We start from the raw sequence: 288,358 nt of genomic DNA, 5'->3' as shown, positions 1-288,358 counted from the left end.
TCTGGTCAGACCACATTTCCAGTATTTTATGCCTCATACCTCAGGAAGGATATGTTAGCCTTGGTGTGTTTCAAGAGAAGTATCAGCAGAAATGAAAAGCTTAACACATGAGGAACGTTGGAGAACTCTGGGTTTATAATCGATGGAGATGAGAAGGGTGAGGGGGGATCCAATTGAAACTTACAGAATACTGAATGACCTGGATACAGACAAAATTGGGAGGACGTTTGCACTAGCAGGAGGACACAGGCTTAGAGAAAAGGGAAAACCCATTAGAACGGAGATAAGATGAAACGTCTTTAGCCAGAGAGTGATGAAATTGTGGAATTCCTTACCACAGAAGGCCGTGGAAACCAAATCATTTGACACCAACGATATAGCCAGGAAAGGGACGGAGGATCTGAAAAGTGACTACAGAGAGTTAGTTTGGAAGCTGAAGAGCAGGACGAGTAGAGAAGTGATCTCAGGTTTGCTACCAGTGCCACGAGCTCGTGAGATGAGGAACAGTCAGCGAATGAAGCTTTATACGTGGCTGCAAGGCTGGTGCAGGAGTGAGGGCTTCAGATTCCTAGAGCATCGGGATAACTTCTGTGTAAGTTGGGACCTGTACATGAAGGATGGGTTGCACCTGAACTGGACGGGCACAAATGAATGTTTGGGAGTTTGCTCGTGTTATTCTGGCGGGTTTAAACTAGTTTGGCGGGCGGGGGGTAGGAAAAGTCCACATGTTTGAGAAGGGGTTAGTTGCAGACGGGACAGTGACAGGATATATTGAATCTATCAGGAAGGTTTCTCACGCGATGAAACAAAGGATCAGTTAAAGTGCGTCTGCTTTAATGCAAGGAATCTCCGAAATAAGAGTGATGAACTTAGAGCATGGATCAGTACTTAGGGCTACGATGCCGTGGCCATAACGGAGACGTAGGTTTCACAGGGGCAGGGATGGTTGCTTGATGTTCCAGGGTTTAGAACGTTTTAACGTGTTTAGGGTGGCACAGTGGTTAGCACTGTTGCCTTACAACGTCACAGACCCAGGTTCAATTCCCACGTCAGGGAACTGTCTGTGTGCAGTTTGCAAAATTTTCCCCGTGGGTTTCCTCCGGGTGCTCTGGTTTCCTCCCTTAATCCAAAGATGTGCAGATGAGGTGAATTGGCCATGCTAAATTGCCTGTAGTGTTAGATGCAAGTGTAAATGTAGGGGCATAAATTTTGTCTTATTCCGACTCCCCGCCCGCCAAACTCGTTTAAACCCGCCAGAATAACACGAGCAAACCTCCAAAACATTCATTTGTGCCCCTCCTCTATGAAGGGTTGGTGTGGACTTGTTGGCCCGAAGGGCCTGTTTCCACACTGTAAGTAATCTAATCTAATCTAAAAAAGAACAGGGTGGGTGGAAAATGAGGAGGGGGTGTAGCATTGCTAATCACAGAGTGCATCACAGCTACAGAAATGAAGGTTGTTGAGGAAGGTTTGTCTACTGAGTCAGTATGAGTGAAAGTTAGGAACAGCAAGGGAACAGTCACCGCATTTGGGGGTTTTCTACAGACCACCTAATAGCATTAGAGAGATTGAAGATCTCATAGGCGGGCAGATTCTGGAAAAATGCAAAAGTAGCAGGGTTATTGTTATGGGTGATTTCCACTTTATATCCTACTCCTCTCGAGATGAATGACAACATTGTATCTGCCTTCTGAACTACTGACTCAACCTGCAAGTTTATCTAAGCCGAATCCTGCGCTTGGAATCCCAAGTCACTTTGTTACTCAGATTTATGTTTTTTTTCCCATTTAGTAAATCGTCCATGCCCGTATTCTTCATAGCAAAGTTCATGACCTCTCATTCTCCCACATTGTATTCCATCTGCTATTCCTTTTCCCACTCTCCTAAACTGTCGAAATCTTTCTGCAAGCTCCCTGCCCTCCACCATCTTTGCATCATCTGCAAACCTCGCCAGAATGCCTTCTGTCCCGCCATTCAGATCATTAACCTATAAAGTGAAATGTTGTGTTCCCAACACTGACTCTTGTGGAACACTGCTAGTCACCGGCTGCCGTCCTGAGAGGGACAATTTTATCCTCACTCTGCATCCTGCCAGAGAGCCAACCTTTTATCCATGCTAGTACCTGGCCTCTGACACCAGGGGTCCTTATCTTACTCTGCAGCCTCCTGTGCGGTACCATATTGGAGGCCTTATGGAAGTTCAGATAGGTAGCTCTCTCTGGTCCAACCCATCATTACCTCCTCAAAGAATTCTTATTATCTTGAGAACAATGTAGGTTATTGAAATTGGGAGCCAGTGTCATTCCTGAGCTGCAATAACAGGAGACTGTATTGAAAGAGTATAAGTGAAATGCCGCTTCACCTGGAAAGTGTGTTGAGAGCCTCGGGCAGTGAGGAGGGAAGAGGTAAATGGGCAAATGTTGCATCTTCTGCATTTACATGGGAAGGTGCTATGGGGGTGTAGGGAAGTGTTCGGGGTGATGGAGGGTGCCAAAGAAGGAATGGTCCCTATGAAATACTGACAGTGGACGGGAGGGGAAGATGTGTTTGATGGTACTGTCCTGTTGGAGGTGGTGGAAGTGGCGGAGGGTGATTCTGTGATTGTGGATTTTAGTGCAGTAGGAAGTGAGGACAAGAGGAGATCTATCATTGTTCTGGGAAGGAGGGGACGGAGTGAGGGCAGAAGTGAAGGAGACGGGACAGTCGCAGCTGAAGGCTCAGTCCATCAGAGTGAGGGGATTTCTCGTTTGAGAGAAAAGGATGACATGTAGGAAGCTTCCTTCTGGAATGTGACATATTCGAACAGAAATCACAGAGCCAGAAAAACTGGGAGAATGGAGTCACTCTCAGTTGATCACGTGTTCAACCACAAACTTAGGTTCCACCTGAATGACTGAATAGAGCCTAGAATTTCAAATGCAGATTTATGTCATATATCTGCTCAAATATGGAGTGTGAAAATAGACATAGGTGAAGGTCAGCAGATGTGTGGGGGAGACGTTGAAGCAGGTACTGCTTAGTAACGCTCAGCAATGATTGACTCTGATCAAAAAGAAGATGATATGAAGATGTGAAGATGAAACCCCCATGATGCACAAAGGCTGTGAAGGAAACTAATCAAACACAAATTAAAGAATTCATATTGGCGAGCACTAGCGTCGGCCACATTTGGGAAGTTTACTTTTGAACCCAGAAGCAGATTGTATAAAACAAAATACAAAGAAAAATTTTGTGAGAAGATTTGTAGCTCGGGTGCTCGTTGTTGTGGTTCTGTTCGCCGAGCTGGGAATTTGTGTTGCAGACGTTTTGTCCCCTGTCTGGGTGACATTCTCAGTGCTTGGGAGCCTCCTGTGAAGCGCTTCTGTGTTCTTTCGGCATTTGAAGTGGTTTGGATCTGCCGCTTCCGTTTGTCAGTTCCAGCTATCCGTTGCAGTGGTCGGTATATTGGGTCCAGGTCGATGTGCTTATTGATTGAATCTGTGGATGAGTGCCATGCCTTTTGGAATTCGCTGGCTGTTCTCCGTTTGGCTTATCCTATAATAGTACTGTTGTCTCAGTCGAACTCATGTTGCTTGTCATCTGCGTGTGTTCCAAAACTGATATTCCAAAACTGGCAAGAAATATGGAAAAATAAAATCTGACCGCAAGAGTTTTCCCATATCAAATAAAAAACTTTCATGATGTGTGTGTGACCCTTGGAAGAAAGGCAGGAAAGTATATGTGGGACAGTGGAGATTTGGTTTCTTGCAATAGCAGATAATTTAAAACAATATTTTACATCGTTACTCACAGGGGAAGGCATGAAGAGTTTCAATATTATAATCAGATGAAAGTTGCCCACCAAAATTGTAGTCAGATGAAAGTTTTGCACTGTCTCTAACAAAACGAGAAACGCTTTTCTCAAATAGAAAAGACCAAGGATAAACAGCTCATCAGCAATTATTAGTTTGTTTCCATAGAAGTCGTTGCAGAGTGACTGGTGGCACTGTGTGAAATATACATAATTCACGGGATTGCAGGAGTGTTCCAGTGAAACTGGCGAAACTCCAATGTGGCGCCTGACTTCAAGAAGAGAGTGAGTCTTCAAGTGTTTAGTGCTCCCTTTCTCTGAATATGGAGCATATTTGAGAGATTTCATGGCCTCATGATGCACTTTCATCCTGAGTGATTTGAAAAAGTAAAACTCTACTCCTTCATCTGATGCGTTACATACTGTGGGAATGATCATTTTGCAAAAGTAGAATTATTTTGAAAATGATCTGGAACATTGTACAAACGACATCATCCAGAGAATTCTCGAAACAGCACTCATATGAACATTTTATAACCATGTGGGGATATTGCGTCGGTGAGAGAGAGAGAGAGAAGGTGCTGCATTCCAATGGTGAGAGTGATGGAGCCTTATTATAGGTAAGGCGCTAACAGATATACAGTGAGTGTGAGAAAGTAGAGTGAGCAATGGGCGGCATGGTGGCACAGTGGTTACGACTACTGCCTCGCAGCCCGAGAGTCCCGGGTACAATTCCCGACTCAGGCGACCGAGTCTGTGTCTGTTCCCGCCGGGTTCTCTGAAGATGTGCTTGTCAGGTGAATTGGCCATGCTAAATTGCCCAAAGTGTTAGGTGTAGTGGAATGGTTCTGGGTGGGTTGCTCTTTGGAGGGTGGTGTGGACTTGTTGGCCGAAGGGCCTGTTTCCACACTGTAAGTAATCTGATATGGTGACCCTTATTCTGACAGAGCGGGGAAGGTTATTGATGCGTTTCCTGTATTGCTGGGCATTTCTTCAGACCGCAGATACTGCACTGAGCTGGGTTGCGAGCTCAGACCATGTTTGGTGGTGTGACCCCTCCAGGGAAGAGAATGGTCCCCCTCTATACGAGCCCATTCACCAGGACCTCTGTGCCCCTGTCGATAAACCGTGGTGTAATTGTCCCTTATCTGCCATGCTCGGGTAAACTGTGCAGGGCAACTCCAAACTGAAAAAGCTCAACTATGTGCCCATTGGCCTGTTAAAGATCCAACCAGTGCCAGTGGTCACCGAATATCCAGGAGTACCGGGACGATGGTGACTTCCGCTAGCCATGATGGGTGGGAGATCGGGGTGGGACAATCGTGGTGGCATTGAATGAGAGGGACACCATGGGGTGGGATGGATAGTTAATTAGGTGAGTTCGTTAAGATAACACCAGAAAACTAGCTCTGCCTTGTGCAGACATTCCTTCTGTCAAACTCAATGAAAATGACACTGAGACAAATTATTGTCAGATTCAACCCAATGAGTCGAAGACTCTTCTGACCCTACCCCCAGTTACAACGCTGCAGGACAAATGCTTATCCGAAACTCTCCATCATCTTAACATACACCAATATCCTTCTCACACACCATTCCTGGAAACAGTGGCCTGTACTGCAAGATGCTATTGAAATGTTTTCATTTCACAATTTTTACACATACCATCAGATCCTTCTCTGACATTCTCCCTCAATCTCCCCCTCCCTTTTCGCAAAGATCCTCCCATTTGTTGGTATTTAAACTGATTTGAAAATGTGTTGCTGGAAAAGCGCAGCAGGTCAGGCAGCATCCAGGGAACAGGAGAATCGACGTTTCGGACATAAGCCCTTCTTCAGGAATATTCCTGAAGAAGGGCTTATGCCCGAAACGTCGATTCTCCTGTTCCCTGGATGCTGCCTGACCCGCTGCGCTTTTCCAGCAACACATTTTCAGCTCTGATCTCCAGCATCTGCAGACCTCACTTTCTCCCCATTTAAACTGATTTCCCTACCATGTCTCTCTGGCAGTGAGTTTCACATCCACAGCACCCCTGTGTCATGCCGCAATGGAGATATGGAGCTGTAAATAGAGGGGAGCTGCACATCCTGATACTTCCAGCATGGGTGCAAGTTTCCCCACGCTGGGCAGAGATCGAACACAGTGTTACTCAGCAATGCAGTGATTGGTGTGCACAGCTGAGTATGCTGGGAAGGTAACTGCTCCAGATTAATGGATAAATTCACTGCTATTCACTGCACAGCTCCCCATGCTGCACAGATTTTCAGTCCGCTGGACAGAACAATGCCTTTATCTGTTCTGTACAGCGCCCTGTGCTGAATAGATTATCTCGTCCATGTTTATAGATCAGTGCACTGTTGGACAGATAAGTAGTGAACTGTTGAGCTCTAAACAGTGTTCTATCCTGGACAGATTGCTGAGCAGTACACTAGCCAGGTCTACGCAGTGCTTCATGCTGAGCAGGTATTTCATCTGGGCTTATATGTGTCCGGGCTGGATTTGAGAGGTGGATTGAGTATCCGATATAATTCCTGACATGATTATCACTCCTCCAGCTCGGCCCATTCAGCTAGTAAATGTGAGATGCTGTGTTTAAGATAAAATGTACTTGCTCAAAATATTCGACATTAAGCAAAACACAATTTATTCGAACACTGCCTATAAAATACAACAAAAGGAAGAGGAACTTGCACTCACTTAATTCTGTTGGAAGACTTAGCAGAATAATATTTTATTTAACTAGCATACAGTAACTGCTCCAATATGGTATCATCCGATAAGCACACAAACGTCAAAAATCAAATACAGGAAACAAATTGTCTCACATTCAGTTCGCCAATCCAGGAGGAAAGAACATCAAAAGACAGTTCTCAGGGAAATTTCAGAGAGAGTGTGTAGCACCTGGGAGAGATTTACTGCCTTCCAACCCTGCTGCGACCCCAGGACGATGCTGCACAGTATGATGTGGAACACGGCCTGCTCAGCTTTGCGCATTTTCCCTGTAGTCCGGTGTGTTTCATATTCCGTGTAAACGTGAAAGTTGTCCTGTTTCGATCAAAGGGTGAAATCATTTAGCAAAGCAAGAATCGAAATTGCAGTAATGTCAAGCAGCTCATGGTAATTTGACCAAATCATAACCGATCGTATGTTCTCACGCGCTCACAGATACATTTGTAGCTGAAAAGATTCTGAGAAGATAGACTCAGCTTACCATTGATATTTGTCTGGATTGATGGGCTATCATTATCTGCTGCGAAATTGTTATTGTAGACGGGCACATCCCAGCAGCTGTGCGAGTCGGAGAGGGATCATGGAACCCTTTTCACGTGACTTTGCATCTGTTGTTATGCAGGAGCACAATTGGAAGTGCAAGAAAATGGGAAAGCGGGGCTGGCTGGTAGAAGGCCGAGCGGTCGGAGGCGCTGGATTTAGACTCCAGTATCGACAGAGGCGTGGATTCAAATCCCACCGCTGCCATTTCAGCTGATGGATTCCAACGACGCAACTTGTTAAAATGCTGTTTCGATTCCTGCTGCATTTCTGTTTAAAACAGAAGAAAAATGGGTTTGCTTCCCGGGCAATTAACTGTGGTGTGGGAAAGTGTCGAATTTTCCGGTGTCTGGGCTGTCATGATCGTGTTCGCCTCCCGCGCGGAAAATCTCAAACAGCTCTGCTGTCCCAGGCAAGTTGAGCGTTTACTGGAACCGAATGGAGACTGTAATTTCATCGCTGTTGTGAAACAAGGTCCTACGGTGACTCGACTCGTCGTTATTTGATTTTCTGGCCAAAGAAAAAATCGTTCCAATGAATTTCGATGTCATATGTTATTGAATTTCTCCCATTTCCTTCATTTCCGTCCTGGAGACATCGGAAGGGAAAGGTAATCTAATCGAGACTGTGATTGGTGAAATTCACTTTTTACGGCCAATTCTTATTATGTTCTTTCTTTCTCTCTTTTCAGCATTTTCTGGGAAGCGGTGGTGCACTCAGGCTCCAGTATGTTGGAAAGAGTAGTTTGGAATTTCCCTGTTGTTAGTTGTGAGATTACTTTATGGCTCATGACCCCGGACTGTCTCACATTTAGCATTCATGCTTCACTGTGCCTGAAAATGCATTTGGTTTGCCAGTTTTGTTTGTGTTCCGTGTTAAATGCTTTCTGTTTTGCGATTCGCTCAATACATTACGAATTAACAGGGTTTCTGAGGTAACTTCCAGCAGCAAAAATCCTCAACTGAGAATCTGGGAAAATTTCCCTGAGTATGGTCAGTCGGAGCAAAAGTAAGGAAGTCGTTTGTTTCTGCAGTGTTTCACAATATTACTTTCCCGTGAGCAGTCGAACAGACTAAGTGATTGTGCCACAGACTGCAATGGCCAGCTCCGCTAAAAAGTAATCCTTTAAAGCCGGTGTAAGCAACACAATGTTATTGGGGCACAGCGCGTGGAAACAGATACTTCGGTGTATCTCGTCCATGCTCACCACATAGCCAAAATTAAACAAGTCCCATTAAACAACGAGCTATTGGAAACACAAAGGTGAAAGGTAGAATGGCTTCAACTCGCGGCAGAGACGGCTGAGGCTTGTTTCTGTAGTGTAGTGGCCATTACGTTCGCCTTACGCGTGAAAAGTCCCCTGTTCGAAGGAGGGTAGGAACTGCTTTTTTCCTTCAACTGCCCCCTTTTACATGCACAAGAACGGAGCTTTCTTGCTTGCTTTCCCATCTGCAAAGCTGCCTTCGAATTTGTTTGAACAAATCTGCTCTCGTAGTGAAAGGTAATGCAATTCTATTTAATTACTGTGCAAAGCATTGTAAAGTTTTTCTCCAACCTGGTTCTGATCATATGCCATTCTGTTTGAGAGTGTAATTACCGCCTTCTGATCCTTCCACGAAAAGCAGTACCGCATTTGCATTCCTTGCGCAGGCGGCCCGGTTCAAAGACAGGGAAGAAGCTGATGCGCTGGTGTCACAGCGCACCACGGATTCCTGAACTTTTCTATCTGTCAAATGTACCCCAAAGTCGTCTCTGAAAGGCCTCATCTGGAAGCTGTCTGTCATCATTCAACGTGCGAGAGTTGTCACCAGAGGTCCTGAATCATGTTTTGGAGCAGTTCGCACGTTAGTGGCTCATTCAATCAGTAACAGCAATGAAATAAAATTACACTCTCAGAGCGGCGCTAGTATTAAATTGCGCCCCGAGATCAAGGTCACTTTGGAACTGAAACGGAGGAATCGATAGAAAGGCTACAGAATGACATCGCATCCATTTGGTTTTCGTTAAATCACTGACGAGCAGGAAAATGTAAACGGGGAGGGCGAGTGGGGAAGTTAGGCAGTTGCAGCTCTGGTGAAACTCTTTCTTTGTGATTCACTCAGCAACCAGAGACGTGAAGGTGACTCAAGCGTGAAAGCTCATCACATCGAGAACAAAAAGCACTCAAGGGCAGGTAGCACCTCTTCCGGAGAGGGGGTGGGGTGAGCTAATTACCTTTTGACTTCTGTTACTATGTTCAGAAATTGCCTTTTAGATTGAGGTGAACAGAATCTGCATTTCTAATAAGTACCATGGAAATTAGCAACATTTATTGAGTCGCTTCTCGTCGATTCCCACACAGGTTTCCAACTCAGTTGGTATCCATGTGGCTCATGTCCAGGAGTGAACATCTCAGCAGCAAATTGCATGGTTAAGGTAAAAGGCACAGAAAGTGTCATCTGGAACTGGCTCCGAGGTCAGAGCATCCTCACAATGTGATCTGTCGTTCTCGGAATGTATTGCTACCTCCGGTTTTAGGGTGGAGAACATTCTTTGGGACTCTTATTCTGCAAAACAGACACAGTGACTGTAACTATGCTGCGCGGTATGATGTGGAACACGTCCGGCTCAGCTTTGTGCATTTCTCCTGTCGTCCGGTGTGTTTCGTGTTCCATGTAAACGTGAAAGTTGTCCTGTTTCGAGCAATGGGTGAAATCATTTAGCAAAGCAAGAACCGAAATTGCAGTAATGTCAAGCAGCTCATGGTAATTTGACCAAATCATAACCGATCATATGTTCTCACCCACTCACAGATACATTTGTAGCTGAAAAGAGTCTGAGAAGATCGACTCAGCTTACCATTGATTTTTGTCTGGTTGATGGGCTATCATTATCTGCTGCGGAATTGACATTGTAGCCGGGCACATCCCAGCAGCTGTGCGAGTCGGAGAGGGATCGTGGAACCCTTTTCAGGTGACTTTGCATCTGTTGTGATGCAGGAGCACAATTGGAAATGCAAGAAAATGGATAGCGCGGTCGGCTGGTCGTGTGGCCTAGCGGTCTAAGGCGCTGGATTAAGGATCCAGTCTCGATAGGGGCGTGGGTTCGAATCCCACTGCTGCCATTTCTGTTGATCAACTCCAACGACGCAGCTTGTTCAAATGCTGTTTCGATCCCCGCTGTATTGATGTTTAAAACAGAAGAAAAATGCGTTTGCTTCGCGGGGAATTAACTGTGGTGTGGGGAAGTGGAGAATTTTCCAAAGTGTCTGTGCTGTCATGATCGTGTTCGCCTCCCGCGCGGAAAATCGCAAGCAGCTCTACTGTTGCTTTATGTTCCAGGCAAGTTGAGTTTTTACAGGAACCGAATGGAGACTGGTTCTTTCATCGCTGTTGTGAAACAAAGTCCTGTGGTGACTCGACTCGTCGTTATTTGGTTTTCTGGCTAATGGGAAAATCGTTCCAATGAATTTCCATGTCATATGTTATTGAATTTCTCCCATTTCCTTCATTTCCGTCCTGGAAACATCGGAAGGGAAAGGTAATCTAATCGAGACTGTGATTGGTGAAATTCACTTTTTATGGCCAATTCTTATTTTGTTCATTCTTTCTCTCTTTACAGCATTGTCTGGGAAATGGTGGTGCACTATTCACATCGAGAACAAAAAGCACTCAAGTGCAGTTAGCACCTCTTCCGGAGTGAGGGGTGGGGGTGGGGGGTGTGGTGTGGTGAGATAATTACCTTTTGACTTCTGTTTCTCTGTTCGGAAACTGCCTTTTAGATTGAGGTGAACAGAAACTGCATTTCTGTGATCTGTCCTTCTCGGATTGTAATGCTACCTCCACTTTTCAGGTCGAGAATATTATTTGGGACGTTAAATCTGCAAACCAGATGTCGTAACCGTAAGTATGCTGCACGGTATGATGTGGAACACGGCCTGCTCAGCTTTGTGTATTTTCCCTGTTGTCCGGTATGTTTCATGTTCCGTGTAAACCAACCTTTATCTTGCAGCAATGGGCGAAATCATTTACCAGGCAAGAATCGCAATTCCAGTAATGTCATGCAGCTCATGGTTTCTTTGTTGAATCAGAATCGAATTTCCATTCTCTCATACAGACATCACATTTGTGGCTCAAACGAGTCTCAGAAGGTTGGATCAGCTCGCCATTGGTTTTTGTGTGGATTGAAGGGTTATCATTATCTGCTGCAAAACGGATATTGTAGCTGGGCAGATCCCAGCAGCAGTGCCAGCAGGACAGGGATGGGGGAACTCTTTCCCTGGGACTTTGCTTCTGTTTTTTTGCAGGAGCACCATTCAAAGTGTAAGAAAATGGGCGACTGCGGCGGCTGGTCTTGTGGCCGAGTGGTCGAAGGCACTGCATTGTGGCTCGAATGTCTAATGAGGCGTGTGTTTGAATCCCACCATTTGTGTACTTTGCCGGTTTTACTGCAGCGTGTTGATGTTCAGTGTTTAAATTCCAACACGACTAGCTTACTTTGCTTATTGGAAATGTATCTCTGATGTGGAAGAGTGCACCCTTTCCAACCTGCCAGTGGCCACGCTGTCGTGAACACATTCGCGTCCCCCACGAAAAGCCCGGGCCTCATGCGGTTCCACTCCTGCTTCATATTCCGGCCAAGTTGTGTTGTTCACTGTTTTTACTGAAACCGAACGGAGATTGATATTTCATCGCTGGTGTGAAACAAAATCCTGCAGTGACTTTACTTCTCGTTATTTGGTGTTTTGGCGAATGGGAAAATAATTCCGGTTAGTTGTGATGTCATATGGTCTTATATTTCTCTCATTTCCTTCACCTCTGTCATGGAGACGTGGGCAGCAGGCACTGCTGCATTGTTGATCGGATGAGCTAACTAATCTAAACGAGACTGTGTTTGGGAATATTCACTTTTCATGGCTCATTCATATTCGGTTCTTTGTTTTCCCTCATTTCAGAGTTTTTCGGGAGGTGACGGTGCACAAAGATTCCAATATATGTTGGGAGCATAATATGGAATTGCTCTGCTGATGGATCTGGGATCCGTTTATGGCTGATTGCCCTCGGACTGTCCCCAGAACAGCATTAATGCTTCGAAATCTCTGAAAGTGCATTTTAAAAAAATTCTCAGCATTTAGCCCCTATCCCACTGAACCCTTCCTATCCAGAAATTCATCCAATTGCCTTTGAAATCTTCTGAGTGTACTCGCCTCCTCCACTTCATCTGGTAGCTGATTCCATACACACACAGCCTTCTGTGTGGGAAAGGTGCCTCAAATCCTTTTTATATTTTACCTATTTCACCTTAAACCTATGCTCTCCAGTTTTCAACTCACCGTATATTGTCGAAAGCAAAAACTTCAGTATTCCGTTGACAAACCTTCCTTAAGGTCATGCCTGACGATGAAAGGAAAGTTGTCCCAGCATTTTCAGACTCGCCCTACATTCCAAACTGTGCGCCCCTGACAATTATACTTTGTGAGCAATTTCACGTAATTTTCTTAATGTTTCAATGATGTCAGTTACGCTGGAGAACAACTAGCTCCTGGAAACATAAAGACGAAGCGTTTAACGGCTGTTAATTTTAGCACTGGACGACTCTGAAGAGCAGCTACTTGCGGGGATGCTTTCTGTCGTGTAGTGGGTGTTGGAGTCACCTCATACACATAAACGCCCCGCATCAAAATCCGGCACGAATAGCCTTATTCCCGATGGCAGCCTTTCAGACTGACATGAGCAGAGCTTTCTAACTTGCTGTTCATATCAGCAAACGTGACTTTGAATTTTCTCGCTCATACATGCTCGAGTGGTGAAAAATAATGCAATCCTGTTTCATTACTGGGTGAAACATTGTTACAGTTTTCTCCAACCTGGTTCTGAATATGCACAGATGTGTACAACACTGATGACCATTCTATTTCAGAGTTGAGTTACCGTGCTCTGATCCTTCCACTAAAAGCAGTACCACATTTACTTTCCTTGGGCAGACGGCCCGGTTCAAAGCCAAGGAGCTAAGGTTCCCCGCAAAATTCCTCAGCTGAGGACCTGGGCATGTTTCATGGGGAATGGTCAGTGGAGGCAACATTACGGAAGTCCTCGGTTCTGCAGTGTTGCTAAACACTAAATTGAAGCGTGATTGGATTTTAGTATTCTGAGACATAATTTAAACTTATTGGTAAAATAGGAATTGTTTCCTAATTAGAAACCAAATCAGATTTGTTTCACAGCCAAATGTTACATCTTTCCAATTTTCCAGTGCACGCTGAGACTGCTAGCTGGTCATCACAGGTATTTGTCAGCTGTCAGTTCTGAACAGCATTCACTCTCATTTAAAGCTGGAGGGCACACCTTCAACGTCATAACACTGTTCTCATCACAAAATCCTGCAGCTTAGAAGCTGTCTTGGGGACAGGGGTTGGATTGCAGCCGTAACCGTATTAAATGTAAAATTTTCACACGGGAAGCGCCGTTCATGAGGGGGGAGTTTCTGTAAGCTGTGTCAGAGGGCTGTGCAGGGAGCTGCAGTGACCACCTTTTGTTGACAGCGGGGGGACTGGAGAGAGCGGTGTTTGTCCTTATCGTACTCCATGTGGGGTCAGGGAATACAGAATCATCAATAGTTTGGGTTGCAATTCAATCTTGCCATGGATTTTCCGGTTTGAATGGAGGTAGGGTGGTATTCCCATAGTCTGATCTGGAACAACCAAAGCTCCATCCCTGGATGGTCTCAAACTACCAACCTTTATCTTGCAGCCCGCTGCTGCCTATTTGAGCCACACAGCCTGCCACCAACCAGGCATGCCGATTTCCCTAAAGCAGGAAGGTTAGCGGGGATCTGAACGGCGGTGAACAGCTGGAGCTCTCACTGTTTTCAGAGTCTGTCACCAATTTTCTGCTTTCATCACAGAGAGTGTCAGAGAGCTTGAGGGGGTCTGCAAACACCCAGAGGGAAAGGAACTATCACAAACTGGAAGATACCCAGGCCCATCGATGTGAATACTTGAGGTACGTCACTTGTGGTTCTGGTACTGGGATAACTCAAGCCCATGGTTTGACAGAAACTGGAGATTAAATTCAGCGCTTCATGACGCTCAGCTCAACTATCTATCATTAAGAAACAATGTGTGGGTGATCAGTCCCTTGCAGGAGGGACCTAGCCATCCTTCCCATTGTGTACGGGATCTGTCCCCCCTCAGGGACACTGCCATCCTTCCCAATGTGTGGTTGATCTGTCCCTCTCTCAGGGACCATGCCATCCTTCGCAATGTGTGGGTGATCAGGCCCCTGTTAGGGACCATGCCATCCTTCGCAATGTGTGGGTGATCAGGCCCCTATTAGGGACCATACCATCCTTCGCAATGTGTGGGTGATCAGGCCCCTGTTAGGGACCATGCCATCCTTCTCATGGTGTGGGTGATCTGCCCACTCTCAGGGACACTGCCATCCTTCGCATTCTATGGGTGATCTGCCCCATCTCAGGGGCACTGCCATTCTTCCCAATGTGTGGGTGATCTGCCCTCTCTCAGAGACCCTGCTAATCTTCCCATTGTGTGGGGGATCTGCCCCCTCTCAGGAACACTACCATCCTCCACAATGTTTGGGTGACCTGTCCCCTCTCAGGGACCCTGATTTCCTTCACTGTTGTGTGAGTGATCTGCCTCCTCTCAGGGACCCTGTCATCTTTCCCAATGTGTGGGCGACCTGCGCCCTCTCAGAGACACTGCCATCCTTCCCAATGTGTGGATGATTTGTCCCCTCTCACGGACACTGCCATCCTTTCCAATGTGTGGGTGACCTGCCCTCTCTCAGGAACAATGCCATCCTTCCCAATGTGTGGGTGATATGCCCACTCTCAGGGTCCCTGCCATCCTTCCCAATGCGTGGGTGTTCTGCCCTCTCTCCGGGACCCTGCCATCCTTCCCAATGTGTGAGTGATCTGTCCCTCTCCGAGACCCTGCCATCCTTCCCAATGTATGGGAGATCTGTGCCCTCTCATGGACACTGCAATCGTTCTCAATGTGTGGGTGATCTGTCCCCTCTAAGGGACACTGCCATCCTTCCCAATGTGTGGGTGATATGCCCCCTCTCGGGAACCCTGCGATTCTTCCTAATGTGTGGGTGATCTGCCCCCTCTCAGGGAACCGCCATCCTTCCCAATGTGTGGGTTATTTGCCCCCTCTCAGGGAACCCTGCAATACTTCCCAATGTATGGGTGATCTGTCCCTCTCATGGACCCTGCCATCCTTCCCAATGTGTATCAGATCTGTCCCCTTTCAAGGATCCTGCCATCCTTCACAATGTGTGGGTAATCTGCCCCCTCTCAGCGACCCTGCTATCCTCCCCAATGTGTGGGTGATCTGCACCCTCTCAGGAACACTGCCATCCTTCCCAATGTGTGGGTGATCTGTCCTCTCTCAGGGACCCTGCCATCCTTATATTGTATCGTTGATCTGCCCCCTCTCAGGGACCCAGACCTCCTTCCCAATGTGTGGGTGATCTGCCCCCCTCAGAGATTCTGTCATCTTTCCCATAGTGTGGGTGATCTGCCCACTGTCAGGGACACTGCAATCCTACCCAATGTTTGGGTGACCTGCCACCGCAGAGGGACCCTGCCATCCTTACCAATATGTGGGTGATATGCCCCCTCTCAGGGACCCTGCCATCCTTCCCAATGTGTGGGTTATATGCCCTCTCCCAGGGACCCTGCCATCCTCCCCAGTGTGTGAGTGATCTGTCCCTCTCAGGGTCACTGCTATCCTTCACAATGTATGGGTGATCTGGCCCCTCTCAGTGATCCTGCCATCCTTCCCAATGTTTGGGTGATCTATCCCTCTCTAGGATCCCGATATCGTTCCCATTTTGTGAAGGATCTGTACCCTCTCAGGCCCATGCCATCGTTCCCAATATGTGGGTGATCTGTCCTTCTCAGGAACACGGCCATCCTTCCCAATGTGTGAGTGATCTGCCCCTCTCAGGAACACTGCCATTCTTCCCAATGTGTTGGTGATCTGCCCCCACTTAGGGACCATGCCATCCTTCACATTTTATGGGTGATCTGCCCCCTCTCAGAGATCCTGCTATCCTTCCCATTGTGTGGGTGATCTGCCCACTTTCAGGAACACTGACATCCTCCACAATGTTTGGGTGATCTGTCCCCTCTCAGGGACCCTGCCATTCTTCCCAATGTGTGGGTTATATGCGCCCTCTCAAGGAGTCTGCCATCCTTCCCGATGTGGGTAATCTAGCCCATCTCGGTGACCCTGAAATCCAACATCAATGTGTGGGCGATCTGTCCCTCTCATGGTCACTGCCATCCTTCCCAATGTGTGGGTTATATGCCCTCTCCCAGGGACCCTGCCATCCTCCCCAGTGTGTGAGTGATCTGCCCCTCTCAGGGTCACTGCTATCCTTCACAATGTATGGGTGATCTGGCCCCTCTCAGTGTCCCTGCCATCATTCCCGATGTGTGGGTGATCTGTCCCTCTCAGGGACCCTGCCATCCTTCCCAATGTGTGGGCTATATGCCCTCTCCCAGGGACCCTGCCATCCTTTAATGTGTGGGTGATTTGCCTCTTCTCAGGGACACTACCATCCTTCCCAGAGTATGGGTGATCTGTCCCTCTGATGGATCCTGCCATCCTTCCCAATGTGTGGGTGATCTGTCCCCTCTCAGGGAACCCGTCATCCTTCCGAATGCGTCGGTGATCGGTCCCTTCTCAGGGACCCTGCCATCCTTCCCGATGTGTGGGTGATCTGCCCCTCTCAGAGATACTGCCATCCTTTCCAGTATGTGGTGATCTCCCCCTCTCAGGGACCCTGCCAGTCTTCGCAATGTGTGGGTGACCTGCTCCGTCTCAGGGACCCTGCCATCCTTCCCAATGTGTGGGTGACATGATCCCTCTCAGGGACCCTGCCATCCTTCCAAATGTGTGGGTGATCTGCTCCGTCTCAGGGACACTGCCATCCAGCACAATGTGTGGGTGATCTGCCCCCTCACAGGGATACTGCCATCCTTTCCATTGTGTGGGTGATCTGCCCCTTGTCAGGGACCCTGCCATCCTTCCCAATGTGTGGGTAATCTGCCCCTCTCAGGGACCCTGCCATCGTTACCAATGTGTGGGTGATCGGGCCCCCTGGAGAAAGTGAGGACTGCAGATGCTGGAGATCAGAGCTGAAAATGTGTTGCTGGAAAAGCGCAGCATTCCAGAAGAAAGGCTTATGCCCGAAAGGCTTATGCTTTTCCAGAAACACATTTTCAGCTCTGATCTGGCCCCCTCTCAGGGATCCTGCCATCATTCCCTACTTGTGGATGACCTGTCAATCTCAGGGAACATGCTCTCCTTCCCAATGTGTTGGTGATCTGTTCCCTCTCAGGGACAATGCCATCCTTCCCAATGTGTGGGTGATCTGCCTCCTCTGAGGGACCCTGCCATCCTTCGCTATGTGTGCGTGATCTGCTCCCTCTCAGGGACACTACTGTTCTTTCCAATGTGTTGGTGATCTGACCCCTCTTAGGGACAATGCCATCCTTCCCATTGTATGGGTGATCTGTCTTCCTCTCATCGACCCTGCTATTCTTCCCATTGTGTGGGTGATATGCCCACTTTCAGGAACACTGACATCCTCCACAATGTTTGGGTGATCTGTCCCCTCTCAAGGAGCCTGCCATCCTTCCCTATGAGGGTAATCTACCCCATCTCGGTGACCCTGCCATCCTTCCCAAAGTGTGTTTGATCTGTCCCTCTCAGGGACCCTGCTATTCTTCCCAATGTCTTGGTGATCTGCCCCCTCTTAGGGACCATGCCATCCTTCCCATTTTATGGGTGATCTGCCCACTCTCAGAGACCCTGCTATCCTTCCCATTGTGTGGGTGATCTGCCACTTTCAGGAATACTGACATCCTCCACAAAGTTTGGGTGATCTGTCCCTCTCTAGGATCCCGCTATCCTACCCATTTTGTGAGGGATCTGTACCCTCTCAGGGACCTGCCATCCTTCCCAATGTGTGGGTGATCTGGCCCCATCTCAGGAACACTGTCATCCTTCCCAATGTGTGGGTGACCTGGCCCCTCTCAGTGACACTGCCATCCTTCCCAAAGTCTGGGTGATCTGCCCCCTTTCAGGGACCCTGCCATCCTTCCCAATGTGTGGGTGATCTGTCCCCTCTCAAATACCCTGCAATCCTTCCCAATGTGTGGGTAATCTGCCCCTCTCAGGAACACTGCCATTCTTCCCAATGTGTTGGTGATCTGCCCGCTCTCAGGGACCATGCCATCCTTCCCATTTTATGGGTGATCTGCCCCCTCTCAGAGACCCTGCTATCCTTCCCATTGTGTGGGTGATCTGTCACTTTCAGGAACACTGACATCCTCCACAAAGTTTGGGTGATCTGTCCCCTCTCAGGGACCCTGCCATCCTTCCCAATGTTTGGGTGATCTGTCCCTCTCTAGGATCCCGCTATCCTACCCATTTTGTGAGGGGTCTGTACCCTCTCAGGGACCTGCCATCCTTCCCAATGTGTGGGTGATCTGGCCCCATCTCAGGGACACTGCCATCCTTCCCAGTGTGTGAGTGATCTGCCCCCTATCAGTGACCCTGCCATCCTTCCCAATGTGTGAGTGATCTGTCGCTCTCAGGGACCCAGACATCCTTCCCAATATTTGGGTGATCTGCCCCCTCTCAGCGACCCTGCCATCCTCCCCACAGTGTGGGTGAAATGGCCCCTCTCAATTTCCCTGCCATCCTTCCCAATGTGTAAGTGATCTAACCCCCTCTCACGGGCCCTGCCATCCTCCTCAATGTGTGGGTGATATGTCCCTCTCAGTGACACGGCCCTCCTTCTCAATGTGTGGGTGATCTGTCCACTCTCAGGTACCCTGCAAATCGTCCCAGTGTGAGGTTGATCTGTCCCTCTCAGGTTCACTGCCATCCTTCCCAGTGTGTGGGTGATCTGATACGTCTCAGAGCCCCTGTTTTCCTTCCCCAATGTGTGGGTGACCTCCCCCTCTCAGGGACGCTGCCATCCTTCCCAATATGTGGGTGATCTGTCCCCTCTCAGGGACCCTGCAAATCTCCCCAATGTGAGTTTGATCTGTCCCTCTCAGGGAGCCTGCCATCCTTCGCAATCTGTGGGTGACCTGCCCCCTCTGAGGTATACTGCCAGCCTCTCCAATGTGTTGGTGATCTGCCGCTCTCAGTGATGCTGCTATCTTTCCCATTGTGTGTGTGATCTGCTCACTCTCAGGGACACTGCCATCCTCCACAATATGTGTGTGATCTGGCCCGTCTCAGGGACCCTGCCATCCTTCCCATTGTGTGAGTGATCTGACCCCCCTCAGAGATCCTGTTATCGTTCCCAATGTGTGGGTGACCTTGCCCTCTCAGAGATCCTGCTTTCCTTCCCAATGCGTGGGTGACCTTGCCCTCTCAGGTACCCTGCCATCCTTCCCAATGTGTGGGTGATCTGCCCCCTATCAGGAATCCTCCCATCCTCCACAATGTTTGGGTGATCTGCTCCCTCTCAGGAACACTGCCATTCTTCCCAATGTGTGGGTGATCTGCCCACTCTCAGGGTCCCTGCCATCCTTCCCAATGCGTGGGTGTTCTGCCCTCTCTCCGGGACCCTGCCATCCTTCCCAATGTGTGAGTGATCTGTCCCTCTCCGAGACCCTGCCATCCTTCCCAATGTATGGGAGATCTGTGCCCTCTCATGGACACTGCAATCGTTCTCAATGTGTGGGTGATCTGTCCCCTCTAAGGGACACTGCCATCCTTCCCAATGTGTGGGTGATATGCCCCCTCTCGGGAACCCTGCGATTCTTCCTAATGTGTGGGTGATCTGCCCCCTCTCAGGGAACCGCCATCCTTCCCAATGTGTGGGTTATTTGCCCCCTCTCAGGGAACCCTGCAATACTTCCCAATGTATGGGTGATCTGTCCCTCTCATGGACCCTGCCATCCTTCCCAATGTGTATCAGATCTGTCCCCTTTCAAGGATCCTGCCATCCTTCACAATGTGTGGGTAATCTGCCCCCTCTCAGCGACCCTGCTATCCTCCCCAATGTGTGGGTGATCTGCACCCTCTCAGGAACACTGCCATCCTTCCCAATGTGTGGGTGATCTGTCCTCTCTCAGGGACCCTGCCATCCTTATATTGTATCGTTGATCTGCCCCCTCTCAGGGACCCAGACCTCCTTCCCAATGTGTGGGTGATCTGCCCCCCTCAGAGATTCTGTCATCTTTCCCATAGTGTGTGTGATCTGCCCACTGTCAGGGACACTGCAATCCTACCCAATGTTTGGGTGACCTGCCACCGCAGAGGGACCCTGCCATCCTTACCAATATGTGGGTGATATGCCCCCTCTCAGGGACCCTGCCATCCTTCCCAATGTGTGGGTTATATGCCCTCTCCCAGGGACCCTGCCATCCTCCCCAGTGTGTGAGTGATCTGTCCCTCTCAGGGTCACTGCTATCCTTCACAATGTATGGGTGATCTGGCCCCTCTCAGTGATCCTGCCATCCTTCCCAATGTTTGGGTGATCTATCCCTCTCTAGGATCCCGATATCGTTCCCATTTTGTGAAGGATCTGTACCCTCTCAGGCCCATGCCATCGTTCCCAATATGTGGGTGATCTGTCCTTCTCAGGAACACGGCCATCCTTCCCAATGTGTGAGTGATCTGCCCCTCTCAGGAACACTGCCATTCTTCCCAATGTGTTGGTGATCTGCCCCCACTTAGGGACCATGCCATCCTTCACATTTTATGGGTGATCTGCCCCCTCTCAGAGATCCTGCTATCCTTCCCATTGTGTGGGTGATCTGCCCACTTTCAGGAACACTGACATCCTCCACAATGTTTGGGTGATCTGTCCCCTCTCAGGGACCCTGCCATTCTTCCCAATGTGTGGGTTATATGCGCCCTCTCAAGGAGTCTGCCATCCTTCCCGATGTGGGTAATCTAGCCCATCTCGGTGACCCTGAAATCCAACATCAATGTGTGGGCGATCTGTCCCTCTCATGGTCACTGCCATCCTTCCCAATGTGTGGGTTATATGCCCTCTCCCAGGGACCCTGCCATCCTCCCCAGTGTGTGAGTGATCTGCCCCTCTCAGGGTCACTGCTATCCTTCACAATGTATGGGTGATCTGGCCCCTCTCAGTGTCCCTGCCATCATTCCCGATGTGTGGGTGATCTGTCCCTCTCAGGGACCCTGCCATCCTTCCCAATGTGTGGGCTATATGCCCTCTCCCAGGGACCCTGCCATCCTTTAATGTGTGGGTGATTTGCCTCTTCTCAGGGACACTACCATCCTTCCCAGAGTATGGGTGATCTGTCCCTCTGATGGATCCTGCCATCCTTCCCAATGTGTGGGTGATCTGTCCCCTCTCAGGGAACCCGTCATCCTTCCGAATGCGTCGGTGATCGGTCCCTTCTCAGGGACCCTGCCATCCTTCCCGATGTGTGGGTGATCTGCCCCTCTCAGAGATACTGCCATCCTTTCCAGTATGTGGTGATCTCCCCCTCTCAGGGACCCTGCCAGTCTTCGCAATGTGTGGGTGACCTGCTCCGTCTCAGGGACCCTGCCATCCTTCCCAATGTGTGGGTGACATGATCCCTCTCAGGGACCCTGCCATCCTTCCAAATGTGTGGGTGATCTGCTCCGTCTCAGGGACACTGCCATCCAGCACAATGTGTGGGTGATCTGCCCCCTCACAGGGATACTGCCATCCTTTCCATTGTGTGGGTGATCTGCCCCTTGTCAGGGACCCTGCCATCCTTCCCAATGTGTGGGTAATCTGCCCCTCTCAGGGACCCTGCCATCGTTACCAATGTGTGGGTGATCGGGCCCCCTGGAGAAAGTGAGGACTGCAGATGCTGGAGATCAGAGCTGAAAATGTGTTGCTGGAAAAGCGCAGCATTCCAGAAGAAAGGCTTATGCCCGAAAGGCTTATGCTTTTCCAGAAACACATTTTCAGCTCTGATCTGGCCCCCTCTCAGGGATCCTGCCATCATTCCCTACTTGTGGATGACCTGTCAATCTCAGGGAACATGCTCTCCTTCCCAATGTGTTGGTGATCTGTTCCCTCTCAGGGACAATGCCATCCTTCCCAATGTGTGGGTGATCTGCCTCCTCTGAGGGACCCTGCCATCCTTCGCTATGTGTGCGTGATCTGCTCCCTCTCAGGGACACTACTGTTCTTTCCAATGTGTTGGTGATCTGACCCCTCTTAGGGACAATGCCATCCTTCCCATTGTATGGGTGATCTGTCTTCCTCTCATCGACCCTGCTATTCTTCCCATTGTGTGGGTGATATGCCCACTTTCAGGAACACTGACATCCTCCACAATGTTTGGGTGATCTGTCCCCTCTCAAGGAGCCTGCCATCCTTCCCTATGAGGGTAATCTACCCCATCTCGGTGACCCTGCCATCCTTCCCAAAGTGTGTTTGATCTGTCCCTCTCAGGGACCCTGCTATTCTTCCCAATGTCTTGGTGATCTGCCCCCTCTTAGGGACCATGCCATCCTTCCCATTTTATGGGTGATCTGCCCACTCTCAGAGACCCTGCTATCCTTCCCATTGTGTGGGTGATCTGCCACTTTCAGGAATACTGACATCCTCCACAAAGTTTGGGTGATCTGTCCCTCTCTAGGATCCCGCTATCCTACCCATTTTGTGAGGGATCTGTACCCTCTCAGGGACCTGCCATCCTTCCCAATGTGTGGGTGATCTGGCCCCATCTCAGGAACACTGTCATCCTTCCCAATGTGTGGGTGACCTGGCCCCTCTCAGTGACACTGCCATCCTTCCCAAAGTCTGGGTGATCTGCCCCCTTTCAGGGACCCTGCCATCCTTCCCAATGTGTGGGTGATCTGTCCCCTCTCAAATACCCTGCAATCCTTCCCAATGTTTGGGTGATCTGTCCCTCTCTAGGATCCCGCTATCCTACCCATTTTGTGAGGGGTCTGTACCCTCTCAGGGACCTGCCATCCTTCCCAATGTGTGGGTGATCTGGCCCCATCTCAGGGACACTGCCATCCTTCCCAGTGTGTGAGTGATCTGCCCCCTATCAGTGACCCTGCCATCCTTCCCAATGTGTGAGTGATCTGTCGCTCTCAGGGACCCAGACATCCTTCCCAATATTTGGGTGATCTGCCCCCTCTCAGCGACCCTGCCATCCTCCCCACAGTGTGGGTGAAATGGCCCCTCTCAATTTCCCTGCCATCCTTCCCAATGTGTAAGTGATCTAACCCCCTCTCACGGGCCCTGCCATCCTCCTCAATGTGTGGGTGATATGTCCCTCTCAGTGACACGGCCCTCCTTCTCAATGTGTGGGTGATCTGTCCACTCTCAGGTACCCTGCAAATCGTCCCAGTGTGAGGTTGATCTGTCCCTCTCAGGTTCACTGCCATCCTTCCCAGTGTGTGGGTGATCTGATACGTCTCAGAGCCCCTGTTTTCCTTCCCCAATGTGTGGGTGACCTCCCCCTCTCAGGGACGCTGCCATCCTTCCCAATATGTGGGTGATCTGTCCCCTCTCAGGGACCCTGCAAATCTCCCCAATGTGAGTTTGATCTGTCCCTCTCAGGGAGCCTGCCATCCTTCGCAATCTGTGGGTGACCTGCCCCCTCTGAGGTATACTGCCAGCCTCTCCAATGTGTTGGTGATCTGCCGCTCTCAGTGATGCTGCTATCTTTCCCATTGTGTGTGTGATCTGCTCACTCTCAGGGACACTGCCATCCTCCACAATATGTGTGTGATCTGGCCCGTCTCAGGGACCCTGCCATCCTTCCCATTGTGTGAGTGATCTGACCCCCCTCAGAGATCCTGTTATCGTTCCCAATGTGTGGGTGACCTTGCCCTCTCAGAGATCCTGCTTTCCTTCCCAATGCGTGGGTGACCTTGCCCTCTCAGGTACCCTGCCATCCTTCCCAATGTGTGGGTGATCTGCCCCCTATCAGGAATCCTCCCATCCTCCACAATGTTTGGGTGATCTGCTCCCTCTCAGGAACACTGCCATTCTTCCCAATGTGTGGGTGATCTGCCCACTCTCAGGGTCCCTGCCATCCTTCCAATTGTGTGGGTGATCTGTCCCCTCTCAGGGACCCTGCCATCCTTCCCAATGGGTGGTTTGTCTGTCCCTCTCCGAGACCCTGCCATCCTTCCCAGTGTGTGGGTGTACTGTCCTTCTCAGGGACCCTGCCATCCTTCCCAATGTGTGGGGTTCTGTCCCTTCTCAGGGACCCTGCCATCCTTCCCAATGTGAGGTTGATCTGTCCCCCCTCAGGGACACTGCCATCCTTCCCAATGTGTGGGTGATCTTCCCACTCTCAGGGACCCTGCCATCCTTCACAATGTATGGGTTACCTGGCCCCTCTCAGTGTCCCTGACATCATTTCCAATGTGTGGGTGATCTGTCTCTCTCAGGGACCCTGCCATCCTTCCCAATGTGTGGGTGATCTGCTCCCTCTCATGGACCCTGCCATCCTTCCCAATGTTTGGGTGATCTGTACAATCTCAGAGACTCTGCCATCCTTACCAATATGTGGGTGATTTGGCCCCTCTCAGGGTCCCTGCCATTCTTATCAATGTATGGGTGATCTGTCCCTCTGATGGACCATGCCATCCGTCCCAATGTGTGGGTGATCTGTCCCTTCTCAGGGATCCTGGCATCCTTCCCATTATATCGGTGATCTGCCCCCTCTCAGAGACACTGCCAACCTTCCCAATGTGTGGGTGATCTGCCCCTCAAAGCAGATGCTGCCATCCTTTAAAATGTGTGGGTGATCTGCCCCTCTCAGCGATACTGCCATCCTTCCAAATGAGTGGGCGATCTGCCCCCGCTCAGGGACCCTGCCATCCTTCACAATGTTTGGGTTAACTTACCCTCTCAGGGACACTGCCATCCTTCTCAATGTGGGTGATCTGGCCTCTCTCAGTGTCCCTGCTATCCTTCCCAATGTAAGCTTGATCTGTCCCCCCTCAGGGACCCTGCGATCCTTCCCATTTTATCGTTGATCTGCCCCCTGTCAGGGATCCTGCTATCCTTCCCAATATGTGGATGATCTGCCCCCCTCTCAGAGACACTGCCATCCTTCCCAAAGTGTGGGTTATCTGGCCCCCCTCAGTGACCCTGCCATCCTTCACAATGTGTGGGTGATCTGGCTCCCATTCAGGGACCCTGCAATCCTCCCCAGTGTGTGGGAGATCTGTCGCTCTTAGGAACGCAGCGATCCTTCTCTATGTGTGGTTGATCTGCCCTCTCTCAGTGTCTCTGCCATCCTTCACAATGTGTGGCTGATCTGTCCCTCTCAGGGACCCTGCCATTCTTCCCAATGTGAGGGTGATCTGCTCCCTCTCATGGACCCTGCTATCCTTCCCAATATTTGGGTGATCTGGACAATCTCAGAGACTCTGCCATCCTTCCAATGTGTGGGTGATCTGGCCCCTCTTAGTGACCCTGCCATCCTTCCCAATGTGTGGGTGATCTGTCCACTCTCAGCGACCCTGCCTTCCTTCCCAATGTGTGGGGATCTGTCCCTTCTCAGGGACCTTGGCATCCTTCCCATTTTGTCAGTGATCTGACCCTTTTAGGGACACTGCCATCCTGCCCAAAGTGTGGGTTATCTGCCCCTCTCAGGGACCCTGCAAACATTATCAATGTGTGGGTGATCTGCCTCCTCTCAGGGATCCTGCCATTATTCCAAATGTTTAGGTGACCTGCCCCTCTCAGGGACCCTGCCATCCTTCCCAAAGTGTGGGTTTAGATTAGATTAGATTAGATTAGATTACATACAGTGTGGAAACAGGCCCTTCGGCCCAACAAGCCAACACCGCCCTGCCGAAGCGCAACCCACCCATACCCCTACATTTAACCCTTACCTAACACTACGGGCAATTTAGCATGGCCAATTCACCTGACCTGCACATCTTTTGGACTGTGGGAGGAAACCGGAGCACCGGGAGGAAACCCACGCAGACACGAGGAGAATGTGCAAACTCCACACAGTCAGTCGCCTGAGGCGGAAATTGAACCCGGGTCTCTGGTGCTGTGAGGCAGCAGTGCTAACCACTGTGCCACCGTGCCGCCCTAGTGTGTCAATGCCATCCTTCCCAAAGTGTGGGTGATCTGTCCCTCTCAGTGACACTGCCATTCTTCCAAATGTGTGGGCGACCTGTCCCCTCTCAGTGATCCTGCCAACCTTCCCAATGTGAAGATGATCTTTCTCCTTTCAGTGACCCTGCCAATCATCCCAATGTGTGGGTGATCGGCACCTCTCAGTGACCCTGCCATCTTTTCCAATGTGATGATGATCTTCCCCCTCTCAGAGACCCTGCCTATCATCCCAATGAGTGGGTGATCGGCACGTCTTAGGGACCATTCCATCCTTCCCAATGTGTAGGTGATCTGACCCCTCTCGGGAACCCTGCCATCCTCCCCAATGTGTGGGTGATATGTCCCTCTCAGGATCGCTGCCATCATTCACAATGTGTGGGTGATCTGCCCCCTCTCAGTGACCCTGGCATCCTTCACAATTTATGGGTGATTTGGCCCCTCTCAGTGTCCCTGCCATCCTTCCCAATGTGTGTGTTATCTGGCCCCTCTCAGTGTCCCTGCCATCCTTCCCAATGTGTGGGTGACTTTTCCCTTTTAAGGACCCTGCCATCCTTCTCAATGTGTGGGTGATATGCTCCCTTTCATGGACCCTGCCATCATTCCCAATATTTGGGTGATCTGTAAAATCACAGAGACTCTGCCATCCTTCCCAATGTGTGGGTGATCTGCCCTCTTTTGGGGACCCTGCCATCCTCCCCAATGTGTGGGTGATCTGCCCACTCTTGGGGACCCTGCCATCCTCCCCAATGTGTGGGTGATCTGTCCCTCTCATGGTCATTGCCATCCTTCCCAATGTGTGGGGCATCTGGCCCCTCTCAGTGACCCTACCATCCTTCTCAATGTGTGGGTAATATGCCCCCTGTCAGGGACCCTGCCATTCTTCGCAAGGTATGGGTGATCTGTCCCTCTGATGGACCATGCCATTCTTCCCAATGTGTGGATGATGTGTCCCCTCTCAGGGACAATGTTATCCTCCCCAATGTGTGGGTGATCTGTCCCTTCTCAGGGACCCTGGCATCCTTCCAATTATATCGGTGATCTGCCCCTCTCAGTGACTATGCCAATTTTCCCAATGTGTGGGTGGTCTGTCCCTCAAAGCAGATGCTGCCATCCTTTACAATGTGTGGGTGATCTGCCCCTCTCAGAGATACTGCTATCCTTCCCAATGTGTGGGCAATCTGCCACCGCTCAGGGACCCTGCCATCCTTCCCAATGTTTGGGTTATGTGACCCTCTCAGGGACACTGCCATTCTTCCCAATGTGTGGGTGACCTGCCCCCTCTCAGAGATCCTGCTATCCTCCCCAATGTGTGGGTGATATGCCCCCTCTCAGGAACACTGCCATCCTTCTCAATGTGGGTGATCTGGCCCCTCTCAGTGTCCCTGCCATCCTTCCCAATTGGAGGTTGATCTGTTCCCCTCAAGGACCCTGCCATCCTTCCCATTGTATCGTTGATCTACCTCCTCTCAGAGATACTGCCATCCTTCCCAATGTGTGGCTGATCTGCCCCCTCTCAGAGACACTGTCATCCTTCCCAAACTGTGGGTTATCTGCCCCGCTTAGGGAGCCTGCAAACCTAACCAATGTGTGGGTGATCGACACCTCTTAAGGACCCTGCCATCCTTCCCAATGTGTAGGTGATTTGCCGCCTCTCGTTGACCCTACCATCCTTCCCAAAGTGTGGGTGATCTGGCCCCTCTCAGTGACCATGCCATCCTTCACAATGTGTGGGAGATCTGTCCCTCTCAGGGACCCTGCCATTCTTCCCAATGTGAGGGTGATCTGCTCCCTCTCATGGACCCTGCCATCATTCCCAATATGTGGGTGATCTGTACAATCTCAAAGACTCCGCCATCCTTCCAATGTGTGGGTGATCTGGCCCATCTTAGTTACCCTGCCAGTCTTCCCAATGTGTGGGTGATCTGTCCCCTCTCAGGGACCTTGCCTTCCTTCCCAATGTGTGGGTGATCTGTCCCCTCTCAGGGACCTTGCCTTCCTTCCCAATGTGTTGGTGATCTGTCCCCTCTCAGGGACCTTGCCTTCCTTCCCAATGTGTGGTGATCTGTCCCTTCTCAGGGACCTTGGCATCCTTCCCATTTTGTCAGTGATCTGCCCCTCTCAGGGACACTGCCAATCTTCCCAATGTGTGGGTGATATGCCCCTCTCAGAGATACTGTCATCCTTCCCAATGTGTGAGTGATCTGCCCCCTCTCAGCGATCCTGCTATCCACCCCAAAGTGTGGGTGATCTGACCCCTCTCAGGGACACTGCCATCATTCTCTATGTGGGTGATCTGGACCATCTCAGTGTCCCTGCCATCCTTCCCAATGTGAGGTTGTTCTGTCCCCCCTCAGGGACGCTGCCATCCTTCCCAATATGTGGGTGAGCTGCCCCCTCTCAGGGACATGGCCATCCTTCCCAAACTGTGGGTTATCTGCCAATCTCAGGGACCCTGCAAACATTACCAATGTGTGGGTGATCTGCCCAACTCAGGGATCCTGCCATCGTTCCAAATTTGTAGGTGACCTGCCCCTCTCAGGGACCCTGCCATCCTTCACAAAGTGTGGGTGATCTGTCCCTCTCAGGGACACTGCCATTCTTCCAAATGTGTTGGCGACCTGCCCCCTCTCAGTGATCCTGCCATATTTCCGAATGTGAAGATGATCTTTCTCCTCTCAGTATCCCTGCCAATTATCCCAATGTGTGGGTGATCGCACCTCTCAGTGACCCTGCCATCCTTTCCAATGTGTAGGTGATCTGCCCCCTCTCGGGGACCCTGCCATCCTGCCCAATGTGTGGGTGAGATGTCCCTCTCAGGGTCGCTGCCATCCTTCCCAATGTGTGGGTGATCTGGCCCCTCTCAGTGACCCTGGCATCCTTCACAATTTATGGGTGATTTGGCCCCTCTCAGTGTCCCTGTCATCCTTCCCAATATGTGGGTTATCTGGCTCCTGTCAGTGTTCCTGCCACCCTTCCCAATGTGTGGGTGATCTGTCCCTCTCAGGGACCCTGCCATTCTTCCCAATATTTGGGTGATCTGTAAAATCACAGAGACTCGGCCATCCTTCCCAATGTGTGGGTGATCTGCTCCCTCTCATGGACCCTGCCATCCTTCCCAATGTTTGGGTGATCTGTACAATCTCAGAGACTCCGCCTCCTTCCAATGTGTGGGTGATCTGGCCCCTCTTAGTGACCCTGCCATTCTTCCCAATGTGTGGGTGATCTGTCCCCTCTCAGGGAACCTGCCTTCCTTCCCAATGTGTAGGTGATCTGTCCCTTCTCAGGGACCTTGGCATCCATCCCATTTTGTCAGTGATCTGCCCCTCTCAGGGACACTGCCAATCTTCCCAATGTGTGGGTGATCTGCCCCTCAAAGCAGATGCTGCCATCCTTTACAATGTGTGGCTGATATGCCCCTCTCAGAGATACTGTCATCCTTCCCAATGTGCGGGTGACCTGCTCCCTCTCAGCGATCTTGCTATCCTCCCCAAAGTGTGGGTGATCTGACCCCTCTCAGGTACACTGCCATCGTTCTCTATGTGGGTGATCTGGCCCATCTCAGTTTCCCTGCCATCCTTCCGAATGTGAGGTTGATCTGTCCCCCGTCAGGGACACTGCCATCCTTCCCAAACTGTGGGTTATCTGCCAATCTCAGGGACCCTGCAAACATTACCAATGTGTGGGTGATCTGCCCCATCTCAGGGATCCTGCCATCGTTCCCAAAGTGTGGGTGATCTGTCCCTCTCAGGGACACTGCCATTCTTCCAAATGTGTCGGCGACCTGTCCCCTCTCAGTGATCCTGCCATCCTTCCCAATGTGAAGATAATCTTTCTCCTCTCAGTATCCCTGCCAATTATCCAATGTGTGGGTGATCGCACCTCTCAGGGACTCTGCCATCCTTTCCAATGTGATGATGATCCTCCCCCTCTCAGAGACCCTGCCTATCATTCCAATGAGTGGGTGATCGGCACCTCTTAGGGACCCTGCCATCCTTCCCAATGTGTAGGTGGTCTGCCCCCTCTCTGGGACCCTGTCATCCTTCACAATTTATGTGTGATTTGGCCCCTCTCAGTGTCCCTATCATCCTTCCAAATATGTGGGTTATCTAGCCCCTCTCAGTGTCCCTGCCACCCTTCCCAATGTGTGGGTGATCTGTCCCTCTCAGTGACCCTGGCAATCATCCCAATGTGTGGGTGATCTGCTCCCTCTCATGGAACCTGCCATCCTTCCCAATATTTGGGTGATCTGTAAAATCACAGAGACTCTGCCATCCTTCCCAATGTGTGGGTGATCTGCCCTCTTTTGGGGACCCTGCCATCCTCCCCAATGTGTGGGTGATCTGTCCCTCTCAGGGTCATTGCCATGCTTCCCAATGTGTGGGTCATCTGGCCCCTCTCAGTGACCCTACTATACTTCCCAATGTGTGTGTGATTTGCACCCTCTCAGGGATCCTTCCATTCTTCCCAATGTATGGGTGACCTGTCCCTCTGATGGACCATGCCATTCTTCCCAATGCGTGGGTGATGTGTCCCCTCTCAGGGACAATGCCATCCTCCCCAACATGTGGGTGATCTGCCCCCTCTCAGGGACCCTGGCATTCTTCCCATTATATCGGTGATCTGCCCCTCTCAGGGACACTGCCAATCTTCCCTATGTGTGGATGATCTGCCCCTCAAAGAAGATGCTGCCATTCTTTACAATGTGTGGGTGATCTACCCCTCTCAGAAATGCTGCCATCCTTCCCAATGTGTGGGTGATCTGACCCTCTCAGGGGCACTGCCATTCTTCCCAATGTGTGGGTTATCTGACCCTCTCAGGGGCACTGCCATTCTTCCCAATGTGTGGGTGATCTGCCCGCTCTCAGCGATCCTGCTATTCACCCCAATGTGTAGGTGATCTGCCCCCCTCTCAGGGACACTGCCATCCTTCTCAATGTGGGTTATCTGGCCCCTCTCAGTGTCCCTGCCATCCTTCCCAACGTGAGGTTGATCTGTCCCCCCTCAGGGACGCTGCCATCCTTCCCATTGTCTCGTTGATCTGCCCCCTCTCAGGGATCCTGCTATCCTTCCCAATATGTGGGTGATCTGCCCCATCACAGTGACACTGCCATCCTTCCCAAAGTGTGGGTGATCTGCCCCCTCTCAGTGATCCTGCCATCCGTCCCAATGTGAAGATGATCTTCCCCCTCTCAGTGACCCTGGCAATCATCCCAATATGTAGGTGATCTGCACCTCTTAGGGACCCTGCCATCCTTCCCAATGTGTGGGTGATCTGCCCCTCAAAGCAGATGCTGCCATCCTTTACAATGTGTGGGTGATATTCCCCTCTCAGAGATACTGTAATCCTTCCCAATGTGTGGGTGACCTGACCCCATTTCAGCGATCCTGCCATCCTTCCCAATGTGAGGTTGATCTGCCCCCTCTCACGGACCCTGCCATCGTTCCAAATGTGTGGGCGATCTGTCCCTCTCAGGGATAGTGCCATCCTTCCAAATGTGTGGGCGACCTGCCCCCTCTCAGGGACCCTGCCATCCTTTCCAATGTGATGATGATCATCTCCCTCTCAGAGACCCTGCCTATCATCCCAATGTGTGGGTGATCGGCACCTCTTAGGGACCCTGCCATCCTTCCCAATGTATGGGTGATTTGCCCCCTCTCAGGGACACAGCCAGTCTTCCCAATGTGGGTTATCTGGCCCCTCTCAGTGTCCCTGCCATCCTTCTCAACGTGAGGTTGATCTGTCCCCCCTCAGGGACCCTGCCATCCTTCCCATTATATCGTTGATCTGCCCCCTCTCAGGGATCGTGCTATCCTTCCCAATATGTGGGTGATCTGCCCCATCACAGTGACACTGCCATCCTTCCCAATGTGTGGGTGATCTTCCCCCTCTCAGTGACCCTGGCAATCATCCCAATGTGTGGGTGATCGGCACTTCTCAAGGACCCTGCCATCCTTTCCAATGTGATGATGATCGTCTTCCTCTCAGAGACCCTGCCTATCATCCCAATGTGTGGGTGATCGGCACCTCTTAGGGACCCTGCCATCCTTCCCAATGTATGGGTGATTTGCCCCCTCTCAGGGACACAGCCATACTTCCCAATGTATGGGTGATCTGTCCCTCTGATGGACCCTGCCATTCTTCCCAATGTGTTTGTGATCTGCCTCCTCTCGGGGACCCTGCCATCCTCCCCAATGTGTGGGTGATATGTCCCTCTCAGGGTCGCTGCCATCCTTCACAATGTGTGGGTGGTCTGCCCCCTCTCAGTGACCCTGCCATCCTTCACAATGTATGAGTGATTTGGCCCCTCTCAGTGTCCCTGCCATCCTTCCCAATATGTGGGTTATCTGGCCCCTCTCAGTGTCCCTGCCACCCTTCCCAATGTGTGGGTGATCTGTCCCTCTCAGGGACCCTGCCATCCTTCCCAATGTGTGGGTGATCTGCTCCCTCTCATGGACCCTGCCATCCTTCCCAATATTTGGGTGATCTGTAAAATCAGCGACTCTGCCATCCTTCCCAATGTGTGGGTGATTTGCCCCCTCTTGGGGACCCTGCCATCCTCCCAAATGTGTGGGTGATCTGCCCCCTCTCAGGGACACTGCCATCCTTCTCAATTTGGGTGATCTGGCCCCTCTCCGTGTCCCTGCCATCCTTCCCTATGTGAGGTTGATCTGTCCCCCCTCAGGGACGCTGCCATCCTTCCCATTGTATCGTTGATCTGCTCCCTCTCAGGGATCCTGCCATTCTTCTCAATATGTGGGTGATCTGCCCCCTCTCAGGGACACTGGCATTCTTCCCATTATATCGGTGATCTGCCCCTCTCAGGGACACTGCCAATCTTCCCAATGTGTGGATGATCTGCCCCTCAAAGCAGATGCTGCCAAACTTTACAATGTGTGGGTGATCTACCCCTCTCAGAGATGCTGCCATCCTTCCCAATGTGTGGGTTATCTGCCCTTCTCAGGGATCCTGCCAATCTTTCCAATGTGTGGTTGATCAGCTTCCTCGCAGGGTCACTGCCATCCTTCCAATGTGTGGGTGATCTGTCCCCTCTCAGGGCACTGCCAATCTTCGCAATGTGTGAGTGATCTGTCCCACTCAGGGACACAGCCATCCTTCCGAATGTTCTGGTGATTCTGTCCCCTTTCAATGACCCTGCCATCCTTCCCAATGTGTGGGTGATCGGCCCCCTTTCTGGGACCCTGCCATCCTTCCCAATGTGTGGATGATCGGCCCCCTCTCAGGGACCATGCCATCCTTCCCAATGTGCGGGTGATTGGCCCACTCTCAGGGACCCTGCCATCCTTCCCAATGTGTGGGTGATCGGCAACCTCAGACTGTTGTACTGGATATGGATTCTGTTGAATTTATATGGTTTCGTGATTAAAGTTACTGACTATATGTAGTTGGCAATTTATAGCAATTTCCAAAGAATTTATTGAGTTTAAGAATGAATCATTTAACTAATTAAGAATTAAATGATATATGAAGAAATTATCCCATTGTGACAATTGGAAATGGTTCACTGATACAGAAGACAAACTGGCTGTTGGCGAACAATGGGGCAGTCTTGTATGGGTTGTAGGTCAGCCTCCTGCTCTCCAATCTATTATCTATCTGCTATTCTCATATATAATATATCCAGGACTGAAGCATGTAATACTCTGCTCTCAGGCCGGTTTGTTTCTGTGTCAATCAATTATCTGAACCCTTTTGACTCATGGCTATGTGACATAGAATTTGAAAGTTAACTACTCGTGTCAGAGCTGATCAACAAAACTGCATGTTCACCAGACATAGCAACAAAACTTTTATTAACCTGCACCCATCGAGACCAGGAGTGTTCCTGTTGATCAACTATTCCAGGTAATCATGTGCTCCACATAATTAGTATAAATCACGCACACAGTATTTAAACATAATGAAACTGGTATACTGTTATACCTTATTTACAGTACAAGTTGCTTAAATAATAACGCAACTTTGCCTGAAATAAAACTTTGCTAGTCAATAAACATTTGCTGTCCCGGTAAAATTATGTGGTTAAGGAACCCCAACTGACAGTATTTGCAAATCGTTAAATTAATATAATTCTGGAGTTTAAAAAGGTTCGCCTGATGGTATCCTGTCAATTGTTTTGAATTCCCATTTGCTTCACTCATATCCTTTCATGAAGGGAATCTGCCATCTTCACCTGGTCGGGCCGACATGTGAATACTGAGACATAACATAACAATGTGGTTGATTATTCACTATGCTCTGGATAGTTTGAATGGTTGGTAAATGCTGCCCCAGAAAGGGATGCGATGATCCTGTGAACAAACAAAATCAAAAATCCAATCATTGTCATTCCGTGGGAACTCGCTGGTAATTAATTCACCTGAATGACAGTGCATTTCTTCCCACATTCAGAGCAGGGGGACAGTCTCTCCCCAGTGTGGTCTCACTAGTGTGTCAGCAGATGGGAGGTCTGAATGAATTCCTTATCACACACAGCAGGGGAACAGTCTATACCCAGTGTGGCCGCACTGGTGTGTGAGCAGGTGGGGTTTCGGAATGAAGTCCTTGTTACATTCAGAGCAGGGGAACAGTCTCTCCTCAGTGTGCACTCACTGGTGTACCAGCACGTTGGATGTCTGAATGAATTCCTTGTCACACATAGAGCAGGGGAACAGTCTCTCCCCAGTGTGGACTCACTGGTGTGTCTGCAGGTGGGATGTCTGACTGAATTCCTTGTCACACACAGAGTGGGGGAACAGAGTGAAGACACTGCTGAGCCAGGAGGTGAGTGGACTTTATGAATGCCTTCCCTCACTTTGAGCTGGTGAACGGTATCTCCCTGATGTGACTGTGTTTACCAATGTGTTTACAGATTGAAAAAGTAACTGAAACCCTTCCCACAGTCCCCACATATCCCCAGTTTCTTGTCAATGTGGCATTGGTTTAGTTTCAAAAAGTCACATGTTAACCTGAGGCCCAGACTATACAGAATGTGTACAGTTTCTCCTCACTGTCAATGGTGCATCCACCTTCCATGTTCTAAAAACTAGCGCTCTTCATTTTATATTAAATGAAGTATCTCTCTCTCTGATCCTGGGGTGATGTTTAGTCTGTCTCTTAACTGCATGTCTCCATTTTATAAAACACGTTAGAATTGACTTAAAATGTTTAAAAAGTGTGAGACAAAAAATAAACTGAAAGGCAGCTTGTGAAATCAAGGGGAATTAATGTAGTAATTAGTGGGTTTGGCAGTCAGCAATAGTGACCATAAAAGCTATCAGGTTGTTGTTAAATCACCAAAGGATTCACTCATGTTCATCAGGGATGGGAACCTATCACCCAGTTAGCACCGTCACCAATGTGAAGGGAGAGAGCACTGGGCAGGGGCTGAGAACAGTCCATAGGCTTTTGATACAGTCAGTGGGAGAGCTTACAGCCTCTGTGTAGCGACCTGAAGGGGCTTCTTCTTCGCTGTTTTCTTCACTCAATATATAGTCCAATCAATTTAAAATAAACCAAAATCAGCAACAAAGTCCAAAACAGTGGAATGGGACATGGGAAGCTGTCTAACTAAATCAGAATGTGTTTCTCCGTGTCTGTTAGACACCCTGTGTCCTGAGGGTCCAATAGTTCTGGAAGGTATCAAGTCCACTGCTTGTCTCCGCACACTTCATCTCGCTGGATAATCAGGCACAGACAAATGGACAGAGCAGAAGCAAATCCACAAGGAAAATGAAGTGAAGGCCACAATTGGGTGAGCTATGACTTTGTTGAATGGCAGAGCAGTCTTGATGGGCCAAGTGGACTCTCATATTCTCCTCTAACTCTTGTTCAGTCAGTCACCCGCCTCTCACACGCTGTGCATTCTGGTCCAACAGATTAGTTTTAACCAAGTGAAGATCCTTCAACATCCCTATGGCTTCCATCATGCACAGCTCAGGGTCAGGAACATGGAACTTATACGTCACTGAATGTTGGGAAGCTGCTCATTCAGGGAACTGCACAGAGGCTAGAACCTGTCACAGTGAATATGAACATTGCCCATGGACTCCTCCTGACTGCAAACATAACCTGCAGCCTGGATGGAAGGGATGCTGCTAAAAAGGAATCATAATCCAAATGTTCACATTTGTGAAAGAATCAAGAATGTTGAGGCACCGAGGCGCATGTGACATTTAGACAAACCACTTTCATGCGGCAAAAGGTTGAGATTAGGAATTCACTGCCAATGGAGCCAGGTACAATGAAGAGAACATTAGATTAGATTACTTACAGTAATCCGGCCATCCGGCCGGCCCAACAAGTCCACACCGACCCTCTGAAATGCAACACACCCAGACCCATTCCCTTACATTTACGCCTTCACCTAACACTACGGGCAATTTAGCATGGCCAATTCACCTAACCTGCACATTTTTGGACTGTGGAAGGAAACAGGAGCACCGGAGGAAACCCACGCAGACACAGGGAGAATGTACAAACTCCACACAGACAGTCGCCCAAGAGGGGAATTGAACCCAGGTCTCTGGTGCTGTGAGGTAGCAATGCTAACCACTGTGCTTCCCATCAACATTGGAAGAGGAAGAATAGGGAAAAGATGCAAGAATAGTATGCGGGAAGAGGATCCTTTGGGGAGCTGATGAGCCAAATGGCCTCCTTTTACGCTATAAAAGTTCAGTGCTCACTTAATTCTGAGCCAAATAAAGGAAAATCAGAGCAGGTGAAGGAAAGCTTGGTAAAGAGGTCAAAGTGAAGGAGTGCCTCAGTTAGTAAAAGTGAGGGACAGACGGTTGAGGGCTGGGAATGGAATTCCAAATCTCATGAATTTGCATGGCCCCCAATATTACAGCAGTTAACAAAGAGAATGCTCAAGAGAGTGAAACTGGATGAGCAGAGAAATACACAACATTGGTGCAGCTGAAGACGACGCTGGTTAAAGATACCACAGTTAGTGTTTATTTCATTACAGACACACCAGCCAGGGAGCACATCCTTCCTGTATCGATCCTATTGAGCTCTTTAAAAATTTTGTTCATTTCAAGTGTTTCATGTTTAGATACGCTCAAGAAGACAGCTCCATTCTCCTCAATCTCTCCTGAGAGGGCAATGCTGCTGTTAGAAATCAATTCACTGGTGGATGTTACTGGCTGCTTCATGGATTGGAAGTGGCTACTGAGACTGTCAATTTACTGTATGCTGTATGGCCAGGTTGCCAGACATGTCAAGTGTTTTTAAAAAAAAACACATTTGGGAAATGAATGCCAGTTGAGGGGCACTCTCTTTCGATACGATCTATTAATAGTTATTGGAACAGACTTACCTGGCTTTAACCAAGTGGTCAAAGAATTATAACTGTCATAGAAGCTGGTATCATGGGTCAAGAAGTGTAAGTAATGGAGGAGGTGTCAGTTCTGCTGGTTAAGTGCACAAAGTTGTTTAAAATGTTGCTAACTTACTTTCAGCATCATGATGACAGTAGGACACATAACTGAGATCATTGCATTGTTCAAGTTTTCTACGTTCAAATAACTAAAGGGAAAGCTGGAGCTGGGCGTTGTGGGATGAGCTAGGAGTCAGAGGGGCAAAAAAAGACAAAAGTTGCGATTGATAAAAAAAAACTTAGTCCCACTCAGACTCTGTCCTACAGTTTTGTCTTTGCTTCTCCAAAGCCTGGGAAATTCACTTCCTCTCAGTGATCCAGCCTCTTTTCCAGCTTCTCCTCATTCCCTTGGAGACACGAAAGCATAGCTACAGCTTTAAGTTGCTCATTTGAGCCATTGGAGCATGTGCAGAGGCTGGCTGGTTAAAGGAACACTGTCCTTCACTGCTGTTCTAATTTAAAGGGATAGAAACAATGTGTGAGACAGACTGACGTCAACCTTGAGAGCAGAGAAATCAGATCCTGATCAGAAATGAATAATAGAGTAAATTATGAACTGTTCTCAATTCCTCCTGCAATACTATTGCAATAAGGACAGAGATTGTTTTACAACCAAAGGATTCACGGATGGGAAATTCACACTTGAAAGCGATATGAGAGCCACCCAATTCCACAGGTCCTGATCATTATGGGTAATATGGAAGGGAAAGCAGCATTCCCAGACCAAAGAAACCATTCCCATGTTGTGCGCATGGTTGAGGATTTAACTGGTCATGTGATCTGGGAAGACACCATCATTACAGGACCAGCGTGAGGCTGTGTAAATGTGGGGAAGGAGGGAAGGAATTCACCTACCCCTCCCAGTGGGACACTCATCAACACAGTCACACTGCGGAGAGGCCGCTCACCTGCCTCACGTATGGGAAAGGGTTTACTCGATCTTGCAATCTGCTGAGGCACCAGAGAGGGCACAGAGGATTCAGACCCTTCACCTGCTCCATGTGTGAGAAAGGATTCATTGAAATCTCTTCTCATCTGCAAAGACATCAGTGCATTCCCACTGGGGAGAGGCCATTCACCTGTGCAGTGTGTGGGAAAGGGTTCACTCAGTCCTCTGACCAGCTGAAACACCAGAGAACTCACCCTGGGCAAAAGTGCTTGCTCCCTGTGTGGGATGAGACACACTCAAATGCCGCAGCTGCTGAGACCCCAGTGAGCCCACACAGCGGGAGAGGACCACCAGGAAGGATGGGTTAGTAAATTTGCAGAAGACACTAAGGTCGGTAGAGTTGTGGATAGTGACGAAGGGTGTTGTAGGTTACAGAAAGGTTTAGATAAGCTGCACAGCTGGCCTGAAAGTTCGCAAATGGAGTTTAATGTGGAAAGGTGTGAGGCGATTCACTCTGGAGGGAGTAACAGGAAAAAAGGGTACTGGGATAATGGTAAGATTGTTGGTAGGGTAGATGAACAGAGAGATCTCTATGTCCATGTACAGAGATCATTAAAAGTTTCCACCTAGGTTTATGGGTTTTTTAAGAAGGCATTCAGTGTGTGAGCTTGTCTTGGTAGAGGGATTGAGTTTCTGAACCATTAGATCATGCTGCAGCTATACAAACTTCTGAGTCTGGCCACATTTGTTCAGGTCACTGCATTACCGGATGGATGTGTAAGTTTAGAAATGATCAACAATGTTTTAATGGTGCCCCCACCAATGTCTTTTACAGCCACAACATGACATCCCAACTCTTACTCTCAATGCTCTACCCAATGAAGGTAACCATCCCAAACGCCTGCTTCACCAGCCTGTCTACTGTGACACCACATTCAAAGAACTGTGTACCTGCATCCCTGGGTCACTGACTGACAACACTACCCAGGGCCCGATCATTAACTGTACAAGTCCCACCCTGGTTTGTTTCACCAAAATGGAACACTTCATATTTATTTAATTAAACTCCATCTGCTATTCTTCAGCCCACTATCCCAGCAGTCCTGTTCATCAAGTTGTATCACAGATAACCTTCTTCACTGTCCACTTTACCACCAAAAACCTTACTTACCAGGAAACCAATATTCCCATCCAAACCATTTATCCAAATAACAAACAACAGGGGACCCACTACACCGCTGGTCACATGCCTCCAGTCAGAAAAACAACATGTATCCCATCACTCTCTGTCTCCTTCCAACAGGCCAATTTTGTATCCAGTTCCCTCGTTCCTCCTGAATGCCATATCCTTTTTGCAATGATCTGAGCTTATTACCCAGTTTATCAGACAGAACATAGAACACAGAACAGTTCAGCCCAAGACCCTTCGGCCATGATTTCAAGCCAATCTTTTATCCAACTGTAAGATCAAACTAACCGACATACCCTTCATTTTACTATTATCCATGTGTCTATCCAAGAGTCTAAAAAATGTTTCGAAAGTATCTAATTTTACTACCACCTTTGACAGTGCATTCCAACCACCTACCATTCTCTATGCTCTTATTCATCCTCCAATCACCTTAAAATTATGCCGCCTTGTAATAACCATTTATTCCATAGGAGGAAAAGTCTCTGACTATTCACTCACTCTGTGCCTCGCATCACCTTGTTCACGGAACAGGAGAATCGACATTTCGGGCATAAGACCTTCTTCAGGATTCCTGAAGAAGGGCTTATGCCCGAAACGTCGATTCTCCTGTTCCCTGGATGCTGCCTGACTTGCTGCGCTGTTCCAGCAACACATTTTCAGCTCTGATCTCCAGCATCTGCAGACCTCACTTTCTCCATCACCTTGTTCACCTCTACCAGTTCACCTTACCCTCTTCTTCACTCCCATGAGAAAAGCCTTAGCTCCCTCAAACTTTTTTGTAAGAACTGCCCTCCATTCCAGGCAGCATTCTGGTACATCTCCTGTGTACACTCTCTAAAACTTGCACATCCTTCCTGTAAACAGGGGACCAGGACTTAACACAATATTCCAAGTGTGGTCTCACCAGGACGCTATAAAGATGCAGTAAAACCTTACGGCTATTAAAATCAATCCCCTTCTAAGGAAAGCCAACACAACATATGCCTTTTTAACAAGCCTACCAACGTGCGTAGCGATTTTGAGGGATCTGTGGACACGGACCCCATGATCTCTCTGTTCCTCCGCACTGCCAAGTATTCTGCATTTCACCCTGTGTTCTGTATTCAAATTCGACCTTCCAGAATGAATCACTTCACTCTTTTCCAGATTGGACTCCATCTGTCACTTCCAGCCCAGCTCTGCGTCCTGTCAATGTCCCATTGCAACCTACAACAGCCCTCCACATTACCCACCACTCCACCAACCTTCATGTGATTGGCAAACTTACTAACCCACTCTCCAACATCCACATCCAAGTCATTTACAAAAATCACAAAGAGCAAAGTCCCAGAGCCGATTGTTACAGAACATCACTGGTCACTGAGCTCCAGACTCAATACTGTCCATCTGCTGCCACCCTCTGTCTTCTCTGGGCCATCCAATCGTGTATCCAGACAGACAGATTTCCCTGTAACCCAATCATCCTTTTTTGAATGATCCATCAACGTATTCTGTCATATCCTCAAAGAATTCAATAAGATTTGTGAGGCATGACCTGACCCCTCACAAACCCATGCTGACTGTCACTAATTTAACTATGGTTTTCCAAGTAGTCATAAATCCTGTCTTTAGGGTCCTCGTCAATAATCTGCACACCACAGACATTAGACCAAATCTGTAATCCCCAGAATTCTACCTCCGTAACATGGCCTGGACTCTACAAATCTTCTCTCCTCTGCCATGTTCCCCAGAAGGGCACTGCAGGGTGGTGGGGGTTACAGAGATAGTGAGTGCCATCAGGACAGGAGGATTTTGCAGACATTAGGAGGGTTGCAGTACCAAAAGGAGGCTTCAGTAGTTGTGAGGTTTCATGGTGATGAAGGCATTTGAGGAGGGAGGGAGGGAGGATTGTAGGGAAATGAGAGGTTTCACAGTTTAGTTGCTTTGTTAGGACTGTAAGAAGTTCCTGAGTTGGGGAGGATGTAAGCACTGGTGGATATTACATAAACATGTAGTTTTAGTTGCAATGCATGAAGAGGATGCAGGAAACTGGAGAGTATGGGGTCTGAACGAGGTTACACAAATGGGAAGAGTTGTCAGGAGTGCAGGTGTTTACAGAGACAGCAATGGTCTGATCTGGAGCAGAGGACCCAGATTGGGAGGGATGTGGGGACTGGAGGTGATTTGACAGGGAGGGAGGACCATAGGCCCACAGGAGGTTACAGAAATGTGGAGAGCTGTAGGGCTGACTGGTTCATGGAGTTGGGAATGTTGGGAGGGATAGAGAAGTTTACAGGGATACGGATGTTTGTAGGACAGGGCTGGATTACACAGACAGTGACTGTTTTAGAGAACTGACCAGATTACAGAGATAATGAGGTTTGTATCGTCTGGCAGAACAAACAGAAATATGGAGGGTCATCGTGACTGAAGATGTTTACAGATATAGGAAGGCTTAGGTTCTGGGGGTTATTTAGATATGGAGGCTGTGGAATCTGGATTGGTTTTTGAGAGATTGGGTTAGCAAGTTTGGTTGGAGACAGTTTCACAGATAAGAGAGCATTGCACAAACAGGAGGAAGTTCCTGCGGTAGGGAGGGTTCGAATGGAGAGTGATGTTTAAACAGATAGGGGTAAGAGCTGGAGAAGGTTATGGAGATGGGTAAATGGATGGAGATACAGGAGGAGCTTACATTGACAGGGTGGGTGATAGTGTTTCAAGGTGGAAATGCTACAGGAAGGATCGAAGGGGAGGCAAGAGAGGACGTGTGGTGGTGGTGTTTTCATTGCATGAATCATTTCATCAGTACCGAGAGAGGATATTCCTGTAGGATCACCCAGTGACGCTAAATTAGTGGAACTGAGAAATAAGAATGGGTCATCACTCTGACACGATTGTCCTACTGACCCCGAATAATCCGTGGCAGACTGAGGAACAAACATATCAGGATATCTCAATTATCAATCATAATAATAGGCCCGTTATGGTTGGGGTTTTTAAACTTTCCAAACCTAGACTGGGACTGCCAGTGTTCAGTGTTTGCAAGGGAGGAATTTGGTAACTGTGTTCCAGAAACTCCCAATCAGTATGTAAATGGCCTGAAAAGAGAAAGGGGCAAAACCTGACCACGCCTTGGGAAACAAGGTAGGGAAAGGGACTGAGGTGTGAGTGGGAAAGCATTTTGCCAAAGTGACTCAAGTCTATTAGTTTGAAAATAGCGATGGAAAAGGACAGGGCTGGTCCACAGGTTCAAGTTATAAAATGGGGCCAGACTAATTTTGATAATATTAGCCAGGAACTCTCAAAAGGTGATTGGGGAGTATATTTGCAGGGAAAGGGAAGTCTGGCAAGTGACAATATTTTAAAACTGAGATAAATTGAGCGATCAGCGCCAGCATTTTCCTGTTTGTGTGCAGCTCAATGCTGACAGCATTAGGAAACATTGGCTGTCTATTGAGGATCTGGTCAAGGAAAAGGGGGCACGTGTCAGGTGTCAGGTATAGCCAGCCTGATCATGGGAATCTCTGAGGATCACAGGGGCTGTAGGTATACACTTTGGGTAGAAATCGGGAATGCAGAAAGGGTACATGAAATAGCCTCAGCAGAGAATGATAAGGAGAATCCAAAAGTGATTGTATAAATATATTAAGAGGAAAAGAGTAACTCGAGACAAAATAGTGTCCCTTAAAGATCAATGAGACCATTGTTGTGTGGAACCACAGGATATGGCTAGGACCTTAAACACATTTTTTACTCCAGAACTTATTGTGGACAAAGACTGGGGAACTCAGGGAACAAGAGTAATACGTTAGACCACATTTGGAGTTCTCTGCAATTCCAGTATCCCCGCTATAGGAAGGATGTTGTGAAAGTTGAAAGTGTTCAGAAAAGATTAACAAGATGTTGCCAGGATTGTTGCTGAATAAGCTGGGGTTATTTTCCCTGGAGCATCGGAGACTGAGTGGTGACCTGACAGAGGTTTATATAAACATGAGGGGTATGGATTGGGTAAACAGTCAAGGTCTTTTCCCAAGGGTTGGAGAGTCTAAATCTAGAGGGCATAGGTTTACGGTTGAAGGGGAAAAGTTTAAACGGCACTGAAGGGACAGCTTTTTTATGCACACGGTGATGTATGTATGGAATGAGCTGAGAGAGAAAGTAGCAGATACTGATATTATGATAACATTCAAAAGGTATCTGGATGGGTATATGAATAATAAGGGTTTAGAGGTACATGGGCCAAATGCTGGTAAATGGGATGGATTTATTTAGATCTTCTGGTCAGCATAGATGTGTTGGACCGAAGGGTCTGTTTCCATGCTGCCCATCTCTAAAAAGACTGCATGTTATAGAAGAGGTGGTGCTGGAGATTTTACAACACAAAGGAATGGAAAGCCCCAGGACCTGATTAAGTGTATCACAGGACATTGTGCGACGCGAGGGAAGAAATTGTGGAGCCGCGAGCAAAGATATTTGTACCATTGACAGCCATGTGTGATGTGCTGGACAGACTGGAGGGTGGCATAATGGCAGTGAAGGAGGTTTTTTGAGATTACAAAGGGATGTTGATGAAATGGGTGAATGGGTTGAAAAACTGTAGATGGTATTCAACCTGAATAAATGCGAGGTAGTGCACTTGGTAAAACAAACAAGGGTAGAGCTTATACAATTAATGTTCGGGCCTCGGTTAGTGTTTTAGAGCAGAGGGACCTCTGGGTTCAGGTACATAAATCTTGAAGCTTGCATCACAGGATGGATAAGACAGTGCTTGGCATGCCTGACTATTGCTCAGTCCATTGAGTGGAGGATTTGGGACGTCATGTTGAGATTGTGCAGACATTTATGAGGCCTTTTCTGCAATACTCTGTCGAGTTCTGATCGCCCAGTTATAGGGAGGATATTATTAAGCTGCAGGGTGTTCAGCATTGATTTACCAGGACATTGTTGGATATGGAAGGCTTGAGTTCTGAAAAATGGCTGGATAGGCTGAGTCTTTTTTTACTGGAGCCTGGATTTTGAGATGTGATGTTATAAGAGTTTATTTTAAAAAATGAGATATAGATCGATTTAATGGTAGTTGCCTTTTCCGTAGGATGGGGGAGTCTCAAGAGGAGGGACCACATTTTTAAGGTTAGAAGAGAGAGATGTTCACAAAAAAAGACATGGGGGCATTTTGTTACCCAGAGGGTGTTTTGATTGTGGAATGAACTTCCTGAGGAAGGGTGGACGTGGTTACAATTACAACGTTTAAAACACAGAGATACTAAACGAATATTTTGCATCAGATTTTACTGTGGAAAAGGGCATGGAAGATATAGAATGTAGGGAAATAGATGGTGAAACCTTGCAAAATGTCCATATTACAGAGGAGCAAGTGCTGGATGTCTTGAAATGCATAAAGGTGGATAAATTCCCAGGAACTGATCAGGTGTACATTCGAACTCTGTGGGAAGCTAGAGAAGTGATTACTGGGCCTTTTGTTGAGATATGTGTATCGTCGATAGTCACAGGTGAGGTGCCGGAAGACTGGAAGTCGGCTAACGTGGTGCCACTGTTTAAGAAGAGTGGTAAGGACAAGCCAGGGAATTATAGAGCAGTGAGCCTGACGTTAGTGGTGGGCAAGTTATTGGAGGGAGTCCTGAGGGACAGGATGTACATGTATTTGGAATAACAAGAACTGATTAGAGATAGAGATTTGTGCGTGGTAAATCATGTCTCACAAACTTGATTGAGTTTTTTGAAGAAGTATCAAAGAGGATTGAAGAGGGCTGAGCGGTAGATGTGATCTATATGGACTTCAGTAAGGCATTCGACAACGTTCCCCATGGGAGACTGATTAGCAAGATTCTATCTCATGGAATACAGGGAGAACTAGCTATTTGGATACAGAACTGGCTCAAAGGTAGAAGACAGAGGGTGGTGATGGAGATTTGCTTATCAGACTGGAGGTCTGTGACCAGTGGAGTGCCACAAGGATTGGGCCTAAGAATGGTGAATAGCCAAGGGTAAGGGAGTCCAAACTCGAGAGGACAAACGGGACGTGAGAGAGAGCAAAGATTTAAAGAGGGAGCTGAGGGGCAACATTATCCACAGAGGATGGCGCACAGACAGAACAGACTGCCAGGGGCACATGGGAGAAACAAGAACAATGACAACATGGAAAAGACATTTGGGCAGATACATGGAGAGGAGAAGGTTTGAAGATCTAAGGGCCGAACGCAGGCAAATGAGACTCATTCATTATAGGAAACATGGAGAGCATTGAGGAATTGTACCACAGGTTCTGTTTCCGTGCTGTATCACTCTGTATCCAGTTAAAGAGGATTACAGTACCGAATTAAAGCATGTTGTAGACACTGAAGCAATTTACAGCGATAGGGATGGTCGTCTGGAATGCAGTACATTTTAAATATGTGGAGGACAGTCGGGAAGGGAAGTAGTTACAGGGACAGGAACTATTATAGGAGTTAAAAATTACTGAAGACGCTAGTGCACAAGCCATGCCATAGGCACAGAGATGCAGAGTAGTGAGTCTTAGCACAGTGATGGAGGGAGAACACAGAACAGAAAGATCCCAGGCAGCATTCCCAAACTCTCGTCGGAGGCCTACTTTCCCCTCTGTTGTCCTAATGCTCACTAAGACAGCACAGGCCTGGATTGATAACTATGAACTCCCCATGCTGTTTCAGTGCAACGTAAATTAAAGTAGAGGTGGTGATTGAGTCTGGGGTGTGTCTGTATTGTACTGTGCTTCCCCTTCCAGCACTGTATCTATGTCATGTCCTGTTAGCGATGTTTGGAGCCCTCTCATTGCTCTCTGCTCTGTGCACTCTGAGCGATCTTACCTCACTGCAGGATTTATTGAAGACTCCACATCTCCCTGCCCTTTGTCTCTCTGGCTGACCAAGCATCTTCAATGAGGTGTTGGACGAGACCCCCAGAAATTGGCAGGTCTATTGAGTCAGGAACTTTCTAAATACCTACAGGAGACAGAGAAATAGACAGAATAGAAAATTAGACTGATGCAGTGAGGGTTACACATGGAGAATGGAAATGAGCCCCACAGATATCTGGAAAATCCCAAACTCCTTCCCTGGCCTGTGTTGTTGCGTCTCTCTGGAGTGGAGAATTCTGTAGGCTCAGGATCTGGAGTAACTTGAAGAGCGGGAGGCGCTGACAGAGGCAGCAATTAGACCCACACAGTGAGGGATATCACATGGAGAGAGACTGAGTGATATCACCAGAGTGCTGCAAGACTTCAGGATCACACAGTCATGTTGGAAGAATGGGTTTAGCCTCATATTTCTCTGGTATCAGTCCTCAGGGATGAGCCACCAGTGAGCAAAATGAAGTGATGGGGAGGTCTTGCTAAAACGATGCAAGGTAAAAGTCAGACCACACCTAGATGATAATGAACAGTATGTGTGCCCTAAGGAAAGACATTCTTGTATTGGAGGCAGGCCAGGGAAGGTTCACTCGGCTGATCCTGGAGATGGCGGGATATTCCAATGAGAAGAGGTGGAGTAGATTGCCCTTGAACCTATTGCGTTTTGAAGAATGGGAGAGAAATTGAATGAAACATCCAGGATTCGGAGGGTCTATGACAGGTTAGATGTCGTTAAGTTAGAAAATCGAACAGTACAGCAGAATAATAGGCCCTTCGGCCCACCATGGCTGTGCTGACCATGATGCTATTCTAAACTAATCCCATCTGCCTGCACATGGGCGATATCCCTCTATTCTCTGCCTGTTGATGTTTCTGTCTAAATGCCCTTCAAATGTTTGCTCTCGTTGCTACCTCTCCCACCTCCTGAGCAGCTTCTACCCTCTCGGTAAAGACAATTGGCCTCATTCATCTCACTTAAAACTTCTCACTCTCACCTTAAACAGATGCGCCCTAGTATTTGACATTTATACATTGGAAGGAGGATTCCAACTATCCACACTATTCACGCCTCTCCTAATGCTGTATACCAGTATCTGGTCACCCCTCAGTCTCCGATACTCACGCAAAACAATCCAACTGCATCCAACCTCCTTACAGTAAACACATTCACATCCAGGCCATATTCTGCCAACCCTCTGTTGCAACCTCCCCAAAACCTCCACATCTTTCCTGTGGTGTGTCGATGAGAACGACACGCAACCTTCCAAACATGGCCGAATGAAGTTTCATTCAGTCACAACATGACATGCAAACGTCTGTACTCAATACTGTGCCCAATAAAGGTAAGCATACCATCCACCCCCTCTCCCACCACATCCTGTTGGGTTGTTATTTTTAGGGAGCTATGGATTTGCTTCCAATGTCTGTCTGTTTATCAATGTTTCCAACTAGTCAATTAGTGTACTTCTCTCTTCCATTTGACTTCATAAATGCATCACTTCACATCTGTCCCTATGAAATTCGATTTGCCACATTTCTGCCCAACGTTCCAGCTGATCGACATACGGCTGCAACCTTGAACACTCTTCCTCACTGTCCACAATTCCCCTAACTGTCCCTAATCATTACATGCCTTTCCAAATGTCGTCTGCAAAATTACCACTCAAACTGCTGACCTTTCCATCTGAATCACAGATATAAATTACACACAGACATCACAGCACTGATCCTTGTGAAACAGCATTGGCCACAGACGTCCAATCAGAAAGTGACCACTCCACATGCCTCTGTCTACTATCACCAAGAAAATATTGTATCCAACTTACCAACGGGCATGGATTGTGATTTGATCTTCCAGATCCCCCTTGCTATTTGGAAGCTGTCCATTCAAAATGACTCTATATTTTGATTCCCAGATTAAATTGGCTGTCTCACTAATGCACTGACTGTGTCCTTTCTTCACAACAAAACGGGACCTTGTTTGGGTGTTTGCTGATCCTGTCTAAATCCCTACAATCCCTCAATAATCACATTGCTCTCATGATCATTCTGCAGCCACCCCTCCACAATAACAGTTCGATCATATCTGTTCTCTTCAGTTAATGCTGTCATTCCATCTGCCTTGTTGCAAATGTATGGTGCGTGTCACTGAGAGAGGGCCTTTGAGGGATGGATAGAGGTCACAGAGTGGGAGAGATGTTTGGGGACGCGACAATGTTGCAGGGTTAAACATAGTTACAGTTGCTCCAGAATGTTCACAGGAGAAAACCCTTAGAGAGATAAAACGTCTTTGATTAGACTTCAGAGAGAGGGACGTGTGTAGGGTTGTGGATCGTTACATGGACTATGTTGATCAGGGTGTAGAAACATTCGCATGATTCCAGAACGTCGTACATTTAACAACAGTTGTGGGATCTGGAGAATATCACAGTGAAAGGGAAGATGGTATGGACTGTAGAATATTACAGGGAAAGGGAGGCTGGTATGGACTGGAGAATGTTGCAACCACATTGACGATGATTTGCACTGGGGAATGTTGCAGAGAGAGGGAGGAAGTTGTAGAATGGATAAAAGTAGAAGGAGAGATGATTTTATGTTCTAGAAGAAGTGTCAGAGAGAGTGACCGGTGTGCATGCTGCAAGATACGACAGGGATAGGGAAGCTTGTAGAGACTGGAGGAGAGAGTCATGGAGAGGCTTGTGAGAGACCAGGTTCACTTATGAACATAGGATGTGTTACAGTGAGCAAAGCCTTTTGCAGATATAAACAAGGATACAATGGCCACAAAGCAGTCACACCTATGCATAGGTATATAGGAACTGAAGGAATTGAAGAGATTACACAGACTGGGAGTGTTGTATACAGTGGAGGAGATTAACCTGATAGGGATGGCTTTAGAGACTCAACAACGTTAGGAAATAATGGGGGGTGCAATGGTGAAAGCAGGTTTCAACAATTCGGAGGATATAGACCATAAGTAGCTTTGACAGATAGTGATGGCTGTCAGGTCTGGTGGGGGCTGCACAGTAAAGTGAATTGTAATGGCTGGAAACATTTACACAGATGGGGAGAGTATTAGTGATCGGCAGAATTCTCAAAAAACGGGTCTGCAGGACACGACAGAAATCTGAAGAGTTGTATCAACTTGTTCGTGTACACAGGCAGCAAAGCTTGTAGGGGTTGGAGCAGCTCAACATGATAGGGAGGGGCATGGAGACTGGAGATGTTGCAGAAAGATTACTATGTCGACATAACTCTACATAAGTCTGTCCTTGTTCCTTCTTTATGTTTTTGAACCGCTGTCGATACGCTTAGACCATAAGACCATAAGACCCAGGAGTGGAAGTAAGGCCATTCGGCCCATCGAGTCCACTCCGAATTCAATCATGGCTGATGGGCATTTCAACTCCACTTGCTCGCATTCTCCCCGTAGCCCTTAATTCCTTGTGACATCAAGAATTTATCAATCTCTGCCTTGAAGACATTTAGCGTCCCGGCCTCCACTGCACTCTGTGGCAATGAATTCCACAGGCCCACCACTCTCTGGCTGAAGAAATATCTCCGCGTTTCTGTTCTGAATTTACCCCCTCTAATTCTAAGGCTGTGCCCACGGGTCCTAGTCTCCTCGACTAACGGAAACAATTTCCTAGCGTCCACCCTTTCCAAGCCATGTATTATCTTGTAAGTTTCTATTAGATCTCCTTTTAATCTTCTAATCTCCAATGAATACAATCCCAGGATCCTCAGCCGTTCCTCATATGTTAGACCTACCGTTCCAGGGATCATCCGTGTGAATCTCTTCTGGACACGCTCCAGTGCAAGTATGTCCTTCCTGAGGTGTGGGGACCAAAACTGGACACACTACTCCAAATGGGGCCTAACCAGAGCTTTATAAAGTAGAACATCGGTGCTTTTATATTCCAGCCCTCTTGAGATAAATGACAACATTGCATTCGCTTTCTTAATCACGGACTCAACCTGCATGTTTACCTTCAGAGAATCCTCGACTAGCACTCCCAGATCCCTTTGTTCTTTGGCTTTATGAATTTTCTCACCGTTTAGAAAGTAGTCCGTGCTTGTATTCTTTTTTCCAAAGTGCAAGACCTCGTATTTGCTCACATTGAATTCCATTAGCCATTTCCTGGACCACTCTTCCAAACAGTCTAGATCCTTCTGCAGCCTCCCCACTTCCTCAGTACTACCTACCTGTCCATCTAACTTTGTATCATGTGCAAACTTTGCTAGAATGTCCCCAGTCTCTTCATCCAGATCATTAATATATAATGTGAACAGCTGTGGCCCCAACACTGGCTGTCATTCCGAAAAAGAACTTTTTATCCCAACTCTCTGCCTTCTGTCAGACAGCCAATCCTCAATCCATACCAGTAGCTCACCTTGAATACCATAGGCCCTCACCTTACTCAGCAGCCTCCCGTGTGGCACCTTATCAAAAGCCTTTTGGAAGTCTAGATAGACCACATCCACTGGGTTTCCCTGGTCTAACCTACTTGTCACCTCTTCAAAGAACTCCAACAGGTTTGTCACGCACGACCCCCCCTTACTAAATCCATGTTGACTTGTTCTAATCAGACCTTGCTCTTCCAACAATTTAAAAACCTCATTCTTAATGATGGATTCTAGAATTTTACCAACAACCTAGGTTAGGCAAATTGGCCTATAATTTTCCATCTTTTGTCTTGATCCTTTCTTGAACAAGGGAGTTACAACAGCGATCTTCCAATCACCTGGGACTTTCCCTGACTACAGTGACTTTTGAAAGATCTCAACCAACGCCTCCGCTATTTCCTCAGCCACTTCCCTCAGAACTCTAGGATGTAGCCCATCGGGGCCAGGAGATTTATCAATTTTAAGACCTTTTAGCTTTTCTAGCACTTTCTCTTTTGTAATGGCACTAATAGTACTTCTGGTACTAATCCACAAGCACTTAAAATAGCCTGTTTGACATGCGCATAATCTCCTGACCACTCATGAAACAGCACTGCAAATACCTCACTGGCTCTGCCTAACAGTTTAGACTGAACTAGCTTTACCCACAAGACCTCAGGCCACTCCATCTGTCTCTCCAATTTTTCAAATGAAGTACAGAGCTCCTTGAAAGTAGAGTCACAGGTAGATAGGATAGCAAAGGCGGCACTTGGTATGCATTCCTTTATTATTCAGAGTATTGAGCCCAGAAGTTGGGAGGTCGTGTTGCGGCTGTCCAGGACATTGGTAAGGCCAACTTTGGAATACCGTGTGTAATTCTGGTCTCCTTCCTATCGGAAGGATGTTATGAAACTTGAAAGGGTTCAGAAAAGATTTACAATGATGTTGCCAGGGTTGGAGGATTTGAGCTACAGGGAGAGGCTGAACAGGCTGGGGCTGTTTTCCCTGGATTTTCAGAGGCTGAGGGGTGACCTTATAGAGGTTTACAAAATTATGAGGGGCATGGATAGGATAAATAAGCAAAGTCTTTTAACTGAATTTGGGGAGTCCAGAACTAGAAGTCATAGGTTTAGGGTGAGAGGGGAAAGATATAAAAGAGACCTAAGGGGCAACGTTTTCACACAGAGGGTGGTACATGTTTGGGATGAGCTGCCAGAGGAAGTGGTGGAGACTAGCACAATTCAACATTTAAAAGGCATCTGAAAAGGTACATGAATATGAAGTGTTTTGAGGGAAATTGGTCGGGTGCTAGTTGGTGCGACTGGACTGGCATGGACGTGTTGAACCGAAGGGTTTGTTTCCATGCTGTACACCTCTATGATTCTCTGACGCTAATTGCCGAAGTTTCAAATCACTGCAGGCAGTCACACACCGAGATAGAATTGTAAGGTCTTTTGGAGGTCCCACAGTTCGGGAGAATTGCATGGACTTGATGATGTTGTACATGGAAGTAGGGTTGTCAGGACTGAAGCTGGGAACAGAGATAGAGAGAAGTGCAGGGGATTAGAGAGATATGGAGGCTAGTGGTCTCTGGTGGAAGTTCCAGGTAGAGGGATGCTTTTTGGAACTGTTGGCCCTTGAAGAGATAGGTAGATTTGGAGGGGCTGGAGGGGTTTACAGAGTCATGGAGAAATGTAGTGACTGGAGCATACAGAGATGGTGAGGCTGGAGGAGATGGAATAAGTTGGATGGACTGTAGATACTTGGAGGGGTTCATGCAGACAAGGAGGATTGTCGCAGAGTGAGGAGTTTAAAGAGGTAGGGAGGGTGGAGCATTCTCAGTAATGATTGGTTTGGAGCACTGTCCAGACTGGGGGAGGTTTCAGAATGATGAAGGGGTCATGCAAAAGGAAGTGGTCGTAAAAATTATAGGAACATATCCCTGTCACTTCGGTGCTGTGCCACTGCGGGTCATCAGGAGGACAGTTGTCCTCATTAAAATGTACAGATCCTCAGGGGAATGGACAGGGTGGATGCTGAAAGGATTCCCACTTCCCCTTATGGGAGAGAGACAAACAAGCAGACTCTGTTTGACAAAGGTGGAGAAGGGGGAGTTGTCTATTTCTTCCAATGGCCCAAACCTCCTTCAGGTTTGTTCCCACACAGCTCAAAGGAATGCAGTGCGATAACAAAAAGCAAGGTCATTTGGGACTACAGGAGATACAAGACCAAGGCCAGCTTGGAGGGACTGGAGGCAGTGAGACAGAAGGGAGATGTTCAACAGCTGGAAGGGTTTCCAGGGAGTGGACACTGTCAGGACTGGGAAACATGACACGCTCACTCATGAGAGGGAGATGACGATATGGCACAAGGTCAAACACAGCAGGAGGATCCCAAGCTCCATACCTGTCATTTATTTATGGAGTTGCTCTCACCCAGTCTGTGCCAAGCCCCACAAACAGAGTCAAGATTAGAATGGTGCTGGAAAAGCACAGCAGGTCAGGCAGCATCTAAGGAGCGGGAAAATTGACACTGTGTCGATTTTCCCGCTCCTCAGATGCTGCCTGACCTGCTGTGCTTTTCCAGCACCACTTAATCGAGACTATGATCTCCAGCATCTGCAATTCTCACTTTTGCAACATACAAACAGCATGAGGTTTCCCAGCTGCTGGTGCTCAGGGCCCAGTGCACTCACCCCTGAACCTGTCAGTGAGGTATTTACACAGTTATACATTCTCCAGAAACACTGTGTCCTAGCCGACATAAATGGTAAATTGACACTCAACTAAGCAAAGATTATCTGCACTCAGATTCCCTGGTTATACAACCCTCTAAGTGATTGTCTGCAGAGAACTACAGAATCCACGAATCCCCATTGCATGGGTCAGGGTCAATGACAAAAGTTGCATTCTTTTAAAAATCACAACTCCTCAATTCCTGCATTTCACATAACTGCCATTTAAAAATATTAAAATAAAGAACATTCTAAATGAAGGCTTTGATTAAGTGAGCTGTGGTCAGTCATGTAGATCTGGAGGTTACCACAATGTACAGACAGTGCTTTCTATCAGGTCAGTGTCAGGCACACAGAAAGAATGAGCAAATAGATTCACATCTGAATTCACATCTCCCATCCTGGTAATCTGAAGCTGTGCTCACCCATTCCGGTAAAGATCTCTAGAAAAAGGACATCAGAGCCAGAAAACTGGAGGTTGGCTATCGTTTCGCTACTATTTAAGGAAGGCAGTAAAGAAAAGCTGGGAAACTATAGGCTGTTGAGCCTGACATCAGTGGGCAAGTTGCTGGAGGGAATCGTAAGGGACAGGATGTACATGTATTTGGAAAGGCAAGGACTGATTAGGGACAGTCAACATTGCTTTGTGAGTGGGAAATCATGTCTCACAAACTTGATTTAGATTTTTGAAGAAGTAACATAGAGGATTGATGATGGCAGAGCGGTGGATGTGATCTATATGGACTTCAGTCAGGCGTTCAACAAGGTTCCCCATGGGAGACTAGTTAGCAAGGTTAGATCTCATGGAATATAGGGAGAACTAGCCAATTAGTACAAAACTGGCTCAAAGGTAGAAGACAGAGGGTGGTGGGGGAGGGTTGGTTTTCAAACTGGAGGCCTGTGAACAGTGGATGCCACAAGGATCGGTGCTGGGTCCAATACTTGGTATTGTTTACATAAATGATTTGGATGTGAGCATGAGAGGTATAGTTTGTAAGTGTCCAGTTGGCAACAAAATTGGAGGTGTAGTCATCAGCAAAAGAGGTTACTTCCGATTACAACAGGATCTGGACCAGATGAGCCAATGGCCTGAGAAGTAGCAGATGGAGATTAATTCAGATAAATGCGAGGTGCTGTATTTTGGAAAAGCAAATCTTTGCTGGACTTATACACTTAATGGTAAGGTCTGACAAAGTGTTGCTGAATATAGTAAATATTGGAGTGCAGGTTCACAGCTCCTTGAAAGCAGAGTCAAATGTAGGTAGGATAGTGAAGAATGCTTTGGTATGCTTTCTTTTATTGGTCAGAGTATTGAGTACAGGAGTTGGGAGGTCATGTTGTGGCTGTACAGGACATTGGTTAGGTCACTTTTGGAATATTGTGTGCAATTTTCGGTGACCTTCCTATCGGAAGGATGTTGTGAAACTTGAAAGGGTTCAGAATATATTTACAAGGATGTTGCCAGGATTGGAGGGGTTGAGCTAGAGGGAGAGGCTGAACAGGCTGGGGCTGTTTTCCCTGGATTTTCAGAGGCTGAGGGGTGACCTTATTGTGGTTTATAAAATCATGAGGGGCATGGAGAGGGTAAAGAGACAAAGTCTTTATCCTTTGGTGTGGTAGTCCAGAACTGGAGGGCATAGGTTTATGTTTAGAGGGGAAAGATATAAAAAAGAGCATTTTTCCCCCGCAGAGGGTGCTACCTGTATGGAATGAGCTGTCAGAGGAAGTGGTGGAGGCTGAAACAAAGGCATCTGATGGGTATATGAATAGGAAGGGTTTGCAAGAATATGGGCCAGGTGCTGGTAGGTGGGACTAGATTGTGTTGGAATATCTGGTCGGCATGGACGGGTTGGACCGAAGGGTCTGTTTCCATGCTGAACATCTCTATGACTCGAAGAGGGGCTGAATGGTCCAGTCAAAAATGATCTGTGGTTCAAATCATAACATCCTTCAGTGTCTGTAATCCATTCTTGGTTCCATCTTGCAGGCTCTATGAATCCCACTCCCTCTACACTCCTACAGGACCCACGTCCCTTCCCATGTTTGTACCATCCTCCAGGTTCTGTAGCCCTTCCTACCTCTGTAACATGGCCCGGACTCGACAACTCTTCCTTCCTCTGCAGTGTTCCCCAGAAGGGCATTTACAGAGTTAGGGAGGGATATTGGGACTGGAAGATTTTGCAGGCATTAGGAATATAGGGACTTGAGGAGCTTTCACAGTTTATGAGTGTTGCAGGGACTGGAGGAAGTTACAAAGATAGGGATGGTTTCACATTGGAGGATTCTGAAGGAAAAAAAAAGTTTATATGGTTAAAGGCAGGATAGATTAGATTAGATTAGATTACTTACAGTGTGGAAACAGGCCCTTCGGCCCAACAAGTCCACACCGCCCCGCCGAAGCGCAACCCACCCATACCCCTACATTTACCCCTTACCTAACACTACGGGCAATTTAGCATGGCTAATTCACCTGACCTGCATATCTTTGGACTGTGGGAGGAAACCGGAGCACCCGGAGGAAACCCATGCAGACTCGGGGAGAACGTGCAAACTCCACACAGTCAGTCGCCTGAGGCGGGAATTGAACCCGGGTGTCTGGCGCTGTGAGGCAGCAGTGCTAACCACTGTGCCACCGTGCCGCCCAGACGTACCAAGAGTTGTCGAGTCCGGGCCATGTTACAGAGGTATGAAGGGCTACAGAACCTGGAGGATGGTACTTAGCAGTGTGTACGAACAGAGGGTTCTTGTGTCCCTGAAGTTACCACCCAAGTTGAGAGGGTATTAAGAAGGCATATGGTGCGTTCGCTTTCATTAGCGGGGGATTGAGTTTAAGAGATCCAGGATTTTGCTGCAGATCTATAGAGCCCCAGTTACACTACACTTGGAATACTGTGAACAGTTCTGTTCACCTCATTATAGGAAGGATGTAGAAGCTTTAAAGACAGTGCAGAGGATACTTAGCAAGATGCTGTCTGCACTGGAGGGCATGCCCAAAGAAGTTAGGTTGTGGAAGCTAGGGCTTTTCTGATCGGAGTGAAGAAGGAAGAATGGTGACATGATCGAGGTGTACATGTCAATGAGATGCATCGATCACGTGGATAACCAGAGACAACTTCCCATGGCAAAATGGCTAGCGCAAGGGGATTATTTTTAAGGTAATTGGCGGAAGATTTAGCTTAGATATCAGAGGTACGTTATTTACACAGGATGTGGTGGGTGCGTGGAATGGACTGCCAGCCGTGGTAGGAGATTCAGACACATTACGGACATCTAAGCAACTCTTCCATAGGCACAGCGATTATAGCAAAATGTAGGGTATGTAGGTTAGTTTAGTCTTAAGAGTAGGATAAAAGGAAAGCACAATATCGAGGGCTGAAGGGCTTGTACTGGGCTGTCCTATTCTATGTTCTAAATAGCGAGGGTTATGAAGGCAGGAAGAGGTTTCGGAAAGCTGAAGAGGATGGGGTCTGAATGAAGAGACACAAAGAGGAGGCGTTGCTAAGGTTGTAAGAGCTAACAGAGACAGAGGGTTGTGGGGACTGGAGGTGGTTTCACAGGGATGGAAGAGCACAGAGCCACAGCAGGTTACAGAAATGTGGAAAGCTGTAGGGCCTACAGGGGTTTCATGGAGCGAGGGAGGTTGGGAGGGATGGATCAGTTTGGTAAGGATGTTGGTAGATTGGGGTGTTTTACACAGACAGGAATGTTTCAGGTGAATGGAGCTAAGTACAGAGATAAAGTGGGTTGTACTGATTGGAAAAACAAACAGACATATGGAGGGTAATCGTGACTGAAGATGTTTATAGATACAGGAAGGCTTAGGTTCTGCAGATTATTTAGATATGGAGGGTGTGGATTCATACAGATTTTCCAAGTGATAAAGACAGCAATTTTGGTTGGAGACAGTTTCACAGATTAGGGAGCATTAGTAACCTCCTCCAGTTTGGTCAAAGTGGGAAGCGTTGTAGGGGAGGGTGATGTTTACACATGTAAGAGCTGGAGAAGATTATGGGAATGAGTAGATGGATGGAGACACTGGAGGAGCTTACATTGCCAGGGTGGGTGCTGGCAATGAAAATATATCACACAGATAGAGGGTCTTGTAGGAACTGGATTGGAAGAGTTACAGGCATTGGAATGACTTCTGCAGATTGGGAGTATTACAGGGACTGAGAGGATTGTAGGGTCTCCACAGATTGAGCATGTCTTTAAGAATAGAAGAGTTTATGTAGATACGGAAATCTTAAACCCAATGCATGCAGTCTTCATTTCAAGACCAGAGCGTTATTATCCCACATCAGCCAACGATCCCTAACCCTGCCACCTTTTCCCTTTATCCCAATGGGGCATTCGGGTCCTGGATTCTTGATATCACACTTTGAAAACCCTCCCATTTGCCAGTTGTTCCTTTTCCTTCACCCAATCGATTAGAATCATAATATGGAGGTGCCGGTGTCAGACTGCGGATGTACAAAGTTAAAAATCACCCAACACTCAATTCCTGTCAAACCGGTTTATTTGAAAGCACTAGCTGTCACAGCACTGTTCTTCATCAGGTGGTTGTGGAGCACAATCCTAAGGTACAGAATTTATAGCAACAGGATGGCAGTGTCATGGAATATAATATCAAACAAATTTAGTTTAAGCCTTTCATCTTTACAGTGATCACGAGCGCTTCCAAAGCGAGTTGGATTATAACTGGGCATTGTGCAATTTTAAATTCACGGCATTGACGCTGGCCAGATCCTGCAGAATGGCCCCAAACCTGGCCCTGTTCCAGTTTTCCTCTTCAATCTGTGGACCTGCTGATCTTTCTCCATAACTATGTTAAAACGAAGACAGTTGTGGGCACTGGACCCGAAGTGCTCTCAGAATGACACTTCAGTTACTTGCCCGACTTCGTTTTCTGAGGGGAGGTCCAGTGTTGCACCTGCCTGAGGAGAGTAGGGCCCTCTGCATATTGATTTAGGAACCTTCCTTGGACACATTTGAAAAATTGCCCTCCGTCCAGTTCTTTTTATACTCTAGGTGGCCCAGTCAATACAGGGAATATTAAAATCTCCAGCCTGCACTCCTCTATTATTCCTATAGTTATCTGCAATCTCTCTACACATCTGCTCCTCTGGTATCTGTTGGGTCTACAACAGTTTACAATACAGTCCCAACAAAGTGACCACCCCCCTTCTTCTTTCTAACTTCTAACCATGTGGAATTTTAAATGAATACATGTTTTAAAAATTGGAATTAACAATCCATAAATAAGTATTGATAAAAATCCAAACACTTGACCTTCAGAGAAAGACAACAGTTCACTCTCATGTGGTCTGCACGACATACCCACAGCAAAGTGTTTGCCTCTCAATTACCCTGTGAAATGGGCGAGCCAGCTGCTTAGCTCAAGGGCAGCAAGGGATGGGCAAGAAAGGCTGGTCAGCCAGAGACACCCACATCCCATACCTGATTTATAAAAAAATCCATTCAGATTGGTCCCAGCACAGTTCCAGTGGAACAATGTCCTGGCCAAGCACGTTGGTAGGTTTATGGACATGGTTTTAAACTGACAGAGAGGACGCAGGGACAGGCTTCAGGTGAAAGGAACTTTCCAAATCCAAAGAGAAAACATAAAGCATCAGAGCAGCATGGGGAATGAGAGCGAAGACAACAGAAAGGAACAGGATGGGACAAAGTTTAACTAAAACTGTAGATCAGCAAATCCATTTGTGACAGGAAATTGTGTGAACGAGTAAATTATGTTTTTTTATTAATGGACAAAGTTTCTGCAACAAGGTAGATGGATTTGTGACACAGAGATAAAAGGGATTTAGACACCAGGGAGATGTGGTTACAGGGCGAACAAAAGGTGGAACATAAATATTCAATGGTTCACAACCTTGTGCAAACTCAGGCAAAATGGGCAACGCTAACAATGATGGGTAAGAAAGGCATTACAGAGAAAGCATTTGGCATCAAATCATGGAGTAGAGTCAGTCTGTATGTAAATTCTGGCTACTACTTGCCAAGGACACAAGCAGCAAAACAGTTTTAGACCACCGAACAGCATTTCATGGTTCGTCACTGCAATAAATAGGAATTTATTGGAATTTTTAATACAGGCATGGTGAACATTTAGTGAAACGTCAATATTCGCAAAGTCTGGGACAATCACACTGACAACAGTGATATTGAAAGAGGAGTTCAGAGAATTAGTTTTCAGTGTTTCTTAGAATAACAAATTGTGCAACTGGCGAGGGACGTAACTGTCTCTGAGCGACCGTTGTGTGATAAAACATAGTGAATGAGTAATGTCACCTGGAGAGATCCTCTGGGAAATTGCGATAAAGTGCAGTTTAAAGAAATATAAAGTTTTAAAGTGAAACACGGAAAGGACAAGCTACAACTAGAAACAAAAATAGCCAATTACATGAGTTGGAGAGGAGAAGTGATAAAAGTAAAGAGGTGAAACAGACTGAAATATGTGCCTGTAAATGAACAGTGGAAAACATTTGAAGGAACAGTGTAAAACACTCAACAAAAGGACATTCCACTGTAACAGACAAAACCTCAGCAAGAAATCCCCACCGGTCCCTCACTCAGGACAAAATGGATCATATTAGATTATGAGGCTGAGAAGATCACCACAAAGTACTTAAAATCCTGAAGTGAGAGAGAGTTTTAGAGTAAGTTTTAAAGGGATTGCAATGGGTCTGCTTGCAGGAGGAGGGCAATGGGAAGGGGAATCATTGTCAAAGTTTATTGACACGATACGAATATGGAGAGGTGAAGGTGCTGGAGGTGGTGAGAGTGTTACAGACAGTGGTCAGGGCCTGAACAGTGTTACAAAGCCAGTACGGATTGCTGCAGCTGGAGAGGTTTATAGAGGTAGGGAGGGACATATGTATTTTTATTTATTCATTCATGGGATGTGGGTGTCACTGCCTGAACCAGCGTTCCTTGACCCCATGCTGATTACCCAGAGATTGTTGGGGCCCTGGTGGATAAATATAATACTTTGCTGGACACAGGTGAAGTGCTGAATGACTGGAGAATCGCTAATGTGGTTCCTTTGTTCAAGAAGGGCAGCAGCTGTTCAAGAAGGGCAGCAGCGCTAGGCCAGGTAATCACAGAGCAGATAGTCTGACAGCAGGGGGAGGGAACTTATTGGAAACAATTGTGAGGATGAATCAACACTTGCAAAGGTAAGGATCAACTCAGTTTAGTCATCACGGATTTGGCAGAGGAAGATACTGTCTGAGGAATTCAGTTCAGTTTTTATGAAATGGTGCTTAAGTATATTGATGAGGGCTGTGCAGATGATGTGGTTTACACGGACTTGAATAAGTCCTTAAACAAGATCCTACATGGAAGGCTGGTCCAAAGGACTGGGTTCCAAGGCAAGTTGGCAAATTGGATGCAAAATTGGTGGATAGAATACTTTCACCAGCGGGTGTACCACAGAGATCTGTGCAGGAACCATTAAACATTAATAACTCGGATGTGAAAGCAGAAGGTATCATTTGTCGGTTTGCGGATGACATGAAAGGTGAGGGTGTTGTTCACAGTGAGGGGGATGGTCTCCGTCTGCAGTCCGATGTCGATCGGATTATAATCTAAGCAGAGTTTAGTTCTGATTGAAGTGAGGTAATATTCTGGGGGAGGTACGATAAACGAAAGACAGACATAATGAATGGTAGGACGTTGCGGAGTACTGAGGAATACAGGGACCTTGGTGGACAAGTCCATAGATCCCTGAAGGTGTCAGCACAGGAAGGCAGGGTGGGAAAGGCACCTCAACTGGGAGAGGGAGAGGGACCCATATCCTGGTGAGGTGAATTGCTAGAGCTGCTTGAGAGGATATAACCAAGTCTGGCAGGGTGTTGGATCTTAAATAAACGTAGTTTAAACTTTATTGCTGGAACAGCTAGGCAGGTCAGGCAGCATCCAGGGAACAGGCCCTTCTTCAGGAATGAGCAGAGAGTGTTCAGCAGGAGAAGATAAAAGGTAGGGAGGAGGGACTTGGAGGAGGGGCTTTGGAAATTTGATAGGTGGAAAGAGGTCAAGGTGAGGGTGATAGGTCGGAGTAGGATGGAGGCGGAGAGGTCAAGAAGAAGACTGCAGGTCAGGAAGGCGGTGCCGGGCTGGAGGGATTCGGCTGAGACAAGGTGGGGGGAGGGGGGATGAAGAAACTGGTGAAGTCCAAGTTCATCCCCTGTGGTTGGAGGGTTCCCAGTCGGAAGATAAGACGCTCCTCCTCCGACCGTCGCGTTGTTGTGGTTTGGCGGTGGATGAGTCCAATGACCTGCATATTCTCGGTGGAGTGGGAGGGGGAGTTGAAATGCTGTGCTACAGTGTGGTTGGGTTGGTTCGTCCGGGTGGCCCAGAGGTGCTCTCTGAATCGCTCCGCAAGTAGGCGGCCTGTCTCCCCAATATAGAGGAGGCCACACCGGCTGCAGCGGATGCAGTAGATGATGTGGGTGGAGGTGCAGGCGAATCTGTGGCGGATATGGAAGTTTCCTTTGGGGCCTTGGAGAGAAGTGAGGATGGAGGTGTGGGCGCAAGTGTTGCACCTCCTGCGGTTGCAAGGGAAGGTGCCGGGAGTAGAGGTTGGGTCGGTGGGGGGTGTGGATCTGACAAGGGAGTCGCGGAGGGAGTGGTCTCTACGGAAAGCTGATAGGGGAGGGGACGGAAATATATCCTTGGTGCTGGGGTCTGTTTGGAGGTGGCGGAAGTGACGGCGGATGATGCGCTGTACATGGAGGTGGTGGGGTGGTAGGTGAGGACCAGTGGGGTTCTGTCCTGGTGGCGGTTGGAGGGGCGGGGCTCAAGGGCGGAGGAGCGAGAAGTGGAGGAGATGCGGTGGAGGGCACCGTCGACCACGTCGGGGGGGAATTGCGGTCCTTGAAGAAGGAGGCCATCTGTGTTGTACGTATTTTGAACTGGTCCTCCTGGGAGCAGATGCGGCGGAGACGAAGGAATTGGGAGAATGGGATGGCGTTTTTACAGGGGGCAGGATGGGAGGAGGTGTAGTCCAGGTAGCTGTGGGAGTCGGTTGGTTTGTAGTAGATGTCCGTGTTGATTCGGTCGCCTGAGATAGAAACAGAAAGGTCTAGGAAGGGGAGGGAGGAGTCCGAGACTGTCCAGGTGAATTTGAGGTCGGGGTGGAAGGTGTTAGTGTAGTGGATGAACTGTTCAAGCTCCTCGTGGGAGCACGAGGTAGCGCCGATACAGTCATCAATGTAGCGAAGGAAAAGATGGGGGGTGGGGCCAGTGTAGTTGCGGAAGATGGATTGTTCCACATACCCTACGAAGAGGCAGGCATAGCTGGGGCCCATGCGGGTGCCCATGGCTACTCCTTTTGTTTGGAGAAAGTGGGAGGATTGGAAAGAAAAGTTGTTCAGGGTGAGGACCAGTTCGATCAGTCGAAGGAGGGTGTCGGTGGAAGGGTACTGGGTGGTACGGCGGGAAAGGAAGAAGCGGAGTGCTTTGAGTCCTTCGTGATGGGGGATGGAGGTGTACAGGGACTGGATGTCCATGGTGAAGATGAGGCGTTGGGGACCGGGGAAGCGGAAATCCTGGAGGAGGTGGAGGGCGTGGGTGGTGTCACGAACGTAGGTGGGGAGTTCTTGGACTAATGGGGACAGGACCGTGTCGAGGTATGCCGAGATGAGTTCGGTTGGGCAGGAGCAGGCTGAGACAATGGGTCGTCCGGGGCAGTCAGGTTTGTGGATTTTGGGCAGGAGGTAGAAACGGGCGGTGCGGGGTTGTGGGACTATGAGGTTGGAGGCTGTGGATGGGATGTCCCCTGAGGTGATGAGGTTATGGATGGTCTGGGAGATGATGGTTTGGTGGTGGGGGGTGGTGTCATGGTCAAGGGGACGGTAGGAGGAGGTATCAGCGAGCTGGCGTTTGGCCTCAGCGGTGGAAAGGTCAGTGCGCCAAACTACTACTGCGCCTCCCTTGTCAGCTGGTTTGATGGTGAGGTTGGGGTTGGAACGGAGGGAGTGGAGGGCGTCGCGTTCCGAGGGTGAGAGGTTGGAGTGGGTGGGAGGGGTGTGGGAGTTCAGGTAGCGGTTAATATCGCGGCGGCAGTTTGCTATGAAGAGGTCGAGAGCAGGTAGGAGGCCAGCACGGCGTGTCCAGGTGGACGGGGTGTGTTGGAGGTGGGAGAAGGGGTCGTCAGAGGGTGGGCGAGAGTCTTGATTGAAGAAGAAGGCACGGAGGCGAAGGCGGCGGAAGAATTGTTCGATGTCACTCCGTGTATTGAATTCATTGACCCGAGAACGTGTGGGAACGAAGGTGAGACCTCTGCTGAGGACTGATCTTTCATCCTCAGAGAGGGGCAAGTCTGGAGGGATGGTGAACACACGGCAGGGTGGGGAGCTAGGACCTGGTGTGGGACTGGAGCTGGATGTGGGGGCGGGGTTAGGCCTGGGGGCGGGGACAGAGGTCGGCGTGGGGGCGGAGTTGGACATGGTGATGGAGACCGGCGGGGGGGCGGGGTTAGGCGCGGTGACGGAACTCGGCCGGGGGGAGGAGTTAGGCGTGGTGGCGGAACGCGGCGTGGGGGCGGAGTTAGGCGCGTGACGGAACGCGGCGGGGGGGCGGAGACACATGCGGCGATGTGGTCCAAATGTAGGTTGCTGACGTCACAGGGGGAGAAGTAGCTGCGGCGACCACGGAGACAGAGTTCTTCCCCATAGCCGCGGAGGTCGCCAATCTGTTGGCGATTGTCTTCATGACGATCGCAGAGCAGGTTGTCTGTGCGGCGATCCCGGAGGCGGTTGTTTGGGCCGCGAGCATGAAGGTTGCGAGGTCGGTGGGGGCGGAAGTGACGTCATCGGCGGCGTCTGCGGCTATTGCCGCGGGCGCTGTAGCGGCCGCGTGTGTAATGGCGCCGGACTGGTTTCGGAGGCCGATGGAAGTTTCTGGAACGGTTGAGGAATCCGGAGTTTGGGGGTAAGTGCATGAAAGTTTTTGGTACTTACTGCCTTTAATTTCCGATATGGCTAGAAAGAACTGTTTGTTCAGTCTATGGATTCTTCTGTAAATGAAGAACAGTAGAGGTCCTTTACAGGTCTGTGAGAGAGTTGTCCTGAGCTGGGGTAGGTCGAGTTGCAGGGAATGTAGGTACCGGCGCATGGCTGCAAGCGTGGAGAGGAGGATCCTTCCACCCCGACCTCAAATTCATCTGGACAGTCTCGGACTCCTCCCTCCCCTTCCTAGACCTTTCTGTTTCTATCTCAGGCGACCGAATCAACACGGACATCTACTACAAAACAACCGACTCCCACAGCTACCTGGACTACACCTCCTCCCATCCTGCCCCCTGTAAAAACGCCATCCCATTCTCCCAATTCCTTCGTCTCCGCCGCATCTGCTCCCAGGAGGACCAGTTCAAAATACACAGTACAACACAGATGGCCTCCTTCTTCAAGGACCGCAATTTCCCCCCCGACGTGGTCGACGGTGCCCTCCACCGCATCTCCTCCACTTCCCGCTCCACCGCCCTTGAGCCCCGCCCCTCCAACCGCCACCAGGACAGAACCCCACTGGTCCTCACCTACCACCCCACCAATCTCCATGTACAGCGCATCATCCGCCGTCACTTCCGCCACCTCCAAACAGACCCCAGCACCAAGGATATATTTCCGTCCCCTCCCCTATCAGCTTTCCGTAGAGACCACTCCCTCCGCGACTCCCTTGTCAGATCCACACCCCCCACCGACCCAACCACCACTCCCGGCACCTTCCCTTGCAACCGCAGGAGGTGCAACACTTGCGCCCACACCTCCATCCTCACTTCTCTCCAAGGCCCCAAAGGACTCTTCCATATCCGCCACAGATTCACCTGCACCTCCACCCACATCATCTACTGCATCCACTGCAACCGGTGTGGCCTCCTCTATATTGGGGAGACAGGCCGCCTACTTGCGGAGCGATTCAGAGAGCACCTCTGGGCCACCCGGACGAACCAACCCAACCACACTGTAGCACAGCATTTCAACTCCCCCTCCCACTCCACCGAGAATATGCAGGTCATTGGACTCATCCACCGCCAAACCACAACAACGCGACGGTCGGAGGAGGAGCGTCTTATCTTCCGACTGGGAACCCTCCAACCACAGGGGATGAACTTGGACTTCACCAGTTTCTTCATCCCCCCTCCCCCCACCTTGTCTCAGCCGAATCCCTCCAGCCCGGCACCGCCTTCCTGACCTGCAGTCTTCTTCTTGACCTCTCCGCCTCCATCCTACTCCGACCTATCACCCTCACCTTGACCTCTTTCCACCTATCACATTTCCAACGCCCCTCCTCCAAGTCCCTCCTCCCTACTTTTTATCTTCTCCTGCTGAACACTCTCTGCTCATTCCTGAGGAAGGGCCTGTGCCCGAAACGTCGAATCTCCTGTTCCCTGGATGCTGCCTGACCTGCTGTGCTGTTCCAGCAATAAAGTTTCAACACCTCCCGTTTATACCCTCTAGCTTTGGACTCACCTACCCTTGGCTATTCACCTTACTGAGGCCCCGCATGGTTTTGTAAAACTTTATAAGGTCACCCCGTGGCCTCCTCTGCCCAAGGGGAAATATTTAGGTCAATGTTACAAATATCCCCAACGTATGTAACAAAGTGCTGGCCAATGTCGGCAAATGTGCCGAATTCCGTTTTCCCCACCCTTGTCCACCTGTGATGCCACTTCCAAGGGAACAATGTAACTTGCACCTCCTGGTCTCTCTCTCTCTTTCTCTCTGTTCGACAACCCTGGCCAGAGCCCTTCCATTAACTGTGTTCGTCCTCCATGGTTTGTCTTAACAAAATCCAACACCTGAATTAAACTCCATCGTTCATTCCTTGGTCCACTGGCCCAGTTGGTCACGATCCCCTTTGATAACCGTATTTACTGCCCACGACACCATTCATTTGATCATCAACAAACTTTCGCACAATCACTCCTCTATTTTCAACCAAATCGTTTATGTAGATGATGCACATCAGTGGACCCAGCCCTGATCCTTTCTTCAGTAATGGAATAAAACCATATTCTTGTCATAGAGCCATACAGCATGGAAACTGACCCTTCACTTGATACCCACCGTAATCTAAAACTAAACTCTTCCCAGCCGACTGTTGCTGGCCCATATCACTCCAACTCTTCTCTATTCACCTGTTTATCCAAATATCTTTTAAATGTTGTAATTGTACACACATCAACCCCTTTCTCAGGAAGTTCATTCCACACTCAAACCACCCTCTGTGTAGCAAATTGCCCTGTATCTTTTTTTTGAACATTTCTCTCCTCTAACCTTAAAAATGTGTCCCGTCCTCTTGAGATTCCCGCATCCTGAGGAAAAGGCAACTACCATTAAATCGATCTATATAACTCATTTTTCCCATCATGTCTCAACCTCCAGGCTCCAGTGAAAACAGACTCAGCCTATCCAGCCATTTTTCAGAACTCAAGTAAAAAGGATCATATTAGATTATCAGGCTGAGAGGATCACCAAAAAGTACTTAAAATCCTGAAGTGAGAGAATGTTTTAGGAGTAAGTTTTAAAGGGATTGCAAAGGGTCTGCTCGTAGGAGAAGGTCAGATGGAAGAGGGAATAATTGTCAAGGTTTTATGTCACAAAAGGAACAGGGAGAGGTGAAGGTGCTGGAGGTGGTGAGAGTGTTACAGAGAGTGGTCAGGGCCTGAACGGTGTTACAAAGCTAGTACGGATTGCTGCAGCTGGAGGGGATTGCAGAGGTAGGGAGGGACATATGTATTTTTATTTATTCATTCATGGGATGTGGGTGTTACTGATTGGACCAATATTCTTTGCCCCACTACCAATTACCCAGAGTATAGCACAGAGTCAGCCATATTGCTGTGGGTCTGGTGTCACGTGCAGGCCAGACCAGGTTAGAATGTCTGATGTTCTTCTCTAAAGGACATAAGTGAACCAGATGAGTAATTCTTACTGATCAACAATGCTTTTATGGTGGCCTCACCAATGTCCTGTACAGCCACAACATGACATCCCAAATTCTCCTCTCAATGCTCTGCCCAAAGAAGGTAACCATCCCAAATGTCTGCTTCACCAGCCTGTCTACCTGTGACACTACTTACAAGAACTGTGTACCTGCATCCCTGGGTCACTGACTGACAACACTACCCAGGACCCGAACATTAACTGTACAGGTCCCACCCTGGATTGTTTCACCAAAATGGTACACCTCACATTTATCTAATTAAACTCCATCTGCTATTCTTCAGCCCACTATCCCAGTGTACTGTTCATCCTGTTGTATCACAGATAACTTTCTTCACTGTCCACTTTACCAACAATTACAGTGTCACTCAAAAACCTTACTTACCACAAAACCAATATTCCAATCCAAACCATTTATCCAAATGACAACCAACAGGGGACCCACTTCATTGCTGGGCACATGTCTCCAGTCAGAAAGGCAAATGACTCCCATCACCCTCTGTCTCCGACCATCAAGCCCAATTTTGTATCCAGTTGACTAGCTCCTCCTGAATGCCATATCCTTTTACATTGATCTGAGCTTATTGCCCAGTTTACCATACAGAACGTAGAACACATAACGGTATAGCACAAGACCCTTCGGTCATGATGCCATGCCCATCTTTTACCCGACTGTAAGATCAAACTAACTTACATACCCTTCATTTTGCTATCATCCATGTGCCTATCCACGAGTCTGTTAAAATGTCCCGTTAAACCCACCCACCACTCTCTGTGTAAAGAACCTACATCTGAAATCTCCCCTTACCCATCCTCCAATCACCTTACAATTATGCCCCCTTGTACCATGTATGCCATGGGATAAAGAGGTGTCTCACTGTTCACTCTATCTTTGCCTCACACCATCTTGTTCACCTCTACCTAGTCACAGCACACTCTTCTTCACTCCAATGAGAAAAGCCTTAGCTCCCTCAACCTTTCTTCATAAGACATGCTCTCCAGTCCAGGTAGCATCCGAGTAAACCTCCTCTTTACCCTCTCTAAAGCTTCCACATACTTCCTGTAATGAAGGGATCAAAACTGAACACAGTATTCTAATCAGGATCGAAACAGGGCTGTATAGAGCTGCAGCATAACCTCATGGCTTTAAAACTCAATCCCCCAGCTAATGAAAGCCAATACAACATATTCTTTCTTAACAACACTATCAGCTTGGTGGCAAATTTGATGGATCTCTGGTCATGAAATCCAAGATCCATCTGTTCCTCCACACTATTCAGTATTCTGCCTTTACTCCTGTATTCTGCATTCAAGTCTCACCTTCCAAAATGCAACACTTCACACTTTTCCAGATTTGACTTCATCTGCCACTTCTCAGCCCAGCTCTACATCCTGTCAATGTCCCATTGCAATCGTCAGCAGACATCCACACTATTCACCACTCCACCAAACTTCGTGTCATTGGCAAACTAACTTACCCACTCTTCCACTCACACATCCAAGTCATTCATAAAGTCACAAAGAGCAGAGATTTTTTGACCTCTCCCTGCAGAAAACCACTGGTCACTGAGCTCCAGGCTGAATGATTTCCATCTGTCATCACCGTCTGTCTTCTATGGTCCAGGAATTCTGTATCCAGACAGGCAGGTTTCCCTGTATCCCATGCTCTGTACTTTCTCAATGAGCCATAAATGTGTTTTGTCACATTCTCAAAGGATTCAATAAGATTTGTGAGGCATGACCTGTCCCTTACAAAGCCATGATGACTTCCGCTAATTAAACTATGGTTTTCCAAGGAATCATAAATCCTTGATCTCAGAGTCCTCTCCAATAATCTGCACATCACAGACAGAAGACTGACAGGTCTGTGATTCCCAGGATTATCTCTATTCCCTTCCTTGAACAACGCATGGCTGATTCACCTAACCTGCACATCTTTGGGCTGTGGGTGGAAACCGGCGCACCTGTCGGAAACCCACGCAGACTTGGAGAGAATATGCAAACTCCACGCAGACAGTCGCCTAGGGCTGGAATTGAAATTGCGTCCCTCGTGCTGAGAGGCAGCAGTGCTAACCACTGAGCCACCGTGCTGCTCCATGTAACTGGCTCACTGGGCTGTGATTTCCTGGCTGCTCCCTGCAGACCTCAAGTGATGGAACAGCATTAGCCACCCTCCAGTCTTCCAGTAACTCATTGTGTCTGTTAATAACATAAATATCTCTGTAAGGGATACTGCAATCTCTTCCCCAGATTCCCACAAAATTCTCGGATTGACCTAATAAGCGACTGGGGATTGATCTACCTTTATTTGTTTTAAGATTCCAGCACTTTTTCTTCTCTGTTGAGGATTCTTTTCAAGACATCGCTATTTATTTCCCCAACTTCTTGAGCTTCCATGTCTTTCTCCACAGTAAATTCTGTCAACACTATTTTGTCTAATATCTCATCCACCTCCTGACAGTTAAGGTGCCCTATTCTCTACCAAGTTACTCTTTAGCCCTTATTGAAACTTGAGTAAAGGTTTCTGAAAATTCAAATAAACCGCATCCTCGGTACAACCACTCCTACACCCGAATCTATACTGACATTTATATTCTCACCAATAAAAATAAAATCCAACAGGCTCAAAAACACATTCTCTTTTTATTAAAAGCGTTTCTAAGGGTCCAGTTATTGTTCATTGACATATCCTTTCAAACATATTTCAGATCCTGACCTACTATCAGGTTAACACTGTTTGGTTTCAGACTGGCAGCAGAAAGGGTTATGGGAGTTCGTGTTTATCTATCTGAAAAAGGTAGCTTACAGGTTCAACAGGCAATAGATGTTTTGGAAATAAGTAGGGTCGTGGGGACTGAAGGACATTATGGAGATAGGGAGTGATGTGGGGCCTGAAAGGGGCCAAAGAGATCTGCAGGGCTGTTGGGCCTAAAGGAGGTTGCACAGATCAGGAGGATCGTGGGGATTGAAGGAGGTTACATTGAATGGGAGGGTCGTCGGGTCTGGATGAGATTATGGAGATAGGGAGGGTCATGGGGCCTTTTAGAGGATATGGAGTTCGGGAGGTTTGTGGGGAATGATTCAGGTTACATGGATAGGAAGAGTCGTGGGGACTGAAGGAGTTTATGGAGATAGGGAGTGCAGTGGGGACATGAAGGAGGTTATATAAATAGTAAGCTTATAGAGAAGCACAGGAAAGAAGAGCAGGTATCGGCCATTTGACCACAGAGTCGGTCGCACCATTCAATATGATCACGACTGATCATTTAACCCAGTACAGTATTCCTGCTTTCACACCTTACTCTGATATCATAGTGACTACTGGCATTTAGTGATACAGCGGGCTGTAGTAACTGGGACGGGGTGGGGTGGGGGTGGTGTCTTACAGAGGTAGGGAGGGTTGTGGAAGCTGGAACAGGTGACAGGTGCAGGGAAGGTTTTAGGAATGGAAGGACTTTACACAGATTTGGAGGAATGCAGGGATGGGACGTGACAAAAATCACAGGGAGGATTTTGGGAGCGCGATCTGAGACGGGTACAGCTGAGAACAGAAGTGAGTCAAACAGTCAGGGCAAGCAGGGAAAAGGTGGGGCTAATAAATTATACTGCATTTATTTCAATGCAAGGGGCCTAACAGGGAAGGCAGATGAACTCAGGGCATGGTTAGGAACATGGGACTGGGATCTCATAGCAATTACAGAAACATGACTCAGGGATGGGCAGGACTGGCAGCTTAAATGGTCCAGGAGACAAATGCTACAGGAAGGATAGCAAGGGAGGCAAGAGAGGAGGGGAAGTGACATTTTTGATAAGGGATAGCATTACAGCGGTGCTGAGGGAGGATATTCCCAGAAATACATCCAGGGAGGTTATTTGGGTGGAACTGAGAAATAAGAAAGGGATGATCACCTTATTAGGATTATATTACAGACCCCCCAATAGTCAAAGGGAAATTGCCAAACAAACTTGTAAGGAGATCTCAGCTATCTGTAAGAATAAGAGGGTAGGTATGGTAGGGGATTTTAACTTTCCAAACATTCACTGAGACTGCCATAGTGTTAAAGGTTTAGATGGAGAGGAATTTCTTCAACGTGTACGAGACAATTTTCTGATTCAGTATGTGGATGTACCTACTAGAGAAGGTGCTGGAAATGTGTTGCTGGAAAAGCGCAGCAGGTCAGACAGCATCCAGGGAACAGGAGAATCGACGTTTCGGGCATAAGCCCTTCTTCAGGAATGAGGAAAGTTTGTCCAGCAGGCTAAGATAAAAGGTAGGGAGGAGGGACTTGGGGGAGGGGCGTCGGAAATGTGATAGGTGGAAAGAGGTCAAGGTGAGGGTGATAGGTCAGACTGGGGTGGGGGCGGAGAGGTCGGGAAGAAGATCTCAGGTTAGGAAGGCGGTGCTGAATTTGATGGATTTGACTGAGACAGGGTGGGGGGAGGGGAAATGAGGAAACTGCTGAAATCCGAGTTCATCCCTTGTGGTTGGAGGGTTCCTAGCCGGAAGATGAGGCGTTCTTCGTCCAACCGTCGTTTTGTTGTGGTCTGACGATGGAGGAGTCCAAAGACCTGCATATCCTTGGTGGAGTGGGAGGGGGAATTGAAATGTTGAGCTACAGGGTGGTTGGGTTGGTTGGTCCGGGTGTCCCAGAGGTTTCTCTGAAACGCTCCGCAAGTAGCTTGACCTCTTTCTACCTGTCACATTTCCGACGCCCCTCCCCCAAGTCCCTCCTCCCTACCTTTTATCTTAGCCTGCTGGACAAACTTTCTTCATTCCTGAAGGAGGGCTTATGCCCGAAACGTCGATTCTCCTGTTCCCTGGATGCTGCCTGACCTGCTGCGCTTTTCCAGCAACACATTTCCAGCTCTGTTCTCCAGCATCTGCAGACCTCACTTTCTCCTACTAGAGAAGGTGCAAAACTTGACCTACTCTTGGGAAATAAGGCAGGGCAGGTGAGTGAGATATCAGTGGGGGAGCACTTTGGGGCCAGCGACCATAATTCGATTTGTTTTAAAATAGTGATGGAAAAGGATAGACCAGATCTAAAAGTTGATGTTGTAAATTGGAGAAAGGCCAATTTTGATGGTATTAGGCAAGAACTTTTGAAAGCTGATTGGAGACCAGATGTTCGCAGCTAAAGGGATGGCTGGAAAATGGGAAGTCTTCAGAAATGAGATAACAAGAGTCCAGAGAAAGTATGTTCCTGTCAGGGTGAAAGGGAAGGCTGGTAAGTATTGGGAATTCTGGATGACTAAAGAAATTGAGTGTTTGGTTCAGAAAAAGAAGGAAGTATATGTCAGGTATAGACAGGATAGATCGAGTGAATCCTTAGAAGAGTATAAAGGAAGTAGAAGTATACTTAAGAGGGAAATCAGGAGGGCAAAACAAGGACATGAGATAGGTCTGACAAATAGAATTAAGGAGAATGCAAAGGGTTTTTACAAATATATTAAGGAAAAAAGGGTAACTGAGGAGTGTATAGGGCCCCACAAAGATCAGCAAGGCGGCCTTTGTGTGGAGCTGCAGAAAATGGGGGAGATACTAAATAAATATTTTGCATCAATATTTACTGTGGAAAAGCATATGGAAGATATAGACTGTAGGGAAATAGATGGTGACATCTTGCAAAATGTCCAGATTACAGAGGAGGAAGTGCTGGATGTCTTGAAACGGTTAAAGGTGGATAAATCCCCAGGAACTGATCAGGTGTACCAGAGAAGTCTGTGGGAAGCTAGAGAAGTGATTGCTGGGCCTCTTGCTGAGATATTTGTATCATCAATAGTCGCAGGTGAGGTGCCACAAGACTGTAGGTTGACAAAAGTGGTGCCACTGTTTAAGAAGGGTGGTAAAGACAAGCTAGGGAACTATAGACCGGTGAGCCTGAACTCAGTGGTGGGCAAGTTGTTGGAGGGAATCCTGAGGGACAAGATGCACATGTATTTGGAAAGGCAAGGATTGATTAGAAATACTGGACTTGGCTTTGTGCATAGGAAATCATGTCTCATAAACTTGATTGAGGTTTTTGAAGAAGTAACAAAGAAGATTGAGGAGGGCAGAGTGATAGATGTGATCCATATGGACTTCAGTAAGGCGTTCGACAAGGTTCCCCATGGGAGACTGATTAGCAAGGTTAGATCTCATGGAATACAGGGAAGTAGCCATTTGGATATAGAACTGGCTCAAATGTAGAAGACGGAGGTTGGTGGTGGAGGGTTGTTTTTCAGACTGGAGGCCTGTGACGAGTGCAGTGCCACAAGGATCAGTGCTGGGCCTCTACTTTTTGTCATTTACATAAATGATTTGGATGCGAGCATAAGAGGTATAGTTAATAAGTTTACAGATGACAACAAAATTGGAGGTGTAGTGGAGAGCGCAGAAGGTTACAACAGGATCTGGACCAGATGGGCCAATGGGCTAACTGGCAGATGGAGTTTAATTCAGATAAATGCGATGTGCTGCATTTTGGGAAAGCAAATCTTAGCAGGACTTATACACGTAATGGTAAAGTCCTAGGGAGTGTTGCTGACCAAAGAGACCTCGAAGTGCAAGTTCCTAGCTCCTTGAAAGTAGAGTCAAAGGTAGATAGGATAGAGAAGGCGGCATTTGGTATGCTTTCCTTTATTGGTCAGAGTATTCAGTACAGGAGTTGGGAGGTCGTGTCGCGGCTGTACAGGACATTGGTTTGGCCACTGTTGGAATGTTTTGTGCAATTCCAGTCTCCTTCCTATTGGAAGAATTGTTGTGAAACTTGAAAGGATTCAGAAAAGATTTACAAGGAGGTTGCCAGGATTGGAGGATTTGAACTACAAGGAGAGGCTGAACAGGCTGGGGCGGTTTTCCCTGGAGCTTCGGAGGCTGAGGGGTGACCTTACAGAGGTTTACAAAATTATGAGGGGCATGGATAGGATAGGATAAATAGACAAAGTATTTTCCCTGGGGTCAGGGAGTCCAGAACTCGAAGGCATAGGTTTAGGGTGAGAGGGGAAAGATATAAAAGAGACCTAAGGGGCAACTTTTTCACGCAGAGGATGGTACGAGTATGGAACAAGCTGCCAGAGGATGTGCTGGAGGATGGTACAATTGCAACATTTAAGAGGCATTTGGATGGGTATATGAATGGGAAGGGTTTGGAGGAATATGGGCTGGGTGCTGGCAGGTGGGATTAGATTGGGTTGGGATATCTGGTTGGCATGGACGGGTTGGACCGAAGGGTCTGTTTCTGTGCTGTACATCTCTATGACTCTATCACTCATAGAGGTTATAGAAATATACTGTGTGGTCGCGTCTGGAGGAGATTAAAGGTATAAAGGTTTGTAGTTACCGAAGGAAATTACATCAATCGGGACCAGCAGAGTTTACAGAGACTGAGTGCGTTTTAGAGACAGGGAGAGTTCATAGTCATCATTAGAAATACAGAAACTAATTTATGAGAGAAGCAGGGTCACTCTGCTTTGTGCCCAGAGACAAGGAGGAGTCTAACAGCTGGAGGAAGGTTACTAAGGTACAGAACTTTGTGTTGTCGTGACGGGAAGGTTACAGAGATCATGAAGGTAGTAGGAGTTCAACAAAGTCACAAAGACAGGGAGGTTTTTCAGGTCTGGAAAGGACTACACCGACAGGGATAGCTTCAGGACCTGAAGAGTTGTTTTTCTTCAGTTGAGGAGAGATGTGACAGAACCCGGGATTAAAGGCAAAGGCAGAAACTTGGAGAGTTTTACTGATATGAGGAGCTTACAGGGATAAGCAGGATCGTAGGGGCTGATAGAGATAGGGGAAGTGGTATTTATGAAACAGACAATGGAGAAACTGACAGACGTAGGGAGGGTTCTGTGGAACAGATGAATTTACAGACAAGATGGTGATAATGAAGCCTGAGAATTTTCTCATGTTCCTTGCCCAGCATTGTTCCTACATCATGCCCTCAGGGTCTGAATTAAAGTCCACTAACTCCTCCCTGTGCTGTTTACTGTGAGGGATCTTATCGGCTGCAGGATTTACTGAAGGCTCCAGATCTCACTCTCCATCTCTCTCTGGCTGACCAACTGTCTTCAATGTGGTGATGGACGAGACAGGAATTGGGAATTCTGCTGAGTCAGGGACATCAGGAATACCTACAGGAGACAGAGAAGAAGACAGAATGGGAAATTAGACTAATGCAATGAAGGTTACACATGGAGAATGGCACTGAGTCCCACAGAGATCTGGAAATTCCCAGTCTCCATCCATGGCCTGTGCAGTTGCTTCCCTCTGGAGTGGAGAATGCTGTTGGCTCAGAATCTGGAGTAGCTGCAATAGCGAGAGACACTGACAGAGACAGCAATTAGACCCACACAGTGAGGGATATTACATGGAGAGAGACAGTGATATCAGCGGTGTGCTGGAAGGTGTCAGGATCACACAATGGTATCATCAGAAGTGGTTCTGACGAGTGAGCAGTGCTACCAGTACTCAGGGAGGACTGAGCTATTTTATTGGGACAGGCCCCTTTGGTACCAGGATTATGCACTGTGCTATAAATGGACACAGATGAGGAGGGGGACAGGTCTCAGATGAATGGGAATTCCCAAGTCCAAAGAGAAAGTTTGAAATATTGGAACACCATGGAGATGTGAATGAAAACCAAAAGAAAGAAACAGTAAGGGACTGAGTTTAATTAAAATACGACATTGTCAAACAGATTTGTGACAGGAAATTATTGGTTAAAGAAAAGTAAATGCTATTTCTGCCCCTCACAATTCCTCATGCGCGACAAGTGACATCACTTCCGCCCCTCACATCATCGCTGATGTCACACACTCAGTGACTGCCAGCCCCCCCCCCCACTGCCGTGTTTGCCACCACTTCCGCCCCCACCAATGCCACTCACCTGCATTCTGCTGACACCCCCCCCCCCCAGGTCCCACCGTCACCATCCCTGCCCCCAGAACCCTGAGGGGAACACCACCCCTGCTCATGACTCCATCCCCATTCCCCCTAACACCACACCCACTCCAGTTACAGGCTCCGTCGCCTCCCCCTGCTCCACACCTACGCTTGGTCCCAGCTCCCAGTCCTGCTGAGTTTTCACCATTCCCCTGACCTCCCCCTCACTGAGGACGAATGATCAGTCGTCAGCAAAGGCCTCACCTTTATCCCCCTCCGTCCACACATCAATTAATTTAATACACGCCGTGACATCGAACACTTCTTCCACCATCTCCGCCTCAGAGGTTACTTTTACAATGAAGACTCCCGCCTCTTTTCTGACGACCCCTTTGCCGGCCTCCAATACACTCCACCCACCTGGACACCCCGCGCTGGCCTATTACCTGCCTTCGATTTCTTCATTTCCAACTTCCACCGAGACATTAACCGCCTCAACCTATCTACCCCCTCCCCCACTCCAACCTCTCACCCTCACAACGTGCAGCTCTCCACTTCCTCTGCTCCAATACCGACCGCACCATCAAACCAGCAGATAAAGGGGGTGCAGTGGTAGTTTGGCGCACTGATCTCTACACCGCTGAAGCCATGATGCCAACTCGAAGACACCTCCTCCTACCACCCCCTCTACCATGACCCACCTCCCATCACCAAACCGTCATCTCCCAGAGCATACAGAACCTCATCACCTCAGGAATCCCATCAACCTCAGTCCAGGAACCCCGCACTGCCCGGTTCTACCTCCTTCCCAAGATCCACAAGCCTGACCACCCTGGCTGACCCATTGTCACAGCATGCTCTTACCCCACCGAACTCATGTCTGCCTACCTCGACATTGTCCTATCCCCCAGTCCAGAAACTACCCACATTTGTTCGAGACACCACTCACACCTTCCAAAACTTCCGTTTCCCTGGCCCCCAATGCCTCATCTTCACAATGGATATCCAATCCCTCTACACATCCATCCACGATGACCAGGACCTCCAAGTCCTCCGTTTCTTCATCTCCCGACGTCCACAACAGTACCCTTCCACCGATACTCTCATTTGTTTAGCTGAACTTGTCCTCACCCTTAACAATTTTTCCTTCAAATCCTCCCACTCCCTGCAGATCAAAGGGGTAGCCATGGGCACCCGTACGGACCCAAGCTATGCCTGTCTCTTTGTTGGCTACGGTGAACAGTCCATCTTCAGTAGTTACAATGGCACCACTCCCCACGTCTTCCTCCGCAACACTGATGCCTGCATTGTCACCACCTCGTGTTCCCTCGAGGAGTTTGAACAATTCATCAACTTCACCAACACATTCCACCCTGACCTTAAATTTACCTGGACCATCTCTGATACCTCCCTTCCCTTCCTGGCCTTCTCCATCCTCATTAATGAGAACAGACTTGACACCGATATTTTTTTACAAACTTACCGACTCCCACAGCCAGCTAGATTATATATCTTCCCACCCAACCGCCTGCAAAATTCCCAACCCCTATTCCCAATTCCTCCGCCTCCACAGTACCTGCTCCCAGGTGGGCCAGTTCCACCACAGAACACACCAGTAAGCCTCCTTCTTTAGAGATCGGAATTTACCTTCCCACATGGTCAAAGATGCCCTCCAACGCATCTTGTCCACATCCCGCACCTCCGCCTTCAAACCCCACCCCTCCAACCGTAACAAGGACAGAACGCCCCTTGTGCTCACCTTCCACCCTACCAACCTTCGCATAAACCAAATCATTTGCCGACATTTCCGCAACCTCCAAACGGACCCCACCACCAGGGATATATTTCCCTCCCCACCCCTCTCCACTTTCCGCAAAGACCATTTCTTCCGTGACTACCTGGTCAGTTGCACGCCCTCCAAAAACCCACCCTCCCTTTCTGGCACCTTCTCCTGCCAGCGCAGGAATTGCAAAACCCGCACCCACACCTCCCACCTCACCACCATCCAAGGCCCTCAAGGAGCCTTCCACATCCAAAGTTTTACCTGCACATCCACCAATATCATTTATTGTATCCGTTCCGCCCGATGCGGTCTCCTCTACATTGGGGAGACTGGACACCTCCTAGCAGAGCGCTTTCGGGAACATCCCTGGTATACCCGCACCAATCAACCCCACCGCCCTGTGACCCAACATTTCAACTCCCTCTCCCACTCTGCCGAGAACATGCAGGTCCTGGGCCACCTCCACCGCCACTTCCTCACCACCCAATGCCTGGAGGAAGAACGCCTCACCTTCTGCCTCGGAACACTTCAACCCCAGGGCATCAATGCGGACTTCACCAGTTTCCTCATTTCCCCTTCCCCCATCTCACCCCACCTACAGCCTTCCAGCTCAGCACCGCCCTCATGACCTGTCCTAATGGCCTATCTCCCTTCCCACCTATCCATTCCACCCTCGTCTCTGACCTATCACCACCATCCACACCCCCATTCACCCATTGTACTCTTTGCTACTGTCCCCCATCCTCCACTCTGACCTATCACCTTCTTCCCCACCCCATTCACCGATTGTATTCTATGCTACTTTCTCCCCATCCCCACCCCTCTCTCATTTATCTCGCCACTCTGCAGGCTCCCCGCCTCTGTTCTTGATTAAGGGCTCTTGCCCGAAACGTCAATTTTCCTGCTCCTCGGATGCTGCCTGACCTGCCGTGCTTTTCCAGCACCACTCATATCGAGACTCTGGTTTCCAGCATCTGCAGACCTTGTTTTTACCTTATTGGAGGAGGAGACTACCGAGATAAGGCATGTTGTAGACACTGAACCAAGTTACAGCGATAGGGATGGTAATCTGGAATGCAGTACATTTCAAATATGTGAAGATACTATTGGGAAGGGGGGAGGTTAGAGCGATAGGATCTGTTATAGGAATTAAAACATATTGAAGACACTGGACCACAAGACATGCCACAGATACACTGTTGTAGAGTAGTGAGTTTTAATATAACAGAACTTACATTGTGGTGGTGATTGAGCCTGCGGTGTATGTGTGTCCGTGCTCCCCTCCAGCACAGTATCGATGTCATGTTGTGTTAACAGATGTTTGGAGCCCTCTCATTGTTCTTTGCTCTGTGTACTGTGGGAGACCTTACTTCACTACAGGATTTATTGAAGGCTCCAGATCTCCTTTCCATTTGTCTGTCTCTGGCAGACCAACTGCGTTCAATGAGGTGATGGACGATCCACCCAGCAGCTGGGAAGGCTATTGAGTCAGGACTTTCCTGAGTAACTACAGGAGACAGAGAAATAGACAGAATGGGAAATTAAACAGATGCTGTGAGGGTTACACATGGAGAATGGCACTGAGTTCCACAGAGGTCTGGAAAATGGAGTGATATTAAGTAATAGTCCCAGATTGCTGAAAGATGTCAGGATCACACAATTGTGTCGAAAGAATGGGTTTAGCTTCATGATGCTCTAGTATCAGTGCTCAAGGATGAGCACCCAGTGAGCAGGTGAAGTAATGGCCTAGTGGTATTATTGCGAGAGAATATATCCAAAACGTCAGCTAATGTTCAGGGGAGGCAGGTTTGAATCCCACCATCTGAAAAGGAGACATTTGAAATCAATAATTTTAAAAATAATAATTAATAATTCACAAATAAGTATGAAACAATTACTGATGTACAACAAATCCAAACACTTGTCCTTTAGAGAAGGACATCTGCCCATCCTCACGTGGTCTGCACGACATCCCCACAGCAAAGTGTTTGCCTCTCAATTACCCTCTGAAATAGCCGAGCAAGTTACTCAGTTCAAGGGCTTCTAGGACTGGGCAAGAAAGGCTGGTCAGCCAGAGACTCACACATCCCAGACCTGATTTTTTTTTAAAAAATCTATTAGGAACAATGCTGGGACCAGTGTCCTGGCCAGTCATGTCGGTAGGTTTATGGACAGGGCATTAAACTGACAGAGAGGATGCAGGTAAAAGGAGCTTTCCAAATCCAAAGGGAAAAGTTGAAGCAATGAAACAGCATGGAAATGTGGCTGAAGACAAGCAGAAAGGAACAGGATGGGACAGAGTTTAACTAAAATTGTACATCAGCAAATAGATTTGTGACAGAAAATTGTGGAAGAGAGTATATTATGTTTTTTTGAATGGACAACGTTGCTGCAATACGGTAGATGGATTTGTGACACAGAGATAAAAGAGATTTAGACACCAGGGAGACATGGATGCAGCGTGGACAAAAATAATCAGTGGTTCATAATCTAGTGCAAACTCAGGCAAAACAGACAACGCTAACAATAATGGGTAACAAAGGCATTACAGAGAAAGCATTTGGCATCAGATCATGAAGTAGAGTCAGTCTGAATGTAAATTCTGGCTACTACTTGCCGAGGACACAAGGGGCAGAACAGTTTTAGCCACGGAACAGCATTTCATTGCTCGTCACTGCAATAAACAGGAACTCATTGGAATTTTTTTAACAAAAGCATTGTGATAATTTTGGAAAACGTCAATATTTGTATAATCTGGGACAATCACACGGTCAACATTGATGTTGGAAGAGGAGTTCGGTTAAATTTTTTTCAGTGTTTCTTTGAAATACACATTGTGCACCTGTTAAGGGACATGCCTATCGCAGAGCGACCGTGTAATGAAACTTGGTGAATGAGTAATGTCACCTGCAGAGATCCTTCGGGAAATTGTGATAAAGTGCAGTTTAAATAAATATAAAGTTTTAAAGTGAATCACAGAAAGGACAAGCTATAACTAGAAACAAAAATAGCCAATGACATGGGTTTGAGAGGAGAACAGACCAAAGTAAACAGGCTGAACAGACTGAATTATGTGCCTGGAAATGAACAGTGGAAAACATTTGAAGACACAATGCAAAATACTCAACAAAAGGACATTCCATTAAAACAGTAAAAACCTCAGCAAGAAATTCCCACTGATCCCTCACTCAGGACAAAAGGAATCATACGAGATTATAAGGTGAGAAGATCACCAAAAAGTACTTAAATCCTGAAGTGAGAAAGTGTTCTAGGAGTAAAAGATAATGGATTGGAATGGGTCTGCTCGCAGGAGGAGGGCTGTGGGAATGGGAGCCACGGTCAGGGTTTATTGACACGATAGGAACAGGGAAAGGTGAAGGTGCTGGATGGTGGTGAGAGTGTTACAGAGAGTGGTCAGAGTCTGAACGGTGTTACAAAGCCAGTACAGATTGCTGCAGCTGGAGGGGTTTGCAGAGGTAGGGAGGGACATAGGTATTTTTATTTATTCATTCATGAGAAGTGGGTGTCACTTCCTGGAACAACGCTCTTTGGCCCTTCTGCTAATTACTGAGAGGGTAGCTCAGAGTCAGCCATATTGCTGTGGGTCTGGAGTCACATGTCGCCCAGACCAGGTTAGAATATTTGATGTCCTTCCCTAAAGGAGGTTAGTGAACGAGATGAGTTATTCCCACTGATCAACAATGTTTTAATGGTGGCCCCACCAATGTCTTTTACAGATACAACATGACATCCCAACTCTTACTCTTAATGCTCTCCCCAATGAAGGTAACCATCCCAAATGCCTGCTTCACCAGCCTGTCTACCTGTGACACCACATTCAAAGAACTGTATACCTGGGTCACTGGATCTCTGACTGACACTACCCAGAACCCGAACATTAACTGTACAAGTCCCACCCTGGTTTGTTTCACCAAAATGGAACACCTCACATTTATCTAATTAAACTCCATCTGCTATTCTTCAGCCCACTATCCCAGTGTACTGTTCATCCTGTTGTATCACAGATAACGTTTTTCATTGTCCACGTTACCACCAATTTCAGTGTCACCCAAAACAATTACTTACCAGGAAACCAATATTTCCATCCAAACCATTTATCCAAATGACAAGCAGCAGGGGACCCACTCCACCGCTGGTCACATGCCTCCAGTCAGAAAAACAGCATGTCCCCCATCACCATCTGTCGACATCCATCAACCAAAGTTTGTATCCAGTTGGCTAGCTCCTCGTGAATGCCATATCCTTTTAAACTGATCTGAGCTTATTACCCAGTTTACCAGACAGAACGTAGAACACAGAACAGTTCAGCCCAAGACCCTTCGGCCATGATTTCATGCCAACCTTTTATCCAACTCTAAGACCAAAGTACACTACATACCCTTCATTTTACTATTATCCATGTGTCTGTCCAAGAGTCTATTAAATGTCCCAGATGTGTCTAATTTTACCTCCACCATTGGCAGTCCAGCTAATTCTCTATCCTCTTATCCATCCTCCATTCAGCTTAAAATGATGCCTTCGTGTAATAGCCATTTATGCCAATAGGACGAAAAGTCTCTGACAATTCACTCACTCTGTGCCTCTTATCATCTTGTTCACCTCCACAAAGCCACCCCGCCCCCTTCTCCAATGAAAAAAGCCTTAGCTCCCTCAACCTTTCTTCGTAAGAAGTGCCCTCCATTACAGGCAGCATCCTGGTAAATCTCCTGTGTACGCTCTCTAAAACTTGCACAGCCTTCCTGTAAACAGGGGACCAGAACTTAACACAATATTCCAAGTGTGGTCTCATCAGGACGCTATAAAGATGCTTTAAAACCTCACGGCTCTTACAGTCAATCCCCTTTTAAGGGGAGCCAACGCAACATATGCCTTTTTAACAACCCTACCAACGTGAGTAGCGATTTTGAGGGATCTATGGACACGGACCCCATGGTCTCTCTGTTCCTCTGCACTGCCAAGTATTCTGCCTTTCACCCTGTACTCTGTATTCAAATTCGACCTTCCAGAATGAATCACTTCATACTTTTCCAGATTGAACTCCATCTGCCACTTCCAGCCCAGCTCTGCGTCCTGTCAATGTCCCATTGCAACCTGCAACAGCCCTCCACATTCCCACCACTCCACCAACCTTCATGTTATTGGCAAACCTACTAACCCACTCTCCAACATCCACATCCAAGTCATTTACAAAAATGACAAAGAGCAGAGTCCCAGAGCCGATTGTTACAGAACACCACTGGTCACTGAGCTCCAGGCTCAATATTATCCATCTGCTGCCACCCTCTGTCTTCTCTGGACCATCCAATCCTGTATCCAGACAGACAGATTTCCCTGTATCCCAATTTTCCTTCTTTTCTGAATGAACATCAACATATTCTGCCATATCCTCAAAGAATTCAATAAGGTTTGTGAGGCATGACCTGATCCCTCACAAACCCATATTGACTGTGGCTAATTTAACTATGGTTTTCCAAGTAGTCATAAATCCTGTCTTTAGAGTCCTCGTCAATAATCTGCACACCACAGACATTCGACCAAATCTGTAATTCCCAGAATTCTACCTCCGTAACATAGCTCGGACTTCACAAATCTTCCCTCCTCTGCCATGTTCCCCAGAAGGACACTGGAGGGTGGTGGGGGTTACAGAGACAGAGATGATATCAGGACAGGAGGGTTTTGCAGACATTAGGAGGGTTGCAGTGCCAAAAGGAGGCTTCGGTAATTGTGAGGTTTCATGGTGATGAAGGCATTTGAGGAGGGAGGGAGGATTCTAGGGAAATGAGAGGTTTCACAGTTTAGGTGTTTTGTTAGGGATGCAAGTGGTTACTGAGTTGGGGAGAGTGTAAGCACTGGTGGATATTACATTGGTTGCAATGCAGGAAGAGGATTCAGGAAGCCGGAGAGTATGGGGTCTGAACGAGGTAACACATATGGGAAGAGTTATCAGGAGTGGAGGTGTACAGAGACAGCAATGGTCTGATCTGGAGCAGAGGACCCAGATTGGGAGGGATATGAGGACTGGAGGTGGTTTCACAGGGAGGGAGGACCATAGAGCCACAGGAGGTTACAGAAATGTGGAAAGCTATCGGGCCTGCAGGAGTTCATGGAGATGGGGAGGAGGGAGGGATGGAGAAGTGTACAGGGATAAGGCTGTTTGTAGGCCAGGGCTGGATCGCAGACAGGGACTGTTTTAGGGAGCTGAGCAGATTACAAAGATAAAAATGTTTGTATCGACTAGAAGAACAAACAGAGATATGCAGGGTAGTTGTGACTGAGGAAGGCTTATGTTCTGGGGGTTATGGAGGCTGTGGAATCTGGATTTCTGTTCAGAGACTGGGATAACAATTTTGGTCAGAAACAGTTTCACAGATAAGGGAGCATAGCACAAACAGGAGGAAGTTGTAGAGGAAGGTGACGTCTAAACAGATAGTGGTGTAAGAGCTGGACAAGGTTATGAAGATGGGTAGATAGGGGAGACACAGAAGGAGCTTACATTGACAAGGGGTTGATAGTGACAGGAGGGTGTTAACTAGATAGTAGGTTTTGTAGGGACTGGATTGGGAGAGGCACAGACATGGAGTGAGTTCGACAGATCAGGATTACTGCAGAACCTGAGAGGATTACACTGATAGGGATGGTGGTCGGGTCTCCACAGACTTGGTGTTTTGGGACTGGAAGAGATTTGGGAGATAGGGAGGGATGTAAGAGCTGCAGGAGCTTATGGAGAGTTGAAGAGTTGGAGCAAATTGCAGAGGTAGGTTTCTCAGACAGGAGTAGGTTATAGATAGTGAGGGTTGTGTGGTCTGAGTAAGTCAAAAAGAGGAGAGTTTTCGCGTCTGGAAGAGGTTACACTGACAGGGACAGTTGAAGAGACTGAAGCAAAAATGCATGGAGAAGGTTACACAGATCGGGAGGTGAGTAGGGACTGAAGGTGAATGCACAGACATGGAGGGTTGTATAGTTAGACGGAGCCGAGAGGGACAGGGACTGGTGTAGGGATTTACACAGATAGGGAAGGTTGTGTTTTCGGAGAAGGTTACAATGATACAGACAGTGTTAGGGAGTGTTTAGTGGACTACAGAGGAGCTCAGAGAGAATGTATTATGGGGAGTGGAGGAGATTACAGACACAGACATGGCTGTCGGGTTGAAAAGAGCTTCTACAGATCCTCTGTGCTGTAAGACTGGAGGGAGGTTATAACAGTGAGTGTTGCCAAGACTTAATTACTTCACTGATATAGAGCAGGTCTCAGAACGTAACTGTCAAAGGGAAATTGAGACAGTCCAGATGAGTTTTCAGAGATACAAATGTTTATGGGAGTTTCAAGAGGGAACAATGATTGGGAGTGCTTTACCAAATGGTAATAGTTATAGGGAGGGTTCTAAAAGCTCGATCTTTGCAAGGACTGGAGAAGCTTACATCGCCAAGGAGTGTTTTAGAGTCTGGAGGAGATGACAGTGTTAAGGAGAATATTGGGGATCAGGCCAGGTGTAAGAGACGGGGATGGTTGACAGGGCTGGACAATAACCTGAACAGAATCGCCATAGTGTGGAACCAGGCCATTCGGCCCAACCAGTCCATTCCAAACCTCTGAAGAGCATCCTACCCAGACCCACCTGTGGGATATAAATGAATTAATGTTATTTCTACAAGTATAAATTCTGATACAGAACAGGAATGAGAAAATACATATTCAGCAAAAAGAAAGCATGAGACATGAATACAGAACAATGGTGGCTATATGGGCAAAAAGGAAAGCATCTGTTTCCCCTCCTCAAGACACAGGAACTAACCCTAATCAAAGAGGTCAAAGTGGCCTCTGGATGGAAATAGATGCTGATAGAAGAAAAGATATCCCTAATCAATAATCTATAATAGACTGACGTCAAACACCCTTATGGGAGTCAGAGATAAGAGTTTGTCACGGACAAGACAGGATAAACAGAAGTTGTGGGATAAGTCTTAAGGCAATGAGTGACGTAAGCGAAGCAGGGAACAGACAATGGAATAAGGAAAACATATGGTATAAATTGCGAGGGTTTTTTGGATATAGTGTGCATTCTGTAATTACCTTACTAGGTAATTAGACAAAGCACCCATCTATAGGTGTACAAATAAATGGCTGATCAGAAATAAGTCTCAGACTGAAATTATTAAAGTGAGTGAGCTTTTGTTTCTCACAATTGGGGGCTCGTCCGGGATTTTCTTCCATCACCGGGGGGAGTGGCTGGCCTTGGACACTGGGAAGACGCGTCCCGTTCCCCATTGAGGAACGGTCTCGTGTCCCAGTTTGGTCTGCTCCCTTGGGTGACTGATGTGAATCCTATAAGAGAGACATCTGAATCAGACAGTGATAGGAGTCGATAGAAAATACGGTGATAAAAGGGGCCAGGCAATTCTGTGCACAGACCAAGGTAAGAAAATTGACTTTTAAGTATTGCCTTGGTGGCCGGGAATGAGTTTTAGTAGTTAATAAGGGACTAACGAAGGAACTCATTATGGCTTGCGCTTTGGGTAAGGAAAAAGCCTCCGGGGAAACAAAGTAAGGAAACGGCAATGGAAATGGAGGCGGGGTCCCTTACAACATTCCTCCGGAAAGTCCTTTGGCAGGATGTTGTGGAAATTGGCAAAATAATACTTGTACAAGGGAGAAAGATGATTAAATATTGTTGCTTTGTATGGACTAAGGACTCCATTCTTCGTCCCGCTGTCTTCTGGCCAAAGTACAGATCGGACGAAGACTGGGTTTGTGAATATCTCAATTTATATGTCAATGTGAGAGTGAGAGAGAGAGAGAATGAAAAGAGCTGTACAGCTGGTAGGAAGTTTAACCCTTTGTGATTTGGTTTGAGTGAACATTTGTTTGTTGGTGATTGAATGTTTGTGTTTTATTCCCTGGAGCTTGTGTTCCAGGACTGTTTTGAATCTGATTTTGTTATGGAAACTTAACATGATTTCTTTTAAGGTTAAGGATTCTATTGTGATTATGAAGAAAAAAAAAAGGAATGATAACTCCTGTTCTTTTTACAGATCATGACTGCCTTATTATCAGTTTCTAACTAATCTCTTTTATCTTTACATAACAGCGATTTATGGAGGACAGTTGAAGTTTCAGTTCAACATTAGATTGTAGTAAAATCAAAATTCTATGGTTAATATCTGTGACCTTGGATTCAGCCATTGTTCATGCATTAGAAGTTTTTTTTTGAAAAAACTTGAGTAGACAAATTCTTTTAAGGCAAGTTCTGATTATTTTACGACTTATAGTATTGTAATTGAGCAATGATTGGTCAGGACTATTTAAGAAAACTAATTTTGGATCTAAATTAAAGGACTAAAACTGGGTAATTACAGTGAATTGCAAAATTGGGAACTGTATGCATTTTGCATTTTTACTATTAAATACTGAAGAAATGAACGTAAATATATATAAATATATTTATAAGTTAGGAACAGGCTTTGAAGGTTAGTCAAGCATGAATTGATGAATTGGTGTTTGAAGTTATGGGGAGCTAGAAATATTGCAATATTTCTTTAAAAAAAAAGATAAAGGGGAAAAACGTAACAATTTACCCCTTTGGGAGGTACCCATAGGGGACAAAGAGATTGGGTTTGTAAGTGCCACCCTCACCAGTGGGGAGGTCAGAACATTTAAAAAGGAAATGGAGGTCCTGGTTGAGGATCCGATGGGGTTGTCTGAACAAATTGATCAATTTTTGGGGCCCAGTCTGTATACCTGGGCTGAATTAATGTCTATTTTGAATATACTATTTACTGGGGAGGAGAGGGGACTTATACGAGGAGCTGCCATTAAAATATGGGACAGGGAACACCCGATTGGAGATGGGGATGCTGGACAGGGAGAGGTGAAGTTTCCCCTCAGAGACCCCCAGTGGGAAAACCAAAACCCGGAGCATAGAGAAGAAATGAGGGAATTGAAAGACCTGATTCTAAAAGGAATAAGGGAGGCAGTTCCGAAGTCACAGAATTTGATTAAAGCCTTTGAAATTAGACAGGGGAAAGATGAGACTCCCTCAGCTTCCTTGCAAAGATTAAGGGACTCAATGCGGAAATACTCTGGAATGAATCCTGAGGACCCAGTGGCACAGGGTCTTTTGAAAGTACATTTTGTGACAAGAGCATGGCCAGACATACAGAGAAAGATACAGAAGATAGAAGGATGGAGTGAAAAACCATTAGATGAATTGTTGAGAGAGGCACAGAAAGTGTTTGTAAAGAGGGAGAGGACAAGGGGGAACATTTGATAGAGGGTTTGAGCGACAGGGGCAGAGATGGAAGTCGCTACAGGCAGGATGCTATTATTGTGGAAAGATAGGGCATTTTAAGCGGGAGTGTCCTGATCTACAAAGGGAAGAAAAGGCAATTCCGCTTATGAATTATGATGAAGAATAGGGGTGTCAGGGGTTCCTGACCTCAGGGGCCAACCAGGAACACTTGATAAACTTGAAGGTGGGACCCTGTAGGGAAGAGGTAGTCTTCCTAGTAGATACGGGGGCAGCACGGTCATCGCTGAATTTTAAACCAAAGAAAGTAGAAATGTTAACACGGTCAATTACTGTTTCGGGGGTGAAAGGGGAAGGATTTATTTTTCCACTATTTGAACCTATGATGATAGAAGGTCCTAAAGGTAGGGTTACAGGGGAACTGCTGTATATCCCTGAGATAGGAAGTAACTTACTGGGGAGAGACCTAATTATCCTTTTAGGACTGGAGATTGGAGTTCAGGAAAAAGAATTAGTTGTACAACTGGCAATATTGACAGAGGATGCAGAGAGAGAGATAGACCCTATAGTATGGACTAGAGAAGGGAATCGTGGAAAACTACAGATCCCTCCCCTTTTAATAAATTTAAAACGGAAAGGGGACGTTGTCTGTGAACGACAATATCCTATTTCCATAGAAGGTAAACGAGGACTGCAGCCAGTAATTGAGGGACTGATTAGAGATGGACTGTTGGAGCCATGTATGTCTCCTTATAATACCCCAATTCTACCAGTACGGAAATCTGATGGAACTTATCGATTGGTGCAGGATTTGAGAACATTAAATCGGATAGTGCAGGTCAGGCACCCAGTGGTGCCAAACCCCTACACGTTATTAAGTAAGATCCCTCATGATTACAGATGGTTTAGTGTGATAGATTTAAAGGATGCCTTTTGGGCTTGTCCCTTGGCGGAGGAAAGATTTGGGACTATCCCCCTATGAAATCTTATTTGAATTACCTTATTTGGGAACGCAGGGAGAATTGCCAATTCCTGAAACTAAAGATTTGTTTTTAAAGAAGTATATACTGGGCTTGTCCTCCTCTTTATCTTTCCTCAGAAAACAGGGTCTATTGGCACAGACTCCACCCCTTGAATTTGCTGTTCATCCCATCCGGCCAGGAGATTGGGTCTTAATAAAATCATGGACAGAGACTAAGCTGCAGCCAGACTGGGAAGGGCCGTATCAGGCTCTTTTGACTACCGAAATGGCAAAAAGGACGGCGGAAAAAGTCTGGACTCATTACACTCGGATCAAAGGGCCACTGGACCCTCCAGTTGAGGAAGAAGTCTGGACAGCCGAATCAACGCAAGACCCGCTGAAACTCAGACGATAGAGACTTTGAGTAACTGACTATACAGTGGCGACGCGAGCGCGGGATTATTTCTGTAAGATTGTATATTAAGCCTTTTTGTGTTTTAGCATAATGATTAGAATACTGGGAATTAGGATTAGGATTTTGTCAAATATCATTTTCATATGTATTATTAATGGTTCCTGAGTCTGATAATCCACAAGTAATAGATACTGATGTATGTAGCTTAGTAAATTGTGAGGATGTAGCTAATCAGAGACAATACCGGAACTCAGAAATACATCTTAAGTCCTATGGGGATGGCCTCGGGGATGGTACCTGGTATAATGGTCTTGTCACAATACACCGGGCCCCCTTTCAACCAGCACGCGATTGTCCCGATAAAAAGTGTAACCCCATATATTTAACGATAAGGAAAACCACATGGCACGAAGCAGTTTTGGGAGGTGGCACTTATGAGGTACAATTAAATGAAACATTTGGGATTGAAATGAAAGCAAATGGAAAGGAGTTTGTGGGCTGTTGTTTTCGAATTAGCGTAGGACAGGGAAAACGGGTAGAATTACTGGGTAATGAGATACAACCTTTCACCCCTCCCGATGATCCTAAAGTAGTAAAAATTATAGAGGTAAAGGATTTGAAACAGACCATCGAGATAGAGACTGGGTACGGGGATGCAAATGCCTGGGTTGAATGAGTAAAGTATACTGTAAAAGGTCTGAACAAAAGCAATTGCTGTGCATGTGCCTCCGGTAGGCCAGTGGCCCAGGTGGTTCCCTTTCCGCTTGGGTGGAAGCGAGACAGGAAGGGAATGAAATGTATGATAGCCCTGTATCAGGATGAGACTGCATGGAATGATAGGAATTGTACCTCCCTATCTCTGATGTTCCCTCCCTTGGAGGAGATAGATGCAAAAGTTCCCCCCACATTTTCCACTGCAGTTGGAAATCACATGTCGTGTATTGACAGGCGAGGTACGGGTCGGTCGAGACATTTGGGGGAGCTGAAATTATGTACAGAGATTAAGAATGTTACCCAAACGGAGAAGGGAGGGAACTACTCAGCATTAAAGGTTCCCCGAGCGGATCTGTGGTGGTACTGTGGAGGAAAAATATTGAGACCCACCCTACCTCCGGATTGGAAAGGGATATGCGCAATTGTACAATTGGCAATTCCATTTCCCTTGGCATTTGAGAAGGAAAAGATAGTAGGGAAAAAGGGAAGGAGTAAGAGATTACTGTTAGACACTTCTTTCGATGACAGGATTTATCTCGATTCGGTAGGAGTCCCTCGGGGAGTACCTGATGAATTCAAGGCTCGTAACCAGATTGCAGCAGGCTTTGAGTCAGCTCTCTTTTGGTGGGTAACAATTAATAAAAATGTAGACTGGATAAATTACATTTTCTATAATCAACAGCGATTTATAAATTATACAAGAGAGGCGATTAAAGGAATATCAGAACAGCTTGATGCGACAAGTAGGATGGCATGGGAAAACAGAATAGCCCTTGATATGATTTTAGCAGACAAAGGGGGTGGTGGTTTCTATCCTTACTTCCCTGATAGTAGTAGTCGGGGTATTGGTGGCCATTGGCTGTTGTGTCATACCCTGTATACGAGGGATCACCCAGAGGCTAATTGAAACAGCCTTGGTGAAACGAATGCCCCTGAGGGGAATCAGACAGAGGAACTTTATCAACTAAATAATAAGGAAATGAGTGAGACTAAGATGGATGAAATCTCTGAAATGATGCTTGCGAATTTTGGGAACAATGTTTAAAAAACAAAGAGACAAAAATGCAGAAGATAACAGATAGTAATGAAAAGAAAAAGGGGAAATTGTGGGATATAAATGAATTAATGTTATTTCTGCAAGTATAAATTCTGATACAGAACAGGAATGAGAAAATACATATTCAGCAAAAAGAAAGGATATGTTAGCATGAGACGTGATTACAGAACAATGGTGGATATGTGGGCAAACAGGAAAGCATCTGTTTCCCCCTTCCATGGGGACACAGGAACAAACCCTAATCAAAGAGGTCAAAGTGGCCTCTGGATGGAAATAGATGCTGATAGAAGAAAAGATATGCCTAATCAATAATCTACAATAGACTGACGTCAAACACCCTTATGGGAGTCAGAGATAAGAGTTTGTCACGGACAAGACAGGATAAACAGAAGTTGTGGGATAGGTCTTAAGGAAATGAGTGACGTAAGCGAAGCAGGGAACAGACAATGGAATAAGGAAAACATATGGGAAAAAACAGTATAAATTGCAAGGGTTTTTTGGGATATACTGTGCATTTTGTCATTGCCTTACCTGGTAATTAGACAAAGCACCCACCTATAGGTGTACAAATAAACGGCTGATTCAGATATTTGTCTCGGACTGAAATTATTAAAGTGAGTGAGCTTTTGTTTCTCACAGTCCCCCCCTCTCTGTTTCCCCCTCTGTCCCCCCCTCTGTGTCCCTCCCTCTGTCCCCCCTCTCTCTGTCTCCCCTCTCTCTGTCCCCCTCTCTCAGTCCCCCTCTCTCTGTTCCCCCCTCAGTTCCCGCCTCTGTGTCCCCCCCTCTGTCCCCTCTCTCTGTCCCCCCTCTCTCTGTCCCCCTCTCTCAGTCCCCCTCTCTCTGTTCCCCCCTCTGTTCCCCCCTCTGTCCCCCCTCTCGCCCCCCTCTCTCTGTCCCCCTCTCTCTGTCCCCCTCTCTCTCCCCCCCCTCTCTGCTCCCTCGCACTGTTCCCCGCTCCCCCCTCTGTCCTCTCTCTCTCTGACCCCCTCCCTCTCTGTCCCCCCTCTCTCTGTCCCCCTCTCTCAGTCCCACTCTCTCTGTTTCACCCTCTGTTCCCCCCTCTGTCCCCCCCTCTCGCCCCCCTCTCTCTGTCCCCCCTCTCTCTGTCCCCCTCTCTCTCTCCCCCTCTCTCTGACCCCTCGCACTGTTCCCCGCTCTCTGTCCCCCCCATCTCTATCACCCTCTCTCTGCCCCCTCTCTCCCCCACTCTGTCCCCCTCCCTCTGTCCCACTCCCTCTGTCCCACTCCCTCTGTTCTCCCTCTCTCTGTTGCCCCTCTCTGTCCCCCCCTCTCTGTCACCCTCTCTGTGCCCCCCACTCTGGTCCCCCCCGTCCCCCCGTCTGTCCTCTCTCTCTCTCTGTCCCCTCTCTCTCTGTCCCCCTCTCTCTCTATCCCTCTCTCTCTCTGACCCCTCGGTCTGTCCCCCTCTCTCTGCCCCCCCACTCTGGTACGCCCCGCTCCCCCCTCTTTGTCCCCCCTCCCTCTGCCCGCCCTCTCTCTGCCCCCCTCTCTCTCTGTCGCCCCTCGCTCTGTCCCCGCTCCTTCTCTCTCCCCACTCTCTATCCCCCCTCTCTCTGTCCCCGTTTCTCTGCACCCCCTGCTCTCTGTCCCCCTCTCTCTGCCCCCTCTCTGTCACCGTCTCTCTGTCCCACCTCTCTCTGACCCCCTCCCTCTGTACCCCTCTCCTTGTCCCCTCTCTGTGTCCCCCTATCTCTGTCCCCCCCTCTCTGCCCCCTCTCCCTCTGTCCCCCTCTCTCTTTCACCCTCTCTCTGCCCCCCTTTGCTCCCCTTCTCTCTGTCCCCCTCTCTCTGCCCCCCTCTCCCTGCCCCCTCTCCCTCAGTCCCCCTCTCTCTTTCACCCTCTCTCTGCCCCCCTCTGCCTCCCTCTCTCTGTCCCCCTCTCTCTGTCACCTTCTTTCTGCCCTCACTCTGTCACCGTCTCTCTGCCCCCCTCGTCCCCCCTCCCTCTGTACCCCCTTCTCTGTACCCCCTCTCTGTCCACCTCTCTCTGACCTCCCTCTCTCTGCTCCCCCCGCTCTGTCCTCCTCTCTCTCTGTCCCCCCACTCTGTCCCCCTCTCTCTGTCCCCTCTGTCTGCCCCCCTCCCGGCCCCCCCTCTGCCCCCCCTCTCTCTGTAGCCTATCTCTCTGTTCCCCCTTCTTTCTGTCCCGCACTCTCTCTGTTTCCCCCTCTCTCTGACCCCCTCTCTCTCTGTCCCCTTCTCTCTGTCGCCATATCTGTCACTGTCTCTCTGTCGCTCTCTCTCTGTCCACCCCTCTCTCTGTTCCCATCTGTCTCTGTCCCTCCCTCTCTGTCCCCACCTCTCTGTCCGCTCTCTCTGTCCCCCCTCTCTGTCCCCCTCTCTCTGTCCCACCTCTCTGTCCCCGCTCACTCTGTCCCCCCTCTCTGTCCCCCCTCCCTCTGTCCCCCTCTCTCTGTTCCCCCCTCGCTCTGACCCCCTCGCTCCCTGTCCCCCTCTCTCTGTCGCCATATCTGTCACCGTCTCTCTGTCCCTCTCTCTTTGTCCACCCCTCTCTCTGTCGCCCTCTCTGACCCCCTCTCTCTCTCTGTCCCCCTCTCTGTCCTCCCTCTCTCTGTCCCCCCTCTCTCTGTCCCCCCTCTCTCTGTCCCCCTCTCTGTCCCCCTCTCTTTCTGTCCCCATCTCTATCTCTTTCCCCTCTCTCTCTGCCCCCCTCTCTGTTCCCCCCTCTCTGCCCCCCTCTCTCTGTCCCACTATCTCTGTAGCCCTCTCTCTCCCTCTCCCTTTCCCCCACTCTCTGTACCCCCTCCCTATGAGCCCCTCTATCTCCCCCTCTCTCTGTCCCCCTCTCTCTGACTCCCTCTCTCTGACCCCCTCTATCCCCCCTCTCTCTGTCCCCCTCTCTCTGTCGCCCCTCTCTCTCTGTCCCCGTCTCTCTGTCCCCATGCTCTCTCTGTCCCCATCTCTTACTGTCCCCCCTCTGTCCCTCCAGTCTGTCCTTTCCCCCCTGTACCGCACGACCCCATCTGTCCCACTCTCTCTGACCCTCTCTCTGTTCCCCTCTCTCTTCCCCCTCTCTCTGTCCCCGCTCTCTGTCCCACGCTCTCTGTCCCCTCTCTCTGTCCCCTCTCTCTGTCCCCCTCTCTATGTTGCCCTGTCTCTGTCCCACTCTGTCTCTGACCCCCCTCACTGATGCCCTCTACCTCACCCCCTCTCTGTCCCCCCTCTCTCTGTCCCCCAGCTCTCTGTGCACCCCCCCCCCTCTGTGCCCCCTCTCTCTGTCCCCCTCGCTCTCTGCCCACTCTCTCTGTCCCCCACTCTCACTGTCCCCCTCTCTCTCTGTCTTCCCTCTCTGTCCCCCTCTCTTTCTGTCCCCATCTCTAACTCTTTCCCCTCTCTCTCTGCCCCCCTCTCCGTTCCCCCTCTCTGCCCCCCCTCTATCCCACTATCTCTGTAGCCCTCTCTCTCCCTCTCACTTTCCCCCACTCTCTGTTCCCCCTTCCTATGACCCCATCTATCTCCCCCTCTCTCTGTCCCCCTCTCTCTGACTCCCTCTCTCTGACACCCTCTATATCCCCCTCTCTCAGTTCCCCTCTCTCTGTCCCCCCTCTCTCTGTCCCCGTCTCTGTGTCCCCATGCTCTCTCTGTCCCCATCTCTTACTGTCCCCCCTCTGTCCCTCCACTCTGTCCTCTCCCCCCGTGTACCGCACGACCCCATCTGCCCCACTCTCTCTGACTCTCTCTCTGTCCCCCTCTCTCTTCCCCCTCTCTCTGTCCCCGCTCTCTGTCCCCCGCTCTCTGTCCCCCTCTCTCTGTCCCCCTCTCTCTGTCCCCCCTCTCGTGTCCCCCTCTCTCTTTCACCCTCTCTTTGTCCCCCTCTCTCTTTCATCCTCTCTCTGTCCCCCTCTCTCTGTACCCATCTCTCTGCCCCCCTCTCTCTGTCCCCCTCTCTCTGTCCCCGCTCTCTCTGTCCCCCGCTCTCTGTCCCCCTCTCTCTGTCCCCATCTCTCTGTCCCCCGTCTCTCTGTCACCCCTCTCTCTGTCCCCCTCTCTCTGTCCTCACTCCCTCTGACCCCCTCTATCTTCCCCACTCCCTGTGCCCCTCTCTCTGTCCCCCCCTCTCTGTCCCCCTCTCTCTGTCCCTTCTCTGTCCCCCTCTCTCTGTCCCTCCTCTCTCTGTCCCCCCTCTCTCTGCACCCTCTCTCCACCACTCTCTCCCCCATTCTCTCCCCCACTCTGTTCCCCCTCTCTGTCCCACTCTCTCTGTCCCCTCTCTGTCCCCCTCTCTCTCTGTCCCCCCTCTCTCTGCCCCCTCTCCCCCACTCTGTCCCCCTCTCTCTGTAGCCCTCTCTCTGTCCCACTCTCTCCACCACTCTCTGTGCCCCACTCTGTCCCCCTCTCTCTGTCCCCCAGTCTATGTTGCCCTCTCTCTGTCCCACTCTCTCTCTGACCCCCTCTCACTGATGCCCTCTACCTCTCCCGCTCTCTGTCCCCCGCTTTCTGTCCCCCTCTCTCTGTCCCCCCTCTCTCTGTCCCCCAGCTCTCTGTCCCCCCGTTCTCTGTTCCCCCCACTCTCTGCCCCCCTCTTTCTATCTCTCCCCCTCTCTGCCCACTCTCTCTGTCGCCCTCTCTCTCTCTCTGCCCACTCTCTCTGTCCCCCTCTCTCTCTGTCCACCCTCTCTTTCCCCCTCTCTCTGTCCCCCTCTCTCTATCCCCATCTCCCTGTCCCCCCTCTCTTTGTCCCCCCTCTCTCGGTCCTCGTCTCTCTGTCCCCACTCCCTCTGACCCCCTCTATCTTCCCCACTCTCTGTCCCCCTCTCTCTGTCCCCTCTCTGTACCCCTCTCTCTCTGTCCCCCTCTCTCTGTCCCTCCTCTCTCTGTGCACCCTCTCTCTGGCCCCTCTCTCCCCCACGCTCTCCCCCATTCTCTCCCCCACTCTGTCCCCCCTCTCTGTCCCCCTCTCTCTGTCACCTCTCTGTCCCCCTCTCTCTCTGTCCCCCTCTCTCTGTCACCTCTCTGTCCCCCTCTCTCTGTCGCCTCTCTCTATCCCTCCTCTCTCTGACCCCCTCTCTCTGCCCCCTCTCTCCCCACTCTCTCCCCATTCTCTCCCCCACTCTGTCCCCCTCTCTCTCTAGCCCTCTCTCTCCCCCACTCTCTCCACCACTCTCTGTGCCCCACTCTATGTCCCCCTCTCTCTGTCCCCCTCTCTATGTTGCCCGCTCTCTGTCCCACTCTCTCTCTCTGACCCCCTCTCACTGATGCCCTCTACCTCCCCTCTCTCTGTCCCCCCTCTCTCTGTCCCCCAGCTCTCTGTCCCCACTCTGTCCCCCCTCTCTCTGTCCTCCTCGCTCTCTGCCCACTCTCTCTGTCCCCCTCTCTCTCTGTCCCCCTCTCTCTCTGTCCCCCCCTCTGTACCCCTCTCTCTCTGCCCCATCTCCTTCCCCCTCTCTCTCTGTCCCCCTCTCTCTCTGTCCCCCTCTCTCTCTGTCCCCCTCTCTCTGTCCCCCTCTCTCTGTCCCCCTCTCTCTCTCTGTCCCCCCCTCTCTGTCCCCTCTCTCTCCCCCGGTCTCTGTCCCCCTCTGTCTGTTGCCCTCTCTCTGCCCACTCTCTGTCCCTCTCTCTCTGCCCCCTCTCTCTCCCACTCTGTCACCCTCTCTCTGTCCCCCTCTCTCTCTGTCCCCCTCTCTCTGTCGCCCCTCTCTCCCCCGGTCTCTGTCCCCCTCTGTCTGTTTCCCTCTCTCTGCCCACTCTGTCCCTCTCTCTCTGCCCCCCTCTCTCTCCCACTCTGTCCCCCTCTCTCTGTCCCCCTCTCTCTCTGTCCCCCTCTCTCTCTGCCCCCTCTTTTCCCCCTCTCTCTGTCCCCCCTCTCTCTGTCCACCTCTCTCTGTCCCTCCTCTCTCTGTCCCCCTCTCTCTGTCCCTCTCTCTCTCTGTCCCCCTCTCTCTCTGTCCCCCTCTCTCTGTCCCCCCTCTCTCCCCCGGTCTCTGTCCCCCTCTGTCTGTTGCCCTCTCTCTGCCCACTCTCTGTCCCCCTCTCTCTGCCCCCCTCTCTATCCCACTCTGTCCACCTCTCTCTGTCCCCCTCTCTCTCTGTCCCCCTCTCTCTCTGCCCCCTCTTTCCCCCCCTCTCTCTGTCCCCCTCTTTCTGTCCCCCCTCTCTCTGCCCACCTCTCTCTGTCCCTCCTCTCTCTGTCCCCCTCTCTCTGTCCCTCTCTCTCTGTCCCCCTCTCTCTGTCCCCCTCTCTCTGTCCCCCTCTCTCTCTGTCCCCCTCTCTCTGTCCCTCCTCTCAATACCCTCCCTCTGTCGCCCTCTCTCTGCCCCTACTCTGTCACCATCTCTCTGTCCCCTCTCCCTCTGTTCCCTCTCGCTCTGACCCCCTCTCTCTGCCCCCCCCCCACTCTGGTCCCCCCCATCCCCCTTCTGTCCTCTCTCTCACTGTCCCCTCTCTCTCTGTCCCCCTCTCTCTCTATCCCTCTCTCTGTCTGACCCCCTCTCTCTGCCCCCTCGCTCTGTTCCCCGCTCTCTGTTCCCCCATCTCTATCGCCCTCTCTCTGCCCCGTCTCTCTGCCCCCTCTCAGTCACCATCTCTCTGTTCGCCCACCCCCGTCCACCCCTCTCTGTCGCCCGCTCTCTGCCCCCTCTCTGTCACAGTTTCTCTGTCCCCCCTCTCTCTGTTCCCCTCGTCCCCCCCTCTCTCTTTCCCCCCCTCACTGTCCCCTCTCTTTGTTGGCCTCTCTCTGCCCCCGCTCTATCACCGTCTCTCTGCCCCTTCTCTCTCTGCCCCCTCTCTCTCTGTCTCCCCTCTTTCTGCCCCCTCTCTTTCTCCCCCTTTCTCTGTTCCCTCTCTGGTACCCCCCTCTGCCCCCACCTCTGTCCCCCTCTCTCTCTGTACCCCCTCTCTCTCTGACCCCCTCTCTCTGACCCCCCCTCTCTGTCTGTCCCCCTCTCTCTCTCTGTACCCCTCTATATCTGTCCCCCTCTCCCTCTGTCCCCTTATCTCTCTGTCCCCCCTCTCTCTGAGCCCCTCTCTCTCTGCCCCCTCGCTCTTTTCACCGCTCTCTGTCCCCCTCTCTCTTTCCCCATCTCTCTGCCCCCCTCTCGCTGTCCCCCCTCTCTCTGTCCCCATCTCTCTGTCCCCCCTCTCTCTGTCCCCGCTCTCTGTCCCCGCTCTCTGTCCCCCTCTCTCTGTCCCCATCTCTCTGTGCCCCCTCTCTCTGTCCCCCCTCTCTCTGTCCCTCTCTCTCTGTTCCCACTCCCTCTGACCCCCTCGATCTTCCCCACTCCCTGTGCCCCTCTCGCTGTCCCCCCCTCTCTGTCCCCCTCTCTCTGTCCCCTCTCTGTCCCTCTCTCTCTGTCCCTCCTCTCTCTGTCCCCCTCTCTCTGTACCCTCTCTCCCCCACTCTCTCCCCCATTCTCTCCCCAACTCTGTCCCCCCCACGCTGTCCCACTGTCTCTGTCCCCTCTCTGTCCCCCTCTCTCTCTCTGTCCCCCTCTCTCTGTCCCTCCTCTCTCTATCCCCCCTCTCTCTGCCCCCTCTCTCCCCACTCTCTCCCCCACTCTCTCCCCCACTCTGTCCCCCTCTCTCTGTAGCCCTCTCTCTCCCCGACTCTCTCCACCACTCTCTGTGCCCCACTCTGTCCCACTCTCTCTCTGACTCCCTCTCACTGATGCCCTCTACCTCCCCCGCTCTCTGTCCCCCGCTTTCTGTCCCCCTCTATCTGTCCCCACTCTCTCTGTCCCCCAGCCCTCTGTCCCCCCGTTCTCTGTTCCCCCCGCTCTCTGTCCCCTCTTTCTATGTCCCCCAATCTCTGCCCACTCTCTCTGTCGCCCTCTCTCCCTCTGCCCACTCTCTCTGTCCCCCTCTCTCTCTGTCCCCCCTCTCTTTCCCCCTCTCTCTGTCCCCCTCTCTCTGTCCCCATTTCTCTGCCCCCCTCTCTTTGTCCCCCCTCTCTCTGTCCCCACTCCCTCTGACCCCCTCTATCTTCCCCACTCTCTGTCCCACTCTCTCTGTCCCCTCTCTGTCCCCTCTCTCTCTGTCCCCCTCTCTCTGTCCCTCCTCTCTCTGTGCCCCTCTCTCTGCCCCCTCTCTCCCCCACTCTCTCCCCCATTCTCTCCCCCACTCTGTCCGCCCCTCTCTGTCCCCCTCTCTCTGGCCCCTCTCTGTCCCCCTCCCTCTCTGTCCCCCTCTCTCTGTCCCCACTCCCTCTGACCCCCTCTATCTTCCCCACTCTGTCCCCCTCTCTCTGTCCCCTCTCTGTCCCCCTCTCTCTCTGTCCTCTCTCTCTATCCCACCTCTCTCTGTCCCCCCTCTCTCTGCCCCCTCTCTCCCCAACTCTCTCCCTCATTCTCTCCCCCACTCTGTCCCCCTCTCTCTGTAGCCCTCTCTCTCCCCCACTCTCTCCACCACTCTCTGTGCCCCACTCTCTGTCCCCCTCTCTCTGTCCCCCTCTCTATGTTGCCCTCTCTCTGTCCCACTCTCTCTGATCCCCTCTCACTGATGCCCTCTACCTCCCCCTCTCTCTGTCCCCCCTGTCTCTGTCCCCCACCTCTCTGCCCCCCCTGCCCCCCTCTCTCTGTCCCCCTCGCTCTCTGCCCACTCTCTCTGTCCCCCTCTCTCTCTGTCCCCCTCTCTCTCTGCCCCCCTCTCTGTCCCCCTCTCTCTCTGTCCCCATCTCTATCTCTTTCCCCTCTCTCTCTGCCCCCTCTCTGTTCCCCCCTCTCTGTCCCCCCTCTCTCTGTCCCACTATCTCTGTAGCCCTCTCTCTCCCTTTCCCTCACTCTCTGTTACCCCTCCCTATGACCCCCTCTATCTCCCCCTCTCTCTGTCCCCCTCTCTCTGACTCCCTCTCTCTGACACCCTCTATCCCCCCCTCTCTCTGTTCCCCTCTCTCTGTCCCCCCTCTCTCTGTCCCCGTCTCTGTGTCCCCATGCTCTCTCTGTCCCCATCTCTTACTGTCCCCCCTCTGTCCCTCCACTCTGTCCTCTCCCCCCCTGTACCGCACGACCCCATCTGTCCCACTCTCTCTGACCCTCTATCTATCCCCCTCTCTCTTCCCCCTCTCTCTGTCCCCGCTCTCTGTCCCCCGCTCTCTGTCCCCCTCTCTTTGTCCCCCTCTCTCTGTCCCCCCTCTCGTGTCCCCCTCTCTCTTTCATCCTCTCTCTGTCCCCCTCTCTCTGTCCCCATCTCTCTGCCCCCTCTCTCTGTCCCCCCTCTCTATGTCCCCATCTCTCTGTCCCCCCTCTCTCTGTCCCCGCTCTCTCTGTCCCCCGCTCTCTGTCCCCCGCTCTCTGTCCCCATCTCTCTGTCCCCCCTCTCTCTGACACCCCTCTTTCTGTCCCCCTCTCTCTGTCCCCACTCCCTCTGACCCCCTCTATCTTCCCCACTCCCTGTGCCCCTCTCTCTGTCCCCCCCCTCTCTGTCCCCCTCTCTCTGTCCCCTCTCTGTCCCCTTCTCTCTTCCCCTCTCTCTCTGCCCCCTCTTTCCCCCCCTCTCTCTGTCCCCCTCTTTCTGTCCCCCCTCTCTCTGTCCACCTCTCTCTGTCCCCCGCTCTCTGTCCCCCGCTCTCTGTCCCCCTCTCTCTGTCCCCTTCTCTCTGCCCCCCCTCTCTCTGACACCCCTCTCTCTGTCCCCCTCTCTCTGTCCCCACTCCCTCTGACCCCCTCTATCTTCCCCACTCCCTGTGCCCCTCTCTCTGTCCCCACCTCTCAGTCCCCCTCTCTCTGTCCCCTCTCTGTCCCCCTCTCTCTGACCCTCCTCTCTCTGTCCCCCTCTCTCTGCACCCTCTCTCCACCACTCTCTCCCCCATTCTCTCCCCCACTCTGCCCCCTCTCTCTGTCCCCCTCTCTCTCTGTCCCCCTCTCTCTGTCCCCAAACCCTCTGACCCCCTCTATCTTCTCCACTCTCGGTCCCCCTCTTTCTGTCCCCTCTCTGTCCCCCTCTCTCTCTGTCGCCTCTCGCTCTATCCCTCCTCTCTCTGTCCCCCTCTCTCTGCCCCCTCTCTCCCCCACTCTCCCCCATTCTCTCCCCCACTCTGTCCCCCTCTCTCTGTAGCCCTCTCTCTCCCCCACTCTCTCCACCACTCTCTGTGCCCCACTCTCTGTCCCCCTCTCTCTGTCCCCCTCTCTATGTTGCCCTCTCTCTGTCCCACTCTCTCTCTGACCCCCTCTCACTGATGCCCTCTACCTCCCCCTCTCTCTGTCCCCCCTTTCTCTGTCCCCCAGCTCTCTGTCCCCCCTGCCCCCCCTGTCTCTGTCTCCCTCTCTCTCTGTCCCCCTCTCTCTCTGCCCCCCCGTCCCCCTCTCTCTCTCTGCCCCCCTCTCTTTCCCCCTCTCTCTCTGTCCCCCTCTCTCTCTGTCCCCCTCTCTCTCTGTCCTCCCTCTCTGTCCCCCTCTCTCTGTCCCCCTCTCTCTGTCCCCCCCTCTCTCTGTCCCATTCTCTCTGTCCCCCTCTCTCTCTGTCCCCCTCTCTCTGTCCCCTCTCTCTCCCCCGGTCTCTGTCCCCCTCTCTCTGTTGCCCTCTCTCTGTCCACTCTCTGTCCCTCTCTCTCTGCCCCCCTCTCTCTCCCACTCTGTCCCCCTCTCTCTGTCCCCCTCTCTCTCTGTCCCCCCCTCTCTCTGCCCCCTCTTTCCCCCTCTCTCTGTCCCCCTCTCTCTGTCCCCCCTCTCTCTGTCCACCTCTCTCTGTCCCTCCTCTCTCTGTCCCCCTCTCTCTGTCCCTCTCTCTCTGTCCCCCTCTCTCTGTCCCCCTCTCTCTGTCCCCCTCTCTCTCTGTCCCCCTCTCTCTGTCCCTCCTCTCAATACCCCCCCTCTGTCCCCCTCTCTCTGTCCCTCCTCTCTCTATCCCCCCTCTCTCTGCCCCCTCTCTCCCCACTCTCTCCCCCACTCTCTCCCCCACTCTGTCCCCCTCTCTCTGTAGCCCTCTCTCTCCCCGACTCTCTCCACCACTCTCTGTGCCCCACTCTGTCCCACTCTCTCTCTGACTCCCTCTCACTGATGCCCTCTACCTCCCCCGCTCTCTGTCCCCCGCTTTCTGTCCCCCTCTATCTGTCCCCACTCTCTCTGTCCCCCAGCCCTCTGTCCCCCCGTTCTCTGTTCCCCCCGCTCTCTGTCCCCTCTTTCTATGTCCCCCAATCTCTGCCCACTCTCTCTGTCGCCCTCTCTCCCTCTGCCCACTCTCTCTGTCCCCCTCTCTCTCTGTCCCCCCTCTCTTTCCCCCTCTCTCTGTCCCCCTCTCTCTGTCCCCATTTCTCTGCCCCCCTCTCTTTGTCCCCCCTCTCTCTGTCCCCACTCCCTCTGACCCCCTCTATCTTCCCCACTCTCTGTCCCACTCTCTCTGTCCCCTCTCTGTCCCCTCTCTCTCTGTCCCCCTCTCTCTGTCCCTCCTCTCTCTGTGCCCCTCTCTCTGCCCCCTCTCTCCCCCACTCTCTCCCCCATTCTCTCCCCCACTCTGTCCGCCCCTCTCTGTCCCCCTCTCTCTGGCCCCTCTCTGTCCCCCTCCCTCTCTGTCCCCCTCTCTCTGTCCCCACTCCCTCTGACCCCCTCTATCTTCCCCACTCTGTCCCCCTCTCTCTGTCCCCTCTCTGTCCCCCTCTCTCTCTGTCCTCTCTCTCTATCCCACCTCTCTCTGTCCCCCCTCTCTCTGCCCCCTCTCTCCCCAACTCTCTCCCTCATTCTCTCCCCCACTCTGTCCCCCTCTCTCTGTAGCCCTCTCTCTCCCCCACTCTCTCCACCACTCTCTGTGCCCCACTCTCTGTCCCCCTCTCTCTGTCCCCCTCTCTATGTTGCCCTCTCTCTGTCCCACTCTCTCTGATCCCCTCTCACTGATGCCCTCTACCTCCCCCTCTCTCTGTCCCCCTGTCTCTGTCCCCCACCTCTCTGCCCCCCCTGCCCCCCTCTCTCTGTCCCCCTCGCTCTCTGCCCACTCTCTCTGTCCCCCTCTCTCTCTGTCCCCCTCTCTCTCTGCCCCCCTCTCTGTCCCCCTCTCTCTCTGTCCCCATCTCTATCTCTTTCCCCTCTCTCTCTGCCCCCTCTCTGTTCCCCCCTCTCTGTCCCCCCTCTCTCTGTCCCACTATCTCTGTAGCCCTCTCTCTCCCTTTCCCTCACTCTCTGTTACCCCTCCCTATGACCCCCTCTATCTCCCCCTCTCTCTGTCCCCCTCTCTCTGACTCCCTCTCTCTGACACCCTCTATCCCCCCCTCTCTCTGTTCCCCTCTCTCTGTCCCCCCTCTCTCTGTCCCCGTCTCTGTGTCCCCATGCTCTCTCTGTCCCCATCTCTTACTGTCCCCCCTCTGTCCCTCCACTCTGTCCTCTCCCCCCCCCTGTACCGCACGACCCCATCTGTCCCACTCTCTCTGACCCTCTATCTATCCCCCTCTCTCTTCCCCCTCTCTCTGTCCCCGCTCTCTGTCCCCCGCTCTCTGTCCCCCTCTCTTTGTCCCCCTCTCTCTGTCCCCCCTCTCGTGTCCCCCTCTCTCTTTCATCCTCTCTCTGTCCCCCTCTCTCTGTCCCCATCTCTCTGCCCCCTCTCTCTGTCCCCCCTCTCTATGTCCCCATCTCTTTGTCCCCCCTCTCTCTGTCCCCGCTCTCTCTGTCCCCCGCTCTCTGTCCCCCGCTCTCTGTCCCCATCTCTCTGTCCCCCCTCTCTCTGACACCCCTCTTTCTGTCCCCCTCTCTCTGTCCCCACTCCCTCTGACCCCCTCTATCTTCCCCACTCCCTGTGCCTCTCTCTCTGTCCCCCCCCTCTCTGTCCCCCTCTCTCTGTCCCCTCTCTGTCCCCTTCTCTCTTCCCCTCTCTCTCTGCCCCCTCTTTCCCCCCCTCTCTCTGTCCCCCTCTTTCTGTCCCCCCTCTCTCTGTCCACCTCTCTCTGTCCCCCGCTCTCTGTCCCCCGCTCTCTGTCCCCCTCTCTCTGTCCCCTTCTCTCTGCCCCCCCTCTCTCTGACACCCCTCTCTCTGTCCCCCTCTCTCTGTCCCCACTCCCTCTGACCCCCTCTATCTTCCCCACTCCCTGTGCCCCTCTCTCTGTCCCCACCTCTCAGTCCCCCTCTCTCTGTCCCCTCTCTGTCCCCCTCTCTCTGACCCTCCTCTCTCTGTCCCCCTCTCTCTGCACCCTCTCTCCACCACTCTCTCCCCCATTCTCTCCCCCACTCTGCCCCCTCTCTCTGTCCCCCTCTCTCTCTGTCCCCCTCTCTCTGTCCCCAAACCCTCTGACCCCCTCTATCTTCTCCACTCTCGGTCCCCCTCTTTCTGTCCCCTCTCTGTCCCCCTCTCTCTCTGTCGCCTCTCGCTCTATCCCTCCTCTCTCTGTCCCCCTCTCTCTGCCCCCTCTCGCCGCCACTCTCCCCCATTCTCTCCCCCACTCTGTCCCCCTCTCTCTGTAGCCCTCTCTCTCCCCCACTCTCTCCACCACTCTCTGTGCCCCACTCTCTGTCCCCCTCTCTCTGTCCCCCTCTCTATGTTGCCCTCTCTCTGTCCCACTCTCTCTCTGACCCCCTCTCACTGATGCCCTCTACCTCCCCCTCTCTCTGTCCCCCCTTTCTCTGTCCCCCAGCTCTCTGTCCCCCCTGCCCCCCCTGTCTCTGTCTCCCTCTCTCTCTGTCCCCCTCTCTCTCTGCCCCCCCGTCCCCCTCTCTCTCTCTGCCCCCCTCTCTTTCCCCCTCTCTCTCTGTCCCCCTCTCTCTCTGTCCCCCTCTCTCTCTGTCCTCCCTCTCTGTCCCCCTCTCTCTGTCCCCCTCTCTCTGTCCCCCTCTCTCTCTGTCCCATTCTCTCTGTCCCCCTCTCTCTCTGTCCCCCTCTCTCTGTCCCCTCTCTCTCCCCCGGTCTCTGTCCCCCTCTCTCTGTTGCCCTCTCTCTGTCCACTCTCTGTCCCTCTCTCTCTGCCCCCCTCTCTCTCCCACTCTGTCCCCCTCTCTCTGTCCCCCTCTCTCTCTGTCCCCCCCTCTCTCTGCCCCATCTTTCCCCCTCTCTCTGTCCCCCCCTCTCTGTCCCCCCTCTCTCTGTCCACCTCTCTCTGTCCCTCCTCTCTCTGTCCCCCTCTCTCTGTCCCTCTCTCTCTGTCCCCCTCTCTCTGTCCCCCTCTCTCTGTCCCCCTCTCTCTCTGTCCCCCTCTCTCTGTCCCTCCTCTCAATACCCCCCCTCTGTCGCCCTCTCTCTGCCCCTACTCTGTCACCATCTCTTTGTCCCGTCTCCCTCTGTTCCCTCTCGCTCTGTCCCCCTCTCTCTGCCCCCCCACTCTGGTCCCCTCCATCCCCCTTCTGTCCTCTCTCTCACTGTCCCCTCTCTCTCTGTCCCCCTCTCTCTCTATCCCTCTCTCTGTCTGACCCCCTCTCTCTGCCCCCTCGCTCTGTTCCCCGCTCTCTGTTCCCCCATCTCTATCGCCATCTCTCTGTCCCGTCTCTCTGCCCCCTCTCAGTCACCATCTCTCTGTTCGACCCACCCCCGTCCACCCCTCTCTGTCGCCCGCTCTCTGCCCCTTCTCTGTCACAATTTCTCTGTCCCCCCTCTCTCTGTCCCCCTCTCTCTGCACCCTCTCTCCACCACTCTCTCCCCCATTCTCTCCCCCACTCTGCCCCCTCTCTCTGTCCCCCTCTCTCTCTGTCCCCCTCTCTCTGTCCCCAAACCCTCTGACCCCCTCTATCTTCTCCACTCTCGGTCCCCCTCTTTCTGTCCCCTCTCTGTCCCCCTCTCTCTCTGTCGCCTCTCTCTCTATCCCTCCTCTCTCTGTCCCCCTCTCTCTGCCCCCTCTCTCCCCCACTCTCTCCCCCATTCTCTCCCCCACTCTGTCCCCCTCTCTCTGTAGCCCTCTCTCTCCCCCACTCTCTCCACCACTCTCTGTGCCCCACTCTCTGTCCCCCTCTCTCTGTCCCCCTCTCTATGTTGCCCTCTCTCTGTCCCACTCTCTCTCTGACCCCCTCTCACTGATGCCCTCTACCTCCCCCTCTCTCTGTCCCCCCTTTCTCTGTCCCCCAGCTCTCTGTCCCCCCTGCGCCCCCTGTCCCTGTCTCCCTCTCTCTCTGTCCCCCTCTCTCTCTGCCCCCCCGTCCCCCTCTCTCTCTCTGCCCCCCTCTCTTTCCCCCTCTCTCTCTGTCCCCCTCTCTCTCTGTCCCCCTCTCTCTCTGTCCTCCCTCTCTGTCCCCCTCTCTCTGTCCCCCTCTCTCTGTCCCCCTCTCTCTCTGTCCCATTCTCTCTGTCCCCCTCTCTCTCTGTCCCCCTCTCTCTGTCCCCTCTCTCTCCCCCGGTCTCTGTCCCCCTCTCTCTGTCCCCCTCTCTCTGTCCACTCTCTGTCCCTCTCTCTCTGCCCCCCTCTCTCTCCCACTCTGTCCCCCTCTCTCTGTCCCCCTCTCTCTCTGTCCCCCTCTCTCTCTGCCCCCTTTTTCCCCCCTCTCTCTGTCCCCCTCTCTCTGTCCCCCCTCTCTCTGTCCACCTCTCTCTGTCCCTCCTCTCTCTGTCCCCCTCTCTCTGTCCCTCTCTCTCTGTCCCCCTCTCTCTGTCCCCCTCTCTCTGTCCCCCTCTCTCTCTGTCCCCCTCTCTCTGTCCCTCCTCTCAATACCCCCCTCTGTCGCCCTCTCTCTGCCCCTACTCTGTCACCATCTCTTTGTCCCGTCTCCCTCTGTTCCCCTTTCTCTCTGTCCCCCCCTCTCTCTGAACCCCTCTCTCTGCCACCTCGCTCTTTTCCCCGCTCTCTGTTCCCCCATCTCTATCGCCATCTCTCTGTCCCGTCTCTCTGCCCCCTCTCAGTCACCATCTCTCTGTTCGACCCACCCCCGTCCACCCCTCTCTGTCGCCCGCTCTCTGCCCCTTCTCTGTCACAATTTCTCTGTCCCCCCTCTCTCTGTCCCCCTCGTCCCCCCCTCTCTCTGTCCCCTCTCTCTCTCTCTGTCTCCCCTCTTTCTGCCCCCTCTTTTCTCCCCCTTTCTCTGTTCCCTCTCTGGTACCCCCCTCTGCCCCCCCTCTCTGTCCCACTCTCTCTCTGTACCCCTCTCTCTGTCCCCCTCTCCCTCTGTCCCCCTTTCTCTCTGTCCCCCCCTCTCTCTGAACCCCTCTCTCTGCCACCTCGCTCTTTTCCCCGCTCTCTGTCACCCCATCTCTATCGCCCTCTCTCTGCCCCCCTCTGTCACTGTCTCTCTGACCCCCTCTCACTGTCCCCGTCTCTCTGCCCCCTCAGTCCACCCTCTCTCTGTCCCAAACCTCTGTCCCCCCCTCTCTGTAGCCCTCTCTCTGCCCCCTCTCAGTCACCATCTCGCTGTCCCCCCCCCACGTCCACCCCTCTCTGTCGCCCGCTCTCTGTCCCCCTGTCTCTGTCCCCCTCTCTCTGTCCCCCCTCTCTGTCTCCCCCTCTCTGTCCCCCCTCTCTGTAGCCCTCTCTCTGGCCCCTCTCAGTCACCATTTCTTTGTTCCCCCCCGTCCACCCCTCTCTCCGTCGCCCTCTCTGTCACCGTCTCTCTGTCTTCCCTCGGTCTGTCCCCCTCCCTCTGTCCCCCTCTCTCTGTACTCCCTCGGTCTGTCCCCCGCCCTCTGTCCCCCTCTCTCTGTCCCCCTCTCTCTGTCCCCCTCTCTCTGTCCCCCCTCTCTGTCTCCCTCTCTCTGCCCCCTCCCAGTCACCATCTCTCTGTTCCCCCCTCCCTCTGTCCCCCTCTCTCTGCCCCCCTCTCTGTCCCCCCTCTCTCTGTAGCCCCTCTCTTTGTCCCCCTCTCTCTATTTCCCACTCTCTCTGTTCCCCCTCTCTATGTCGCCATATCTGTCACTGACGCCCTCTACCTCCCCCGCTCTCTATCCCCCTCTCTCTGTACCCCCTCTCGGTCCCCCGCTCTCTGTCTCCCCCGCTCTATACCCCCCCCCTCTGTCCCCCGCTCTCTGTCTCCCCCGCTCTCTACCCCCCCTCTCTCTGTCCCCCTCTCTCTCTGTCACCCTCTCTCTGTCCCCCTCTCTCTGTCCCTCTCTCTCTCTCTGTCCCCTTCTCTCTCTCTGTCCCCCTCTCTCTGTGCCCCCTCTCTCTGTCCCCTCTCTCTGTAGCCCTCTCTCTCCCCCACTCTCTCCCCATTCTCTCCCCCACTCTGTCCCCCTCTCTCTGTAGTCCTCTATCTCCCCCACTCTCTCTCCAACTCTCTGTCCCCCCACTCTCTGTCCCCCACTCTCTGTCCCCCTCTCTCTGTCCCCCTCTCTCTGTTGCCCTCTCTCTGTCCCACTCTCTCTCTCTGACCCCCTCTCACTGACGCCCTCTACCTCCGCCGCTCTCTATCCCCCTCTCTCTGTACCCCCCTCTCTGTCCCCCGCTCTCTGTCTCCCCCGCTCTCTACCCCCCCCCGCTCTCTGTCCCCCCGTTCTCTGTTCCCCCCGCTCTCTGTCCCCCTCTTTCTCTGTCCCCACCTCTCTGTCCCCCTCTCTCTGTCCCCCTTGGTCTCTGCCCCCCTCTCTGTCCCCCTCTCTCTCCGTCTCCCTCTCTCTCTCTCCCCCTCTCTCTCTGCCCCTCTCTCTCTTCCCCCCTCTCTCTGTCCCCCCCTCTCTCTGGCCCCCTCTCTCTCTGTCCCCTTCTCTCTCTCTGTCCCGCCCTCTCTGTCCCCCTCTCTCTGTTCCCTCTCTGTCCCCCTCTCTCTGTCCTCCTCTCTCTGTCCCCCTCTCTGTGTCCCCCTCTCTCTGTTCCCCCCTCTCTGTGCCCCCTCTCTCTGTCCCCTCTCTCTGTAGCCCTCTCTCTCCCCCACTCTCTCCCCATTCTCTACCCCACTCTGTCCCCCTCTCTCTGTAGTCCTCTCTCTCCCCCACTCTCTCTCCCACTCTCTGTCCCCCCACTCTCTGTCCCACACTCTCTGTCCCCCTCTCTCTGCCCCCCTCTCTCTGCTGCCCTCTCTCTGTCCCACTCTCTCTCTGACCCCCTCTCACTGACGCCCTCTACCTCCCCCGCTCTCTATCCCCCTCTCTCTGTACCCCCTCTCGGTCCCCCGCTCTCTGTCTCCCCCGCTCTATACCCCCCCCCCTCTGTCCCCCGCTCTCTGTCTCCCCCGCTCTCTACCCCCCCGCTCTCTGTCCCCCTCTTTCTCTGTACCCCCCTCTCTGGCCCCCTCTCTCTCTGTCCCCTTCTCTCTCTCTGTCCCCCTCTCTCTGTCCCCCATCTCTCGCCCGGTCTCTGTCCCCCTCTCTCTGTTGCCCTCTCTCTGCCCACTCTCTGTCCCCCTCTCTCTGCCACTCTGTACCCTTCTCTCTGTCCCCCACTCTCTGTCCCCCCCTCCTTCTGACTACCTCCCCGCTATCTGCCTCGCTCCCTCTGACCCCGTCTTCCTCCCCCTCTTTTCGTCCCCCTCTATCTGACCCACTCCATCTCCCTCACTCTCTGTGTCCCTCACTCTCTGTGTCCCCCTATCTCTGTCCCCCCCCCCCCCCTCTCTCTGTCTTCCTCTCTCTCTGTCGCCGTGGGCGGCACGGTGGCACAGTGGTTAGCACTGCTGCCTCACAGTGCCAGAGATCTGTGTGGAGTTTGCACGTTCTCCCTGTGTCTACGTGGGTTTCCTCCGGGTGCTCCGGTTTCCTCCCACAGTGACAAAGATGTGCAGGGTCAGGTGAATTGGCCATGCTAAATTGCCCGTAGTGTTAGGTAAGGGGTAAATAAAGGGGTATGGGTGGGTTGCGCTTCGGCGGGTCGGTGTGGACTTGTTGGGCCGAAGGGCCTGTTTCCACACTGTAATCTAATCTCTATCTTCCCCACACTCCGCTCCCTTCTCTCTCTGACCTGCTCTCTGTCCCACTCTCTCTCTGTCATCCTCTCACTGATGCCCTCTCTGTCCCCCACTCTCTGTCCTTCTCTCTCAGCCCCCCACTCTCTGTCCCTCCTCCCTCTGACCCCCTCTATCTCCGCGCTCTCTGACCCCATCTACCTCCCCCTCTCTCTTTGTCCGCCCCTCTCTGTCACCCGCTCACTGAAACCCTTCCTCTGATGCACTCTCTCTCCCCCACTCTGTACCCCTCTCTCTTTCCCCCACTCTCTCTGTCCCCCTCTCTCTCTGGCCCCCTCTCTCTCTGTACCCCCTCTCTCTCTGTCCCCCTCTCTCTCTCTGTCCCCTTCTCTCTCTGTCCCCTTCTCTCTCTGTCCCCCCTCTCTCTCTGTACCCCCTCTCTCCCTGACCCCCTCTCTCTCCGTCCCCCTCTCTCTCTGACCACCCCTCTCTCTGTCCCTCCCTCTCTCTGTCCCCTTCTCTCTGTCGCCCTCTCTCTGCCCCCTCTCTCTTTGTCCGCCCCTCTCTGTCCCCCGCTCACTGAAACCCTCCCTCTGACGCACTCTCTCTCCCCCACTCTGTACCCCTCTCTCTGTCCCCCACTCTCTCTTTCCCCCACTCAGTCTGTTCCCCCTCTCTCACTGGCCCCCTCTCTCTGTACACCCCTCTCTCTCTGTCCCCCTCTCTCTCTGTCCCCTTCTCTCTCTGTCACCCCTCTCTCTCTGTACCCCCTCTCTCTCTGAGCCCCTCTCTCTCTGTCCCTCTCTCTCCGTCCCCTCTCTCTCTGACCACCCCTCTCTCTGTCCCTCCCTCTCTCTGTTCCCCTCTCTCTGTCGCCCTCTCTCTGCCCCCTCTCTGTCACCTCTCTGTGTACCCGTCTCTCTGTTCTACTCTCTCTTTTCCCCTCTCTCTGACACCCTCTCCCTCCCCCACTCTGTACCCCTCCTTCTGACCCCCTCCCTCTGTACCGTCTCTCTCTATGTCCCCCTCTCTCTGTGTCCCCCTCTCTCTGTGTCCCCCTCTCTCTGTCCCCCGTCTCTCTGTCCCCCTCTCTCTGTCCCCCCTCTCTCTGACCCCTCTCTCTGTCCCCCCTCTCTCTGTCCCCCTCTCTCTGTCCCCGTGCTCTTTCTGTTGCCATCTCTTACATTTCCCCCGTCTGTCTCTCCTCTCTCTGTCCTCTCCCTCTCCGTCCCCCCAACCCCCTCTGACCCCACTCTCTCCATCCCCCCCTCTCTCTGTCACCCCTCCCTCTGTACCCCCCTCTGTCCCCCCACTCTGTCCCCCCCTCTATGTCCCCACCGTTCCCCCTCTCTCTGTCCCCCCTCCATCTGTCCCCCTCTCTCTATACCCCCTCTCTCTGTCCCCCTCTCTCTGCACCCTCTCTCTCCCCCTCTCTCTGTACCCCCTCTCTCTGTCGCCCTCTCTCAGCCCCCTTTCTTTGTCCCCGTCTCTCTGTCCCCCCTCTCTCTGTCCCCCCTCCCTCTGTCCTCACCCCTCTCTGTCCCCCCTCTTTGTCCCCGTCGCTCTGTCCCTGTCTCTCTGTACCCGTCTCTCTGTACCCCTCTCTCTCGGTGGTCTCTGTCCCCCCTTTCTGTCACCCTCTCTGCCTCCTCTCTGTCATCATCTCTTTGCCCCCCCTCCCTCTGTCCCCTCTCTCTGCTCCTCCTCTCTGTGTTCCCCCTCTCTCTGTCCCCCTCTCTCTGTCCCCCCTCCCTATGTCCCCCTCTCTCTGTCCCCCTCTCTCTGTCCACCCCTCTCTCTGTTCCCCCGTCCCCCCCTCTGTCCCCGTCTCTCTGTACCCTTCTCTCTCTACCCCACTCTCTCTCTCTCGCCGGTCTCTGTCCCCCCTTTTTGTCACCCTCTCTCTGCCCCCTCTCTGTCATCGTCTCTGTGTCCCCCCTCCCTCTCTCCCCTCTCTCTGCTCCTCCTCTCTCTGTTCCCCCTCTCTCTGTCCCCCTCTCTCTGTCCACCCTCCCTATGTCCCTCTCTCTCTGTCCACCTCTCTCTGTCCCCCTCTCTCTCTGTCCCTTCTCTCTCTGTCCCCTTCTCTCTCTGTCCCCCACTCTCTCTTTCCCCCTCTCTCTCTGTCCCCCTCTCTCTCTCTGTCCCCTTCTCTCTCTGTCCTCCTCTCTCTCTGTCCCCCTCTCTCTGTCTCCCTCTCTCTCTCTGACCCCCCCTCTCTGTCCCCCTCTCTCTCTGTCCTCTTCTCTCTCTGTCCCTCTCTCTGTCCCCCTCTCTCTCTGTACCCCCTCTCTCTCTGTCCCCCTCACTCTCTGACCCACTCTCTCTCTGTCCCTCTCTCTGTCCCCCGATCTCTCAGACCCCCTCTCTCTCTGTCCTCCTCTCTCTGTCTCCCTCTCTCTGTTCCCCCTCTCTCGGTCCCCCTCTCTCTACCACCCGCCTCTCTCTGTCCCTCCCTCCCTCTGTCCCCCTCTCTCTCTCTGTCGCTCTCTCTCAGCCCCCTCTCTGTCACCTCTCTGTGTACCCGTCTCTCTGTCCTCCCCTCTCTTTTCCCCTCTCTATGACCCCCTCTCTCTGACCCCCCTCTCTTCCCCACTCTGTACCCCTCCTGCTGACCCCCTCCCTCTGTCCTCCTCTCTCTGTCCTCCTCTCTCTCTGTCCCCCTCTCTCTGTCCCCCTCTCTCTGACTCCCTCTCTCTGTCCCCCTCTCTCTGTCCCCCTCTCTCTGTCCCTCCACTCTCTGCCCCCCTCTCTCTGTTCCCCCTCTCTCTGTCCCCCCTCTCTCTGTCCCCGTGCTCTTTCTGTCCCCATCTCGTACTGCCCCCCTTCTGTCCCTCCTCTCTCTGTCCTCTCCCTCTCCGTCCCCCCAACCCCCTCTGTCCACCACTCTCTCCATCCCCCTCTCTCTGTTCCCCTCTCTCCGACACACTCTCTGTCACCTCTCTCTGTGTCCCCCTCTCTCTGTCCCCCTGTCTCTGCCCCTTCTCTCTGTCCCCCTCTCTCTGTCACCCCTTCTCTCTGACTCCTTCTCTCTGCCCCCCCCCGTCACCTCTCTCTGCTCCTCCTTTCTGTGTTCCCCCTCTCTCTGTCCCCCTCTCTCTGTCCCCCCTCCCTATGTCGCCCTCTCTCTGTCCCCCTCTCTCTGTCCCCCTCTCTCTCTGTCCCTTCTCTCTCTGTCCCCTTCTCTCTCTGTCCCCCACTCTGTCTTTCCCCCTCTCTCTCTGTCCCCCCCTCTCTCTCTGTCCCCTTCTCTCTCTCTGTCCTCTTCTCTCTGTCCCCCTCTCTCTGTCCCTCTCTCTCTGTCCCCCTCTCTCTCTGTACCCCCTCTCTCTCTGTCCCCATCCCCCCTCTCTGTCCCCACCTCTATGTCCCCCTCTCTCTGCCCCCCCTCTGTCCCCCTCTCTCTGTCCCCCCTCTCTCTGCCCCCTCTCTGTCACCATCTCTCTGTCCCCGCTCACTCTGTCCCCCTCTCTCTGTCCCCGCGTACTTCTGTCCCCCTCTTTCTGTCCCCCTCTCTGTCCCCCTCTTTCTGAACCCCCTCTCTCTGTCGCCCTCTCTCTGCCCCTCTCTCTCTCCCACACTGTACCCCCCTCTCTGTCCCCCACTCTCTGTCGTCCCTCCCTCTGACCCCTCTATCTCCACCTCTCTCTGTCCTGCTCTCCCTGTCCCCCTCTACCTCCCCCACCTTGCGTCCCCTCTATTTGACCCCATCTATCACCCTCACTATCTGTGCCCCTCTCTCTGTACCTTCTCTCTACCCCCTCTCTCTCTGTCCCCGCACCCTGTCCCCTCTCTCTCTCTGTCCCCTCTCTCAGTCCCCCCTCTGTCTTTCCCCCCTCTCACTGTTCCCCTCTCTCTCTGTCACCCTCTCTCTGCCCCCTCTCTCTCTGTCCCTCTCTCCCTGCCCCCTCTCTCTCCCCCACTCTCTATCCCACTCTCTTTGTTGCCCTCTCTCTGCACACTCTCTGTCCCCCTCTCTCTGACCCCCACTCTCTGTCCCCCACTCTCTGTCCCCCTCTCTCTGACCCCCTCTTTCTGACCCCCACTCTCTGTCCCCCCACTCCCTGTTCCCCACTCTCTGTCCCCCTTCTCTCTGAAACCCTCTATCTCCCTCACTCTTGTGGCCCTCTCTCTGTCGCCCACTCTCTGCCGCCCTCTCCCTCCCCGCCTCTCTCTGTCCCCCTCTCTGTCCTCCTCTCTCTCTGTCCCCATCTCTCTCTCTGTTCCCCCTCTCTCTTTCCCCTCTCTCTCTGTCCCTCTCTCTCTGTCCCCCCTCTCTCTCTGTCCTGCTCTCCCTGTCCCCCTCTACCTCCCCCACCTTGCGTCCCCTCTATTTGACCCCATCTATCACCCTCACTATCTGTGCCCCTCTCTCTCTGTACCTTCTCTCTACCCCCTCTCTCTCTGTCCCCGCACCCTATGCCCTCTCTCTCTGTCCCCTCTCTCAGTCCCCCCTCTGTCTTTCCCCCCTCTCACTGTTCCCCTCTCTCTCTGTCACCCTCTCTCTGTCCCCTCTCTCTCTGTCCCTCTCTCCCTGCCCCCTCTCTCTCCCCCACTCTCTATCCCACTCTCTCTGTTGCCCTCTCTCTGCACACTCTCTGTCCCCCTCTCTCTGACCCCCACTCTCTGTCCCCCACTCTCTGTCCCCCTCTCTCTGACCCCCTCTTTCTGACCCCCACTCTCTGTCCCCCCACTCTCTGTCCCCCCACTCTCTGTCCCCCTTCTCTCTGAAACCCTCTATCTCCCTCACTGTTGTGGCTCTCTCTGTCGCCCACTCTCTGCCGCCCTCTCCCTCCCCGCCTCTCTCTGTCCCCCTCTCTGTCCTCCTCTCTCTCTGTCCCCATCTCTCTCTCTGTTCCCCCTCTCTCTTTCCCCTCTCTCTCTGTCCCTCTCTCTCTGTCCCCCCCTCTCTCTCTGTCCCCCTCTCTCTGTCGCTCTCTCTCTGTCCCTCTCTCTCTGTCCCCCTCTCTCTCTGTCCCCGTCTCTATCCCCCATTTCTCTGTCCCCCTCTCTCTCCCATCTGCCTCTCTCTGTCCATCCTTCTCTCTGTCCCCCTCTCTCTGTCGCCCTCTCTCTCTGTACCCCCTCTCTCTCTGTACCCCCTCTCTCTCTGTCCCCCTCTCTCTGTCGCACTCTCTCAGCCCCCTCTCTGTCACCTCTCTGTGTACCCGTCTCTCTGTCCTACTCTCTCTTTTCCCCTCTCTCTTTTCCCCTCTCTCTGTCCCCCTCTCTCTGTCCCCCCTCTCTCTGTCCCCCTCTCTCTCTGCCCCCTCTCTCTGTCCCCCTCTCTCTGTCCCCCTCTCTCTGCCCCCCCTCTCTTTGTCCCCACTTTCGCTGTCCCCGTGCTCTTTCTGTCCCCATGTCCTACTGCCCCCCCCCCTCTGTCCCTCCTCTCTCTGTCCTCTCCCTCTCCGTCCCCGCAACCCCATCTGTCCCCCACTCTTTCCAACCCCCTCTCTCTGTTCCCCTCTCTCTCTGTCACCCTCTCTCTGCCCCCTCTCTCTCTGTCCCTCTATCCCTGCCCCCTCTGTCACCCCCACTCTCTATCCCACTCTCTCTGTTGCCCTCTCTCTGTCCCCCACTCTCTGTCTCCCTTCTCTCTGAAACCCTCTATCTCCCTCACTCTCTGTGGCCCTCTCTCTGTCGCCCACTCTCTACCACCCTCTCCCTCCCCGCCTCTCTCTGTCCCCCTCTCTGTCCTCCTCTCTCTCTGTCCCCATCTCTCTCTCTGTACCCCTCTCTCTTTCCCCTCTCTCTCTGTCCCTCTCTCTCTGTCCCCCTCTCTTTCTCTGTCCCCCTCTCTCTGTCGCTCTCTCTCTGTCCCTCTCTCTATCCCCCTCTCTCTCTGTCCCCGTCTCGATCCCCCATTTCTCTGTCCCCCTCTCTCTCCCACCTGCCTCTCTCTGTCCATCCTTCTCTCTGTCCCCCTCTCTCTGTCGCCCTCTCTCTCTGTACCCCCTCTCTCTCTGTCCCCCTCTCTCGGTCCCCCTCTCTCTCCCACCCGCCTCTCTCTGTCCTCCCTCTCTCTGTCCCCCTCTCTCTGTCGCACTCTCTCAGCCCCCTCTCTGTCACCTCTCTGTGTACCCGTCTCTCTGTCCTACTCTCTCTTTTCCCCTCTCTCTTTTCCCCTCTCTCTATCCCCCTCTCTCTGTCCCCCCGCTCTCTGTCCCCCTCTCTCTGCCCCCTCTCTCTGTCCCCCTCTCTCTGTCCCCCTCTCTCTGTCCCCCCTCTCTCTGTCCCCACTCTCGCTGTCCCCGTGCTCTTTCTGTCCCCATCTCCTACTGCCCCCCCTCTGTCTCTCCTCTCTCTGTCCTCTCCCTCTCCGTCCCCGCAACCCCATCTGTCCCCCACTCTTTCCAACCCCCTCTCTCTGTTCCCCTCTCTCTGACACACTCTCTGTCACCTCTCTGTCTGTCCCCAACTCTCTGTCCCCACTCCCTCTGACCCCCTCTCTCTGTCCCCCTCTCTCTAGCCCTTCTCTCAGTCCCCCTCTCTCTGTCTCCCCTTCTCTCTGACTCCCTCACTCTGTCCCCCCTCTCACTGTTCCCCCACTCTCTGCCCTCTCTCTGTCCCCCTCTCTCTGACCCCCTCTATCTCCGCCACTCTCTGTACCCCTCTCTCCATCCCCTCTCTCTCTCTGCCCCCTCTCTCTCTCTCCCCCTCTTTCCGTCCCCTTCTCTCTGTGGCCCTCTCTCCCCCCTCTCTCTCCCCCACTCTGCACCCCTCTCTCTGTCCCCCTCTCTCTGTCCCCTCTCTCTCTGTTCCCTCTCTCTCTGACCCCCTCTCACTGACGCCCTCTATCTCCACCGTTCTCTGTCCCCCTCTCTGTCGCCCCTCTCTGTCCCCCCTCATTGTCGCCCCTCTCTGTCGCCCCCTCTCTGTTGCCCTCTCTCTGTCCCCCCCTCTCTGTCCCCTCTCTCTCTGTCCCCTCTCTCTCTGACCCCCTCTCACTGACGCCCTCTATCTCCACCGTTCTCTGTCCCCCCTCTCTGTCGCCCTCTCTGTCCCCCCTCTCTGTCGCCCCTCTCTGTCGCCCCCTCTCTGTTGCCCTCTCTCTGTCCCCCCTCTCTCTGTCCCCCTCTCTCTGTCCCCCCTCTCTCTGTCGCCCCTCTCTCAGTCCCCGTGCTCTTTCTGTCCCCATCTCTTACTGCCCCCCTTCTGTCCATCCTCTCTCTGTCCTCTCCCTCTCCGTCCCCCCAACCACCTCTGTCCCCCACTCTCTCCATTCCCCTCTCTCTGTCCCCCCTCTCCCTGTCGCCCTCTCTCTGTCACCTCTCTCTGTGTCCCCATTTCTCTGTCCAACCGTCTCTGTTCCCTCTCTCTGTCTGTCCCCAACTCTCTGTCCCGACTCCCTCTGACCCCCTCTCTCTGTCCCCCTCTCTCTGCCCCTTCTCTCTGTCCCCCTCTCTCTGTCTCCCCTTCTCTCTGACTCCTTCTCTCTGTCCCCCCTCTCTCTGTTCCCCCACTCTCTGCCCTCTCTCTGTCCCCCTCTCTCTGACCCCCTCTATCTCCGCCACTCTCTGTGCCCCTCTCTCTGTCCCCTCTCTCTCTGCCCCCTCTCTCTCTGTCCCCCTCTTTCTGTCCCCCTCTCTCTGTGGCCCTATCTCTCCCCCTCTCTCCTCCCCACTCTGTACCCCTCTCTCTGTCCCCCTCTCTCTGTCCCCCCCTCTCTGTCCCCTCTCTCTCTGTCCCCTCTCTCTCTGACCCCCTCTCACTGACGCCCTCTATCTCCCCCGCTCTCTGTCCCCCCTTCTGGCCCCCTCTCTTCCCCCCTCTCTGTCGCCCCTCTCTGTCGCCCCCTCTCTGTTGCCCTCTCTCTGTCCCCCACTCTCTGTCCCCCACTCTCTGTCCCCCACTCTCTGTACCCCCTCTCTCTGTACCCCTCTCTCTCTGACGCCCTCTCACTGACGCCCTCCATCTCCCCCGCTCTCTGTCCCCCCTCTCCCTGTCGCCCTCTCTCTGTCCTGCTCCCTCTGTCCCACCCTCTCTGCCCCCATCTCTCTCTGTCCCCCATCTCTCTCTGTTCCCGCCCTTTGTCCCCCTCTCTCTGATCCCCTCTCTCTGTCCTCCCTCTCTCTGCCCCCTCTCTGTCACTCCTCCCTCTGTCCCCTCCCTCTGTCCCCCCTGTGCGAGATATGCGGCTGTCCAGCCCCATCTCCGGCACTTTTATTTCCCTTCCCAGGAACAAAGACACGGAGGAGTCTGTCCAAAACTTTTCATTCAACTTTGCAAAGTCGGGTGTGAGGAAACAATTGGCACACACACCCCTTCATAATAATCTCCACACATTATATACACGTAAATGTGGGCTGGGTCTCCGACTGCTGTCTTGACCAACGAGTGCTAGGGTTCCCCACTGTTTTCCTTATTTGGGTTCTGGTGCCTGCGATTATTTTGTTACTCACTTGGCCAATCAGTGTTCGAGTTCCCCGTTCTTTCCTTATATGGATGATGTTGTACAACTGAGGTTAAGGGCGGTCTCTCAGCTATCGAGGAAAGCTGTTACAATTGTTTCATTCATAAAACATGGGGGAGGTCAGGCACCGGTTTCGAGTGTCTGCTTGTGTTTACTATAAGGTAGAAAAGACTAAAATGCAGCTAACCATTTAAAAATTACACTACCCCCTACACCCTCATCTGTCCCCCCGTCCCCTCCTCTCTGTCCCCCCCTCTGTTCCCCCTCTCTCTGTACCCCCTCTCTCTGTCCTCCCTCTCTCTACCCCCTCTCTCTCCCCCCTCTCTGCCCCCCCTCTCTCTCTCTGTCACCCCCTCTCTGCCACCTTTCTTTGTCCCCGTCTCTCTGTCTCCACTCTCTGTCCCCATCTCTCTCTGACACCCCCCTCTCTCTGCCCCCCTCTCTCTGTCCTCACCGCTCTCTGTCCCCCCCACTCTCCGTCCTCACCCCTCTCTGTCCCCCCTCTTTGTCCCCGTCTTCCTGTCCCTGTCTCTCTGTCGCCCTCCCTCTGTCCACCCCTCTCTCTGTTCCCCTGTCCCCCCCCTGTCCCCGTCTCTCTGTACCCGTCTCTCTGTACCCCCTCTGTCTCCCCCGCTCTCTGTCCCCCCCTCTCTGTCACCCGCTCTCTGCCCCCTCTCTGTCACCCCTCCCTCTGAACCCCCCTCTGTCCCCCCACTCTGTCCCCCACTCTTTGTCCCCCCCGTTCCCGCTTTCTCTGTCCCCCCTCCATCTGTCCCCCTCTCTCTATACCCCCTCTCTCTGTCCCCCCTCTCTCTGCACCCTCTATCTCCCCCTCTCTCTGTCCCCCCTCTCTCTCTGTCGCCCTCTCTCTGCCCCCTTTCTTTGTCCCCGTCTCTCTGTCCCCCCTCTCTCTGACCCCATCTCTCTCTGTCCTCACCCCTCTCTCTGTCCTCACCCCTCTCTGTCCCCCCCCTCTCTCTGTCCTCACCCCTCTCTGACCCCCCTCTTTGACCCCGTCTCTCTGTCCCTGTCTCTCTGTCCCCCTCTCTCTGTCCACCCTCTCTCTGTTCCATCATCCACCCTCTGTCCCCGTCTCTCTGTACCCCTCTCTCTGTACCCCTCTCTCTGTCCCCCTCTCTCTCTGTCCCTCTCTGTACCCGTCTCTCTGTACCCGTCTCTCTGTACCCCCTCTGTCTCCCCCGCTCTCTGTCCCCCCCTCTCTGTCACCCGCTCTCTGCCCCCTCTCTGTCACCCCTCCCTCTGAACCCCCCTCTGTCCCCCCACTCTGTCCCCCACTCTTTGTCCCCCCCGTTCCCGCTTTCTCTGTCCCCCCTCCATCTGTCCCCCTCTCTCTATACCCCCTCTCACTGTCCCCTTCTCTCTCTGTCACCCTCTCTCTCTGCTCCTCCTCTCTCTGTTCCCCCTCTCTCTGTCTCCCTCTCTCTGTCCCCCTCCCTATGTCCCCCTCTCTCTGTCCCCCTCTCTCTGTCCCCCTCTCTCTCTATCCCTTCTCTCATTGTCCCCTTCTCTCTCTGTCCCCCTCTCTCTCTGACCCCCTCTCTCTCTGTTCCCCTCTCTCTCTGTCCCCTTCTCTCTCTGTCCCTCTCTCTCTGACCCCCTCTCTCTCTGTCCCTCTCTCTCTCTGTCCCCCACTCTCTCTGACCCCCCCTCTCTCTGTCGTCCTCTTTCTGTCTCCCTCTCTCTGTTCCCCCTCCTCGGCCAACTCTCTCTCCCACCCGTCTCTCTCTGTCCCTCCCTCTCTCTGTCGCACTCTCTCAGCCCCCTCTCTGTCACCTCTCTGTGTACCCGTCTCTCTGTCCTACTCTCTCTTTTCCCCTCTCTCTGACCCCTCTCTCTGACCCCCCTCTCTTCCCACTCTGTACCCCTCCTTCCTACCCCCTTCCTCTGTCCCCCTCACTCTCTGCCCCCCTCCCTCTGTCCCCCTCCCTCTGTCCCCTCTCTCTGCTCCTCCTCTCTCTGTCCCCCTCTCTCTGTCTCCATCTCTCTCTGTCCCCCCCTCCCTGTCCCCCCTCTCTCTGTCCCCCCGTCACTGTCCCCTCTCTCTGTCTGCCCCCTCTCTGTCACCGTCTCTCAGTCCACCCCTCTCTCTGTTCCCCCCCCCTCTGCCCAGTCTCTCTGTACCCGTCTCTCTGTACCCCTCTCTCTCTCGCCGGTCTCTGTCCCCCCTTTCTGTCACCCTCTCTCTGCCCCCTCTCTGTCATCGTCTCTCTGCTCCTCCTCTCTCTGTTCCCCCCTCTCTGTACCCCCTCTCTCTCAGTCCCCCTCGCTCTCTGACCCCCTCTCTCTCTGTCCCTCTCTCTCTGCCCCCCTCTCTCTGTCCACCCTCTCTCTGTTCCACCATCCACCCTCTGTCCCCGTCTCTCTGTACCCCTCTCTCTGTCCCCCTCTCTCTCTGTCCCTTCTCTCACTGTCCCCTTCTCTCTCTGTCCCCCTCTCTCTCTGCTCCTCCTCTCTCTGTTCCCCCTCTCTCTGTCCCCCTCTCTCTGTCCCCCTCCCTATGTCCCCCTCTCTCTGTCTCCCTCTCTCTGTCCCCCTCTCTCTCTATCCCTTCTCTTATTGTCCCCTTCTCTCTCTGTCCCCCTCTCTCTCTGACCCCCTCTCTCTCTGTTCCCCTCTCTCTCTGTCCCCTTCTCTCTCTGTCCCTCTCTCTCTGACCCCCTCTCTCTCTGTCCCTCTCTCTCTCTGTCCCCCACTCTCTCTGACCCCCTCTCTCTCTGTCGTCCTCTTTCTGTCTCCCTCTCTCTGTTCCCCCTCCTCGGCCAACTCTCTCTCCCACCCGTCTCTCTCTGTCCCTCCCTCTCTCTGTCGCACTCTCTCAGCCCCCTCTCTGTCACCTCTCTGTGTACCCGTCTCTCTGTCCTACTCTCTCTTTTCCCCTCTCTCTGACCCCTCTCTCTGACCCCCCTCTCTTCCCACTCTGTACCCCTCCTTCCTACCCCCTCCTTCTGTCCCCCTCTCTCTCTTGCCCCCCTCCCTCTCCCCCTCTCTCTGCCCCATCTCTGTCACCCCTCCCTCTGTCCCCTCTCTCTGTCACCCCTCCCTCTGTCCCCTCCCTCTGTCCCCCCATCTGTCCCCCCCGTCACCCCCCCTCTGTCCCCCCCTCTGTTCCCCCTCTCTCTGTACCCCCTCTCTCTGTCCCTCCTCTCTCTTCCCCCACTCTCTCCCCCCTCTCTGTTCCCCCTCTCTCTCTCTGTCACCCCCCTCTGCCACCTTTCTTTGTCCCCGTCTCTCTATCTCCACTCTCTGTCCCCATCTCTCTCTGCCACCCCCTCTCTCTGCCCCCCTCTCTCTGTCCTCACCCCTCTCTGTCCCCCCCCCACTCTCCGTCCTCACCCCTCTCTGTCCTCCCTCTTTGTCCCCGTCTTTCTGTCCCCGTCTCTCTGTACCCCTCTCTCTCCCCCGTTCTCTGTCCCCCCCTCTCTGTCACCCGTTCTCTGCCCCATCTCTGTCACCCCTCTCTCTGTACCCCCTCTGTCTCTCCACTCTGTCCCCCCCTCTCTGTCCCCCCCGTTCCCGCTCTCTCTGTCCCCCCTCTATCTGTACCCCTCTCTCTATACCCCCTCTCTCTGTCCCCCCTCTCCCTGCACCCTCTCTCTCCCCCTCTCTCTGTCCCCTCTCTCTCTCTGTCGCCCTCTCTCTGCCCCCTTTCTTTGTCCCCGTCTCTCTGTCCCCCCTCTCTCTGACCCCATCTCTCTCTGTCCTCACCCCTCTCTCTGTCCTCACCCCTCTCTGTCCCCCCTCTCTCTGTCCTCACCCCTCTCTGTCCCCCCTCTTTGTCCCCGTCTCTCTGTCCCTGTCTCTCTGTCCCCCTCTCTCTGTCCACCCCTCTCTCTGTTCCCCCATCCCCCCCCCTCTGTCCCCGTCTCTCTGTACCCGTCTCTCTGTACCCCTCTCTCTCCCCCTCTCTCCCCTCTCTCTCTGTCCCTCTCCCTCTCTCTGTCCTCCCTCTCTCTGTCCCACGTCTCTCTGTCCCCACCATCCGCTCTCTCTCTGTGTCCCTCTCTCTGTCCACCCTCTCTCTGTCCTCCCTCTCTCTGTCCCCCTCTTTCTGTACCGCCTCCCTCTGTACATCCTCTCTCTGTCTCCCTCTCTCTCTCTCTCTGTTCCCCTCTCTCTGTCCCCATCTCTCTGTCCCACCTCTCTATCCTCCCTCCCTCTGTCCCCCTCTCTCTGTCCACTCTCTATATAGCCCCACTCTCTGCCCCTCTCTCTATGTCCCCTCTCTCTCTGTCAACCCTCTCTCAATCCCCCCTCTCTGTACTCCCCTCTCTGTACCTCTCCTCTCTGTCAGCCACCTCTCTCTGTACCCCGTCTGTCGCCCATCTCTCTGTACCCCCTCTTCCTCTGTCCCCTCTCTCTGTCCCCCTCTTTGTCTCCCCTCTCTCTCTGTCCTCCACTCTCTGTCTCCCTCTCTCTACCCCTTTATCTCTGTCACCCTCTCGCTCTGTCCCCCTGTCTCTTTCCTCTCTCTCTGCCCCATCTCTATCCCCCCTATCTCCGTCCCCCCTTCTGTCCCCTCTCTCTCTGTCCCCTCTCTCTCTATCACCCTCTCTCTCTCTGTCCCCTCTCTCTGTGCCACACCTCTCTCTCTATCCCCTCTCTCGTTCTCTCTGACCCCATTATCTGGCCCCCTCTGTCCCCCTCTCTCTCTGCCCCCTCTCTCTGTGTCCCCCTCTCTCTGTCCCTCTCTCTGTCCCATACTCTGCTCCGCCCATTCTCTGTACCCCCCTCTGTCCCGTCTCTCTCTGTGTCCCCTACTCTGTCCTCCCACTCTGTCCCCCCACTTTCTCTCCCCACTCTCTGACCACTTCTATTTCCCCCTCTCTCTGACGCCCTATCTCTGTCCCCCTCTCTCTCCACCCTCTCTGTCCCCGCTTTCTCTGCCCCCTTCTCTGTCCCCCACTCTGTCCCCACACTCTGTACCCCCACTCTAGGTCCCCAACTCTCTGCCCCCCACTCTCTGACCCCTTCTATCTCTCCCTTCTCTCTGTCCCCATCTCTCTGTCCTCCCTCTCTCTGTCCCACCTCACTCTGCCCCCTCTCTATCCTCCCTCTCTCTGTCCCCCCCTCTCTGTTTCCCTCTCTATTTAACCCCTCTCTCTATCCCCCTCTCTCGATGTCGCTTCTCACTCTGTCAACCCTCTCTCCATCCCCCCTCTCTGTACCCCCTCTCTGTGCCCCTCCTCTCTGTCTGCCCCCTCTCTCTCTCCCCCCTCTTTTGCCCATCTCTCTGAACCTGTCCCCCCTCTGTCCCCCCTCTGTCCTCCACTCTCTGTTTCCCCGCTCTATGTTCCCCTCTCCCTGTCTCCCATCTCTCTGATCCAATCTCTGTTCCACCCCTCTGTCCACCCTCTCTGTACCTCCCACTCTGTCCACCCACTCTCTGTCCCCACCTCTGCTCTGCCCCACTCCCAACCAACTCCGTCCCCCTCTCTCTGTTCCCCCTCTGACACCCCTCTCTCTATCTCCCTCTCTCTATCCCCTCTATCTCTTTCCCCACTCTGTCCGCCCTCTCTCTGTCACCCTTTTTCTGTCCCCCTCTACCCCCTCTTTCTCTGCCCCGCTCTCTCTGTCCCACTCTCTCTCTCCCCCGCTCTCTCCCCTCCTCTCTGTCCACCCCATCTCCGCCCCCTCTCTCTTTCCTACATCTCCGTCCCCCTCTTTCTGTGTGACGTCCTCTCTGAACTCCCTCCCTCTGTCCCCCACTCTCTGACCCCCTCTAATCCGCTCCACTCTCTGTCCCCCCATGTCTCCCCATTCTTTCCCCCTTTCTCTGCCCCCCACTCTGTCCCCCACTCTGTCCCCACACTCTGTACCCCCACTCTAGGTCCCCAACTCTCTGCCCCCCACTCTCTGACCCCTTCTATCTCTCCCTTCTCTCTGTTCCCATCTCTCTGTCCTCCCTCTCTCTGTCCCACCTCACTCTGCCCCCTCTCTATCCTCCCTCTCTCTGTCCCCCCCTCTCTTTTTCCCTCTCTATTTAACCCCTCTCTCCATCCCCCTCTCTCGATGTCCCTTCTCACTCTGTCAACCCTCTCTCCATCCCCCCTCTCTGTACCCCCTCTCTGTGCCCCTCCTCTCTGTCTGCCCCCTCTCTCTACCCCCTCTTTTGCCCATCTCTCTGAACCACCTCTCCCTCTGTTCCCCTCTGTCTGTCCCCCTCTCTCTGTCCCCCTCTCTCTGCCCCTCTCTCTCTGTCCCAGTCCTCTCTCTCCCCACTTTCTGACCCCCTCTGGCCCCCCACTCTCTTTCCCCTTCTCTCTGACCCCGTCTATCTACCCCCCTCTCTCTCTGTCCCTCTCCCTCTGTCCCCCTCTCTCTCTGTCTCCCTCTCTCTCTGTCCACTCTTTCTCTGTCCCCCTCTCACTCTTTCCCGCTCTCTCTCTGTCCCCTTCTCTCTGTCGCCCTCTCTCTCTGACCCCTCTCTCTGAACCCCTCTGTCCCCCTCTCTCTTTGTCCCCCCCCTCTCTGTCCCCCCTCTCTCTGTCCTCGTCTCTCTCTGTCCCCCCCGTCCTCCCCTTTCTCTGTCCCCCCTCTCTCTGTCCCCCTCTCTCTCTCTGCTTCCTCTCTCTGTCCCCCTCTCTCTGTCCCACTCTCTCTTCCCCCACACTCTCTGTCCCCTGTCTCTCTGCCCCCTCTCTCTGTCCCCTTCTCTCTGCCCCCCTCTCTCTGTCCCCTTCTCTCTGACCCCTCTCTCTGACCCCCTCTTCCCCCTCTCTCTTTTCCCCCCTCTCTCTGTCCCCCTCTCTCTCTGTCTCCCTCTCTCTCTGTCCCCTTCTCTCTGACCCCTCTCTCTGAACCCCCTGCCCCCTCTCTCACTGTCCCCCCTCTCTCACTCCCCCTGTCTCTTTGTCCCCCCTCTCTCTCTGTCCCCCTCTCTCTCTGTCCCCTTCTCTCTGTCCCTCTCTCTCTGTCCCAATCCTCTCTGTCCCCACTTTCTGACCCCCTCTGCCCCCCTCTCTCTGTCCCCCTCTCTCTCTGTCCCCCTCTCTCTCTGTTCCCTTCTCTCTGACCCCGTCTATCTACCCCACTATCTGTCCCTCTCCCTCTGTCCCCCTCTCTCTCTGTCTCCCTCTCTCTCAGTCCACTCTCTCTCTGTCCCCCTCTCTCTCTTTCCCACTCTCTCTCTGTCCCCTTCTCTCTGTCGCCCTCTCTCTCTGACACCTCTCTCTGAACCCCTCTGTCCCCCTCTCTCTCTGTCCCCCCTCTCTCTGTCCTCCTCTCTCTCTGTCCCCCCGTCCCCCCTCTCTCTGTCCCCCCTCTCTCTGTCCCCCTCTCTCTCTGCTTCCTCTCTCTGTCCCCCTCTCTCTGTCCCTCTCTCTCTGCCCCCACTCTCTCTGTCCCATGTCTCTGTCCCCCTCTCTCTGTCCCCTTCTCTCTGCCTCCCTCTCTCTGTCCCCTTCTCTCTTACCCCTCTCTCTCTGACACCCTCTTTCCCACTTTCTCTTTTCCCCCTCTCTCTGTCCCCCTCTCTCTCTGTCTCCCTCTCTCTCTGTCCCCCCCTCTCTCTCTGTCCCCTTCTCTCTGACCCCTCTCTCTGACCCCCCTGTCCCCCTCTCTCTCTGTCCCCACTCTCTCTGTCCCGCTCTCTCTCTGTCCCCCCGTCCCCCTCTCTCTCTGTCCCCTTCTCTCTGACTCCCTCTATCTACCCCACACTCTGTCCCGTCTCTCTCTGTCCCCCTCTTTCTCTCTGTCGCCCTCTCTGTGTCTCCTCTCTCTGTCCCCCTCTCTCTGTCCCCCTCTCTCTGTCCCCACTCTCACTTCCCCCTCTCTCTGTCCTCCTCTCTCTGCCACTTCTCTCTGTCCCCCTTTCTCTGTCCTCTTCTCTCTGCCCCCACTCTCTATGTCCCTTGTATCTCTGTCCCCCTCTCTCTCTGTCCTCCTCTCTCTCTGTCCCGTCTCTCTCTTTCCCCCCCTCTCTCTCTCCCCCTCTCTCTGCCACTTCTCTCTGTCCCCCTTTCTCTGTCCCCTTCTCTCTGCCCCCACTCTCTATGTCCCTTGTATCTCTGTCCCCCTCTCTCTCTGTCCCCCTCTCTCTCTCTGTCCCCCTCTCTCTGTGTCGCCCTCTCTCTGCCTCCTCTCTCTGTCACCCTCTCTCTGATCCCCTCCCTCTGCCCCTACTCTCTCTGTCCCTTGTCTCTCTGTCCCCCTCTGTCTGTCCCCCCCTCTCTCTGTCCCCTTCTCTCTGTCCCTCCCCTCTCTCTGTTCCCCTCTCTCTGTCACCGTTTTCTGTCCCCCCTCTACTCCCTCTCTCTCTGTCCCCTTCTCTCTGACTCCCTCGATCTACCCCACACTCTGTCCCGTCTCTCTCTGTCCCCCCCTCTCTCTCTGTCCCCCTCTCTCTCTGTCCCCCTCTCTCTCTGTCGCCCTCTCTCTGCCTCCTCTCTCTGTCCCCCTCTCTCTGTCCCCCTCTCTCTGCCACCACTCTCTCTGTCCCCTGTCTCTCTGTCCCACTCTCTCTGTCCTCCCTCTCTCTCTGTCCCCCTCTCTCTGTGTCGCCCTCTCTCTGCCTCCTCTCTCTGTCCCCCTCTCTCTGTCCCCTCCCTCTGCCACCACTCTCTCTGTCCCCCTCTCTCTATCACCCTTTTCTGTCCCCCCTCTACTCCCTCTTTCTCTGTCCCCCCTCTCTCTGTCCCCCTCTCTTTGTCTCCCCTGCTCTCTCCCACTCCTCTCTGTCCACCCCATCTCCGCCCTCCTCTCTGTCCCCCTCTCTTTGTCTCCCCTGCTCTCTCCCCCTCCTCTCTGTCCACCCCATCTCCGCCCATCTCTCTGTCACCCCATCGCCCCTCTCTGTCCCCATCACTCTGTCCCCTTCTCACTGCCCCCGACACCCTCTTTCTGTCCCACTTCTCTCGGTACTCCCTCTCTCTCTGTCCCCTCTCTCTCTTTCTCCACCTCTCTCTGTCTCACCCATCCCCTCTCTGTCCCCCCTTCTCTCGCCCTTCTCTCTCCGCGCCCCTCTCTCTGTCCCCTCTCTCTGTCCCCCTCTCTTTGTACCCCTTCTCTCTCTGTCGCACTATTTCTGTCTCCTCTCTCTGCCCCCCTCTCTCTGTCCCCCCGCTCTCTGTCCCCTCTTTCTCACTCTCTTTCCCCTCTCTCTCTGTCCCCTCTCTCTGTGCCCCTCTCTCTCTGTCCCCTCTCTCACTCTCTCAGCCCCCCGTCCGCCCTCTCTCTGCCCACCGTCCCCATCTCTGTCCTCCTCTCTCTCTGTCCCCCCTCTGTCCCCCTCTCTCTCTGACCTCCTCTCTCTGTCCCCCTCTCTCTCTGCCTCCTCTCTCTCTGCCCCCCTCTCTCTCTGCCCCCACTCTCTCTGTCCCCTGTCTCTCTGTCCTCCTCTCTCTGTCCCCCTCTCTCTGCCCTCCATGTCCCCTTCTCTCTGACCCCTCTCTCTGACCCCCTCTTTCCCCCTCTCTTTCCCCCCTCTCTATGTCCCCCTCTCTCACTGTCTCCCTCTCTCTCTGTCCCCCCGTCCCCTTCTCTCTGACCCCTCTCTCTGACCCCCCTGTCCCTCTTTCTCTCTGTGCCCCCTCTCTCTGCCCTCCTCTCTCTCTGTCCCCTTCTCTCTGACTCCCTCTATCTACCCCACACTCTGTCCCGTCTCTCTTTCCCCCCCTCTCTCTCTCGCCCTCTCTCTGCCACTTCTCTCCGTTCCCCTCTCTCTGTCCCCCTCCCTCTGCCCCTACTCTCTCTGTCCCTTGTCTCTCTGTCCCCCTCTGTCTGTCCCTCTCTCTCTGCCCCCTCTCTCTCTGTCCCCCCCTCTCTCTGTTCCCCTCTCTCTGACCCCCTCTCTCTGCCACCACTCTCTCTGACCCCTGTCTCTCTGCCCCCCTCTCTCTCTCTGCCCCCCTCTCTCTCTGTCCCCTTCTATCTGTCCCTCCCCTCTCTCTGTCCTCCTCTCTCTGTCACCCTTTTCTGTCCCCCCTCTGCTCCCTCTCTCTCTGTCCCCTTCTCTCTGACTCCCGCGATCTACCTCACACTCTGTCCCGTCTCTCTCTGTCCCCCTCTCTCTCTCTCTGTCCCCCTCTCTCTCTGTACCCCTCTCTCTCTGTCGCCCTCTCTCCGCCTCCTCTCTCTGTCCCCATCTCTCTGTCCCCCTCTCTCTGCCACCACTCTCTCTGTCCCCTGTCTCTCTGTCCCACTCTCTCTGTCCTCCCTCTCTCTCTGTCCCCCTCTCTCTGTGTCGCCCTCTCTCTGCCTCCTCTCTCTATCCCCCTCTCTCTGTCCGCTCTCTCTGTCCCCTGTCTCTCTGTCCCACTCTCTCTTTGTCCCCGTCTCTCTGTCCCTCCCCTCTCTCTGTCCCCCTCTCTCTATCACCCTTTTCTGTCTCCCCTCTACTCCCTCTTTCTCTGTCCCCCTCTCTCTGTCCCCCTCTCTTTGTCTCCCCTGCTCTCCTACTCCTCTCTGTCCACCCCATCTCCGCCCCTCTCTCTGTCCCCCTCTCTTTGTCTCCCCTGCTCTCTCACCCTCCTCTCTGTTCACCCCACCTCCGCCCCTCTCTCTGTCATCCCATCGCCACTCTCTGTCCCCATCACTCTGTCCCCTTCTCACTGCCCTCGACACCCTCTTTCTGTCTCACTTCTCTCTGTACTCCCTCTCTCTCTGTCCCCCTCCCTCTGTCCCCCTCTCTGTCTCCTACTCTGTCCACTCTCTCTGTCGCCTCTCTCTCTTTCTCCACCTCTCTCTGTCCCACCCGTCCCCTCTCTGTCCCCCCCTCTCTCGCCGTTCTCTCTCCGCGCCCCTCTCTGTCCCCCTCTCTTTGTACCCCTTCTCTCTCTTTCCCACTCTTTCTGTCTCCTCTCTCTGTCCCCCTCTCTCTGTCCCCCCGCTCTCTGTCCCCTCTTTCTCACTCTCTTTCCCCTCTCTCTCTGTCCCCTCTCTGTGTGCCCCTCTCTCTCTGTCCCCTCTGTCACTCTCTCAGGCCCCCGTCCGCCCTCTCTCTGCCCACCGTCCCCATCTCCGTCCCCCTCTCTCTATGTCCCTCCCTCTCTCTGTGTGTCCCCCTCTCTCTGTGTGTCCCCCTCTCTGAACCTCCACTCTCTGTCCCCCATCTAATCCGCGCCTCTCTCTGTCCCCCCGTCCCCTTTTCTCTACCCCCACTCTGTTCCCACACTCTGTACCCCAAATCTCTGTCCCCAACTCTCTCACCCCACTCTCTGACCGCTTCTATCTCCGCCTTCTCTCTGTCCCCAATCTCTCTGTTGCCACTCTCTCTTTCCCTGCTCTCTGTACACCACACTCTCTGCCACCTCTCTCTGTCCCTCCTTCTGCCCCTCCCACTGTTCCCCCTCTGTCCCCCCACTCTCTGTCCTCCCAATCTCTGACGCCTTCTATCTCCCCACGCTCTCTGCCCCCCTCTCCCTGTCCCCTCTCTCTGTCCCCTCTCTCTGTCCCCCCCTCTCTCTGTCCCCACTCTCTCTGTTCTCCCTCTCTCTGTCCGCACTTCTCTGATCCCCTCTCTGTCCTCCCCTCTCTGGTCCTCCTTTCTCTGTGCCCCCACTCTCTGTGCCCCCTCTCTCTGTCCCTTTCTCCTTTTCCCCCTCTCCCTTTCCCCTCTCTCTGTCCCCCCCTCTGTCCCTGCTTCTCCCTGTACCCCCCTCTGTTCCCCCTCTCTCTGTACCACCTTTCTCTGTGCCCTCTCTCTGTCCCCTCTCTCTGTCCCCCTCTTCCTCTGTCCCCCTCTTCTCTCTGTGCTCCCTCTCTGTCCCACTCTCTCTCTCTCCTCCTCTCTCTCTGTCACCCCTCTCTCTTTCCCCTCTCTCTCTGTCCCCCTCTCTCTGTCCCCCTCTTTCTATGCCCCTCTCTCTGTCCCCCCTCCGCCTCTCTCTGTCCCCCCTACCCCTCTCTCTGTCCCTCTCTCACTGTACCCTCTCTCTCTGTCCGCCCTGTCTCTCTGACCCCCTCTTCTCTCTGACCACCACCTCTCTGTCCCCCTTCTCTCTGTCCCCCTCTCTCTGTCCCTCTCTTTCTCTGTCCCTCCCTCTCTCTGTCCCCACTCCCTCTGTCCGCCCCCCTGTCCCCCTCTCCCTTTCTCCCTCTTTCTGTCCACCCCTCTCTCTGTACCCTCTTCTCCCTCTGTCCCCATCTCTCTGTCCACCACCCTCTCTCTGTCCCCCCTTTCTCTCTGTCCCCCTCTCTCTCTCCCCTCTCTCTCTGTCACCCTTCTCTCTTCCCCCTCTGACCCTCTCTGACCCCCTTTTCCTCTGTTCCCTCCTCTCTCTGTCCCCCTCTCTCGGTCCCTACGCTCTCTGTCCCCACGCTCTCTGTCCCTCTCTCTCTGTCCCCCGCTCTCTGTCCCCACGCTCTCTGTCCCCACGCTCTCTGTCCCCCACTCTCTGTCCCCCTGCGCTCTGTCCCCCTGCTCTCTGTCCCCCCACTCTCTCTGTCCCCCCTTTCTCTGTCCCCCTCTTCCTCTGTCCCCCTCTCTCTCTGTCCCTCCTTCTCTCTGCCTCCTAATCTCAGTCTGACCCCTCTGTACCACTCTCTCTGCTCCCCCTGTCCCCCCTCACTCTGTCATACCATCTCTCTTTCTCCCCCTCTCTGACACCCCCTCTCTGTCCCCGTCTCACTGTCTCCCCTCTCACTGTCCCCCCTCTCTCTGCCCCGACTCTCTGCCCACCCTCTCTCTGTATCCCCCTCTCTCTGTATCCCCCTCTCTTTGTCCCCCTCTCTCTATCCCCCCTCTCTCTCCGTTCCCCTCTCTCTGTCCCCCTCTCTCTATCCATTCCCCTCTCTCTGTCCCCCTTTCTCTCTGCCCCCCTCTTTCTATCCCCCCCGTCCCCCCGTCCACCTCTCTCTCCCCTCTCTCTGTCCCCCCCCCTCCGTTCCCCTCTCTCTGTCCCCCCTCTCTCGATCCCAACTCTCTCTATCCCCCCTCTCTCTGTCCCCCATCTCTGTCACCCCTCCCTCTGTCCCCCTCCCTCTGTCCCCCCTCTCTCTGCCCCCTCACTCTGTCCCCCTCTCTCTGTCCCCCTCTCTCTGTCCCCCGTCTCTCTGCCCCCTCACTCTGTCCCCCTCTCTCTGTCCCCCTCTTTCTATTCCCCCTCTCTCTGTCCCCCCGTCCGCCTCTCTCTGTCTCCCGTCCCCTCTCTCTCTGTCCCCCTCTCTCTCTGACCCCCTCTTCTCTCTGACCGCCCTCTCTCTGTCCCCTTCTCTCTGTCCCCCTCTCTGTCCCCTTCTCTCTGTCCCTCCCTCTCTCTGTCCCCACTCCCTCTGTCCGCCCCCTCTGTCCCCCTTTCCCTTTCTCCCTCTTTCTTTCCATCCCTCTGTCTGTACCCTTCTCTCCCTCTGTCCCCATCTCTCTGTCCACCACCCTCTCTCTGTCCCCTCTCTCTCTTTCTCCCCTCTCTCTGGCACCCACATTTTCTGTCCCCACTCTTTCTATCCCCCTCTCTCTGTCCCCCTCTTTCTCTGTCACCCCTCTTTCTTCCCCCTCTGCCCCCTCTCTGACCCCCTTTCCCTCTGTTCCCTCCTCTCTCTGTCCTCCTTTCTCTGTCCCCCCTCTCTCTTTCTCCCCTCTCTCTGGCACCCACATTCTCTGTCCCCACTCTCTATATCCCCCCGCCCTCTGTCCCCACGCTTTCTGTCTCCACGCTCTCTGTCCCCCCACTCTCTGTCCCCCCGCTTTCTGTCCCCCTGCTCTCTGTCCCCCTCTCTCTGTCTCCGACTCTCTGTCCCCCTATCTCTGTCACCCACTCTCTGCCCCCCCCTCTCTGTCCCCCCATCTCTGTCCCCAATCTGTCCTCTCTCTTTCTCTGTCCCCCCTCTCTCTCTGCCCCCCATCTCTCTGTACTCCTCTCTCTGCCCCCTCTCTCTGTGATCCCCCTTTCTCTGCTACACCCCTCTGTCTCTCGCACCCTCTGTCCCCCACTTTGGGTCCCCCTCTCTCTGCCCCTCCTTCGCTCTGTCCCCCGCTCTCAGTCCGCCCCTCACTGACCCCTCTCTCTTTCCCCCTCTCTCTGTCCCCCCTCTCCATCCCCCTGTCCCCCTCTACTGCGCCCCCGTCTCTCTGTCTACCCTCTCTCACTCTTCCAACTCTCTCTGTTCCCCCCTCTCTCTGTCCCACCTTCTCCCTGTACCCCCCTCTGTTCCCCCTCTCTCTGTACCACCTCTCTCTCTTCTCCCCCTCTCTCTATCCCGTCTCTCTGACCTCCCTCTCTGACCCTTCTCTCTGTCCCCCTCTTCCTCTGCCCCCCTCTCTCTCTGTCCTCCTTCTTCCTCTGTCCCCCTCTCTCTCCTCCTTTCTCTCTGTCACCCCTCTCTCTGTCTCCCTCTCTCTCTGTCCTCCCTTTCTCTGTCCTCCTTCTTCCTCTGTCCCCCTCACTCTCTGTCCCTCCTTCTCTCTGCCCCCCACTCTCAGTCTGACCCCTCTGTACCACTCTCTATGCTCCCCCTGTCCCCTCTCTCTCTGTCTAACCATCTCTCTTTCTCCACCTCTCTGACACCCCGTCTCTGTCCCCCTCTGTCACCCTCTCACCGTCTTCCTTCTCACTGTCCCCCCTCTCTCTGCCCCCACTCTCTGCCCAACCTCTCTCTGTGTCCCCCTCTCTCTGTATCCCTCTCTCTCTGTCCCCCTCTCTCTGTCCCCCCTCTCTCCCCGTTCCCCTCTCTCTGTCACCCCTCTCTCTCTATCCTCCTCTCTCTGTCCCCCATCTTTGTCCCTCCTCTCTCTGTCCCCCCTCTTTATATCCCCTCTCTCTCTGTACCCCCCTTCCGCCTCTCTCTGTCCCCCCTCCCCCTCTCTCTGTCCCCCTGTCCCTCTCTCTCTGTCCCTCTCTCACTGTCCCCACTCTGTCCCCCCTCTCTGTCCCCCCTCTCTGTCCTCCCTCTCTGTCCCCCTCTCTCTGTCCCCCTCTCTCCTGTCACCCCTCTGTCTGTCCCCCTCTCACTCTCTACCCTCCTCTCCCTCTGTCCCCACTCTCTCTGTCCACTGGTCTCTCTCTATCCCCCTGTTTCTGTCCCCCCATTCGCTGTCCCCATCTCTGTCCACCCTCTCTCTCTTCCCCCTCTCTTTACCCCCCTCTCTCCCCATCTCTCCCCTACCTCTCTCCCCCCACTTTCTTCTCCCCACCCTCTCTCTATCCCCTCCCTCTCTGCCCTCCCCTCTCTCTGTCCCACGCTCTCTCTGTCATCACTCTCTCTGTCTGTCCTCTCTGTCCCCCACTCCCTTTCCTTCCCTTTCTTTCCTCCGCTCTCTCTGCCCCCTCTTTATGTCCCCCCTCTCTCTGCGCCCCCCAGCTCTCTGTCCCCCCTCTCAATGTCCCTCCTCTCTCTCTGTCCCCACGCTCTCTGTCCCCCCTCTCTGTACCCCCCGCTCTGTCACCCTCATCTCTGTCACCCTCTCACTCTGTCCCTCCCTTTCCCTCTGGCCCCATCTCTCTGTCCACCCCTCTCTCTCTGTACCGGTCTCTCTGTCCCCCTCTCTCTGCACCCCACTCTCTGCACCCCTCTCTCTGTCCCCCCTCTCTCTTCCCTCTCTCTCTCCCCTATCACTCAACCCCCTCTCTCCCTCACTTTCTTGTCCCCCTCTCTGTCTGTCCCGCCTGTCTCTCTGAACCCCTCTCTCTCTGACACCCCCTCTCTATCTCTGACCGCCCCCTCTCTTTCCCCCTTCTCTCTGTCCCCCTCTCTCTGTCCCCCTATTTCTCTGTCCCTCCCTCTCTCGGTCCCCACTCTCTCTGTCTGCCCCCTCTGTCCCCCTCTCTATTTTTCCCCTCTTTCTTTCCACGCTCTCTCTATCCGCCCCCGCTCTCACTTTCTCCCCGACTCTGTCCCTACTCTCTCTCTGTCCCCCCTCTCTCTCTGTCCTCCCCCTCTGTCCCCCTCTCTCACTATCCCCCTCTCTCACTATCCCCCTCTCTCTCTGTGACCCCTCTCTCTTCCACCTCTGCCCCCCCTCTCTCTGACCCCCTCTCACTTTATTCCCTCCTCTCTCTGTCCCCACTCTCTCTCTGTCCCACCTCTCTCTCTGTCCCCACTCTCTGTCCCCCGTCTCTCTCTGTCCCCCTCTCTCTGTACTCCTCTCTCTGCCCCCTCTGCCGCCCCTCTCTCTGTGACCCCCACACTCTCTGCTCCCTTCCCCATCTCTCCCGCTCTCTGTTCCCCTCTCTCGGTCCCCCTCTCTCTCTGCCCCTCCTTCTCTCTGTCCCCCTGCTCTCAGTCCGCCCCCTCTGTCCCCCTCTCTCTTTGCCCCTCTCTCCGTCCCCGTGTCCCCCCTCTACTGCACCCCCGTCTCTCTGTCCCCGTCTTTCTGTACCACCTCTCTCTGCCCACTCTGCCCCTCCTCTCTCTCTGTCCCCCCGCTCTCAGTCCGCCATTTGTGTCCCCCTCGCTCTTCCCTCCTCTCTCTTTCCCCCTCTCTCTGCCCCCTCTATCTGACTCCCTCTCTCTGTTCCCCCATTTCCCCCTCTCTACTGCGCCCCTGTCTCTCTGTCCCCCTTCTCCCAGTTTGCACCCTCTCTGTCCCCCTTCTCCCTGTCCCCACTCTCTCTGTAACCACTCTCTCTGTACCCCTCTCTCTCTGTCCCCCTCTCTCTGTCCCCCATCTCCGTCCCTCCCCTCTTTGTCCACCCTCTCTCTCTGCCCCCCTCCACTCTGCCCCCTCTCTCTGTCCCCTCTCTCTCTATTCCCTCTGCCCCCTCTCTCTGTACCCCTCTCTCTCTCTGTCCCTCTCTCTCTATGTCCCCATCTCCGTCTCTCCCCTCTCTCCCCACCCTCTCTCTGACGCCCCTCTCTCTGTCCCCCTCTCTGTACCCCTTCTCTGTTCCGCCTTCTCGGTCCCAGCCCTCTCTATGTTTCCCCTCTCTCTGTACCCACTCTCTCGGCCCCCTCTCTCTGTCCCCCCTCTCTCTCTGTCACCACCCCTCTCTCTATACCCCCTCTCTCTCCCCTCTCTCTCTGTCCCCCCTCTCTCTGTCACCACCCCTCTCTCTATACCTCCCTCTCTCCCCCCTCTTTCTGTCCCCCCTCTCTCTTTCCCCCCTCTCTGTCCCCCTCTCTCTCAATCCCTCCTCTCTCTGTCCCCCCTCTCTCTATCACCCTCACTCTGCCCCCCGTCCCTCCTCTCTCTGTTCCCCCTCTCTCTGTCCCCCTCTTTCTATCCCCCCTCTCTCTGTCCCCCCTCTTTCGATCCCCCCTCTCTCTGTCCCCCCCTTCCGCCTCTCTCTGTCCCCCCTCCCCCTCTCTCTGTCCCCCTGTCCCTCTCTCTCTGTCCCTCTCTCACTGTCCCCTCTTTGTCCCCCCTCTCTGTCCCCCTATCGCAATCCCCCCCGACCCCCTCATTGTCCCCCCTCTGTTTGCCCTCTCTCTTTCCCCTCTCTCTGTCCCCCCTCTCTGTCCACCCTCTCTGTCCCCTCTCTCTGTCCCCCTCTCTCCCGTCACCCCTCTGTCTGTCGCCCCTCTCTCTCTACCCTCCTCTCCCTCTGTCCCCACTCTCTCTGTCCACTGCTCTCTCTCTGTCCCCCTCTCTCTGTCCCCCCACTCGCTGCCCCCCTCTCTCTGTTTCCCTCTCTCCCGTCACCCCTCTGCCGGTCCCCCCCTCTCTCTCTACCCTCCTCTCCCTCTGTCCCCACTCTCTCTGTCTACTGCTCTCTCTCTGTCCCCCTCTCTCTGTATCCCCCTCTCTCTGTACCCCGCTCTCTGTCCCCCTCTCTCTCTGATCCCCTCTCTCTGTCCCCCTCTCTCTGTCCCCCCTCTCTCTGCCCCCCTCTCTCTCTGTTCTCCTCTCCCTGCCCCCCTCACTCTCTGTCCCCCCTCTCTCTCCGTTCCCCTCTCTCTGTCCCCCTCTCTCTATCCCCCCTCTCCCTAACCCCCTTTCTATCCCGCCTTCTCGGTCCCAGCCCTCTCTCTCTGTACCCCCTCCCTCTGTCCCATCACTCTCTCTGTCCCTTTCTCTCGGTGCCCCTTTCTCTCTGTCCCCCTCTCTCTGTCCCCACTTCTCTTTGTCCCCCTGCTCTCAGTCCGCCCCCTCTGTACCCGTTTCTCTTTACCCCTCTCTCTGACCCCCCTCTCTATCCCCCCCCCCCCTCTGTCCCACATTCTCGGCGCCAGCCCTCTCTCTGTACCCGCTCTCTCTGTCCCCTCACTCTCTCTGCCTCCTCTCTCTCTCTCTACACCCCTCTCTCTCTGACTCCTTCTCACTATCCTCCCTCTCAGTCCGCCCCCTCTGTCCCCCTCTCTCTATCCCTCTCTCTTTCTTTCCCCCTCTCTGTCGCCCCCCCCCCCCCCCACTCTTTCCCGTCTTCTCGGTCCCAGCCCTCTCTCTGTACCCCCTCTCTGTGTCCCCCTCTCTCTGTATCCCTCTCTCTCTCGTTCCATCTCTCTCAGTGCCCCTCTTTCTCTGTCCACCTCTATCCGTCCCTCTCTCTCTGTCCCTTCCGGTCTCTGTCCCCCTCTCTCTGTCCCCTTCTCTCTCAGTGCCTCTCTCTTTCTGTGCCCCTCACTCTGTCCCCCCTTCTCTCTGTCCCCCCGCTCTCAGTCCGCCCCCTCTGTCCTCGTCTCTCTTTACCCCTCTCTCTGACCCCCTCTCTGTACCCCCGTCCCGCCTTCTCGATCCTAGCCCTCCCTCTGTCCCCCTCTCTCTGTCCACTCACTCTCTCTGCCCACTCACTCTCTCTGTCCCTCTCTGTCAGTGCCCCTCTCTCTCTGTTCCCCCTCTCTCTTTCCCCCCTCTCTGTCCCCCTCTTTCTCTGTCCCCCCTCTCCCTATCCCCCTCTCTGTCCCGCCTTCTCGGTCCCAGCCCTCTCTCTGTACCCCCTCACTCTGTCCCCTCACTCTCTCTGTCCCTCTCTCTCTGTCCCCACTACTCGCTGTCCCCCTGCTCTCAGTCCGCCCCCTCTGTAGCCGTCTCTCTTTACCCCTCTCTCTGACCCCCCTCCCTCTCCCCCCACCTTTCGGTCCAAGCCCTCTCCCTGTACCCCCTCTCTGTGTCCCCCTCTCTCTCTGTACCCCCTCTCTCGGTCACCCTCTCTCTGTCCCCCTCTCTGTCCCCCCTCTCTCTGTCCCCCTCTCTCGGTCACCCTCTCTCTGTCCCCCTCTCTCTGACTCCCCTCTCTTTGTCTCCCTCTCTCCCTATACCCCCTCTCTGTCCCCCACTCTGTCCCGCCTTCTCGGCCCCAGCCCTCTCTCTGTCCCCGCACTCTCTCTGTCCACTCACTCTCTCTGTCCCTCTCTCTCAGTGCCCCTCTCTCTCTGTCCCCCTCTCTCTGTCCCCCTCTCTCTCTGTCCCCCCTTCTCTCTGTCCCCCCGCTCTCAGTCCGCCCCCTCTATCCCCGTCTCTCTGTACCCCTCTCTCTGAAACCCCTCTCTGTTCCCCCACCCCCCATTCCCCCTTCTCGGTCACAGACCTCTCTCTCTACCTCCTCTCTCTGTCCCCTCACTCTCTCTGTCCCCCCTCTCGCTATCCCCCTCTCTACCTCCTCTCTCTGTCCCCTCTCTCTCTCTATCCCCCCTCTCCCTATCCCCCCTCTCTGTCCCGCCTTCTCGGTCCCAGCCCTCTCTGTCCACTCACTCTCTCTGTCCCCCCTTTCTGTGCCCCCCCTCTCTCAGTCCCCCTCTCTGTCTCGCCTTCTCGGTCCCAGCCCTCTCTCTGTACCTCTCTCTCTGTCCCCCTCTCTCACTGTTCCCACACTCTCTGTCCCCTCTCTCTGTACCCCCTCTCTCTGACTCCCCTCTCTGAACCCCCCTCTCTGTCCCCCATTCTCGCTCCCAGCCCTCTCTATATACCCCCTCTCTCTGTCCCCTCTCTCTCTCTGTTCCCCCTCTCTCTATCCCTCTCTCTCTGTCCCCCCTCTCTGTCACTTCTCTCTCTGTCCTACTCTCTCTCTGTCCCCTCTCTCTCTCTGTCCCCCCTCTCTCTCTGTCCCCCTCTCTCTCTGTCCTCCCTCTCTCTCTGTCCCCCTCTCTCTCTGTCCCCTCTCTCTCTGACCCCTCTCTCGTTATGTCTCCCTCACTTTATCCCTCACCTTGTCTCTCTCTCTCTCTCTCTCTCTCTCTCTCTCTCTCTCTCTCTCCCTGCTCCTTCTCTCTCTCTCCACCTTCTCTCACTCTCGATCCACTTCCCTCGGTCTCTCTTACTCCTCACCTCCCTCTGTTTCTCTCTGACTAAATATCTCTCCCTCCTGCCCCTCCCTCCCTCTCTGACGCAGTCTGTCTCCCTGACGCGTCCCTCTCCCTCTGATCCAGAGACTGGGGAGGGGGGTAATGGTTGGTGCTGTGGCTGCATGTGGTTGGAGGATTGGTTGTGAGATGACAGAGAGATGTGGGAGATGGGAGGAGGGGGAAAAATGAGTAGAGACGGAATTGCGGGAGGGAGACAGACGGCAGGAGAGAGAGAGAGTGGAGGGGAGGGGGAGAGGAAATGGGGAGGCTACGTTGGAGTGGGGGGGCTGCAGAGGGAGTTAAACTCAGCTCCTGAGCTCAGGGCCCGGTGCCCTCCCCTTCCCTGAGGACCAGGACTCGGGGCTGAGTCTGTCTCTCTCCAGCTCAGCTTCTCCAACACAAAGACACACAACAACATCGGTCACTCTGCTGCTCGGCACGCTTTAATCAACATTTTTATTGTTTACAAATAGAAGTGATGGATACAGTCAGTGGGATGGTGCCTTTTCTCACTGCCCCCTGAGTTGTGAGAAACATTGAAATGTGTCCCTGTAATCCCCCTGTGGGATACGGATGGACAAACCAGCACCACCCTCAGTCTGTTACCATAGTGACAGGCTGCTCCATCGCTGAAACACTGAACTGAAATGAGAAAATCCCGGATGGTGTGATTAATGAGGGAATTTGATGGATGGACGGATTTGGGTGAAGGGATATTTCAGCACATTCTTCAGCTGCTGCCTGAACTTAGTCTGGGTCACGGCATAAATCGCGGTGTTTGTGCAGCAACTGAGGAGCTGCAGCATGAAGCCCAATTCCTGCACAAAGGGATGGAGATACACAGACCGATACCCAATCCACGACATCCGGGCCCATATAGAATACAGCATTAACGTTGACCATAACAGGATGAAATTGGCCGAGATCACAAACAGAAAAATGATGGATTTTTTTCGGTTTCTCATTTCAGTGTCAGACTGAGCGTCCCCATTGGTGTGAGCGCGGAGTCTCCTGCGGGCTCTGCTGGTCACTACAATGTGTCTGACGGTGAGAACATTGAGCAGCAGAACCAGGAGAAATGGGACACACGGGGTTAGAATGTGGTGGAGGGACTCGATTGTGACCCAGACAATGGAGAATAGAACAGCGACTGTTCCATAACAAAACCAGGGGCCGTTCACCAGCCAATACCGAGCCGTGAGTTAAAAATACCAGGAAATGTTCTTTAAACAGCTCAGCACAGTCACTGCTCCCAGAACCACAGCCGCCGTTTTCTCACTGCAATATTTACTTTTCAGCTTCTGGCAACAAATGGCCACAAACCGATCAAAGGTGAAAGTGACGGTGAACCAGACAGAGCAGTCAGTGGCTGCATAAAGCAGGACGGCGTGGATATTACACACGGGCAGGCAGTCCTTCAGGAAATAAAACTGTTCATCATAAACAATGGGAATGTGTCTCAGGATCAGGTCGAGGATAATGACCAGGAGATCCGCCGCTGCCATGGCCCCCAGGTAACGTCTGACACATGGAGACAATCCACAATCTTTATAAAGCAGGACGTAGATGGTCACTACGTTAACTGTGAGGAAGGAAAACAAACCCATTATCCATCAGCCTGGAGGCAAAGGGACCCGCTTGATCGGGGACCCAGTGAGATTTCCAAATGTGTCCCTGTATTCAGGGATTTATTAAAATAATTGGAGCTGGAATAACAAATGGGAAGGTCGGAATTACTGACAAAAATGTGACATAAACCACAAGAAACCCTCCCTCCCCAAACACACAGAGACATATCCATAAGGACAGATGGTTTCTAGAATATTCCCACACACTCGATCACTCGAGACCAGACACCGGTCACTCCTTCCCAGTTCCTAATACGGAGGGTGGGAACGTTGCTGTCCTGAAGGATTCTCTCCCAGTTTTCTGAAGACAAACGGAGTTTGGGAATTTCTGTATTTTGGTCTAAATTGTGGCCGATCCTGTGTCGTGGAGAAATGTAAACGCAGGGAAAATGTATTCACCCCTTTTACTGCCTGAGGGGCCTTTGGAACAGTGTCTCCTTCTCCCTGGAACGGGATCTCTTCCCTCGAGATCTTATCGTTTGTTCAATTCACTGACGTCCGGCCGTTTACAAACAATGTCAGGGACAGAACGATCCGGGGAATCTCAGTTATAGAATGTAAGGAACAGAACGTTCCGGGGAATGTCAGTTATAGAATGTCGGGGACAGAACGTTCCGGGGAGTGTCAGTTATAGAATGTCGGAGACAGAACGTTCCGGGGAATGTCAGTTATAGAATGTCGGGGACAGAACGTTCTGGGGAACTCCTTGGTCTGTCCATGACCTTTCCCCCCCATTCACCCCACCCTCCTCTTTGACCTATCAGCTCTCTCCCACCTCCAACTCCCGATCACATTCCCAGCTCCCTTACCCCCAGCCCCAGCCCCCTCCCATTTATCTCTCAGCCCCCCGGCCCACAAGCCTCATTCCTGATGAAGAGTTAATGCCTGAAACGTTCATTTCCCTGCTCCTCGGATGCTGCCTGACCTGCTGTGCTTTTCCAGCACCACACTCCCAGTCAGGAAACAGTCCGACACCGTCGTACTCACAGGATCAGGCCTGATGACTAATTTAGATTAGATTACATTACTTACAGTGTGGGAACAGGCCCTTCAGCCCAAAAGTCCACACCGACCCGTCGAAGAGCAACCCACCCAGACCCATTCCCCTACGTTTACCCCTTCACCTAACACGACGGACAATTTCCCATGGCCAATTCACCTGACCTGCACATTTATTTTGGACTGTGGGAGGAAACCGGAGCACCCGGAGGAAACCCACGCAGACACAGGGAGAATGTGCAAACTCCACACAGTCAGTCGCCTGATTCGGGAATTGAACCCGGGTCTCTGGCGCTGTGAGGCAGCAGTGCTAACCACTGTGCCACCGTGCCACCCAGAATGTTTCCTTAAGCCCCATCACCATCCCTGGGTATATCCTGTCCCACCGGCAGGACAGACCCACCAGTGGTGGGGACACCCTGGGGTACAGTCAGGGAAGGAGTTACCCTGCAAATCCCCATCATTGATTCCAGAACCCAGGAAATCTCATAGTAACAGATCACACATGGTCAAGGAAATCGCCTGAGGGTGTTTATCTCCTGCCTCCCACCCCTCCTCTCGGTGATAACTCAGTTCCCCTCGATGTCGGAAACAAATCAGAGGCAGCACTGAGGGTGACAAGGACACAGATCGTCCTCTGGGTGTGGGACTTCAATGTCCATCACCAGGAGTGTCCCCACAGGCCCCCCACTGACTGAGCAGGGACAGGCTTCAATACACAACAGCCAGACTGGGGGAAACATCCTCACCAAACTCCTTGTCCCAGAGGGATCTGTCCCTGACAGTATCTGTAGGAGCAGCCAGCACACAGTCCTGGTGGAGGCACAGTCTCAGCCTCATATTTGACATACTCAAGATTAGTGTGTTGCTGGAAAAGCACAGCAGGTCAGGCAGCATCCGAGGAGCAGGAAAATCACCGTTTGGGGCAGCAGACCTTCATCACGAATGAGGCTGAGAGCCTCCGGGATGGAGAGATAAATCATATTAGGCGTACTGCTCACTGTGTGATGTGGCACTCCCTCCTGTGATGTAGGACATACTTCTAAAGGGCTGAGTACATGGAAACTGGCCATCCATGAGGCACTGTGGGCTAGCAGCAGCTGCAGCATCAATGGCCTTTCCTCCATCATAAAGTCAGAAGTGGCCTATTCACTGATGGTTTCAAAATAGTCAGCACCATTCACAACTGCACCGATACTGAAGCAGGCTATTCAGCCCATCAAGAGTTTGAAACAGGAACAGAATGAGGCCATTCAGCCATTGGAGGCTGTTACTCAGCGATTGGAGCAGATCTTTTAATCTCTCAGACCGCTTACACAGGAAATGGAAGGGAACATTCAGCATTTCAAAGCTGCTACACAGGAATACAGGGAGCTGTGTAGACCACAGCAGTGCATTGATCTATAAACCCAGACTAGATATCTGTCCAGGAAGGGGAGCTGTGCAGAAATCAGCAGTGCACTAATGTGTAAACCTGAAAGAAATATCCATCCAGCACGAGGAGCTGCACCGAACACATCATTGCATTATCTATAAACCTCAACCAGATAGTCTGACCAGCACAGTGACCTGTGCAGTGATCACCCGGGAATTAATCTGTAAAAGAGGAGTAGTTACCCTCCCAGCATGTAGGGCTGTGTACCCCAAACCAGGGCATTCATCTGTAAACCAGGAGCAGTTACCCTCCCAGCATGTAGGACTGTGTACAAACCCCCAGTGCGTTGATCTGTAAACCAGGAATGGTTATTCCCCCAGCATGTAGGATTGTGTACACCACCCCAGTGCACTCATCTGTAAACCAGGAGCAGTTACCCTCCCAGCATGTAGGACTGTGCACCCCACCCCAGTGTATTGCTCTGTAAACCAGGAGCAGTTACCCTCCCAGCAGGTAAGGCTGTGTACCCCACCCCAGTGCATTGATCTGTAAACCAGGAGCAGTTACCCTCCCAGCATGTAGGACTGTTTACACCACCCCAGTGCATTGATCTTTAACCCAGGAGCAGTTACCCTTCCAGCATGTAGGACTGTGTACATCCCTCCCAGTGCATTGCTCAGTAACACTGTGTTAGATCCCTGCCCAGCGTGGGGAAACTTGCAGCCCATGCTGGAAGTGACAGGATGTGCAGCTCCCATCCATTTACAGCTCCATATCCCCATTGTGCCCTGACAAGGGTGTGTTGTGGGTGTGAACATCACTGCCAGAGAGAGATGGCGGGGGAATCAGTTTAAATATCACCGCATGGGAGTGGGTTGGGAAGTAGACAGAGAGGGGGAGACTGAGAGACAGTGTCATGGAAGGTTGTGTTACCAGGTTTCAGAATGCTGAAATGTCAGCAATTCGATAGCATCCTGTAACATGAGCCAGTGTTCCCAGGAAAGATGGGAAAAAGGGATATTGATGTGAAGTCAGATGAGCATGTGTTCTGCATCTTTGTAACTGGAATTGGTTTCAACAGAATATATGACTCATTGGGCAGATTCTAACAATAATTTATCTTTGTTTAATTTTCCTTGAGTGTGACAGAGGGACCATCTGCACGAGGCTGAGCTATCTCCTGGTGCTATCACTTCAAACTTACCTCATTAACTACCCACCCCACCCCATGATGTCCCTCTCATTCAATACTAGCCTGATTCTCCCATCCATCATGGCGGGTGGTACTCACCATCACCCGGATGCCCCTGGATATTCCGTGATCGCTGGCGCTGGTGCCACCTTTAAAAGGCCAAGGGGCACACGGTTGAGCTTTCTCAGTTCGGAGCTGCCCTGCACAGTTTACCTCGAGCATGGCAGATAAGAGGCACTTACATCACGATTTGTCGACAGGGGCACGGAAGTCCTGGTGGAGGGGCTAGTATAGACGGGGGCCATACCACCAGACACACCGAGCATGGTCTGAGCTCACCACCCAGTTCAGTGCAGTATCTGAGGTCTGAAGAAACGTCCAGCAATACAGGATAAGCAGCAATAACTTTCCCCGCTCTGTCAGGATACAGCTCACCATATTCTCTTGCTCCCTCACACTCACTGTATATCTGTTGTAGCACCTACTCCCCAAACAAGATTCATGCTCCACCACTCTCACTGTTGCGTGCAGCACTTTCTCTCTCTCTGTCTGTCTCTGTCTCTGTCTGTCTGTCTGTCTGTCTCTCTCTCTCTCTCTCCATCCACGTTACCCCCATTCACTAAAAACACTGCATGGGTACAACAAAGTGGACTGACTGCCTCCGGACACCTCACCATGACCCCGTCCCCCACCTACACCAGCACTAACAGCAGGGCCACCCACTCCCACCATCCCTCTCTCCCTCCTTTTCTCCCATTTCAGGAGAAACAGCCTGGAATAGGACAAAAAGGCCCAAGCCGGGTGGTGGAGTGCCCGATATCCGTTCCCTCCCCCCCTCCCACCCCCCCCCCCCCCCCCGTGTGGATAGGACCCTGGTATGAGCTGGAGAGGACCAGGACGTCTCGTGTGCAGATTCTGAAACATCCACGTCCCACCGACCGAGTAAGGAGCAATGTTCAGTGAAGGGCAATTCTCACTTTAAACCCACAGGCAGCTCCGTTTCCCCCCGGCACAATTTAGAAGCCGTGGCCCTGATGCCATCTCCCTTTTATGTTGAGCTGGTACAAATGGAATCCCCACGGTCTCGGTGGGCAGGAGGGTGGGTTCACAGCACATCGTCACCACCACCTCCCAGGAAGGGAGCACCGAGACTCCCTCCTACACCTCCCCGTGTAAACAGCTCAGATACTGAAGCTAATCTGTAATAGTTACTGCTCTCCTCACTTGTCCTGACATCTTTAACAATCTGTGCTCATATACATTCAGCGCTCTCTGGTCCTGCAGCCCCATTGTAATGGCACAGCCTGTTTTAAACTGTCTTTCATTGTCTTTCCTACCAAAGTGTATCATCTCACACTGCTCTGCACTGATCCCCATCTGCCTTACACCTGAACACTACACCAACGTGTCACTGTCCTGTTAGAGTTCCACACTGTCGTCCATGGACTTCACAATTCTTCCAGGTTTGGTGCCATCTACAAACATTGAGATTGCCATAGCTTGACAGTTCCTATTAAACAACTGAAATCCTGCCCCACTCATGAGTGTGAGCAAGTGAAATACTGCTATATTCCCAATACTGCTATGTTTAGTTTAAATTACCAGATGAGCTCAAAGTTGTGTCCTAACAATTGCTGTGTGTGTATCTGTGTGTCTCTGTGTGGGGCAGGTCTGGCAGTCTCTGTGGTGCTTAAAGTGATGCAATGTCACCCTCTGCTGGCCTCCACACGCCACTGCACAGGCATTGGCAGAGGGTGAAAACCAACAGGGATTCATTTAGAGAGGGGGAGGGAGAGGACAGCTGCTCACAGCACCATCCAAACTGATGTCTTATCCATGTACTGATCTAAATGTCCTTTAAACGTTGTAACTGTCCCTGCTTTCACCACTTCCTCTGGAAGTTCATTCCACACCCAAGCCAGCTTCTGTCTAAAATAATTACCGCTCATGACTTTTGTAAATCTTTTTCCTCGCACCTTAAAATATCCCTCAGTTTTGAATCCCCAACTCTAGGGAAAAGACATCAGCCCTTCAGCTTATTTGTACCCCTCATTATTTTGTAAACCTCTGTAAAGTTACCCCTTAATCTCATCCTCTTCATTGAAAAACGTCTCAGTCGATCCAGCCACTCCTTATTGATCACTTCCTCCATTCCCAGCAACATCCAGACTACTCTTCTCTGAACCCTCTCCAGCTTAATAATATCAAGGTCAATAACATTAACGTGAAAAGTCAATGTATTTTATAAGTGTAGGGGAGACCGAAACTAGAGGGCATAGTTTTAAGGTGAGAGGGAAACATTTAAAAGTTACCTAAGGGGCAGCTTTTTCACCCAGAGGGTGGTGTGCCTATGGAATGAGCGGGCAGGATGACCAGACTGGACACAGCATTCCAGAAGAGGTCTCACCAATGTCCTGTACAACCACATCATGACGTCCCAATTCCGATACTCAAAAGTCTGCCCAATAAAGACAAGTGTGTTAAACACCTTCTTAACCACACTATCTGTATGAGAGGCAAATTTTAAAGGACTATGCCTGATGGCCTAGGTGTCTGTTCTGCAACACTACCAAAGGCTCTACTTTTAATTGTATAGGTCCTGCTCTTGTTTGATTTACCAAATCCAATAGCTCGCATTAATCCAAACTAAACTCCACTTGCCACTCTTCGACCCAGTGAGTGATGTTACCACGTACTCACCTTCCCCGTTTAATTTTAAAATTCCTTCCCCTCTGCAGGATGCCTTGATTTTCACAAAGACCCTGAGCTTGGGTTGCTTTGTGTTGTTCGGGGGATGAGGGCCTGATTGTAGACACAGTCAGTGGGGAGGAGAGGCTGGACAGTGATCAGCTGCCTTGTATCATTTCATGGTTTGAGGAAGAGGGCTTTCTCTGTCTCTGTCTATTCAAGACCCTTCATTGTGCAGAGTGTGCCTGCAGGATTTCTTTCCCTAATATTGCAGACTACAGATAATAAACGATGAAAGATGGTCATAGTTAATTTCTAGGGCACAGCAGTGTACTCAACATCCTACAGTTAAGAAAAATACCTTGCATTTGTTTAACAATACAAAGTGTTTTGTGTAGTTCAATAATGGTAACCTAATTATAATAAATCCATACAAAGCTGAATGCTCTTACATAAAATTTGTGTATGGTAGTGTAGTGGGTAGTGTCTGTGCCTCTGAGCTAGAGCTCGGCATTTTATTCCAGTCCCTGAACTTGTATGGTACTGTTCCTCGCTCTGAACTAGAAGATCTGGATTCAAGTCCTGCCTGTTGCAGAGGTATGTCACATCATGTCAGAACAGGCTGATCAACAAATACACAGGAGAATAATGTTACAGCTTTATGAGTTTTGCTGAGTGATGCTAGTGTCCCTACCTCCAGGCACAAAGGTCTAGGTGTAAATTCCACAGAAGTGCCTCATGATACATCTGAACAAACTGATTAAAATGGATTTAGAATTGTGACCTGATGGAGAAGGAAGAGGTGTCAGTATTGCATTTCAGAATTTAGGTCCAGGATGACTGAAAGTACAGCCATTCGTGTTGATTGGGGTCACATTTCGCAGCAGTAGCGGTTTATAATATCCGAACGGTTATGGATAGGGTGAGTAGTCAGGGTTTTTCCTCAGGTTAGGGGCATCCAAAACGAGAGGAAATTGGTTGAAAGTGAGAGGGGAAAGGTTTTGATGAGGCCTAAAGGGCACCTTTTCACACAAAGGGTGGTGTGCATATGGAATGAGCTGCCAGAGGAAGTGGTGGAGGCTGGTACAAATACAGCCTGTAAAAGGAGCTTTTCCAGCAATTTCTGTATTTCTTTAAAATGCATTCATTTTAACACAGGCATTCTGAATAAATTAAACATTTTATTTTTAATGTCGCAGAGCCATGTAAACATATTTCAAATTGACCGAGACCATTTTCTGCTAAGGATATGGCTCTGTGTATGACAGCAGCAATGATGCACCTACGTGGAGCAGGGAATGTGATGGAGACATTGTTTGGACAATGTACAAGGAGAACTCACATGGTCCAGTTTGGGAGAGGATGACATTACTGTGTGATTCAACTCAGAGAGGGATAAAATGTAATCTGTCCAAGAAGGAATGACCTATTGCACTCTCTCTCCTTCATTGTTCCTCATCACAACAATGTGTGCGAGCTAAAAAAAAAACCTCTAAAGTCATCGTTACCATTCGTATTTTTATAGAATCCCTGCAGAGTTGAAACAGGCCCTTCGGCCCAACAAGTCCACACCAACCTTCGCAACCCATTCCCCTATATTTACCTCTGACTAATGCACCTAACCTCGAAATCCCTGGACACTACACTCAATTTAGCATGACCAATTCACCTAACCTGCACAGTTTGAGCTGTGGTAGGAAACGGGATCACCCATTAGAAGCTCACACAGACAAGGGGAGAATGTGCAAACTCCACAGAGACAGTCACCCAAGGTTGGAATCGAACCCAAGTCCATGGTGCTGTGAGATAGCAGTGCTTCCCTTTGGGTGATCCCTGACCAGAATTCACTGGAATCTACTCACTGCCTAAAGCAAAGGGAATTCAGCCAAATCCAACTCTCCCAGGATGGAACCCCATTGCTAGCAGCTTGTGTGAGTGCAATGTCTTCAGAAGCACAATAACGTTTTGGACAATCTCAATTTTTACTTTTGTCATGAATTCCAGTAAGATCTGCACAAAGTTCTTTCAAGTTAAAAATGCAGAGATTTTGTTAACCTGTTTGTTTTTGTGTGTATGTGTGTCGCAGTGTTTTAAACAGGGAAATATCGATTATATATTTGCAATACCCAAACACTTTTCCATTCATCTTTCCATCATAGCTTGAGTAACATTGCTCTGGATCATAAACGTGTTAAAGAAACTAGCCTGAGTTGTTGCTAAAACTGACCCTGACCCAGTCTGAGATGGATATCATCGACCATATCACCAACCTGGTTCCATTTGATATTTTTTGTGAGCAGTGGAGGAGTGGGACTAGAAAGGAAACAGTGACCCCAAAAGCCAGGGAACTATAGACCGGTGAGCCTGATGTCAGTGGCGGGTAAGTTGTTGGAGGGGATTCTGAAGGACAGGATTGACATACATTTGGGAAAGCAAGGGAGGATCAGGATAGTCAACGTGGCTTTCTGCATGGGAAATCATGGGTCATTAATTTGGTTTAGTGTTATGAAGTTGTGACAAAGAAGATTGATGAAGGCTGTGTGTTAGATATTGTCTACATGGACCTCAGCCAGGTGTTCATAACATTCCGATTAGCAGACAGATTAGTAAGGTTCAGTCACTTGGGATACAGGGGAATCTAGTCACAATTGGCTTGAAGGAAGAGGGGTATTTTTCAGATTGGAGGCTTCCGAGAAGCAGTGTGCTGCAAGAATCAACACTGAGTTCACTACATTTTATCATTTATATCAATGATTTGGATGTCAACACTGGGGCCATAGTTAGTAAGTTTAAAGATTGCATCAGAAAGGTGGTCTAGAAGATTATCTCAGAGTACAACGAGACCACAATTAGATGGGGCAAAGAAGCAAGGCGTGAGAGATGAAGTTTTATTTAGATAAATACGAGGTTTTGCAGTTTGGGAAGGTAAATCATGGAGAAATTATATACTTAATGGTAAGGTCCTGGGGCGTGTTGTGGAACAAAGGGACCTCGGGTTGCAGGTACATTGTTCCTTGAAAGTGGAGTCGCAGGTAGACAGTGGTGCTGAACACATTTGGCACATTTGACTAATCAGTCAGAGCATTGAGTATAGGAGCTGTGGTGGCATATTGCATCTGTAGTAGGAAACTGGAGCACGCATGAGAAGCTCACACAGACAAGGGGAGAATGTGCAAACTCCACACAGACAATCACCCAAGGCTGGAATCGAACCCAAGTCCCTGGTGCTGCGAGGCAGCAGTGCTAACCACCGTGCTACCCTTTGGATGATCCCTGACCAGCATCCATTGGAATCTACTCACTGCCTAAAGCAAAGGAAATTCAGCCAAATCCAACTCTCCCAGGGTGTTGGTGAGGTCACTTTAAGAATACTGCGTACAACTCTGTTGTCTGGAGAAAAGATTTACCAGGATGTTCCAGGACTGGAGGTTTGAGCTTCGGGGAGAGGTTGATTAGGTTGAAGTGCTTCCTGGAGTGTCAGAGACTGAGGGGTGACATTATAGAGGTTTTTAAAATCATCAGGGATATGGATATTCTAAATAGCCATGGTCTGATCCCAGGATAGGGGAGTCCAGAATAAGACAGCACAGGTTGAAGGGGAGAGGGCGAATGATTTAGAAGGAACATGAAGATAAATGGTTCACACAGAGAGTGGTGTGTGTACAGAAAGTGCTGTCAGAGGAAGTGGTTAAGGCGGGTACAGTCATAGGAGGAATATTGGGCAAATGCTGGCAAATGGGACTAATGGGTTTTGGTATCTGATCGGAGAGAATATATTGGACTAACGGGTCTGTTTCCATTCTGCATGACTCTTTGATTCTATAAGAGGGATGGAGAAAATTTCTTAAAGGATCTTTCAAGTGGGAATTCTCTTCACTGGAAGTTTTTATTGCGCCTCTATGTTCACGTGGACTGAAAGCTGTGTTAGTTAATTATTTGATCGGGAAGTGAGTCACAGATAATTGGACGCAGACAGGAAAGTGGGGCTGAGACCATAACCTGATCAGCCACAATTTTAGTGCCTTGTGGAGAAGGATCAAAGTATCTAATGCCCCACTCCTGCTCCTAAGTCCCATGTTTCTGTGTTCCATTAAGCCCATCAAACCTGCTAGACAGGAACAGTTGGAGGCTACTTACATCTATAACCTGATGCACAGAAACAGAGGAGACCATTCAGCCCTTTAAGGCTGTCACACGCTTTGATGTGATTTGGGAAATGTAATTGGAAAACCCAGGTTGGGTATGAAAGAGGCACCTCATCTCTTTTTACAGAGATACCCGTCTCTGAAACTTGTGTTTCATTTATTGATCATGTTATAGACCCAGATTCACTGTGAATACAGCCCACATACCTCGCCCAGACATGGCTCACAAACTCCTCTGGTCTCCCTGACTGCAATATTCAGTAATTTGCACATTCATGAAAATAACACCCCCTAACTTTTCAATAACAGAATGTGAGAACATCAGAAACAGGGGCAGGTCGTTCACTCCCCAAGCCTGCCTTGCCTTTCACTAAGATTATGGCTGATCTGCTCTTGGTCACAAATCCTCTTTCATTCCCAATTCTTCATCGCCCTCAACTCTCTGTCAGGTCAATACCCCTCTTCAAATACTTTCAGTCATCTAGCTCCCCGAACAGTCTTGAGAACAGAAATCCTGATATTCAATCCCACCTGTTTGAAGAAAACACTTGCTGCTCCTGTACCATGGTTTATTGATGTGAACAAAAGAGGCTGATACAAGGGTTCAGGTAAAAATGACTGACCCCGATATCAAGGCAATGTTTGCCTTCTGTTGACATCAAGAAGTTCATTCAGCAGCTCACGCTGGTTTCACAGGAATATGAGGAAGCCATTCAGCCAATTGACATTATTGGAGAAGAACAGGGACAGCCCATTCAGTGCCTCCCGCCTATTACTCAGGAAGGGAAGGAGTCCAGTGTGATGGACCACACCAGAGCCGTTCAAAAATATTTGAGGGCGGTAGCCTAGACTCTAATATTTTTATATTTAAAAGGAAACGTAAACTGTCTGTTCCAGATGCAATGTGAATGGTCAAACTACTTGGTGTGAAGCAAAACACCATTTATTTAAACACGGAAGATAAAATGAAACCAAAAAAAAGGGGAAATTAGAATAACTTAATTCTATTGGACAAGTTAACAGAATAATAGATCTAGGAACTATTACTGATGAACTGTTCCAGTATAGGGAAATCCCATAAACAGAGCCCATGTCAAAAAGAAATATTTAGACACAGATTGTCGCAAATATTTCTCCAATCCAGGAATTAAAAACAGCATCAAGAGAAAATTCAGAGAGAGTAGCAGCCAGGAGATAGTCACTGAAGATTCCAACTCTGTGTAGACCCCAATAGTTTCTGATGTTACTGAGAAACCAAAGCCCAGAGATCCTAATCTGTGAGAGCTGGCCACACCCATTCAGGCTGCATTAAAATAAACCCAAGCCCTCCCTAGCTGTTACTCAAGTGGTCTTAACTAGCCAGCTTGGTAACTATCGCTCAATCTCTCTCTTTAAAGAAACCAGGACAAATAACCTCTTAAAGCTGCAGCATTGTCACACTTGCCAGCATATCGAACCGTCAAACAGGAACCAGGGGTAACCCAGTCAGGCCCTTGGCCCTGTCCAATGGGACGAGGAAGAATCCAGTCAGTGTGTTGAGTCACTGACACAACAATAGGATGAGGCCATTCAGCCCCTTGAGCCACTTATACAGGAACAGCAGGAGGCCATTCCCCCTCAACGCACTTACACAGGGACAGAATGAGGTAATTGATGCTGATTCCTGATGAATGGCTTATGCCCGAAACATCAATTCTCTTGCTTCTCGGATGCTGCCTGACCTGCTGTGTTTATCCAGCAATCAATTCTCTACTCCAATCTCCAGCATCGGCAGTCCTCGCTGTCTCCTAATTGATGCTCTAACGTGATGAGTAAGTGGAGCAGAGGCTGCACAGACAGACGACTCCACATTGTTCCTCTTGGCTCTGTTGCTTCGGATACACAAATGGGACTTTAACATGGTTTTCTAGTAGTCAGCAGGGAAGCCTTATGTCTTGTGTGAAGTCTCAAGGAGGCATCTTTCATCTCCGAAAAGACAGCCTGGTGTTATCTATGTAGGGCGGAAGCTGGTGGGAATGGCTACCTGTTTCAGACGGAAGGCATTGTGGCTGCTGTTGGGAATTGTGAACAACATGACGTTGAGTACGGGTTCACACGCCGACTGCACAATAATGTGGGGAGAGTTAGTTTAGGCATATAAACTATTAGGAAAGTCACATTACACTGATGAATGGACTCTCTAAGTTCAAATAATGATGATATTATTCATGTTGATCTTGTCTAGTGCTTGTCCTGTTCAGTGTATCCTGTATGCCTTACTCTGTCCAAGCCTATTTCCACCCTATGACCTGTCTGACCATGCTTACTATGACCTGCCTTCAATGCTCATAAATAAAGTGTTTCCCTGTACTGAGATACACGTGACAATAAATCAAACCAATTAATCCTGTGTAAAGTATGGAACTTCTCTCCCTGTCAATGTCTCTTTTGGAAATAAGTGATCGCTGCCACTCCTCGTGTTTCAGCATCACCATTTCTTCGTCTCTCACAGCTCTACAGATTAAACACTCAGCTTATTCACTCTATCCTCATGTTACCATCACCCATGTCTGTGGTCAGGAGATCATTCCTTACAAAGGAGATCAACTCTGTAGAGAGTGCCTCAAATGCTCTCTCAGCAAGGCTCTACAACAACAGGAAGATGGCTTTACTTATGTATTCGAATCATCTTACAGTGAAGGACAGCATACCATTGACTGCACCCATTACTTACACAGGGTTTGATTCAAAGCAGAAGCGCATAGACTTGTGAGTGGGCGATCATGCTTCCCAAATTTGTTAGAGTTCTTTGATGAAGTGACCAAGAAAGTTGACGAGGGCAGAGCGGCAGGTGTAGTCTCCATGGATTTCAGTAAGACTTTGATAAGGTTCCATATGGCAGGCTGGTCAGGAAGGTGACATCACGTGGAATGCTGGGAGGACTGACCAATTGGATACACAATTGGCTTGATGGTAGGAAGCAGAGGGTTGAGTGGAAGGATGTTTGTCAGACTGGAGGCTTGGTCCATTGCTGTTTGTTATCTATGATTTGGTTGAGAATGTACAAGGTATGATTAGTAAGTTTGCAGATGACTCTAAAGTAATTGGGAGCATGATCAGTGAAGAAGTTTATCAGAAATTGCAGCAGGACCTTAATCAGGTGGGTAAGTGGGCCGAGAAATGGCAAATAGAATTTAATATAGATGTGTGAGGTCTTGCATTTTGGAAACACAAAACAAGGTAGGAGTTTCATGGTGAATGGAAGGGTCTTAAGTGGTGCAGTGGGCAGAGAGACCTTGGTGTTTAGGTGTACACGGTTCTTTATGAGTGGAGTCAAACGTAAACAGGGCAGTGAAGAAGGCTTTTGGCACATTGGCCTTCATCAGGCAGGATATTAAGTATACAAGTTGGGAATTTATTTTGCAGTTACCCAGGACTTTGTAAAGGCCGCACTTGGAGTATTGTGTTCAGTTTTGTCACCTTGTTATGGGGAGAATGTTATTAAATTAGAAGGAGTGCAGAAGAAATTTACAAAGGCGTTGCCAGGACCCAATGGTCTGAGTTACAGGGAGAGGTTGGACAGAGGATGGTACGTGGATGAGATGCCAGCAGATGTGGTTGTGTGTGGGGGGGAGGGGGGGGGGTACATTAACAACATTTCAAAAAGCATTTGGATACACATGTGGATAGGAAAGGACTGGAAGGATATGGGCCAACTGCAGGGAATTGGGGTTAGCGTGGATGGTCATTTACAAGGTGGAGTCGAAACCCCTCTGTTAATTAAAACCAAACACACAGAAAAGCTCGCCTCACCTTGTAATCTGTTAAAATATGAGTGACACAGATCTCCTACATTCCACTATTTAAACAAAAAATGTCAAGTTGTTTTTTTAACTTTAATAGTGAAAACTAAACAACAACTATTCACAAATACAAGTCCCTCTTGTCTTAGCTACTTACTATCAGACTCTGTAAAAATATGCTAGTGCAACAACCCACATATTAAACATTACAATCTCAAGACCACACAGAATCCATCTTCCCCGCTATGTTCACTCTTCCAGCTGCTGAACTCCCTGGGTCATGTTTTTTTTTGCAAGTAGCTTTTAAATGGACATGTATCTTTGATAGAAAATGTTTGAGATGGCCAGTTAGCACTCCTGCTCTACAGCAGTTACTCTGCTGTTGGGTGGCAGGAGCTATCACTCTAGTTTCAAAATGCTGGGTTTATATACTTTCCAGGTGTCCAAACAATAATATTCAAACTGTGTTGGCTTCTGGTATCCTGAGCGTTATTTAAACTCTTTGGCTGTATTTGAATTGTTGTCAAACAGCAACCAAATCTCAGGTATTCATTTCCCAGCTAATGGTGACATGTGGAACATGCTGACCTTTAGCAGGCATCTGTGGTTGTACTTTCTATTCAGCAAAACCCATTCTGTCTTAAAGTGACCGGACATGCTTTTGGCTTCATAAGACCTCCCCCCTTCAGAAAAAAAAACATGGACCAGCAGAATGAAAAGATGGCTTCATTTCTTTTCCTCTAATTCTTAATTAATTTCAAATAATTTCGTAATTATTATGAATTACGAAAGTTTTATTCTCAGCTATACCATGCATATTAATTCTGCACACATATATAACACTGCAATAAGTCAAATCTTATCCAAACTTTTTCTTTTAAATCTGCGATAACACATCTTTTAGGACCCACAGCATGTACATTTTGTAAATTTAAAGTCGGGAAGATAAGACTCCAATTAAATATTCTCATATTCTGGCCTTTAAATATTCAAAAAATGCGTGGATTTGTCGTTACCCACAACCATCTCCAACAATTTGTTTGTCATATATAAACATTAAAATATTGTCAGGCCAGTGCGAAACTTCATCATTCTTTTTCAATAATGGAGATTTTGTATTTTTTTTTTAGGTGAATATTGAGTTTTTTCTACAAGTAGCCAATTGGCCATTCAATTCCATCATCATCTTTCTGCATCAATACATCTCCGACCCCTATATCCCGAGCATCAAACACAATTTTCAAAGGGTTTCAAAATATTTGGTATAGCTAAAAATGGTGCGGTGATTAATCCTGCTTTAAAATTCTCAAATGCCTCTGCCATTGTTCTGTCCACCACAATTCTGTGTTCTTCTTTAATAAATCCGTCAGTGGTGCCAATACGCTGCTGAGGTTTGCAACAAACTTCCGATAGAATCCACTCAGTTCCAAAAACCGAAGCACCTCTTACTTCGAGGATGGATGTGGAAATTCCTCAAAGCCCTTCGTTTTTATGTTCCATGGGGTCAACCTTCCATGGCCAATGTAATGTCCCAAGAACGTCACCTCTGCCTTCGCGAATTGTGTTTTCTTTAAGTTTATTACCAAGTTTGCTTCTTGTAATCGTTCAACATGCTATGCCAAATGTAACACGTGAGCTTTCACTCACTTGCTAAAGATCACTACATAACACAGATAAACTGCACAATTTCCTCATCTGGTCACAACTCTGTTCTTGAGTCTTCAATGTATCTCGAGCATTATTCATTCACACGACATTCTCTAACATTTTTTATCATATCCGGTATCTTTGCCAAATAGTTTAACTGATTCAACGTTTTTTTTAATTTGAAAGGGACCACTAAACCTGGCTTTGAAGGGGTTTTCTACCACTGGTAGCAATACTAATACTTCATCCCCACGGGAAATCGTCAAAGTTTCAGAGTTTTTAATCTGCCACCTGCATTACTCTATACTGTGCCTCTTCAGGTGCTGTTTAGCTAACTCACCTACACCATCTAATTTCTCCCTCATCTCAGATATATAATCCAAGTGTGAAATCTCCGACTTTGGTCCTGTCAATTTATATTTAATTAATTTCAAAGGACCTCTCACTTCATGTACGAATATTAGCTCAAAGGATGTAAAGTGAGTAGTTTTGTTTGGGGCATCTCTCATGACAAACAATATAATGAGACGCCTTTATTCGAATGATTCAGGTAATTCTGACAGTACGCTGTTAATATTGTCTTCAGCATCTGATGCCAAGTTTCCAAGGCTCCCTGGGATTAGGGATGCGATGCACTTGACATAAACTGCTGTATGCCAAAGCTATCCATGACTTCCTTAAACAGCTGAGCGGTAAAATGAGATTCTTGGTCTGACTGAATCACACTGTGTAGCCCACAGTGAGTAAAGACAGCTGCCAACTCCACTCCATCCCTTTTTGCCTTAAGACCCCATCATGGAATTATCCCTGGAAATCAGGTAGACACATCCATTATGATCAGCAGATATTGGTTTCCACTTTTATTTCAGAAAGGGGAGCTACACAACTAATCATAACCCACATGAAAGGTTCTTCGAATACAGGAATTGGCAACAACGGTGCTAATTTTATTACTGCCTGTGACGTACCTACCATTTGGTATGTATGACATGTACAACAAAAACTAACCACGTCCTTGTGCATTCCAGACACTAGAAATGCTTTAGCCTGAGTCTTCAGTGCATTAACTCCTTTGGCTTTTTCCTTTGGTTTTCCTTCCTGTTGTAACGTATGACAGTGGGATCTTGTTACTACATAGTCTGGAAAAATCCCTGGGTATTTTTATTTTAATTCTCCAGTTCCCTGACCTTACTTTTCCTTCTCCACCACAAGGGGTGCCTCTCCCACCTTGGATCCGGCTAAATCATTCCCAAGAACAAACTGTATTCCTGGAAATGACAATCTGTCACTCACTCTCAATGTTACTTCCCCAACCTTGATTTGGCACTCCACCTCATGTTACACAAGGGAATGCTTAATTTCTGTCCCCATTTCACAAATTATCAGGCTGTTGAGTGACATGTCAGAAAGAGTGAAAATACGTCCATCTCTTACTATTCGAGGCCGAGGGAAATTGAGGACTGCAGACGCTGGAGACCAAAGTTGAAAAGTGTGGGCTGGAAAAGCACAGCAGATCGGCAGCATCTGAGGGGCAGGAGAGTTGACATTTCAGGCATTAGTCCTTCATCAGGAAAGTGGGAGGCAAGGAAGGCGGACGGGGCTGAGAATTAAATAGGAGGGTGGGGGTGGAGCTGGGTGGAAGGTAGCTTGGAAGGCGATAGGTAGATGTAGGTGGGGTCTGATGGTGATAGGTCGGAGAGGAGGGTGAAGTGGATAGGTGGTAGGCCAGCTGAAACCGTCAAACTATACAGCATCAACGTTGACTTCACCAATTTCCAAATCGCCCCGCCCCAACCATATCCCAGATCCAACCGTTCAAATTAGCACTGCCCTCTTGAGCTGTTCTAACTGGCCATCTTACTTCCTATCTATACACTCCACCCTCTCCTCTGACATATCACTAACACTCCCACCTACATCTTCCTGTCACCCTCCCAGTGACCCTCCTGCCAGCCCAGCTCCTACCCTTCTATTTATCTTTCAGCCCTCTTGTCCCCCCGCCACTTTCCTGACGATGAGTTTATGCCTGATATGTCGATTAACCTGGTGTTCGGATGCTGCCTGATCTGTTGTGCCTTTCCGGTTCCTTGCTTCTCAACTATTAGATACTGAACAGCTCCCATTTCTTGCAATTTTATAGCTTCTTGTCCTCCCCCCACACCCTATTTTTTCTTTGTAAGATTTACCTGTAGAGGCAAATTCTTTATAGAGATCAGGCACTGACTCCATACACAGCTCCTATCTAGGCTGTGCACTCTCCCGCAGCTCCTCGGCTCTACTTGGGGTCTCCTGTACCAGGTTCACTAATACCACTGGCTTAAACTCTGTTACAGCATCTTTTCCCAAAGGGTCTTCCAGCACGGTGTGTCCCAGTTTCCTGCAGTGAAAACAGTTTTCCCAGTGCCCTTCTTAAACCATCGGTACTGTAATTTTATGTGTTCCACTGCGTTATAATGAGACTTGAGGCCTTTCACTTCCTTTCAAACACTTTGGGCTTTTCTCCACCCGTGTTAAACCATTGCCAGTGTGCTTTTCTCTATGTTTTGTAGCGTAGGATCTCCCCTTCTCCCAATTTCTTTCCCTCCCAGGATGAAAATTTTCTCAGAAGCTAAATTTCATCTCATGCACCAATGCATACTTAACTGCCATTCCTGCTGCGCTTCTCACTTCGTGAACTTCCTGCTCATTCACATGAAATCTTACGTCTCTGGAAGTGAGTCTTTAATCTTGTCCAACAGAATAATCTCCCATCGGGCCTCACAGGTCTTATCTATTTTTAAGGCCTGCACCCATTTATCAAAATGACTGTGATTAATTCTTTGAAACTCAATAGAAGTCTGACCTGGTTCCATCTCTATATTTCTGAACCGCTGTCTATATTCTTCTAGTACCAATTCATAAGCACTCAAAATGGCCCGTTTGACATCTGCGTAATCTATTGCTCCCTCATGTGACAGAACTACACATACCTCTCAAGCTGTGCCAACCATCTTAGTCTGAACTAGCATTACCCACAGGTTAACTGGACACACCATCTGCCGAGCCAATTTTGCAAATGAAATAAAAAGGTTTTGGCATTTTTCTCACCGAAATATGGCAATGTATTAACACAGTTGTATACATCCCTACGTTCTCCCTTCATCTTTATCCTGCTAATTTAACTTTCTTATCTAATTCCAAACTTCTGAATTTCAAATTCTCCCTCTCTTCCTTTTACCCCTCTTTTTCTTGCTATATCTTCTCCCTCTCTTTCTGTCTTTCTTTATCTTCTAACTCCAGTTACCCAGCTTGCAATTTACGTTTTTTCCAATTCGACTGCAGTTTCCTGCTTCTCTGATACACCAAAAGTGCTTGCCCAACTCCATTATGATTACAATTTTCCTTATGTCTCTGGTGAAACCCAATTCTAATCTACATGTTAATTCTGAAAGTGTGCCCTTCTTTCTACACTTTCTTAGCAAATTTGTGAATCATCTTCAAACCTCAGAACCTCCTTAGTAATGTTAAAAACCATTTCTTTTGATTTAACCAACCACAAGGAAACAAAATTATATGAATTTTGTCACCTGTTTTATTTGAAGATCTAGGCCACTAACTGCCAAATGATTGAATCTGCTGGGACCTTTTATAGCCAAAATCTGTTCAAATCCCAAACGACAAGCCCTCAAACCGTTATGATGTCGATGTCTAATCCTTCTGTTAATTAAGACCACCCACACAGAAAAGCTCACCTCGCCTCGTACTCTGTTAAAAGATGAATGACAGAGAAGTCCCAAATTCCACTATTAAGAGAAAGATAGCCATTTTAGTTAATCCCTTTCTACCGGGAATTCAATACATTGGCCTGCTGGGTTCTTTCCAAAGTTAGTGTCTGTCATATTATTGGAGAAAAGGTTCTGGCATCAGACTCAGCATTTGAACATATTACTCTGTTGTACGTGCACTAACAAAGGAGCACAGCACACAGGCATTGCCAAGCATTGAGGGATATACATCTATTTCTTTCGATAATGTAGTTTTCTCATTTTCCACATCTCGATATCTATATCCTCTCTCTCGTTCTCCCTTTGCATCTAGGTAAGAAATCCATCAATTATTCTTCGTGGCCCATCTCTCAAAACTCCTCCTTCCAGTTTATATCTAATGTTCTCTTCAAGATGTAATGTGGTTATAATTAAGCAATGTAACTACAAAGACATGCAGAAAGAGCTGTCCAGAGTTAATTGGAAGGGGAGCTGAGCAGGAAAGGCCATGGAGCAGCAATGGCAGGAGTTTCTGGGGATAATTCGGAAGATAATACCAGAAATGCAACCCCAAGAAGATGAAACATACTCATGGGAGGACAAGGCAGCCAGGAGTGATAAGGCCTCAGACCAAAAGAGAAAACATACAATGTGGTGAAGATGATTGGAAATCCAGAGAATTCATTGGCTCTGAAACTACATAAGGCTTGCATCACTGACACTAGAGGGTCCAAGGAAGTTCCTGTGGAGTGAAGAGTGAGGCTTTTGCTCAGAAGTCTTTGACAAGGAGGTTGAGTGAAATGATTGCGCCACAGTTGAAGAGGGTGAAGACATGACTGCCCAGCTGGTTCAGTGCGCTAAGTGCTTGATGTGGGAGGTCAACGACTCTGGTCTGTATGGCTCGTTTAAGTGTGGAAAGTGTGTGCACGTTCAGCTACTGACCGAGCATGTTGCAGCGCTGATGAAAGAACTCGAGGGCCTTAGGCTCATCCGAGAGAACGATATCTTTCTGGGCAAGACCTTCAGTGAGGTTATTACACCGACCATACCAGAAGAGAGCAGAAGAGAGCAGACGATGTGGAAGGCAGAGAGGAGACAGGTGCAAGAGACTCCGGGGGAAGTACCTGTCAGGAACAAGTTGAATGTTTTGGAAACAGTAGAGACAGATGACACTACCAGTCCGCCAGGCGGCCAGGTCTGTTAATCAAAAGTTGGCGTGGAGACAGAGCGGTAGAATCGGACATCGCACAGAGCAGTGGTAATAGGGGACTCCACAGTGAGAGGAACTGACGGGGTTTTGTGGCAGCAGGCGGGACGTAAGGATAGTGTGTTGCCTTCCTGGTGCCAGGGTTAAAGACATCACAGACAGAGTGCAGGAAATCCTCAAGGACTAAGGTGAAGAGCCAAACGTGGTGGTACATGTTGGCACAAATGATGTTGGGAAGAAGAGGAGGAACATACTACAGCGGGACTTCGGAGAACTAGGAAGAAGGCTTAAAAGCAGGATGTCCAGGGTGGTTATCTCCGAATTGTTTCCAGTTCCTCAGTCTGGTGAGGCCAGAAACAGGGAGATAATGGACTTGAACGTGTGGCTGGGGAACTGGAGCAGGAAGCAAGGATTTAAATTCTTGGATCACTGGGGTATGTTTTGTGGTAAGCATAAATTATACAAGAGAGACGGTTTGCACCTTAATAGGTTAGGGACCAGCATTCTGGAAGGCAGGTTTGCTACTGCAACACAGCTGCGTTTAAACTAAGTGGGGGGGGGGGGGGGGGGGGGGCGGAGGGGACAAACTGGATGTTGAAGAAGGAAATTGAAGGGAAAGTTAGAACAAGGGAAGTCAAGAAAGACAACTGTATCAATGAAGCAGAAAACGCAAAAAGGGATCATACTGTCAGGTTGCGTGAAATAGGAGTTGATGAGAAGAGTGAGGGCAGTAACAAATTAAAAAATACTTTAAATATGAATGCACGAAGTATGATAAATAAGATGGATGAGCTTGAGACTCTTTTGAAAATTGGAAGATACCATATTCTAGTGATAACTGAGACGTGGCTTCAAGTGGACAGTGCTTGCAAAATGAATATTCAAGGCTACACGTGCTATCGTAAGGACAGACTGACGGGCAGAGGGGGTGGGATGGCCCTGTTAGTAAGAGGTGATATTCAGTCCCTTGTGCGGGGGGAACCTAGAGTCAGGGGATGTAGAGTCAGGGTGGATAGAGCTGAGAAATTCTAAGCGTAAAAAGACCCTCTTGGGAGTTATCTACAAGCCCCCAAACAGTAGTCTGGATGTCGGATATAAGTGAAATCAGGAGCTGAAATTGGCCTGTCACAAAGATATTATTGGGGATTTCAACATGCAGGTAGACCGGGAGAATCAGGATTGTATTGGACCCCAAGAAAGAGACTTTGTGGAGTGCCTCAGAGATGGATTCTTAGAACAGCTGGTGCTGGAACCGACCAGGGAGAAGGCAATGCTGGATCTGGTATTGTGCAACGAACCAGAATTGATCAGGAACTTCGAAGTGAAGGAGCCATTGGGAAGTAGTGACCATAATCCAATAAGTTTCAATCTGCAATTTGAGAGGGAGAGAGTACAATCGGAAGTGATAAAATTTCTGTTGAATAAAGGGAATAATGGAGCTATGAGGGAGGAGCTGACCAAAGTGCAATACCTTAGCAGGGATGACAGTGGAAGAACAATGGCAGATACTTCAGTGTATAATGCAGAAGATGCTGGATCAGTTCATTCCAAAAAGGAAGAAAGATCCTAGGAGGAGTCATGGGTGGCCGTGGCTGACGAGGGAAGTTAAGAAACATATAAAGTTAAAACAGAAAAAGTATAACTCAGCAAAGATAAGTGGGAAAACTGAGGACTTGGAAGCTTTTAAAGAACAAAAGAGGATTACTAAGAAGGAAATATGCGGAGAAAAAAAAATGAGGTACGAAGTTAACTGGCCAAAAATATAAAGGGGGATAGTAAAAGCTTTTTTAGGTAGGTGAAAGGCAAAAAACAAAATGGTTAAGACTAAAATTTGGCCATTGAAGACAGAAACAGGGGAATATATTACGGGGAGCAAAGAAATGGCAGAAGAATTGAATTAGTACTTCGAATCTGTGTTCACTGGGCAAGACACAAACAATCCCTGAGGTAACAGTGGCTGAAGGACCTGAACTGAAGGGAATTTATATTTGCCAGGAATTGGTGTTGGAGAGACTGTTAGGTCTGAAGGTTGATAAGTCCCCGGGGCCTTATGGTCTAGAACCCGGGTACTGAAGGAGGTGGCTCGAGAAATCGTGGATGCGTTGGTAATTGTTTTCCAGAGTTCGATAGATTAGGGATCAGTTCCTGCGGATTGAAGGGTGACTAATGTTGGACCACTTTTTAAGAAAGGTGGGAGAGAGAAAGCAGGAAATTATAAACCAGTCAGTCTGACATCAGTGGTGGGAAAGATGCTGGAGTCGATTATAAAGGATGAAATTACGACACATCTGGATAGTAGTAACAGTATAGGTCAGAGTCAGCATGGATTTATGAAGGGGAAATCATGTTTGACTAATCTTCTGGATTTTTTTGAGGAAGTAACTCTGAAGATGGACATGGGAGATCCAGTAGATGTAGTGTACCTGGACTTTCAGAAAGCTTTTGATGAAGTCCCACATAGGAGGTTAGTGAGCAAAATTAGGGCGCATGGTATTGGGGGCAAAGTACTAACTTGGACTGAAAGTTGGTTGGCTGACAGGAAACAAAGAGTAGTGATAAACAGCTCTATTTTGGAATGGCAGGCAGTGACCAGTGCTGGGACCGCAGCTTTTTACAATATATATTAATGATATAGAAGATGGTATTAGTAATAACATGAGCAAATTTGCTGATGATACTAAGCTGGGTGGCAGGGTGAAATGTGAGGAGGATATTAGGAGATTACGGCGTGACCTGAACAGGTTAGTTGAGTGGGCAGATGCATGGCAGATGTAGTTTAATTTGGATAAATGTATGGTTATCCACTTTGGTGGCAAGAACAGGAAGGCAGACTACTACCTCAATGGAATCAACTTAGGTAAAGGGGCAGTACAAAGAGACCTGGGTGTTCTTGTACACCAATCAATGAAGGTAAGCATGCAGGTACAACAGGTAGTGAAGAAGGCTAATACATTGCTGGCCTTCATAACAAGAGGGATTGAGTATAAAAGCAAAGAGGTTCTGCTGCAGTTGTACAGGGCCCTGTTGAGACCACACATGGAGTATTGTGTGCAGTTCTGGTCTACAAACTTGAGGAAATACATTCGGGCTATTGAGGGAGTGCAGCGTAGGTTCACAAGGTCAATTCCTGGAATGCGGGACTATCTTATGCTGAAAGACTGGAGCGACTGGGCTTGTATACTCTTGCGTTTAGAAGACTGAGAGGGGATCTGATTGAGACATGTAAGATTATTAAAGGATTGGACACTCTGGAGGCAGGACACAGCTTAAAAATATGGGGTAGACCATTTAGGACAGAGATGAGGAGAAACTTATTCACCCAGAGAGTGGTGGCTGTGTGAAATGCTCTGCCACAGAGGGCAGTGGCGGCCCAGTCTCCAGATTCATTTAAGAAAGAGTTGGATAGAGTTCTTAGGGATAGTGGAATCAAGGGTTATGGAGATAAGGCAGGAACAGGATACTGTTTCGGAATGATCAGCCATGATCATATTGAATGGTGGTGCAGGCTCGAAGGGCAGAATGGCCTACTCCTGCACCTATGGTCTATTGTCTACAGAGATCTTAATCATGGTCAGGGAGAGAAACAGAGGAAACACATTCACTTTAAACACAGAAGATGGCATTTCTCAAGGAAAAAGATTCAGGTGAATTAAACATTTGAATTAAACATTTAAATTAAGATCAGTTAAATATTTTTGTGGGAAGTGTCAGTTTGGAAACAAGACTCGGGGAGACAGACCCTCAGCAGAGTGAGAGTTTGAAAATGGAAGTATTTCCACATCAGAAACCAGGTTAGGTCACTGAGTGCAGGGCTGATGGGTGAATGGGTCTCAGTGAGAATTGGGGAATAGGCAGCAGAATTGCATTGCAGATATTGCAGCTCGAAACTGCATATTTATGTAGTGCTGTAAACCACAGCAGCAGGAGAAGCAGAACAGCATTCAACCACAACCTGTAACTTTTTGACAGGATGACACCTCAGTCTGTCATTACCATCAACACCATCTATTGCTCAGTGACGAGTGTGGGTGAACATGTCAGAGTCAGAATCACATGAACCTTAACCTGATGCTAACTCATTAAAGCTACGGGACTTGACCAACAGATCTGAACGAAGCCCAGCAGTTCTGCCACAGTCAGTCATAAATGGTGATGGACAATTAAACAAATGACTGGAGGAGAGGGTTCCACAAACATCCCCATCCTAAATAATGGAATAGACCTGCACATCAGTGTAAAAGAGAAGAATGTTTTATCTGCACCATCCTCTGCCAGAAGTGTTGAGTCGATGATACACCTCACTCGCATCATGATGCCAACAAAATCACAGATGGCAGTCTTCAGCCAACTTGATTCGCTGCACGTGACATGAAGAAACAGCTGAACACAGTAGATACGACACAGACAATGGGTCCTGACCCCATTCCTGCAATGGGACTGAAGACTTGTGCTGCACAACAAGCCGTGTCCCTGGGGAAGCTGTTTCATTCCAGCTCCAAACCTGACATCTCCCTGGCAATGTGGAAATTTATTCAGCTGTGTTCTGTCCACTAAGATGGGAAATATTACAAACTGACCAATTACTACCCCCTCAGTCCCATCATAACAGCCAAATTAGTGGGAGTTCTTTTTGACAGAGATGTCAAGCAGCACAGAAGTAACCTGTTCAGTGTGGTTTCCGATAGATCCCCATGTGGAGATGGTGCTGTATAAATGTCACTGGATTATTAATCCAGACCAGGCTAATACTCTGGCAGCGGGTGGAAGTTAAAAGCAATTAATAAAATATCGAGATCTAAAATCTGGTGTCAGTAACAGTGACCTTGAAGCCAATATGGATACAGAATTTCCTTCTCCAATGTACTTTTAGGAAGTGAATCTCCCGTGATTTTCTGGGCTGGCCTAAAACTGACTCCAAAGACCCTGACATGTGATAAACATTTCAATGGTCTCTGAAACGGCCAATAATGGCACTCATTTGTATCAAACTACTCCGAGGTCTGAAAGGATGAAACCGGACAGAACACCCGGCCTCAGCATCAATGTCGGAAAAGGGAATGGGAACACACTCCTGTCGACCCTGCAGATTCCCCCTTCCTAACATCTGAGAGCTTGTGACAACATTTACCGAGCTTTCCCACAGGCTGCACAGAAACATCGGGAAAGGAGTAGGTCATACAACACTTTGAGCCTCCCCATTCTAGTTCATGAAAAAAATCTCCGCAATGCACCTACCCCAAATGATATACATATCCGTTAATGTGAGTAACCTTGGGGAGCTATAAAATAGGCGGTGCAGTAGTACGTTTGGTCCATCAAGTTTGCTAATCAATTCAAAATAATGATGGTTGGCCCTTCATTTCCACACCGTGCTCCTGCTCTCCCACCATCCCTTTACTGTCTCTAAATCCTTATTTATAATTAGTGTCTTGGTTTCCAGGTGCGAGCGAATTCCCCAGGTTCCCCAGTCAGTGAGTCCAGGCATTTATTCTCATCTCAATGCAGAGTGACCTGCCTGTACCAGCCAGGGGAATTATCATCCCTGCTTCCAATCTGTCTCACCCTGTCAGACTTTTGTATATTTCACTGATTTCTCCACTCATTTTCCCAAACCCCATGGAATACTGGCTCAGTAACCACAAACTCTGCTCCCACAACAAGCTCGCCATCCCAGATATCAGTCTGGTCATCCTTCACTGCTCTCTGTCAATGTCAGGTTTGTCCTTTATTAGGTATGGAGATCAGAACTGTCCACAATACTGCACAATGTTTGAGATGATGTCTCACCAAGGCCCTGTACAGCTACAGTAAGACACCATTTCTCCTGGACTCACATCCCCCTGAAATGAAGGTCAGCACACCATTTATCTTCTTTCCTGCTTTCCTTCCTGCAATATTGCTTTCAGTGACTGGTGTACAAAGAGATCCAGATCCTTTTCAATGTTATAGCTCCCCACTTGCTGGTTGTATATACACTGGTCAGCGTGCCAATGCCATGCCCAGTATTGACTTCTGGTTACAGGAATCACTGCGCTGCAGGGACCTCAGAGGTTTATGCAGAAGGAAACAACAAAAAAGGAGCATACGTCCCTTTGTAAATCAACATGTTTCAACCAATCCTTTTCAAATGGTCGGCTGCCAATTTATCGTTTCCACCAAAGGGCGCACCGTCACCTCTATCCACATTGTTCTCTCTCTGTCACGTATTTACCCATTCACTCCACTTGTCTTAGTCTTCTCGGTGCTTTTTTACATCCTCCTCACCCACTCACAATCCCACATCCGTTAGCAGGCTGGGATATATTGTATCTGATTCCAACAACCCAATGTTTAATGGGTATTGTGAACAGCTGGGCCCCAAGCACTGATCCCTGCGACACCTCAGCAATCTTCCTATGTTAATTTCTATTTATTTATTTCATGAATCTGGGTGTCACTGGCTGGGCCAGCATTTATTACCTGATCCTAGTTGTCCTTGAGAAGGTGGTGGTGAGCTGCTTTGTTGAACGCTGCAGTCCACCTGCTGCTGTTGACCTCCAATGCCATTAGGGAGGGAATTCCGGGATTCTGACCCAGCGACGATGAAGGAGCGGTGTTGTATTTCCAAGTCAGGATGATGAATGGCTTGGAGGGAACCTAAAGATGATAGTACTTCCATACATCTGCAGCCCTTGTCCTTCTAGATAGACGTGGTCGTGTGTTGGGAAGATGGTCTCTGAGGATCTTTGATGAATAATTTCACTGCAGCATATAGATAGTAAAACACTGCTGCTGCTGAGCGTTGATGGTGGAGCATTGTGGATATAGGGACAATCAACTGGTTGCTTTGGCCTGGGTGGTATAAAGCTTCTTGAGTGTTGTTGGGACTGCACTCATCAAGGCAAATTGGGAGTCTTCTATCACACTTCTGACTTATGCATTGTAGATGATGGACAGACTTTTGGAAATCAGGATGTGAGTTACTCGCCACAGTATTCCTAGCTCCTGACTTGCTCTTGTAGTTATTGTGTTTATGTGGTGAGACCAGTGAGTTTCTGAGAAATGATTACCCACCAGGACTTTGATTCTGGGGGATTCAGTGATAGTAACACCATTGAATACCAAGGGGCAGGTTAGATTGTATTTTATTGGTGATGGTCATGATCTAGCATTTGTGTGGCCTGAATATTACTTGCCATTTGTCAGCCTGGATACTGTCCAGATCTTGTCGCAATTGAAATGGACTGCTTCAGTATCTGACGAGCCACAAATGTTGCAGAACATTGTACAATCATTGGCGAACATCCCCACTTCTGACCTTAAAATGGAAGGAAGGTCATTGATGAAGCAGCCCTGAAGAAGTTTTCGGCCACTGCTCGAGGGACTCCTGCAGACTTGGAGCTGAGTTGACTGACCTTTACCATGACCATCTTCCTACGTATCAGATACGATTCTAACCAGCGGGGAGTTTGCCTCTGATACCCATTGATTCCAGTTTTGTTAAGGCCCCTTGATACTACACTTGGTAGAAGGCAGCCTTGACTTAGAGGGGTGTCACTATCACCCCACCTCTGTAATTAAGCTCTTTTGTCCATGTTTGAACGACGGTAATGAGGTCAGGAGCTGAGTGGCCCTGCTGGAGCCCAAACTGGTCGTCATTGAGCAGGTTATTGCTGAGCAGGTGCTGCTTAAAAGCACTAAGACCTTCCACCACTTTACTGATGATCGAGAATAGACTGATGAAGTGGTAATTGGCCGGAGTGGATTTGTTTTGCTTTTTATATACAGGAGATACTTTGGTAATTTTCTACATAATCGGGAAAGCCATTGTAACTGTATTGAAACAGTTTGGCGAGGGGAGTGGCAAGTTATGGAGCACAAGTTTTGAGTACTATTGCCAGAATGTTGTCAGAGTATGGACCCGATGGAGTATCCAGTATGTCCAACCGTTTCTGGATATCGCGTGGACTGAATCAAATTGGCTGATGACTGGTAACTGAATCGCTGTGGACAACTGGAGGATCATCCACTCAGCACTTCTGACTGAAGATTGTTGCGAATGCATCAGCCTTATCTTATACACTGAAGTGCTGGGCTCTTTCATCATGGAGGAAGGGGTTATTTGTGGAATCTCTTCCTCCAGTGAATTGTTTAATTGTCCCCAATGTTTCTCGACTAGATGTAGAAAGACTGCAGAGCTAAGATCTGAACCGTTGCTTGTGGGATCACTTAGCTCTGTCTATCACTTCCTGCTTCTGCTGTTCGGCGCAAATGTGGTCCTGTTTGGTGGCTTCACCAGGCTGACATCTCATTGTCAGGTATGCCTGGTGCTGCTCCTGCCATCCTGCACACTCCATTGAACCAATGTTGATCCTCTGGATTGATGGTAATTGGTGCGAGGGGGATATGCCAGGCCATGAGGTTTTGCGGGAGTACAATTCCACTGCTATTGATGACCCACAACACCTTATGGACATCCAGATTTTAGCTGCTAGATCTGTTCGAAGTCTGTCCTATTTAGCACCGTGATAGTACCACCCACAATGGTTGAGGCTATTCTCAATATGCAGGTGTGACTTTATCTCCACAATGACTATGCGGTGGTCACTCTTACCGATACTGTCATGGACTGATACTTCTGCAACTGGCAGATTAGTAAGGCTGTGGTGAAGTATGTATTTTCCTCTTGTCGGTTCCTTCACCACCTGCCGCCAGTTATATCCTTCAGGACCCGGCCAGCTCGATCAGTATTGCTGTAGCTGAGAAACTGTTGATGGTGAACATTGAAATGCCCCACCCAGAGTACATCCTGCATACGTGCTACCCTCAGTACTTCCTCCAAGTATTGGTCAGCATGGAGGAGTACTGAGTCATCAGTTGAGAGAGGCTGGTACATGGTAATCAGCAGAGGTTTCCTTTCCCATGTGCATGGGATATAGAGTCACTGTTGAGGACTCCAAGAGCAATTCCCTTCCAACTTTATCCCACTCTGCCGCCACTTCTGCTGTGTCCGTCCTGCTGATGAGACAGGAGATATCTGGGGAAGGTAATGGGGAGTCTGGGACATAGTCATACTCACCGAATCATACCTTTCAGAAAATGTCAGGCTATTACTTGTCGAGTCTGTTTATTTCGATTCACTGTTTCCTGCCAGCTGTCCCATTCTATAAACATGTCGATATATTAGCCCCAATCCACTCAGATTTGATTTTGCAAATTGGGCTTGGAGCTTTACCAACATTTTTCTAAAAATAAAAATGTTTTACATCCATTGCTTCTCTTTCATTTGTCTCCCAGTTTGTTTCTCAAACATAATTCCCATTTCATAAATCTATGTTAGTGTTGTCTATGACCATTACTTTCAGCAACAATGATTTCTGCTAAACCATTTACTTACTATGTTATTGTTCCATGTACTCTACCATTTTCCCACACCAGACTCGGTTTTCCTTGTATTGTTGGAAAGTTCTGTGAAGACAGAACTGAAGTAGTGGCTTCATAGTTCTGCCATTTCCCTGTTCCCCATTCTCCATTCTCTGGTTTCAAACTGTAAGGAAACTGCACTTGTTTTCTCATATTTCTCACATTGACATAATTTAACAAGCTAATACAGTTCACTCTGATAACCCTTATGAATATAACTCTTCAGAAATCCGTCAATTCCTGCCTTAAAATGCTCAATAATTGACCTTCCACACCATATACTCACAGGGGCATAGACTCTGTGCCAACAGAAATACAGCACGTTCTATATTCGTCCCACTTTCCTACACCAGGCCCATAGCCTGGAATGTTATGACACTTCCAATAGCTCGTCCAAGTACTTTTTACCGATTGTGAGGTGATCATTCCCCTCTCAGGAAGTAATCCCCGAACCCCAGACCTCGAGGTGAAAAAATGTTTAAATCATCGCTGAACCTCAAACTCTTCACTTTAGATTACATTACAGTGTGGAAACAGGCCCTTCGGCCCAACAAGTCCACACCGACCCGCCGAAGCGCAACCCACCTATACCCCTAACCGAACACTACGGGCAATTTAGCATGGCCAATTCACCCAACCTCCACATCTTTAGACTGTGGGGGGAAACCCACGCAGACACGGGGAGAATGTGCAAACTCCACATAGTCAGTCGCTTGAGGCGGGAATTGAACCTGGGTCTCTGGCGCTGTGAGGCAGCAGTGCTAACCATTGTGTCACCGTGCCTCCCACATTTTAAAAGTGTGCTCCTTTGTACTTGACCCTCTCACTAAAAGGAACAGCTGCTGCCTATCCACCCTGTCCGTGTCGCTTATAATCTTATCCTTCTGAATCACCGACTCCTCAGCTTTCTCTGCTCCAAAGTAAACAACCCGAGCTTATCCAGCCTCTCTCCATAGCTGATATGCTCCATCCCAGGGAACATCCTGGTGAATCACCTCTGCACCCTCTCCAGTACAATCACATCCTTCCTGGAATGTGGTTCCCGGAGCTACATACAGTACTCCATTTTGGCCGAACCAAAGCCCTGTATTGCTCTTATAATCTACACCCTGATTAGGAAAAGCTACACCCAAGGTCCAATTCTTAACTAGTCCATTAACCTGTCCAGGAGAAAGTGAGGAATGCAGATGCTGGAGATCAGAGCTTAAAAAATGTGTTGCTGGAAAAGCGCAGCATCAAAGGAGCAGCAGAATCAACGTTTCAGGCATAAGCCTTCTTCAGGAATCTGCCCGAAACATCGATTTTCCTGTTTCTTTGATGCTGCCTGACCTGCTGTGCTTTTCCAGCAACACATTTTTAAGCATTAACCTGTCCAGTCACATTCAGGGATGTGTGGAGAAGCACAATCTGAGCTTCCCAGTGTGCTGCCATTCATTGAGTCCTCCCCTGCCTGGTTCCATCTCCCAAAGTGCATCACCTCATATTTATCAGGGTTACATTCCATCTGCCATTGATCTGCCCATCTGACCATTCCATCTGCATCTTTCTGTAAACTTAAGGCCTTCCCCCTCACTGCTAACCACTCAGCCAATCTTTATGTCAAACATACACTTGCTTATTACACCTTCCCCACTCTCCACCTAGCCCCCCTCCACATTCAGATCTATATTTTGTTATGAATAACACAAACAATAAGGTACACAGCACTGATCTCTGTGGTACACCACGGGACACTGGTCTCCAGTCACACAAACAGCCTTCTCCCACCACCCGCTGTCGCCTGCTACTAAGACAATTTTCGTTGTAACTTGCCACGTTATCCATCATATTGTGAGATTTTACTTTATTTTCAGTTTCCCAGGTGGAAATTTGTCAAAGGCCTTCCTACAAAACTAAATAATCTACCTCCTCAAACTAATTCAATCAAATCCATTGGATGTGACTTCCTCCTGATAAAGTCATGATTATTATCCCTGATCAAACCTTGCAACTGTGATTGGAGTTCGATTTTCTCCCTCCCTATTTTATCCAGTAGTTTCCTTAACAGTGATCTAATACTCGCTCGTCTATAGTTCCCTGGTCCGTCTCTCCCACCCTTACTGTGAAGTGGAATTGTATTAGCAGTTCTCCAGTTCTCTGGCACCTCCCCTATGGTCAGATTCTAATTAAAATATTCAGTCAGGATTTTCCTCCTTTGACCCCAACAGCCGCCTGTAATACAACTCATTCAGACATGGAGATTGGTCCAAATTTGTACAGAACAAAATCTCAAATCCCTGCTCGTATTTTACATCAATCTGTTCAAGAGCTTCCCCGTTCACCTTCTTGAATTCTGTATCTGCCTCCTCCTTCTCCCAAGTAAAATAAATGAGAAGGTCTCATGTAACAATCCATCAATGTTCTCCAGCTTGACACACAGATTGCCCCTTTGGTTTCTAATGGACACTAACTGTTTGCTGATTATTCTGTTCGACTTGTCCGTGGAGAATATCGTGGGATTCTTCCTTATCTCGCCGACTTGTACTTCTCCATGTCCCTCTGTTATTCAGACCTTTCGATGTTTCTAAGATGTACGACAATCAACTCTCATGTTTTGAAACTCGAGATCACAGGCTAAGGTTCCCCATCAGACAATCTTGCCATTTAACGGATTAATCTGGATAATACCTTTTGCAGTTCCTCTGTAGTCAATATATTCTTTTTGAGATTGGGACTCCGAACAATACACAATACTCTAAGTTTAGTCTCACCAACGCTCGAAGCAACTGGTGCACGACATCTTCTATCTTCCAATTACATTCACATGAATGTAAACCGAATTTTTACTTTCCCATTTGCATATGTTATTCCCAATACCTCTCGGTTTAACTTTTCTTATGAACTTACAGTGTGAGTTCTTTAGAAAAAGCTCATGAATATCCAACTGTATGTTATCCAATGGTTCATCATTGCCTTTGTCCACAAGAACCATCTTCAAACCATTCCAAAACAATGTTTGTCATTTCTGGTTTTCCTTTCATCACTCCCCAGTTATGTTATTACCTTCTAAATATCTAGTAGCATGTTCTTTGTTATCGAGTCCAACCCGATACCTGACTGCGGATGACAAGATAACTGGTCTGTAGTTCACCACTCTCCAAATTCATCCTTTCTTAAACTGTTGGATAATATTTATAACCTTTGCCTTATCCAGTTTGGCTAAATGACTTTCGGGAATGTGTCAGAAAATAAAGTGAAAATCAGCGATGCAATCAACATGTGTATTGCTGCTTCCTCTGAAATTCTTGTATGAAGTACATCTAGTCTGTCAGACGTATAAATACTGAATCCAGCTTTCTTTTCAAAGATGACCTCAACACTGATAAGAATGATCTTAGGCTTTACTTGCACAAGTCCCATGATCCCTTCGTATTTCTGGGAGAATTTCTGGACATTCTTCCATGAAGATAGACACAAAGAAACTGTTTCTTTTCCCTGCTATTTCTCTGTTCTCTGCAATAAATTATCCTGAACGCGCACCAACTGTTCCACATTTGGCCTTGTTTTTATTTTTTTCACACATTGATAGACGCTTTTTAGAAGTTTTTATGTTTTTCTTTCGTTTGCACGCTTTTTCTCTTTTTGATTTTCTTCTCAGTTTCTTGGTCATCCTTTGCTGGGTCCTACATTTCTCTGAATCCACTGGCTTACTGCAGCACTTGGCATTTTTCTAAGCTGCCTCCTTTCGTCTAATAGGGAGATGAAGGTGGGGTTGAAGGTGATAGTCGGAGAGGAGGGTGGACCAGATTGATAGGGAGGAAGGTGGACACATAGGAACATTCAAAAGGGCTGTGCTGACTTTGAAGGTTGGAGTGGGATAAGGTGGAATTGGGGGAAATGGTGGAATCCACTATCACCTCCTGTGGTTGGAGGGTCCCAAGGCAGAAGAGGAGGCTTTCTTCCTCCAGGCTTCTGGTGGCTCGGGTTTGGTGATGGAGCAGGTCCAGGACCCTCATGTCCTTGGCAGAGTGGGAAGGGGAGTTAAAGTGCTCAGCCACAAGGCGATGGAGTTGTTCAATGTGGCTGTCCCAGAGATGTTCTCTGAAATGATCCACAAGTTGACCTCCTGCCTCGCCAATGTAGAGAAGACCACAATGGGTTTAATGGATGCAGTATATGAGGCGTCCTGTCTCCCTTCGTCACCTATCACTTTTAACCCCACCTTCATCTACCTATCACAATCCCAGCTACCTCCCCCCCTGCCGCACCCCCTTCTCAGTTATCTCTTAGCCCCCTTGGCCCAGAAGTTTCAATTCTGATAAAGGGCTTATGCCCGAAACATCGATTTATCTGCTGTTGGTATGCTGCCTGACTGTACTTTTCCAGCACCACACTCTTCGACTCTGATCTCCAGCATATGTAATCCCCACTTTCGCCTCACACTTTCATGGCTTGCATGACTCAGATTTTTCACGATTACTTCAAATAAAACAAAAACTGCCGTGTACTCAAACAGCATAAAAGAAAACCAAAACATTGTGGTCACTGTTTCCAAAAGGTCCTTTCCAGCAAAAGTTTCAATTAGCTCTTCTGATCACTCAACACCAATTCCTAAATAACCTGATCTTAAGCTCAGTGCTTGACATAATGTTCATGTAAACCATCTCACACGTGATCATGAAATCCATTTTTCCCAGCATCAGCATTCAATTGGGTTGACACAGTTCAGATATAATTTAAACAGTACATTATTACTGCAGTACCCACCAATGTGTATATCTCGTTTCCTGTTTAATAACACGCCCAACATTTGTACTGCAGCTTTCACTTTGATATATAACTCCCATCAATGTTTGCTCCTCCTTGCTGTTTTTGCGCTCCACCTTACAAGATTCTGTGGAATCTGAGCAACGTGGGCTCTGGGGAGATTAATGGCAGAGACCATTTCACCACATCATTTATGATCTTCTCAAACTTTAATTTCTCCATATCTCCCGTTATACCGATGGAGTAGAGAAGGACAATGATTTTCCAACAATGCTATGTATTCCCCCAGAGAGCTGAGACAGCTCTAACCTGGGTGGGAACTTTACAGCAGGCTGGTAATGTGTTGCTGCTGCTGTACAGAGAGATCACATCTGGAGTAGTGTGTACAGAGTTAGCCTCTTCTATGAAGATAGGATGTTGTTATATTGGAAGCAGCTCAGAGATGGTTCCCTCAACTGATTCCTACAATGAAGGTGCTAGCTTTTACCGAAAGGGTGATCAGGTTCACCCAGTAGCCATTGGAGTTTACAAAAATCAAAGATGAACTTATTTGAACATAGATGACAGAAGGAGTTAACAAGTGAAGTGAATTACACAGGTAGTGGAGGAATCTATTCCGTTCTCCAGCCTGTTACACAGGAATAACAGGAGGATATTCAGACCTTCGACCCTGTTACACCAAAACAGGACGAGGCTAGTCAGCCCCTGGAGCCTGACATACATTTACAGAAGGAGGCCAATCAGCCACTCGAGCCTATAATAGTAGGCCATGCTGCACCAGTATCCTGTTAAACAGCAACAGGATCAGTCCATTCAGCCTCCTCAAGTCTGTAACATAAGAACTGGAAGAGGTCACACAGTGACTGGAGATTGTTACTTGGGATAACAGGACGCCATTCAGACCCACCGAGCCTATTGCAAGGGGGTTGGATAAGGATAAAAACTATCTGAGACTTCTTTCATGAGAAAGGAAGAGGTAATTTAGACACGTGTCTGTTGTATGGGAAGAAGAGAAGACCAATCACTCCCTCGGTCCCATCTCCGGGATACTTGAGGAGACCGTTCAGTATATCCACCTGTTATGGAGAAGTATGGGAACACCCATCAGCCCCTCAAAATGTTACCCAGCAACAGGAAGATTCCATAATCTCCCAATCCTCTCATACATCAACAGGATGAGGTTATTCTGGCCTTGGAGATGGCAACATGGGAACACCAGAAAGACGTCAGCCCATCGATATTGTACACCAGCAAGATGATGAGTCCATTCAGCCACACATGGCTCTTACTCAATTGGAGCAGACCTCTTAAAGCCTTCTGCCCATTAAACAGGAATACAAAGAAAACGTGAAGGTTTTCGAAAGGGAATAACATAATAATGTTATACATCAGGGATTAAAGTGCAACTATAAATTATTGCAATTTAAGGCAAATTTTTAGAGTCCATTGTTCAGGACATTTGCAAACTCAAACCACAATTCGTCAGAGTCAACATGGTTTTACGAAGGCTAAATCGTATTTGAATTGTTTGCTTGAGTTATTTGAAGATGTCACAAACAAGGTGATTAGTGGGAATCCTGGAGATGGAACATATCTGGTCTTCCTGAAAGCATCGGATATGTTGCTTCTCCAAAGAGTAAATGGCAAGATCAGACAACATGGGTTTAGGAGTAATTTATTAGCTTGGATGGAGGATTGGTTATCCAACAAAATGGAGTCAGGTGGAATAAATGTGTCATTTTCTTTTGGCAAATGCAGTTTGTGCCATTGATTTCAGTTCTCATGTTTCAAGCATGTGCAATCGATGGTATTACTGTACTGGGTTGACGGGAGAGAAAATACAATGCCACATTTTCAGATGACACTAACATCGGTGGGAAATTACTTCGGAATGATGATGCAAGAGATTTTAAACATATGGATAGGTTGGATGAATGGGCCAACATTTAGCAAGGAAAATTAAAGTGAATAAATATGGGGCTATTCAAGTTCGCCAGTATAATAGAAAGACAAATGATTATCTAAATGGAGAGAAAGATCAAAGTGCTTAGGTGCAGAGGGATCTGGGTGCCTGCTTGCATATCACAGAAAACCTTCCTGTGGGTACTGCAAGTAATGAGAAATGCAAGCATAATTTCAGTGGTCATTTATAAAAGGATAGAGTAGAAAGGTAGGGAATGTTGCTGTAGCTATGCAAGGCATTAGTGAGGCTGCAACTGGAGTACAGTTTGGGTGTCCTGCAGAATGAGGTATTTCCATTGGAGGCAATTCAGAAGAGCTTCGTTAGATTGATTCCATATTTGAAGTGTTTGTCTTATGAAGAGTAATTGAGCAGTTTAGTTCTATACTCTCGTCTTTATAAGAATGAAAGGAAATCTCATTGAGTTCTGTAAAATGCTAAAAGTAATTGAAAGTGCAGATGTGAAGTGGATTTTTTCATGTGGCACAATCTACAACAAGAGACGAGGGTTAAGGATGGAGAGATGGCAGGAAAGTGGAACAGAGGCCGTGTTGACATCAGCCTCATCAAGGGGTTAGATTCCTCACAGATGCTCCTTGTTCTCATTCAACTCTTCGACTGTGTTGCTCAGGAATGGGGGAGGACTGGGTATCATACAGGAAGCAGGCACTCAGGATAAATCATTTAGAGAGAACGTAACTAGTAGGGTCACACAGTGACCAGCGCTGGGTTCTGAAATATTTACAGTCTATATTAATGATCAGGAGGATGGAACCGATATACAGATGCTGAGATTGGTGATGTCCATAAGACCATAAGACATAGGGGTGGAAGTAAGGCCATTCGGCCCATCCAGTCCACTCCGCCATTTAATAATGGCTGATGGGCATTTCAACTCCATTTACCCGCATTCTCCCCGTAGCCCTTTATTCCTTGTGACATCAAGCATTTATCAATCTCTGCCTTGAAGACATTTAGCGTCCCAGCCACCACTGCACTCCGTGGCAATGAATTCCACAGGCCCACCACGCTCTGGCTGAAGAAACGTCTCTGCATTTCTGTTCTGAATTGACCCCCTCTAATTCTAAGGCTGTGCCCACGGGTCCTAGTCTCCTCTCCTAACGGAAACAACTTCCAAGCGTCCATCCTTTCCAAGCCATGTATTATCTTGTAAGTTTCTATTAGATCTCCCCTTAACCTTCTAAACTCGAATGAATACAATCCCAGGATCCTCAACCGTTCCTCGTATGTTAGACCTACCATTCCAGGGATCATCCGTGTGAATCTCCCCTGGACACACTCCAGTGCCAATATGTCCTTCCTGAAGTGTGGGGCCCACAACTGGACACAGTACTCCAAATGGGGCCGAACCAGAACTTTATAAAGTCTCAATAGCACATCGCTGCTTTTATATTCCAACTCTTTTGAGATAAATGACAACATTACATTCGCTTTCTTAATCACGTACTCAACCTGCATGTTTACCTTTAGAGAATTCTCGACGAGCACTTCCAGACCCCTTTGTACTTTGGCTTTATGAATTTTCTCACCGTTTTTAAAGTAGTCCACGCTTGTATTCGTTTTTCCAATGTGCAAGACCTTGCATTTGCTCACATTAAATTCCATCAGCCATTTCCTGGACCACTCTCCCAAACTGTCTAGACCCTTCTACAGCCTCCCCACCTCAGTACTACCTGCCTATCCACCTAACTTCGTATCATCGGCAAACTTGGCTAGAATGCCCCCAGTCCCTTCATCCAGATCATTAATATATAACGTGAACAGCTGCGGCCCCAACACTGAACCCTGCGGGACACCGCTTGTCACCGGCTGCCATTCCGAAAAAGAACCTTTTATCCCAACTCTCTGCCTTCTGTCAGACAGCCAATCCTCAATCCATGCCAGTAGCTCACCTCGAACACCATGGCCCCTCACCTTATCAAAGGCCTTTCGGAAATCTAGATCGACCACATCCACTGGGTTTCCCTGGTCTAAACTACTTGTCACCTCTTCAAATAATTGTTATGTCGTTGTGATAATCAAGAGATTAAATTATCAAGAGAGGGTGGAGAGTCTGCAAATAGATTCAGAGAGTTAAAGACAATAGATAATAGTTTGGTAGGTGGAATTTAACATGATATAACCTATCATTTCATTTACAGGAATAATGGAAGGCAGTATCGTACTGAAATGGAGAGGGATTACAGGACTTAATGATACTGTGTACTGGGGGGTTCACTCAGCTCCGTTCAGATACGGGAGGTTTTGCTCCATCCCTGATCGTCAGCTCCCAGACACTCCAAGTGACCCTATTTCTCTCCGCACACATGGAATACTTTGATGTGGTTGATTGGTGGTGGAGATGGTGTTTTGACACATGCATCAAGGGGACGGCCTTTATCCAAGATATATTCATTTCTTTCTACGTGGAGACCCGAAGATGATGGGAATGGCTGACTGCTTCTGAATGAAGAGGCAGTGGCTGCTGTCAAGCCAGGGATATTCACCAACATGATGTACTGTGCATGGACACACTGTAACATTAATAGAGAGAGAGAGAGCTCCTTCAGTTCCTCTACCTCTCCCCATTGACATGGGGACTCTGCAGATGCCATGTACACCATCAGGAATCCCACTATACTGGCTACACCCGGCAGCTTCCTGCTGAGGGAGAAACAATCTATTTACCTCATCCACCATATATATCCTCCATTACTGAATGGTGACATTGATGTTGAGATACTGGGAAATGATGGATATGTCTCCTAGTCCTGCCTGGAAAGGTCTGGTTCATAGAAGTTGAATGAACCAGTGACCCGAACAGCCACTGGCAGCACCATCCTCCCCCTGGTGTGAAGCTGCAGGTCGTGTTGAAGGAGGTGACACCGCACTGTGACCAGCTCCTTGTTCAGTCAGGGTCCCCTCACACTCTGCTCCTGGGTCAAGTGAAGCTTGGGAAGCTGTTCCTGGAAAACCCGATGTGGATACAGCAGATCCCTTTCACCACACGCACTCACTGCGTGGTTTCAGAGCTTCCCCTCTCTGCAGCCTCTGCTCCATTTGTTGTTCATGTTACACACCCAGATGCTGTAACTGCAGTCCCCATGCTCCATCCAGAGTTGGGTCACCAAATCCTCAGGTCTCCCTGAATGTCTGAGGCAGCTCACAGCAAAACCTCCAGAAAACCATCCCCAGCCTCTCCACTAAATTTTGAATTACAGGAGCCAGTCCGAAACCCCTCGGTACAAGTCTTGTGAACCAGACCAGATCACCCCAGAATGTTTTAAGAAGGCCGCTTAGACCCAAACCTTTCCTTATTTTGAATATAGATGTGATGTGTGCGTTCCAGGTATGTTGTTACTGGTCAAACCACTCGAAATTGAGCGAAATATAATTTATTAAAATGCTTTAGTTAAAATACAATCAAAGAAAAGAACATTTTGGGATAGCTTATATGTTGGAACACTTACACAAATAATAGATACTGTACCTTCTTGGTTTACACCGCTTGGCACAAAGATATATTCAAATACAGATCCTTCCAGCAGTTTTCCAATCCAGGGGGAAACAACATCAACAGAGATCTCAGAGGGAAACAGCTGGGGATCATGTATTGAAACTTCCAACCCTTCTGGGATCCCCAGCAGCTTCTGAATGCTGCAGCTAAAAACAAAACGAGGAATCCTGGTCTGGGAGAGCTGGCCACTGCCCTCCCATCGTTACCACCATTTTAATGAAACCTAAAGGCTTTCTCCGTTATTTATTTAAACTGTTTTCAGACAGCAGTTCTGCACCTCTGCCTTTAAAACCACTCTTCAAAAAAACCCAAGAGAAAATAACCTTTTTACAATGATAGCATTCTCACAATTCCATCTTCAATAAAATAATCCATCAATACACAAAAGTGGATTCATTTTAGACCTCCTAATCTTCCTCTATTAGTAGACTGAAATGCATATACATTACATTGAATGTGAGCATACAAATGTTCACAACTAGTTTCGATTTCAGGCGTTTTACTCCTGCCACATAATGCCTTTGTCTTTCTTCATCCAAGTCTCCACAACGTGTCAAAACCTAGGCTTACTCGCCCTGTCACCTGTATAGTTTCAAACTGAATGGCAGCAATAATAAGCTCAATCGAAACAGACTGGTATTTTTCTCCCTAAACTTCTCCAAAAACTTTAAGTGGTCACGATCAATGATAAAGATTTGTCTCATGTATGTTATTCGCAATTTAAATGCTGAAATGTTGTAACACCAACACAAAGCTCAAGGCCTCCTTCCCCATTGTGGAATAGATCTGTTGATGTTTCCACTGGACACTCCAAACACACGTTACAGAACGGAGCACTCCTCATCTTTCCAATATTCCCTCTGAATGACATAGCTCCTTATGTCTCAGCATAAAAGAATTACATGCTTATGTACCTCTTAATGCTGTAACCCCTTTACCTGCTACTCCTGGCCTATGCCAGTAAACCTTACTCTCGCAGGTAAATGTTTTAAGAAGATCTCGCACATTCATCTCAATCTCTCACAGCAACCAAACTTTGATTTCTGAACTCAATCATCATCATCAGCCATTTCAGCTTCTAATATTGCCATTGTTACTCTCTGCTCTTCTACATGAGTTCTCACGACTGCAGGAAGTGAATTGTTGAACTTCTCCAAAATAAGAATCTCTCTAACAGTGTCATAGGTTTGCTCTGTTTTAATACCCTTACCCACCTTTCAAAATTACTTTGTTTGATCCTTTCAAACTCAATGTGCGTTTAACCAGGAACCCTTTTTTAGATTCCTGAAATGCTGTCTGTCAACTTCTGGACCAAGCTCATATGCACTTCAGATGGCTTTCTTCACCACCCCATACTAGCCAGGTACCGTCTCTGATAGGGATGCAAATACCTATCAGTTTTGTTTGGATCAACTAAATCCACATGGTCACTGGCCACTGCATTGGTTTAGCCACTTTCTCAAATGAAATTCAAAAGGCTTCCGCATCATTCTCATCAAATTTAGATAATGCCTGGGTGTATTTAAACAGAATCCCATTAGACCATTGGTTACTACAGGGTTGTTCAACCTCACTATCCTCCTCATCCCGCCGACCGTCTACCTTCATCTCCGCCTTCTATGTCAACTTTCCTCTCTAATTACTAACTGTTTAAGTTGAAACTCTCTGCTTTTCTTCTCCTTTTCTCTCTTTCTTCTTCATTTCCTTTTCTTTTATTTCTGCTTTTCATCATAATTCAAACTGTTTCAATTACTTCTCATGTTCAAAGTGCCTCATTTGAAATTGAATTCTCGCCATTTCCAAAGAGTCTGATGGCGTTTCCACCAAATGTAATTGCCGAGCGGTAGCTGTAATTATCTTCATTTTCTCACAGACAAACACAACCCCAACTCCAGCTTGTCTGCCAATTCCTACAGCTTTGCCTTCATTACCTTTTGTAAAACCCCCAACTTTACTTCTTCCACACCCAGAGAACTCTTAGTGACTGAAATAATCTTTATACACAAAACACTGTTTAAACCAACTGAATTCAACATCCGGAACAAAAGACACTGACAACTACCATACACGACCTTTGAACCCAATAGCCTCCTGGTGCATAATCTCCAGTGTCTGCGTGAGCTTATTCTGGATTCTCCGGTTTCCTCCCACAATCCAAAGATGTGCATGTCAGGTGTATTGGCCATGCTAAATTGTTCATAGTTTTCAGGGATATGTGGGTTAGGTGCCTTAGTCGGGATAAATGTGTATTAATAGGGTAGAGGAATGGGTCTAAGTAGGTTACTCATCGGAGGGTCGGTGTAGACTTGTTGGGTCGAATGGCCTGTTCGCACACTGTAGTGATTGTAATTCTAAACCCACTTTGGTATTATCGATTTAGAACCAGATAAGAGTCCCCAGTTTGCTATAGACCAACCAGACTGCCTCAAACTATTTTAAGAAGGTAGCTTGAATGCCAAACCTTTGTAATTTTAAAGGTAAATGGGAAGTGGGTGCTACAGATGTGATGCTACTAGTCAAACCACTCACCATTATGCAAAACACAATATATTTAAACACTCTAATGAAAATCCACACAAAATGAGGAGGAATTTAGAATAACCTAACTATTGGAAACCTGAACTGAATGATAGATACAGTACCTTCTACAAATGAACTGTTCCAATTTATTAACATCACCTAAACACAGGGCGGCACCATGGGTGGCGTGGTGGTACAGTGGTTAGCACTGTTGCCTCCCAGCGCCAGAGACCCGCGTTGAAATTCCCACCTCAGGCGACTGACTGTGTGGAGTTTGCACATTCTCCCCGTGTCCACGTGGATTTCCTCTGGGTGCTCCGGCTTCCTCCCACAGTCCAAAAATGTGCAGGTTAGGTGAATTGGCCATGCTAAATTGCCCGTAGTGTTAGGTGAAGGGGTAAATGTAGGGGAATGGGTCTGTTTGGGTTACTCTTCGGCGGGTCGGTGTGGACTTATTGGGCAAAAGGGCCTGCTTCCACACTGTAAGTAATCCAATCCATTAAGACATGCATTCTTGCACACAGTTCTCCAATCCAGGAGGAAACAGTATCAAGTGAGGTTTCAGAGAGAATAGCATCGAGGGACAATTTACTAAAACGTCCAACCCTTCTGGGACACCAGTCACCTGGTAACTTTTACATCTACAAGAAGAAAATCTGGAAATCTGAAAATCTGTGCGAGCTGGCCATTGTTACTACTATTTATTAAAAAACACTAAAAGCCTCATAAGTTGTTTACTTGAGCTGTTTTCAGTAGGCAGTTTGTCCTTTAAGATCGCTTTCTACAAAAAAAGGAGAAAATAATCTTTTTTAAAAATAAGTGACAGCATTGCGACACAGTTTAGATGCCTGGTCCTTTACTGAAGGGGCTTCCTCGTGTTACTGATAGTAAGATCACCTGAAAGGGGCAAACACAGGTACAGACCAAGTTACAAGGATGTGTCTCATAACTTCTGAAACACGCCTGTCCATGGACCATCACATGGGACATACCGGGAAGGGAACAACAGCTTGACACACACCATTTCAGTATTTCTGAGTTACACAATGCCAGCACTCGATACACTAGGGAGCCAAAAGCCAAGGCTAGGGAAAGATGCAGAGGGACAGAGAGATTCACAGTAAAGAATCAGAGTGTGTTCATCAGAGAATGTGTGTGCGCGATTGGTGTGGTTGAATGCGAAACTCATTGTTTGAGAAGGAACGCACATGGAGGAAACTATTTTAATTACGAACAACTGGCAGGCTTTTTGTTAATCAACAGAGAGAACGAGAGAAGTTTCATGGACAGATACGGTAAAGTGTTTGATAATGTTAAAATAAAGGCATTACCAGACACAACAGCAATATACATCGGCGTGCACATGAATGACTGATGGATGGGAGTTTGGTGTGAGTTCCAATCAGGTTTGCTTCGGCAGGTTTGAAGCCAGGAGCATCAGCAGCAGATTATTGGCTTTATTAAGAATGTACATCATAGCTCAAGATTCAAACAGCAGATGGAATAAGCCAGTGAGATGTATTCTGGAGTAGTGAGTATTTCAAGTTAAAAGGGTCAGGGAATGGTGTCAAGAGTCAGCGCATGTTCATAGGGATGTCCCACAGTTGTGACTGTGTGCTTCAGTCGCAGATATTGGCCAGGGATGGGATGGATACAGTGGAAGGAAGTGGAGTTTGTAACCAGAACAGTAGAGAGTGACCTCCATGCTCTTAATATTTAAATAACAAAGGCAATGATACAGTAAATTGTAGTTCTCCACTGGAATTGAGTAGGTCAACATAGAGACCCGTGAGTAACACTGCCAGAGCAGAGAGGGAGACAGTAATTGAACACCTTCCTTGATGTATTTAATAGTGGTCTGTAGAGTGAATATCTGGATTCAGAGTTTCAACGGGAACAATAATAGTGCAAGATGTGTCGACTATATGAAAGAACAATAATACAGTCATAACTGGTTTATAGAGAAAAACATCTGGACAGTGACACTCACCAGGAACACCAACGATAGCCAGGAAGGGATAAGAAAAGTATTGAATAATGAGAAGGGCGTAATAGACCCGCAATGATAATGACCACCAATCAAATGCAGAAAGATACCAAACATAATTGGATAAAATCCTGTCTATTGTTGGAATATTCCTGTCTAATATTCTCAGATTCTGATCCATTGTTGGAACATTCCAGTCTAATGTTCGCACATTCTGATCCATTGTTGGAATATTCTAGACTACTGTTCTCAGATTCTGGCAACGCTCCTCCCCCTTTCTCTGGAGTTGCTGATCCCTGTCAGTGCTGTCGGTGACGCTCCGCTCATGTTATGGGATAACACATTGAATGGCGCCCATTTATCATTAAAAGAAGGAAGCCCTCCACTGAGATAATTAGAATCCATCGAGACTGGCATTAATCACAGTCACTGAACAAATAGGCTCAGTTAACCAGTTCCATGCATCACTTTGAATAACACTATAAAAAGGAACATTTGGATGGAATGGATGAGGGTTGCTGAGGGATGAACCATCAACCTTTCAATGTTTTTAATATTTTTTGCCTTGTATATGAGAGTATTAACAGAACACTGCAGCGGTCTATATATGTTCCACTCTGTTTATGAAAGGAGGCAGTTATAAAATAACCGATCGGCTGCATAAAAAAAACAGTCGGCTGGGCAAGTTTATAGATACCTCAACACAAAGTACGGTACTTATTGACCAGTGTGAGGCTACTCCTGGTTTTAATACCCTGTTATCAAATCTTTGCATAACCTTGAGACAGAGCATTGAGACTGCTGCTCAGGAACAGGCTGAAGCAATTCTGTCCCTAACAACCTCTTACAGAGGGATAAGAGAAGACCATTCAGCTCATATTAGCCTGTTGCTAATTGAAAGGTGGAAAGCTGGAATATTGGCATATTTTGTCAAAATAATCATTCAGAACAAAGGGATGTGTGGCTGCAGCTGTATGAAGTGTTACTGAGAGGGCACTTGGAGTACATTGCGTTGTTTGTGTTTCTGTAACTGAGAAGGAATGGGCCTCCATTAGATACAGTTTACCGGCTGCTCACACGGATTGCTGTGTCATTTAATGTCTCGAGTCTGTTACACAGGGACAGGAGGAGGCCATGAAGCTTGTTGAGTGTGTTATAGAAGAACAGGAGGAGGCCATTAAGCCTCTTGAGTCTATTACAGAGGGAAAGGAGGAAGTCATTCAGCCTCTCAAGCCTGTTCCAGAGGGGCAGGAAGTGTCTATTTAATTTTTCAAGTCTGTTAGGCATAAATATTAGTTTTACACTCGTTGTGGAATAGGAAAGACCTGATGTAAACATTAAAGTTCGAACTTTGACTAAGGCCAATTTTGAAAGTGTGAGGCGAGCCCTGTGAAAGGCTAATTGGAATACCCTATTCACAGGGAAAGGGATGGTTGGAAAATGGAAAGCCATCAAGACTTGGTTTCAGAGAGTCCAGAGCCAACTTGCTCCTATTAGTGAGATGGCTAGATATATTGATGTTATGGTCAAGGTAAGGAAGGAGGCATATGTCAGGTAAACAGAGCTGAGATCAATTGGATCCCCAGAGGTGTATATGGGCAGTAAGTATATAGTCAATGGGGAAATCGGGCCAGAAAAATGTGGACATGAGATGGCTTTAGAAATAGGGTTAACGAGGCATTGAAGAAATTCTGCAAATCCTTTGATGGCAAAAGATTAACTAGGGAGAGAATAGGGACCTTAAAGATCAGTAAGGCTAGCTATGTGTGGAACCACACGAGATGGGAGGGATTAGAAACCAGTATCTCTCCTCAGTATTTAATGTGGGGGTGGGGGGTGGGGGTGGGGGGTTAGAAAAGCCAGAGAATGATGAAATATATAGTGATATCTTGAAAAGTATCTATATTACAAGGAGTTGTAGGTCATTTTAAAATATATAAAGGTGAGCAACTTCCTGGGACCTGATCAGTTGTATCCCAAAAACATGTGGGAAGCTAGGAAAGAGATTGCTCAGCATTTTGCTGATATATTTGTATCATTGATTTCCACAGGTGACGTGTCAAAAGACTGGAGGGCTGCTAACATGTTGTCATTATTTAAGAAAGTAAGGAAAAAAACAGGTAACTATAGATCGGTGAGCCTGACGTCAATGGTGACTAAATTGTTGGAGGGTATTTGGAGGAAAAGGATCTCTATGCATTTGGAAAGACAAGGACTGAAGAGGGCTTTATTCATTGGCGATGACGTCTCACTGACTCGGTGGATTTTTTTGAGGAAGTGATGAAGATGATTGATGAAGATGATTGATGAAGGCAGGACAGTGGATGTTGTCTTTATGGAATTCAGTAAGAAATCCAAAATGTTCGACATGGTGGACTAGTTAACAAGGTTAGCCTACCTGGGATCCAGGGAGAGCTCGTCATTTAGATCCAAGATTTTCTTGAATATTGGAGATAGGCCGTGACAGTGGATGTTTGTTCATTGAACTGCGATCAGTGGCATGCCGCAAAGATCAATAGTGAGTCCACTGCCTTTTGTCACTTATACAAATCATTTGCACTTGGGTATATGAAGTATAGTCAGTAAGTTTGTAGATAATTCCAAATTGGTTGGTGTAGTCGACAGTGAAGATTGATCTCTGAGACTATATTGGGACCTTGATTCAGTGAGCCGAGGGGTTGCAGATGGAGTTAAATTTAGATAAATGTGAGGTGGTGCATTTTGGCAAGACAATCAGGGCAAGACATATAGGTAGGGTCCTGTCGAAAGTTGCCAATCAAAGAGAACTCTATTGAAATTATAGAACCCCTACAGTGAGGAACCAGGCTATTCGGCCCATCGAGGTCACCCCTCTAAACAGTATCCTACTGGACAAACCCCTACCCTATCCCTTTGAGCCTGCATTTCCCATGGCTAATCCACCTTGCCCACACATCCCAGGGTACTTGGGACAATTTAGCATGGCCAATCTACACTTGCCTGTATATCTTTGTACTGTGGCAGGAAAACGTAGCACCCGAAAGAAACACACGCAGACACGGGGAGAATGTGCAAACTCCACACAGGCAGTCATTCAAGGATAGAATTAAACCCAGATCGTTGCGCTATGAAGAAGCAATGCTAGTCTCTGAGCTGCTGTGTCACCTTGTGGTGCAGGCTCTCCGTTCCTTGCAAGTGCCGTCACAGGTAGACAGCGCAGTGAAGAAGGCACTTGGTGATCTTCCCTTTATTGGTGCGTGCTTTGAGTCAAAACATTTTCACGACGTGTTGCATCTGTACAGGACATTGGTTTGGCTACTTTTGTAATATTGCCTTTAATTCTGGTCTTCCTGCTGACAGAAAGATGTTGTCAAACTTGAAAGGGTGCAGAAGAGATTTAAAAGAATGTTGCAGACGTTGGAGGGTGTGAGCGACAGGGAGAGTTTGAATAGGCTGGGAGTATTTTCAAGTGCTGAGGCTGAGGGGTGACCTAAAAGAAGATTATAAAATCATGAGGAGCAGAGATAAGGTTAACAGTCAATGTCTTTACCCCAGGAGAGACGAGTGGAAAATTACAGGACAAAGATTTAAGGTGAGAGGGGAAAGATTTATAAAGGAAATGAGGTACAACACTTTCAAAGAGAGACTGCTGTGTTTATGGACTGAGCACCCAAAAGAGGTGGTGGAGGCAGGCACAGTTACATCATTTAAAAGGCATTTGAATGGATACGTGCATGGTAAGTGTTTAGAGGCATATAGGCCAAGTGCTGGCAAGGGGGACGAGATTAATTTAGGATATTTGATCAGAATGGACGAATGGATCGAAGGGTCTTTTTTCGTGCTGTACATCACAGAGACTTTGCTGACTCTTGAGTGTATAACACAGGAACAAGAAGAGGCTACTCAGGTTCTGAATTCTGTCAGTCAGCTTGTTTGAGCAATTACTGAGACTCAAATACAAAAATACATCATTCAGATGTTGATGGTGTTTTACAGAAACAGGAGAAAGGCTTTTAGTCAAGAGAAGCTGGAAAGAATATAAATAGGCCATTCAGTCCCTCAACTCCATCCACAGAAGCAGCAGGAGAGCACAGAGCTATTGGACCCTGTTAGTCAGTAGCAAGAGGAGGACACCTACTTTCACAAACTTGGGATCAGGAGGCAACACTCAGTTGCTCAAGAATGGGACACAGGAACAGGAGGCAGTCACACAACTGCACGAGTCTGGGACACAGGAACAGGAGAGAGTCATTCAACTGCTCGAGATTGTGACACAGGAATAGGAGGGAGTCAGTCAACTGCTCGAATCTGGGTCACAGGAACAGTAGGGAGTCATTCAACTGCTCGACTTTGGGACACAGGAACAGGAGGGAGTCAGTCAGCTGCTCGAGACTGGGACACAGGGACAGGAGGGAGTCAGTCAACTGCTCGAGACTGGGAAACAGCAACAGGAGGCAGTCACTCAATTGCTCGAGACTCGGACACAGGAACAGGAGGCAGTCACTCAACTGCTCGAGTCTGGGACACAGGTACAGGAGGCAGTCATTCAACTGCTCGAGACTGGGACAGAGGAACAGGAGGGAGTCACTCAACTGCTCGAGACTGGGACACAGGGACAGGAGGGAGTCATGTAACTGATCGAGACTGTGGCACAGGAACAGGAGGCAGTCATTCCACTGCACGAAACAGAAACACAGGTACAGGAGAGAGTCATTCAACTGCTCGAGACTGGTACACAGGTACAGGAGGCAGTCACTCAACTGCACGAGACTGGAACACAGGAACAGGAGGCAGTCTCTCAGCTGCTCGAGACTGGGACTCAGGAACAGGAGGTAGTCACTCAACTGCACGAGACTGGGACCCAGGAACAGGAGGGAGTCGCTCAACTGCTCGATTCTGGGTGACAGGAACATGAGGTAGTCACGCAACTGCTCGAGACTGGGTCACAGGAACAGGAGGGAGTCATTCAACTGTTCGAGACTGTGGCACAGGAACAGGAGGGAGTCACTCAACTGCTCGAGACTGTGGCACAGGAACAGTAGGGAATCACTAAACTGCTCGAGACTATGGCACAGGAACAAGTGGGAGTCATTAAACTGCTCGAGACTGGGACACCGGAACAGGAGGGAGTCATGTAACTGCTCGAGTCCGGGTCACAGGATCAGGAGACAGTCACTCAACTGCTCGAGACTGTGGCACAGGAACAGGAGGGAGTCACTCAACTGCTCGAGATTGGGACACAGGAACAGGAGGGAGTCATTCAACTGTTCGAGCCTGGGACACAGGAACAGGAGTGAGTCATTTAACTGCTTGAGACTAGAACACAGGGACAGGAGGGAGTCAGTCAACTGCTCGAGGCTGGGACGAAGGAACAGGAAGCAGTCACTCAGCTGCTCGAGAGTGGGTCACACGAACAGGAGGGAGTCATTCAACTGCTCGAGACTGGGACACACGAACAGGAGGTAGTCATTCAACTGCTCGAGACTGGGTCACACAAACAGGAGGGAGTCATTCAACTGCTCGAGACTGGGTCGCACGAACAGGACGGAGTCATTCAACTGCTCGAGAATGGGTCACACGAACAGGAGGGAGTCACTCAACTGCTCGAGACTGGGACACAGGAACAGGAGGGAGTCATTCAACTGCTCGAGACTGTGTCACAGGAACTGGAGGGAGTCAGTCAACTGCTCGAGATTGGGACACAGGAACAGGAGGGAGTCATTCAACTGCTCGAGACAGTGGCACTGGAACAGGAGGGAGTCACTCAACTGTTCAAGATTGGGACACGGTAACAGGAGAGAGTCATTCAACTGCTCGAGACTGGGACACAGGAACAGAAGGCAGTCATTCAACTGCTCGAGACTGGGTCACACAAACAGGAGGGAGTCATTCAACTGCTCGAGACTGGGTCACACGAACAGGACGGAGTCATTCAACTGCTCGAGAATGTGTCACACGAACAGGAGGGAGTCACTCAACTGCTCCAGACAGGGACAAGGGAACAGGAGGGAGTCAGTCAACTGCTCGAGTCTGGGTCACAGGAACAGTAGGGAGTCATTCAACTGCTCGAGTCTGGGACACAGGAACAGGAGGGAGTCATTCAACTGCTCGAGACTGGGACACAGGAACAGGAGGGAGTCACTCAACTGCTCGCGACTGGGACACAGGGACAGGAGGGAGTCATGTAACTGATCGAGACTGTGGCACAGGAACAGGAGGCAGTCATTCCACTGCACGAAACTGAAACACAGGTACAGGAGAGAGTCATTCAACTGCTCGAGACTGGGACACAGGTACAGGAGGCAGTCTCTCAGCTGCTCGAGTCTGGGACTCAGGAACAGGAGGTAGTCACTCAACTGCACGAGACTGGGACCAAGGAACAGGAGGGAGTCGCTCAACTGCTCGATTCTGGGTGACAGGAACATGAGGTAGTCACGCAACTGCTCGAGACTGGGTCACAATAACAGGAGGGAGTGAGTCAACTGTTCGAGACTGGGACACAGAAAGAGGAGGGAGTCATTCAACTGCTCGAGACTGTGGCACAGGAACAGGAGGGAGTCACTCAACTGCTGGAGACTGTGGCACAGGAACAGTAGGGAGTCACTCAACTGCTCGAGACTATGGCACAGGAACAGGTGGGAGTCATTAAACTGCTCGAGACTGGGACACCGGAACAGGAGGGAGTCATGTAACTGCTCGAGACTGGGACACAGGCACAGGAGGCAGTCACTCAACTGCTCGAGACTGGGTCACAGGAACAGGAGGGAGTCACTCAAATGCTTGAGACTGGGATACAGGGACAGGAGGCAGTCACTCAACTGCTCGAGTCTGGGTCACAGGAACAGGAGAGAGTCATTTAACTGCTCGAGACTGTGGCACAGGAACACGAGGCAGTCATTCAACTGTTCGAGCCAGGGACACAGGAACAGGAGTGAGTCATTTAACTGCTTGAGACTGGGACAAAGGAACAGGAGGCAGTCACTCAGCTGCTCGAGAGTGGGTCACACGAACAGGAGGAAGTCATTCAACTGCTCGAGACTGGGTCACACGAACAGGAGGGAGTCATTCAACTGCTCGAGACTGGGAAACAGGAACAGGAGGGAGTCACTCAATTGCTCGAGACTGGGACACAGGAACAGGAGGCAATCACTCAACTGCTCAAGACTGGGAAACAGGAACAGGAGGGAGTCACTCAACTGCTCGAGACAGGGACACAGAGACACGAGGCAGTCACTCAACTGCTCGAGCCTGGGACACACGAACAGGAGGGAATCACTTAACTGCTTGAGATTGGGAAACACGAACAGGAGGCAGCCACTCAACTGCTCGAGACTGGGACACAGGCACTGGAGGGAGTTACTCAAATGCTTTAGACTGTGTCACAAGAAGAGGAGGGAGTCACTCAACTGCTCGAGACTGGGACACAGGAACAGAAGGCAGTCATTCAACTGCTCGAGACTGGGACACAGGAACAGAAGGCAGTCATTCAACTGCTCGAGAGTGGGACACAGAAGCAGGAGACAGTCACTCAACTGCTCGAGACTGGGACCCAGGAAGAGGAGGGAGTCATTCAGCTGCTCGAGACTGTGGCACAGGAACAGGAGGGAGTCACTCAACTGCTCGAGACTGGGACACAGGAACAGGAGGGAGTCATTAAACTGCTCAAGACTGGGACAAAGGAACAAGAGGGAGTCAGTGAACTGCTCGAGACTGGGACAAAGGAACAGGGGAGAGTCAGTCAACTGCTCGAGACTGGGACACAAGAACAGAAGGCAGTCACTAAACTGCTCGAGACTGGGACGCAGGAACAGGAGGGAGTCGCTTAACTGCTCGAGACTGGGACACAGGGACAGGAGGGAGTCACTCAACTGCTCGAGACAGGGACACAGAAACAGAAGGCAGTCATTCAACTGCTCGAGACTGAGTCACAGGTACAGAAGGGAGTCACTCAACAGCTCATGACTGGGATACAGGGACAGGAGGCTGTCACTCAACTGCTCGAGTCTGGGTCACAGGAACATGAGGGAGTCATTTAACGGCTCGAGACTGTGGCACAGGAACAGGAGGCAGTCATTCAACTGTTCGAGCCAGGGACACAGGAACAGGAGTGAGTCATTTAACTGCTTGAGACTGGGACAAAGGAACAGGAGGCAGTCACTCAGCTGCTCGAGAGTGGGTCACACGAACAGGAGGTAGTCATTCAACTGCTCGAGACTGGGTCACACGAACAGGAGGGAGTAACTCAACTGCTCGAGACTGGGAAAATGGAACAGGAGGGAGTCACTCAACAGCTCGAGACTGGGACACACGAACAGGAGGCATTCACTCAACTGCTCGAGACTGGGAAACAGGAACAGGAGGGATTCACTCAAATGCTTGAGACTGGGACACAGAAGCAGGAGGGAGTCACTCAACTGCTCGAGACTGGTACATAGGAACAGGATGGAGTTACTCAGCTGCTCGAGACTGGGAGACAGGGACAGGAGGGAGTCAGTCAACTCCTCGAGTTGGGACACAGGAACAGGAGGCAGTCACTCAACTGCTCGAGCCTGGGAAACAGGAACAGGAGGGAGTCACTCAACTGCTCGAGACTGGGACACAGGAGCAGGAGGGAGTCACTCAACTGCTCGAGCCTGGGACACAGGAACAGGAGGCAGTCATTCAACTGCTCGAGACAGGGACACAGAGACAGGAGGCAGTCACTCAACTGCATGAGACTGGGACACAGGAACAGGAGGGAGTCACTCAAATGCTTGAGACTGGGTCACACGAACAGGAGGGAGTCAGTCAATTGCTCGAGACTGGGTCACACGAACAGGAGGGAGTCATTCAACTGCTCGAGACTGGGTCACACGAACAGGAGGGAGTCATTCAACTGCTCGAGACTGGGAAACAGGAACAGGAGGGAGTCACTCAACTGCTCGAGACTGGGACACAGGAACAGGAGGGAGTCACTCAACTGCTCGAGACAGGGACACAGAGACAGGAGGCAGTCACTCAACTGCTCGAGGCTGGGACACAGGAACAGGAGGGAGTCCCTCAAATGCTTGAGACTGGGACACAGGGACAGGTGGGAGTCACTAAACTGCTCGAGACTCGTTCACAGGAACAGGAGGGATTCATTCAACTGCTCGAGAGTGGGATTCCGGAACAGGAGGGAGTCATTCCACTGCCCGAGACTGGAAAACAGGGACAGGAGGGAGTCATTCAAATGCTCGAGGCTGTGGCACAGGAACAGGAGGCAGTCATTCAACTGCTCGAGACAGGGAAACAGGAACAGGTGGTAGTCAGTCAACTGCTCGAGACTGGGACACAGGGACAGGAGGGAGTCACTCAACTGCTCGAGACTGGGACACAGGAACAGGAGGCCGTCACTCAACTGCTCGAGACTGGGACACAGGGACAGGAGGGAGTCACTCAACTGCTCGAGACTGGGACAACAGGACAGGAGTGAGTCATTCAACTACTCGAGCCTGGGACACAGGGACAGGAGGGAGTCAGTCAACTGCTCGAGACTGGGACACAGGAACAGGAGGGAGTCACTCAACTGCACGAGACTGGGACACAGGAGCAGGAGGGAGTCAGTCAGCTGCTCGAGACTGGGACACAGGGACAGGAGGGAGTCACTCAACTGCTCGAGACTGGGAAACAGGAACAGGAGGGAGTCAGTCACCTGCTCGAGACTTGGACACTGGTACAGGAGGGAGTCACTCAACTGCTCCAGTCTGAGTCACAGGAACAGGAGGGATTCATTCAACTGCTCGAGACTGGGACACAGGAACAGGAGGCAGTCATTCAACTGCTCGAGACTGGGACACAGGAACTGGATGGAATCATTCAACTGCTCGAGCCTGGGACACAGGAACAGGAGGGAATCACTTAACTGCTTGAGATTGGGAATCACGAACAGGAGGCAGCCACTCAACTCCTCGAGACTGGGACACAGGCACTGGAGGGAGTTACTCAAATGCTTGAGACTGGGTCACACGAACAGGAGGGAGTCACTCAACTGCTCGAGACTGGGACACAGGAACAGAAGGCAGTCATTCAACTGCTCGAAATTGGGACACAGAAGCAGGAGACAGTCACTCAACTGCTCGAGACTGGGATCCAGGAAGAGGAGGGAGTCATTCAACTGCTCGAGACTGTGGCACAGGAACAGGAGGGAGTCACTCAACTGCTCGAGACTGGGACACGGGAACAGGAGGGAGTCATTAAACTGCTCAAGACTGGGACAAAGGAACAAGAGGGAGTCAGTTAACTGCTCGAGGCTGGGACACAGGAACAGAAGGCAGTCACTTAACTGCTCGAGACTGGGACACAGGAACAGGAGGGAGTCACTCAACTGCTCGAGACTGGGACTCAGGGACAGGAGGAAGTCACTCAACTGCTCGAGACTGGGACACAGAAACAGAAGGCAGTCATTCAACTGCTCGAGACTGAGTCACAGGTACAGGAGGGAGTCACTCAACAGCTCATGACTGGGATACAGGGACAGGAGGGAGTCACTCAACTGCTCGAGACTGGGACACAGAAACAGAAGGCAGTCATTCAACTGCTCGAGACGGAGTCACAGGTACAGGAGGGAGTCACTCAACAGCTCATGACTGGGAGACCGGGACAGGAGGCAGTCACTCAACTGCTCGAGTCTCGGTCACAGGAACAGGAGGGAGTCATTTAACTGCTCGAGACTGTGGCACAGGAACAGGAGGCAGTCATTCAACTGTTCGAGCCAGGGACACAGGAACAGGAGTGAGTCATTTAACTGCTTGAGACTGGGACAAAGGAACAGGAGGCAGTCACTCAGCTGCTCGAGACTGGGTCACACGAACAGGAGGAAGTCATTCAACTGCTCGAGACTGGGTCACACGAACAGGAGGAAGTCATTCAACTGCTCGAGACTGGGTCACACGAACAGGAGGGAGTCATTCAACTGCTCGAGACTGGGAAACAGGAACAGGACGGAGTCACTCAACTGCTCGAGACTGGGAAACAGGAACAGGAGGGAGTCAGTCACCTGCTCGAGACTTGGACACAGGTACAGGAGGGAGTCACTCAACTGCTCCAGTCTGAGTCACAGGGACAGGAGGGAGTCAGTCAACTGCTCGAGACTGGGACACAGGAACAGGAGGAAGTCATTCAACTGCTCGAGACTGGGTCACACGAACAGGAGGGAGTCATTCAACTGCTCGAGACTGGGAAACAGGAACAGGACGGAGTCACTCAACTGCTCGAGACTGGGACACAGGAACAGAAGGCATTCACTCAACTGCTCGAGACTGGGAAACAGGAACAGGAGGGACTCACTCAACTGCTCGAGACAGGGACACAGAGACACGAGGCAGTCACTCAACTGCTCGAGCCTGGGACACAGGAACAGGAGGGAATCACTTAACTGCTTGAGATTGGGAAACACGAACAGGAGGCAGCCAATCAACTGCTCGAGACTGGGACACAGGCACTGGAGGGAGTTATTCAAATGCTTTAGACTGTGTCACAAGAACAGGAGGGAGTCACTCAACTGCTCGAGACTGGGACACAGGAACAGAAGGCAGTCATTCAACTGCTCGAGATTGGGACACAGGAACAGGAGGCAGTCACTCAACTGCTCGAGACTGGGACCCAGGAAAAGGAGGGAGTCATTCAACTGCTCGAGACTGTGGCACAGGAACAGGAGGGAGTCACTCAACTGCTCGAGACTGGGACACAGGAACAGGAGGGAGTCACTAAACTGCTCAAGACTGGGACAAAGGAACAAGAGGGAGTCAGTCAACTGCTCGAGACTGGAACAAAGGAACAGGGGAGAGTCAGTCAACTGCTCGAGACTGGGACACAAGAACAGAAGGCAGTCACTTAACTGCTCGAGACTGGGACACATGAACAGGAGGGAGTCACTCAACTGCTCGAGACTGGGACACAGAAACAGAAGGCAGTCATTCAACTGCTCGAGACTGAGTCACAGGTACAGGAGGGAGTCACTCAACAGCTCATGACTGGGATACAGGGACAGGAGGCAGTCACTCAACTGCTCGAGTCTGGGTCACAGGAACATGAGGGAGTCATTTAACGGCTCGAGACTGTGGCACAGGAACAGGAGGCAGTCATTCAACTGTTCGAGCCAGGGACACAGGAACAGGAGTGAGTCATTTAACTGCTTGAGACTGGGACAAAGGAACAGGAGGCAATCACTCAGCTGCTCGAGACTGGGACACAGGAACAGGAGGGAGTAACTCAACTGCTCGAGACTGGGAAAATGGAACAGGAGGGAGTCACTCAACAGCTCGAGACTGGGACACAGGAACAGGAGGCATTCACTCAACTGCTCGAGACTGGGAAACAGGAACAGTAGGGAGTCATTCAACTGCTCGAGACAGGGACAAAGAGACAGGAGGCAGTCACTCAACTGCTCGAGACTGGGACACAGGAACAGGAGGGAGTCACTCAACTGCTCGAGACTGGGACATAGGAACAGGATGGAGTTACTCAGCTGCTCGAGACTGGGAGACAGGGACAGGAGGGAGTCAGTCAACTCCTCGAGTTGGGACACAGGAACAGGAGGCAGTCACTCAACTGCTCGAGCCTGGGAAACAGGAACAGGAAGGAGTCAGTCAACTGCTCGAGACTGGGAAACAGGAACAGAAGGCAGTCATTCAACTGCTCGAGACTGGGACACAGGAGCAGGAGGGAGTCACTCAACTGCTCGAGCCTGGGACACAGGAACAGAAGGCTGTCATTCAACTGCTCGAGACTGGGAAACAGGAACAGGAGGGAGTCACTTAACTGCTCGAGACTGGGACACAGGAACAGGAGTGAGTCACTCAACTGCTCGAGACTGGGACTCAGGGACAGGAGGAAGTCACTCAACTGCTCGAGACTGGGACACAGAAACAGAAGGCAGTCATTCAACTGCTCGAGACTGAGTCACAGGTACAGGAGGGAGTCACTCAACAGCTCATGACTGGGATACAGGGACAGGAGGGAGTCACTCAACTGCTCGAGACTGGGACACAGAAACAGAAGGCAGTCATTCAACTGCTCGAGACGGAGTCACAGGTACAGGAGGGAGTCACTCAACAGCTCATGACTGGGAGACCGGGACAGGAGGCAGTCACTCAACTGCTCGAGTCTCGGTCACAGGAACAGGAGGGAGTCATTTAACTGCTCGAGACTGTGGCACAGGAACAGGAGGCAGTCATTCAACTGTTCGAGCCAGGGACACAGGAACAGGAGTGAGTCATTTAACTGCTTGAGACTGGGACAAAGGAACAGGAGGCAGTCACTCAGCTGCTCGAGACTGGGTCACACGAACAGGAGGAAGTCATTCAACTGCTCGAGACTGGGTCACACGAACAGGAGGAAGTCATTCAACTGCTCGAGACTGGGTCACACGAACAGGAGGGAGTCATTCAACTGCTCGAGACTGGGAAACAGGAACAGGACGGAGTCACTCAACTGCTCGAGACTGGGAAACAGGAACAGGAGGGAGTCAGTCACCTGCTCGAGACTTGGACACAGGTACAGGAGGGAGTCACTCAACTGCTCCAGTCTGAGTCACAGGGACAGGAGGGAGTCAGTCAACTGCTCGAGACTGGGACACAGGAACAGGAGGAAGTCATTCAACTGCTCGAGACTGGGTCACACGAACAGGAGGGAGTCATTCAACTGCTCGAGACTGGGAAACAGGAACAGGACGGAGTCACTCAACTGCTCGAGACTGGGACACAAGAACAGAAGGCATTCACTCAACTGCTCGAGACTGGGAAACAGGAACAGGAGGGACTCACTCAACTGCTCGAGACAGGGACACAGAGACACGAGGCAGTCACTCAACTGCTCGAGCCTGGGACACAGGAACAGGAGGGAATCACTTAACTGCTTGAGATTGGGAAACACGAACAGGAGGCAGCCAATCAACTGCTCGAGACTGGGACACAGGCACTGGAGGGAGTTATTCAAATGCTTTAGACTGTGTCACAAGAACAGGAGGGAGTCACTCAACTGCTCGAGACTGGGACACAGGAACAGAAGGCAGTCATTCAACTGCTCGAGATTGGGACACAGGAACAGGAGGCAGTCACTCAACTGCTCGAGACTGGGACCCAGGAAGAGGAGGGAGTCATTCAACTGCTCGAGACTGTGGCACAGGAACAGGAGGGAGTCACTCAACTGCTCGAGACTGGGACACAGGAACAGGAGGGAGTCACTAAACTGCTCAAGACTGGGACAAAGGAACAAGAGGGAGTCAGTCAACTGCTCGAGACTGGAACAAAGGAACAGGGGAGAGTCAGTCAACTGCTCGAGACTGGGACACAAGAACAGAAGGCAGTCACTTAACTGCTCGAGACTGGGACACAGGAACAGGAGGGAGTCACTCAACTGCTCGAGACTGGGACACAGAAACAGAAGGCAGTCATTCAACTGCTCGAGACTGAGTCACAGGTACAGGAGGGAGTCACTCAACAGCTCATGACTGGGATACAGGGACAGGAGGCAGTCACTCAACTGCTCGAGTCTGGGTCACAGGAACATGAGGGAGTCATTTAACGGCTCGAGACTGTGGCACAGGAACAGGAGGCAGTCATTCAACTGTTCGAGCCAGGGACACAGGAACAGGAGTGAGTCATTTAACTGCTTGAGACTGGGACAAAGGAACAGGAGGCAATCACTCAGCTGCTCGAGACTGGGACACAGGAACAGGAGGGAGTAACTCAACTGCTCGAGACTGGGAAAATGGAACAGGAGGGAGTCACTCAACAGCTCGAGACTGGGACACAGGAACAGGAGGCATTCACTCAACTGCTCGAGACTGGGAAACAGGAACAGTAGGGAGTCATTCAACTGCTCGAGACAGGGACAAAGAGACAGGAGGCAGTCACTCAACTGCTCGAGACTGGGACACAGGAACAGGAGGGAGTCACTCAACTGCTCGAGACTGGGACATAGGAACAGGATGGAGTTACTCAGCTGCTCGAGACTGGGAGACAGGGACAGGAGGGAGTCAGTCAACTCCTCGAGTTGGGACACAGGAACAGGAGGCAGTCACTCAACTGCTCGAGCCTGGGAAACAGGAACAGGAAGGAGTCAGTCAACTGCTCGAGACTGGGAAACAGGAACAGAAGGCAGTCATTCAACTGCTCGAGACTGGGACACAGGAGCAGGAGGGAGTCACTCAACTGCTCGAGCCTGGGACACAGGAACAGAAGGCAGTCATTCAACTGCTCGAGACTGGGAAACAGGAACAGGAGGGAGTCACTCAACTGCTCGAGACTGGGACACAGGAGCAGGAGGGAGTCACTCAACTGCTCGAGCCTGGGACACAGGAACAGAAGGCAGTCATTCAACTGCTCTAGACAGGGACACAGAGACAGGAGGCAGTCACTCAACTGCTCGAGACTGGGACACAGGAACAGGAGGGAGTCACTCAAATGCTTGAGACTGGGTCACACGAACAGGAGGGAGTCAGTCAATTGCTCGAGACTGGGTCACACGAACAGGAGGGAGTCATTCAACTGCTCGAGACTGGGTCACACGAACAGGAGGGAGTCATTCAACTGCTCGAGACTGGGAAACAGGAACAGGAGGGAGTCACTCAACTGCTCGAGACAGGCACACAGAGACAGGAGGCAGTCACTCAACTGCTCAGGCTGGGACACAGGAACAGGAGGGAGTCCCTCAAATGCTTGAGACTGGGACACAGGGACAGGTGGGAGTCACTAAACTGCTCGAGACTCGTTCACAGGAACAGGAGGGATTCATTCAACTGCTCGAGAGAGGGATTCGGGAACGGGAGGCAGTCATTCCACTGCCCGAGACTGGAACACAGGGACAGGAGGGAGTCATTCAACTGCTCGAGACTGGGACACAGGAACAGGAGGCAGTCACTCAACTGCTCGAGACTGGGACACAGGGACAGGAGGGAGTCACTCAACTGCTCGAGACTGGGACAACAGGACAGGAGTGAGTCATTCAACTACTCGAGACTGGGACACAGGGACAGGAGGGAGTCAGTCAACTGCTCGAGACTGGGACACAGGAACAGGAGGCAGTCACTCAACTGTTCGAGACTGGGACACAGGGACAGGAGGGAGTCACTCAACTGCTCGAGACTGGGACAACAGGACAGGAGTGAGTCATTCAACTACTCGAGACTGGGACACAGGGACAGGAGGGAGTCAGTCAACTGCTCGAGACTGGGACACAGGAACAGGAGGGAGTCACTCAACTGCACGAGACTGGGACACAGGAGCAGGAGGGAGTCACTCAACTGCTCGATACTGGGACACAGGAACAGGAGGGAGTCACTCAACTGCTCGAGACTGGGTCACACGAACAGGAGGGAGTCATTCAACTGCTCGAGACTGGGTCACACGAACAGGACGGAGTCATTCAACTGCTCGAGACTGGGTCACACGAACAGGAGGGAGTCATTCAACTGCTCGAGATTGGGAAACTGGAACAGGAGGGAGTTACTCAACTGCTCGAGACTGGGACACAGGAACAGGAGGCATTCACTCAACTGCTCGAGACTGGGAAACAGGAACAGGAGGGAGTCACTGAACTGCTCGAGACAGGGACACAGAGACAGAAGGCAGTCACTCAACTGCTCGAGACTGGGACACAGGAACAGGAGGGAGTCCATCAAATGCTTGAGACTGGGACACAGGGACAGGAGGGAGTCACTCAACTGCTCGAGACTCGTTCACAGGAACAGGAGGGATTCATTCAACTGCTCGAGAGTGGGATTCGGGAACAGGAGGCAGCCATTCCACTGCACGAAGCTAGAACACAGGGACAGGAGGGAGTCACTCAACTGCTCGAGACTGGGACACAGGAACAGGAGGCAGTCACTCAACTGCTCGAGACTGGGACACAGGGACAGCAGGGAGTCGCTCAACTGCTCGAGGCTAGGACACAGGAACAGGAGGGAGTCACTCAACTACTCGAGACTGGGATAACAGGACAGGAGTGAGTCATTCAACTACTCGAGACTGGGACACAGGGACAGGAGGGAGTCAGCCAACTGCTCGAGACTGGGACACAGGGACAGGAGGGAGTCACTCAACTGCTCGAGACTCGTTCACAGGAACAGGAGGGATTCATTCAACTGCTCGAGAGTGGGATTCGGGAACAGGAGGCAGTCATTCCACTGCACGAGGCTGGAACACAGTGACAGGAGGGAGTCATTCAACTGCTCGAGACTGTGACACAGGAACAGGAGGAAGTCAGTCAACTGCTCGAGACTGGGACACAGGAACAGGAGGTAGTCACTCAACTACTCGAGACTGGGACACAGGGACAGGAGGGAGTCAGTCAACTGCTCGAGACTGGGACACAGGGACAGGAGGGAGTCACTCAACTGCTCGAGACTGGGAAACAGGAACAGGAGGGAGTCAGTCACCTGCTCGAGACTTGGACACAGGTACAGGAGGGAGTCACTCAACTGCTCCAGTCTGAGTCACAGGAACAGGAGGGATTCATTCAACTGCTCGAGACTGGGACACAGGAACAGGAAGCAGTCATTCAACTGCTCGAGACTGGGACACAGGAACTGGAGGGAATCATTCAACTGCTCGAGACTGGGACACAGGAACAGGAAGCAGTCATTCAACTGCTCGAGACTGGGACACAGGAACTGGAGGGAATCATTCAACTGCTCGAGACTGGGACACAGGAACAGGAGGGAATCACTTAACTGCTTGAGATTGGGAAACACGAACAGGAGGCAGCCACTCAACTCCTCGAGACTGGGACACAGGCACTGGAGGGATTTACTCAAATGCTTGAGACAGTGTCACAAGAACAGGAGGGAGTCACTCAACTGCTCGAGACTGGGACACAGGAACATAAGGCAGTCATTCAACTGCTCGAGAATGGGACACAGAAGCAGGAGACAGTCACTCAACTGCTCGAGACTGGGACGCAGGAAGAGGAGGGAGTCATTCAACTGCTCGAGACTGTGGCACAGGAACAGGAGGGAGTCACTCAACTGCTCGAGACTGGGACACAGGAACAGGAGGGAGTCATTAAACTGCTCAAGACTGGGACAAAGGAACAAGAGGGAGTCACTTAATTGCTTGAGATTGGGAAATACGAACAGGAGGCAGCCACTCAACTGCTCGAGACTGGGACACAGGGACAGGAGGGAGTCACTCAACTGCTCGAGACTGGGACACAGAAACAGAAGGCAGTCATTCAACTGCTCGAGACTGAGTCACAGGTACTAGAGGGAGTCACTCAACAGCTCATGACTGGGATACAGGGACAGGAGGCAGTCACTCAACTGCTCGAGTCTGGGTCACAGGAACAGGAGGGAGTCATTTAACTGCTCGAGACTGTGGCACAGGAACAGGAGGCAGTCATTCAACTGTTCGAGCCAGGGACACAGGAACAGGAGTGAGTCATTTAACTGCTTGAGACTGGGACAAAGGAACAGGAGGCAGTCATCAGCTGCTCGAGAGTGGGTCACACGAACAGGAGGTAGTCATTCAACTGCTCGAGACTGGGTCACACGAACAGGAGGGAGTCATTCAACTGCTCGAGACTGGGTCACACGAACAGGACGGAGTCATTCAACTGCTCGAGACTGGGTCACACGAACAGAAGGGAGTCATTCAACTGCTCGAGACTGGGACACAGGAACAGGAGGCGGTCATTCAACTGCTCGAGACTGGGTCACACGAACAGGAGGGAGGCACTCAACTGCTCGAGACTCGTTCACAGGAACAGGAGGGATTCATTCAACTGCTCGAGAGTGGGATTCGGGAACAGGAGGCATTCATTCCACTGCACGAGGCTGGAACACAGGGACAGGAGGGAGTCATTCAACTGCTCGAGACTGTGACACAGGAACAGGAGGCAGTCATTCAACTGCTCGAGACTGGGAAACAGGAACAGGAGGCAGTCAGTCAACTGCTCGAGACTGGGACACAGGGACAGGAGGGAGTCAGTCAACTGCTCGAGACTGGGACACAGGGACAGGAGGGAGTCACTCAACTGCTCGAGACTGGGACACAGGGACAGGAGGGAGTCACTCAAATACTCGAGACTGGGACACAGGAACAGGAGGGAGTCATTCAACTCCTCGAGACTGGGACACAGGGACAGGAGGGAGTCAGTCAATTGCTCGAGACTGGGACACAGGGACAGGAGGGAGTCACTCAACTGCTCGAGACTCATCACAGGAACAGGAGGGATTCATTCAACTGCTCGAGAGTGGGATTCGGGAACAGGAGGCAGTCATTCCACTGCACGAGGCTGGAACACAGGGACAGGAGGGAGTCATTCAACTGCTCGAGACTGTGACACAGGAACAGGAGGGAGTCAGTCAACTGCTCGAGACTGGGACACAGGAACAGGAGGGAGTCACTCAATTACTCGAGACTGGGAAACAGGAACAGGAGGGAGTCACTCAACTGCTCGAGACTGGGAAACAGGAACAGGAGGGAGTCAGTCACCTGCTCGAGACTTGGACACAGGTACAGGAGGGAGTCACTCAACTGCTCCAGTCTGAGTCACAGGGACAGGAGGGAGTCAGTCAACTGCTCGAGACTGGGACACAGGAACAGGAGGCAGTCACTCAACTGCTCGAGACTAGGACACAGGGACAGGAGGGTGTCACTCAAATACTCGAGTCTGGGACACAGGAACAGGAGGGAGTCACTCAACTACTCGAGACTGGGACACAGGGACAGGAGGGAGTCAGTCAATTGCTCGAGACTGGGACACAGCGACAGGAGGGAGTCACTCAACTGCTCCAGACTCGTTCACAGGAACAGGAGGGATTCATTCAACTGCTCGAGAGTGGGATTCGGGAACAGGAGGCAGTCATTCCACTGCACGGTTCTGGAACACAGGGACAGGAGGGAGTCATTCAACTGCTCGAGACTGGGAAACAGGAACAGGAGGAAGTCACTCAACTGCTCGAGACTGGGAAACAGGAACAGGAGGGAGTCAGTCACCTGCTCGAGACTGGGAAACAGGAACAGGAGGGAGTCACTCAACTGCTCGAGACTGGGAAACAGGAACAGGAGGGAGTCAGTCACCTGCTCGAGACTTGGACACAGGTACAGGAGGGAGTCACTCAACTGCTCCAGTCTGAGTCACAGGAACAGGAGGGATTCATTCAACTGCTCGAGACTGGGACACAGGAACAGGAGGCAGTCATTCAACTGCTCGAGACTGGGACACAGGAACTGGAGGGAATCATTCAACTGCTCGAGCCTGGGACACAGGAACTGGAGGGAATCAATTAACTGCTTGAGATTGGGAAACACGAACAGGAGGCAGCCACTCAACCGCTCGAGACTGGGACACAGGCACTGGAGGGAGTTACTCAAATGCTTGAGACTGGGTCACAAGAACTGGAGGGAGTCACTCAACTGCTCGAGACTGGAACACAGGAACAGAAGGCAGTCATTCAACTGCTCGAGACTGGGACACAGGAACAGGGGCAGTCACTCAACTGCTCGAGAGTGGGACACAGAAGCAGGAGGGAGTCACTCAACTGCTCGAGACTGGGACATAGGAACAGGATGGAGTTACTCAGCTGCTCGAGACTGGGAGACAGGGACAGGAGGGAGTCAGTCAACTGCTCGAGACCGGGACACAGGAACAGAAGGCAGTCACTCAACTGCTCGAGCCTGGGAAACAGGAACAGGAGGGAGTCAGTCAACTGCTCGAGTCTGGGACACAGGAACAGGAGGCAGTCACTCAACTGCTCTAGACTGGGACACAGGAGCAGGAGGGAGTCACTCACCTGCTCGAGACTGAGACACAGGAACAGGAGGGAGTTACTCAGCTGCTCGAGACTGGGACACAGGGACAGGAGTGAGTCATTTAACTGCATGAGACTGGGACAAAGGAACAGGAGGCAGTCACTCAGCTGCTCGAGAGTGGGTCACACGAACAGGAGGTAGTCATTCAACTGCTCGAGACTGGGTCACACGAACAGGAGGGAATCACTTAACTGTTTGAGATTGGGAAACAGGAACAGGAGGCAGCCACTCAACTGCTCGAGACTGGGACACAGTCACTGGAGGGAGTTACTCAAATGCTTGAGACTGGGTCACAAGAACAGGAGGGAGTCACTCAACTGCTCGAGACTGGGACACAGGAACAGGAGGGAGTCACTCAACTGCTCGAGATGGGACTCAGGAGCAGCAGAAAGTCACTCAGCTGCTCGATACTGGGACACAGGAACAGGAGGGAGTCAGTCAACTGCTCGAGACTGGGAAACAGGAACAGGAGGGAGTCAGTTACCTGCTCGAGACTTGGACACAGGTACAGGAGGGAGTCACTCAACTGCTCCAGTCTGAGTCACAGGAACAGGAGGGATTCATTCAACTGCTCGAGACTGGGACACAGGAACAGGAGGCAGTCATTCAACTGCTCGTGACTGGGACACAGGAACTGGAGGGATTTATTCAATTGCTCGAGCCTGGGACACAGGAACAGGAGGGAATCACTTAACTGCTTGAGATTGGGAAACACGAACAGGAGGCAGCCACTCAACTGCTCGAGACTGGGACACAGGCACTGGAGGGAGTTACTCAAATGCTTGAGACTGTGTCACAAGAACAGGAGGGAGTCACTCAACTGCTCGAGACTGGAACACAGGAACAGAAGGCAGTGATTCAACTGCTCGAGTCTGGGACACAGGAACAGGGGGCAGTCACTCAACTGCTCGAGAGTGGGACACAGAAGCAGGAGGGAGTCACTCAACTGCTCGAGACTGGGACATAGGAACAGGATGGAGTTACTCAGCTGCTCGAGACTGGGAGACAGGGACAGGAGGGAGTCAGTCAACTGCTCGAGACTGGGACACAGGAACAGGAGGCAATCACTCAACTGCTCGAGACTGGGAAACAGGAACAGGAGGCAGTCACTCAACTGCTCGAGCCTGGGAAACAGGAACAGGGGAGAGTCAGTCAACTGCTCGAGACTGGGACACAGGAGCAGGAGGGAGTCACTCAACTGCTCGAGACTGGGACACAGGAGCAGGAGGGAGTCACTCAACTGCTCGAGACTGGGACACAGGGACAGGAGGGAGTCAGTCAACTGCTCGAGACTGGGAAACAGGAACAGGAGGCAGTCACTCAACTCCTCGAGACTGGGACACAGGAGCAGGAGGGAGTCACTCAACTGCTCGAGACTGGGACACAGGGACAGGAGGGAGTCCGTCAACTGCTCGAGTCTGGGACACAGGAACAGGAGAGAGTTACTCAGCTGCTCGAGACTGGGACTTCGGGAAAGGAGGGAGTCAGTCAACTGCTCGAGTCTGGGTCACAGGAACAGGAGGGATTCATTCAACTGCTCGAGACTGGGACACTGGAACAGGAGGCAGTCATTCAACTGCTCGAGCCTGGGACACAGGAACAGGAGGGAATCACTTAACTGGTTGAGAAAGGGAAACTGGAACAGGAGGGAGTCACTCATCTGCTCGAGACTGGGACACAGGAGCAGGAGGGAGTTACTCAACTGCTCGATGCTGGGAGACAGGAACAGGAAGGAATCACTCAACTTCTCGATACTGGGACACAGGAACAGGATGGAGTCACTCAATTGCTCGATACTGGCACAACAGGACAGGAGGGAGTCAGTTAACTGCTCGACATTGGGAAACAGGAACAGGAGGGAGTCATTCAACTGCTCGAGACTGGGACAACAGGACTGGAGGGGGTCACTCAACTGCTCGATATTGGGACACAGGAACAGGCGTGAGTCACTCTGCCACTCGAGTTTGGGCCACAGGAACAGGAAGTAGTCACTCAACAGCTCGGGACTGGGACACAGGAGCAGGAGGAAGTCACTCAACTGCTCTAGACTGGATCACAGGAACAGGATGTAGTCATTCCACTGCATGAAACTGGAACACAGGAACAGGAGAGAGTCATTCACCTGCTCGAGACTGGGACACAGGAACAGGAGGCAGTCACTCAACTGCACGAGATTGCGAAACAGGAACAGGAGGGAGTCACTCAACTGCTCGAGATGGGGACGCAGGAAGAGGTGGTAGTCACGCAAATGCTGAAGACTGGGACACAGGACCGGGAAGGTGTCACTCAACTGCTTGAGATGGGTGACAGGAACAGGAGGCAGTCAGTCAACTGCTCGAGACTGGGACATAGGGACAGGAGGGAGTCAGTCAACTGCTCAGACTGGGACACAGGAGCAGGAGGGAGTCACTCAACCGCTCGAGACTGGGACACAGGAACAAGAGGGAGTCACTCAATTGCTCGAGACTGGGGCACAGGAACAGGAGGGAGTCACTCAATTGCTAGAGACTGGGTCACAGGAACCGGACGCAGTCATTCCACTGCATGAGACTGGAACACAACGACAGGAGGGGGTCATTCAACTGCTCGAGACTGGGACACAGGAACAGAAGGCAATCATTCCACTGCTTGAAACTGGGAAACAGGAACAGGAGGGAGTCATGCAACTGGTCGAGACTTGACACAGGGACAGGAGGCAGTCACTCAACTGCTCGAGTCTGGGTCACAGGAACAGGAGGGATTCATTCAACTGCTGGAGATTGGGAAACAGGAACAGGAGGCAGTCGTTCAACTGCTCGAGACTGGGACACATGAACCGGAAAGTGTCACTCAACTGCTTGAGACTGGGTCACAGGAACAGGAGGGAGTCATTCAACTGCTCGATACTGGGACACAGGAACACGAAGGAGTCACTCAATTGCTCGAGACGAGGTCACAGGAACAGGAGGCAGTCATTCCACTGCTCAAGATTGGGACACGGGAACAGGAGGCAGTCATTCCACTCACGAGTCTGGAACACAGGCACAGGATGGAGTCATTCAACTGCTCGAGACTGAGACACAGATACAGCAGAGTCATTCAACTGCTCAAGATTGGGACACGGGAACAGGAGGCAGTTATTCCACTCACGAGTCTGGAACACAGAGACAGGAGGGAGTCATTCAACTGCTCGAGACTGAGACACAGGAACAGGAGGGAGTCACTCAACCGCTCGAGTCTGGGACACAGGTACAGGAGGGAGTCAGTCAACTGTTGGAGACTGGGAAACAGGAACAGGAGGGGGTCACTCAAACGCTCAAGATTGGGACACAGGAACAGGAGTGAGTCACTCTGCCGCTCGAGTTTGGGCCACATGAACAGGAAGTTGTCATTCAACTGCTCTAGACTGGGACACAGGAGCAGGATGGAGCCACTCAACTGCTCTAGTCTGGGGCACAGGAGCAGGATGGTGTTACTCAACTGTTCGAGACTGGATCACAGGAACAGGAGGTAGCCATTGCACTGCACGAAACTGGAACAGAGGAACAGGAGAGAGTCATTCAACTGCTCGAGTTTGTGACACAGGAACAGGAGGCAGTCATTCCACTGCACCAAACTGGAACAGAGGAACAGGAGAGAATCATTCAACTGCTCGAGTTTGTGACACAGGAACAGGAGGGAGTCATTCAACTACTCGAGACTGGGACTCAAGGACAGGATGGAGTCATTCAACTGCTCGAGACTGGGACACAGGAACAGGAGGCAGTCACTCAATTGCTCGAGACTGGGAAACAGGAACAGGAGGCAGTCACTAAACTGCTCGAGATTGGGACACAGGAACAGGAGGTAGTCACGCAACTGCTCGAGACTGCGACATAGGGACAGGAGGGAGTCAGTCAACTGCTCGAGACAGGGACACAGGAACAGGAGGGAGTCACTGAACCGCTCGATTCTGGGACACAGGTACAGGAGGGACTCACTCAACTTTTCGAGACTGGGACACACGACAGGAGGGAGTCACGCAATTGCTCGAGACTCGGACACAGGAACAGGAGGGAATCACTCAATTGCTCGAGACTGGGTCACAGGAACAGGAGGCAGTCATTCCACTGCCCGAGATTGGGACACGGGAGCAGGAGGGAGTCACTTAACTGCTTGAGATTGGGGCACAGGAACAGGAGGGAGTCACTCAACTGCTCGAGACTGGGACACAGGCACCGGAGAGAGTCACTCAACTGCTTGAGATTGGGAAACAGGAACAGGAGGGAGTCACTCAACTGCTCGATACTGGGACACAGGAACTGGAGCGAGTCAATCAACTGCTCGATACTGGGAACAGGACCAGGATGGAGTCACTTAATTGCTCGAGACGAGGTCACAGGAACAGGAGGCAGTCATTCCACTCACGAGTCTGGAACACAGGGTCAGGAGGGAGTCATTCAACTGCTCGAGACTGTGACACAGGAACAGGAGGGAGTAACTCAACTGCTTGAGACTGGGTCACAGGAATAGGAGGCAGTCATTCCACATCATGAGACTGGGTCACAGGGAGAGGAGGGAGTCATTCAACTGCTTGAGATTGGGACACGGGAACAGGAGGCAGTCACTCAACTGCTCGAGACTGGGACACAGGGACAGAGGTAGTCACTCAACTGTTCGAGTCTGTGACACAGGAACAGGAGGGAGTCATTCAACTGCTCGAGGCTGGGAGACAGGAACAGGAGGCAGTCGCTCAACTTCTCGAGACTGGGACAAAGGGACAAGAGGGAGTCAGTCAATCGCTCGAGACTGGGACACAGGAACAGGAGGCAGTTAGTCAACTGCTCGAGACTCGGTCACAGGAACAGGGGGGGAGTCACTCAAATGCTCTAGAATGGAATACAGGAACAGGAGAGATTCATTCAACTGCTCGAGAAGGGGATACGGTTACAGGAGGCAGTCATTCAACTGCTCGAGACTGGAACAAAGGAACAGGAGAGTGTCATTCAACTGCTCGAGTTTGGGATACAGGGACAGGAGGGAGTCATTCAACTGCTCGAGAGTGGGACACAGGAACAGGAGGGAGTCATTGAACTGCTCGAGACTGGGACACAGGAACAGGAGGGAGTCGTTCAACTGCTCGAGACTGGGACACAGGAACAGGAGGGAATCATTCAACTGTTCGAGTTTGGGACACAAGGACAGGAGGGAGACATTCAACTGCTCGAGAGTGGGACACAGCAACAGGAGGGAGTCATTGAACTGCTCGAGGCTGGGACACAGGAACAGGAGGCAGTCATTGAACTGCTCGAGTTTGGGACACAGGGACAGGAGGGAGTCATTCAACTGCTCGAGATTGGGACACAGGAACAGGAGGGAGTCATTGAACTGCTCGAGACTGGGACACAGGAACAGGAGGGAATCGTTCAACTGCTCGAGACTGGGACACAGGAACAGGAGGGAACCATTCAACTGTTCGAGACCTGGAAACAGGAACAGGAGGGAGTCACTCCAAGGCTCGAGACTGGGACACAGGAACGGGAAGGAGTCATTCAACTGTTCTAGACTGGGACACAGGGGCGGGAGGGATTCACTCAACTGCTCGAGACTGGGACACAGGGACAGGATGGAGTCATTCAACTGCTCGAGTCTGGGACACAGAAACAGGAGGCAGTCACTCAACTGCTCCAGCCTGTGACACAGGAAAAGGAGGGAGTCACTCAACTGCTCGAGATTGGGACACAGGAACAGGAGGGAGTCAGTCAACTGCTCGAGACTGAGAAACAGGAACAGAAGGCAGTCACTCAACTGCTCGAGACTGGGACACAGGAACAGAAGGCAGTCACTCAACTGCTCGAGCCTGGGACACAGGAACAGGAGGGAGTCACTCAACTGCTCGTGTTTGGCACACAGGAACAGGAGGTAGTCACTCAACTGCTCGAGACTGTGACACAGGAACAGGAGGGAGTCATTGAACTGCTCGAGGCTGGGACACAGGAACAGGAGGCAGTCGCTCAACTTCTCGAGACTGGGACAAAGGGACAAGAGGGAGTCACGCAACTGCTCGAGACTGGGACACAGGAACAGGAAGGAGTCACTCAACTGCTTGAGACTGGGTCACAGGAATAGGAGAGAGTTCGGCACTGCTGGAGACTGGGTCATAGGGACAAGAGGGAGTCACTCAATTGCTCGAGACTGGGACACAGGAACAGGAGGCAGTCATTCCACTGCCCGAGATTGCGACACAGGAACAGGAGGCAGTCATTCCACTGCATGAGACAGGAAGACAATGACAGGAGGGAGTCATTCAACTGCTCGAGACTGGGAACAGGAACAGAAGGCTGTCATTCAACTGCTTGAGACTGGGAAAAAGGAACAGGAGGGAGTCTCGCAACCCGACGAGATTGGAAAACAGGAACTGGAGGTAGTCACTCAACTGCTCGAGTCTGGGTCACAGGAATAGGAGGGATTAATTCAACTGCTCGAGACTGGGACACAGGAACCGGAGGGAGTCACTCAACTGCTTGAGACTGGGTCACAGGAACAGTAGTGAGTCACTCAACTGATCGAGACTGGGACACAGGAACAGGAGGGAGTCACTCAATTGCTCGAGACTGGGACACAGGAACAGAAGGTAGTCACTCAACTGCTCGAGATTGGGACACAGGAACAGGAGGCAGTCATTCCACTTCCCGAGATTGGGACACGGAAACAGGAGGCAGTCATTCCACTGCATGAGATTGGAAGGCAATGACAGGAGGGAGTCACGCAACTCCTTGAGACGGGGAAACAGGAACAGGAGGGAGTCACGCAACTGCTCGAGATTGGGAAACAGGAACAGGAGGTAGTCACGCAACTGCACGGGACTCGACACAGGGGTAGGAGGCAGTCAATCAACTGCTTGAGTCTGGATCACAGGAACAGGAGGGATTCATTCAACTGCTCGAGACTGGGACACAGGAACAGAAGGCATTCAGTCAACTGCTCGAGGCTGGGACACAGGAACAGGAGGGAGTCACTCAATTGCTCGTGCTTGGCACACAGGAACAGGAGGTAGTCACGCAACTGCTCGAGACTGGGACACAGGAACAGGAAGGAGTCACTCAACTGGTCGAGAGTGGGACACAGGGACAGGAGGGAATCATTGAACTGCTCGAGTCTGGGAAACAGGAACAGGAGGCAGTCATTCAACTGCTCGAGTTTGGGACACAGTGACAGGAGGGAGTCATTCAACTGCTCGAGAGTGGGACACAGGAACAGGAGGGAGTCATTGAACTGCTCGAGACTGGGACATAGGAACAGGAGGGAGTCGTTCAACTGCTCGAGACTGGGACACAGGAACAGGAGGGAATCATTCAACTGTTCGAGACTGGGAAACAGGAACAGGAGGGAGTCACTCCAAGGCTCGAGACTGGGACACAGGAACGGGAAGGAGTCATTCAACTGTTCTAGACTGGGACACAGGAGCAGGAGGGAGTCACTCAACTGCTCGAGACTGGGACACAGGGACAGGATGGAGTCATTCAACTGCTCGAGTCTGGGACACAGAAACAGGAGGCAGTCACTCAACCGCTCCAGCCTGTGACACAGGAAAAGGAGGGAGTCACTTAACTGATTGAGATTGGGAAACAGGAACAGGAGGCAGTCACTTAACTGATCGAGCCTGGGACACCGGAACAGGAGGTAGTCACGCAACTGCTCGACACTCGACACAGGGGTAGGAGGCAGTCAATCAACTGCTTGAGTCTGGATCACAGGAACAGGAGGGATTCATTGAACTGCTCGAGACTGGGACACAGGAAAAGGAGGGAGTCACTTAACTGATTGAGATTGGGAAACAGGAACAGGAGGGAGTCAGTCAACTGCTCGAGACTGGGAAACAGGAACAGGAGGGAGTCAGTCAACTGCTCAAGACTGGGACCCAGGAAAAGCAGGGAGTCAGTCAAGTGCTCGAGACTGGGAAACAGGAACAGGAGGGAGTCACTCAACTGCTCGAGACTGGGACACAGGAACAGAAGGCAGTCACTCAACTGCTCGAGATTGGGACACAGGAACAGGAGGGAGTCACTCAACTGCTCGAGGCTGGGACACAGGAACAGAAGGCAGTCACTCAACTGCTCGAGACTGGGACACAGGAACAGAAGGCAGTCACTCAACTGCTCGAGGCTGGGACACAGGAACAGGACGGAGTCACTCAACTGCTCGTGTTTGGCACACAGGAACAGGAGGTAGTCACGCAACTGCTCGAGACTGGGACACAGGAACAGAAGGCAGTCACTCAACTGCTCGAGGCTGGGACACAGGAACAGGACGGAGTCACTCAACTGCTCTTGTTTGGCACACAGGAACAGGAGGTAGTCACGCAACTGCTCGAGACTGGGACACAGGAACAGGAAGGAGTCACTCAACTGCTAGAGACTGGGTCACAGGAATAGGAGGGAGTTCGGCACTGCTGGAGACTGGGTCATAGGGACAAGAGGGAGTCACTCATTTGCTCGAGACTGGGACACAGGAACAGGAGGCAGTCATTCCACTGCCCGAGATTGCGACACAGGAACAGGAGGCAGTCATTCCACTGCATGAGACAGGAAGACAATGACAGGAGGGAGTCATTCAATTGCTCGAGACTGGGAACAGGAACAGAAGGCAGTCATTCAACTGCTTGATACTGGGAAAAAGGAACAGGAGGGAGTCTCGCAACCCGACGAGATTGGAAAACAGGAACTGGAGGTAGTCACTCAACTGCTCGAGTCTGGGTCACAGGAATAGGAGGGATTAATTCAACTGCTCGTGACTGGGACACAGGAACCGGAGGGAGTCACTCAACTGCTTGAGACTGGGTCACAGGAACAGTAGTGAGTTACTCAACTGCTCGAGACTGGGACACAGGAACAGGAGGGAGTCACTCAATTGCTCGAGACTGGGACACAGGAACAGAAGGCAGTCACTCAACTGCTCGAGATTGGGACAAAGGAACAGGAGGCAGTCATTCCACTTCCCGAGATTGGGACACGGAAACAGGAGGCAGTCATTCCACTGCATGAGATTGGAAGGCAACGACAGGAGGGAGTCACGCAACTCCTTGAGACGGGGAAACAGGAACAGGAGGGAGTCACGCAACTGCTCGAGATTGGGAAACAGGAACAGGAGGTAGTCACGCAACTGCACGGGACTCGACACAGGGGTAGGAGGCAGTCAATCAACTGCTTGAGTCTGGATCACAGGAACAGGAGGGATTCATTCAACTGCTCGAGACTGGGACACAGGAACAGAAGGCATTCAGTCAACTGCTCGAGGCTGGGACACAGGAACAGGAGGGAGTCACTCAATTGCTCGTGTTTGGCACACAGGAACAGGAGGTAGTCACGCAACTGCTCGAGACTGGGACACAGGAACAGGAAGGAGTCACTCAACTGGTCGAGACTGGGACACAGAAACAGGAGGTAGTCACTCAACTGTTCGAGACTGTGACACAGGAACAGGAGGGAGTCATTCATCTGCTCGAGGCTGGGACACAGGAACTGGAGGCAGTCAGTCAACTGCTCGAGACTCGGTCACAGGAACAGGGGGGGAGTCACTCAACTGCTCTAGAATGGAATACAGGAACAGGAGAGATTCATTCAACTGCTCGAGAAGGGGATACGGTTACAGGAGGCAGACATTCCACTGCACGAGACTGGGACACAGGGACAGGAGGCAGTCATTAAACTGCTTGAGACTGGGACACAGGGACAGGAGGGAGTCATTCAACTGCTCGAGAGTGGGACACAGGAACAGGAGGGAGTCGTTCAACTGCTCGAGACTGGGACACAGGAACAGGAGGGAATCATTCAACTGTTCGACTTTGGGACACAGGGACAGGAGGGAGTCATTCAACTGCTCGAGAGTGGGTCACAGGAACAGGAGGGAGTCATTGAACTGCTCGAGTCTGGGACACAGGAACAGGAGGCAGTCATTCAACTGCTCGAGTTTGGGTCACAGGGACAGGAGGGAGTCATTCAACTGCTCGAGAGTGGGACACAGGAACAGGAGGGAGTCATTGAACTGTTCGAGACTGGGACACAGGAACAGGAGGGAATCGTTCAACTGCTCGAGACTGGGACACAGGAACAGGAGGGAATCATTCAACTGTTCGAGACTGGGAAACAGGAACAGGAGGGAGTCACTCCAAGGCTCGAGACTGGGACACAGGAACTGGAAGGAGTCATTCAACTGTTCTAGACTGGGACACAGGAGCAGGAGGGAGTCACTCAACTGCTCGAGACTGGGACACAGGGACAGGATGGAGTCATTCTACTGCTCGAGTCTGGGACACAGAAACAGGCGGCAGTCACTCAACTGTTCCAGCCTGTGACACAGGAAAAGGAGGGAGTCACTTAACTGATCGAGCCTGGGACACCGGAACAGGAGGTAGTCACGTAACTGCTCGACACTCGACACAGGGGTAGGAGGCAGTCAATCAACTGCTTGAGTCTGGATCACAGGAAAGGAGGGATTCAATGAACTGTTCGAGACTGGGACACAGGAAAATGAGGGAGTCACTTAACAGATTGAGATTGGGAAACAGGAACAGGAGGCAGTCACTTAACTGCTCGAGATTGGGAAAGAGGAACAGGAGGGAGTCAGTCAACTGCTCGAGACTGGGAAACAGGAACAGGAGGGAGTCAGTCAACTGCTCGAGACTGGGAAACAGGAACAGGAGGGAGTCAGTCAAGTGCTCGAGACTGGGACACAGGAACAGGAGGGAGTCACTCAACTGCTCGATATGGGAAAAAGGAACAGGAGGTAGTCTCGCAACCCGACAAGATTGGAAAACAGGAACTGGAGGTAGTCACTCAACTGCTCGAGTCTGGGTCACAGGAATAGGAGGGATTAATTCAACTGCTCGAGACTGGGACACAGGAACAGGACGGAGTCACTCAATTGCTCGAGATTGGGTCACAGGAACAGGAGGCAGTCATTCCACTGCATGAGATTGGAAGGCAACGACAGGGGGGAGTCACGCAACTCCTTGAGACTGGGAAACAGGAACAGGAGGGAGTCACGCAACTGCTCGAGATTGGGAAACAGGAACAGGAGGTAGTCACGCAACTGCTCGGGACTCGACACAGGGGTAGGAGGCAGTCAATCAACTGCTTGTGTCTGCATCACAGGAACAGGAGGGATTCATTCAACTGCTCGAGACTGGGACACAGGAACTGAAGGCAGTCACTCAACTGCTTCAGCCTGGGAAACAGGAACAGGAGGGAGTCACTCAACTGTTCGAGACTGGGACGCAGGAACGGGAGCTAGATACGCAACTGCTCGAGACTGGGACACATGGACATGAGGCAGTCACTCAGCTGCTCGTGTCTGGGTCACAGGAAAAGGAGGGAGTCACTTAACTGATTGAGATTGGGAAACAGGAACAGGAGGCAGTCACTTAACTGCTTGAGACTGGGAGTTAGGAACAGGAGGGAGTCACTCAACTGCTCGAGACTGTGACACAGGAACAGGAGGGAGTCATTCAACTGCTCGAGGCTGGGAGACAGGAACAGGAGGCAGTCGCTCAACTTCTCGAGACTGGGTCAAAGGGACAAGAGGGAGTCAGTCAATCGCTCGAGACTGGGACACAGGAACAGGAGGCAGTCAGTCAACTGCTCGAGACTCGGTCACAGGAACAGGGGGGAGTCACTCAAATGCTCTAGAATGGAATACAGGAACAGGAGAGATTCATTCAACTGCTCGAGAAGGGGATAGGGTTACAGGAGGCAGACATTCCACTGCACGAGACTGGGACACATGGACAGGAGGCAGTCATTCAACTGCTCGAGACTGGAACACAGGAACAGGAGAGTGTCATTCAACTGCTCGAGTTTGGGACACCGGGACAGGAGGGAGTCATTAAAATGCTCGAGAGTGGGACACAGGAACAGGAGGGAGTCATTGAACTGCTCGAGACTGGGACACAGGAACAGGAGGGAGTCGTTCAACTGCTCGAGACTGGGACACAGGAACAGGAGGGAATCATTCAACTGTTCGACTTTGGGACACAGGGACAGGAGGGAGTCATTCAACTGCTCGAGAGTGGGACACAGGAACAGGAGGGAGTCATTGAACTGCTCCAGCCTGTGACACAGGAAAAGGAGGGAGTCACTTAACTGATTGAGATTGGGAAACAGGAACAGGAGGCAGTCACTTAACTGCTTGAGACTGGGACTTAGGAACAGGAGGGAGTCACTAAAATGCTCGAGAGTGGGACACAGGAACAGGAGGGAGTCACTCAACTGCTCGATACTGGAACACAGGGAGCGTAGGGAGTCACTCAACTGCTCGAGACTGGGACACAGGAACATGAGGGAGTCGTTCAACTGCTCGAGACTGGGACACAGGAACAGGAGGGAATCATTCAACTGTTCGACTTTGGGACACAGGGACAGGGGGGAGTCATTCAACTGCTCGAGATTGGGACACAGGAACAGGAGGGAGTCATTGAACTGCTCGAGTCTGGGACACAGGAACAGGAGGCAGTCATTCAACTGCTCGAGTTTGGGACACAGGGACAGGAGGGAATCATTCAACTGCTCGAGAGTGGGACACAAGAACAGAAGGGAGTCATTGAACTGCTCGAGACTGGGACACAGGAACAGGAGGGTGTCGTTCAACTGCTCGAGACTGGGACACAGGAACAGGAGGGAATCATTAAACTGTTCGAGACTGGGAAACAGGAACAGGGGGGAGTCACTCCAAGGCTCGAGACTGGGACACAGGAACGGGAAGGAGTCATTCAACTGTTCTAGACTGGGACAAAGGAGCAGGAGGGAGTCACTCAACTGCTCGAGACTGGGACACAGGGACAGGATGGAGTCACTCAATTGCTCGAGACTGGGACACAGGAACAGGAGGCAGTCATTCTACTGCACGAGTCTGGAACACAGGAACAGGAGGCAGTCACTCAACTGCTCCAGCCTGTGACACAGGAAAAGGAGGGAGGCACTTAACTGATTGAGATTGGGAAACAGGAACAGGAGGCAGTCACTTAACTGATCGAGCCTGGGACACCGGAACAGGAGGTAGTCACGCAACCGCTCGACACTCGACACAGGGGTAATGATGCAGTCAATCGACTGCTTGAGTCTGGATCACAGGAACAGGAGGGATTCATTGAACTGCTCGAGACTGGGACACGGGAAAAGGAGGGAGTCACTTAACTGATTGAGATTGGGAAACAGGAACAGGAGGCAGTCACTTAACTGCTCGAGATTGGGAAACAGGAACAGGAGGGAGTCAGTCAACTGCTCGAGACTGGGAAACAGGAACAGGAGGGAGTCAGTCAACTGCTCGAGCCTGGGACCCAGGAACAGGAGGGAGTCAGTCAAGTGCTCGAGACTGGGAAACAGGAACAGGAGGGAGTCAGTCAACTGCTCGAGACTGGGACACAGGAAGCGGAGGGAGTCACTCAACTGCTCGAGACTGGGTCACAGAATCAGGAGGGAGTCAGTCAACTGCTCGAGACTGGGAAACAGGAACAGGAGGGAATCATTAAACTGTTCGAGACTGGGAAACAGGAACAGGGGGGAGTCACTCCAAGGCTCGAGACTGGGACACAGGAACGGGAAGGAGTCATTCAACTGTTCTAGACTGGGACAAAGGAGCAGGAGGGAGTCACTCAACTGCTCGAGACTGGGTCAAAGGGACAAGAGGGAGTCAGTCAATCGCTCGAGTCTGGGACACAGGAACAGGGGGCAGTCACTCAACTGCTCGAGAGTGGGACACAGGAACAGGAGGGAGTCATTGAACTGCTCCAGCCTGTGACACAGGAAAAGGAGGGAGGCACTTAACTGATTGAGATTGGGAAACAGGAACAGGAGGCAGTCACTTAACTGATCGAGCCTGGGACACCGGAACAGGAGGTAGTCACGCAACCGCTCGACACTCGACACAGGGGTAATGATGCAGTCAATCGACTGCTTGAGTCTGGATCACAGGAACAGGAGGGATTCATTGAACTGCTCGAGACTGGGACACGGGAAAAGGAGGGAGTCACTTAACTGATTGAGATTGGGAAACAGGAACAGGAGGCAGTCACTTAACTGCTCGAGATTGGGAAACAGGAACAGGAGGGAGTCAGTCAACTGCTCGAGACTGGGAAACAGGAACAGGAGGGAGTCAGTCAACTGCTCGAGCCTGGGACCCAGGAACAGGAGGGAGTCAGTCAAGTGCTCGAGACTGGGAAACAGGAACAGGAGGGAGTCAGTCAACTGCTCGAGACTGGGACACAGGAAGCGGAGGGAGTCACTCAACTGCTCGAGACTGGGTCACAGAATCAGGAGGGAGTCAGTCAACTGCTCGAGACTGGGAAACAGGAACAGGAGGCAGTCACTCAACTGCTCGAGACTGGGACACAGGAACAGAAGGCAGTCACTCAACTGCTCGAGGCTGGGACACAGGAACAGGAGGGAGTCACTCAACTGCTCGTGTTTGGCACACAGGAACAGGAGGTAGTCACGCAACTGCTCGAGACTGGGACACAGGAACAGGAAGGAGTCACTCAACTGCTTGAGACTGGGTCACAGGAATAGGAGGGAGTTCGGCACTGCTGGAGACTGGGACATAGGGACAAGAGGGAGTCACTCAATTGCTCGAGACTGAGACACAGGAACAGGAGGCAGTCATTCCACTGCCCGAGATTGCGACACAGGAACAGGAGGCAGTCATTCCACTGCATGAGACAGGAAGACAACGACAGGAGGGAGTCATTCAACTGCTCGAGACTGGGACACAGGAACAGAAGGCAGTCATTCAACTGCTTGAGATTGGGAAAAAGAAACAGGAGGGAGTCTCGCAACCCGACAAGATTCGAAAACAGGAACTGGAGGTAGTCACTCAACAGCTCGAGTCTGGGTGACAGGAATAGGAGGGATTAATTCAACTGCTCGAGACTGGGACACAGGAACCGGAGGGAGTCACTCAACCGCTCGAGACTGGGACACAGGAACAGGACGGAGTCACTCAATTGCTCGAGATTGGGTCACAGGAACAGGAGGCAGTCATTCCACTTCCCGAGATTGGGACACGGGAACAGGAGGCAGTCATTCCACTGCATGAGATTGGAAGGCAACGACAGGAGGGAGTCACGCAACTCCTTGAGACTGGGAAACAGGAACAGGACGGAGTCACGCAACTGCACGAGATTGGGAAACAGGAACAGGAGGTAGTCACGCAACTGCTCGGGACTCGACACAGGGGAAGGAGGCAGTCAATCAACTGCTTGAGTCTGGATCACAGGAACAGGAGGGATTCATTCAACTGCTCGATACTGGGACACAGGAACTGAAGGCAGTCACTCAACTGCTCCAGCCTGGGAAACAGGAACAGGAGGGAGTCACTCAACTGCTCGAGACTGGGACGCAGGAACGGGAGCGAGATACGCAACTGCTCGAGACTGGGACACATGGACAGGAGGCAGTCACTCAGCTGCTCGTGTCTGGGTCACAGGAAAAGGAGGGAGTCACTTAACTGATTGAGATTGGGAAACAGGAACAGGAGGCAGTCACTTAACTGCTTGAGACTGGGACTTAGGAACAGGAGGGAGTCACGAAAATGCTCGAGAGTGGGACACAGGAACAGGAGGGAGTCACTCAACTGCTCGAGACTGGGACACAGGAACAGAATGCACTCATTCCACTGAAGAGTCTGGAACACAGGGACAGGATGGAGTCATTCAACTGGTCGAGACTGTGACACAGGAACAGGAGAGAGTCATTCAACTGCTCGAGACTGGTACACAGGAACAGGAGGGAGTCACTCAACTGCTCGAGACTGGGACTCAGGGTCAGGAGGGAGTCAGTCAACTGCTCGAGTCTGGGACAGAGGTACGGGAGGGAGTCACTCAACTGCTCGAGACTGGGAAACAGGAACAGGAGGGAGTCATTCAACGGCTCGAGACTGGGAAACAGGAACAGGAGGGAGTCAGTCAACTGCTCGAGATTGGGACACAGGAACAGGAAGCAGTCACTCAACTGCTCGAGACTGGGTCACAGGAACAGGAGGGAGTCACTCAAATGCTTGAGACTGGGACAAAGAGACAGGAGGGAGTCAGTCAACCGCTCGAGACTCGTTCACAGGAACAGGAGGGAGTAACTCAACTGCACAAGACTGGGTCACAGGAACAGGAGGGAGTCAGTCAATTGCTCCAGGATGGGACACAGGGACAGGGGGGAGTCATTCAACTGCTCGAGACTGGGACACAGGAACTGAAGGCAGTCACTCAACTGCTCGAGACTGGGACACAGGAAAAGGAGGGAGTCTCTTAACTGATTGAGATTGGGAAACAGGAACAGGAGTGTGTCACTCAACTGCTCGAGATTGGGACACAGGAACGGGAGCTAGATACGCAACTGCTCGAGACTGGGACACATGGACAGGAGGAAGTCACTCAACTGCTCGAGTCTGGGACACAGGAACAGAAGGCAGTCACTCAACTGCTCGATACTGGGACACAGGGACAGGAGGTAGTCAGTCAACTGTTCGAGACTGGGAAACAGGAACAGGAGGGAGTCACTCAACTGCTCGAGATTGGAACACAGGAACAGGAGGGAGTCAGTCAACTGCTCGAGACTGGGAAACAGGAACAGGAGGCAGTCAGTCAACTGCTCGAGACTGGGACACAGGGACAGGAGGGAGTCAGTCAACTGCTCGAGATTGGGACACAGGAACAGGAGGCAGTCACTCAACTGCTCGAGACTGGGTCACATGAACAGGTGGGAGTCACTCAAATGGTTGAGACTGGGACACAGAGACAGGAGGGAGTCTGTCATCCACTCGAGACTGGGACAGAGGAACAGGAGGGAGTCACTTAACTGATGAGATTGGGAAACAGGAACAGGAGTGTGTCACTCAACTGCTCGAGATTGGGACACAGGAACGGGAGCTAGATACGCAACTGCTCGAGACTGGGACACATGGACAGGAGGAAGTCACTCAGCTGCTCGGTTCTGGGTCACAGGAACAGGAGGGAGTCAATGAACTGATTGAGATTGGGAAACAGGAACAGGAGGCAGTCACTTAACTGCTCGAGACTGGGACACAGGAACCGGAGAGTGTCACTCTACTGCTTGAGACTGGGGCTGAGGAACAGGAAGGAGTCACTCAAATGCTCGAGAGTGGGACACAGGGACAGGAGAGAGTCATTTAACTGCTCGAGCCTGGGAAACAGGATCAGAAGGGAGTCACGCAACTGCTCGAGATTGGGACACAGGAACAGGAGGTAGTCAGTCAACTGCTCGAGACTGGGAAACAGGAACAGGAGGGAGTCACTCAACTGCTCGAGATTGGGACACAGGAACAGGAGGGAGTCAGTCAACTGCTCGAGACTGGGCACAGGAACAGGAGGGAGTCACTCAACTGCTCGATACTGGAACACCGGGAGTGTAGGGAGTCACTCAACTGCTCGAGACTGGGACACTGGAACTGGAGGGAGTCACTTAACTGCTTGAGATTGGGAAACAGGGACAGGAGGCAGTCACTCAACTGCTCGAGACTGAGACACAGGAACAGGAGGGAGTCCCTCAACTGCTCGATACTGGGACACAGGAACAGGAGGGAGTCACTCAACTGCTCGATACTGGGACACAGGAACAGGAGGGAGTCACTCAACTGCTCGAGATTGGGACACAGGAACAGGAGGGAGTCAGTCAACTGCTCGAGACTGGGCACAGGAACAGGAGGGAGTCACTCAACTGCTCGATACTGGAACACCGGGAGTGTAGGGAGTCACTCAACTGCTCGAGACTGGGACACTGGAACTGGAGGGAGTCACTTAACTGCTTGAGATTGGGAAACAGGGACAGGAGGCAGTCACTCAACTGCTCGAGACTGAGACACAGGAACAGGAGGGAGTCCCTCAACTGCTCGATACTGGGACACAGGAACAGGAGGGAGTCACTCAACTGCTCGATACTGGGACACAGGAACAGGAGGGAGTCACTCAACTGCTCGATACTGGGACACAGGAACAGGATGGAGTCACTCAATTGCTCGAGACGAGGTCACAGGAACAGGAGGCAGTCATTCCACTGAAGAGTCTGGAACACAGGGACAGGATGGAGTCATTCAACTGGTCGAGACTGTGACACAGGAACAGGAGAGAGTCATTCAACTGCTCGAGACTGGGAAACAGGTACTAGAGGTAGTCAAGCAACTGCTCGAAACTGGTACACAGGAACAGGACGGAGTCACTCAACTGCTCGAGACTGGGTCTCAGGATCAGGTGGGAGTCATTCAACTGCTCGGGTCTGGGACAGAGGTACGGGAGGGAGTCACTCAACTGCTCGAGACTGGGAAACAGGAACAGGAGGGAGTCATTCAACGACTCGAGACTGGGAAAAAGGAACAGGAGGGAGTCAGTCAACTGCTCGAGACTGGGACACAGGAACAGGCGGGAGTCAGTCAACTGCTCGAGATTGGGACACAGGAACAGGAGGCAGTCACTCAACTGTTCGAGACTGTGTCACAGGAACAGGAGGGAGTCACTCAATTGCTTGAGGCTGGGACAGAGGAACAGGAGGGAGTCATTCAACAGCTCGAGACTCGTTCACCGGAACAGGAGGGAGTCACTCAACTGCACAAGTCTGGGTCACAGGAACAGGAGGGAGTCAGTCAAATGCTCGAGACTGGGCCACAGAGACAGGAGGGAGTCACTCAACTGCACAAGTCTGGGTCACAGGAACAGGAGGGAGTCAGTCAAATGCTCGAGACTGGGCCACAGAGACAGGAGGGAGTCATTCAACGACTCGAGACTGGGAAAAAGGAACAGGAGGGAGTCAGTCAACTGCTCGAGACTGGGACACAGGAACAGGCGGGAGTCAGTCAACTGCTCGAGACTGGGACACAGGAAATGGAGGCAGTCATTCAACTGCTCGAGACTTGGACACAGGAACAGGAGGGAGTCAGTCAACTGCCTGAGACTGGGACAATGGAACAGGAGGGAATCAGTCATCTGCTCGAATCTGGGACAGACGTACAGGAGGGAGTCACACAACTGCTCTAGACTGGGACACAGAAACAGGAGGGAGTCAGTTAACTGCTCGAGACTGGGACACAGGGACACAGGAGAAAGTGAGGTCTGCAGATGCTGGAGATCAAAGTTGGCACAGGCCCTTCTTCAGGAATGAGCAGAGAGTGTTCAGCAGGAGAAGATAAAAGGTAGGGAGGAGGGACTTGGAGGAGGGGAGTTGGAAATGTGATAGGTGGAAAGAGGTCAAGGTGAGGGTGATAGGTCGGAGTAGGATGGAGGCGGAGAGGTCAAGAAGAAGACTGCAGGTCAGGAAGGCGGTGCCGGGCTGGAAGGATCCGGCTGAGACAAGGTGGGGGGAGGGGGGATGAAGAAACTGGTGAAGTCCAAGTTCATCCCCTGCGGTTGGAGGGTTCCCAGTCGGAAGATAAGACGCTCCTCCTCCGACCGTCGGGTTGTTGTGGTTTGGCGGTGGATGAGTCCAATGACCTGCATATCCTCGGTGGAGTGGGAGGGGGAGTTGAAATGCTGTGCCACAGGTTGGTTGGGTTGGTTCGTCCGGGTGGCCCAGAGGTGCTCTCTGAATCGCTCCGCAAGTAGGCGGCCTGTCTCCCCAATATAGAGGAGGCCACACCGGCTGCAGCGGATGCAGTAGATGATGTGGGTGGAGGTGCAGGTGAATCTGTGGCGGATATGGAAGTTTCCCTTGGGGCCTTGGAGAGAAGTGAGGGGGGAGGTGTGGGCGCACGTGTTGCACCTCCTGCGGTTGCAAGGGAAGGTGCCGGGAGTGGTGGTTGGGTCGGTGGGGGGTGTGGATCTGACACAGGGACACAAGCAAGTCAGTCAACTGCTCGAGATTGGGACACAGGAACAGGAGGAAGTCACTCAAACGCTCTAGTCTGGGACACAGGTACAGGAGGGAGTCACTCAAATGCTCGAGACTGGGACACAGGAACAGGAGGGAGTCACTCAATTGCTCGAGACTGGGACACAGGAACAGGAGGGAGTCACTCAACTGCTCGAGTCTGTGACACAGAGACAGGAGGGAGTCACTCAACTGCTCGAGACTGGGACACAGGAACAGGAGGGAGTCAGTCAACTACTCGAGACTGGGACACAGGAACAGGAGGGAGTCACTCAACTGCTCGAGTCTGGGAGACAGAGACAGGAGGGAATCATTCAACTGTTCGAGACTGTTAAACAGGAACAGGAGAGTGTCAGTCAACTGCTCGAGACTGGGACACAGGGACAAGAGGGAGTCATTCAAATGCTCGAGACTGGGACACAGGAAAAAGAGGGAGTCACTTAACTGATTTAGATTGGGACAAAGGAACCGGAGGGTGTCATTCAACTGCTTGAGTCTGGGACTTAGGAACAGGAGGGAGTCACTCAAATGCTCGAGAGTGGGACACAGGAACAGGAGGGAGTCACTCAACTGCTCGAGATTGGGACACAGGAACAGGAGGGTGTCACTCAACTGCTCGATACTGGGACACAGGAACAGGAGGGAGTCACTCCACTGCTCGAGACGGTGCCACAGGAACAGGAGGGATTCAGTCAACTACTCGATACTGGGGCACAGGAACAGGAGGGAGTCACTCAACTGCTCGAGTCTGGGACACAGAGACAGGAGGGAGTCACTCAACTGATCGAGACTGGGACACAGGAACAGGAGGGAGTCGTTCAACTGCTCGAGACTGGGACACAGGAACAGGAGGGAATCATTCAACTGTTCGAGACTGTTAAACAGGAACAGGAGAGTGTCAGTCAACTGTTCGAGACTGGGAAATAGGAACAGGGACAGGAGGGATTCATTCAAATGCTCGAGACTGGGACACAGGAAAAGGAGGGAGTCACTTAACTGATTGAGATTGGGAAACAGGAACAGGAGGGAGTCACTCAACTGCTCGAGATTGGGACACAGGAACGGGAGCTAGATACGCAACTGCTCGAGACTGGGACACATGGACAGGAGGGAGTCACTCCACTGCTCGAGACGGGGCCACAGGAACAGGAGGGATTCAGTCAACTACTCGAGACTGGGACACAGGAACAGGAGGGAGTCACTCAACTGTTCGATACTGGGACACAGTGACAGGAGGGAGTCATTCAACTGCTCGAGACTGGTACACAGAAACAGGACAGAGTCCCTCAACTGCTCGAGATTGGGACACAGGAACAGGAGGTAGTCAGTCAACTGCTCGAGACTGGGAAACAGGAACAGGAGGGAGTCACTCACCTGCTCGAGATTGGGACACAGGAACAGGATGGAGTCAGTCAACTGCTCGAGACTGGGACACAGGAAGCGTAGGGAGTCACTCAACTGCTTGAGACTGGGACTTAGGAACAGGAGGGAGTCACTCAATTGCTCGAGCCTGTGACACAGGAACTGGAGTGAGTCACTTAACTGCTTGAGATTGGGAAACAGGAACAGGAAGCAGTCACTCAACTGCTCGAGACTGAGACACAGGAACAGGAGGGAGTCCCTCAACTGCTCGATACTGGGTCACAGGAACAGGATGGAGTCACTCAATTGCTCGAGACGAGGTCACAGGAACAGGAGGCAATCATTCCACTCAAGAGTCTGGAACACAGGAACCGGAGAGAGTCATTCAACTGCTCGAGACTGTGAAACAGGAACAGGAGATAGTCAAGCAACTGCTCGAGACTGGTACACAGGAACAGGAGGGAGTCACTCAAATGCTCGAGACTGGAAAACAGGAACAGGAGGGAGTCATTCAACGGCTCGAGACTCGGAAAAGGAAGAGGAGGGAGTCAGTCAACTGCTCGAGACTGAGACACAGGAACAGGAGGGAGTCAGTCAACTGCACGATACTGGGACACAGGAACAGGATGGAGTCACTCAATTGCTCGAGACGAGGTCACAGGAACAGGAGGCAGTCATTCCACTCAAGGGTCTGGAACACAGGGACAGGATGGAGTCATTCAACTGCTCGAGACTGTGACACAGGAACAGGAGAGAGTCATTCAACTGCTCGAGACTGGGAAATAGGAACAGGAGATAGTCAAGCAACTGCTCGAGACTGGGCCACAGGAACAGGAGGGATTCAGTCAACTACTCGAGACTGGGACACAGGAACAGGAGGGAGTCACTCAACTGCTCGAGTCTGGGACACAGAGACAGGAGGGAGTCACTCAACTGCTCGAGACTGGGACACAGGAACAGGAGGGTGTCACTCAACTGCTTGAGTCTGGGACTTAGGAACAGGAGGGAGTCACTCAAATGCTCGAGAGTGGGACACAGGAACAGGAGGGAGACACTCAACTGCTCGAGATTGGGACACAGGAACAGGAGGGTGTCACTCAACTGCTCGATACTGGGCCACAGGAACAGGAGGGAGTCACTTAACTGATTGAGATTGGGAAACAGGAACAGGAGGGAGTCACTCAACTGCTCGATATTGGGACACAGGAAGAGGAAGTAGTCATTCAACTGCTCGAGATTGGGACACAGGAACAGGAGGCTGTCACTCAACCGCTCGAGACTGGGACACAGGAAAGGGAGGGAGTCAGTCCACTGCTTGAGACTGGGTCACAGGAACAGGAGGCAGTCATTCCACTGCACGAGACTGGAAATAGGAACTGCTCGAGACTGGGACACAGGAAAGGGACCGAGTCACTCAAATGCTTGAGACTTGGAGACAGTGACAGGAGGGAGTCACTCAACTGCTCGAAATTTGGACACAGGAACAGGAGTGAGTCATTTAACTGCTTGAGACTGGAAAACAGGAACAGGAGGGAGTCATTCAACAGCTCGAGACTGGGTCACAGGAGTAGGAGGCAGTCACTCAACCGCTCGAGACTGGGACACAGGAACAGGAGGCTGTCACTCAACTGCTCGAGACTGGGACACAGGAACAGGAGGCAGTCATTCCACTGCACGAGACTGGAAATAGGGACAGGAGGGAGTCACTCAACTGCTCGAGAAGGGGACCCAGGAACTGGAGGCAGTCACCCAACTGCTCAAGACTGGGAAACAGGAACAGGAGGGAGTCAGTCAACTGCTCGAGACTGGGACACAGGAACGGGAAGGAGTTACTCAACTGCTTGAGACTGGGTCACACGAACTGGAGGGAGTCAATCAATTGTTCGAGACTTGGACATAGGGACAGGAGCGAGTCAGTCAACTTCACGAGACTGGAACACAGGAACAGGAGGGAGTCACTCAACTGCTCGAGACTGTGACACAGGGACAGGAGTGAGTCATTTAACTGCTTGAGACTGGGAAACAGGAACAGGAGGGAGTCAGTCAACTGCTCGAGCCTGGGACACTGGAACAGGAGGTAGTCACGCAACTGCTCGAGACTGGGACACAGGAACGGGAAGGAATAACTCAACTACTTGAGACTGGGTCACACCAATGGGAGGGAGTCAGTCAACTGTTCGAGACTGGGACACAGGTACAGGAGGGAGTCAGTCAACTGCTCGAGACTGGGACACAGGAACGGGAAGGAGTCACTCAACTGCTTGAGACTCGGTCACACGAACAGGAGGGAGTCAGTCAACTGCTCGAGACTGTGAAACAGGAACAGGAGGGAGTCACTCAACTGCTCGAGATTGGGACACAGGAACAGGAGTGAGTCATTTAACTGCTTGAGACTGGGAAACAGGAACAGGAGGAAGTCATTCAACAGCTCGAGACTGGGTCACAGGAATAGGAGGCAGTCACTCAACCGCTCGAGACTGGGACACAGGAACAGGAAGGAGTCACTCAACTGCTCGATATTGGGACACAGGAAGAGGAAGTAGTCATTCAACTGCTCGAGATTCGGACACAGGAACAGGAGGCTGTCACTCAACTGCTCGAGACTGGGACACAGGAAAGGGAGGGAGTCACTCCACTGCTTGAGAATGGGTCACAGGAACAGGGGGCAGTCATTCCACTGCACGACATTGGGACATAGGGACAGGAGGGAGTCAGTCAACTGCTCGAGACGGGGACACAGGAACAGGAGGCAGTCACTCAACTGCTCAAGACTGGGAAACAGGAACAGGAGGGAGTCATTCAACTGCTCGACATGGGACGCAGGGATAGGAAGGAGTCATTCAACTGCTCGAGACTGGGACACAGGAACAAGAGGCAGTCATTCAACTGCTCGAGATTGGGACACAGGAACAGGAGGCAGTAACTCAATTGCTCGAGACTGGGACACAGGAACAGGAGGCAGTCATTCCACTGCACGAGTCTGGAACACAGGAACAGGAGGGAGTCATTCAACTACTCGAGACCTGGTCACAGGGACAGGAGTGAGTCGTTCAACTGCTCGAGACTGGGTCACAGGAACAGGAGAGAGTCATTCAACTGCTCGAGACTGTGACACAGGGACAGGAGTGAGTTATTTATCTGCTTGAGATTGTGAAACAGGAACAGGAGGGAGTCAGTCAACTGCTCGAGACTGGGACACTGGAACAGGAGGTAGTTACGCAACTGCTCGAGACTGGGACACAGGAACGGGAAGGAGTTACTCAACTGCTTGAGACTGGGTCACACGAACAGGAGGGAGTCAGTCAACTGTTCGAGACTTGGACATAGCGACAGGAGGGAGTCAGTCAACTGCACGAGACTGGAACACAGGAACAGGAGGGAGTCATTCAACTACTCTAGACTGGGTCACAGGGACAGGAGGGAGTCGTTCAACTACTCGAGACTGTGAAACAGGAACAGGAGGGAGTCACTCAACTGCTCAGATTGGGACACAGGAACAGGAGTGAGTCATTTAACTGCTTGAGACTGGGAAACAGGAACAGGAAGGAGTCAGTCAACTGCTCGAGACTGGGACACTGGAACAGAAGGGAGTCACGCAACTGCTCGAGACTGGGACACAGGAACGGGAAGGAGTCACTCAACTGCTCGAGACTGGGTAACTGGAACAGGAGGCAATCATTCCACTGCCCGAGAGTAGGACACGGAAACAGGAGGCAGTCATTCCACTGCATGAGTCTGGAACACAACGACAAGAGGGAGTCATTCAACTGATCGAGATTGGGACACTGGGACAGAAGGTAGTCATTCAACTGCTCGAGACTGGGAAACAGGAACAGAAGGGAGTCACGCAACTGCTCGAGATTGTGAAACAGGAACAGGAGATATTCATGCAACTGCTCGAGACTGGGACACAGGGACAGGAGGCAGTCACTCAACTGCTCGAGTCTGGGTCACAGGAACAGGAGGGATTCATTTCACTGCTCAAGACTGGGACATAGGAACCGGAGGGAGACAGTCAACTGCTCGAGATTGGGACACAGGAACAGGAGGCTGTCACTCAACTGCTCGTGTCTGGGACACAGGAACAGGAGGCTGTCACTCAACTGCTCGAGACTGGGACACAGGAAGGGAGGGAGTCAATCAACTGCTTGAGACTGGATCTCAGGAACAGGAGGCAGTCATTCCACTGCACGATAGTGGGACATAGGGACAGGAGGGAGTCAGTCAACTGCTCGAGACGGGGACACAGGAACAGGAGGCAGTCACTCAACTGCTGGAGACTGGGAAACAGGAACAGGAGGGAGTCATTCAACGGCTCGAGACTGGGAAACAGGAACAAGAGGGAGACAGTCAACTGCTCGAGACTGGGACACAGGCACAGGAGGGAGTCACTCAACTGCTCGAGATTGGGACACAGGAACAGGAGGCAGTCACTCAAATGCTTGAGACTGGGACACTGTGACAGGAGGGAGTCACTCAACTGCTGGAGACTCGTTCACCGGAACAGCAGGGAGTCACTCAACTGCACAAGACTGGGTGACAGTAACAGGAGGGAGTCAGTCAACTGCTCGAGACTGGGACACAGGGACAGGAGGGAGTCATTCAACTGCTCGAGACTGGGACAGAGGAACAGAAGGCAGTCATTCAACCGCTCGAGTCTGGGACACAGGTACAGGAGGGAGTCACTCATCTGCTCGATCATGGGACACAGGAACGGGAGGCAGTCATTCAACTGTTGGAGACTCGTTCACAGGAACAGCAGGGAGTCACTCAACTGCACAAGACTGGGTAACATTAACAGGAGGGAGCCAGTCAACTGCTCGAGACTGGGACACAGGGACAGGATGGAGACATTCAACTGCTCGCGACTGGGACACAGGAACAGGAGGCAGTCACTCATTTTCTCGAGACTGGGTCACAGGAACAGGAGGCAGTCACTCAACCGCTCGAGTTTGCGCTCGAGTCTGGGGCACTGGGACAGGAGGGAGACATTCAACTGCTCGAGACTGGGACACAGGAACAGAAGGCAGTCACTCATTTGCTCGAGACTGGGACACAGGAACAGGAGGCAGTCACTCAACCGCTCGAGTTTGCGCTCGAGACTGGGACACAGGAACAGGAGGCAGTCACTCAATTGCTCGAGTCTGGGACACAGGGACAGGAGGGAGTCACTCAACTGCTCGAGACTGGGACACAGGAACAGGAGGTAGTCACTCAATTGCTCGAGACTGGGATACAGGAACAGGAGGGAGTACTCAATTGCTCGAGACTGGGTCACAGGAACAGGAGGCTGCAATACCACTGCGCGATATTGGGACACGGGAACAGGAGGCAGTCACTCAACTGCTCGAGACTGGGAAACAGGAACAGGAGGGAGTCATTCAACGGCTCGAGACTGGGAAACAGGAACAAGAGGGAGACAGTCAACTGCTCGAGACTGGGACACAGGGACAGGAGGGAGTCACTGAACTGCTCGAGACTGGGACATAGGAACATGAGGGAGTCACTCAAATGCTTGAGACTGGGACACAGTGACAGGAGGGAGTCAGTCAACCGCTCGAGACTGGGACAGAGGAACAGGAGGGAGTCACTCAACTGCTGGAGACTCGTTCACAGGAACAGCAGGGAGTCACTCAACTGCACAAGACTGGGTGACAGTAACAGGAGGGAGTCAGTCAACTGCTCGAGACTGGGACAGGAGGGAGTCATTCAACTGCTCGAGACTGGGACACAGGAACAGAAGGCAGTCATTCAACCGCTCGAGTCTGGGACACAGGTACAGGAGGGAGTCACTCATCTGCTCGAGACTGGGACACAGGAACAGAAAGCAGTCATTCAACCGCTCGAGTCTGGGACACAGGAACAGCAGGGAGTCACTCAACTGCACAAGACTGGGTAACAGTAACAGGAGGGAGTCAGTCAACTGCTCGAGACTGGGACACAGGGAGAGGAGGGAGACATTCAACTGCTCGAGACTGGGACACAGGAACAGGAGGCAGTCACTCATTTGCTCGAGACTGGGACACAGGAACAGGAGGCAGTCACTCAACCGCTCGAGTTTGCGCTCGAGTCTGGGACACAGGGACAGGAGGGAGACATTCAACTGCTTGAGACTGGGACACAGGAACAGAAGGCAGTCACTCATTTGCTCGAGATTGGGACACAGGAACAGGAGGCAGTCACTCAAGCGCTCGAGTTTGCGCTCGAGACTGGGACACAGGAACAGGAGGGAGTTACTCAATTGCTCGAGTCTGGGACACAGGTACAGGAGGGAGTCACTCAACTGCTCGAGACTGGGACACAGGAACAGGAGGGAGTCACTCAATTGCTCGAGACTGGAACACAGGAACAGGAGGGAGTACTCAATTGCTCGAGACTGGGGCACAGGAACAGGAGGCTGTCATACCACTGTCCGATATTGGGACACGGGAACAGGAGGCAGTCATTCAACTGCATGAGACTGGAACACAACGACAGAAGGGAGTCATTCAACTGCTCGAGGCTGAGACACAGGAACAGAAGGCAGTCATTCAACAGCCTGAGATTGGGAAACAGGAACAGGAGGCAGTCACTCAACGGCTCGAGTCTGAGTCACTGGAACAGGAGGGATTCATTCAACTGCTCGAGACTGGGACACAGGAACAGAAGGCAGTCACTCTATTGCACGAGCCTGGGACACAGGAACAGGAGGGAGTCAGTCAACTGCTCGAGACTGGGACACAGGAACGGGAAGGAGTCACTCAACTCCTTGAGACTCGGTCACACGAATAGGAGGGAGTCAGTCAACTGCTCGATACTGTGAAACAGGAACAGGAGGGAGTCACTCAACTGCTCGAGATTGGGACACAGGAACAGGAGAGAGTCATTTAACTGCTTGAGACTGGGAAACAGGAACAGGAGGGAGTCATTCAACAGCTCGAGACTGGGTCACAGGAACAGGAGGCAGTCACTCAACCGCTCGAGACTGGGACACAGGAACAGGAGGGAGTCACTCAACTGCTCGATATTGGGACACAGGAAGAGGAAGTAGTCATTCAACTGCTCGAGATTGGGACACAGGAACAGGAGGCTGTCACTCAACCGCTCGAGACTGGGACACAGTAAAGGGAGGGAGTCACTCCACTGCTTGAGACTGGGTCATAGGAACAGGAGGCAGTCATTCCACTGCACGAGACTGGAAATAGGGACAGGAGGGAGTCACTCAACTGCTCGAGAAGGGGACACAGGAACAGGAGGCAGTCACTCAACTGCTCTAGACTGGGAAACAGGAACAGGAGGGAGTCATTCAACTGCTCGGGACTGGGACACAGGGATAGGAGGGAGTCATTCAACCGCTCGAGACTGGGTCTCAGGAACAGGAGGGATTCATTTCACTGCTCAAGACTGGGACATAGGAACCGGAGGGAGACAGTCAACTGCTCGAGATTGGGACACAGGAACAGGAGGCTGTCACTCAACTGCTCGAGACTGGGAAACAGGAACATGAGGGAGTCAGTCAACTGCTCGAGACTGGGACACAGGGACAGGAGGGAGTCACTGAACTGCTCGAGATTGGGACACAGGAACAGGAGGCAATCACTGAACTGCTCGAGACTGGGACACAGGAAAGGGAGGGAGTCACTCAAATGCTTGAGACTGGGAGACAGTGACAGGAGGGAGTCAGTCAACCGCTCGAGACTGGGACAGAGGAACAGGAGGGAGTCACTCAACTGCTCGAGATTGGGACACAGGAACAGGAGTGAGTCATTTAACTGCTTGAGACTGGGAAACAGGAACAGGAGGGAGTCATTCAACAGCTCGAGACTGGGTCACAGGAATAGGAGGCAGTCATTCAACCGCTCGAGTCTGGGACACAGGTACAGGAGGGATTCACTCATCTGCTCGACACTGGGACACAGGAACGGGAGGCAGTCATTCAACTGCTGGAGACTCGTCACAGGAACAGCAGGGAGTCACTCAGCTGCACATGACTGGGTAACAGTAACAGGAGGGAGTCAGTCAACTGCTCGAGACTGGGACAAAGGGACAGGAGGGAGTCATTCAACTGCTAGAGACTGGGACACAGGAACAGGAGGGAGTCATTCAACTGCTCGAGACTGGGAAACAGGAACAGGAGGGAGTCAGTCAACTGCTCGAGATTGGGGCACAGGAACGGGAGCTAGATACGCAACTGCTCGAGACTGGGACACATGGACAGGAGGCAGTCACTCAGTTGCTCGGGTCTGGGTCACAGCAACAGGAGGGAGTCATTTAACTGCTTGAGACTGGCACACAGGGACAGGAGGCAGTCACTCAACTGTTTGAGACTGGGAAACAGGAACATGAGGCAGTCACTCAACTGCTCGAGACTGCAATACATGAACAGGAGGTAGTCACGCAACTGCTCGAGACTAGGACACAGGAACGGAAAGGAGTCTCTCAGCTGCTTGAGACTGGGTTACAGGAACAGGAGAGTCATTCAACTGCTCGAGATTTTGAAACAGGAACAGGAGGGAGTCACTCAACTGCTCGAGATTGGGACACCGGAACGGGAGCTAGATACGCAACTGCTCGAGACTGGGACACATGGACAGGAGGCAGTCACTCAGCTGCTCGGGTCTGGGTCACAGGAACAGGACGGAGTCATTTAACTGCTTGAGACTGGCACAGAGGGACAGGAGGCAGTCACTCAACTGTTCGAGACTGGGAAACAGAAACATGAGGGTGTCACTCAACAGCTCGAGTCTGCGATGCAGGAACAGGAGGTAGTCCCGCAACCGCTCGCGACTGGGACACAGGAACGGAAAGGAGTCACTCAACTGCTTGAGACTGGGTCACAGGAACAGGAGGGAGTCATTCAACTGCTCGAGACTGTGAAACAGGAACAGGAGGGAGTCATTCAACTGCTCGAGACTGGGAAACAGGGACAGGAGGGAGTCACTCAGCTGCTCGATCTGGGTCACAGGAATAGGAGGGAGTCATTCAACTGCTCGAGACTGGGACACAGGGACTGGAGTGAGTCATTTAACTGCTTGTGACTGGGACACAGGAACAGGAGGGAGTCAGTCAACCGCTCGAGACTGGGACACAGGAACAGGAGGCAGTCACTCACCTGCTCGAGACTGGGTCATTGGAACAGGAGGGAGTCACTCAACTGCTCGAGACTGGGACACAGGAACAGGAGGCAGTCACTCAACTGCTCGAGTCTGGGTCACAGGAACAGTAGGGAGTTACTCAACTGCACGAAACTGAAACACAGGGACAGGAGGGAGTCATTCAACCGCTCGATACTGGGACACAGGAACAGGTGGGAGTCACTCAATTGCTCGAGTCTGGGTCACTGGAACAGGAGAAAGTGAGGTCTGCAGATGCTGGAGATGTGTTGCTGGAAAAGCGCAGCAGGTCAGGCAGCATCCAGGGAACAGGAGAATCGACGTTTCGGGCATAAGCCCTTCTTCAGGAAACAGTAACAGGAGGCAGTCATTCCACTGCCTGAGATTGGGACACAGGAACAGGAGGGAGTCATTCAACTGCTCGAGTCCAGGAAACAGGAACAGGAGGGAGTCACTCAACTGCTCGAGATTGGGACACAGGAACAGGAGGCAGTCACTCAACTGCTCGAGACTGGGACACTGGGACAAGAGGCAGTCACTCAACTGCTCGAGACTGGGACACAGGAACAGGAGGCAGTCACTCAACTGCTCGAGTCTGGAAACTGGAACAGGAGGGAGTCACTCAATGGTCGAGACTGGTACACAGTAACAGAAGATTGTCATTCAACTGCTCGAGACTGGGACACAGGAAGAGGAGGTAGTCACTCAACTATTCGAGACTGGGACACAGGAACAGAAGGTGGTCATTCAACTGCTCGAGACTGGTACACAGTAAGAGGAGGCAGTCATTCAACTGCTCGAAACTAGGGCACAGGGAAATCTGGAGGCTAGTGAGGCCCGAGGAGCCTGTTCCGCTGGAACAGGAGGTGGTGACTCACTCCCCACCAGCATGGACACTGGGAGAGAAGGGGAGTGTACCTGTTACAAACAGAAATATATGAATAAGTTGCATTCGTGGTCCACACAATGCTGCCCCAACATTCACTCAGAGCACGGCTGATCTAATAGTGATTCCCTCATGCCATTTTATGGAGGCTGCCCTCTCTGCAGCCTCTGCTCCATTTGTTGGTCATATTGCAGACCCAGATGCCGTAACAACAGTCACCATCACTCATCCAGAGGGTCGGGTCTAATCGGATGAGTCAGGATTTGAAGGGTCCAATCACAAGAATGAAAACACAAAATAAAGACTTTGCCAGATGTTTCATTCTCTCACATTCGTAATCCAACTCACATAACCAGACCCTCCATTGTACGTTCAGGATGGAGCACTGTGTAGATCCGGCTAGCGAAATGCTGAATGCAACCCAGCAATGTCCAGAGTGGTACACTGTGCAGCCCACACCAATGTTTGATCTATAATCCTGGGCTAAATGTCCAGCGTGGGGAGCTTTGCAGACCGCACTGGTTCATTCATATATAACCCCAGGCTTTTGCATTGTTCGGTAACACTGTGTTAGATCACTGCCCAGTGTGGGGAAACTTGCAGCTGATGCTGGCAGTGACAGGATGCGCTGCTCCCATCCATTTACAGCTCTATGTCTCCACTGTGCCTTGACAAGGGGCGCTGTGGGTGTGAAAATCATTGCAAAGGAGAGATGTAAATGGAAACAGTTTAAATACCAATAATTCCGATTCATGCGCATACCGCTCCAGTATTTAAAGATGAAATAACTGAGATAATGTCCAGTGTGCTTTTGTGGATGGTGTAAAGCAGTAAGAGGGGGCTGGTGATGTTACAGTGGTTGCACTGTTCGCCTCCAAATAATCAATGCGAATTGGAGAAACAAATATGCAGGGAGACTGAGGAGACTTGCAGGAACAACAGGATTGTCATAATAGGTGAGTTTAATTATACTAACGTGGACTGGAACGTTCAGAGTGTTAAGGACTTAGATGGAATCAAATTTGTTAAGTGTGTTCAGGAAAGTTTCCATAAGCAGCATATAGAGGGTCCTACTCGGGAAGGGACAAACTCGATCTACTGTTGCGGCATAGGGCAGGATAGGTGACAAAGGTAAAGTGGGGGAGCATTTTGGGATAAGTGACTAGAACTGTATTAATTTTAAAATAGTCATGGGAGGGACAAAATTGGTCCACAGATTCAAGTTCTAAATTGGGGCGAGGCGAATTTGTTGGAATTAGACAGGGACTTGCAAAGGTTGATTGGAGTGGCTTGTTTCCAGGCAAAATTACCTCTGGTCAGTGGGATGTCTTTAAAAGTCGAGGTCTGTATGTTCCTGTGAGTGTGAAGGGAACGTGAGGCAGGAAGAGAGAACCCTGGATGACAAGAGATAATCAGGCTCTGACCAGCAAAAAAGGAGGCGTGGCTCAGGTTCAGGCAGCTGGAATCAATGGAATCTCTGGAGAGACACAAGGGAAACAGGAATTTACTGAAGAAGGAAATCAGGAGGGCGAAAAGTGGGTATGAGATAGCCTTGGCTGAAAAATGAGGGTGGATCCAAAGATGTGCTTTCAGTGTCGTAAAGAAAGAGAACGACTAGAGAGAAAATAGGACGCCTGAAAATCCAAAGTGGACATTCATTTGTAAAACCACAAGAGATGGGCGAGGTCCTCAAATTCCCCTCTGTGTTTACCATGAAGAAAAACATGAAGATCTGTGACCTTTTTTTTTGGGGGGGGCGGTTAGTTTTCATATCTTGGTACAGTCCATATCACAGTGGAGGTGCTGTTGGACAAATTAGAATGAATAAAGTCAGATATATCTCTTGGTCCTGACCAGATATATCGAGGAGCACTGCAAGAGGCGAGAGAAGACAGGTCAGGGGCCAAGGTCCCGGACGACTGGGCAATAGCAAATATTGTGCCCTTATTCAAGAAGGGGTGCAAAGAGAAAACCTGGGAAATACAGACCAGTAAGCTTCGCATCTGTTTTCGGTAAACCACTTGAGAAAGTTCTGAGAGATAAGATATGCATACATTTGGAATGGCAGAGTTTGACTTGAACAGTCAGCATAGCTATATGCATGGCAGATCATGCTTTACAAATTTTGTTCACATTTTTTGAGGAAGTGACCAGGAAGGTTGACGAGGGCAGTGTGGTGGACATAGTCTATATGGATTTCAGTGAGGCCTTTGATAAGGTTCCTCATGGTAGGCTGCTCGAGCAGGTTAGATCGCATGGACTCCAAGATAATCTGGTAAATTGGTGACACAATTGGCTTGGCTTTAGGAAGCAAATGGCTATGGTGGATGGATGCTTGTCGGACTGGAGGCCTGTGACTAGTGGAGTGCCTCAGGGGTCGGTACTGGGCCCATTGCTGTTTGTTATCTATATCAATGATTTGGACCAGAGTGCACAATGCAAGGTTAATAAGTTTGCAGGTGACACTAAAATAGGAGGCATCCAGTGAAAATCATTATGAGAAATTGCAGCAGTACCTTGATCGGCAGGGGAAGTGGGCTGAGAAATAGCATGTGGAGTTTAATATAGATAAGTGTGACGCCTTGCATTTTGGAAAGTCAAATCCAGGTAGGAGTTTAGTGATGAATGGGAGGGCCTTAAGTAGTGCAGTGGAACAAAAGGACGTTGGAGATCAGGTGAACGGTTGTCTGAAATTTGAGTCACAGATACACAGGACAGTGAAGAAGGCTGTTGGCACACTGACCTTCGTCAGCACATTGAGTGTAGACGTTGGGACATTATGTTGCAGTTGTACAGGGTGTTGGTAAGGCTGCAGTTGGAGCATTGGTTTTAGTTTTGTTCTCCTTGCTGTAGAAAGGATATTATTGAATTAGAAAGAGTGTAGAAGGAAAATCAGAGATGTTTCCTGAGCTAAAGGGTTTAAGTTATAGGGAGATTATGGACAGGTTAGAACTTATTTCTTCACAGCCTACGAAACTGAAGGGGTTCTTATAGAAGTGTAGATCTTATCAAATTATGAGAGACGTGCATGGGGTGAATACTTCAAGTTTTTTCGCAAGGTTGGGGAATTGAGGACTAGAGGACATCCGTTCATGCATCGAGAGGAATAAAATAAAAAATTAACTCGTAGGGGCAACTCTTTTACACAAATAATGGTACACATATGGACTGAGCTGTCAGTGGAAGTGGTTGAGGTGGGTACAATAACAACATTGAAAAGGCATTTGGACAAATACACAGATAGGAAAGGATTAGAGGATACTGAGCAAGGGCAGGGAAATTGGATGAGTGTGGATATACATGTTGTTCGGCATGGAACATCTGGGCCGAAGGGCCTGTTTCCGTCTGTAGAACCGTATGACTGCAAATACGTGCATTTTGGGATAGAGACAGGGAGGGGGAGACCGAGAAAAAATGTCATGGAAAGATATGTTCACTGGTTCCAGAATGCTGAAATGAAGACATTTCGATAGTATCATGCAATACGGGTCAGTATTACGAAGAATTATGAGTGAATGGTATACTAGTGTGAGTTCAGGCGATTGAGAGTTTTGAATGAGCATTTGTCCTGCAGCTTTGCAACTGGGAGGGAGGACTAAATAGTCTTCGACACATTGAGCTGTATAAAACAGTAATTTGTCTCAAATTCATTTTCATTGAGTGTGACAGAGGGATTGTCTGTACGGAGCTGAGCTAGATTCCTGGTGCTATCTTATCGAACTCACCTCATTAGCTACCTACCCCACCCCATGATGTCCCTCTTATTCAATACCAGCCCGATTCTCCCACCCATCATGACTGGAGGTACACACAGTCGCCCGGGTGCCCCTGGATATTCCGTGATCCCTTACACTGGTGCCATCTTTAAAAGGCCATGGGGCACAAGGTTGAGCTTTCTCAGGTTGGTGCTGCCCTGCACCGATTACCCCGAGCATGGCATATAAGGGGAAATTACAGCATGGTTTGTTGACAGAGCATGGCGGGCATAGTGGATGGGCTAGTACAGAGGGGGACCATTCCCTTCCCAGAAGGGGCCATACCACCAGACCCACCGAGCATGGTCTGTGCTCACCACCCAGCTCAGTGCAGTGTCTGCGGTCTGAAGAAATATCCAGCAATACAGGACAACCATCAATGACCTTCCCCAATCTAACAGTGTAAGTGTCACCGTATTCTCTCTGTTCCCTCACAGTCACTGTATATCTGTTATAGCACTGACCCCCATCAAGGCTCATGCTCCAACACGCTCACTGCAGCGCCTTCTCTCTCTCTCTCTCTCGTTTTCAATACCCACCCGTCACGACAGTTACAGAATATTCTGGAGAATGCCGATTATGGAAAATTCCAAATAATGTTCCAAATAATTCCCAGTTTCAGGAAAATGGCAGTGCCCCAGTGTGTAACACATAAGAGGAAGGAGTAGAGATGTACATTTTTCAAATCACACACAATTCAAACCACGCTGAGGCCATTCAGCCCTTCAAACTTGCTCTAACATTTAATAAGGTCCGGCTGATCTGATGGTTTTCTCAGCTCCATATTACAGGAACCTTCAGTCATTCAACTTCTTGGGTTCCTGTCACTGACCAGACGGCACTCAAGCACTTTTACCCCAGTTTTCTTCAAGTGACTGTTCGAGGGCATTTCCCATGGAATGCACTCTCCTAACAATATATTCCATCATCTATATACTTTCATGTAACGGTCAGCATACTTAACACTGACCAAACAAAAATCGACACTGTTTTTTTGGTTATAGATGTCCAGTCACACTTAATCATTCTGGTTATTTCACTTGACTCACCTTAATAATATTAAATCAAAGACAGCTTCTAAGCACGTCGTGTTATAAAATACAATTTCGAGCAGAGAACATTTTTACCCTCAGCCGTCATCTTGACCGTTATCTAAATTGTACCCTTTTCATTGTTATGAAAGTTTCTCTTGCCCTTTGCCTGTGACTGTTTCTGTCTGTAACAGTTGCTCTGTCACTCCTCAGTTGGCTGGACGGCAGGTTTGTGGTGTAGAGGGAGGCCAATTGCGCAGGTTCAGTTCCTCACACTGACTGAGGTTACCATGAAGGGGATGCTCTCTCAACGTCACCACATCACCCGAAATGTGGTGATGCTCACGGTAAAGAAGAATGAGTGGTCTCTGTAATGAGAGTTCTTTGGGACTCTATTCTATCAACGTTAGCATTTTAATTTAAAAATAGTAATATTATTGAAAAAGAGATTTTTAATATTATAATAACCCAATAACAACACAACTCAAATAACTGATCAAAATTACACTCATGTGCATGTACATACAAAATAAGTTAAAAACACTAAATAGACAGAGAAAAAAAACACAAAAATAAACAATAAATAATGAATAAATAGTACAGCTCAGCATAACAAATCGATCGGTCTCGTTCTTCAAGAACATTAACTGATACACGTTTTTATGTTCATAATTCTTCATCGCTGGATATTAGATTCATTAGACCATATCGTCATGGCTATATACAAGCCCTTATTAATGTGACAGATAAAGCTGTATCGTGGTAATCCAAAAAGGGCTGCCATGTCTTATATAAATCTCTGTTTTTTGATTTGCCACACTGGTGAGAACGTCCAAAGGGATATTCCCAATGAAGAACTTACGACGACCCAACAGACCCGGGGTTTTCAGACATCCAACACAACAAAACATTTTTCCTAGCACAGAAAGTAAGAATATAATTTTTCCTCATGTGCATCTCTGTAAAGTACCCTGGGCAAGCCCAGGAAAAGAAAAACTGGGTCCATCTCCAATTCAGTCCCCAAGACCCATTCTATCACACCTAACACAGTGCTCCAATATATATGAAACCTGCAGCAGGACAATAAGCAATGAGTAAGAGTGCCTGTAGTCATTCTGCATTTACGACATGCTGAAGATAATCCCACTTTGCATTTTGAAAGACAATCTGGGGTCAGATAGACCCTATGAAGAATTTTCAACAGCATGGAATGTGTCCTATTACAGATCAAAATCGTTCGAGCATTTTCACAAATGTCCTCCCATATCTCCGAGGTGTTCTGAACCCCAGCTCTCTCTTGCAGGCATCACAAAGCTGCACAGTCTCGTCTGAGGGGACACTCTCCAACTAATGTTAAAGGGTACTGACAGAGAGTGTATTCTGAGCATTAAGCACCCGCTTCTCTCTATCGGATCTGTAAGAGTCTGGTAAAAGTGCATTTTTTAAAACCAAATCTCTGATTTGAAAAACAAACAAACAGAAGAGGTCTCTACTAGGTAGTCCATACTTACGAACTATTTGATCAAATGATGTCATTCTTTCTCCCTCAAATAAAACGTCGTGGCTCAGTAGATAGCACTGCAGCCTCACAGCACTAGGATCTAAAGATGTGCAGGTTAGATGAATTGGCTATTGATAAATTACCCATAGTGTTCAGGGATGTGTAGGTTGGTAAATATAGGATGGTAGGGGAATGGGTCTGGTTTGGTCGAAGTCGACTTGTTGGGCCCAAGGACCTGTTTCCACACTGTAGGGATTCTATTAATTCTAAATCACTGAAGCAAGGTACACCCCTGGCTTCCCACAGTTTAAACATGGAATCCATTTTCCCCGGTTGACAACTTGGTATACCAATTATAGGGATAAGAAACAAGGTTTTGGCTGTATTGCCCTCGATCTGACTCATTGTCATTCAAGCTTTAACTTTATTGATAATTATTGGGTTATGAGAATACTCCACAAATGTTGTCATTTTGTCTAAGAACAACAGACTTATAAGGGTTCACTTTGTCTGAGAGGGTTCAATTTCTAACCATATTGACGCTGAGTCCTCAGTGGCCCAGACACTCACGTAGGATAATAAAGAGCTTAATTGATAGCTTTTGATCTGGGAGATCTACTCCCCACAATCTGTAGGGTAGTTGCAATTTGGTAAGCTTGATAAAGAGTCGCTTATGGTGCCAAATAAAAGGGCTAAACCAGCCATTAAGTCTCCTAAATATCTGTCTGGGAAACATCAAAGGAAGCATTCACATGGGGTATAGCAAATAAGGAAGGACATTCATTTTAATAACAGCTATCCGACCTTGCCAGGATATTGGAAGTGCCTCCCATCTTTGAAGGTCTTGTTTTATTTTGTCAAACAAATGGACACAGTTCACGTTAAATAATGATCAAAGACAGATGTAGTGAATATACTGAAATAGGGAAACCACCCCCGTGACCATTTAAAAGGAAACCAGGATTTGCCTTCAATATCAGGTACTTCCTTAAGACCTCCTATAGGCTTGGCCACAAACTTTGTAAAATTAATCTTATAGCCCGAAAAGGCGACAAGCGAATTAATGCATTGCATCACGTGTGCTGCCGAAACTGTGGGATTTGACAAAAACATAAGACCCTCATCTGCATACAACATAATATTATGTGACTTCTATCTTAATTCTGGGGTAGGTACGTTGGGGTAATATTCCCAATTGTGCAGGATGCCACTGTGTCTAAGATTGTTGCAGGGATGGGGAAGAGATCAACCCTCGTGTGGCATTTGTGCGGGTTAAAGAAGAAAATAACATCCCTACTTGTGAGGTAGATCTGCCTCCAGGTATCCACCAGCTCTAACCCACTAATTGCTTTCATTATAACGAGGGTATTGCGGGACCTTGGGACATTCTGTCCACCGTGGGGCCATAAGACAGTCGAGAACTCCTTCTACAATAACGTGCCATGATGCAAGATAACTTACTTTGGAAAATGCATCTTCCAGGATTTTAAGACGGTGCGCCAGGGGGCAATAAACATTCAAAATACTGTATTATTTCCCATAGTTCAAGACTTTGGGAATGATGATCCTTCCGTGAGCGTCTAATACAATCTAGTAATTTAAATGGAAGATTCTTCTTCACTAGAATGGCTTCTCCCCAACTCCTAGTATTAAAAGATGAGAAATAAAACGGATCAAACCCACTCTGCTGTAGCGTCAAATGTTCCTTGTCATCAAGGTGCATCTCCTGCAATAGGACAACATCCAACCTCTCCTTTTTAAGACTAGAAAGTACATTTTTCCTCTTGACTGGCAGATGGAACCCCTTAATTCTCCAGGTACAACATTTAATCACATCATTATCCAGAACACACTGTAGCATCATTTCAACTCTAGAGTTTCACATCGAATAACACATCGCTGATCATTAATAAAGAAAAGACTCATTGGGCCTAAAAATTGTGCAAACTAAAACTACTACAACCAACAAGCTCTCAAAACCTTCCAAAGCTAAACACACAAAAATGCAGAAAACGAAATAAAATCCAAAATGCCAATGACACTCGATTGGGGAATTTACCCTCCACTGCCCACTGGAGATGCTTACATATCTCAAAACTTTATCTTCTGCCCGCTACCAATATGGAATCCAGGGCAATTAACAACAAAAATCGGGCTTGAACTGCCCTTCTGTCGGCACTTAGTCATCACAACTACCTTTGTAACTCCCTCCAGCTTGAGCTGCACCCCAGACACAAGCATTGAAAGAAAAAAGAGTAGTAATACTAATGAAGAAGTTAAAAATGAGTACTCTACCCATTCCCGGCTATAATTTAACACCGGTGAATAGCAGAAAAATCCAACAAAATTTCTTTCAGAGAGAAACAGGATTATCTAAATATCCAGCTTACTTTAAAATGTTCACCAAGTTTTCGCTTTCTCTGGAGAGTCAGACAAGTTCGTGGATCCATTGAAAGCAATACAGAGCACCGCTCGGTACCGTAAGGAATACTGAATCCAGAGTTCCCTTACTCTTCTCTTGATATCATCAAAAGATTTTCTTTCCTGAATCACCGCCGCTGAAAAGTCCTGAAAGAACATAATACTGGAGCCCTCGTGAATTAAACCCATCGGATCTTTCCCCTGGGTTCTGGAAGATTCCATTAGTCTTTGTTTGTCCCCATAACTATGTAATCACGCAATGACAGGATGAAGGCGTTCGTCTGAGTCTGACATCCGCGCCGTAACCCGATGAACTGTCTCACTCTTCACCCGTCCCTCCTCAGTTTCGAAGTGAAGGGATCGTTGCAGCCAGTTCTTGAAAAAACTCACTGGCTGACCACCTTCTGTCCGCTCCAGTAAACCAACGATGTGAATATTCTTCATCGTACCCCTATTCTCGAGGTCGTCATCTTGTTCAGTTAAGATGCAGATCTGCTTTTCAAGGCCGACGATCCTCTCCCGAGAGGAATCGATGACGGGCTCTGTCGCTGCAGTTCGGCGCCTGGCATCGTCTGTTCTGTTTCCAAGGCTGTCAAGTTGCTGCTCATGTTTTTGGAGCGCGGCTGAGAGCGGCTCTAGCCACGGCTGAACTGTTCTTCAATCATGCCTTCAATCATTTCACATAACTTGGTGAAATCAGGCCACCCAAGGCCTGGTGAGGAACTGGGTCTATTGAACGAGCAGAGTGGGTTGCAGCTACAGCCTCAGGCAGGCTCGATGCTTCTGACAGGTGCACCGTGTGTTGGGACTTACTCGATCCTTTCCCGTGTTTTGTCATTTCTACTTGACAAACCGGGAATAGTAAAGATTCTATTGCTCTTTTAGTGTTGAATTTTACATAAATGGCTGGGATGGAGTGGGTTAGAGAACCACTTTGCCCGTGCTGTGATGCAGAGCCCAGTAAAGCAGACCTTCTGGATCGCCGCCATCTTGTATTCCCCCTTAACATTTTATCGATATTATCATTTCATTTTGCATTATATTCCTGGAGTTTCTGAAGCCGTGTTATTTGATACCACTGTCTACATTTCCCCCCACACTGCACATTACTGCCCATTCCTCGATAATCCTTGACTCTTTTGTTATTTATGAACCTTCCATCTGTGCCTCAAAAATATTCAATATTTCTGCCTCCAATGTTCTGTGGGGAAGAGTGTTCCAAAGACTGACAGCACTTTGGGAAAACAATTATAAACATTATGATCTGAGTGTGAGATTAGTCTTTTGTGTCTCCTTATATGAGAAAGGATATAATTACATTGGAAGCATTTCAGAGATATTTCATTTCACGTATTCCTAGGGTGAAGGGTTTATATTATGAAGGCTGTAACAGGTTACTCTTGGAATGAGAATGAAACATACAAGACCTTCATAAGTGTGGATTAGCTATGTACCCACTAGGTGTTTATATCGTCCAAATTTATTGTCATTGTCATAGAACCTCTACAGTGTGGAGGCAGGACATTCCATCCATGATGTCGACACTGACCCAACAAACAACATCCCACCTGGACGTTCCTCCAATCTTATCCATGTCAACCTGCAATTCCCATAACTAACCCATACATCCCTGGGCACTATGAGCAATCCACTTTAAACTGCACATTTTTTGACTGTGGCAGGAAATTGGTGCACTGAGAGGAAACCCACACAGGCACGGGGAGAATGTTCAAACTCCATATAGAGGGTGGCCCGAGGTTGGAATTGAACCCAGCTCCTTGGTGATGTGAGGCAGCAGTGCTACCCACAGATCTACCATACTCCTCCGTTAGTTCTGTCAGTAACTTGTGGCTGACTAAAGAAATCTGCCTGACTTGTTCTTATCACTGAACCTGACTCAGTCTGAGACCTTTATCACCGGCCATATCACCAACCTGGTTACATTTAAAATTTGTTGTGAGCTGTGGAAGAGTGGGACCAGAAAAGGAAAGAGTGACACCCTCCATTCTCAGTCACAACTGGAGTGAGAAAAAAAAAAATCACAAAGTGGGAATTCATTCAAGTGGGAATTCTCTTTCCCAGAAGTTTGGGATGGCTGAATCTTTATATTATATCGAGGCTGGCTTCATCTGATTTTCCATAGACAGGTGAATCAGGGATAATGGTGCATGGAGAGAAAAGTGCAGCTGGGACCACAATGAGATGAGCCTTGACCTTATTTACTGGTTGAGTCGTGTCAAAGGGCCGAATGGCCCACTCGTGTCCCTCAGCCCTATGTTCTGATGTTCCATTCAGCCCTTTGGACCTGCTACACAGGGGCAGATCAAGGCCGTTCTGATGGTTAGGTGATGTTTTTGAAACGTACTTGGAAAATCCAGGCTGGGTCAGGAAGTGACACTCACTCCCAATCTCTGTTTCCAGGCTTCCCCTCTCCGCAACGTCTGATCCAGATCTGGGTCGTGTTACAGACCCAGATTTGCTGTGAACACAGCCCCCATACCCCAGCGCTAACTTAAACAAATCCTCTGCTCACCCTAATGTAGCATTACACAACACAACTTCCGGGAAAATAAACAGTTACTTTGCAAAAGCATTACATGTGAAATTAATAAATAGGACCAAGAGTAGGCTATTAGGCCCCTCAAGATTGTCCTGTCATTAATTACGAACATGGCTGATCTACTCCAGGTCTAACTCCACTTTCTTGCCAACTCCTTGTATCCCTCCACACCTCTCTGGGTTAGGGAATCCCAAACATTCGCTACCTTCTGAGAGAAGACATCACTTTGCATCTCAGATAGAAATCGATGTTCCATATTCGGTATCTATGTCATCGAGTTCGAGACTCCACTCAGGAATGGTAACAACTTCTCAACATCTACCTTCTCAAGTCCCTTCTGTGACTTGTATTTTTTAGCAGTATCACTCCTCATTCATTTAAACGCCAATGAATAATCGCCTCTCCATTTTACAGATTCTCAATAATACAACCCTTTCATACCTGGAAGCCGGCTAATGAAACAACCTAGTTATTTGCTGCATCGGCATGCTGACTTTATGTTTCATATAAAGGAACACTCCAATCCCTTTGTACTGTTCTTTATCTGGAAGTCCTCTCCAATAAATAACAGCCTGCCTTTTGATTCTCAGTGTCATCCTCAAACTCGGATGTATATTGCACTCAGCTCCGTCCTTCAGGCTGTCAGTATAGATTGTAAATAACTGATGACATCGGACTGATAGCTGTGGTCCTCCAGCAGATATACCTTTATCATGAAGATCCATTAATCCTGTCTTTCCGATTTCTATATGTTAAGCAATCTTCATCGCATGTTAATACATTCTCCATCATCCTAGGAGCTTCTGTCTCGTGTAAGAACTTTTACTTTCTAATATCTTGTGGAAAAACTCTGGAAAGCCTGATGTTTAACAGATCCCCTTTATCAAGTCCGCTTGTTACATTCTCAGGCATCTCCAGAAGTACTTTGCATGATTTTACAGGGCAAAATATAACTTCCCTTTCACAAAACAACTCTGAACCTGCGTGAAGCTTTTCTAAATATCTATGTGACCCAGGTTTCCCAAATTAAGCTCGTCCCATCTGCTTTCATTTGGCCCATATGCCTCTAAATGTTTCCCATCCATATGTTTGTCCAAATGTGTTTTAAATGTTTTAGCTGTACATGCATCTACCACTCTTCCTCTGGTAGCTCATTCCATACCCACACCACCCTCTGTGTAAAAACACTGCCCCTGCGTCCCTTGTAAATTTTCCCTCTTTCACCTTAAACCTATGCCTTCTATGTCTGAACTCCCCCATCCAGTGGAAAAGACCTTGGCTATTCACCCTATCCATACCTCTCCTGATTTAGGAACCTCTATAATGTCATCCCTCAACCTTCTACACTCCATCCAATACTAACTTTAAGAACAAGCATTTCAAGATAAATATGCAAATTTGAAACTATAGTCAACATGACAGGTAAACAATACTCAGCCCAAACTTCATACTGTGATTTTTTTTCCCCCTATTACGATACTAAGGCAGCATGAATCGCTTACTAGTGCCAATAAGAATTCAAGCACCTGGTATCCTTTGTCTAAAGGGGGCGATGATATCGAAAGTGAAACCGTATTTATGGCCAGAACTTTATAATGCCACATAGTCAACATTCTCCTTCCGGGTCTCCCTATGACCTTGTGTGATTTTGTCTTCTTTATCTTGCACTCGATAGAGAGAACCCCTTTGCTCATTCACACCTTAATATAAACCAATTTTATATCATCTTCTCATTCACCACTGCTAAAAGCCGATTTATCTTTGCCACCCCATCTTTCCCCTGTCACCCACCCCCCACCTCTGGCAAGCTATTGAAAAGCCAAGGTTCCAATCCTTTTCAGTTCTGAAGAAGTGTCACACTGGGCTTAAAATGCGAACGCTGTTTCTCTTTCTCTGCAGATGCTGACAGACCTGCTGAATTTCTCCAGAAATGATTAGGCACGGAATAAATTTTCGCAAAGTAAATAACTATGGATACTGGTAATAAATATACTAAAATTGCTTGAGAAACTGGGGGCCTTCTCAAGGGTCACTGTACCTGAAAGATAAACAATGCATTCATTCCAGAAGATGCTGCAACATCTTCAGCAATTTCTTCAGCAATTTCTGTTTTTGGACAATTTCCAAAGAAGTATGTCAAAGATGCTCAAACATCCTGTTCGACATGGAGTGTCGTACACTGCGAACTGAACAATAATGCATGGTAGACAAGTTCCTTGACTCTGAAACTACATAAGTCTGGCATCACTGACACTACAGAACACTTAATCATGGTCAGGGAGAAAAACAGAGGGAAACACATTCACTTCAAACAACAGAAGTTGACATTGTGGAAGAGAAACGATTTTGATCATTACTTTAAATGGATTGAGTTAAAGTAACAAATTAGAGGCGTGACTCCAGGGAGAGGCCCTCAGCAGAATGAGAATATGAAAATGCAAGTGTTACCGCATCAGAAACCAGGTTAGGGAGAGAATATAGGGCTGATGGGTGAATGGGTCTCGGTGTGAACTGGGGGACAGTCAGTCGAATTGAATTGTAGATATTGCAACTCAAACTGGGTTATCATTTGATGCTGCAGCAACAGCAGAAGCAGAACTGTATTCAACGGCAATCTGTAACATTTTCCCGACGATAATTCATCAGTCTACCATTACCATCAAGCCGATTCATGTTTCAGTAATGAGTGTGGCTGAAAATTACAGGGTCTAAGTCACGTGGACCTAAACCTGTTGACAACCCATTAAAGCTACCACACTCAACTGGTTAAATTCCGATCAGCAGAACTAATTTCTGATGGAGAGGGGAAATGATCCCAAGCCTAACAGATCAGATCTAAGCTCTGTCCATACTGCCAACTCCAAACACAAATGTCGATGGACTATTAAACAATTTACTGGAGGAGAGGACTCCACAAATATCCTCATCTTAAATATCGGAACAGCTTTGTACGTCAGTGAAAAAAGCCAAGAATTTGGTGTCTGCACTATCCTCAGCCAGACGTATTGAATGGATGATCCACCTCACACTCATCATGATTCCCACAGAATCGCAGATGCCAGCCTTCAATCAATTCTATTTGCTGTCCGGGCATGAAGAAGCAGCTGAATACAGTAGATATGACAAAGTCAATGGGCCCTGACACCATTCCTGTAATATGACTGAAGACTTGTGCTGCACAACAAGCCGTGTCCCTGGGGAAGCTGTTTCATTCCAGCTCCAACTCTGACATCTCCCTGGCAATGAGGAAAATTACTCAACTATGTCCAGTCCCTGAATAGGAGAACAATTACAATCTGACCAATTACCACACCCTCAGTCCCATCACGACAGTCAAATTGGTGGGAATACTTTTTGATAGAGCTGTCAAGTAGCACCGAAATAATCAATTCAGTGTGGGTTCCGATAGGTCCCCATGTGGAGATTGTGCTGTAGTGAACATATCATTGGATTACGTATCCAGACCAGGCCAATGCTCTAGCAGCAGGTGGAAGTTAAAAATAATTAATAAAATATCGAGACCTAAAACCTGGTGTCAGTAACAGTGATCTTGTGTCCAATGTTGATTGTAAACATCGATCTCCTTCACAAATATACTTTCAGGAAGTGAATCTCCCGTGCTTTCCTGGGCTGGCCTAAAAGTGACTCCAGACGCACAGACATGGTCTCTGAATCGGTCACGTGAGACACTTAATTATATCAAACTACTCTGAGGTCTTAAAGGATAAAACCTGACAGAACACCCGGCATCAACCTCGTTATCAGAAAAGGGAATGGGAAACACAGTCCTGTTGACCCTGCATAGACATCCTTCCTAACATCTGAGAGCTTGTGACAACATTTACAGAGCTTTCCCACAGACTGCACAGAAACATCAGGAGAGGAAGAGGTCATTCAGCACATTGAGCTTTCCCCATACTATTTGATGGCCGAACATCTCCTCAATGCAGTTTTCCCCACAAAATGTAAAATATCCCAAAATATGTTTAAACATCATGAACTATAGTGCCTTCGGCCAATCAATATATAGGGAGTTCTTTGATAATGCTTGTTTATTAAGTGCGATTTGACTGCAATGAGATTCGTGAACCATTTTCTACAAAAGTGAACTATCATCCCTGCTTCCAATCTGTCACACCCTGTCAGAGTTTTATATATCTCACTGAGATCTCCACTCATCTTCCTAAAGCCCATGGAATACAGGCCGAGTCACCCCAAACTCTGCTTCCACAACTAACTGTCATCCCAGAGATCAGTCTGGTCATCCTTCACTGCACTCCCTCAATGTCAGGTTTGCCCTTTAATCGGTAAGGACACCAAAACTGCACACAACACTGCACAATGTTCGAGATGGGGTCCCACAAAGGCCCTGTACAGTTGCAGTAAATGACCCTTACTCCTGTATTCGAAATCCCGCTGAAATGGAGGTGAATAAACCATTTATCCTCCTACCTGCTTTCTGCTCCTGCAATATTGCTTTCAGTGACTAGTGTACAGGGAGATTCAGATTCTTTTCAATGTTACAGCTCCCTACTTGCTGGGTCTATTACATTGTATGCAGCATGCCAATGCCATTCCCAGTATTGACTTCCGTGTTCAGAACTCACTGCCCGACATGGAATCGGAAGGCTGCGCAGAAATAAACAAAAATGCAGCTTAAGTTCATTTATAGATCAACAATTTTCAACCAATTCCTTTTCAAATGATAGACTGCCATTCAATTGATCCAATCAATGTAAACAACCTCTCATCTCTGCCATTGCTCTCCATCTGCCAGGTATTTGCCCAGTCACTCCACTTGTCTCAATCAACTTGGAGCCTTTTTTACATCCTCCCCATCCACTCACAAGCTGATATCTTTTAGAGCTGTAAGCAGTCTTGATAATATTGCAATTGAGCTACTCAACCAAAGATATGATGTGTATTGAGATTAACTGGATCCCAAAACCCGATCCTTGTTATATCCTCCAATCCTTCCATTAAAAAAAACATGGTTTTATTCATACTCACTGTTTCCTGCCAGCTCTCCCATTCTAAAACCATGACCATATATTAGCCCCAGTCCCGTAGGATGCGAATTTGCACAATAGGCTTAGGGCTTTATCAAAAATCTTTCTTAAAATCCAATCGTGTTGCGTTGATTCCTTCTCCATAATTTTGCTAAAAGCCATTTTCTCAAACATGATTCCTATTTCATAAATCTCTGTTGACTTTGTCTATCCCCATTAATTTCAGTCCAATATTTTCTGTAAAACGTTTTAGTTACTAATTTCATTCCATTCCCTTTTTCTCACCAGACTAAAGTTCCCTAGTATTGCGAGGAAATTTTATTTTTGTTTTTTTTTCTTCTTCTGTGAAGGCATAACCAAAGTATTTGCTCCATTGATCTGCTATTTCCCTGTTCTCAATTATCTGGCATCAGACTGGAAGGAAGCTGCACCTTTTTCTCTTAATTTTGCCATTGGCGTATTTTCAGAAGATATCACAAATTCACTCATATACACTTTGATAAGATATTCTTCGGAAACCCATCAATTCCTATCTTAAGCGCCTGAATGATTGACCTTCCACAGCCATACAATCACAGAAGCACAGACTCTGTACTATCAGAAATACAGCACGGTCTCCATTCGCCCCACTTTCCAACACAAAACCCGTCGCTGTGAATCGTATGGCATTTCAACTGCACAACCATGTATTTTCTAATGGTTTTGAGGTTAACATGACAATTCCCCTCTCACGAAGTACATCCCAGACCCAAACACACTTTGCTTGAAAAACAGTCCTCAAATCCTCACTAAGCCTCAAATCCATCACTTTAAAAGTGTGTCCCTTTGACTAAAAGGACCAGCTGCTGTCTGTCCACTCTGTCCATATCCCTCATAATCTTATCCTCCTGATTCACGTCCCCCTCAGCCTTCTCTGCTCCAAAATAAACAACCCGAGCTTATCCAGGCTCCCTCCATAGCTGATATGCTCCATCCCAGGGAACATCCTGGTGAATCTCCTCTGAATCCCCTCCAGTACAATCACATCCTCCTTGTAATGTAGCTCCCAGAATTACGCACAGTATTCCATCTTGGCTAATGAAAGTTCCGCATAGCTCTTATAATCAATGCTTCAATATGTGAAGGCTATGTTTACGCTGCCGTACGCTTTCTCAAATTGTTTGGTACCCTGTCCAGCCACATTCAGGGATGTGTGGAGAAGCACCCTCTCAGCTTCCTAGTGTGCTGCCATTCATTGAGTCCTTGCCTGCCTGGTTCCTTCTTCCAAAGTGCAGCACCTCATATTTTTCAGGGTTGCATTCCATCTGCCATTGATCCACCCATCTTACCATTTTCTCTGTATTGATGTGACCATCTGAACATTCCATCTGTATCTTCCTGCAACATAAGGCCTTCCTCCTCACTGTCATCTACCTGGCCAATCTTTGTATCAAATACAAACTTACTTACTTATGACACTCCCCACCCCTCGTCCATATTCACAGCTGCATCCTTTATGATAAGGATTAAAATCAGAAAATATCAGCTTATAGTCCAACAGGTTTATTCGGAGGCACGAGCTTTCAAAACGCTGCTTCTTCACCAGGTGGTTGTGCACTTTGATGAAGCACTTCGAAAGCTAGTGCCACCGAATACACCTTTTGGACTATAACCTGGTGTTATGCAATATTTCGCTTTGTCCACCCCAGTCCAACACCAACACCTCCGAATCACAAATATTAAGAGACACAGCACTGATCCCTGTGGTACACCATTGGACGCTAGCCTCCAATCACACAAACCACTAAAGTTGATTTGGTTGCAACTTGGCAAGTCACTAATGAGTCGTATCTGTTCCCTGGTTATTCTGTTCCGCTGGAGACACTTGTAGAATATCTTGCCTACCAGTATGTTTCCATGCCGATGTGTTTACTTTAGAGTTAGATTACTTTAGATTACTTTACAGTGTGGAAACAGGCCCTTCGGCCCAACAAGTCCACACCGACCCGCCGAAGCGTAACCCACCCCTACCCCTACATTTACCCCTTACCTAACACTACGGACAATTTAGCATGGCCAATTCACCTGACCTGCACATCTTTGGACTGTGGGAGGAAACCGGAGCACCCGGAGGAAACCCACGCAGACACGGGGAGAACGTGCAAACTCCACACAGTCAGTCGCCTGAGGCGGGAATTGAACCCGGGTCTCTGGCGCTGCGAGGCAGCAGTGCTAACCACTATGCCACCGTGCCGCCCACGGTGTTAGTCAGTCTCCTCCAAGTGATGAATTTCCTCCTTCTAGCAGTCTTAACTGGCCTGTCCCAAATCATGCCATTATTTGCCTTGAATATGAAATAGACAGCGAGGGAAGCGTTCTGTTAATTTCCAACTTGTCAGATGATTTGTGAATTATCTAAATTTCACTGTGACCCACCTCTCATTCTTTGAAACTCTAGAGAACACAGGCCGAGTTTCCTCATCAGGCAATTTCAACATCTGAGGGATTAATCTGGAGAATGCACTTCCTCTCAGGTCATTATATTCTTTCTGAGATTCGGTCACCAAAACTGTACACAATACTCAAGCTACAGTTCTATCAACACGCTGTGAAACTGCTTCAACATGTCTTTACATCAATGTTCGGACTCCTTTAAATGAAGGCGAACCAAACTTTAACTTTCCACTTATATATTCCTCCAAATACCCTTCACATTCATTGCATTTACGAGCTCACTGAGATCTTATAGAAACCCTTCCGAAAATCCAATATATGCCGCTCCTATTGGTTCCCCATTATCTATGCTGTAAGAAACAACATCAAAGAATTCCGAAGTTTATCAAGTATGATTTCGCTATCAGAAATGCATGCGGATTCTCTCCATTGTTGCTGTTAATTTCTAAATAGCAAAAATGTCACCCTGTGTAATAGATTCCAACAGTTTCGCTACAAATGTCAAGTTAACTGGTCTACAGTTCTCCACACTATGTCTTTTTCTCTTTGTAGCTGTTTGGATCCCTTCCATTCATCTATAGTTGATCCACAATAGTTTCCGGTCTCTGCAGAATGCACAGGAAAATAAAACACAGTCATCGACAGTACAATTAATACTACTATTGGTGATTTATTTCTGGCATTTTGATATGAAGTACATCTGTTTCGACAGACTTAGCAATGCTTAATCCAGCTACATGTTCAAATACTACTTTGTTACTGATATGAATTGACGTTGTCTTTAGCTCCAGGAGTCCGATATGATCACTTGGTATTACTGGGTGATTTTCTGAATCTTCATCCATGAAGACAGATGCAAAGTAACTGGTTGTTTTCTTGGCCATTTTCCTGTTCTCCATAAAGACCTCTCCTCTCCCGATTACAAATTTCCACATTTGACCTTGCTTTTATTTTGTTTCCTTTGAAATGTAGATCGCAGATTGACGCAGTGTTTGTGTTCCTGTTTGTTAGCAGGTATGTTCTCTTTTTGATTTCCTTTTCAGTTTCATGGCCTTCCTTTTTTAATTTCTGAGAATTCTCGGGTTTCCACAATAGATGGAATTCTTCGGAAGTCTCTTCCTATGATTAACATATTTTCTAATTTGTTATGTTAACCATCACTGAGTCACTTTCTCACTCTTTGATGTTTGCACCTGAAATAAATACATGTGTATTTCATACTTTGCAGTATTTCTAAAAACTCCTGGTCCTGACCAGTTATATTCAGGAACACAGCAGGAGGATAGGAAGATAGAGAAAAAATGCGGGAGCATTGCTTGACTCTTTTCTATCATCACTGGCCAAAGAGTGCCGTCCTGGACGACTGGAGTGTAGCGATTACTGAGCCCGTATTCAAGAAATGCTACAAAGATAAACCTGGGAACTAAAGACCAGTAATCCTAAAATCTAATGGGTAGGTTACTTTAGAAGATTTGGAGAGATTGGATATACATGCATTTGGAAAGACAGGGTATGGTTCGGAGTAAGATTAGAATGGTGCTGGAAAAGCAGAGCAGGTCAGGCAACATCCGAGGAGCAGAAAAATCAATGTTTCTGGCAAATGCTCTTCATCAAATTCAGCACTGGAGTTTGTGCAAGGGAGATCATGACTCACAATTTGTTGGGCTTCTTTGATAAAGTGACCAGCAACGTTGAGGAGGTCCGGGTGGTATACGTAGTCTAGGTTGATTCCAGTAAGGCCTTCAGTAAGTTTCCACATGATACGTTGCTCTGGAAGGTTAGATCGCATGGAATTGAGGGGGAGCTGGCAAATTAGGTACAAAATTGCCTTGATGGTAGGAAGGAGAGATTAATACTGGAAACATGCTGCTAAGACTGGAGCCCTATGAATAGTGGAATGCCTCAGGTGTTGATGCTATAAGCAATACATATTACATATATCTATGGTTTACATGAGAATGTACAGGCATGATTTGTAAGTTTGAAGACGGCACTAAAGCAAGCGGCATCATGGAGAGTGAGGAAGGTTATCAGAAATTTAAGAAATTACAGCAGTACTTTGATCAGCTGGAGAAGTGGGCTGAGAAATGGCAAATGGATTTTAATATTGATCAGTGTAAGTTCTTGCATTTTAGAAAGTCAAATCAAGTTTGGAGTTTCGTGGTGAATGGTTGGGTCCTAAGGAGTGTAGTGGAACAGAGGGATCGTGGAATTCAGGTGCATGATTCTCTGAAAGTTGATTCAGAGGGAGACAGTGAAGAAAGCTTTTGGCACACTGGCCTTAATCGGTTTGTATCACTGAGTATCGAAATTAGAGAGTTATGATGCAGTTATACAGGATGCTGGTGAGGCCATATTGGTAGCGTTATGTTCAGTTTTGTTCACTTTGCTATAGGAAGGATGTTATTAAACTGGAAAGAGTGCAGAAAACATTTACAAGGATATTGCCAAGGTCTCAATGGTCTGAGTTATAGAAAGGGGTTGGGCAAGCTAGGATTTTTTACTTTTGTGTGCATGAGGCTGAGGCAGGATCATATTGAAGTTTATAAGATCATGACAGGGATGGATAGAGTGAATGCACCCAGTCTTTTTTTTCCCAGGGTTGGGCAATCACAGATTGGAGGGCATCAGTTTAAGGCCAGAGGGGACAAAATTAAAGGGAACTTGAGGAACAGCTTTTTAACACAAGGGCTGTTGCGCATATGGAATGAGAAGTGGTTGAGGCGGATACATTAACAATATTTAAAAGGCATTTGAACAATACATGGATAGTAAAGGATTAGAAGGAAACGGGACAATTGCAGGGAAATGTGTTTAGCGTGGATGGGCAGCTTGGTTGCAATGGACCAGTTTGGGCTAAAGGGCCTGTCTCCATGCTGTCTGCCTCTATGACTCTAACAACCATTGCTTGTCTCATACTGAATGTTATATTGTACTTTCCCAATTTACTGAATATATCTTGACACTCTAGCCTCCAGTCTTCCATGATGTTTGACTGGAATATTCAAGCATTCTAAATTGTATGCAGACACCTTGTAAACTGCACCTTATAACTGCCATTATTCCTTAAAACTGCTTCAGACCCAAGGTTAATAATTCGTCCTTCTGACCACACAACATCAAATCCGAAATAACCTGCTCTCTAGTTTCCTTCACAACATACTCTTCAACCCAGCTCATATACACTTACGGAACTTATTTTTCACAGCTTCAGCAGTCACTTAGTTAACGCTGTTAACCATTCAATAAGACTGCGGTATCCACAATACTTGCCTATCTAATTTCCAGAGCATATGATGCTCCGATTTTCTGCTACCGTTTTGGTTTCAATATATAACACAACAATATTTGCTTCTCCTTAATATCTGTAAGCTCTACCTAAACCGATTCTGTGGAAGCTGAGGGACAGGTCTGTGTCGTTATTAGTGATAGACCTGGACAAGACATTCAGGGAGGCTCACCTCGACGCTGAGATGATCTGAATAAATGTCCCACAATACTGGACAAGCAACAATATCCTCTCGCTCTGTTAGGATAAGAGTTACCATATACTCTCTGTTCCCTCACACTCATTGTATATCTGTTATAGCACCTAACTCCGAACAAGGTTCACGTTCTGTCTCCATTAAGGTTCAGGCACTACCACTCTCACTATTAAATTCAGCAACTAATAATACTATATGGATTCAAAAGTGTCGACTGACTCATTCCAGACACCTCACAACTTTCCCCACCTACACCAGCACAAACGGCAGGGTCACCCATTAACACTCTCCCTCCATCCCTTTCTCCCATTTCAAGGAGAAACTGCCTGGAATAGGATAGAAAGGTCCATGCCGGGTAGTGGAGTTCCCGATATCCGTTCCCTCACTCCCCTCACCCCGCCATGTGGGGAGGACTCTTAAAGAGCTGGAGAGGACCAGGACGCCTCGTGTGGAGAACCTGAAATATCCACGTCCTACTGACCAGTTTAGGAGCAATGTTCAGTGAAAGAAAATTCTCACTTTAAACCCACTTGCAGCTCCCACAACAGTCAACTTAAAAAAAACCCACAGATACTCACTGCACAGAGACGCAGACACAGAAGTACACAGACGAACACACACAATAATTACAAGGAGATAGGCATACACACACGTATAAACACACAGAGACATATGCAGTCACATACAAATAGACATAAATACAGATAGCAACACAGGCTGAAACACAGACAGACAGATGTAGACACGGAAACATCACAGATAACAAGCACACAGACACACACACACGCAGGCGCGCGCACACACACACACACATACAGACAAACACAAACAGAGGCACACACACACACACACACATACAGACATACAAAAACACAGGCACAGACACACACACACACACATACAGATACACGCACAAACACTTACTCACATACAGACACACAGAGGCACAGACAATAGTGTCATTAAGACTCAAATCGATATGCTTTTGATTTTTAAGGGGATCAAGGATTCCAGGGAGAAGGCAGAAGAATGAGGTCGAGGTACTAATAAGAAATTATTGAACGGGATTTCAGACTCGATAGGCTGAAAGGCCTCAATCAGCTCATTTCCTTAAAACTCCTGGAGTGTTATGCTATCAGGCATTCTCTTCCTGGGACAGCAGCAGAGACTGGGTGTGATGCATATTTGATTGGAAAGGGTCAGTGGGAATGTGGGATAGATTTGGAGTCCGGAATGGTTTATCTTTATTCCTAATTATTCTGTCCTTATACCTGAAAAGAGGTGGTGATTTGATGTTCAGTTAACACAGCTTTAAATTAACAATTGTCCCACAATGAAGTAAGGGCATCCCTTTCACTTTAGTCTTGTGCTACCTGTGGTGTCCTCATCCTCAGGGAGCAGTGAAGACTTCGTTATAGAAGATAGTCCAGTGTGAGATTTTTCCTGGACAGAAGGGTCAGTGTTTATTGGGAACAGAAAGGAAATGGATGGTCAGGCACACTCGGATCAGCCATGAGCATTCTGAATGGTGCAGCCGGATGGGCAACTTCTGTCCCTATCCCACGTGTTGTTCCCTCAATCCACCCCTCGAGGCTGTTACAGAGTTAGGGACCACTCCATTAAGTCAGACAGGATCGTTACAATGAGACAGGAGGAGACCATTCTGCCCCTCTAAGTAATTACACAAGAATATAGAATGAAGTAATTCAGCTCGTTCAGTACACTACGAAGATGATTAGGGGGTTAGATAGGGTCGACAGTATGAACCTTTTCCCGCGTATTGAGTCGGGTATTACAAGGGGGCATAGCTTTAAATTAAGGGCGGGTAGATATAGGACTGATGTTAGGGGTAGGTTCTTCACTCAGCGAGTCGTTAGTTCATGGAATGCCCTGCCAGTAACAGTGGTGGACTCTCCCTCTTTATGGGCATTTAAGAGGGCATTGGATAGGTATATGGAGGATAGTGGGTTAGTGTAGTTTAGGTGGGCTTGGATCGGCGCAACATCGAGGGCCCAAGGGCCTGTACTGCGCTGTATTCTTCTATGTTCTATGTTCTATGTTCTATGAAGTCCAGGAGGAGGCCTTTCAACCCACCTGAGCTGCTACACAGGAACAGGGACGCTGTCGCCAACAGGGAATAGAGAATAGAGACAAATGTTTATTTTCAGGCTGCAAAGCTGTAACTGATGGAGTGCATCAGACATCACTGTGGGGTTATCAATGATCAATAATCTGTATCAAAGATCTGGAGGAAGGGGAGGGAATAGCTTGGAGCTCAATTAGCTCGTACACCAAGATGGCCATTCAATGTGTTGTCAAATGGAGGTAGTGAGTCTGCAACGTGATGCAGGCAGGGAAGGTTAGTGAGCAAACCTTCAGGAGAAATATCATAAGGTAAGTTATTTATTTTGGCATGAAAGATGAAACAATGGTAAACAATTACAATGGAGAGAGATTGTAGAACTATGTGAAACAGGAGGTTTTCATTTTCTTGCGACACGAATCATATGAAGTCAGATGTACCAATTAATTTGGAAGGTAAGTGGAATAATGCTGTTTCTGGCAAAAAAAAAAGCATCAGGTTTAATTGCAGGAATGTTTTACTGCATCTGGACAGGGCATTTCTGAGACCACACAGAATACACTGTATGCAGGTTTGATCCCCTAAACTAAAATAAAAAGATATAATTCTTTTCGAAGATTTTCAAAGAGGTTTCCCTTTACTCATTCCTGGAATGCAGGTCTTTTGTTGTGGGGGATTAGCAGTTTTGATCTTAGCTGCGAAATAGTATTGAACCATCCATGACTTTCTGAAAAGTGTATCAGCTGGATGCATATTATCTCCTGTCAGGGAGACTATAGCTAGACAATAAATTTCAAGGAAAAGATACATTGATATTATCACACATACTTTGAAGACACCTACCAATATTTACAAATTACACAGACACATATAAGCATGTCATCAAATTATAAAGTGGGGACATTTTTGGGATTGGAAGGAATTGTGTACAACAAGAGCAATGACGCACCTGCATATAATCCATAATCAGGGTTTCCAGAGAATGTTCCAGGAGATCGCACATGGTCCAGTTTGGTGTTCAGTTGACATAATTGTTTGTTCCAACACAGAAAGGGAGAAAAATGTTCCCTGCCTGAGAAGCAACAGCCGATTGATCCCTCTCTCTTACTTTGTTCCACCCGATAGCAAAGTGTGAGACCAGAAAATCCCTGAGTTATCTTTACCACTTGTGAAGGATTCCTGGTGAGGATTCATTCGAATCTCTCCACTGCCTGAAACGAAGGGAAATGAGCCAAATCTAACTGTTCCAGAAAAAAATCCCACTAGCAGTAGCTTGTGTGAGCAGAGTAACTTCAAAGGCAGAATAACATTTGGGGCACTCTGTCATTTTACCATTTGTTATGAGTTCAACTTTCTGTGTCTCACATTTTTCTCGAAAATGACCTACTCTGAGATCTATATCATTGGCCACATCACTAAACTGGTTGCATTTAAGATTAGTGTAACCAGTGGAGGAGTTGGACTGGAAAAGGACATAGTGACCCTCCAATATTTGTTGGAACACAAATGAGAAATTCTCAAAGGGCTGTTCAAGTGGAAATTCCCTTCCCCAGAGGAATGTGGTTTCTGGGTGTTTGCATTTATTCAAAGTTGTTTTTGGTATGTAGTAAAATGGCATACAGACAGAAACGTGCTGCTGAGACCAAAAGCACATGGAGCGGTGATAAAGTATCTAATGGCCCACTCCTGCTGCTCAGCCCTATGTTGCTATGTTCTATTCAACGCCTCACAGCTCCTTCTAGGAGCAGATGGAGGCCACTTGTCCCAGATACCTGGTCAACAGTAACACAGGATCTCATTCAGTCCCTCAAGACTGTCACACATGGTTTGGTGTAGGGTGGAAAATGTTATTTGGTTCAAAAGACGCCTCTGGTCTCTTTACAGAGTGTTTCCTCTCTGCAACTTGTGATTTATTTGTTGGTCAAATTATAGACCCAGATTCACTGTGAATACCGTCCACATACCTCAACCAGAGATGACTCACAAAATACTTTAATCTCTCTGATTGCAAAGTTCAATAAAAGAACGTTCAGGAAAATTACAAACATTAACTTTGCAATTACTGAATATGAGGAAAAAAGGAACAGGATCAGGTAATTCGGATGATCAAGCCATTGTAAACCATTATGGCTGATCTATTGTTGACATTAACTCCTCTTATTGCCCAATTCTTCACCCCTTAGCTCTCTGACAGGTCAAAAATCCATCTAACTCCTCCATAAATGCTTTCAGTAATTTAGCTCCCCTCGCTCTCTTGCCCAGATAATTTCTAACAGTGATTACCTTCTGTGAGAGGAAAACACTCCCTACACATACATTGTCACCTATTGATATGAACAAGAGACGAACACAGGGTCTCAGGAAAGAATGATTGGCTATGATACCAATGCAGCATTTGACTGAGGATGGCATTGGGACCACGTATGTATTTGAGCTGAATGGGAATCAGGTGCAACTTTCCCACTGGACGGGATCTTTCAGAACACAATAAGGTTTGGGGTCAGTCGCCAACAATCCTCTCAGGCCCAGGACATCTCTGCAGGAGATCCTCACGTTAGCCTCCTCAGCACAAACATCTTCAGTTGCTCCATCAACGTCTTTTCCCATCATAAGATCGGAAGTGGGTATGATGACTGAATATCATACACTGTTCAGAACATTTTGTCCCCCATTGACTTCTGAACCATTCTGTGTCCATGTGCAGCAAGACCCGGACAGCATTCCGGTTTGTGCTGTTAAAGTGTCGGTAACATTTATGTAACAGTACGGCCAGACACTGCCCATTTCCGCAGTTAAAAGAGGAGCTCATTCAGCATTTCAAGGTGGTTGCACATGGGTATGAGCTAGCATTCAGGAACAGGAAAAGTGACAGCACATTCAATATTCCTGCCTGTTAGACAGGAAGAAGAGTGGTCTGTTCAGTGCATCGAGCTGTTAAACAGGAACAGGCAGAGCCCAATCAGACCCTTAAACCTGTTCCATGAGACCAGGAGGAGGCTATTCATCCCCACGAGACAGTTATACAGGAACAAACGGCGGTCATTGATATTCCAACACGACAAACTAATGAAACAGAGACAGCACTGATAGAGGAGATCATGATGTTAATCATGGTTCCATTGTTGGTTGAAAGTGTGCTACTTTAACAAGGTTTGCTGGCAGTGAGGAGGGAAGCTAAATGATTTGTGCCAAGTCTCAAGGAGACAACTTCCATCTCCGAGAAGACACATCCATGTTATCCATGGGGGTCAGAATCTGGTGGGAAAAGTTAACTGTTTTAGCATGAACGTATTGTGACTGCTGTAGGGATTGTGGATAACGAGACTTTCAGTGTAGGAGCACACACCGAATGCACTATATTAATGTGGGGAGGGTTTATTCAAAGACTGGTCCGCTGTCTCTCTCACGCGAAATGGGGATTGGGTGCGGAGTGAGGGGAATATTCTCAGATGCTCTTAAACTATTAACAGTCATGTAACCCGAGTAAAAAAGAAGCCATGGAACTTATCACCGTATCAGTGTCTGTTTAGAACATCATGAGTGATTGTCCACCCCCCTTAAGGTTCAATGCAATCACCTCTTATTCTCTCACTGAGCTTCACTTACTGCTCATGGTGCCGTCATCCCAGGGATTAGTCTGGTGAAACTTGAGAGAAAATCTATCCACAGTACCCCAAATACTGCCTCAACAGCACTCTCCTAGATGATCACAAAACACCTTTTCTCTCACTTAGACATTGCCATTTATTTCCTGTGCCCCAAAAAGCCATTCCTTCTCTATGCACTACGACTGACATGGAATTTATAAGTGCCTTACATCTGTACGTCGGCATCAATAAAGCCAGCACCAAAGGTGTCTATGGAGCTGTGCATCGCTCTCGGGGAGAATTTCAATGAGATTGAATAGACTTAAAATAGGGGATGATCACGTACCTGAATGGAAATGAGATGTAGCAATACAGAAAACAGGTAGATAAAGGGAGCTATCTTTACTTCTGTTCTTCTCTTACAGGATGTATGCAGCCCTGGTCAGGACAGCATGTTATGCAGATCTTGAACTGAGTGGCTGGTTCAGCTGTTCCACAGTACCGTAAAGAGTAAATCGCATAGCTGTGGGTTTTGTAGTGTTACAACACAGGATAAATCTTCCTGCTTAATTAAAACCAGCAACAGAGAAAAGATTTATCCCATGCAGTAATCTGACATGATTCTCGAGTCCAAATCTATTTAAAGTAAAAATTAACAACTTTATTTCTTAAAGTATAACAGAGAATAATAAACGAATGACTATTTACAACTTCTTCCTCTAACCTGTCTTTTACCTTCCCCCTCCACAAGACTGGTCCGTTAAGACTCCTAATTAAGATTTACAAAACAAAACTTCTTATCTCAAAATCAGGAAGCTTTCGGTTCTTCTCCATATTCCTGTCTTCTTTTCTTCTTGGGGACTCTGCTTCACCAGTTACTAATCAATAAAGGTACCAAAGGAGAGCTATTTTTCAGGCAGTCTTTGCATGCTGGTAGCTTGGCAGTTCTCCTCTCAACTGTTGAATTTTCCACGGTCTTGTACCGCCAAACTATTGGGGATGGTATCATTGGCTTTTAAGATTGTCAATATAATAAATTCATACTTGGTTGGAGGTGGGTATTTTGGGGTATAATTTAAAATGTTTTACTGAATTTGTTTTTGTTTCAAGACAATGAGCTAATCGGGTTGTTCGACCAAATGTTACATTATATCCATTTTTCAGAACACTTGGTGCTGTCATATAGTTATTGATGGCTTTTAATTCTCTCAATGGGACAGTACACCCACGTGTTCATCACAGAAGTCACATTGAAACCTGACGAAGGAAGCATGACACATTGACTCCCTTAAAGGTCTTGAGGCAAGCAGATTGGTTTTTATAACAAATGATAATGGTTGCCAATTTTCAATTTCCTTCATGAGATATCAACAGACCATTATTCTGTGGCTCTGGATTATCAGTCAATGGCTTGACCACCATAAACTGTCTTCCTGTACGTGCAGTTAACAAGTTAAACATACTTAAGAGCAATTATTTAGTGACGGACATGTGGTTAGAAGGAACGTGAAACTATTGCATTCGGATTGAACAAAGGCACAAATGGTTTATTCAGAAGTAGCACTGAGACTGAGGACGAGACTGGGATACATGATGGTGGTATTGGACAGGATTGGTGAGTGGGGAGGATAGGAGATGTAAATCTGTGAAGGACAAAATGGATTATGGAGTTTGGGAACAGTCTGGTTTCATCTCGCATATCAGTCAGTAATTTATAAATAGTAGTTTGATAGTTATAATACATAAGGAAATGAATTTTTGTTTGGAACTGAAGGCATTGGCTTGCACTTTCCAAAATTTATATATAATGAGTAGAAATTCAGGTCAACCCGGTTTAGTAGACAAATATAATGACTTGAAAGCTGAAAAATGTGTTGCTGCAAAAGCACAGCAGGTCATGCAGCATCCAAGGAGCAAGAGATTCGAATTTTCAGGCATAAGCCCTTCTTCAGGAACTTATGCCTGAAAGGTCGATTCTCCAGATCCTTGGATGCTGCCTGACCTGCTGTGCTTTTCCAGCAACACATTTTTCAGCTCTGATCTCCAGCATCTGCAGTCCTCACTTTCTCCTATAAAATATAATGACTTTACCAGGAATACCAACTATAGCGAGGATGGGATTGTAACCACCTTGAATAATCCAAAGGATATCCTGCATCCGTGGTGCTAATGATATCCAAGGCCGAGAAAGGCAGTAAAGACCCGAGGATAAGCTCCTGTCCATTGTTGGAACATTCCAGTCTAATTTTCTCAGATTCTGATCTCTCCTCCCCGTCTCTCTCTCTTTCGAGCTGCTGATCCCTGTTAGTGCTGTCAGTGATGCTCCTACTCATACTATGGGATAGCACATTGAACAGAGCCCATTTATCTTTCAACAATGAAAACTCTCCATTGTGATAATTAGGATCCACGGAGATTGACATTAATCACAGTCACTGAACAAATAGCTTCAGTTAACCCCTTTGAATTCAATATTGATTTTATTAAAATTCAGAAAAATGTTTAAAGCTACACATTTGGCATGGGATATGTGTAGGGGCGGGGTGAACAGAGGGAAGAAATATTTGAGATGGTAGATTGATTGTATGTAATCATTCAATCTGCCTAAGATATGCGAGTAATGTCAAAGCATTGTCAGAACTTTAAAAAGTTTCTCCGTTTATAAATCGAAACATACAGTCTGTAACTACTGATCAGTGATTATAATGTCAGTAAAATATGGAGAGAACTTTTCTAGTCCATAATCTGACAGGAAAATGTGCATATAACAACATGAGTGATAACAGACAAATAGCATGAATATGTTAACAGCGAATATGATGTGATACACAATTCAGATGGTTATTCGAGGATCAGAGAGGGCAGGTGAGGGTCATGCTGTTCATGTGATCGATGTCAATCAACTATAATGAAGTAAATTTCACTGGATTTCATTTGCAGTGTGATTATGATATTGGGACATGGCTGCTGAGACTGGAGGGAGGGAATATGATATTTCCCAGTCAGCAGTATTGGAATTTTATTCTTCATAAATCATATGAAGACCAAATTCCGGGAAACAACTCCAATGAGGAATGAGGAGAGCCAATACTAACCATACAACCAGAATACATTGGAGCAGAAATTTGGCTATTCGACCCATTGAGCCTGCTCCGCCATTCAATGATGGCTGTTAAGCTCCTCAACCGCATTCTCCCGCTTTCTACCTGTAACCCTTGATCCCCTTTACAATCAAGAACCTAACTGTCTCACTCTTAAATATGCTCAATGACCTGGACTCGACAGCCTTCTGTGGCGGTGAATTCCATAGATTCACCACTCCATGGCTGAAGAGGTTCGTCCGTATCTCTGTTCGGAAATGTCTTCTCTTTACTCTGTCCCCTCGGGTCCTAGTCTCTCCTACCATTGGTAATACCTTCCCAAAATTCACTCTGTCCAGGCCATTCAGTATCCTGTAAGTTTCGAGTAGACATCCTAACATCTTGTGAACTCTATCATCTATAGATCCAGAGCCCTCAGATGTTCTTCATATGTTAAGCTTTTCATTCCTGGGACCATTCTCATGAACCCTCTTGGAAAACGCTCCATTGCCAGTACATCCTTCCTGAGATATGGGACCCAAAACTGTGCATAATAATCCAAATGTGACCTGACCAAAGTCTTCTCCAGACTCAGAAGTACATCCCTGCTTTTATATTCAAGCCCTCTTGAAATAAATGCCACCATTGTATTTGCCTTCCTAACTATTGACAACCTGCAAGATTACCTTTCGAGACTCCTGGATTGGAACTCCCTCGGCTTTTTGCACTTTTGACTTCTGAACCTGCTCGCTATTTAGAAAATAGTCCATGCCTGTATTCTTCCTGGCAAAGTGCATGATGTCACACTTGCCCACGTTATACTCCATCTGCCATATCTTTGCTCACTCCCCTAACCTGTACAAATCCTTCAGTAGGAGAAAGTGAAGACAGCAGATGCTGGAGATCAGAGTCAAAAAGTGTGATGCCAGAAAAGCACAGCCAGTCAGGCGGCATCCGAGGAGCCGGAGATTCGATGTTTCAGGCATAAAGTCTTCATCACGAACGAGGGGTTTTGGCGCGAAGGGGGCTGAGAGATAAATGGGAGGGGCTGGGGCTGGGAGGAAGCTAGCTTGGACAGCGATAGTTGGATGAAGGTGAGTGATGATAGCGAAAGGTCAGAGTGGAAGTTGGAGTGGATACATGGGAAGGAAGATGGACAGGTTGGACAGTTCAAGAGGGCTGTACTGAACTAGAGGGCTAGATCTGGGATAAGGTGGTGGGAGGGGAGATAAGGAAATTGGCGAAATTGCCTTTAATACCGTGTGGTTGGAGGGTCCCTCGGTGGAAGGTGATGCGTTCTTTCTCCAGATGACTGCTGGCTAGAAATTGGACATGGAGGAGGCCAAAAACTTGAATGTTCTTGTTGTAGTGGGAGGGAGAGTTGAAGTATTCAAGGATAGGGAATTTGGGTGTGTGTGTCCGAGTGTGTTACCTGAACTGTTCTGCAAGTTGATGTCCTGTCTCCCCAATGGAGAGGAGACCCGGTGCAATGGACAGAGTAGATGTGGTAAAAACAATAACTGCAGATGCTGGAAACCAGATTCTGGGACAGTGGTGCTGGAAGAGCACAGCAATTCAGGCAGCATCCAACGAGCAGCGAAATCGACGTTTCGGGCAAAAGCCGTTCATCTGATGAAGGGCTTTTGCCCAAAACGTCGATTTCGCTGCTCGTTGGATGCTGCCTGAATTGCTGTGTTCTTCCAGCACCACTGATCCAGAGTAGATGTGGTGTTTGGATGCACATGATGTTCTTTGCCTGATGTGGAAGGATCCTTTGGGGCCTTGGGGACGTGAGTAGGGAGTGTTGACATAGGTTTCATACCTCTTGTAGGTGGGAAAGAAGGTGTCAGGAGTGGAAGGTGGCTGGGTGGGGTTTGGGGGGCGGAACCTCACGAGGGAGTTGTGAAGGGAATGCTCTCTGCTGATATGGGTGGGGAGGGAATTATACCTCTGGTGGTGGGGTCTGACTGTTGGTGGCGGAAATTTCGGAGGATGATACGTTGTATCCTCTGGTCGGTGGAATGGAAGGCGAGCACCAGAGGGCTTCTCTCCTTGTTGTAGTTGGAAAGGTGGAGATCAAGGGCGGAGGTGGGGCAAGTTGAGGAGATGCGCTAGAGCACCCTCCTGCAGCCGAACCACCTCTTCAATGCTACCTGTCCCTCTATCTATCTTTGTGCTGTTTGAAAACTTGCCAGAATCCCCTCAGTTCCTTCATGTAAATCATTAATGCATAAAGGGAAAAGTTGTGGTCCCAACATTGAGTCTTGTGGAACACCACTTCTCAGGCTGCCATCCTGAGAAAGACTCTTTTATCCCAACTCTCTGCTTTCTGTCAGACTGCCATGTTACTATCCATGCTTGCAGCTTGCCTCTAACACCATGGGCCCTTATCTTTCTCAATAGCCTCCGGTGTGGCACCTTGTCAAAGAATTCTTGAAGAGCAAGCGGATAGCATCTATTGTTTTTCTTGGTCTAATCTGCTCGTTACTCCCTCAATGAATTCTAACAGGTTAGTCAGGCCTGACCTCTTTTGATGAAACCATGTTGACTCTATTCTATTTTACCAAAGACCTCCAAGTGTTCAGAAATCCCATCCTTCACGACTGATTCCAGGTTGTTACCCACAACTACGGTAAGGCTAATTAGTCTGTAATTTTCCATTTTCTGTTTAACTCCCTTATTCAACGGGGTGTGACGTTAGCAATTTCCAGCCTCTTGGCCCTTTCCTGATGTTAGTCATTCCTGAAAGATTATTACTTATACTTGCACTACCTCTTCAGCTATCTCCCTTACAAGGCTGGGGTGTAGTCCATCTGGTCCAGGTGATTTATCCACATTCAGGCCATTCAGTTTTCTAACATGTTCTTCTTGATGATGGCCACCATACTCAACTCTGCCCACTCACTCTCTTCAACTTTTGTGAAATTATTCATGTCTTCCACCATGAAGACTGATGCAAAGTTCCTAATTCATTTCTTTGTTCCCCACTACGGTCTCCAGCATCATTTTCTTTTACCTCTCTTTTGCACTTTATATATCTAAAGAACCTCTTACAGTCTCCTTTATATTGCTGGTTCGCCTCCCCCTATTTTTAATCTTCTCCCTCCTTATGTTTTTGCCCTCTGTTGGTCTTTATAAGTTTTCCAGTTCTCTAGTTTCCCATTGCCCTTCACCACATTATATGCTTGCTCTTTTGCTTGCATGCAATCCCTGACTTCCCTCGTCAGCCCTGATTGCCTTATCCTCCCTGTACCATGCCTCTATTCCTCAGCATGAATCTCTGCAGTGTCTGCTGAATTAATCTTGGAATCACCTGCCATTGCTGTTCCACTGTCTTTCCTGCTATACCCCTCTCGACATATCGGAGATTGCTGCCAGTTCAGGTCTATCCTGTCCTTCTTGTTTAGGTCCTACCGACTCGGGAAACCCAATGATCCACATATCAAAAGTGCTGCCTCCCCTGCCAGCTGTATGGCCATGTATTTAACTGTGATACCTTCCTATTCCTAACCTCACTCACACGTGACATATTCTAGTGTCTCCAAAATTCAAATATCCTTTCAACACAACTCCAGAAAAGCCTTTTCTTTAAAGTGGAGAGACTTGATAATAAAAACTTAAGTGTGACCTCTGGAAAGTGAAGTCCACTGAATCAGTCCAATGCCCAGAGGATCTGATATCTATCCCCGCCTGTTTGACAAGGTATACATATGGATTAGTGGTGCTGGAAGAGCACCACTGAACTGCTGTACTCTTCCAGCACCACTAATCCAGAATCTAGTTTCCAGCGTCTGCAGTCATTGTTTTTACCAAGGTATACATCTGAACCATATATTTGCAGACGGACGAGGATAAACAGAAAACTAGAAAATGTCAGAGCAGATGGATGTCATGCAGCTTGTTTACTCTGCTTTGCTATTCAATTGAACTTTAGTTATTCTGTTCCTTTCAATGGCAGGATCTTTACCCAGCATCCCCAGTGGGTCAGAAAGTGCCCAGTGTCGTTTTGTGCACAGTCCTGCGAAGGTAGTGTCCAGTGCCAGGCAATGGGGTGTGGAGAGTCCCGGGGTGGCACAAGAAAAGGCTGCATGCAGTGACGATGGACTGAGGGACTGAAAGGGATGGAATGGGTATCCAGGGACACTGCACACACGGAAAGGGCCGGGCAAGATTCCTAAACAACCAGGGAACCCGCGATGCAAGGCTGCTTTTACAAACACCTGTCACGTTTGCTAGATTTCTCTGTCGAACCAAAGCAAAAATACTGTAGATGGTAGAAATCCGAAACAAACACAGAGACATACTGGGGGAGAGACGAAATAGTTAATGTTCCCAATGCAGACACGGGAAGAATTTATAAAATCCACATAGCCAGGGTCCAGAGATTGGAATTGAACCCGAGTCCCTAGCACTTTGAAGCAGCAGTGCTGTGTCACCGTGCCGCCCAATGATGGATAATCGGAGTTAGAGACATAGCTACTGTCCTCTGTGTCTGGGATTGAGAGTCCTGAATGATGTGTTGCCTACCTGGTGCTTTCGTTTGGGATATATCATTTGGGCTGCCGAAGAACTTGGGTTGGGCGGGAAATGATGCAGTGGTCAGGGTCCATGTAGGTACCAACGGCTAAACAAACAAATGACAGTGAAAAGAGCGACGGGTAATACAGGACTAAACTATCATCTCGAAATGCTTGCAGCATAAGGAATAAGTTAAATACGCTTGTGACTCATTCACAAATTGGCAGGTACGACATGGGCATTACAGTGATATCACTGCAAGAGGATCAGGATTAGAAGCTGAATATTCAAGGATATTCATCCTGTCGAAAAGATAGGAAGGTGGGCAGAGATAGAGTTGTTTCATTATTAAGAATGGAATTGAATCAATAATCAATAATAAGAAATGAAGTAAGGTCAGATCGTGTAGAATCTGTGTCGGTAGAATCTCGGAATCAAAAAGGTGAAAGAATGCAGTTGGAGTTATGTACAGAGAGCTAGGGTGCAAGATACACCAGGAGCTGGAAAGATCTGTAGGAAAGTCAAAGTTACAATAATCATGTGGGATTTCATTATGCAGGTGGACTGGGAATTCAGGTTGGTAGTGGTTCGCTCGGAAAGGAATTTGTGGAATGTCTATGAGATGGCTTTTTGGAGCAGCTTGTACAGGCGAACTAGATGAGGGAGCTTAAGATGAAGGAATTCTTAGCAGGCAGTAATCATAATATGATTGAACTTAGTCTGCAATTTCAGGTGGAGAAGTTAGAATCAGTAGTTATGGTATTACCGCTGAATAAAGGCAATTACAGGGACATGAGGGAGGAGCTGTGTAGGACTGACTGTGAGACGGGCCCAGCAGGAAAGACAGTGCAACAGCAATGGCAGGAGATTTTTGGAGTAATTCAGGATACAGCAGAGATTTATCCTGGGGAAAAAGAGGCATGGTACAGGGAGGATCAGACAACCATAGCTGATTAGGGGAGTCAGGTATAGCATAAAAGCAAAAGAGAAAGGATATAATGTGGCAAAATGCAATGGGAAACCTGAGGATTGGGAAGCTTACAAAGATAAACAAAGGGCAAACAAAATAAAATAAGGAGGGAGATAATTAAGTATGGGGTAATATAAAGGAGGACTGTAACAGTTTCTGTCGATAAATAAAGTACAAATGAGCGGCAAAAGTGAAGATTGGACTGCTGGAAAATGATACTGGAGCGATAGTAGTGGGGAACGAGAAAATGGCCAAGGAACTGAAGAATTACTTCGCATCAGCCTTAACGATGGAAGACACGAGTAATATATTAAACATTCAAGCGATTGAGAGGCCAGAGCTGAGTATGATGGCCACCACCATGGAGAACATGCTAGAAAAGAATTGAAGGTGGTTTAATAATCTTGACCAGATGGACTACATCCCAGTGTTATAAGGGAGATAGCTGAAGACAGAAGGGAGGCGATCGTGGTGATCTTTCAGGAATCACTACAGTAAGGAACAATCTCAGAACACTGGAAACCCACTAACGTGACATCCCTCTTTAACAAGGGAGTAAGGAAAAAGACAAAAAATCCACAATGAATAGCTTAACCTTGGTCGTGGGTAAGATCCTGGAATCCATTGTGAAGGATGAGATTTCTGAATACTTGGAAGTGTTTGGTAAAATAGGGCAAAGTCACTACGGTTCATCAAGGGAAGGTCATGCTTGATAAATCTGTTGGAATCCTTTGAAGACGAAATGAGCAGGCTCGACCAAGCACAGTTATCCACCTTGTCTTCACGAAGGTCTTGGACAAAGTTTCACACAAGAGATGACTGAGTACAATAAGGGTCCATGGTGTACGAGGCAAAGTAGTGGCATTTTTCGAAGCTTGGCTGTCTGGCAGAAAGCAGAGAGTGGGTTGAAATGGTCCTTATCTGGAAGGCAGCCGGTGACATGTGGTGTTCCATAAGGCTTAGATTTGGAATCATATTTTTTAATTGTAACGTTAACAATCTAGATTTGGGAATTAAGGGCACTCTGGCTAAGTTTGCAGACGATACAATGATAGGCAAATGGACAGGTCATATTGAGGAGGCGGAGAGGCTGAAGAAGGAGTTCGACAGGTTAAGAGATCGGCAGATGCATTCCAACGTCGCAAAGTGTGAGGTCATGCACTTTGGCACGAAGAATAGAGGCATGGTCTATTTTTTAAATGGGGAGAAAATTCAGAAATCTGAAGTGCAAAGGGACTTGGGAGTTCTAGTGCAGGGTTCTCTCAAGGCAAGCTTGCAGGTTGAGGCAGTAGTTAGGAGTGCAATTGCATTTATTATTGATGGCATTTATTACGAGAGGAATTGAATATAAAACAGGTTGTATACGGCTCTGAATAGACCACATTTGGAGTATTGTGCATAATGTTGAGCCCCATATCTCAGGAATGATGTACTGGCCCTGGGGTATGTTCACAAGATCTTCACGAGAATGGTCGCAGGAATGAAAAGCTTATTGTATGAGGCATGTTTAAGGATGCTGGGTCTGGTCCTAGTAATAAAAAGCTTATCGTATGAGGCTTGTTTGAGTACCCTGGGTCTATACACGATAAAGTTTAGAAGGATGAGAGGGATTGTAACGGAAGCATGCAGAATACTGAATGACCTGGACAGAGTGGATGTTGGTAAGATGTTTCCATTGGACTAGAAGCCGAGGACACAGCCTTAGATGAAAGGGAATACCCTTTAGAACAGTGATAAGGAGAAATATCTTTAACCAGAGAATGGCGAATCTTTGAAATTTGTTGCCACAGAAGGCTGTGGGGGCCAGGTCATTGAGTATATTTGGTACGGAGATAGATAAGATTTTGATTATCCAGGGGATAAAGGGTTACAAGGAGAAGTTCGGAGAATGGGATTGAGAAACCTATCAGCGATGATTGAATGGTGGTGCAGACTCAATGGGCTAAATGGCCTACTTTCTGCTACTATGTCTTATCGTCTTATGGTTTAAACCTCAAGGAGGCAGCTTGCATCTCCGAGAAGATGCATTCATGTTCTTCATGAAGGTCAGAAGCTAGAGGGAATAGTTAACTGTTTTAGAATGAAGGTATTGTGGCTGCTGTTAGGGTGGTGGATAATATGACATTCAGTGCAGGATCACACACCAATTGCACTGATTTAATGTGGGGAGAGTTTATTCAAAACCTGGACGTCTCCTTCTCTGTCAATTACCGTGGGGAGTCGGAGTTGGGGTGGGAGGGCATAACGTCCTCAGAGGCACTTAAACTGTCCAGAATCATGCATCCTGAGTGAAACAACAGTCATGGAATCTATCACCTTCTCATTGTCTGTTTAGAATATAATGAGTGATTGCCCATCCCCCCCAGTGTTCAATGTAATAACCTCGAATTCTCTCACAGCGCTACAGATCAACCTTCACTCACTCCTCATGGTGCCATTATTCCAGAGATTAATCTGGTGGAACTCTTTTTCACACTCTCTGTGGTAAGGAGATCACTTCTTATAAAGGAGAGAAAATCTGTCCACAATGCCCCAAATACTGCCTCAACTACACTCTCAGGTTTGATCGCAATAATTCCTTGCCCTCACTTAGCTGGCTCCGTTCCTTTTGTGTGAAATAGGAAATCATTCATTTACGATGCACTGTCACTGATTTGGAATTTAAAACATCCTTACATCTGTAGGTTAGCATCAATAAAGCCAGCACTGGAGCTGCCTATTCAGATGGACATTATTCTAGGGGAGAGACTCAATCACAAAAAATACATCAAAAACAGTGAATGGCCACCTACCTGAAAGGAAATGAACTGCTGGAATATGGGATACAGGCAGAGGAAGGGAGCTATCTTTACTTTTGATCTGCCCTTGAGAGATCTGTGCAGACCTGGTCAGGCCAGCATCTTAAGCCGAGCTTGAACTTAGTGGCTAGTTCAGCTGTTCCACAGGACATAAAAGAATAAAACGCAGTACTGTGGGTTTGCAGTCACACAGAAACCTGACCAGGGAAGGATGACCAACTGCTTTCTCTAATGGGCATGAGGCAAGCCGATAACAACAGATTATAATTCTGTGGCTCTAGATTATGAAACAATGATGTGACCACCATACACTGTCATCCCTTCTTTCAGATTCTGTGCAGAGAACAAGTTAAACATCTCAAGTGCAATTATTTTGCAATGGACATGTGGAAGAAGGGACGTGAAACAGCGGTATCCGGAATTAACAAAGTCACAAACGAAGGTTTCTTCAGGAATTGCATGAGGCTGAGGAGGACACTCTATGTCACAATGGTGGTACTGGAAAGGATTGGTGAGAGGGGAAGATATGGAGATGTAAACTGGGCAGGAGAAAATGAATCAAGGAGGTTGAGAACAGTCTGTTTCATCCTCGCATATTGGTGAGCAACTTGTATTGAGTAATTTGCTCGTTATAATTTCTAAGGAATGGAATCTTTGATTGAAAATGAAAACGTTGACTTGCACCTTTCCAAAATTTACATATAATAAGCATCAATTCAGTTCAGACCGTTTCACTAGACAGCTCGAGTGACTTACCAGGAGCACCAACTATAGCAAGGATATGATAGTAACCAGCTTGAGTAACCATCAGTACATCTTTAATCCGTGATACTAATGATATCCAAGGCTGGGAAAGCTAGTAAAGACCATAGGATAAACTCCTGTCCATTGTTGGAATATTCCAGTCTACTGCTATCACCCTCAATCTCTCCTCACCCTCGCTCTGAAGCTGCGGATCCCTGATACTGGTGCGGGTGATGCTCCCGATCATACGATGGGATAAAACACTGAAAGCATTCCCTTATTCATAGAAGAGAGAACTTCTCTAGGGACGCATAGAATCCATGGAGACTGACATTATCACAATCGCTGAATAAACAGCTCAGGCAATCCCTTTCAATACAATACTATTACATTAAAATTCAAAATAACTTTGAACATTCATGCATTCTGGGTGTGATATGTGAGTGTGACTGAAGGAAGGAATGTTGAAGATGGAAGATTGATTGTGTGTAATCATTCAGTCTGCCTTGGATATGGAACTAATGCCAGAGGTTTAAAAGACCATAAACATGTTCCTCTGCTCATACATGGAGAAATAAATCCTGTAACTACAGATCAGTCATTGCAATATCAGTAAAACATTGAGAGAACATCTTTCATCCATGATCTGATGGCAAAATGTGCCTGAGACAATGTGGTTTTATAACAAACAAACGGCATGGATATGTTAACGGGGAATTGTACGTGACAAACACAATTCAGACTGTTATTCCAGAATCAGAGAGGGCAGGTGCGGGTCATGTTGTTGATGTTATCGATGCTAAAGAACTGTGATGGAGTATCATTTACTGGACTTCATTTACATTGTGATTATGACATTGGGGAAAAGAGAGAAGATCTCGAGGGTTCAGGGACATGACTGTTCAGTCTGAGCGGAGGGACAGTGATGTTCCCCATTTCACTAGCATTGGAACGTTACTCTCTATAACTCATATGAAGAACAGATTCAAGGGTACATCTACAATGAGGAATTAGCAGAAACAATATTAATGAAATGCATTTATGCAATACAAAATATAGGGAAAAGTGATTTTCTGTACAGACCGAAATATGCAAACTACAAAGAGATGCGGTTGTTAAAATGCACTCCTGATATGGAGCTATAAAAAATGAAATGTGGATTACAAAACTAGCGAAGTGGTGTGTGATATTTATCAATCATTATTTGATCCACAGCTGAGATCCTGATTTCCCCTCTGTCAGTGTAATAGAAAAGAAACAAACTTAACATTTTCTGTGAAACCTGAAAGAGAATACTATGCTAATTTTAAAACTTTTCTGAACGTTGCAAATACTTTGCTGAATTCTACAGTCGAAGAGACAACTTGTCTTTGCTGAACATTGTATACATGCAAATTGGCCTGGTGAGCAGGCGAATTCAGCAGAAAAGCTAAGGAAAACATCAAGACAGTTATGTCCACGCCAAGGGAGTGAGAAAATAAGAACTTGAATGTTTCCCAGCCCATGTTCCTGAGCGTGTGATAAGAAGAGCATAAAAGGAATACGTTAATAATGTTCAGGGCCCATACACAAGGTGTGTTTTGCCAAGTGTATTGGCCCACTGCAGTGGTTAAAAATGAAGCTTTTCCTTTGCTCTTGCTCACATCTGAGTCCAGTCACATTAATTTTCACGACAGTCAGCGATTCAGCTGACTGAGATTCTCTGGACCAGTCTCTCACACAGTGGGGGTTGTTATCATTCCCTGCTGTTCTTGGCATAGTCTATTTTTTGTTTGAAATCCACCTTCTCCATGGTACTAATCTATTGGCCGAATGGATTTTGTTAGCTGTCAGTAACCTAGCTCTGTGACATTATTGGGAATAAGTGATCTGGGATGACAGCCAGGATCAGCACACTGCTCACAGTGTATGACACCCAGACAAAGGGTTTGCAGTCCAGAGGAATTTCTAAATAAAACTTCTGACTTCTGTCTGTCCATATCTATCCATCTCATTACAGCCTTGGTTCAAACATGGAAAACGGAGCTGAATTCCAGCCCTTGACATCATGCTACATTCTTTCAAATGTGGCATCATGGAACCCGAGCAAAGAGGGTATTGCGGGCAACTACGCCATGATTGGTGTCATACCTGACAGATAGGAAGATGGTCATTGTTGTTGGATGTCAGTCATCTCTGCTCCAGAACATTTCTGCAGCAGTCCCTCAGGATAATGTGAATGTAGTTTTGCTAGCTGAGGTGGAAGGTTCATTATCAGACGTTTCATCACCATACTAGGTAACATCTTCAGTGACACTTCAGATAAAGCCTAGATCCAAGCATCTTCAGCTGCTTCATCAATGACCTTCCCTCCATCATAAGGTCAGACTTGGGGATATTTGACAATGACTGCACAAGGTTCAGCACCATTCGCAAATGCTCAGATATGGAAGTAGTCCATGCCCAAATGCAACAAGATCTGGACCCTCACCAGGCTTGGGCTGATAAGTGGCAAGTAACATTCGCACCACATAGATACCAGACAATGACCATCACCAATAAGGAACAATATAACAACATGGTATTCAGCAGCATTATCATCACTAAATTCCCCACTATCAATATCCTGGGGGTTATCATTGACCAGACACTCAACTGGAATCGCCACATAATTATAAGAGCAGATCAGAGTCTAGGAATACTGTGCGGGTAACTCATCTCCTGACTTACCAAAGCCTGTCCATCATCTACTAGGCACAAGTCAGGAATGAGATGGAATTCTCCCACTTGCCTGAATGAGTGCAGACCCAACAACACCAAGGAGTTTGACACCACCCTGGACAAAACAGTCCATTTGATTGGCATCACATCCACAAGCATTCAATGGCGGGCCCATCCAGCAATGCCCACATCCCCAAAAAAAGATTAAAAAAAATAGTTCCAAGTTGAGCTTCTCGATGGGACAGGTTATCTGATTTGAACATGAACAGGAAAGCAGAGTTTCTTATGCAGAACATTGTAGACTTTTTGTTATTAGAAGGGTGTTCAGTGTTCGATGACTTATTGTTGCTATGTGCTGAGATAAATTGCATCTGTTTTGTTAAATTCAACAACACTGGCGTAACAGGATCGATCCTTCGAAAATACCAGACTGAAAATGGCAATCATCGGAGAGACAATATACTCCCGCCTGATGAGACTCACAGATCACTGTTTATATTCAACGTTAAATGGACTTCTGGCTGTCACTGAATCCTCCAACCATCCATATCACAGGGGTTACCATTGAACAGAACGTGAAGTAAAACCACCATACAAATACAAGGGTTACAAAAGCAGGTCAGAGACTTACAATTCTGCACCGAATAATAGACCCTACTACCTAAAGAGCATGAGATATAGTAATAGATTTAGGCAATTCAGCCCATTCCTTCACTCTGAAACTGCCATTTTGTCATTGTCTGTATGACTAGTGGAACTATCTTCTACACACTGACTGTATCAATATTTGCAGTGATCAATCAGTTTCTGTCGGATACCTCGCCTGCCACTCTTCTAAATTCCATTGAGTACACACTGCCGCCCATATGACAAATCACCATCCCCAGGATGGATCACCTCCAACACCAGAGGATCTTTCCCCAGAGATAGTGCCCAAAACAAGTCCCAATATTCCAAATGCTGTCTGACCATTGCCCATTACATTTTCAGCAGTATATCTCCTCTCTTGTATTCTACATCCCTTGAAATGAATGCTAACATTTCATTTGCTTTCCTAACTGTCAACTGAACCTGCACATTAACCATAAGGGAGGATGAGTGCTTCAAAATCCTTTTGTGCTTCAGATTCAATGAATCCTATTAGAACATAGTGTCTGCCTCTATTCCACCAATCAAAGTGCATAATCTCACACGATCCAATATTGTGTTTCATCAGCCACGTGTTTGCCCACAGCCCTAGACTGTCCAAGCTGTAATGCAGCCTCCCCACTACATGAATATCGCCTGCCCATCCAACCATCACTGTATCATCTCCAAACTTAGCAAAACTGCCCTCAGGTACTTTGTTCAGGTGGTTCATGTAAATGGCACTTCCTGACTGTCCACCATTGAAAAGATGCAGCACTAAGGTAGTTGACTCCATTCAGGTTAAAGCAGTGGCTTGACTGGAATTATACCTTTAAAATCTTCACTCCCTACACCACTGACACCCAGTAGGAGCACACCCTGCCCCCGTTTTGTTGTGAATTTACCCCGTTATTGTGACAAAGATTTGATGGCGCACAATCCCAATCTAATGATGTCACTCTGTCTCAACACTAACTGTGTGTTGCTCATAACAACCAATGTCACTGTGTGTTGATGATGATGGAGAGAGCTGGGGGAGGGAATGTCTAAGATGGATGACTGTGTGACTGCCAGCGTAAAATCTGCCCTGACAGCCTCGAATGTTCCTGTGCCTGCTATCACCACGGCAGATATGATCAGTCTTTCTGCAGGTCAAATCAAGGAAAGTGACAGGTCTGCAGAGTGTTCCTGGCTGAGCACTCAGATGTTGTGAGGACCAACTGGCATAGGTATTTAAAAACAACTTCAACTTCTCCCTCCTGAAGCCGAAATCCCAACCCACTTCAAGAAGACCACCATCATCCTTGTAAGTGAGCAATCACATGCAATGTTCCTTAATGACTACCGCCTAGTGGCTCTGACTTCAATAAACATGAAGTGCTTTGAGACGCTGGTTATGGCCCACACCACCTTCAGTCTCCCAGTCTGACCTGCTGTTCTATAATGTGCCGACTGATGTGATGGGTCCACAACAGATACCATATACCTGCCCTGCCCTCATCCATGGAACATCTGGACAACAAGGTGCCTACACCTGACTCCTGGTCATTGACTACAGCTCCACCTTCAACATCATTATCCCCTCCAGACTTATCTCAATACGTTGTGACCTTGATCACGGCTCCACCCTCTGCAACTGGAACCCCAGTTTCTGACACACAGACCACAATCTGTGAAGATAGGTATCTGCACATTCCCCACAATAAAACTCAACACTGGAACTCCTGGAGGATGTGTTCTCAGCCCCCTACTGTACTCTCCGTGCACCAACAGCAGTATCCTCCGCCCCCTTGTGTACTCCCTGTATATCCACAGCTGTGCCCTCAGCCCCCTACTGTACTCCTTGTACACACATGACTGTGCGCTCAGCCCCCTACTGTACTCCCTGTACACCCACGGCTGTGCCCTCAGCCTTCTACTGTACACCCTGTACTCCCATGTTAGATATAACGTTACAAAGTCATGGTTTTGGTACTCCCAAGGATGTGTCCTCAGCCCCATACCCTACTCCGTCTACTCCCGTATCTCTGTCTTCACCCCCTACTGTATGCCCTGTACACACGCGGCCGTGTTGTCAAATTCTAAACAACGCCACCTAAAAGTTCGCAGATGACATCACCAAATCAGGAGGATGTCAAACAACGATGAGCCAGAATACAGAAAGGAGATTGAGGGCTTAGTGGAATGGTGTAATGATAATAACCTCTCTCTCAAAGTCGGCCATAGTGAGGAATTGATCATTGACTTCAGAAAGAAAGGAGAGGAACACACCATCACCTACATCAATGGTTGAGGAAGTGCAGAGCATCAACTCCCTCGGAGTGACGATAACTGACAACCTACCTTGGACTTCTTGCATAGGTGTGACATAAAGAAGCTTCAATAACGCCTCTTCTTCCTCTGGAGGCTCAGGAAATTCAGCATGTACTACTTCAACAGATACACCATTGAGAGCATACTGTCTGGGTGCGTCACGGCTTCATACAGCAACGCTATGCCCAGGACCTCAAGAAACTACAGAAGGTTGGGTGCACAGTCAATTTCTCAACCATTGACTATTTACACGGCTCTTTGCCGCAGAACGTCTTCCAAAATCTAGAACAAAGAACACAGAACAGTACAACACAGAACAGGCCCTTCAGTCCACGATGTTGTGTCGACCATTGATCCTCATGTATGGACCCTCAAATTTCTGTAACCATATGCATGTCCAGCAGTCTCTTATATGTCCCCAATGACCTTGCTTCCACAACTGCTGCTGGCAACGCATTCCATGCTCTCACAACTCTTTGTGTAAAGAACACGCCTCTGACATCCCCTCTATAGTTTCCTCCTACCAGCTTAAAACTATGACCCCTCGTGTTAGCCATCTCTGCCCTGTGAAACAGTCTCTGGCTATTGACTCTATCTATGCCTCTCATTATCTTGTATAATCAGTCAGGTCCCATCTCCTCCTCCTTTTCTCCAATGAAAAAAAGTCCGAGTTCAGTCAACCTCTCTTCATAAGATAAACCCTCCAGTCCAGGCAGCATCCTGGTAAACCTCCTCTGAACCCTCTCCAAAGCATCCACATCATTCCTATAATAGGGCGACCAGAACCGGACGCAGTATTCCAAGTGCGGTCTAACCAAAGTTTTATAGAGCTGCAACAAGATCTCAGGACTCTTAAACTCAAGCCCCCTGTTAATGAAAGTCAAAACACCATATGCTTTCTAAATAATCCTGTCCACTTCGGTGACCATGTTAAGGGATCTATGGACCTGCACACCAACATCCCTCTGTTCCTCCACACTGCCAAGAATCCTATCCTGAATCCTGCACTCAGTTTTCAAATTAGACCTTCCAAAATGCATCACCTCACATTTATCCAGGTTGAACTCCATCTGTCCCCTGTCAGCCCATCTCTGCATCCTTTCAATGTCCATCTGCAGCCTAGAACAGCCTTCTATGCTGTCGACGACACCTCCAACCTTTGTGTCATCTGCAAACTTGCTGACCCATCCTTCAATCCTCTCATCCAAGTCATTAATAAAAATTGCAAACAGCAGAGGCCCAAGAAGAAAGCCCTGTGGCACACCAATCATCACTGACTTCCAGGAAGAATATTTTCCTTCTACTACCACTCGCTGTCTTCTGTTGGCTAGATAATTCTGTATCCAGACAGCTAAGATCCCCTGTATCCCATTACTCCGGACCTTCTGAATGAGCCTACCATGGGGAACCTTATCAAATGCCTTGCTGAAGTCGATATACACCACATCCATAGCTCGACCGTCATCAACGTTTCTAGTTATATCCTCAAAGAACTCGATAAGTTATGTGAGGCATGACCTGCCCCTCACAAAGTCGTGTTGACTGCATATAATCAAGCCATGCTCTTCAAGATGGTCATAAATCCTATCCCTCAGAATCCTTTCTAACACCTTGCAGACGACAGACGTGAGACTTACTGGTGCATAATTGCTCGGGATTTCCCTATTTCCTTTCTTGAAGAGAGGAATTACATTTGCCTCCCTCCAGTCCGCTGGTAGAGAGTGAGGATGCAAAGATCTTCGCAAGTAGCGAAGAAATTGCATTTCTCATTTCCCAAAGCAGCCGAGGACAAATCTGGTCCGGGCCTGGCGACTTTTCAATCTTAATGTTTGACAAAATTTTCAGCACATTAGCTTCCCTCTATCTCTATCCATTCCAGCATGCACACCTGCTCTTCAAAGGTTTCATTCACTACAAAGTTTGTTTCTTCGTAAAGACAGAAGCATGAAAACACATTTAGGGCTTCCCCTACCTCCTCAGACTCCACACAGAAATTCCCTATGCTATCCCTGATCGGCGCTACTCTTTCCTTGACCATTCTCTTATTCCTCACATAAGTGTAAAATGCCTTTGTTCTCCTTAATCAATTCTGTCTAGCCTTTCTCGTGCCACCTCCTGGCTCTCCTCAGACCATTTTTGAGCTTCTTCCTCGCCTCCCTGTAATCCTCTGGAGCTGAGCTTGACCCTAGCCTTATGTAAGCTACCTTCTTCCTTTTGACGAGAAACTCCAACGCTATCGCAGATTACTGAGCGAAGGGAGACAGGAAATAACTAGGGCATTAATAGATAACTTTGTAGCATCCTTGAACACAACTGAGGTCCCGGAGGAATGGAAAGTTGTTGTTTATGAAGGGTAGCATGAATAATCCAGTTAATTATAGAGCAGTGAGCCTGTCAACAGGGGTTGGGGAGCTGCTAGAGAAGATACTGAGGGATAGGGTATTTTCTCATTTGGATGAAAATGGTCTCATCAGTGATAGGCAAGATGGTTATGTGCAGGAAGGTCATGTCTTATCAACTTAATAGAATTCTTTGAGGAAGTGACAAAGTTGATTGATGAGGGACGGAGTGTAGATGTCATGTACATGGACTTCAGGAAGGCGTTTGGTAAGTTTTTCCATGGTCGTGTTATGGATAAAGTGAAGTCACATGGTGTCCAGGGTGTGCAAGCTACATGGATAAAGAACTGGCTGGGCAACAGGGTACAGAGCGTAGTAGAGGAAGGCAGTTTCTCAAAATGGAGAACTGTGACCAGTGGTGCTCCATTTAAGATGTTTCCAGAAAGATACATGAATGGGCAGGGAGCAAAGGGATACAGACCCTTAGAAAATTGGCGACTGATTTAGATAGAGGATCTGGATCAGCGCAGGATTTGACCGACGAATAGTCTGTTGTACTGGCATTTTCTTAGTTCTAACATTACCAAAGACCCATCACATGCTTGTAAAGATCTCCCACAACCTCTTCCATCAGGCTAATAGATACAGAAGCTTGAAAACACAGATCAACTGGTTCAGTAACGGCTTCTTCCTTGCTGCTGTGGTTCTGTTCGCCGAGCTGGAAGTTTTTGTTGCAATCGTTTCGTCCCTTGTCCAGGTGACATCCTCAGTGCTTGGAGCCTCCTGTGAAGCGCTTCTGTGGTGTTTCCTCCGGCATTTATAGTGGCCTGTGCCTGCCGCTTCCGGTTGTCAGTTTCAGCTAATGGTAGTGTTGTCCCAGTCAAATTCATGTTGCTTGTCGTCTGCGTGTGTGGGTACTAGGGATAGCTGGCCGTGTCGTTTCGTGGCAAGTTGATGTTCGTGGATGTGGATCGTTAGCTTTATTCCTGTTTGTCCTATATAGTGTTTTGTGCAGTCCTTGCATGGAATTTTGTACACGACATTAGTTTTGCTCATGCTGGGTATCGGGTCCTTCGTTTTGGTGAGTTGTTGTCTGAGAGTGGCTGTTGGTTTGTGTGCTTTTATAAGTCCTAGTGCTCCAGTAGTACCATTATACGGCAAGCGAAACAAAGAACAGCCAGGGAATTCCTATAAGCATGGCACTCATCCACAAACTCCATCAACAAACACATAGACCTGGAGCCAATATACTGGCCACTACAGCAGACAGCTGAAACTGACAACCGGAAGCGGCAGGGACAGGCCACGAGAAATGCCGGAGGAAACACCACAGAAGCGCTTCACAGGAGGCTCCCAAGCACTGAGGATGTCACCTAGACAGGGGACTAAACGTTTGCAACAAAAATTTCCAGCTCGGCGAACAGAACCACAGCAACGAGCACCCGAGCTACAAATCTTCTCACAAACTTCTTCCTTGCTGTTATTAGACTGATTAATGGACTCGCTAATCTCAGATAATGCTGATCTTGTTCATGTTGATCTCACCTAGCTCATGCTCTGTGCACCGTAACCTATATGCCTCTCAGACATGTTTTACAGCCATCATTCTGTACATCCTTGCTTACTATGATCTGCCTGGACATCTTGGTACAGGTCAAAATAAATCCTCACCTCCACCCCCCCCCCAGGTCCCTCCAGTGCTCACTCCCACCTCTCTCTGGCCCTCACCCCCAGCTTCCTGTGACCCCATCCCCAGCTCCCCGTGTCCTTTGTCTATTCCTGTGTCTCTCGCCCTGTCTGTTTCCCTCTGTTTTCCTTTTCCCTGCCTTCTGTTTCTTTCCCTGAACCTACTATCTTTCCTACTCCCTCTCCATGTGACGGTTTGTTTCCTTGTTTTGTTTCCGTTCTCTCTTTGACTGACTGTCCATCTGTTTCCCTCGCTGTGTTCTCTCTCTCCTTCCCTTTGTTTCTGGCTCTTTCTCCTTCGCTGTGATGGTAATGGCTTCTCTATTCGTTTGAAGCCAGTGATGGCTCATTGGTTCGATATTGGCAATGCAATTAACTCAACTGGGTTTTGATATCGAAGACATAATTTAAAATTATGGGTTAAATTTCAATTGTTGTCAAAACAGCACCCAGAACATGGGTATCCATTTAATAGCCAATAGTTACATCTAAACATTTTAGAACAACTCGTATCCCAATGTTCTGTACACTGGCAAGTGAAAACATTCTAGTCACGTGCATAATGGCCTGACATGGTAATTGCCCTGCCCAGGATCATAAGAAACTACACACGGTTGTGTGCACAGCCCAGCCCATCACGGAAGACCATCTTCCGTCATTTATACTTGTCATTGTCGCAGAAAGGCTGGCAACATCAAAGATCTCTCCCAAACCGGTAATAATCTCCTTCAACCTCTTCCAACAGGGAGGAGACACAGAGGCTTGAAAACATGGACCAGAATGCTCCAGAACACTTCCTTCCCTACTATAATTAGACTGACGAATTGACATCTCTAACTTTTCAAATTATATTAATCTTGCTAATGTCGATTTTGCTTTGCTCACCTCTTGTGAAGCTGTAACCATATATGCCTCACTGTGTGTAAGTACCCCACGATCTCTGTTTTCTTTTTTACCATCATGTGCCTGCCCTACTCGCAAAACAAACCTTTCCATTGTACATTTGACTAAAATAAATCAAATCAAATCAGATCAAACACGTGGACTGCATTGGCTCAAGGTCTTCTCAAGGGCAACTGTGAAAGTGAACTAATGCTGGTGCAGTGAGAGATAGCCATATCCCATTAACAAATGTAAGAAGATGACCACACTCAGGGAATACTGACAGGGGGAATCAAATCGCTTAAAAGATGATCTTAGACAAATACAGGTTTCTCTCGCTATCTGAATGAAACCCTCACTAGCTGATATGGTGTAAAGTGCAGTAGCACTAATGTATGTGGGAAAAGCTTCGCCTTTCTTCGTAAAAGTGAAAATCCTCTGCGGATTTCTTTTGGTTCGCGAAACAAGGCCCTAATGTAGGTCATTCGGAAAGGAAAGTAGCGAAAAGCGAACTTTTGAAAAGCGGGGAATACCTGTATGTACATGGGCATGATATTCAGGGGGATGGGAATGGCGAAAAATAAATGAGGTGAATCTCACA

General features: G+C 49.5%; 1 pseudogene; it reads right to left on the bottom strand.

The window, feature by feature from the left end:
* Positions 1–139,458: 139,458 nt before the first annotated feature.
* LOC148139508 (putative G protein-coupled receptor 139) lies at positions 139,459–267,324 on the bottom strand (annotated as a pseudogene).
* Positions 267,325–288,358: the final 21,034 nt, after the last annotated feature.

This window comes from Chiloscyllium plagiosum, unplaced genomic scaffold (genome assembly GCF_037043375.1).
Source record: "Chiloscyllium plagiosum isolate Xiang-an unplaced genomic scaffold, Cpla_swu_hap1 HiC_scaffold_38, whole genome shotgun sequence".
Lineage (NCBI taxonomy): Eukaryota > Metazoa > Chordata > Chondrichthyes > Orectolobiformes > Hemiscylliidae > Chiloscyllium > Chiloscyllium plagiosum.
This window is presented reverse-complemented; position numbering and strand designations above follow the sequence as displayed.